General features: G+C 42.3%; 3 protein-coding genes, 2 long non-coding RNA genes and 1 pseudogene across 22 annotated transcripts in view; 3 read left to right on the top strand and 3 right to left on the bottom strand.

The window, feature by feature from the left end:
• Window positions 1–11,183: 11,183 nt before the first annotated feature.
• SLC5A9 (solute carrier family 5 member 9) lies at window positions 11,184–36,102 on the top strand. Of its 3 annotated transcripts, XM_025420159.3 has the most exons (15): window positions 11,184–11,341; window positions 15,566–15,790; window positions 17,520–17,591; window positions 19,548–19,652; window positions 19,959–20,123; window positions 21,322–21,427; window positions 21,973–22,053; window positions 22,369–22,574; window positions 22,744–22,879; window positions 23,376–23,483; window positions 25,253–25,403; window positions 26,957–27,125; window positions 28,271–28,486; window positions 31,070–31,229; window positions 34,378–36,102. In XM_025420159.3, the coding sequence occupies exons 2-15, from the start codon at window positions 15,635–15,637 to the stop codon at window positions 34,584–34,586; spliced, it is 2,040 nt and encodes a 679-aa protein (XP_025275944.3). In that variant the 5' UTR covers window positions 11,184–11,341; window positions 15,566–15,634; the 3' UTR covers window positions 34,587–36,102. The 3 variants fall into 3 exon arrangements, with proteins under 3 accessions (XP_025275944.3, XP_048950330.1, XP_048950329.1); XM_049094373.1 differs by lacking the exon at window positions 11,184–11,341 and having other exon boundaries at window positions 15,328–15,790; window positions 19,548–19,730; XM_049094372.1 differs by lacking the exon at window positions 11,184–11,341 and having other exon boundaries at window positions 15,331–15,790.
• Window positions 36,103–61,143: 25,041 nt separating this feature from the next.
• Window positions 61,144–205,177, bottom strand: SPATA6 (spermatogenesis associated 6). 3 transcript variants are annotated; one of them, XM_025420157.3, is made up of 13 exons: window positions 204,917–205,177; window positions 184,336–184,473; window positions 182,618–182,666; window positions 147,936–147,977; window positions 146,791–146,915; window positions 139,000–139,080; window positions 134,304–134,597; window positions 128,872–128,959; window positions 121,167–121,207; window positions 105,677–105,861; window positions 101,596–101,695; window positions 73,539–73,630; window positions 61,144–61,391 (listed from the first exon to the last, which is right to left on the bottom strand). In XM_025420157.3, exons 1-13 carry the CDS (start codon window positions 205,166–205,168, stop codon window positions 61,211–61,213), a joined length of 1,668 nt encoding a protein of 555 aa, XP_025275942.2. In that variant the 5' UTR covers window positions 205,169–205,177; the 3' UTR covers window positions 61,144–61,210. The 3 variants fall into 3 exon arrangements, with proteins under 3 accessions (XP_025275942.2, XP_025275943.2, XP_048950087.1); XM_025420158.3 differs by having other exon boundaries at window positions 101,644–101,695; XM_049094130.1 differs by lacking the exons at window positions 101,596–101,695; window positions 105,677–105,861.
• Window positions 97,084–98,515, bottom strand: LOC112642507 (elongation factor 1-gamma-like; annotated as a pseudogene).
• An 8,821-nt stretch (window positions 205,178–213,998) lies between the features above and the next one.
• On the top strand, window positions 213,999–222,744 carry LOC125752570 (uncharacterized). Its single transcript, XR_007402459.1, has 3 exons — window positions 213,999–214,934; window positions 217,694–217,751; window positions 221,942–222,744. It is a non-coding gene; the product is annotated as an uncharacterized LOC125752570 (long non-coding RNA).
• An 11,301-nt stretch (window positions 222,745–234,045) lies between these two features.
• Window positions 234,046–274,067, bottom strand: part of LOC112642495 (BEN domain-containing protein 5) — a 1,368,880-nt gene continuing 1,328,858 nt past the window's right edge. For 12 of the 14 annotated variants that reach the window (XM_049094507.1, XM_035699097.2, XM_025420152.3 and 9 more), the window contains 2 exons: window positions 249,658–249,754; window positions 241,743–243,123 (listed from right to left, as the gene is read on the bottom strand). In XM_049094507.1, coding sequence (XP_048950464.1) covers window positions 242,920–243,123; window positions 249,658–249,754 — 301 coding nt within the window. In that variant the 3' untranslated portion in view covers window positions 241,743–242,919. Of the gene's footprint in view, window positions 234,205–241,742; window positions 243,124–249,657; window positions 249,755–274,067 lie in introns of those variants that run through there. The other 2 variants (XM_049094503.1, XM_049094505.1) reach the window with 2 other exon arrangements.
• Window positions 269,809–274,067, top strand: part of LOC112642502 (uncharacterized) — a 4,846-nt gene continuing 587 nt past the window's right edge. The window contains exons 1-2 of the long non-coding RNA XR_003125282.2: window positions 269,809–269,962; window positions 270,626–270,781. This is a non-coding gene — a long non-coding RNA (uncharacterized LOC112642502). The remainder of the gene's footprint in view (window positions 269,963–270,625; window positions 270,782–274,067) is intronic.

Raw genomic sequence — 274,067 nt, 5'->3', positions numbered from 1 at the left:
CATCTTTGATATTCTCCTGTTATAAAACAGAAATTTCACCACAGATTATATCATCTATATTTTGCATTTAAGCATTCCATTTTTCTAGCAGGTAAAAATCTATTATTTTATTTATCAGCATGCTCAAGGTCCTTTGCAAACCAGAACCCAGCTCAACTGTGGAGTATGTGCAACCAAATATATATATATGTTCCTCAGGCCAGCAGGCTGATATGTACTCCATACCTTAGCAGTATCTGTTTTCTCTGTCTAGGATACCTAGAAAAAAAGGCTGTGCCAAAATTTATTACTAACGGTAGATGGAGGGGGGGCTGCAATTATAGGCAGCGAAAGTGAAAAGGAAATTAGGAAAGGAGAGGCCTTTGTCTGCTTGCTTCTTCCTAATGCCTGTATCTGATTGATCCAGGATCTTCTCACAAACATTTAACACAGCTTTGCATAGGAGTCATTTTACCCAGGCCCTCTGGGGAGCTACTGGGGAATCCAGATGCCACCTCCGTGATGTGGTATTTCATCTGCATACACAAGTAGCGTGTGGAACCCCAAGCTCCATGGATCCAGGCACGTCAGACCGAAACAGCAGGAATGGGGAATGTAGAGGTTTGGCTAGAGGAGCTGGCCTGTCTGCCCCGCCAAGGAGAAGGCACACAAGTGTTCCCATGGGGGAAATGAGGCAACATGGGAGGCAGCAACTGGGCTCTGGGTCTGGCAGGTGGCCTAGGCCAAGGGCAGACGGGGCCAAGTGAGCGTGGGGATGGGCAGAGCTGGGTTCTGCACCTTTTATGCTCTCGTCCACGTCCACTGCGGTTGCCCTTCAGAATAGTAATCTGATGAAGGTAAAAGCCACAGTAAAAGCACAGGAAGGAAAGAGGAAGAGATCATCTCATCTCAGTGGGTCTGACACCTGTGGTTTGACTAAGTCATTTGGTTACACATCAAAGGGAGTTCTCTCAAAAGGCAGGATTTCTAAATTGTCTCTGTTTTGCTCCCCTCCCCCCATTGTTACAATGATTCTTGCTGCCGGATGCCACAATTACTACTTCTTTTTCTAGGTGGACAGAGCCTTCATTTTCCTCTGTCTCTGGATATTTTGTGGCTATTCTCTTCCAGATAATAGTACTTACTTTAGGTAGGGATACCTATTCCTTTTTCATGGCATGTCACATCTATGAAGAAAAATAATGGGGCACCTGGGTGGCTCAGTCGGTTAAGCATCCAACTCTTGATTTTGGCTCAGGTCTAGATCTCATGGGTCATGGGATTGAGCCCCACGTGAGGCTCCTTGCTCAGTGGGGAGTCTGCTTGAAGATTCTCTCCCTCTGCCCTCCCCCTACTCGTGTACATGTGTACATGCTCTCTCTCTAAAATAAATAAACCTTTATAAAAAAAAAAAAGAAAATGAATGGAGGTAAATGACACTGAAGGAAATGAGAAAGCATTCTCACTGCTGATCTTCAGATTCTAAGGTCTTCTGTTTGGTTTTGAGGATAGAAATGAGTGTTAGAATAACTTACTATTAAGAAATGTTCTTTCAATTACTGTGTCCTTCTCAGCCCCAGCTCCATGCCACAGGGCTGCCATGATGGGCCCTGGAAAAGAGAGAGATGAATGTCTAACATCTCCCCTTGGGAATCTCATATTCTCACTGGCAAATCATAATGAATATATCCCTTATACTTAAGAGCAAACCACAATCATTTATGTGACGATATGAATTATAAGTTTAGTAGGACCTCAGATAAAGGAGTTGTTGTGAGCTTGAGCCATCCACAAATTTTCCTTAGCACAGCAAGCCTGAAGTCTAATAATTCAGGTTCTTTATGGTGAGAAGGATCAACATTCTTGGCAGTGTCAGGAATGAATGTGGCATGGGTGAAAGGAGCAAAACTTAAGAGGCTGGGAGGAGTGGGTTATGGTTATTTACAGCTTCAGAACAAATTGTCCCTGTGTTACTGATTTAAAACAACAACCATTCTATTATATCTCACAACTTGGTGGGTCAGGAATACTTGCCAGTGCTCATCGGGCAATTCTTCTGCTCCACATGACAAAGACTGAGGTCACTTGGTGTATTCAGTTAGTGGGATGGCCCAAAGGGCCCAAGGTGGCTTCATTCACCATCTCATACTTCAGTGGAGTAAATTGAGAGGCTGGGGTAGGCCAGGACTATCAACTAGATTGTCAATAATGGTCTTTCTGCCGTGGTGGTCTCCAGGCAGACTTCAAATATGGCAGTTCAGGGCTTCCAGAAAGAATGTCACCCCCCTCCCCCACCCAAAAGGACAAAAAGCTGAGAAAAGAAAGCTGCTCATTCATTAAACAGGCCCAGAAAAGTTTGCAGCTAGTTTTTTTGTTTTTTGTTTTTGCCATATTCTACTGAGCAAAGCAATCACAGAACACACAGTTTTAAGAGGAGAGGACATTCCTTCAATTTTTGGAAGGAGCATCAAAGAAATCTGTGGCCATATTTAATCCACCAAACACAGACACTGAGAAAAGCAACTGGTACATCTGATAAGTCAAGGCTGTTGTTCAGCACAGTGGTCCACATCCCACCTCTGGACAATGGGAGTGTCCTCCACTCCTTTGTTAAATATTTACACAGTGTGTGCTATGTTCTGGCAATGTTTTATGCCCTGGGGCTAATAAAGAGAATTTTTAAAAGGGAATAAAACAGAGACTCTGCTGTTGCATGGCTCACATATTAGTGGGCCATGAGAGAAAATAAGAACAGAAATTAAAAATATCAGGTGGTGATATGTGTTGTGAAGATAGTTCAGGTATGATTAGGGGAAATGCTGAATGGGATGGTCATAAGAAGTTGAAGTCCAAGAAGCTGACACTTAAGCTGGGGCCTGAGAGATAAGGAGAAGGCAGTGATGATGGGAGGGTCCAAAGGGAATAATGCTGCTGTCAGAGAGCAAAGTTCCAAAGTTGGGAAGGACTTGACATCAAAGGCCGAGAGGACCAGTGCAGAGGGAGCTAGGTGAAGCATTCTTCTGTGGCCTTCAGACCATATCCGTGCTCTCTGACTTCCTCCACAGGGCAGTTCCCTGTGGGAGCTTCCAGGTGGTCACAGTAGGCCAACAGGCTGAGCTCAGCTGCCAGCTTCCCCACCACAGCGAATGTGCAAGTGGGCTGATCTCAGGATCACACTCCCAACTGATTTACTTGTAGGAGGATAGGAGAGCATTCTCTGGAAAAAGCACTCACTAGCATATGAATTGCATTGTTTTCCAAAGGGCACCCTGGGAGAAGGCAAACTGACCTTGGAAATTCACAACATCCTTGTTTTTGATCAGTACCACTGTTTGTTTAAAGACCTTAACACCTGTGAAGAGGCCGCCATGGAGCTAAGGGTAAGAACAGAGGGGAGTCCTTGGTAACGCTCCTCTGGACCCGAGACCCTGAGCTCATGAATGCTGGATCATGAGGAAATGATCTCAAGTCATTTAAAAATTATGTAGCTACTTACATTCAAATGAATTTAATTAAAATTTGTGTTGCTCAGTCTCAACGTTTCAAGTGCTCAGTGGCTACATGTGGTCAATAGCTACCATTCTAGAGCACACAGGTTTGAAATATTTCCATCACAGCAGAACGTTCTATTGGACCACATGAGCCTTGAGGCTAAACACGGAGACCTACTGTCCCACAACAGCTCAGATTTCCAGCTGCCCAAGCCGTGCCCACCCAACTCTGAACACTGCAGGCAGACGGGATCCCCCGCACGTTAGGGGCATGTTAGTGTCTGAAGTGCCCCAAAATGCTTCTCTCTTGATCACTAAAGGTGAAGAGGCGGAAATCTGATCTATGGCCTCACCTGGTGTCCAAGTCTTGGTACTGCATGTTCAAAGCAAGAAATCCAGAGCAACAGATAACTGCCCGCATTAAGAAGACAGAAAGATCTCAAATAAACAATCTAAAGTCGCACCTCAAGTAACTAGGAAAAGAACAGACTAAGCACATAGTTGTTGGGAGAAAGGAAATAACAAAAACCAGAACAGAGACTGGGAAGCCAATAGACAAAGTCAATAAAACTATGAGTCAGTTTTTTAAAAAGATAAACACAATTGGCAAACCTTTAGCTAGTCTGAGAGAACAGGGGGAAGACTCAAATGGATTAAATCAGTAACGAAAGAGGCAACTTGGGACCCTGATAGAAATACATGTGATTATAAAAGGCTACTGTGGACAATTATACCCCAACAATTAGATAAACAAAGAAGAAATGAGTAAATTCCTAGAGACATACAACTTATGGAGACTGAATCAGGGAAGTAGAACATATGAACAAATCAATAATAGGTAAGGACATTGCATCAATAATCAAAAATCTTCCAATGAAGCAAAGCCCAGGACCAGATGGCTTCACTGGTGAGTTCTACCAAATATATGTAAAAACTTTTTTTTTTTAATAAGAAACTCAATCCCTATATGTAAAAACTTAATACTGATTCTTTGCAAACTCTTCCCAAGAAATTGAATATTTCCAAATGCATTTTGTGAAGCCTTTATTACCCTGATACTAAAGTCAGACGAGGCACCACAAGAACAAATTGTAGACCAATATTTCTGATGAGTACAAATGCAAAAATCTATAACAAAATACTAGCAAACCAAATTGCACAGCACATTACAAGGACCGTACACCATGATTAAGTAGATTTACCCCCGGGATGCAAGGATGGTCCAACATATACAAATCAATAAATTGATGCACTTTTTATAAAATAAAGAATTAAAATCATACGATTATCTCAATAAATGCAGAAAAGGTACTTGACAAATTCAACATCTTTTCATAATAAAAGTTCAACAAATTAAGTATATCCAAAGATTTTTATTTATTTATTTATTTGAGAGAGAAAGTGAGCACAGAGGGAGAGGAAGAGGAAGAAGCAGACTCTCCGCTGAGCAGAGAGCCCAATTCGGGGCTTGATTCCAGGACCCTGAGATCATGACCTGAGCCAAAGGCAGATGCTTAACCGACTGAGCCACCCAAGTGCCCTTCAACAAATTAAGTACATATGGAATATACCTCAACATTCTTTCATGATAAAAATTCTTTAGAAATTAGATATAAATGGAATGTACCTTAAACTAAATGTAGATGAAATACATCTCAACAGAGTAAAGACCTTGAGCTTAGCCCACAGACTCAATAGTGAAAAGCTGAAAGCTTTTTCTACCCAAAGATCAGGAGCAAAACACAGGTGTCCCCTCCAACCAGGCCTATTCATACAGCCCTGGAAGTCCTAGCCAGAGCAACTAGGAAACAAAAAGAAAGGAAAAAAAAGAAAAGAAAAGAAAAGAAAAAGTAAAAGAAAAGAAAAAGTAAAAGAAAAGAAAAAGTAAAAGAAAAGAAAAAGTAAAAGAAAGAAAGAAAAGATATCCAAATGAAAGAGATTTGGAAGTAAAATGTCTCTGCAAATGATACGACCTCATATAAAGAACACCCTAAAGATTCTACCAAAAAAACTGTTAAAACTAATAAGCAAATTCAATAAAGTTTCAGGATACAAAAATCAACATATAAAAATTAGCCACATCTCTATATATTCGTTTTTAAACAATCTGAAAAATAGACTATGAAAAAGATTCCATTTATAACAGTATTAAAAAGAATAAAATACTTAGGAGTAAATTTTACCAACAAGGTGAAAGATCTGTACACAGAAAAGTGTAAGACATTGATGAAACAGGACTTGCCTTGCCCAACATCCATTTGCGAGATGATAATGAGCTGTGGTAGACAGGTGGGCTGAGGGTCACTGAGGCTCAGAGAGAATGTGTGGTTCCATAGAGCAGAGAAACCCAGGAAAAGACATCCGCACAGAGATTTAGGATTTCAGAGATTTACAGAAAGCTCCGCATTTCAAGGAGCTTCAGCATAGCATTCCAGAGAAAGTTTCCAAATGTTCAGAGAAATACAGAAAGCTGTAGATATTTGCGTATTTTCAGAGATATATTGGGAGAGCTGCACAGATCAGTGGGAAAAGTTCAGAGCAAGATTGGGAGTAGAGAAAATGGAATCGAGATTTTTCTGACACCCTGGCTCCCACACGCCTGGAATGTGGCTGGGAACCTTTGACGTTTTACCGCAAAATGAAAAGCCCAGTGAGCCCCCATCTAGCCAGATACTGTATGCGGAGCTTTGGTTCCAAATGCGAGGTGAAGGGGGGGGGGGTGTGTGTGCGAGGTAAGGGCAGTCACGGGGTTTCTCAGAGGACCTCGCAGGGAAGATGCTAAAATTTGTCCTATTCCTCCCCCCAGTGGCCATGTCCTGAGAAGTGCAAGCTTCCCAAGGCCTAAGAGCTGCCGGGCCCAGTCACCTCCCTCCAACCAGGGCCTTTCAGAGAATCCACACCTCCCGCCTTTCTCTGAATTCAGACGTGACTGCAGACAGTTGGGTGCGCTCATCCTGCCTTTGCCAGCGATCACCGACCGCGCCAACCACGGGCAGACGGTTTTATAGTCTCTCCTTCGGCGTCCACACCAGCCAAAGCCAGGTCTCCGCGGATTGAGCCCAACCGGGGGTGAGGGTCACAAGTTAATAAGCCGGGGTCGTGCGAACCTCTGTTGGTCTCCTTTCAGACCCCAGATCCGCTTCTCTCTTCCTACCTCCAAGCTCTCCAGCTCAACCCCCTTAAAGGGAGGGCCATTCTCCACTTTATTTTCTCCCGCTGCAGGCCCAGCACAGGACTGGATACACAGTAGATTGTGACCAAACTAACTGATGACTGATTGATCACGTGACACTCCTGGACCAGCTGTCACTGTCAAACAGATGTGACCACATGGTCCCCCGGGATGACCCCTGGATGCCTCCACATTGCAAGTGTCTCCTTTGCCCTAGCCTTTCGATGGTTTGGGATAGGACTTGTTTTCTCTGGTCCTATCTCTAAATTCTGCTCCCCCACTTACCCTTCCTACCTACCTGATGAGCATCCTACCTGGGAACCCAAGCCTGGGGTCCAAATGCCTAGGGACCAGATGATTGGTCTGCGCCCAACGGGAGCCAGTGCCTGGCTAGAAAGCCATTCCAGGACATGCCAGCTGATTTTCCCGAAACCCTGGTAGGGTAGCTGAGGTCAGTGAGCTAGAGGATGCCCTACCTACTGCAGGCCATGAAGCAGGGGAGCCAGGAACCCTACAGAAATGAGGAAATGTCCTCAGGTGATGGATGCAGGGAACAGACAGGACAGTGGACAGTGGAGTCTAGCCGAGCAGGCATTCCAAGCCTGACAGGGGGCCAGTCCTTCCCTCGCTGAGATTCCCCCTTCAAGTTGACCAGATGTGATTCTGACGGGTCCTCACAAGCTACCCGGCTTCTAGCTGCAGAGTAAAATCCAGATGGCGAGCCTGATCTGGCCTGGTGGGCAAGGAGCACGGGCCAGGGGGGGCCTGCGGGAGAGAGGTCCCCCAGAGCCCTTGGGGACCTGCACCCAATTCTTGCTCTGCCACTCACCTGCCTTCCCACCTTGGACAAGAGACTGGGACTCTGAGCCTCACTTTTCACACAAGACAACCCAAGGTCGTAACTTGCCCCCCCATCCCCCCTCCCCCCTCCCCCCCGCAAAGGGAACTCACATTTCCTGATCTCCACACCAGCTGTAAGCGTCAGTGTCCATTGCCTGAGGAATGGAGCTGAGCTCAAGCTCTCCCCCTACCCCAGCCCCCCAGCCCGTCTCCTGTCCCAGGGGAATATGAGGGTTTACAGTACACCTAAAATGGTGTGTCGAGTACCTATAAGGTTGGTGCCTACTGGCATCCTCCCCAGGGTCTCCCGAAAGCACAGCTTCTTGAGGGATTTGGGAGGAAGGTGCCCAACCACCACCCTTTTCAAGAAGCTCTGGGGCAGGGTGACGAAGAGGAAAGACCACTGACCTTGTAGCTGGTGGCCTTGGGAGTCCAACTCTGTCTTTTTTTTTTTTTAAGATTTTATTTATTTATTCATAAGAGACACAGAGAGAGAAGCAGAGACACAGGCAGAGGGAGAAGCAGGCTCCATGCAGGGAGCCCAATGTGGGACTCAATCCCAGACCCTGGGATCATACCCTGAGCAAAAGGCAGGTGCTCAACCTCTGAGCCACGAGAGGCCCCATTTCTGTCTTGCTGTAAACTCTGCCCAAGACCCTGCAGTCCCGGGAAACTTGTTGGCTTCTCAGGGCCTTCGTTCCTTCAACTGTGAAGTGAGGACAGGCCCCTTTTCCTTATTTTATTTGGTGAAGTCTAAAAATGATACTTCAGAATAAGGAAATTTAATTGGCCAGAGCCATTTAGGTTTTATTCCTGAGCATCAACTTTCAACAGGGATTGTTTCTTAGCCGGCATATCAAAGTCCTGGCTCTTATGGGGTCACATGTAATAATGTTGTCTTCATTGCTTTGTATATCATGTGTAAATTAGGAAATGAATTTATAGCTGACATTGTGTGAAATTAAAAAAAATAATAATAATCCAGTCCTTCCAAATGTAGAGCTTTTCAGCTTGGGGTATTTTAAATCAGGGCTAGCGGGCAGAGAATAAAAAGAGAACAGTGGGCAGTTTGGACTATAAAGTGTGGGACCCCTAGTATCTCCCAGCATCCACTCTTCTCTGTTAATGAGTAAAAAAAAAAAAAAAAAAAAGGCAGGTTCTTGCCAGGGCACAGGCCACCCAAAATCCTGATGGCATTTCCCATCCTTCCCCGCAGCCTAGATGTGAACTCATGACTGAGTTCCAGGCCACAGGATATTAATGGAAGTGTTGTGTGCCATTTCTAGAAAATGTGCACTGGAACGTCGAGGCGGTGGCTGGATTCGGAGCAGCCACTTTAAACAATGAGATGGAAGGTGGGAGGGCAGCAAGATAAAGGGGTTCGGTCCTCATAGGAAATCGTGAGCTACCTTACCAGTCTTGTTCTGTTTATCTCCAGATCTTTATGTGAAAAATAACCCCTTTGTTGTTTAAGCTGCTTTTAATGTGGGTATATATTATATTATAGATGGACTTAGCTCCAGCTGATACATGTAGTTCTGCTAATGATGATTTGCACGGTTTTGACTTTTATATTTTATACAGAGCATTCAGGGGAAAGGAGGAAACTAATACGGTACGTATTTATTCATTTATTTAATAAAACTGTTTTATCAAATGAATGAATGAATGAATGATCACTGTTTTAGCAGTGATCCGCTGTGTACCAGGCCCCGTGCTGCGCACTAGGGAAGAAATGAGTCCAACACACCTCTGCCCTCCAGGAACCCACCCCAACAGGGCGGACAGACGAGCGGTTATAAGACGACTAATAGGAGTTCTGGGGGGGGCCACACAGGCAGCCGCGGGGTGTCACATGACCCAGAATTCAGGAGAGGGCATAAGGTGGGGGGTGAGAGGGCATGGTGCAAGGAGCGGGAGCCCAGTCCCCAGCCTCTGTCCACCTGCCAATCCCAGGGTCCTCAGACCTCCCTGACCAATTTCTTGTGAGAGACGGTGGAGACCATTTATTTTCTTCCCAGCAAGGGCCAGATGCGCACGGAGAGTTCTCCAGAGTCTTGTTCGGGTGGTCGTGGGCTCTGCGGCCTGAAGGGGACCTGGTGAGGTGTGTGTGTGGGATTACTGACTCAGCATGAAGCCATGCTCCCCAACCTCACCTGTGACCCTTTGGGGGGCTCACACCTATTTCCTCTGCTGCCTTCTGCCACTTGGGCACAGCTGTTCACTCTTGGATTGTGCTTGGTTCCTCCTAAAGACTAACGTCTTGCAGAGAAGACAATGGATGCTGGGCACTCCCCATCCTCCTGTGACCTCTCAGTGGGCCCAGGGACTCAGAGCTGGTGCTGCCATAGAGGCGCTCATCGTCTAGGGGGGACCTGGCCTGGGGCGGCACTGCTGGGGGGTCAGGGAGCACAGGGCCTGTGAGAGGAGCTCCCCAGCCTGGGGTCCCAGGCAAGTGGTGGTCAGAGAAGGGGAGGAGAGGAGGGCTGCTCAGAAGGGTCTAGTAAATCACCAGGCCCTGGACACGCTTCCTCTGAAAGTCCTGTTTCCTGGCTGAGGCTCAACGGGCCTTCCTCCCGGCTGAGGGTGACATGGGGAGGGGTGGCCACATCCCTCCAGCCTCCCTTCCCAAAGCAACGGCCACTTCCCTGGCTGGCCAGAGAACAGCCGCGCTGTCACAGGCTGCAGGGACGGTGCACACACAGTTCCTCCAAGAAGCTGTCACAGAGACCGGGTCAGACAGGCAAGAGGTCAGCTGGGGGAAACAACGAGAAGCCAAATGGAGGGAAGCCGGAGAAACCGGGAGGGAAGAGGGGAAGGCCAGACAGATTCTAGGCAGTTCTAAGAAGGTTTCTGCTGGCCTGGGAGGAGCCCTCCAGCCAGAGATGGAGACCACACTGCCTGCCTGCAGGAGAGGGCACGCACGGTGTCAGCCGTGCTCGTCGCTGGCCGAGAGCATCTGGGTGAGCACGGCGTTCAATGCCCAGGGGCTGTGGGTGCGGCACAGGCCTGCTGAGCTCCACCACTGCCAAGGCCACCACGGCAAGGCTCCTAGGTGCTCCATCTCACATTTGGGGGGGCAGGCACCTGTTAGATCATTCTCACCCTGTGGACCTCAGCCACTCCAAGACAGAAATAATCTGGCATCTCATGGTTCAGCTTCCCCAACTCTCTGTTTCCAGTGTATTATTACTTCATTGCACAGATGCAAAATGTTGTGCTCAGTGGGTTAAATACTTCTTCCATCACGGTGTGGCTAGTGAGCAGCAGAACCGGGACTCACACTCCCACCCCACCCGTGGCTCTCCTGCTTCACTGACGCTGCCCTCCCAGGTCTGGCCACAGGGACTCGGGGCTTAGCTAACAGCGTGCCTCCCACAGGCACTGTCCTGGGCAATTCCTGAAACATTCGCAAATCCACTACGGCCACTCACTCCTCCAGCCGCTCGTGCGATAGTTACTATCTCCGTTTTGTAGAGGAGAAGAGGGGACTGAGAAAGCTGAAGGGCTTTGCCCTCATCCCACCCCCCTTGCTGCACATGGAGCCTAAGTGAACCTGCGCTCCTGTGGCTTGAGAGTCTGCACTTATGACGACTCCACAGCGTTTCCTGGACAAGCTGCTAGTTAGGAGTACGTACACATGCACGCGTGTGCGCATGTGCCAGCCGTGCCCGTGCCCGAGCTGTGGCCCAGCCCAAGATGCTCTCCTCAGCTCCGAACAATGCGTGGGGAAACCTGTCTGCCCAGGGAAACCCGTCCGCCCAGCTGTGAGGGCTGTCACGGCAGCCGCAGCACCCATCTCCCACCGTGGTCTTCCCCATCTGCCCCCCACCCAGGTCCTGGAGAAGCCCGGGCACAGGTAAGTTCTCTGTTCCCCAAGACCACACCCAGTGGCAGGGACAAGTGCAGGTGCGGGCCTTCAGAGCCAGGCCCAGTGGGCAGAAGGGAGATTTCGGGTTCCCCCACCTCGTCCCCAGGGGAGGAGCCAGGGCTCACCCAGCAGGACTTGAGCCCCAGGCTGAGAGGCCGCCCCAGGAGGTCCTGCCCAGGCCAGGTGACTGGTAGGGGTCCCGGGGTCTGACAGAGGTACCTGTGTGACTAGACCCTCTTCTTTCTCTTTGCTCTCTCCCCCCACCCTCCCCTGCGGCCCTGTCACTGTCTTTCTCAGTCTGCTCCTCTTCTGTAATAATCTTTTCCTCTAGGAATTTAGGGTCTAGCCTGCCCAGCAGGGCCTCCTCCCTCCCCCACCCTGTGACCGCACCTGGGGGCGGTGGGGTTGTGTGATCCGCACAGGGGGAGGAAGGGTGGCTGACGGTGGGGGTGGGGGGCTGGACGCAGATGCAGCCCCAGTCCGGCCACCTCTGTGCCCACTGCAGGCAGGAAGCCCTCACAGCCCAGGGCCCCCTCCATTAGACGGACACACCTTCCGTTCTCTCCCAGAGACGTAGGATTAGGAGCAGCAGGACGCGGTCTAGCACAGCTTTTAGGGTGAATCAAGGCTGAATTCAGAATCCGAATTAGCCGTAACTAGGGGACGTCACCGACGAGCTCCTTTCCTCGCCTAACAAAATCGGAATAACCAAGCTCCTACAGTTAACGTCACAATGTCGGCCAGGTTTGGCTGTGACCTGCGGGACACTGTGGCACGCACGGCAGAGGTAGTCCCCATTGTTCTGGAAGAGGAAGTTCGCAGCAGGAAGGTCGGCTTCCAGTGGTTTTTCAGGAAGAACCTGCCAGGAGGCAGAGCGAGGGGGAGGCAAGGTGAGGCCAGCCAGAGGTACCACGGAGTCTGCCCAGGATTCTTCCTGGGGCCGGGCCGGGTGCCCTGGAGATGGGAACACCCAGGCAGCAGCGTGATAGGCCGTGTCCTTCCACTGTGGATTCGGGGGGCCCAGCACACTTTGTACCACCAGCATTTCAGGCTTCACACTCAAGATCTTGCCGTGAGTGCTCCATTCCCCCAGCCAAGGGCTTCCCACCCCACCTGGCCTGGCTACGGGGTCAGTCCTTTTGGGAACGAGCAACCCAAGGCTGCTCACTCATGGCTCTGTGGAGGGGATGAGCCCTCTAGGCCCTGGGAGTTGAGAGAAAGGACCACCCAGGGGTGGGGCACCCGCCATGGAGGATCCTGGCCCTGGCACCACGGTGTGGGGGGGCAGGGCCCCCAGGGGAGAGGGAGCTGCCCAGGTCCACGCGCTTCTGGCTCCGTAAGAACACCCGGGACCCTCTCCTCTCTATGCCTTCCACTGGGTGCCAATCTCACCTGATCTGTCTTGCCAGCTTCCTCATCCTCACCAACCCCCAGAGTGACCCCCTGAGGGATTTTCTAGAATGCCTCCTGCCCCCACATTCCCCCTCTCGGCCCTAGGCTGCAGCACCCCCTCACTGCCCCCCCCCCAAAGCCATTCCCTGACCACGCACACCTGCTGAGACCCCTCTGCGGATTCCTGCCTCGCTCCACCTGGAGTGCCGTCTGCTCCTGCCCACTGCCCCCTGCCCCTCTCACCCGACACAGCCTGTTAGAAACATTCTCGTGTTGACTTGGCTCCCGTTGTTGGCGACGTGAGGGGGAATGAGGCACCCAGGCTCCTTGGGGGGTTCACATCTAGTAAGGCCACATCGGTGAGATAAATGGGGGGCAGGGTGGGGTTGGGGGCCTTCCAGCTAGGGGAGAGAAGCCTTGTAAGGAAGGGTGGTGGAGGGGGACACGGCACGTGGAAGACCTGGAGGGGCTGGGGAGGGTGGCCTGGCCGGGAACTGCACCAGGTGTGCACAGCGGTGCGAGGGCACAAGGGAAGGAAGAGCCTTGCCCTGAGCGGGCTGCTGTGGGCCCCCGGACGCTGTGACAGCTGTGGCCAGTCTGCCAGTGCGGAGCCCGAGGGCAGAGAGGCCGGGCGGCTGGATGGGGCAGCAGGAGTTTCGGGAGGGGCAGGGCACACTTAGCCTGGGAGGGTGGAGAGGGTCAGGTCACCAAGGCAGTCACCTCCCAAGACAATGCCAGAAGGCCGGAGGAAGTCTCTGGCCCCGGGAGTCCAAGAGGAACTCTGGTTTCCGGAATCTTCCATGACGGCACAGCCTACAGCCGAAGGGAGACACAGGCAGCGCACACCCCAAGTGAAGCGCCTGCTTCTCCCGACTGTGAAGTACACACGGAATAAGGAGGATGCAGGGAGGGCACCCTGACAGCAGCTTCTCAAGCGTGGTCCCTCTGTCACCCCGAGCCTGGAACTCCCGCCGTTCCAGGAGCGTCCCCGTGACCAGCAAGCCACAGCCGTCCCTGCTGCTGCTGGACTCCGAAAACAGTCTCGATTCAGATACGACTCAGAAAGAGAATGTCCGCACCACCTGTTACTCACCTGTGTCTTCCTCTGGACCCTCTCCTGGCAGCTCCCCCTTCCAGGGCGGGTCTCCATCTCCCCGCCTGCCCCCCTCTGCTGTGCTCTGTGTGAGCCCCCCCCCCGCAGGCCCGCCAGCCCCCGCCCCCCCCAGCCCCTGGGCTCTCCTGCGAGTGTCCCCGGCCCCCTCCCCGAGCCAGGTGCAGCGCAGGTGCGCGCCTCCTGTAAGGACAGCGTGGCCACATCCTCCGTCTCGGGAGCTCTGGAGAGGGTTTCCTGGGTGTGCGCGGCCTCATCCTCGAGTGCCGACACCTGCCTGCAGGGTTAAACCACTCTGGATGAGACTCTTCCCGCCTGGATTTCATAATCCCCGCTGTCTAAATGGAAAATCCGTAGTGGTCACCCTGCATCTTTCCTCCGTGGCTCTGAGCCACGGGTACGCGTGTGAGTCCTCAGCTGCCGCTCAGGAGCGCCCTTGGCTCAGAGTTGACGGGGCTGGTGTAGGTTCGTTCACTCCAGCGTGGCCTGTCTTTTCTCGTCATCCTTTCTACTTCACCTGGTCACCAGGACGCCCGTGGGCCGTCCGCAGCCGTGCTCCCTCCCGGGGCCCGCATGACCCTGCCCGCCTCCCGCAGCCCCTCTGCCCCTGCTAAGTTGTTCTGCTTCGTTGGTTGTGAGCCGGAGACAAATGACGCAGCTCTGGGAAGGCACAATTAGACAGGCCCTGAGGCGAGTCCGGGGCTCACAGATATGTCAAGGCTGGACTTGGTTGTAAGCAGCACAACATCTACTTTGCAGGTGTCAGGACCTCCCTGGCTCCCTTCCCGGCGCTGTCTGGGCTCCGGGCTGCGGCAGGGCCTGGCGGCCTAACAGGGGGTCTCAGCTGCACCGGGCGGCAGCGGGGGGCCCAGGGTTAGATGTGCGGGGAGGATGGCCGGGGTTGAGGGGGGCTGGGGCAGTCTGTCCCTGGTCACTCTGCAGCTCTGTGGGATGTGCTGCTGGGACGGGAAAGCAGGCGGCCTGGGTCTGGGCACGGCTGGTCTTCCTTGGACCCAGGGCACTTGCTGTCCTTTCCACATCCGTGCATTTGTCTGTCCCAGCGCAGGGCAGGCGTGTGGACCCACAAGTGTGAATTCTAGCCCCACACTGTGGCTTGGAATAAACATGTCTCTTCCCGGGCCTCAGTTTCCTACACTGTTTAAAAAAAAAAAAAAAGGAAAAATTATGCCTGGGGGCAGGGATTGGAGGTAGGAGCAGGTGACGCCGCCGTGGAGACTGGCAAGATCACAGCACTCTTCCCTCCTCTCCTCCCTGTCTTCCTCCTGGGAATAAGGAAAGTTGCACAAACTCACTACTGAGAAAGCTGGACTCCAGGCCCAGCTCCATCTTACTTCCCTGTGACCTTTCCCTCCCTGGGCCTCGGTTTCCTCTCCACCTAAGCCGGCGCTTGGACAGCTCAACTTCTGAGGTCCCTCCCAGCTCCAGAATTCCACGACGCTACTCCTGTCCTCATTGTCTTCCTCCTGCTGCTCCTTCCAGGAGTGGGAGTGTGCACGTCGTATGCCTGTGCACGTGTGTGTGTGTGTGTGCGCACGCACACGCGAGTGTACTGGGGGCAGGGAAAGGGAGAGAGTCCTGCAGAGGATGGGGTGGCAGTTAGGAGAAAAGGGGACCGGGACCTTCCGTGCCAGTGGGGCTCAGAGCTTTCTCAGCAGCTAATGGCACTCGGGGCTGTTTAATCATTAAAGGGCAGGAACGCAGCCAGGAGCGCCTCAAAGTCCAGCCCAGCCGGTGGTGAGTGACTCTAACAGAGCAGCATGGAGCCCGCGACAATGGGGCCCGGAGCTCCCGGAAATGGGGTCAGGCCAGCGACAGCTCCACGCGCGGTCCTGGGCTCGGGAGTCAGCCTGCACGCCTCGGACATCGGGGTCCTGGTTGTCTACTTCGTCTTTGTCATCGGCGTGGGGGTCTGGGTGAGTAGGCCCAGAGGCTGGAGTGGGGCCTCTCATCTCTGGCTGCCCGTGCTGGGGGCTGGGTGGGCCGTCGGGGAGCATAGGGCCCAGGTGCTGAGGCCCTTGGAAATCCTCTCCGACCCTTCTTTTATAGACTGAGGCCCAGAGAGGGATGTGAGTTGCCTGAGGGCACACAGTGAGCCCAGACAGGCCAGGCCCGAAGCCCCCTCCCAACTCCCTGCCTCTGCGCAGGGCCTTCGGCCCCACTCATCCCTGGCGGCCCAGTCCCCACTCCGCCGTCCTCCCCTGGCCAAGGCCGCCAACTCTGCGAACCCTCCGCTGGGGGGTGTCTTGGCAAGGAGGAGCGCCTTCTAACGGAGCTGGGGTTCTCGTGCTGTGTGCTCGTGGGGAGGGAGAGGTGAACCCAGAGTTCCTTCTGTTCTTCACTGTCACCAGGGCCCCAGTGCCGGGGAAAGGGGCCAGCGAACCCTGAGTTCAGATCCCACCTCCGACAGTTAGAGCCACGGGGCCCTGGGAACATGCACGTGCTCCTTGAGCCTCCGTTTTCTCCTGAGGTCGCTGGGAATGATGAACACTGCCCCCCAGGGGGGTCATGGCCATGGAGCAACACAACACATTTAAGTGCCTGGCAAAGTGCCTGGCACACCGTGGGCAGCAACAGGCAGCAGGTGTCATCACGGCCCCCTGGGGGGACAGGCCGGAGCCCTCAGATGCTGCTGGGTGCCAGACAGTGATTTGAGTCCCAGCTGGTCGCTCACCAGGACAGGCTCTCAAATCCTCTCTGGGCCTCAGATCCCCCAGCGTAAAGCTGGGGGACAGTCCCGGCCTCCCAAGGCTGGTGTGAGGAAGACACCTGCAAACGGTGGAGGGCGGAAAGGCACCAGCTCCTCGGTGACTTTGGACGAGCTGCTCTCTGACTCAGGCTCAGTTTCCTCGCATGTGAATGAATTCCTTCTGCCCACCTGGGCTGCCCGAAAGGCCAGCGGTGCCGGAGGAAGGTCACGCCGAGGCCCCCCCAGCAGCAGCCTCCCTGGCCCGCCTCTCCGGGGTGACCGCCTATGTTCCCTGGGAGCGGAGAGGCTCCTGCCCCATTTCTCTTCTCCTTCCTCTCCCTCGGGTATCCGTCCCACCCCTAGGCCCTGTCACAGGCCTGTTGGCTTCAGCATCTTAAACAGTCTTCGTGGTTCTGCTTCCCGGGCCCTGAGGCCTCAGAAGAAGGTCATTCATGTCCACCTCTCTTGTGCTCCAGGGCACCCCCCACCCCCCCACCCCAGCAGGCCGGGAGGCACCACCAGCCAGTTCCGGGCAGGGCCTGCGGGGCCTGTGCAGCGGGACAGAGCCGGCCAGTCCGGGATGGGGGGCGGGGGGGAGGGGGGCCTGCACAAAGGAGGGGGCGGCGGCCTCCACGCCCGCCCTCCGATCAGATCAGACGCCAGCTCTTCCTGAAGCCAGGTTGGGCCGAGGGAGGGCGCCGCGATGGTAACCGTGGTCAGGCCCGCTTGCCGGGCTCCGCGCCGTTCCAGACGGCTTTAACCTCTGTGGGCCCCAGGGAGAGGCCGTGGCGCCCCCTGAAGGCCCGTGCAGTAAAACCAGTGGGACTGAGGCCTGCTGCTCCGGCTCTGCGTCCCCCAGCGCCTGAGCCCAGGACCGGGAGCTGAGGCGGCCAGAGGTGGGGGAGTTTGGGGAGCCCATCCCATCCCATCCTCATCTCTCTCCCCTTCCTTTCCAGTCATCCGTCCGAGCCAGCAGGGGCACCATCGGCGGCTATTTCCTGGCGGGGAGGTCCATGAGCTGGTGGCCGGTGAGTCGGGCTGCCTCTCTGCCCCTTCCCACCGCTGGGTCCTCATCTCGTCTTCCCCTCCTACCCCAAGGCAGCAGCCCCCGGCTCTCCGGGCTCCCTCCCTGTGGCCCACAGGCACCCGACCTGGGACATCTTGCTAACGCACGTCTCGGAGAAGTGCCTCCTGAGTGCATGCCCTAGGCACCTGCAGAAATAACCTAGAATGTCCCTGTCCTGGAGAAGCTCAGGCTAGCTGGGCAGAGAGACACGATGACAGGAGAAACGCTGAGCTGGAGGGAAGCAGAGGGGCCGGGAGTGCTTCTGGAAGCCTCTGAGCTCAGCCAGGAGGCCGGGAAGGAGAAGCATCTGCTCAGTACTGCAAAGCAGCGAAGCAAGGGGGGTGCCAGGGGCCAAACCCCCAGCAACCTCAGGGAATCAATCCCAACTCCTTTGCAAGCCCCAATCCCTCCTCTTGGGCCACCCCACTTGTGTCTCTTGGTCCTCAGAACCACTTCCTCTTCCTGAAAGAGCATGGCGGGAGGGAAGCCCTGCCTGGAGACCCAACAGTGGGGCTGTCAGCCCGCAGGTAGCTGGCTGCATTCCCACCCGGGCACACACGGCTCCCACGCCACCAACCACCCTGTCCCTGTCTTGGTTCTCATCGTTTCCCCATCTGCGCTGCTACAGACCCCCTGAAGAGTAGAGGAGGCCCAGGGTGCTGACGGGGCTCTCTGGAAGGTTCGGGTGTCTGGGGCGGAGGAGGTAGGGGCGAGGGGTTCTCATGCCTCCAGCAGCCCAGGAGTACCTTTCTTTTCTTCCCTCTCTCTGTCGTCCAGCAGCTCTAGGACAGGCAGTGGGAGGACATGAGTCCCCGCATTTTACAGGTGAAGGTCTGTGCATTTGCAAGAGGAAGTGATTTTATTAAGGTGACAACAGGGTGCCAGCCTGGAGCAAAGCTCTTCACCTCTGGCCCCAGTCTGTCCCCAAGGCCTCGCCTCCACCCAGGCCCCCAAGCCCCTCCCTCTGCCCCTTTCCCTGCCCCATGAGGGATCCCATCAAATAATAAAAGATAACAGTAATGAGTGTTCACTAGGTGCTCAGTAACAATTGTGCAGTAATTACCGGAGTCAGACAAACAAGGTTCAAAGTTTCTGTCACTCACTAGTTCTGGAGCCTGAGCAGGTCATTTACCTGTGCCTCAGTACCCTGCTCAGGTCAAGCAGGGTAATAATAGGACATCCGGCCGGAGCTGCAGTGAAGGCTGAGTGAGGAAGCTTCGAGCAGCGCCTGGCCACTAACTGTAGCAATGATGAGGTACTAACCGTAGCAACCGCCACGATGTCGTCCTTCTATCGTTGTCTCCGTGGCCTCTGAGGAGTTTCTGCCTCCTGCAGAAACATGACCTCAACTCTGAGGCTGGCCCTGCCAGTGCTCAGCCCCTCGGCTCCCCCCTCTGCCCAGCCTTGCCTGGAGCCTGCAGGCACAGGGGTGGCCGAGGGCCTCCCCCAGTCCCTCTCATGGGGGACCCCCTCCCCTCAGCACCCTCGTCTCTGGGGGCCCCTAGATGGATGGCCCCAGTGCAGAGCCTGGTCCTCCCTACACGCACCCTGCTCCCCACGGCTTTCCTTCTTTCCCACTTGGCCACTCACTCACCAGGTGGCCTGAGGCCAGCGGCTTCATTTTTCCCAACGTTATTTCCTTCCTCTGTAAATTGAAAAGATTAATACCCATCCCTTGAAATATTTATGAAGATTAAGTGTATTCGTGCATATTAAATGCCTCGCGCAGTGCCCGTATACAGTAGGTACCCAATAAATGTCAGTTCTATCCCTCCTCCTCTTTGCTCCCTCACGTCCTCTCCTTCCTCTGATCTCAGATTTCCTGAGCCCAGGTCCTGCTCTGTCCATGGGCCATGCAGCCTGTGGTCCTGGCTCCAGATTGGTCTTGATTAAAGCTGACCCCACTTGTGCCTTGCAGATTGGAGCGTCTCTGATGTCCAGCAACGTGGGCAGCGGCTTGTTCATCGGTCTGGCCGGGACAGGAGCGGCTGGAGGTCTTGCTGTGGGGGGCTTTGAATGGAACGTAAGGAAGCAGGCCTGGAGGCTTCTCAGGGACGATGGAGGTCTGAACCCCCCCGCCTACCCCCTCCCAGGCTTTAGTGTGGAGAGGAAGCTCAGAGCTGACTGGGGAGGCTGCATGGTAAACAGAGAAACCATTTTACAGATGAGGCTCAGAGGAGGCAGAGGGACTCAGAGGTCACACAGCACTCAGACCAGGTCCTGGGTCCTTGCTTCCCAGCGGAGTGCTCCCCGACATCACCATGTGGGTAGGGGCTGCCCCTCCATCTGCATCTAGGACATGGGTACCTTCTTCTCCCCACTCTCTAAGGCAACCTGGCTGCTTCTGGCCCTGGGCTGGATCTTCGTCCCCGTGTACATCGCTGCCGGCGTGGTCACAATGCCACAGTACCTGAAGAAGCGATTCGGGGGCCAGAGGATCCAGGTGTACATGTCTGTCCTGTCTCTGATTCTCTACATCTTCACCAAGATTTCCGTGAGTACCCACTGCAGTGTGGCCATCCCGTCTCCCTGAAGATGCTGAGTTTAGGTCATGGCTTATCGCTGGCTGTAGGGATGGATGGATGGTTGGATAGATGGAAGGAAGGAAGGAAGGAAGGAAGGAAGGAAGGAAGGAAGGAAGGAAGGAAGGAAGGAAGGAAGGAAGGGAGAGAGGGAGGGAGGAATAGATGATGATAGATAGATACATAGATAGATAATAGGTGGAAGGAAGAGAGGGAGGGAGGGAGGGAGGAAGGAGGGATGAGTCCACATATCTTCAGTGCAAGCCCCCTCCCAGCAGTAATCACAGATGAGTGAGAAATGTCTGTTGGGTAAATGACAACCCATAATCCGGAGCCCGTTCATCCCGCTCCCTCTCCATCAGTTGGTTGTCCATTCAGCACCATGCACCGATCGCCTAGGATGTTGCAGTTAGAAGGGTCTTTATTCTTCCCCCACTGGCCTACACTCTGGTCAGTGGTTTGCCCATGTCCACACCGAATGCAGCCGTGGGCCTGGAACTAAAGTTTGGGTCCTGTGATCCAGTCCGGGTGTCCTTGCACGCTGCCCCGTTGTAGCCCTGGGATGGGTTTATGAAGCAGCCGTGCAGTGGGATCAGCAAACACACACTGAAAGGGACTGAGTCTGAGCTGCCAGGGCAAGAGATGGACAAAATCGTACAGCCGCTTGTCCACGATGCTTGAAAATGAGCCCAGGTCAGCTTAGGCAAAGGACGCTCTCCGAGTCCCCAGTAAACCCACACACGCGGAGCCTTCGGGGCTGGGGTCCTCCGCCCTGGGCTCCAGCCCGCCAGGTCAGCGTGGGCCCACCTGGCCACTGGGTGGGCCTCGGCTCTGCTGGGGGCAGTCAGTGAGCCCTCTCTTCTCTGACCCCTGCTCCCCACTTCACCTCCTCTGTCTTCACTTCATTCCTTCACCCCTGCCTTCACGGCACCAGATTACACTGCTCCCAATTTCAAAGATTTATGTGATGCTTCTTGGCCTGAACATCCCTCTGGCTCCTTGGCGTCTGCGAGGTCAAGCCCGTCCCCCTCAGCACGGTGCTTTAGGCTCACCCGCATCGTGTGATGAGGGCCGATAGCACCTGGTATCACTGAGCAGGAGGCGACCGTGTCCTGGTGGCATAGCGAGGGCCTCAGGTGACCTGGACTCCTGGGTCTCGGCTCTCTGCAGACTGACATCTTCTCTGGAGCTCTCTTCGTCCAGATGGCCTTGGGCTGGAATCTTTATCTCTCCACGGTGGTGCTGCTGGTGGTGACGGCTGTCTATACCATCGCCGGTAGGGCTGAGGGCATCAGGGTGCAGGCACCGGGAGCAGAGACTGAGAGCCAGGGGGAGGTGGGGAGGGCTGCCTGGCGATGCAGCAGTGAGCAGGGGTGTGGTGAGGGGACTGTCATCAGCACTGGCATCACTAGGGGCTGCTCCAGACAAAGCCACCAGCCTGCCTTGTCGTCCACCAGAGCCCCTCTCTCAGGCCTGGGCACCTGGGAACCCAGCTCAGGGCTAAGTCAGCCTGCAAGGATGGGGGATTTGAATGGTGTTGGGTGGGGAAGGAGGGAGTATCCTGGTGGCGCTACCAGCAGGGCAGAGGAACAGCCTTGGGATATTGAAAACAAGAACTGAGGCACAGCAGCCACGCTCAGGGGCCGTTGGGGAGAGAAAGGCCCGAGTGCCCGTGGCTGGGACCAGCTGAGGGCTGGGGGGTTGGAGGCAGGCGGCGGATCCACCTGCTGGGAGGGCTCCCCGGTGTGGCCAAGCATAGGACAGACGCCCAGAGAGCTCCCCCTTGGTGTCACCTGACCGGCCTTGTCCTCCGGTCTACAGGGGGCCTCACTGCCGTGATCTACACAGATGCCCTGCAGACGGTGATCATGGTGGGCGGCGCCCTGGTCCTCATGTTTCTGGGTAAGGTAGAGGCCCGAGCGCATCCCACCACCAAGTAGAAATTGCTCTCTGATCTGTCTTGGGCTTTCACCTCTGTGGTTTGGCTGGAACTTTCCAGAGCACAGAGCCAGATTCCCCATCCTTCTGCCCCCCACCTCCAGGATGGGGTTCCCGAAGAGCAGAGATGGGGCTACACCAACTGAGGGTCTGCGCCACACATCCCTTCCCCCTCCCAGTCCCATACCAGTTCCAAGCCCCCAGGCGCCACGTGGGACTGGAAGCTGGGGTGGGGGCGTGTGACAGGCTCACAGATCCCTCACTGTGGTCTCTCCACAGGCTTTCAGGAGGTAGGCTGGTACCCAGGCCTGGAGCAGCGGTACAGACAGGCCATCCCTAATGCCACGGTCCCCAATACCACCTGCCATCTGCCCCGGGCGGACGCCTTCCACATGCTCCGGGACCCTGTGAACGGGGACATTCCTTGGCCAGGCCTCATCTTCGGGCTCACGGTGCTGGCCACCTGGTGCTGGTGCACGGACCAGGTGATGCCCCAGCCAGGCCTGGCCCAGCCATCACAAGCTCCCTGCCTGAAAACCGTGCATCTAGATGCACAGGGCTTGGGACTTATTCCGGGACCAGCTCAGGGCTCACCTGTGGTGGAGCTGAGCCCTGTCCAACCCAAGTGGTGAGTCTCCACTGCTCCCTTTCCAGGTCATCGTGCAGAGGTCTCTCTCTGCCAAGAATCTGTCCCATGCCAAGGGAGGCTCTGTGCTGGGGGGCTACCTGAAGATCCTGCCCATGTTCTTCATCGTCATGCCCGGCATGATCAGCCGGGCCTTGTACCCAGGTAAGAGCTGGGCAGTGCTGCACTAGATGTGGGTTGGGGTCATGGGGGGGCCACATGCTATTTCTAGTAAGGATACCTAGTGTGTTCAGTGTTGTGGGACAAACATACAGTAGATATTTCAGAAAAAGAGATTTTTATCCAGATGTCATTTTAAAATCCTACTTTCCCTTTATGAGGAATGACCAACGAAGGCATTCTTGAGGCCTCCCAAGCATATCCTCTCTCCTTTTATCAAGATATAAGGCCTAAAACACAGGGAGGTCTATCAAGCTCTGCAGGGTAGTATATGGTCAGGAGGCTTACTGGAAGCAGCTAACTCATAGTACCCAGACACCTACCCCGCCCTTGCCCCTCCGGCCCCTACAAGAGATGCAGCTCCTGCCAGGGTCACCAGTAAACACTTACCCATGGTTTTTCCCTGTTGGAAAGCAAATACTGCACCAACCCAAGAAGGCACAAGAAGACTGGGCTCTAACGGCCATCACTTCCTCTATAGACGAGGTGGGCTGTGTAGACCCTGACGTCTGCCAGAGAATCTGCGGGGCCCGAGTGGGCTGTTCCAACATCGCCTACCCCAAGCTGGTCATCGCCCTTATGCCCGTTGGTGAGTCCTGTCTGCCCCACGCCCCCTCCACGCCCCCCTCCCAACCTCCCCAGGCCCCGCTGCCCAGGAGGGATTGCATCAAGGGTGGACACGGACGGGGAGAGGGAATAGAAGCCTTCAGCCCCACACTCCTTCCCCAACACATACACACACACACACACACACACACACACGCACATGCACACACACTTTCCACCAGCACCTGCTCTGGCTCTTATCCTGGAGAAGCAAGGATAAAAGGGCTTTATGCCATCTCCAGGATACCCGGGCTCACAGAGGGTACAGTACTGCGTACCCGGTGTGGGGACCCCGTGGGGCCGGGGGAGCCCGGGGAGGCACCTGACCCGCCTGGGGGAATGTCGGAGAAGGTTTCCCAGAGGGGAGGACATGGAGCTGGTCCTGAGGAATCTCTTGAGCAGACAAGGCTGGGTGTTTGTGGGAAACGCCATCGGGGAGGAAGGACTGTGTGTGCCAAGGCCCCGCCTCACAGAGAGCGCCAGGTGTGACCTGACGCCGCCCCGTGGGCTCACAGGCGGGAGGGATGGACGGTGGGGAATGGAGAGGAGGCCGAGGCCTGAGCGTCGGGAGGCTCAGTCTGCATGGAGGGAGGCAGAGGGACCGTGAACAAGGGGTCTGCGGTGCCCCAGGTGCGGGGTGATGGCGGCGTGGCCCGGGGCAGTGGTTTCAGAGGTGGACAGAAAAGGGTTAAAAGACATTTATGAGACAGAGGTGGCAGGATCTGGTGACAGATTACATTTGAGGGATGAGAAAGACAGAGGGATCCAGAGAGGGCCCCCAGGTCCTGGGTTTACGAGGATACCGAGAGTGGGGACACGGGAAGAAAGTCAGGTTGATGAGGGAATCCTTGAGTTGGGCTGTCCCCTCCCTCCGGTAGAACAAGAAATGAACCAAAGACACAGCAGAGGTGGTGGGAGGCCCGGGGGTGACAGGCCGTCCACGGAGGAGCTGACTGAGGGAGGCGGGAGGGGAGGGGAGCAGAGGAGGGGGTCTAGGAGGACTGTCTGGTGTGGAGACGGGAGGTTGTTAACCGAAGGAAGACACAGAAGGCCCCCGAGGAAGGTGCTGGCCTCGGTTTGCTTGGAACACCTGGGGCTTTAGGGAGGCCTCAGGAGGTGGTTAAATGTTCGGACTGGGAGGAAAGAGGGCTGACGTAGGGCTGATGGGGAGTCATCTCCTCAGGGGAACGTGAGTGGTGGTTTCTAGAAGCTTGGATAGAGGATAGAGGATAGAGACCATCATAGGCTCCACCTCCTCGAGCCCCCAGGGAGAGAACAGGTCCAGACAGGAAGGAGCTACTTCAGCGACCACACAGCTAGCTACGGGCAGAAACAAATGCGGGGCCTCTGCCTCCCAGGCCAGGGCCTTAACCCGGCACCCCAGTGTCGATAAAGAAACACAGAAACTGAAAACGCCCAAGTACTAACAGTCACCCTTCCCCAACCCCTCCGGGCCAGGGGCCCAGTACCCAAGCGTCTGCAGCTCTGAAATGCAGACTGGGATGTCCAAGCTGCAGGACCACCAGGCCCCAGCTCCTAGGGGTGCAGACGAGGAGGGGGAGCCTGGGCAGGCCTGGTGCGGGTGGCTCGGCCTATCCAGAAGCCGGCCTCGAGGCCGCCTGCAGTCCTCACGCACGCGGATGGGAACCTGAGGCGACGCCACCCCCACCCCCAAACCCTGGGCTCTGCTGGACCCTGCAGCCTCCGTGGCCCCCGGAGGGGGCTGCCCACGGAGACCTCGCCTCTCCCCAGGTCTGCGGGGCCTGATGATCGCCGTGATCCTGGCCGCCCTCATGAGCTCACTCACCTCCATCTTCAACAGCAGCAGCACCTTGTTTGCCATCGACGTGTGGCAGCGCCTCCGAAGGAAGGCTACAGAGCAGGAGCTGATGGTGGTGGGCAGGTGCGCCAGCCCCTCCTTCTGGGGGGAACCCCTCTAAGCTCCCCTCCCTGCCCTGGGCTGCCCTGGGAGATGCGGTGGGGCCTGGGCCCTGGACTGGAAGGCCGAGCGCCTGGTTCCAGCGCCCACTGCCTACGTGACCTTGGGTAAGTCCCTCCCCAGCTCTAGACATTCCTCCCCTTCTAGAATAAGGAGGAAAAACAAAATCTCTTCCCGTCTGTTGAACTTTCTCTTAGAAGGTGGTCAACAGAGTAAGTGAGGGAAGCCGAGGAAGCGCGCACCCCAGGGAAGTGAACCGAGCTGGGGAAAGTTAGCAGGCAGCTCACCCGGAGCTTTAGGATCAGCTCGGGCCTGGGCCCAGTGGCAGAGGCCTGTGGGCGACCCCGCCTGACTCACCCGGGCGTCCCCTTGCATCGCACCCCTGCCGGGGTCGCGGGGTGACTGTCCTGGGCTGCTGGGGCCGCCTCAGCGGGGGAGCTCGCGGGACGGCCGCCCCCAGGGCCGCAGGGCCTTGAGCAGCCAACTGGGGAATTTGAGCTTTGTCTGGTGGCTTCGATTTGTGCTTCGCAAACTATGGCTGGTGGCTTGTCCTTTTCTCCCTAGGCTTGTAGTTGAGGTGGGGCCAAGGGGGCGCTTTCCAAGCTCTGCTTCATCACGTCAGGCTCCGTGACTCGGTGACTCGGTGACTCGGTGACTCTGTGACTCGGGTTTCTGGACTAACGGGTTTCTTCTCCCTCCGGTAGATGGGCTGGAGTCGCGGTCACCTGCCCTCTTGCGTGTCCCTGCTTCGCGCTCCCCGGCCCGTGCATGGGGGGCTCCTGGGGGACTCCGGCCGCGAGGCCTGAGCATCCACGGACTGGGAGGGGAGGGATGAGCACCCACCGCCTGGGTGGCGGCTGTGGGGCTGTGGGGAGGGGGACAGGAGAGGACCGGGCGGGTCCCTTCCCTCTGTTCATCAGTGGGGCTCGCGCGCCATCTCCTGGCCGCGCGTATCACCGCGCCCCACGTGTCCGAGGTTTTCAGCACGTTCGGGAAATCGAGGAGAGGGCGGTAGGGGTCTTGGGCCTGCGCCAGCATCCGCTGAGGGGGAGTCAGGAGGTGACGGCGGCGGAGTCCCTTCTCTGAGCCAAATGCCAGGGTGAGGAGCAGGAGGTTAGAGCCGGGGCCGCCCGAAGCAGGGAAGAGGGCCCACGCCGAAGCCGTCCTGGGGGCGCTGTCCTGCACAGGGCGTGGATGCCGGGAGAGGGGTCCCAGGCCGAGACCAGAGGCATCTACTGAGGTGGGGGGGTTGTGAAAGGTTGTGTTCCTCCCGGAAGAGCGGGTGGGCTACATGACCTCCAAGACCCCATTTCAAAATTCCTGGGTTTCTGGGATTCTGATCCCAGAAAAAGTCTAAGTTTCTGGAATCTTTGCATTTCCAGGCTCCTAGCATTCTCTGATTCCGTGGCCACGTATCCCCCACCCTTCTCCCTTCCGGTTCCTATGCTTCACCTTCCCCCATCCCATGCCCAGGCCAGCCTGAGCGCTCCTCACAGTGCCCTGTGCCCTCCCCGCAGAGTGTTTGTGGTGTTCCTGGTTGTCGTCAGCATCCTCTGGATCCCCATCATCCAAAGCTCCAACAGCGGGCAGCTCTTTGACTACATCCAGTCCGTCACCAGCTACCTGGCCCCGCCGATCACCGCCCTCTTCCTGATGGCCATTTTCTGCAAGAGGGTCACAGAGCCGGTGAGTGCAGCAGGGCACCTCTCTCCCTGGGCACAGAGGGCCAGGAGGTCCAGTGTGTCCGTAGCCTGGGGTCGCCCTCAGGCGTATTGGACAGGCCCCCTGCCTCCCAAAGGAGCTTCCGTCTCCCCATCCACAGCATAGGGTCTTTTTCTTTTTCTTTTTTTTTTTTTAAGATTTTATTTATTTATTCTTGAGAAACACAGAGAGAGGCAGAGACACAGGCAGAGGGAGAAGCAGGCTCCATGCAGGGAGCCCAATGTGGGACTCGATCCCGGGTCTCCAGGATCACGCCCCAGGCCGAGGGCAGAGGCTCAACCATTGACCCACCTACGCGTCCCCGCAGCATCAGGTCTTGATTTATTCATTCACTCAACCAGCATTTCATCGACCCTATTATGGAGGCTTCTAGATGCGATGGCTGACAAGGTGCATGTAGGTCTCCCATCACCGAGCCAGGTGGGAGGGAAGATGATTCAACAAGAAATACTAATAATGGCTGCGGTGTGCGCGCACGTCGGGAGCACCTACCCTACGGGGTGCTCGGGAGAGACATCCGAGCCTCCACGGCCTCATCTCCCTGCTGCTACCCGTGGTGCACAGAAGGGCTGGGTGCAATTCTGGGTGCTTCTGCTCATTCTAGAATTCTTGAAATCAGGATCAGCATCTCATTTTTAAAAATACAATCCACCTGACTCTCACATACAGGGGCCAGGTAAAGGTTAGGGTCAACTGGCGTTAGAAATGGGACAGGGGAGGAGCCAGAGCTTTTCTTTTTAAAAAAATAAGAGAGGAAGAGCTTCATTCTGATTTTTTTATTTATTATAACAGAAAATCAGGTTGGGGGATCCCGGTTTCCCCTACTTATTACAAAAGCATATTTCATTCCAGTTGAATGCTACGCATTTATACTTAGTATTAATTAATAATTTCTCTTATCATTGCACACGAGACAACTCTATGCTGGAGAGGCTGAGTCATTGTTTCCACTACTCCGGGCCTTTGAGTTCAGACGAAGCCTCAGCATTAGTGGGGAGCTCCCTGGCGGGGGGCCCCCCCCGCAAACACCATAACAAACCGGCGGCCTTTAGCTGGCCAAGGCCTCCCGCCTGACCCCGCCCTGGCCCCTGTCTGCTCTCTCTCCACAGGGAGCCTTCTGGGGCCTCATGTCCGGCCTGGTAGTGGGGCTGCTGCGCATGATCCTGGAGTTCTCGTACCCGGTGCCAGCCTGCGGGGAGGTGGACCGGAGGCCGGCCGTGCTGAAGGACCTCCACTACCTCTACTTCGCGCTCCTGCTCTGCGGGCTCACGGCCGTGGTCATCGTGGCCGTCAGCCTGTGTACCGCCCCCATCCCTGAGGAAAAGGCAGGTGGAGAGCCTGTACTGGGGCCCCTCCCGGCGCTCCCCTACCTCCAGGGCCCGGGGTGCTACCGTCCAGTTTCATGCCATTGGGTCGTCTCCCTTGTGGCCACACACATGTCCTGGGGGGTGGGGGGGAGCTCACTGGATTATTAATTCCCACGGGAAAAGTGATTCATTCAATTGGCAAATTCCTCAGTGAGCACCTGCTGTGTGCCAGGCACTGTGCCAGGGTTGCAGAGACCAACGGTCCCTGCCAGCGTGTCGGGTGCCGACACCAGCCCAACAGTCACTCTAGCACGATGGGGTGCAGGAGGCCCACCCTCCGACGTGGGGCCGAGCACGGGAGGGGCGGTCACCCCGGCGGCTGTGGGGGGTTCCCTGGCGAGGGCACAGTGAGCTGGCCCCAAAGGACTGGTGGAGATTCGCTGGCCAGTCAAGAGCTGGGGAAAGGAGCCCACCAGAGGAAGTGCTCCCGCGCAGAGCAAGTGCTCCCCCTATGCTGGCAGATTTACCAGTCCCACCTTTCACCTTCCCAGCAGGAGTACTGGGCGGCTTGGGCGCTGCGGGCCTGGGCCACAACCCGGCGCTTCCCAGCTGGAGCATGGTCCTCAGAGCTCCAGAGGCGGGAAGGCTGGGATGAGGTGTGGGCAGAGCTGTTTCCTCGGAGGCCCCCTCGTTGGCTTGCCGACCGCTGCCTCCCCCTCTGTCATCACCCTGTCCTCCCCTGTGTGCGTCTGTGTCCCAGTCTCCTCTTCTTAGGAGGACACCAGTCATACTGCATTAGGGCCTTTCTAAGGTCCTCATTCAACCCTAATCACCACTTTAAAGGCCTTATCTCCACACACAGTCACCTTTGGACACACTGAATTGGGGGGGGAGGGAGATGTCATTTAGCCCATAAGAGAGCCTGTGCCACAAGTCAGGCCCTGAAACATTGGGTGGAAGTTGTAATCCCATCCATTACCCAAATGGCGCTTTCGAGTCTGCGAAATGACTTCATGCCCTCGGCGGAAGCCGACAGAGGCTCACTCCAGAAGGGCTCTCTCCCCACTGCTTGAATGTTCACCTCCTTCTCCATTATCTGCTGTCTCACTCCTGCACTGACGTGTCTCCCACCTGACAATCTCTTCCCCGGACCCTGTCCTTCCCCAGTGACGGAGCCTCCCCTCGGCTCCTCCGCAGCAGACTTTGCAGGATGGCCTCCCCTGCCAGCCTCCACTTCCCTCCTCTTGTCTACTTCTCATCCAGCCTGGCTGGTGTCCCGCCTTCCCACCGAAATTGCTCTAAGACCCCAATAACCTTCTTGTTGCAAACAATTAATGACCGCATCCCCATCTTCATCCTCCCTGAGCTCTGAGAAGAACCGGCCACCACTGACCACTTCCCGCAGCCTGGAGACCTCTCTTCCGTTCACGCCCGTGACATAAGCCTCTCCAGTTTTGTTTTTCTATCCTCCGATCACTCCTCTGCCTTCTTCATGGTCTTCAACATCAGTGTTCCTTAGGGCCCACCTGTGGCCTAGGGCCCTTCTCACCCCACACCGTCCCTGAGCTGTCTTATCCGTACCTGTGAGTTCAACAATCCTCTACATGATGAGGAAACTCCATTCTCTTTCTCTAGCCCAAGATTCAGATCAAACTCCGCCTGCCTCCTGTAACAGAGGCACCACCCGTATACTCTAACGACACGTGGTGGGAGTGTGAAGTCACATTCACTGGAGGTATTTGTAAGCAGAGAAGCAGCTGGGCTCTCACAAAACCACACGGGGACATGGCTGGACGTCAGTGGGGAGGGTCCTGGGAGATGACCCCTCACTCTGCACACTGCTCTGCACTACACATACACTACACGTATGTGTAGGGATTTTGGGACAGGGCTGGGGATACCTGGGCCAATGTGTGACCCAGGTCTTTCCCACTGGGCTGGGAAAAGAGCTCAGAGCTCACATAGTTGTGGTTGGTTGCAGCTGGTATGAGCCAGAGAACTTTCTGTGCTTTCTGCTCGGAGAGAAGCAGAGGGGGGAAAGCACCAGGGCCACACAGGGGGTGCAGCTTTGCTTCGTCACCAGGCTCTTCAGGCTCGCTCACCACCCACCTGGGGGCCAAGGCAGGGCCTTGAGAGCCATGCTCGCTGCTTCTGGCCCCGAAGACCACCCCTTTCTCCTACCCTGGGTGCTCTGTATCTCTTCTCTGCTCTTCCACCAGCCTCCAGCCTGCATCCCTTTGATTCATTCTGAGGGATCTATCTAAATCCTACAACTTAGAGTCTCTTCCCTTTGACGTCTGCAGTGACTCTCCACGGTCTGCAAGATTCCCTTTAAGACCCTGGACTCCACAGCCGGGCCTCGGAAGCCGCCTGCCTCCCTGGCCGGCCCCTTCCCCCCAGCCTGTGGGTGCGGCCCGGAGCAGGTGCTCAGGGCAGGCACAGATCTCCAGAAGAAAGGGCGCTGGGGCCGCGAGCCAGGCCTCCAGGCTGGGCCCTGGGCTGGGCCCCTGTTCCCCACTGCTCACTAGTAGCTCGGCTTTTCCCACAGCAAGACTTGCCCACAAAGGAAACTGAGTCAAACAGCATTTCCTTTCCCTCCAGCTGGCTCGCCTGACATGGTGGACCCGACACCATCCCCACCCTGAGCTGGAGAAGGAGGTCCCTGAGGGAGCACCAGGGACCCCTGAGATGCCATCCGGGGTGCGCCCTGCAGAGGGGGAAGCGGCAGAGTGCTGCAGCCAGGCCCAGGAGCAGCAGGCAGGTAGGCTGGGGGCAAGCTGCGGCACGGCCTGGGGGTCACGGGGGGCCTCTGAGGTGTGCCGGAGAAAACATCACCGTTCCTCCTTCCCGCATGGCTGTTAAACTAGTTGTCAAAACAGACAAACAGGGAAGGCGGTCAGGAGCCCAAAGATAGGTAGGAAGACTTCCTTTAGGTCCTGGGGGCTGCGTTTCCTTACACTGAAGCCCAACACCACACAGACGTGCCCCTGGGTCGCCTCCCCGTGCGCCCTGCACTAACAAGGAGCAGGAGGGAGGACAGAGCCCAGCGTGCCGCGCCCCCCCCCCCCCCCCCGGGCTTCCCAAACCTACCAACAGGCCAGTCCCTTCCTCTCCTCTGGCTGAATGAGTCTGAGGCCAGAAAGTCAAAGGGTGTTCCCTCCAGATGGAAGGACACATGGGGCACGTCCAAGAAGCGGGCCCCCCCTCTATTATTCATTTACTCCCACGGGGCTTAGCCACTCTGCCTGGAGCCACACAGAAGCAGGGCTGGCCGCTGGGCGTCCACACAGTCCTGCCCATCTGTGCCAGGTTCCTAAGGCCAACGACCATTCCTGTGGGTGCCAGCCTGGAGCTGCTGATGGGCCACATACATTTTGCCTCCTAGAGGTTCCTAAGCGGGTTAGAACAGTAGCTTAGTCAGGTTCACTCCAAGGCCGCGGGGTCCCTAAAGTTGAAAACTGGCTAAGGACATAATGTCGCTGTTTCAGACACAACTGACCTTCCTGTAGTGTGATCACATAATAACGTCACAATCGTCTGGTATGAGGACACTATAGAGATTTCCTAAATTATAGGATTCCCAAGGAAAAATTACAGTCAAACAAAGTTAACATCATTTTGCCGGTTAAAGCCCCAAATCAATGTCTCTTGCCTTCGAGAAAGAATAATTTAATGAAATTTAAGTCCTAAATTAACTTCCTGCCTCAGTCAGAGGGAAGCCAGCCCCTGGGTGGAGAGGGTGCGCCTTCGTCAGCCGCCCTCTCCCACTGCATTTGGCTCCATCAGGGCCTCAACAAGCCCCTGGTGCCCACACTTCTCATAACTCACGTAAGGTGAGAGCTTAGGTAAGATGATCAAAGTGCCAGTTGTCGGGCCTGAACGGCTGGAGGCACTGCTGCTCAGGTCCCTCGTCTTTGCCAGGTTTGGGGGGCCCTGTGCTTCCCCCGAGGCCTGAGAAATTGCCCACCTCTCTTGACTGCCTCCCCTTTGCTAAGGCCCGGCCTAGAGAAACAGCCAGGTGCCTAGAGTCAGTGACGTCCTAAGCTCAGCCTCCCGCCCAGATCTAACTCTCAGGTCTTCTCGCCTGAGATGCAGCAAGTAAAAGCCAGTGGTGCACCGTGCAAAGCCTGCGTAATGGAGAACGTAAGCCTTTACACACTTCCGAAGGTCAACACCCACGTAGGCTTACTTCAGGAAGCACCACCAAGGCTCACAGTCACCCCCTCCGTCTAATCAGTTACCCCACTAGTTGCAGCGTGTTGCACAATGTAACCCCTTGTCTCTCAAGCTTCATGGTCTGTGCACCTTATGGGGTCTCCCAAAGGGTTCCCCCCCCCCCCCATCGTGGCTGGAACCAGGTCTAGGTCCCTAAGAAATGTATGGCGCGGAGGTAGATGCCAAGAGAAGAAAGGGGAAGGTAAGAAGCTAGGGAGGAGGGAGGGCACAACTTGCCTCTCCCGGCTGAACCCCAGCACTAGGTGGACTCACCCTGTCGTTGCAGCTTTCCCTGGCTCCCCCCATCCCCCTGCCACAGGGCAGAGTCTGTCCCCGGGGAAGCAGAGAAATGCCTGCCTCCCGGGGTGGGGTGGGGGAGCACTTTCTTCCCAAAAAGACAAAGGAGGCACTTCTCACTCCTTCTGGAAGGCAGCCTCTGGAATCCCCCTCCCAAAAGGCCCAGGGGCAGATGAAGGCGCATCGGTGTGTCATCTGAGGTTAAACAGCAAAACAGCAGTGTGGGTTTGTGCCCTAAAAAGAGAAAGAAGAGAAACATTGTACTGCCAGCGAGTAGGTCTGAAGGAAGTGTACACATGGGGTTGTAGACAGACTTAGAGGGACCGAGTCTCTGCTCACCAGTCACCACCTAGTGACTTCTTGGGGCCTCGGAACCGGCGTGCGATGCACGGGCCTGAGGACCATCGGTGCATCACCGGCCTCCGAGGGCGGCCCTGAGCATCAGGAGAGCTCTTGGGTGGGCTTGGAATAATGCTAAACCGCTAAAGCCCAATGCAATAGAAAAACCTCACGCCTGGAAATGCTTTTGCTGCTCTGTGCCCTCGAAGGCGTCCCTCCACTTCCCTGAGCCTCTTCCCTCCTGGTACAGGGAGGGGGCAAGGCCACATGGTATGTTGACGGGACCAGAGGCCGCACTCTGTAGTCGCACTGAACTTACCAGGTACCGAGTTCCAGAGTCATTAAGATAATAGGGCATTTCCAATTTCAATGAATGTTATTTTGATGGGCTATCTGCTAGTGCAAAACAATTTTTTAAAATATTGACTTTATTACTTCTTTTAAACTTAATTTTTGGTGAACTGAGCTACCCTTTAACCTCCGAGCAACCCCGTCCTGGTGCAGGAAGCCGGGTCTGCACTGGCCTCGTGCACGGTCAGAACATGATAGTCACCAGGCCTCTCCCTGCTGCCCAGCCTGGGTCACTTTTTAAAATGCTAGCGAATGTCCATTCTCGTTCGATGCTCAAGACAAGCTGGAGAAAGCCGAGCACCCGGCCAACCTATTTGAGAGAGAATGATGCTGCGGCTCGGAGAGGCCGAGGGGGTGACTGTGCACTGGGCCTTGGGGAGGCCAGGGGTGGGGGAGCGGCCCTGGAGGGGCCCCTGGGTCCCAGCCCGGGGGCCGCCCCAGTCGGTCCTCGTGCTCGGAGTTGACAGGAGCCCCATCACCCTCACCCCGTGTCCCTGGCCTGCGTCGCCGGGAGGCTCTGCTGGAGGAGTGCTGTGGCCAGGGCTCCGGCCGGGCCCAGCCTGTGGGCTCCCAGCAAGGCCAGTGCCGCCCCCCTTTCTGTGCAGCCCCCTCGAGTCTCACCAGCTCCCCGCCTTTCACCCCCCCCCGCCTCCTCCCCACCTACCCCCCCTACCCCGCTCCCCCTGCCCTCCCGCTATGGTCCTCAGGCCCGTGCAGGCGGTGTGGCAGGCTGCTGGGGGCCTGGCTCTGCGGGCTCCCCGGACACCCCGAGCCAGCACTGAGCCCCGAGGACGCGGCTGCGCGCAGCCAGGCACTGACCAGCATCGCCGAGGAGCCGCTCTGGAGAAGCGTCTGCGACGTCCAGGCCATCCTGCTGCTGGCCATCAACGTCTTCCTGTGGGGCTACTTTGCGTGACTCTGCAGACCTGGCGGCAGTGGCAACAGCGGACGGGCCGAGCCCGCGGGAGCCCCGGCCTGGTGTGCACACGGCCCGGGGAGAAAGGGAGCCCGGAGAGGGCCGTGGGCTGCTCGGGCCCACGCGGCAGGACTCACACGGGGGCTTCCGACTCCAGCTCTTTCTCCCGTGACGCTGCCCTACACCCCTACCTCAGAAACACTCTACCCTCTTGGTGCTTCTGTTCCAAAACTTTTAGGATACCTGTGGTTTGAGGGTTAAAAAAGTGGAGGCTATAAGAAGAGGGGTTGCAAGGACACTGCAATGTCCAAGTGCACTTTGCTCCCCTGTACCCGCCCCCCGCCCTGTTCCCAACCCCTAGCCATCACTTTGTAGTGGGCGCCAACCCAGGAGGGGCCTTTCCTTCCTCTGACACACCCCAGGGAGCGAGGGCCCAGAGGGGAATGTGGTGCGGTGACAGGTGGTGTTTGGGGCAGGGACCTCTGCGGCAGGGGCTCTCGTGGCACCACTCATTCTGCCTTTTGCCACCGTCACTTCCAAACATGTGCAGAGTCTCTGTGGCCTCGAGGAGTTTCAAGTCCAGGAGAGCCCTGACTTGCTGGAGACCGTAGGCACTGGGGGGGCTGGCTCGGCTAGCCTGGGAGCCCCCCGTCTTCTCCCCCTGCCTGCCGGGCATCGCCCTCCCCGGAAGGCATGTGACCCCAGCTGCCTGATGCCACAACTGGGTCAGGATCCCACTCCTACTCCCGCCCCTCTGGCCCTGCCTCCGTGGCAGCACTGCTCCCTGGGGCCTCCACGGGGCAAGGACCAAGCACAAGGGCCACATCCCAAGTGACTGTACCCAGAGAGTACCAATGCTCAGTAAATGGTGCCTTAGTAATTCTCTAAGGTCCTGGCACCTTTGCACGGCGGCAGGCTGGGCTGTGACGTGGGAGCCAGCTCCTTCGGCCGGGGCGCTCACACCATGCCTCACATGTCCAGAGAGACCACGGTCCCATCCCATTGCCATAACTGACTACAAATAAAATTCTAGGCCTTTGAGGCTTAACACAGCTGATTCTGTGAACACCTGCTGCTGCTGCCTCCACATTTCTGTGTCCTCTGACCTGTGACCTCATCTCGCCAGGTGTCATCTCACCTGGCCACGCTTTCCTCACTGTTCCCCACTCACCTTCCCTGGGAATTCAACTTTTCCCCCTCGTTTTCCCCCCAGACCATTCCCTTGAAGCATTTGTGTGCAACCAAAGGTACTGAAAGTTTGGGGAGGGAAATATTCTTAAACCACAGAAGCACAATTTAAAGTTAAATGTTGAGGGGAGCCCGGGTGACTCAGCGGTTTAGCGCTGCCTTCGGCCCAGGGCAGGATCCTGGAGACCCGGGATCGAGTCCCACATCGGGCTCCCTGCATGGAGCCTGCTTCTCCCTCCGCCTGTGTCTCTGTCCACCCCCCTCCCCTCTCTGTGTGTCTCTCATGAATAAATAAAATCTTTAAAAAATAAAGTTAAATAAAGTTAAAGGTTGAACATCCTCACTTTCAGAAGCCTGGAACAGCCTCCATGAGAGCTCCCCCCAGGCCGCTCAGGCTCCAACCTCCTGCTGCCTGCGCTGTGCGGCTCGCGCCCTCCCCAGAGACGCAGGAGCATGCTGGCGGAGGTGGCCGCTCTCCTCCTCCAGCCTCCTTGCCTGGCTACTTCCAACTTACTCCTCGCCTCAGCAAAGAAATGATGCACATCCTAAGGGGAGCCGTATTTCCCTCCCATGACCTTACCACGGCCACCTGCCTTCCAGAGCAGCCGAGTCCCCAGCACCCAGTGTAGAGTCTCCTGGTCCCCCGACTCGACCTTCGGAGAGCCGTCAGAGCGACATGTCTGTACAAAGATTTCCTTAATGTTCACCTTGTCTCCTAGGTTGCAAGCTTCCCCCACCGAGGCACCATCACGTGCAAAGGTACCTGGCACCGGGTGGGTGCTCAAAACAAGGTGTGTGAGCAAGTGAAAGAATGCATTAGTGAATGAGACAAAGAGCATCCTTAGCAGAGGAAACCGATTCTCAGAACACAGGGGTGGGGGAAAGCCGTGGCACGAACCATCGGGAAACTAATCGTAGTTTCAAAGGTCTGCAGCGGCAAGGCCACCATCAGGCCGTCTGTTCCTTGTCCGAGCGTGGAGAGCGCCTCCCTGCCTGGTGCCTGTGGCCCTGACCAGGCCTCGCAGGTGGTGGCCAGCGCCCAGGCTGCACTTGGGGCCCGCCCCACGGTCCCGATGCCCTGTGCGGGGAGCGGCAGGCCGGAGAGCCGGGGTGGCCCTGCTAAACCTGGACCGTCATTATCTCTTGCCCGGATCGCTGCACCGAGCCTCCTCCTGGCCATCACCCATCTCCGGGTTCAAGGCCTCCTCCTCCTCCTCCAGTTCACGTCTTTGCACGAGGTCAGTCTTGGGTTGCCCGTTGGTGTGAGACTCTCTACGATGTTGCTTATTAGCCTAGCAGGAGGTGCTATAGAAACTGCTAGAAATACGTCCCAGAGTCAGTCCTTGGGACGCCCCCTCTACAGCAGCCAGGGAGAGGCTGTTCGTATAGTGGTTAGGAGCGGGGAGTCCGAAGCCTGACCTTCTGGAGCCTCCTGGCTCTGCCCCTTGCTAACCACACGATCCTCTCTGACTCCTTTGTGCAAGTTGGCGCTGTTAATTGCAGCAACTGCCAGGAGTTGGTGAGGGATTCAGGGAGGCGGTTACACAGAGTACCCTAACCAGTGCCTGCACACAAAGTCGTCATTAAATTCAACGAGCACTCGCCAGTACTGCTGCTAAGGGTAGGGCTGAGATGGGCGCACGGCGGACCCGACACTTCAGAGCCACGGCACAACACGCCGCCAGAGCAAAGGGGAGAGTGATGAATTTCCCTTAAGGAAACGGGAAAGGGCAGAACAAAAAAGTTCATGTTGGAGCTGGACCTTGGATGATGAGGAGGTTTTCTGGGACAAGTCATACAAGGTAGAGGGGCAGCATGAGCAGGGCGGGGAGGTGCAAAGGTGCATGCGGGGCCCCCGGCAAATCGGGATACTCTTTGCTCATTTGCAGATACTGACTCAACACATTTTTAAAAAAGATTTAATTTATTTATTCATGAGAGACAGAGAGAGAAAGAGAGAGAGAGAGAGAGAGAGAGAGAGAGGCAGAGACACACACAAGAGAAGCAGGCCCCACGCAGGGAGCCCAACTCGGGACTCGATCCCGGGTCCCCTGGATCAGGCCCTAGGCTGAAGCCAGGTGCTCAACCGCTGAGCCCCCCGGGCGGCCCTGACCCACCACATTTAATCTCCTTTATAAATCACGTTTCGTTTCAGCCTCTCGCCTCTCAGGCAGGGAGCTCTGAGGCTTACTGGCCGGGGCAGGAGAGAGGTGTGCGTCTGGCCCTGACGCAGGGGCTGCGGCTGCCCCTGCCGCTCACCAGTGCTGCGCCCGGGACTCCCTGCGGAAGGTCCTAGAGCTCCGTGCTGAGAGCTTCCTCTGGCTGCAGCAAAATGCTTCGCCCCCCGCATGGGGGTTGGGGGTGCTGAGGGCCTGGGAACAGTGCCCGACCAACGACAGACTAGAGTTGGAGAAACAAGGAGGCCTCCTGGGAAGCACCTCAGAGGTCCTCGGGGGCTGAGCCCCGGCTGCCCACAGCATCGGCCTGCCCGCGATCACGACCTCACCTATTTTCAAATTCTCATTTCCTCACGTTCCTGCGGGGATCCCGGGATCACCTGACAAGCGACTTGCACCTGCTTCTAAGTGCTGTTTCCGGGAAACCAAACTAAGCCATTTGAGACTCGAAGGTCCTTGCGACCGAGCTTGATGTTGCTGCTACTTGCTTTGTGAGCAACCCCTGCCCACACCATACCTCAGTTTCTTCATTCTTAATAAGAGGATGGCGGGGGTGGGGGTTGCAAAGACATGAGCTAGTTGAGATGAAATCTAGGAGTCTCCCAATGCCAACACTGTGTGCCTCTGACTCAGTCCCAGCTTTGTGTGGGTTTGGGGCAGGGAGCGGGCTGTGCAGGTGCACTAGGGTGGAGACAGAACACAGAGAAAATCACCGAGAAGTAGTTTTTAGAGAAATGAAATGGGTTTGCCATGAGCAATAACGGCATTAAGAAGCTGCTTTGGGCTATAAAAGGGTGATGTTTAAAAACAAACGGTACTCTTAAAAATACCATGAAGAAACATCTTTAAAAGTGATCTGTAAATTGAGCTTGGACCACAAAAGCACTCAATTTAATACGTGAGACTCGTAACTGTGTCCCTGGGTGTGAGAGTTCACATCAGTTAAAAGGTGGTGGAAACTGCTGGAAGCTCAGGCAAAACAGGGTCACTTTTCCATTAACCTAGAACTCGTGTCTCTCTAGACTTCCAGCCCTAAGTAAGATTACTGTAATTTCTCCTTTTTCTCCAGGGTGGAAAGTTGGGAGAACTTTAAAGGTTATATATAAATATAAATCCTAGAGACTTAAATTGAGCTAGTAACAGTTTGCTTTCATATTTCAGAATCAAATCTCAGCTTTAGCTCAGGCTCACAAAGTAGAAATGTCATATTTGTTCCTGTGGTCTTACATAAAATCTACAACTTTCACTTCAAGAGGAAAGGAAACCCCTGCCATTTTTGCCTTATCCCCTGAATAGAAGACAAAAAGCCTGATCCATCTCTTGGAACAGATTTTTGTTTTTTAATATTTTATTTATTCATGAGAGACACAGGCAGAGGGAGAAGCAGGCTCCATGCAGGGAGCCCGACGGGGGACTCGATCCCAGGTCTCCAGGATCACACCCTGGGCCGAAGGCAGATGCTCCACCACTGAGCCCCCCAGGGGCCCCAATTTGCCTTATCCCCTAAGTAAAATACAAAAGCCTGATCCATCTCTTGGAATGGTTTGTACATAAATTTTAGAATCAAGCCCCTCCAGAAAGGGGAGGAGCCTCAGGGGTCAGTAGCTCAGCCCTCCATTGCCTCCCAGGCCAGGTCATACTTCCTCTGATTCTCTGATCGGCCTCCTCGCGGGGCAGGTAAGTCCCACGAGCGTCTGCCTGAATGCCTGCAGTGACGGGGGACTGCCTCCCTACCTCGGAGCCCGCAGCCACCCCAGCACTACACAATTAGAAAGTCCTTTCTTTCACCGCCTAAACTCTGCATGCTGCATTCCCACCCACTCACACAAACAAACCCAGCAATGTGAAAATAACTCCAATGGATCATCTACTCCAAAACTATACCCCTGCTATTGGTGGTCTATTCTTCAAAGACTAATTCCCCAAACTGGAAACTCCCCGAAGAAGGAGAAATTAATCTGGAAGGAGAAGTACATGAAGACTAATGAGACTGGCCATTTTAGAGCTCTCCACAATTGTTTTATAAGGACGATTCCACATCCATCACTTCCTGTAGTTCTCAGGTCCACTCTAGGATGTTGGATTATTTCCAAACGAAGAAACAAGCGCAGAGGGGGCGCGACGTGCCCAGGCCCCCGTCGCTCAGTAGCGGGGGTGGTCCTCAAGCCCGGACAGCGTCACCCAGCCACATCACTCTATACGCAGCACCCTTTGTGGTACTAAGCTTCCAGGCCCAGGGAATAGATGTTCAAAGAATTGACGGTCCAAGCAGAGGTCAATATACTAATAATAATAATAAAAAAAGGCAGGCCAGTGAGTTATTGCAGTATGTTCAATAGGAGTGAAGGGAGAGGAAGGAACAAAATGCTTCGGGCAAACAGAGAAGGAGCAACAGATTACCTGGTGCAGGTGGGAGGCATGTTCCCACACATGACATTTAATTTGGCTTTTGAGTAGCAAGTAGAGATTTCTTTGCAGAAAAAAAATGCCATGTATCATGTTCCAGGCAGAAGAAACAGCACAAAGCAAGACAAGTGGGCAGCACGGCCTGGCGCACCTGGGCCAGGGTGAGGTGCTCGGTGTGGCCGAAGCGCCAGGTGTGAAGGAGCAAAGAGCAGAGCAGCCTGGAGAGATTGGGAGAGGCAATGCCAAGGTCACGAACGGCGCTCTAGATTGAGCAACACGCTGGAGCCGAGTGGGACAGGGTCAGGGAGGCTGAGGAAGGGCGACAAATAGATCCAAGGAGCATCCTACTGCTTAGGAAGGTTGTTACGGCAACAGAGAGGAAGTGAAAGGGGGCACTTGATGGGATGAGCACTGGGTGTTATGCTATATGTTGGCAAATTGAACTCCAATAAAAAGAAATTTAAAAAAAAGTGTCAGAGGCGGCTAGGGGATGGTAGTTTATGGGACGGTTGTGCTATCACTGGAAAGACATAAGGAAGAGCTCCCAGCAGGTGCGTGGATAAACACATGTATATACACACACGGGGATACCACCTAACGTAAAAAGGTATGACATTTTTTTTTAATTTTTTTTATTTATTTATGATAGTTACAGAGAGAGAGAGAGGCAGAGACACAGGCAGAGGGAGAAGCAGGCTCCATGCACCGGGAGCCCGATGTGGGATTCGATCCCAGGTCTCCAGGATCGCGCCCTGGGCCAAAGGCAGGCGCCAAACCGCTGCGCCACCCAGGGATCCCCAGGTATGACATTTTGATACACGCTGCCTTGAAAACATTATGCTCAGTGAAATAAGCCAGACACACAAGGACGAATGTTGTAGGACTTTGCTTACATGGGATGCCCTACAACAGGCAAGTTCATGGAGACACAAAATAGAACAGAGGTTCCCAGTGGGTGGGGAGGAGGGGGAAGAAAATACTATTTAATGGATACGGAGTTTGGGTCGAGGACGATGAAAATGTTTTGGGTATAGATGGTGGGGACGGGTACACAGCGCCGCAAATGTATTTAATGCCATTGAATTGTGCAGTGAGGAGTGGTTAAAATCAATATGTATTTAGACAAAGTAAGGGTTGGCGGGTGGGTGGTTATATGGTAAAGCAAATGCAGTAAAATTGTGAGTTCAGATTGGGGCACGCTGCTGTGAGGTGCGAGACATCCCGCTGGAACTGCCTGAGTGTTGTTTGCACCTGCGGGTCTGCAGCCTGGTGAGGTCAGGGCTGTAAAACATCATCCCTGCTTGGCAAAGTAGACCGACCCCTCAGCGCTATACTGGACCTAGATTTGTGCTGGGCGTTAGGGGAGGGTGCCGCCCAGTGCTTGAGTGATTTTTGGATCGTGAGTCACTGGAGACTTCATTTTGTTGGGGTCACCTGGGAAAGGGGAAGGGTGGAGCTTCTCTCTGTACAGCGAGGCTCCAGAAGCCTTCTAACAGGACCTGGGGGTGGGGAGAGGCGAGGACAAGGACAGGTCCCGCTGCTGTGGTTCTGCGGGGCGGGGGGGGGGGGGGGGGAAGGGGGCGGCCTTCAACTGTCAGCCTCACAAGGGACTCTCCTACCTGCAGAGCCCCCTTGTCCCAGGTCCCACCCTTCCAGGGACAGCCCACATCCAGCGACTAGTAAGGATACAGGCACAGTCATTTCACCGGGTGTGAGACAACTCTGATGGGTCACTTCAGCTCGACAGCCCCTTGGGGGCTGCAGCCAGGCCCGCATCACAGCCCAGCCTCTCCCTGTGCCCGATCCTGGGTCCCTCCTCCTGCTGCCGTGGGTCCAGGGCATTCCCTCATAAGCATCTTCCCTCTGAACACCAGCCTCAGAGTCTGATTCCAAACTGTGATGAACAACCTCCTTTTAAAAAAAGATTTGGGAGGCCAGCCCAGGTGGCTCAGTGGTTTAGCGCCACCTTCAGCCCAGGGCCTGATCCTGGAGATCTGGGATCGAGTCCCACGTCGGGCTCCCTGCATGGAGCCTGCTTCTCCCTCTGCCTGTGTCTCTGTGTCTCTAATAAATAAAATCTTTAAAAAACATTAATATTAAAAAATAAAAAAGATTTTGGAGAGAGAGCATGAGCAGCAGGTGGGGGCAAGGGTGGAGGGAGAGAATCTTCACGCCGACCTCCCGCTGAGCACAGAGCTGGATGCAGGGTTTGAGCTCACGACCCTGAGCTGAAACCAAGAGTTGGACGCTTAGCCGACTGAGCCCCCCAGGGACCCCCCGACCAAGCTCCTTGACTTTACCTAGTCGTGGTCCTTGCTCTAATCACGAACTCTGCTGACTTCATCTCTGAAGACGGACCCTGACCTCCGCCTTCTCCATGTGGGCGGGTGAGTAGCTAATAACTGCTTTCTGTTGTAGAAGACCGAGTGTTAGCAGGCGCCAATCAATCCAGCTGGACAAGTAACAAAAAGACTCTCGGGTGCTCAGCAAGTAATTCCATCCCAGCTGCCCCCCACCCCCCGACAGCAGAAGCCATTAGACCCTGTGGGTTTTCTTTTCTCCCTCCTGCAACCCTGAAGTGTTTGCTGACATTTGAAGTCTGGTAATAATCGCTGTCCCCTAGCCATGTTTCTGAGTCTTCAGGCAAATTCATGGCTGTCCCATTTTCCGAGTCAGATGTTCTAATCAACTAATCCATTCTAAACAGCCTTGCTTCTGGATATAAAAGGAAAAGATAAAACAAACATCTTTAAACCTCAGGGTTACAAAATTGCACTAGAAAAAGTTCCCAAAAGGAACACTGGACGGTCACGGAGTACAGGTTTTATTAATAAAAATAAATATAGTTGAGACTTCTATACGTTGGCACGAATCAAATGAACCAACACTGAGGACGAAAGATTGATCATTCAAGGCGTCTTCGAGGGATTTAAGTTCTTGTTTTGTTTTGCTTTCGGTTGAAGCCCAGAATATTAGGCAAAGCGCATTGTACTCCAATCTCAGAACACACCGATTGCTTAACAAGGATAGGGATGCATAAACCTTTACAAATAAAAAGGACTTTTTTTTTTTTTAAAGGACTTCAGAGAGATTCATTCCCTAAAATCGTAGCAGCCCGCTTAACAGCAGCAGATGTTTGCTGAGCACTGTGTGCCAACCCCGGGGCTAAGCGTTTATACGCATCACCTGTTGACTCCTCTGGGCCCACGTGATACACACGTGATCTCCGTGCCCCGCGGTGTGAAGGACGCCTCCCTCCCACAGTTGTGCAACATGCAACCCTGGGGACACGTGGCACCATCTCTTCTTCCGATGAGAAAATGGAGGCAAAGGATGATTGGGCCCCTTGCCACCAGCTGGCACCACTGAGGCGTGATCCCCACGGGACGGGAGCCTGCGGCCTTGACGAAGGTGGGGCTCTCACCCCGCTACCCTGTCCCTGTCCCTGTGCTGGAAGACACCAGCCGGCCGGCGGGTGTCCTAGGGTGGCCCCTATTAGCTGACGCCGTCCTTGGCCTGGCGGTTCTCTCTGCCCGCCCTCCGCTGCTGCACGTCTCTCAAAACCCAAGCATCCTCCAAGGCCCAGCCCCAATGTCTAAACTTCCCCTGGACCCTGCCTTCTCTCAGCAGAATTAACCAGATTCTCCCTCTGTCTTCGCAGGGCTCTGTACCTAGATACTTTGTTTTTCCCAAAGTAGAAGAGTAACAGCAAAATGTTTAATAAATGCACATCTAGTATTTTTTTTTTTTAAGACTTTATTTGACAGAGAGGGCGCACGAGCAGGGGCAGAGGGAGAAGCAGGCTCCCTGCTGAGCAAGGAGCCCCACGCGGGGCTCGATCCCAGGACCCCGGGACTGTGACCTGAGCCGAAGGCAGACCGACTGAGCCACCCAGGCCCCCACCTCTAGTATTCCTAACAGTGGCTGGGGGACAGGGATTTTTCTTGCTCCTGGAGACAGGGAAGAAGCATGTTCTCCAGCCCCTTTACTTTCTACCAGCCCCCACCTCTTTTTCCCCCTCATCCTTCAGCCTCTAGAGTTCACAACTGGATTTGTTTATATTTATTATCATATTTTCCATGTTGGAGTGTAACCCACCTCGTTGTCTCGTTCTTCTCAGGACTCAAAGTTCCTCAAAAGCAGGGCTGGTGCCCCATTCATCTCTGCGTCCCCTTTCCTCGGCACCTAGGACTGGGCCCTGCACAGACGTGCTCAGTAGAGTTCAAGGGATGCTCCCGTGTCCTACCAACGTTGTGTGCCGGATGCGTATTTCTATTTGCCTTCTTTCAGGGAGAGCAAGGCGCTTACCGAATATATATCTATGGGACATAATCCAGAATGTTAAGTTCAAATGTTACTTATAGGATGAAAAATGTATTAGCCCATTTCAAAATGGCTGCACAGAACATACAAAACCCTGTATTTTAGCTTTCATTTGTGCTGTGATTGAAGGAAGGTTTCTATTTCAGAGAAGCACCACCATGATCTTAAATAAAATGTGCCCTGATGTCTGTACTGGGATAATAAGTCTTACATTATAGGTTGTGCAACATGATGAAGATATGCATTCTAGGGGCGCCTTGGTGGCTCAGTCGTTAAGCGTCTGCTGTTGCCTTGGGTCGTGATCTCAAGGTCCTGGGGTTGAGCCCCACGGTGGGCTCTCTGCTCAGCGGGAGCCTGCTTCTCCCTCTCCCTGTGCCTGCCACTCTGCCTACTTGTGCGCGCCATCAAATAACATCTTTTAAAAAAAGATATGCATTCTAATCAATATGGGGGTGGAGGTGTAGGATATACCAAATTATCATATAAAGGACTCAGGTAGTCTAAATGCACTTGGGCTTCTCTCATGTCAAAATTTATATGAAATTAGAACATTAGGCCAAAGTTATTTTATCCTTCAATGTTTAACCAAATCTGGAGAGACTAACATTTACACTGACAGCTCAACTCTTCGGACCAGCAAGTTCGTCCGCCTAGATGGAGCTAGAAGCAAACGAAAACTTGTACTAGTCAAAGCTGATGATGCAACGCCAACACTTAACGAGGTCGCTGATGGGACATTTTCGTTGTTTTAGATGATCATTTCACATTGGTGACCTGGTCCCCAAGCTTACTCTATGTCATAAACAGAAAATTTGAAGAGGAAAGAGAGATTCTGGAATAATGAGATGTGCCAATTGTCAGCAAGGTCAGGACAGACACCAAAGTAGCATCAATGCTAAAAATAAAACAAAGAGCCATAATCACGTGGAGGCAGTCACTGCAGGTACGAAGTCTCCCCTCCCCACCTCAACAGCTGACACCTGAAGTCTGGCACATCTGCATCTGTACGGGCTGATGGAATACCTGGTGCCCGTACTGGTGAGCCAGAATCAGCAAGAGGGCACTAAAATATATTCAGTATCTTCTAGTTCAAGCAGGTTAGGAAGTATGTGATAAATTTAGATGTTCCAGTCAATAGTTAAAAGAACAAATATTTTAATGGAAAAATAACAACTATTTGAGAAATTCAAATATTCAGAACTCACTAGGGTTCAAGTAGTGGGGGTTTTACTATTTGGAGACTTTATATAATGGAGAATGTAAAGCCCATCCTGACAGACGTTTCTTTAAAGGCAAACTTCCTAATACGATCAGATATCACTGCCTTTTCTAATTCAGATTCAACGTATATATCACTACTTTTTAAGTTTGTTCATCTCAATAGACTTAAGTACAACATACCTTATCTCAGAAATCGTTTACGGGAGGGGTCCTAGGTGGCTTCGTCCGTTAAGTCTCTGGCTCATGATTTTGACTCAGGTCATGATCTCAGGGTCATGAGACTGAGCCCCGTGTCGGGCTCTTTGCTGGGAGTGGAGTCTGCTTAAGATTATCTCTCTCCCTCTGCTCCCTTCCCCTAAAAACTATCATTTACCATGGTGTGAACAATCCTACGAAGAGACTTTCAGATGAGAGCATGATGGTATGTGGCTGAAAATAAAAGGGATAATCTGATCTTTATGCTTCCTTTCCCCTCCAGTCTTCACACTTGGTTTAATAATCAATATAAAGAATTGCAATTTATATGGCGTGTGTCTTTGGCAAGTAGCACCACTTGTATCTCAGTTGTCATTATTCACACCTGGCAAGACTTCAGGTCTCACTGGACACGTTTTCTCGTCATATCTTGTAAACATTAGGAACTTTAGAAAGGCTACATCCTTTATAATCATGTATAACCCAACAAGCCAGAGCATCATTCAGTGTTTCCAGTTTGCTATTTTACCTTCTGACAAGTTTTATAAAAGCGAAGGGAATAAAACTAACTTGCATTGCATACAAGATGTTGCCCACACAAATGCCAGAAAGGAAGCAAAATGAACAGCCTGAGCATATGGCAGTGCGCTGACAGCGTAAAGAAACCGGTTCTGCGTGAGCAACAAGGAACATCTTGAAACGTACAAGACATATGTGTTTTAGGAAGAAGACTGAAGTGTTTCATAATAAAAACAGGACAAAGTGAACCATGAGTGCTGAACAAAGTTTTAATTAAAAATGGATTTTTAGCCTTCAATGTGAATATACAATATGCTTCGCAGATGGATTTTCTATTTAAGCCTTACCCAAACCAAAAAGTAAGTGAGACAAATAAAGCTTCTGAAAATGGCACAGAGGCTAAAATGTACGTAAATAATAGAGTGTTCTGGTACAAACAAACAAGGAAGGAAGAACACCCTTCTGTCGTCTATTTTCTGCTTGCACATTGCGTAAGTAGATCCTATAACCTGCCTTCAGTGCAAACACGCTTCTCCTCAGTTTAAATGTATAACAGACACATGGAACTGGGAAACAACCTACATGTCCAACCATAAAGGAACGGTTAGGTCACTTCATAGTTATCAAAGCAACATTAGATAACTATTGAAAATACAATTATGCATCATTTTAGAAAAACTAAAGTGCAGGCATTAACACTGAAGTAGTAAGATGACAAAATTTAAAAAACTAACGACTTCGTAGAAATGCATGGGATATGAAAATAAAACATACAAAAATACAAGTTATCTCGAATTTTTACTTTTATGTGAGCAAGTCCTTCTATAAATCTAATTTTTATATAGTATTGCTTTTTAAAATCAGAAAATAATATTTGAGAAGTCCAGTTAAAGCTGAAATATGTACTTAGTGGATATGAAATAACAATGATTCTAGGTTACCAGAAAATGTTTTTAGATTAATCTCTGATGCCTAAGCAATGGCAGCCCTTATCTGGATAGTTTCATTCTTGACTGAGGCAAGAAGGAATCATCCCAAAAGTTCACTGGCTATAGACAATGAATGACACACAGGCATCGCACAGACTGAGGACGTGACAATTATGCTTTCTGTGCACACAGGGTCAATGGACTGTTCCATTTTTTCCCTTGAGAAAAAAAAAAGCCTAAATCAAACATCAAAGGCTATCTAAATCTCTTTCTAATGCATTTAAACAGCATGAGTTTAGGCTGAAAAAATCTCTGGCAATGACTTTAGTGTTTGAAAGTTATCTTGATGCCAGAAAAGTGCTCTTCTATTACAAAATATTTATTTTTTTAAAGTTCAACTAAAGAATTTTATACGGGATCTTTAAGATGGATCAAAAGTAAATTTAGCAACAGCCTTTCTTACTAGATTTTCTGAAGGCTTCGTTTCACTTAGAAGACACATTTATTGCCAGTACTGGCTGCTGTTCTCAAGGAGAACTTGCCCAAAACTCTAGCTCCAGGCAAGGGACCAACTTGCTGTCCCCTAACAATAGTTAACCCTCATTTCCACACCTTTCGGGTGCTCAGTATTTTTCCACTTAAAACTTTTCTCCTTTCCTACCTCTTCCAATCCAACCCATCCTTCAGCCTGAACTCATGTCCCTCCTTTGTATTCATGAAGCCTTTTCAGATCAATGGCACCCGTTCCTCCATCTTTTGAACTGCTACTATTCATGGATTCTTCAGCAGTTATAGATTCCTCTGTGGTATCTCTTATTGTGATCTTTTCAAGCATTTATGCCATCTGCTAAAGTAGACTGAAAATTAAGTGGGAACGTTTGAGAATTATTTTTTTGTTATCTATAGTGTTTACCCTGCAAGTGTGATAAATACGCTGAAAAGTGCAAAACAGACTACAAAACCCTTACTCTTGTCTGACTCATGACCTTTGGGATGTCAACTGTATCTGCGTAATGATACTAGGGGAAGGAAATGGCATTATTTGAGCACCTAAAGATCTTTTTTGGTATGAGGACACAATTCACTATCTATAGTAAAGCATACTAAGAAGGGCCTCAATGTTATTTCCATATACATTTCATCCTCATCTTGGGCCCCAATTTTACCGTGTACCCTTATATGCTAACTATACTAAACTTCCCACAGGTCCCGGGATAGGCTGTGCTTTTTTTCATGTCCCCGCAAGTTCTGATGCCCTGCCTCTCCTCTTCAGATAAAATCACTTATTAAGACTGAGATAAAAGGGTATTCCTTTGTGATGACTTTCTTTACTCATGAAGGAATTGCTTCCTCTTTCATGCCCCTATAGCACCCAAACATCTCCCTCATCCATTTATAGTGTAGATTTCCACTACACTTAACATTTTAGAACATACTATATTTATAACATGTTTGTGAGAGGTCAGGATGTGTCTTATTTATATTTGTCCAATGCCACTCACCATAACTAGTTCACAGTAGGTACCCAATGCTTGCTAACGAGTACATAGATAAAAGAATGATCTTGGTAACTCTTCAGATGAAGGGAGAAAAACACCCTGGTATTTAAGTTCGCCATGGATAACCCAAAAGGTATATAATTCATATGAGAATTAAGGGCCAGCCTTTATCCTTCTTGGAACTCAAAACATTTCGTGCCTAAAATATAAAACTATTCAGAGTATAAAGAGGTTAGCAAGATGACAAGATTTTAAAAGGAGGGGGCACCTGGCTAGCTCAGTCAGAAAAGCATGTGACTCTTGATCCCGGGTTTGTAAGTTTGGGGCCACACTGGGTACAGACATTATTTAAAAATAAAATCTTCAGAAAAAAAAATAAAGGAGAAGTTTAAATCAGCAAAATAAGCCCTACATGCTCTTTACTGCAGAGGAAGCTGTGAAGAGGTGCATTCCAACCTCCAACGTGTGTTCGAACCTCCAACCTGGGCAAGCATCACAGTCACCTCAAGAGACTCTTAAAAATACAGTCACATTTACTGCATCAGGATCTCCAATGGTTGAGATAAGGAAAGTATTTTTAACATGCTTCCTATGTGATTCTAATCAGTCAGCGTTTGGAACCACTGAACTGGAACATAATCGAAAGTTCTTCCAGCTTTCAACCTGGATGCTGTATTGTCATGCATATTCCACTACCGCGATATTAGCGTTGTCTCGGATATTCTACTTCTGAATCCTATATATAAGGAAAAGTTATTTCCAAACTATGACAATTTCTAATTATTCATGGTAACTAGATTGTTTAAACTAGATTGTTTAATTCCCACAGAACTTTTTTTTTAATAGAGCTGCTAAGAGGTTACAAGTTGGCTAATTTAATTTCCCTTTCTGTGTTAATAAGCAGGTGAACTGGCCAAGAGGTAGGAGCAGATTAGGGAGCAGGAAAAGCAAATTTTGCAGATATTCACTAATATGTAAACAGACAACAAGCCTCCTCCAAATATATAAATGAATCAAACATTATTTCTGAAAAGTCTAATATTAAATCTAACGCCTAAGGGAAATCAAACAATATATAGTGGGGAAAATTCTACAGGATATTTATGAGAAAATACTAATATTTGGGCTTAAATCCTAGTTTAGCCCCTTATATTCCCACTGTAGGACTCTTAAGAGATGCTTAAACCAAACCTGAATCTTCTTATTTGTCAAAAATGGGCATCATCATCCCAGCCTCACCTAATTTATAAACCTGTTATGGGGAGATACAATAAAATAACTTACATAAAAATGTGTGAAAATAACAGGCTACATAAAATACAAGCTATTATTTACCATAAAAGTTTAGTGAAAATAATTTTCCAAGGCTTTGAATGTTTGGTAGATAAAAATTCACTGAAGTCAAATATTCTTTTTTTTCCATTTTCCCAACACAAACACTTGAAAATACTTCCTAATTCAAAAGCTGGCATCTTTTTTTCTCATTTGGCGAAAACAATTCTCCCCTTGGGTTTCCAGTGGAACTGAAATGAGTTTGACTGTTTTTGTTTAAGATTATCGACAAGAACCTCTCCAAATTTTGCAGCTTCTATGCCAAAACACATTCTTTATGCAGCACAGTTGTAGGACTATATCATATGTGAACAACTGCTGGGCCACAAAGAAGAAACAGGATAGTATATTTTTTCTATCCTTTAGGAAAATGTGAAATATTTTTAACATGGCTTTGTCCAGTGGCAGATTTCTTTCCAATAGAACCTTTTATTTAACAGCAACATATTATTAAAAACAGGGAGAGGGAGCTCTACTAAGTGTTTCAGAAAACTTGTTTCACTTGAGTTTGATAGTTAGCTACATCATCATCATCATCACAGTAATTACCATTTACAGAGCCCTTACCACGTATGCTAGGTATGTTTTAAGCCGTTTATATTTGTTAACTAATTTAATCTTCCTAATAACCCCATGGGATGCATAATAGTATCTTCATTTTACAGATGAGAAAACTAAAATGTGCAGAAAACAGTTATTTTTCCTAAGGTAACACAGTATTAGGTGGAATTTCAATCTAGCAGTATGATTTCAGAGACTGTATCTAATCGCTAGACTATTTTCATGGGCAGTTGATATGCAGTAAGAGCTAAAATATTCATTAGCGAGCATTTTCCAAAAATATTGAAGTATATTTAAAATTTAACGTTGTTTATATCTTAGGTTGAGATCTCTAAAGGAAACTTTTATAATTAAAAAATTTTTAATTTCAGACTTCTAAAGAATTACCTGGTAAACCTAACATTGGTCTTTCTAAGTAAAATATATACATGTGCATATGTATGCATGTGTACGTGTGTGTGTGTGCATACACTGTTTGGTAACAAACAGTGTGTCTTCTCAAAAAGGTAACTGTTCAGTCACATTCATCACAAATTCTTAAGAGCTACAGAGATGTTTATCTGGCTGAGACGATCTAGGGCTACTTCTGTTGAATTAGGGTAATCTACTCTAAGTTCTGCCTGTAACATCCCCCAAGTTAAAAAATATGTAAAAATTTATAAAACACATCTGTGTTAATTCTAAAGCAAATGAAGGACAAAATAAACTTCCTAGGATCAAAACTGGTTTTATAGGACATATATCCAAACTAAATATAGTTTTACTTCAAAAATAATACCTTCACAGGTACGGGAAGCCACATAGAGAGATGAAATGGTAATGTTGTCAGACGCTGAAGGCATGTGTTTAGTTTCACTTGTAAAAGCTACATAAAATGCACACTGTATACAAGGTTAATAGGATTTTTAAAAATAGAAATAATGATGTTAAGGCAGCTGTCTATGCCTGGGTGGATTTCTGCACAAAACAATAAAACTAATGACAGGGAAAGAGTACTAACTAATTTTTAAGCATCTACTGCTTGTCAAGTACAATGCTAGTCACTTTGCATCGTTTACCTAATATATTTGCATCATTTCCCTAATGTATTCTTCATAATAACCATCCCAGATAGGTATCATTCTAGGTATCATTCCCCTTTTATTAATAATAAAAATAAGGCTTGATACCTCCAGATAGCACCACAGTACAGAACTCAAACTCAGGTATATATAGCTCTTTCCATATACTATACAACCTGCACAAATTAAATAACTTAGTAAATTAAAAGTTATACCAAAAATCCAAGTAATTTGGTTTCATATCTTAAGATAATTTTGAATATTTTTTACATTTATTCATATAGCTCATATTCCACTTTTTGCTCTCTAATCAGATCAAGATTTTTCAAAATACTACCTTTATATTGGCTTGGAATTTTAGTTGTTATATTCTTTATTGAACACCATGCACTGTATGAGGTGCTCTACATGCAAGGACTCTTTAAATTACCATAACCAGGGGCACCTGGCTGACTCTGTCAGCACAGCATGTAACTCTTGATCTTGGGGTTGTGAATTTAGCCCCATTTTGGGCAAGGAGAGTACTTAAAAATGTTTTTTTTTTTAATAAATGATCATTTTGAAAATATATTCTATTTTACAAGTGAGAATACAAGTTCAGAGAGTTTAAGTAACACAGAGGTGACAAATTTAGAGAAAGAAATCTGAGGTCTGTTTAACTTTAAAACCAATATTATTGCTATTGTGCTAGATGGAATATTTTTGAAATTGCAAATTCCTTTTACCAGATCATTTCCAAAAAGCAACTATGATAGCGCTTCATATATATCAAAGAATGCACACATTTATTTTTCCTATTTAATTCTAACAAGTCTCTCAAGAATGGAGGGCAATGCTTACTATTTCACAGGTGTGACAAAACAAGGTTCAGAAAAATTGTGGAGGAAGTGCCTTTTCTACTATGCAATGATGCTGTCAATCTCCTGGAAGTAGAACGTTCTGAAGACTTATATATATATAAATCCTTCCTCAACACTTTGTTTGCCTATATCACTAGTTTTACTAAAAAACAAAGACACCCCAATGAATAGTGAGTTGCACTGATAAAAGTCTCTAACAGAACACTTATTCTCAATTCTATTACATAGTTCAAGGACATTAAGTGTTTTCTCTCACCTTACTTCTCAACTATACCATACACTAAACATCTTTAAACTTCCATTGCAACAGAAATATAGTGATGCTCAAAGTCTATTTTTTTTTCTGGTATTAATAGAGCCACCTATGCTCTATTTTGTTTAGTATTTGTTTGGGATACCATTTTTTCCATTCCTTTACTTTCAGCCTGGGTGTGTCCTTAAATATAAAGTGAGTCTATTGTAGATAGCATATGTTGGGTCTTTTATTATCCATTCAGCCACTTTACATCTTTTGATTGAAGAATTTAATTCACTTACATTTAAGGTAATTATTGATAGGAATAGAAAAAACATTTTGTTGTTTTCTGTTTTATAGTTCTTTTGTCCCTTTATTTTTCTCTTGCTGTCTTCCTTTGTGTTTTGTTAATTTTTGGTAGGGATATGCTTTGATTTCTTTCTCTTTTTATTCTGTGTATCTTCTTTCTAGATGTCTGTGTGTGTTTTTGGTTACCATGTGGCTTGTTAAAATGTCCATACCACCCAAAGTGATCTACAAATACATCACTCTGCCTATGAAAATCCTTATGGCAATTTTTTTGCATTACTAGAAAAATAATCATAAAATTCATATGAAACCTTTAGACCCAGAACAGCTGAAGTGATCTTAAGAAAGAACAAGGAAGCTGGAGGCATCATATTTCCTGATTTCAAACTAAATTACAAAGCCACAGTAGTTAACATAGTATTACACTGACATAAAGACAGACCTGTAGCAATGGAACAGAGAGCCCAGACACAAAGCAACACATAGTCCAACTGATTTTTGACAAGAGTGCCAAGAATACACAATGGAGAAAGGACAGTTTCTCCAATAAATAGTGCTAGGAAAACTGGATATTCACATGCAGAAATGAAGGAAGGAGGGAAGGCACTAGAACCCCTACCTTATACCATACACACAAAAAAAGGTGGATCAAAGATTTAAACATAAGACCTGAAACTGTAAAACTCCTAATAGAAAACAGGGAAAAACCTTCTTGACATTGGTCTCGGCAAAGATTTCTTAGATATGACATCAAAAGTAAAGGAAACAAAAGTAAAAATAGACAAGTGGAACCATATCAAAAAGCATCTGCATGGTAAAGAAAACAATCAACAGAATGAAAAAGGCAACCAATGGAATGGGAGAAAACATCTTCAAACCATATCTGTGATAATACCTTTGTTAATAATAAAGTTACAGTTATAGAAGAAGAGTAAGTCCTAGAGAACTACTGTATGACATGATGCCTATAGTTAACACATAAAGGGACACGAGGAAACTGGAATGTGTTGGATATGTCTACTATCTTGTTTGTGTTGATAGTATCACGGATGTTTGCATATGTCCAAACTTATCAAATTGTACATATTAAAATAGGTACAGTTCTGCTTATCAATTATAGCTAAGAAAACGTTTAAAAAAGAGAAGTGTTAGTGATGCCTGAACATGTGGTTACTCAAAGAGGGTAATTAGTGCTTCACAGAAAGCACATGGTCTTTTTACCTGGAACTATCCCATTCCTTTCATACACTTCCACCAACTTCTACCTTAGCTCATGAAATGCCCTCTTTATTCACTTTTACTGTTTGGATGTTGGGAATAGCCCTAGGCTTTACTGCATTAATGTTAATTAAATTGGGGTTGTAATCTACAGCAGTTCTCTGAGGGACACTAGCCCCACCGTTTAAAAATGTTATTAACTGCAACAAGCTGAGTTTTTAAACTACTTATTGTTGAGAGGCAGAACTGCGTTAGGTTCAAATTTAAGCTGAACCATTTACTGGCTGTGTTTATCACTCGCCAGTCATAGCAGTTTGACCCTTGGTTACTCAGTCTGTAGAACCAAGATTACTTATACCTACCCAAGCTCATAGGGTTGTTGTGAAGATCAAATAATATAATGTATTGATAAATCACCAAGTACAGGTGGTGGCCCTAAATAGGTATTACTTTAATTCCCTTACTCTAAGAACTTTAAAGATGACATTTAGATGGGGAGGAGAAGTAAAAAAAATTAAAAAATTACCCTCACCTCCCCCCATACCCTGTAAACATTCATATAGTATATAAATTAGAAGGCACATTCTCTCCATCAGGCTCATTTACTTGAATTGGCATAACTTGAATGCAACATACTAAGTGTAAGATATTAGTCTAAAAAACCTGTAATTCATTGAGACAGTTTTGCTTAAATATTCATATAATACCTTACTTAATACACTAACTCTTAATTAATCAAGAGAGCCATAGTTTCTAGAATGAGTAGCTCAGTTACATCTGAAGGCTAGAAGATGGAGAATTACTCAATCCTTCTGTCAAAAATGTACTGCTTTGTAAATGACAAAACATTTAAGGCACTTCTTGGGAACCATGAAATTTGCATTTCATGAAAGGGATTTAATTAAACTCCATTGGTCCTGCCTAACCCTGTACTTATCACCCCTTGCAGCAGCAGAGCAGCTGGCCCTAGTGACCTGATCGCTGTAACATCTCGGTTCATTTGCTGAGAAACAAACAAAAAGGCCATCATATGATTTTTTTCTTAAGAGTACTTTTTTGAAAAATAGATTGCACTACATAAACACTAACTCTCCCAACTCTCCCAAATGATGAACTATTTCTTTCTTCTTGAGGACCATGGTACAACTAGGATTTTTCTCTTATCTTTTCCTTTGTATCTCTTTTTGGCTACAGGTATAGATAAACTAGATGAAAGCAAGTCTTATCAGATCTTCTTGTTTCTTATATCCAGATAATTAGGTTTGGTATTGTTTTCAGTGGCCCTTAATGTATTTTTTCTTTCATGCAATCATTCAACAAACATTGTACAACTACTCTGTGCCACAGATACAGAAGTAAACAGGGCCCTAGACCAGTAGAAAAAGACACACAAGAAAGGTATTGATAATTGCTATAATAAAGATATGCCCAGATTGTGGGGCTGGAAACACAAAGATGAGGAAATACTCCTGGGCTAGAAAAGCCTACATCAAACATAATGAGAGTAAAAATAAGGAAATCCATAGGTACACTCATTGTTTGTCTGACCCTCTATCAACAGTCAAAATAAGCTTCTTGAGTTTAAGAATCCTGATTTATCTCACTAACGCATGTTCAGTTCTTTTGTGGTCTATAAAAATACAGCAAAATGTACTTTCTTGAATATCTTATACACAGACCTTTCCCCCCTCAAAAGTAGTTATTTTTGGTAAAGAGAATAAGAGCTTAACTAATTTTGTTAACCTGTAGAGAACAAGGTAGGAGTGACAGTATATAAGCTCATATCTGTTCTGTGTTGGGTTATTTCTCTTACTTAAAAAATCCTAGTGATTTTCTAAGGCTTATGCTGTCCGGGCCATCTAGATAGAATACTAGCTAATTTCAGTTACTATCTCTGTCTGAAGTATATGACATCTTTAAGAATTAATTAGAACCTCCTTTTCATCTTTATACCATTTCTATCATCTATTATAGTATTTCTCTTACTGTAATAAGTAAATGTCAGTTTCCTCCCACAAACTCGGGTCAGGAACTGTGTTTTTGTTTATTTCTGGTTGATCAGTCAGTGCTGTGCAGATTGCCTGGAACAGAGTAAATCTTCAATGATACTTATTAAATGGATGAATATTCACCAGTTCTGGTTGTCTAAGATATTTTACATTATTAAACTAAGTGTATCACTCATAATAACTCCTAAGAGAAAGCTGGGTTTCCTCTCTTATCTCATTATGCACATGAACTTTTAGCTATTTTTCCTAATTATAAAAGAAATATAATTCTATTATTTTTCCTAATTTCTAAAAGGGTAGCCTTCTAACATGTTAACCACCAGCGCCTCAACAATAGGAAAAAATGCCACTGCTGTAGGTTCACTCATGTCAGGCACCTATTATGGTCATGTACAAATTAGGACAAGAATTCTCTCACTTCATTATTTTTATCTGATTTCAAAAATCCACTTTCTACTTTTGAGTTCTCCCAAGTTCTAGATCTTTATTTTTAACTGATTAGTAGATATTTCCCTCTATCCCACCTTCACCCTCATAAAATCTGATCGATATTTAGTTTATTCCATGTTGCTTTCCTATTCTCAAAAGTCATTCCCATCTTTCAGTGTCCAGCTCAAAGGTCACCTCTTTCACCAGTGCTGCTCCAGGCCTGTCATTCTCTTTGCAGTTCTCTTACTGCACTCAACATATCCTCCCAAAGCTTTTGCATCCCTGCAGACCATCTCCAGTGAAAAGCACTTGGGAGTTTCCTGAACAATCATGCTCTCCCCCCTGCCCCATTTTCATCCTTTTGCAAGTTCTGCACCAAGCTAGAATGCCCTATCCCCATTTTTGTAGTCTTCTACTGTAGAAGTTTACTAAACCACTGTAAATGTTGAAATACATTGTAATTTGTCTTTTTTCAATAGACTCTTCACACTTGTGGGAAGGTACATTTAACAAATTTATACACATCAAACACAGTGCTCAATAAATATGTGACAAATGGGTAGATGAATGCTTTGAATGTGTAACTAGCCTAAGATTAAGGTAAAATTTAAAAAAACACACAAAAATTGTAAAATGGTGGAGTCACTTTGGAAAACAATTTGGCTGTTCCTCAAAATGTCAAACATAGTTTCTGCATGACTCAGCAATTCCACTTCTAGGTTTACAAATGAGAGAAATGAAAAGATATGTCCTCACAAAAACTCATACACAAATGTTCATGCCAGTGCGTTCCATAATGTCCCGAAAGTGAGAATAGTAAAAATGCTCATCAACTGAGTGTTGTGCAGCTGCATTATGACTATTATTTAATGATCAAAGGAATGAAATACTGACACGCATTACAACATAGATGAACCATGAAAACATTATGCTAAGTCAAGGGAGCCAGACACAAAAGGTCACATATGGTATGATTCCATTTATATGAAAAGGCAGAAGAGGACAGAGACAGAAAGCAGATTACTGATTGCCAGGAGGTGAGGACAGAAGGGAATGGGGAGTGATTGCTAATGGGTTCAGGATTTCTTTCTGGAGTCATGATATATTTTACAATTAGCTAGTGGTAATAGCTGCACAACTCTGCGAATTTACTAAAAACCATGCAATTGTATACTTTTTAAAGGGTAAACTTTATAGTATCTGAATTATATGTCAATAAAGCTATTATTGGAAAAAGAACACAATAATGAGAATGCTCTTTCTGCTCTAGATTTTTAATCAGGGGCTTAATCTTTCAAGTTACAATATAACTCTGCTGCTTAGAACTGGTTTATCTTCCATGTTAATCAATTACACAATTATAGAAGTGTTGGAACATTAAAAGTCCCTTCTAAATTAACCCCTTCATCACCTAACAGATAAAAAAACTGAGCTCCAAGAAGGATGATACATGACTTGAACAAGGTTGTATAACAAGTAGTGGGACCATGCAGACCTCACTCTGTCCAAACACACACCTCTTTTATCTCAGTTGAATTGACATCTTCTTTCCTGAAATTCCCAGGTGACTTTTTTTATTTAAAGGAAAATACCTTAAAAGGAAGATCAATTTATCTTTCATACTACGTCCAATGAATATTACTAGATTATAAGAAATATTTTTAAAAGGCTAAAGAAATAAACAACTACAACTTTCTGCTTCTTACAATGAGAAAAGACAACTATTCAAATTTAAAGGGTCATAGTAGTAGTTAGGGACAGCAACAAAGACCACTCCCCCCCCCCCCCCCCCCCCCGGGAATGGAAATAGACACTAAGCCAAGACACAACATATATGGAAATTCACACCTGATCCTTCAGAGAGAAGTCAAACGTAATCCATAGCAAAAATGTCTTTTAGAATATCATATTCTGAAGTTCCCCTTTGAGACCTTTTTTTTTTTTTGTGGCCTTTGTATAGCCAATGGCAGATATAAGTTATAGGTGTAATAGATAATTTTTGATGTACTTATTCACTCAGGAGATTTCCTAGGACAGTGAAATTTTCTTTGAAGTTCATTATTTGTTATTTTACCAAGCAGGATCTTTTAAATGGAACAATTTTTCATTTGTTTCCACATGTAAAACAAAAACAAAACCAAAACATGCTAAGTTTCACTGACGATATTTTTTGTTAAAAAACCCAAAAGCATTAGTCAATGTTGACTTTTAAATACCCATTGTACAAAACATCATCCTACAGCTTATAGCTAGGGAGTAACTCAGTGATCGCGTGTATACCATTTCCCTGCTTGGTGTCAGGGACCTGAGGACAGACTGCACATCTGAAAGAAGTGCGGGTAGCTGAGGGGGTGAGTGGGAGGGGGGAGGATCGCCATAATGACAAGTACTGCTACACACTTACTTTAGGAAGTCTCAGGCTAATTCAAAAACTATTTAATGAGAACTAACTATGTGTCAGACTCCAGACCAGATGCTATAGCCAAACAGGTTTATGCTAGGATTTCTAGTGCCTCCAAAAGGGTAGTGTTTACTATGACTAGAACAGTAGTGTGCTTGGACAGCTCCAGTTTGGAACCGCTGTTCCAGTATCAGTAGCACTACCTTTGGTTCCCGCCATCCTACCTATGACTCTCTAAGTCAGGGAGTGCGAGTCTAGTGCATAGATTTTCCTCAACTTATATGACTAATGAAATACCTGTATCTACATTCCTACAGCCATCTCTCAGAACAGAGGTCCACAGAACATGGTTTGGGAAATGCTGATCCACTTTATTCTCTTCATTTGATAGCTGAGGAAAGTAAGGCCCAGAGAATTAAAGAGAGTCAGCTGGAAAACGGCCAGATGGAACTAAAGCCAAAGCCTCTTGGCCCCTTTCTTTGATGCACTTTCCAACACATCACAGATGGCCATACTAGAACACTCTTAACATGAAGTTTAAAAATCCTATTATTAGATAACAGGTATTATATATTTTCTCCTAATACAAAAACAAGTCACTCAATTTTACATGTGAATTTCAACTTAAATGGAGTCCCACTTTCTTCCCCTTTTAAATCATAACTACAGTTAACCAAAGGTGGAGTCAATGAGAGAACAGTACCTTGTAGTCAACTCTTCAACCTTGTAAGCCAAGTTTACTGATTTTCTATTCTCTGCTTTCCCTCCACTTATTCTGGTAAATATGAGGTAACCGATTTCTTCATATCTTCAAAGACTCACTGGCCTCGCAGGTGTGTGTATGGAGGGTGGAGAAAAGCTAATTTTATCAATTACCAGACTTCCCAGGACAATATGTTCTGTTTAATATTTTACTCTCCTTTATGGTTCCCAGTGTCTTTTAAGTAAAGATACTACTTTCCTGAGCCATTCTGTACTTATGAAAACTCTAAAGAGTTTAAAATTGGAGTCTCTACATGCTTACTAATAAAAGCTATTTTCTGATTCTGGTTGCACCAAAAGGTATGGCCTTAAAAGAAAATCACATAAAGAATTCTATTTTTAAAAATCAGTTTTTTACATTTTGGGTCATACATGGCCACTGCTATTTCTAGCTAACTGAATTGTAGGTAACTTAGTTCTTTTAGAGAAGAGGAAGTGAATGACTATATATAAACTTTAAAAAGAAAACTAGATCTTACTAGCTAAGAAGTGCAAATAGTCTTTTTTAGGGGGGAGAAATGAGAAAATACCAGCTAAAACAGGGTTTAAACTTAGGAAATTCATTTCTGTACAGTATATCTTTTTGCTCATTACCAAGAAAAGGGAGTTAATATAAATCTTAGACAAAATAACCAGATTAAAAGAAAATCGCAAAGTGGTTAAAGCAGAAGACCATTTCTAGAGAGAATCTATTGTTGGATTTGTAGGAGACCTGAGACGTGTGGCTGAACATCATTCTCATAATCAGATTGGAAGTTGTAATTGTGATGTAGAGCTCTGACTTTGAGAACAGAGCACTCTCTCCTGTGATTAAAAAAAGAAGACTGCCTAGAATAATTTACCATTTGAAGCAATGAACTTATTCACTTCTAACTACGGTACTCAGAACCACCTGTTAAAAAAAAAAAAAAAGAATACAGATATTGATCACATCAAACGTTTTCATTGAGAAGTTGACACAGACACCCATACAGTTTATCATGGATGGTATCAGAAGCTTTCCTGTGTATGAGAAACGGAACTACAGGCCTTTTTGTATAAGTTCCTGTATATCTTGTCCATGCTGTTCTCAAAGACGGGTCGGTGGGATTTTCCTTTATAAGAGGCTGCCCTGTTGGACCAGTATTCACCATCATCCAAATGGAGAGTGCCACGTGGCCGCTGAAATGAGCTATAAAAAAGGATATAAAATATTAAACTGGTGAAACTCAGTGAGAGGTAATCAAATATTTACTGAGTACTCTATGGGTGTGTGATACTCTAGGCTGTGAGAAATAAAAGACAAAAAGGTCTGTGTCTTCAAGAGTGACCCTATTTGTATGAAACTATTACAAAACAATAAAATGAAAAATGTGCAAGAGAGACAGAGTTACAAAGAATTCAGAGGGGAGAAATAATGTAGTAAAAGCCGAGTGCAGACGCTGTGGGATGGCCAGTCACGAGAGCACTGGGCCTCCGAAGTCAGGCAGACCTGGAACTGGATAATGGCTCAATCCTTTATAAGTTATGGGATGGGGGCAATTTATTTAATCATCCCAAGTCTCAGCTTCCTCTGCTGTATTTTTTGCAGTATTATTTTAAAAATCAAAGACATATGTGTAAAGTGCATAGCACAGTGCTTACTCTGCACACTGAAGTTATTTACCATGGGACACTAAACTACTAGGTACTTTATATTTATCTAAAAATCTGAGGACACTCTGAAGTTGATAGCTGTGGAAACTGAGGCTCAGTGAAGTCAAGGGACTTGTCTCTGACCACTCAGCTAGCAGCTGGCAGAAGAGAATGAGATCCCACGTCCATGGCCCTGAGGCCCCTTCCACTATAGCATACTGCTACTGTCCTCAAAGGCGATTAGGAAATTCACCTGAAGTGCTTCATAGCACTTCTGGAAAATGGAAAACAAGGCAGAAAAGTCTGTATTTGAAGTGACAGGGATCCAATTTTGAGGGTCTTCAAAAAAAAAAACCATGGAGAAAGGAAGCTGTGAAATAGACCAGCACTAGGTTAATTATAATGAGAATAGAGAAGAAAAGGCAACTCTTTTTGGTTTTTTGTTTGTTTGTTTTTTTTAAAGATTTTATTTATTTATTTATTTATTCGAGAGAGAGAGAGAGAGAGAGAGAGGCAGAGACATAGGCAGAGGGAGAGGCAGGCTTCATGCAGGGAGCCCGACGCGGGACTTGATCCCAGGGCTCCAGGATAAGGCCCTGGGTTGAAGGCGGCTCTAAACCGCTGAACCACCTGGGCTGCCCAGGCAACTCTTTTTGAAGGTTTGATAGTACTTTTAAAAACATACCAAAGTTACAATTTTACTATCATAAACGTTAAGTTCTGGGCTTAATATATCATTTGCTAGAAATAAAATGTTATCTTTTTCAAGGACTGACTTTTATTTTTTAAATAAATATTTGACCTACTTCAATAAATTAACTACTTGTTATAATGAAGACTCAGGCATGTTAGAACTTACAAAATTTGTGCCATATAAAACTTTATGTTCTGGTTATTAAATGTCACAAATATTTTAAACGTACATTTGGAATCTCACTTCAAACAGATAATTTCTTCCTTGACTTAGTCTAATGATGTTACCTCTACTGTCAACTGTAAAACAGGTACTCTTAGGGCTGTATATCTAAGGAAAATTTGGTATTTGACCTGAACTCAATCTATCAGCTGAACACAATAAAAGAGACCATGAAAAAAGGCATGGAGTAGCTGGGTTATCATTCTTAGAGCTTGACATGGTGTCCATGAGGATGTAAAGTCATGAGAACATTTATACACTCATTTTGGCATGACCCAACAAGGTTGAACATGCAATTTCAAGCCAGTAATCCAACTCTTAGGTATGCCAGCAAAATTCTTGCACATGTCTACCAAGTGACATGTACAGACATGTTCATAACAACACTCCCTGTAATAAAGCTAAGAACTAGAAGCAACTTAAATATTCATCTACATTAGATCAGATATGTATACAATGTTATGGGCATACAATGGTATATATGCAGCAAGGAAAATTAATGATCTATAGCCACATGCATCAATGTGGGTGAAACTAAAAAACCAACTGAGGGGGGGAGAAGCAAATTTCAAACAATACACAGTTATAATTACATTTATATAAAGTTTAAAACAAGGAAAATAAAACAACTTATTGCTAAAGGATAGATTCATGTGTGGTATAACTATAAAGAAAAAAAGATTAATAGAAAACTATGTTAACAGCTATCTTTATAGAAAGAGATGCAATTGGTTAGGAGCATAAGGTGACTTTGGAGGTATGGATAATGGTCTATTAAAATGGATAGTGAGTAAATGCATATTCATTTATTATTATCATTATTATTACAATTTCGGATGCACAAAACTTAAATATATTCCTCTGTTACAATTAATATATGTTGTATGTTTTCAAAAACTCACTTCTGTGAACCATGACAAATGAACCATGACAACTGGTCTTTCTACTTCCTGATGGCGTTGCCAAAATGAAATTTTACCTCATATTTTCTAGTAATATTTACTAGATCGTGTCAAACTTTCTTTACACTTGGCACTGCCTCTTTTATTCTGGAAAATTTTGAAAATGGTATAGTCTCTAGGATAACAAAGGTGTTTTAAAATATGGTTATCATTACTTCTGTCTTGTCCATAATTAAGACAATTTCTAATAATGTCAGTATAATATTTAAAATTTTTCAAAAGGCCTTAGCTAAGTCTCAGTGCTATTGTTTTGATATAATTACCACATTTCTTTCATTAGCTTTGCTGAAAATATAGTCTGGCCACTGACTACAATTTATGATTTCATACATTTTTTTCACAAGCCTAACTCCTGTTGTCACTTACAACATTTTTTTTGGACATTTTGAGTCAAATGATTCACACACTGACAAATAGAAACATTTATACAAATATATTAATAGAAACATTTCTACATCTTTCATGACTCCACAACCATATCTACCAGCCGAGGTCCCCACACTTGCCTGTGTTCCCTCATACTACTTTAGGGATCCCACTATGTTGTGTTTTGCTTGGTTGGTTGTACTTTATTTGTTTTTTGCAAGAAGTCATGAACCAATTAAAATTCCATAAAACACAAGTTTGTCCCTATCTCCTTGTCCACAATCATCAACTTTACTATATGCTGATGGCCAGGTAATAATGTTCTTTTCTGAATTTTACATTTTGTTTAGTTGCTAGGCTGGTTCTACTATGATAAACCTACTCAACAGTAGTTTGAATTTCTAACACACAAACCACCACCCAGCTCTCAAAGAGGTAAGCAACAGCAGGGCTGCTAACTTTAAAAATCATTGTATAGATTTCTTCTAAGATTGTAAGCAAAATTGTCACTTCTATCATCAATTAGTATATTTGATGTTATCTGGCATAGATTTGCTACTGCTTTAATTCCATTATACATTTTTTTCATGTCTCAAAGATGCCTTAAATAGTATCACCTCAGTGGCTTGGAATGAATAAATAAAATTCAGAAAGCTTTTTAGAGGCAAATGTGAACCTGGTAAGAGGTAAAGAAGGTAAAGAAGAGCTAAAGTGGCCAAAACACACATTCTAATGCTTTTAGGTCTTGTAAAATTTGGCAGTGAGTTAATTTCCATTTAAAATTGCAAAATTTTTCAACTTAGTAAACAATACTGTAATTCTCTGGAGAGAATTTGGAAATTAGTTCAGCCTGGAAGCCTGAATTGCAAAACAGAGATGTGAACACAGAACAGGTCCTAATATGGCCCACAGATAGGTACAAAGAGTATCAGAATCCTAAAAAAATGTTATTTACTTCCAGACATGAAAGCATTAGCTCTCTAATGAACTGTGAACATATTAAGTCAATTCTGATTTCTCATTACTGTAAGTGATACTAAAATGTTTTATTATAGTAATAGGCTTTTAAAAATTAAACTTTTCTATTTTACCATGAATATCTCCAGCATTCATTTATTCAAAGCACTTTGTGAATTCCTACTAAGCTCTACAAAATACTGCATAAATGCCATATACCATTAAAATGTTTACTTTTAAGGGATTGTATTTTATTAATGCAGTGAATTTTGCTTTAATTAACTTATACTTGCTACTTAAGTAGGGATATACTGCATTTATGATAATGCTATTAAGAAAAAAAGACAAAAAAGAACAGACTAGGATAATATCCAAGAACTGGACAGTTTCAAATTCTAAGTATTGATAAGGCCTAGCATATATGCAAAGAAGAGAAAGATCTTAGGCAATTTAGCATGAACTAGGAGAAAAAGGACATTATTAATTTTTTGCTTAGAAAAGAATAAACTCACTTGAAACCCCTATATTTCCTATATTAGTGTCAAATGAAGACCAAGCATATACTACTCTATACATAGTCTTCAGACAAAATAGTGTCTATAAGGTGATACTCATTTGTAAAAGAGGTCAGAAGGTAAGATGGATACGCTACCCACAGATATTAATTCTAAGAAATAACTGGAAGGCCATGAGAATTATAAAATTGGCCACTTGCCATTTGTACTCAAAGAACCAGAGTTGAAAGTGACTTTAAAGATGATGATACATATTCTATATTTTAAAACTGTGATCTAAGAGACAATATAATTAAAGATGCTTATATAATACAAGAGATAAATTCCTTTCCATAATACTCAATAAAGGTTTCTATTAACCAAAATTTTGAATGACCAAACACATAGAATAGTTTTGAGGATGTGATGTGTGCTTTTAGAGCACTGGATGGATGGATGAAAAGTAGGAATGGAAGCATTCAAAAGTCTTGGAGTTCAGAACAGATAATAGGAAGAGTATATATTATGGTTTAATAAAATCTGAAAAGTATCTTGTATCTTTAAAGATACCATATAATGGGACGCCTGGGCAGCTCAGTGGTTGAGCGTCTCCTTTCGGCCCAGGGCATGATCCCAGGATCTGGGATCAAGTCCCACATTGGGCTCCCTGCAAGGAGCCTGCTTCTCCCTCTGCCTGTGTCTCTGCCTCTCTCTCTCTCATGAATAAATTAATAAAATAAAGATACCATATAAAGATAACGTCATTAAAGACATAAAAATTTACTGATAAATAATAGCAATAGTTCTCAAATTATAATATGCATCTGGAAGGCTTATTACAACTCAGGTTATTGAGTCTCACCCTCCAGAGTTACTGAGGGAGAGTCAAAGAATTTGGATTTCTAACAAGTACCAGGGTGATGCTGAGGTCATTGGTCATTGGTCTATACTTTAGAAAGCACAGAATCAGAGACTTGTCTTCTACAGGGGAAAAAAAAAAAAAAAAGCTTAGGGAAGAAAACTGCATCTGGTCATTTATCTTCTTTTCCTATCAGCAGACTATATAGTAAACATTAAAAGAAGTATATTCAAAGAAATTTACTGAACACTGGTTACTTATAGGCCATTTATTTCTCTTCTATGACTAAGAATATGTAGAAGTGAGCCACTAACAACAAATAAAGTCTAACAGCTTTCGTGATTATTAATTCCTCTCTTGATCACTTATCTAAACATGTTTTCTTATCTAAACATGTTATTAAATATCACAAAATATGAGTTTACTTAAATAAAATAATTTTAGCAATATAACTGATCAGTATTAATAAAGAACCCAATTTTAATATGTGAACTATTTTTCTAAATTGAGCTCCTATTATACATGTCAAAGACCTTAATGAGCAATCAAAAACAAAGTTAAGTAACATATCTGTGCCTTCAAGGAGCTCACATTTAATAGAAGATGGCAAGATAGACACATAACGAAATTGTTACAAGAGAAAAATGTAATTGAAATGAAATATATGAGAGAAAGTGGCAGGATAAAGGAGAAAACACCTAACGGTCTGTTGAGGTCATGAGGGAAAAACTTGAGCTTAGTCCTAGAGAATAAGTAGGCAGTTACTAGATAAACAAGAAGACAGAAGTTATCTGTCTCCACATAGCATCATATTCTAACAGAATCTACATGCTATGCTACACATAGCATCATATTCTAACAGAATCAAGGCATGAAACAGTTTGGAGTATCATGAAATACCAGGTATATCTGGAGAGGTAAGACTAAAGTAAGATTTAACTGTTAGAACTCAAACAGAATTTTATCTTGGAGGGAATAATGAGCCGACAATGGGAGGACATGGAAGGGATTCCTACTCTGGGTGGGAAATTGAATCAAGATTACTTTAAAAGTCTCCTTAGTCTCATATATGTATATTTTTAATAAGGGAAGGGAGAAGAAATGTGTGGGAAATATCAGAAAGGGAGACAGAACATAAAGACTCCTAACTCTGGGAAATGAACTAGGGGTGTTGGAAGGGGAGGAGGGCGGGGAGTGGGGGTGAGTGGGTGACGGGCACTGAGGGGGACACTTGACGGGATGAGCACTGGGTGTTATTCTGTATGTTGGTAAATTGAACACCAATAAAAATTATTTTATTTAAAAAAAAAAGAAGAGCATTCCATGAAAAAAAATATATGTGTATAGGGGACAAGCAGTCTTTATTTAAACACAAAAAATAGTATTTTAAACTGGTATTTTAAGTCATCCCTCCAGTTTTACGAATGCAAGTTAAACAATATTGTTATCATATACACAAAGAACATCTCATTTGTTTTATTATTCTTTTCTGACTTCCCTCTCATACTTCGAATAAAGATAACTAGATATAAACCTGAAATAATGTAGAGTACAGCTGTAATAATACTTCAGGAGTATTTTCATGTTTTGCCCTGGTTAAAAAATAATAAACATATTTTTTACTCCTAAAAGCAGTTATCACTAAAGCAGCTCACACAACTACAGTTCAAGCATAATATCATGAACTAGTACTTATTGTGGCTCTTGAACCTAACTTGGGATTGCTGTAAATAATCTCATATGTGTCATCATCCAAACAGCAGTCCATTTAACACTATCTAGTTCAGACCATAATTGCCTACTTGTTTGCTGACAATGTTATAAAATCACAATTCTTACTAAAAGTTATATTTAATGTATCACTTTCTTATAATCTATTTTAAAAATTAAATTAGTCTACCAAGACTTGCTAGTCATAAAACCATTCTGTCTGCTTAGTAGTATTCTTTAAGGGGGCAACAAGTTGAACATTGGACAATGCCGTGGAGCCAATTTTTTTTTTTTAAGATTTTATTGATTCACGAGAGACACAAAGAGAGACGCAGAGACAAAGGCAGAGGGAGAAGCAGACTCCCTGCAGGGAGCCCAATGTGGAACTTGATCCCAGGACCCCAGGATCATGACCTGAGCTGAAGGCAGTTGCTCAACCACTGAGCCACCCAGGCACCCTGCCCTAGAGTCAATATTAAGTCTAATTACCAAGGTCATATTTTTGTCTTAAAAAATGAATACAAAAAAAAATGAATACAACACTGCCCTGTCCTAATCATCAGAGACTTTTCTAGACTCCTAAACTGCAAGTTTTACAACACTTTGAAAAATCACATAAATGTGCAGCACCCTCAGTATTTCTGAATATCAATATACCTTCTAGACAAACATTTTTTAAAAAGAAAAATTAAATCTTAAGTATTTAATGAAAAAGGATTTTATGATACTTGAGTTAATAACTCAAGATCCCATGAATTCTAATTAGAATGAACCAACATTTTTCTCACTTAAAAATGAAGGCTTATTTTTAGTTATTTGAGAGATTTTAAGTCTGTATATTATTTACATTATTTAGATTACATGTAATACATTACATGTATTACATTACATTATTTAGATTTTTTTTCTTCAATTTGTTAATATTAAAGACAGCCTTTTGGCTATTTACTACATCTTAGTAGATTCATCAGATTAATCAGATAGTGCCCCAGAGGGAAGAGATGAAAACTATAGTCAAGCCTGTTGTTATTCAAAAATATATAGTCAACTGCTAGGTACCAGAGGGGCAGAGGTGAGGGATGGGTGAAAAAGGTGATGGGGATTAAGGAGAGCACTTGTTGTGATGAGCACCAGGTGATGCATGGAATTACTGAATCGCTATACTGTACACCTGAAACTTAAGATAACATTGTATGTTAACTATTCTGGAATATGTAAAAACTTAAAAACATATATAGTCAAAATTTAAATTACTCAGTTCTGTTACAAATAATTTCACAATTAAAACATTATATTGAGCATATTTCTACTGTTAGTAATCTGAAAAATATGCATAAGTAAATAGAAAATAGTTTATCTGAATAGTTCCATAAAAGATTTGGTTAAAAATTTTAGGCAATAGTCTTAAAAGGTCAATTCACATTCTAATAATGAACTTAAAATTATTTTTATCCTTACTTCTTTTTGTTACCAGTTCCCATCTGTATGAAGCATCACTCATATATGGTTTTTAATTAGGACTAACATTCCAATAAAGTAGTTATGTCAAAAGTACACAACAGTATGGAGAAATTTAAACATCCTGAAAACTGAAGAAATTTGAAATACACATAGCAGGTACTAAAAAGTATCTCAGCACTCTGAGAACTGATAAGGCTACCACTGCAAATGTCTAGAATTTTCCTTTCTTTCTTTTTTTTTTTTTTTTTTTTAAGAATTTGAGAGAGATAGTGAGAAAGAGCATGAGGTAGTGCAGAGAAGGAAAAGCAGGCTCCCTGCTGAGCAGCCTGCCATCCAGCCCCAGCCATCCTCTGCTGGATGTGGGGCTTGATCCTAGGAGTCAATATTAAGTCCCGAGATCATGACCTGAGCCTAAGGCAGATGCTCAACCAACTGAGCTGCCCAGGCACCCTAAAATTTTCTAAAAGATAGGCAATATGAGAAGGAAGTCAGCCTAGGTAGTAGTTTCTTTCCAAAATCTAGCTCCTAATCCCAAAGTACTTGAAGTAAAAGGTTACTTAACAACTCTCTGATAACAAATTTCTTCCAAATGAATTTTATACTCAAAGATGATGGAAGACATAGGACTTCCATGTATAGGCTAGAATGTATAGGCTAATGCATACAGTAAACGGGCACTTCAATTTCCCATTCTGCTCTTTCTACAGAAAACACTGAATCTCTGCTATATTCCATGGATGATAAGCACAATGCATATCTCGATCATAAGATAAAATACTGGGGATCCCTGGGTGGCTCAGCGGTTTAGCGCCTGCCTTTGGCCCAGGGCCTGATCCTGGAGACCCGGGATCGAGTCCCACGTTGGACTCCCGGCATGGAGCCTGCTTCTCCCTCTGCCTGTGTCTCTGCCTCTCTCTCTCTATGTCTATCATAAATAAATAAATCTTTAAAAAAATAAGATAAAATACTGAGTCCTGGGCATAATCTTTAAGGAAAATATTGATATTCTTTGATGAGTCACTGCCATTTTATATCCTTTTAATTCTTTGAACAGGATTTCTTTTAGTTCTTTGAACATAGCTGCTAAATCCATTATCTGAGCCTCTTCAGAGACAGTTTATAGTAATTCATTCTTCAATTGTATTGGTTAGATTTTCCTATTTCTTGTATATCTCATAATTTTTTGTCAAAAAACAATATTTTAGACAAAAGCTGCACATTTTGACCTTACCAGGGCTTTGTTTTTGATTATTTGTTTAGTGTCCTGCCTAGACTAATACTTTAAGTCTGTTTTCCTTGTCCTGTATAGTTTCTGGTGTCTCTTACTCCTTTTCTTTTTTAGAAAAATATTGTTTCTACTTTTAAGCTTGGACTCATAGGGGCTGCTCCTGAGTCAGCATAGGTTGGTGACGAGCAAATGACTGGTCAGAAAGGCTTTTTCCATCTTTTGCTAATGGATCTATGTGTGCCTTGGAATATACATTCAAAGTTTATCCAGTTTACAAGTCTGTCCTGGATATTACTTTCTGCTTTCACAAGGCCTCACATTCAGCCATGGACTAGTGGCTTCCAAAGGCCCTCTCTAGTTTCTCCTGAACATATTTACAACCTTACACATACACATAATGTTCCAGACTACCAGGGATAAGTACAACTTTATCAAGACCAACTTTGGGTAGCTGGTCCCTGGATCTTTGCTGTCTGTCCCAACAAGTAGTGAGACCTCAGTCTTCTCTTACTTTGCCAGTGGGATCATTATTGTCTCTATTCATCTCCATGCACATGGGATTTCCCATGCTCTGATCCATATAGTCAGCCTCCTCTGTCAGCAGAGCTGCCCAGTCTTTTAGCATGACTGCCCTAAGGAGCTGGGTATGGGGAGTTCCAGGCAAAACGCCCTAGGTTCCTTATTGCCCTTATTAAGGCTCAGCAGACTTTCTTGAGAAATGCTTCTCAATTTGTTATATGCCTTTGGTTAATTTTCAAAGTCCTAAAAATTTTTGTTTTTGACAATTCTATCTAGTTGTTGCTTGGGGGAAGAGAAGATTTGCTAAGCTCATCACTCAGCCATTCCAGGAGTCCATGCAGATTTCTTCAGGACCTCTGTGTCAATGTGTGTCTGCAGAGGGGTGATATTAAGCAAAGATCCCAAATCTCTTGATTTCTGCTGATGGAAGCCTTAAGCAAATGGGTGATCACTTTGAGGGCAGGTTCTCTCATCTTTGAGATGGAAAGTAGGAGAGGGACTCCTTGGCCTAATATATAATATGACTTAGGGATAAAATAATATTCTGATCATTTCAGTAGTTTCTGGAGCTAATATCAAATATACTCTTATAAAAGGTCTTGAAGGCCTGACCACTTGGTTCTATCAGTCTGAATATGTACATAAGAGAAGTGACAAGGAATATAAAAAAATCTTTAAAAATGTGTAAGCAGAACTTTTCTGATACTCTGCTTAACTCTTACTTGAGAGGTGCCAAAATAATCTCAGGTAATCAAAAGCTTAGCCATTAACATTGCTTGGTAACAGTGCTTTTCAAAATGTGGTTCTTACACTAGCTACATTAGGAGCATTCATGATATTTCTTAAAATGCAGGTTTCTAGGTCTCTACCTATAGGTAAAGATTTAGAACCCAAGGGCATAGGAAAACTAAATCTGTATTTTTAAGATGCAACTCAGGTCATTATTATGCATACAGAAGTACAAAAAACAGACACTTTCCTTTATCAATCCTATTCATTCTTACCCAATTAGAATTAACTATATGGATTAAGAACCAAAATTGAAATGTCAATCCATATAGTAGCAATCTGGAGAATAGAGTTTTAAGTAAATAATAATAAAAGGTAATTCTTCAAGGGGTGGACTTTCTTGGATCTCCTTTTTCCTGGCTGGATTGCTTCTACAAATTCTTCTCTTTTTTTTTTTTTTTGCTTCTACAAATTCACCTGTAATATGCTACTTCCCTTACTTCCCTTAATGAGAGGCCAAGGTTGCCTGTTGGTTGCAAAGCAGTATCTTTGGGAGATGAGTTGACATTTATACTCTGTGTAAGCGGCAAAAGAAGTTCTCACATGTTCACAGGATATCTAGCCTAACTTACCAGGGTAAAGATCAGAAACTTCAGGCCAAAACTCAAATTAGCAATAAAACATATTCCATTATCTGGAGCTTTTTTTCTTATACTTGTTTTTCCAGAAACTCAGGAAGAAGGTAGAAGCCATGTGGTCATCAGTGGTATAGCACCAAAGGATTCAGAGAACCTTAAGTTACATAAACTCACAATTTACATTCAGCTTTTAATACCACCTTCTACGGCAACTGACACAGAGCTTTTAAAAATCTTCATCGGGCAGCCCAGGTGGCTCAGTGGTTTAGTGCCGCCTTCAATCCAGTGCGTGACCTGGAGACCTGGGATCAAGTCCCACATCAGGCTCCCTGTGAGGAGCCTGCTTCTCCCTCTGCCTGTGTCTCTGCCTTTCTTTCTCTCTGTGTACATACTCTCATGAATAAATAAATAAAATCTTAAAAAAAATCTTCATGACACTTGCTAGCATAATCTTGCAAAAATTTTGTTATTACTAACATTATTACTAAAATGTTAGGCTATAAGAACAGTTTTTCTTATGTTAGTAAAAACAAAAAAGGTTGCTCATGGTCTAAAATTATGTAAACTGTTGTTTGAATGAGAATAAATATGCCCTGGAGATGTTGGGTTTGCAGGATAAATACACCATAAATCTTAAGTAAAATGAAAAGTATCACTCTTAATTGACTATATTTGTTTTCACGGAAAAGTTGCAGTAATGTAATCATTAAAGTATTTTAATAGGATTTTATACTGTTAAACATAAATAAATAATAATGATTAAATTGAGTCTAAATTTCCCACAAATCCAACACATTAAAAGGCAGGTTATATTTATGCCAACTGTGAGAAAGGTCTCTACACACTGCATTAATCTGGCTCATACCTATACTCTGGGTCACTGTCGTAGGCAGAGTCTCTGTATAAAAGACCTCTTTTCAGTTCCAGTTCGTCTTCCTTCTCTGGGTCTCTCTCATCCTGAAAAATTTAAAGACTTCCATTAATTCATTTTATAATTAACACAATGCCTATGTTTCTTTGGGAAATGCTCTCCCTCTCCCCCATTATATGAAATGAATCAAATGCTCGGATTTCTTAGGAAAGAAAAAAAAAAGTAGGTGAGAATTCATTACTCTGTTCAATAAAACAAATACAATTTTAGTATACTTTTGCTAATAAGGCTTATCAAAGACTAGAACCTGGTAGATGTTTCTTGCATCAATGAACAGGAATGGATACTGTGTCAAGATATGTAGTAAGATATATGGTAATGTCTTCCACATTGTTATGTGAACTCCTAAAAGATTGCTCCTTCACTCTGAAGAATAAGTACCTGGGAAACTTATGCAGATGTAAACATTCTAACAAGTACCTATTATTCATAAGCCAAAATGCAATAATAAGGCACAAGAAGCAAAAATGAAAGGCAAGGTAGTTGGAATCAAAATACATGGCTACTTCTATGGACAACCTGTTTTTAACTTCTCATAGACACATTCAAGATCTAAGAAATAGAATTCTAAAGAGATGGATTGTAAACTATATCATCCACTGCAATTATGTTCTTATGTATGGTAGTTTTATATAATTTAGTATCAAATATCTTTCAAGACTATTAGCCAATACCCTTGTTCCTTAGTCGGACAGGAACAGACATAAAGACTACTGAATAATACAAGAATCTATAAGCACAAATTGCTACAGGGATTAGTATAAATAAGGGAGTCATTTATTTTATGTAAGAAATCAGCTGAATACAAATTATGAAGAAAAATGTTTTTTAAAAATTTGCTGATAGCATGAAATTGGGAAGAGAGCATTCAATTAAAAATTGGAGTAATAAAATACACAAGTTTAAAAATCACAGGAAATGTGAACATACATTTAGAATTGTTATAGCTTCTAGGTTAACTGAACCTTTATCATTATGAAGTAACTCCATTTATATCTATTTATGCTTTTTTTCCCTTAACTTTTGATTTACTGTTACTATAACTACAATAGCTTTCTTTTAGTTAGTGTTTGGATGGCATATATTTGTCCTTCTATTTTCCATTTTTCCTTATTATTATTAGGTTTTGGATGATCTTCTTAAATATCAGATAGCTGGATGTTGGTTGTTTTTGTCCAGTCTGATGAGTCAGTGAAGTGGAGCATTAACATTACAGACAATGAGTGCAAAAGACACTGCAAAATAAAGTATAAGATATTTTTTAAAATATATTGTTTTCAACCTTCAGAAATAGATTATGCTCCAAAGAACTGAATGAAAGTGATGTAAATAGTATTTAATTTTTAACTCTCTCCTTGGAATAAGCTATTCATTTCTAGATTATATAATAAGTGATATCATGCAGAAATATAAATCAATGTTCCTTATTTAATTTTGTCAATACAGTTGAAAAAATTAATTTTTGACCAGGAGTAATAAAACATGTTGACTAAATTTTAAAGTTTATATATGAAAAAAATATAAAAGTACTTTAAAAAAATCTGAACCTCAGCTATTCATTAAATAAAATCCTAGGGATCCCTGGGTGGCGCAGCGGTTTGGCGCCTGCCTTTGGCCCAGGGCGCGATCCTGGAGACCCGGGATCGAATCCCACGTCAGGCTCCCGGTGCATGGAGCCTGCTTCTCCCTCTGCCTGTGTCTCTGCCTCTCTCTCTCTCTCTGTGACTATCCTAAATAAATAAATAAAATATTAAAAAAAATAAATAAATAAAATCCTATTTTGAGTTGGGTACGTACTATCCTATGGGATAAAAAATGACTAAGATATGGTTCCCACAGACAGCAGAACAAAGTTGTTTACTGTCTTAAGAGGAAGTGAGACCACAATCTGTAAAACTATTCAGGCAGAGCACTGATACATGTCTAGATCGAGAAGTTCCTGGACGGGAATACTGCCCCAAGAAACAAAAAGGACCAGATGATCTTCATAATTATTTCCTTCAAATTTTAAGACTATCTTTTGTGACATTTTATATATATTCAATACATATACAAATCTCTTATAAGAGTCTTTTTTTTAAAGGTCAAATTATATAAAAGCAAAGAGGCAAATCACTTTATTATAAGTTATTAACTATTGGTAAAGTAAGTATTTAGAGAGATGTATCATTCTCATTAGTGCCAGGGAATACATTCCTGGGGAAAGAAGAAATGATTCCTCTCTTACTCTTTATCAACATTCCTGTTTGCCAACATGTAAACACAGAAAAAATGGACACCACCAATATTTACTGAGTTTCTGTAAGATATTTAGGATTGAGTTAGGTCCTCTCTACATGGGTATCATTTAAGCCTTAAATGACCTTATGAAAAAGGTATTGAAATTCAAAAAGTTAAATTATTTGGCCAAAGTCACACATTATTAAGTGGCAGAGCTGGAATTTAAACCCAGAGCTAACTTAATTTACACTATACTGCCTCCTAGAATGCAAATGAAATCAAAACCCCCATCCCAAGCCATTAGATTATTCTCCTATATGAAAATTAGGCTCAAAATTTCAGCTACATCTATTTTTCAGCTATAATTTCAGCTACTTGGTTTTTTATGAAGGTGTTCTGAAACAATAGAGTCCAAAGAAATTTTCTCAGAATTCCATGAAGAAACATTTTTCTTTCAGCAAAAGTCATTAATAAAATAAAACTTATTAAAAGAAGCTGTGGGCTCTCCTTCCCTGAATTTGGCACTAAGTTAAATGTTCTCTTAAGATTCCTTTCATAAATGATCACTACACCTTATGCATGTGATTGACATCTTACTTAGACTACCCCTGGGAGAAAGAAATAAAAAGTATCTACTTATGCTTGCAAACCAAAAAATTTAGGGATAAAAGTGGTTGGTCTAAAACATAACCAGAACTAAAAGGCAGCAATCTCACTAATTACATAGTGTTTAAATAAAATATATACTTGTCGTTCTCAAACACATGAAATTTTTATATATAGTTAGAATACCTGTAAAGTATATTTTATTTCTAACATATTCAATACATTAGAGTTAATTGTGTATATGGACAAGAATTCAAACAGAATTTGATCATTAGTTCTAATATTCATTATTAAAGATAATAATAATAATATTCATTATTAATCTGGACAAATCCGTTAGCCCTAATGACTTCCTAGTTCATAACATAAAGAAAATTTAGGTAGAAGGAATAAACCTAACCAAAGAGGTAAAGGATCTATACCCTAAAAACTACAGAACACTTCTGAAAGAAATTGAGGAAGACACAAAGAGATGGAAAAATATTCCATGATCATGGATTGGCAGAATTAATATTGTGAAAATGTCAATGTTACCCAGGGCAATTTACATGTTTAATGCAATCCCTATCAAAATACCATGGACTTTCTTCAGAGAGTTAGAACAAATTATTTTAAGATTTGTGTGGAATCAGAAAAGACCCCGAATAGCCAGGGGAATTTTAAAAAAGAAAACCATATCTGGGGGCATCACAATGCCAGATTTCAGGTTGTACTACAAAGCTGTGATCATCAAGACGGCTGGCACAAAAACAGACACATAGATCAATGGAACAGAATAGAGAACCCAGAAGTGGACCCTCAACTTTATGGTCAACTAATATTCGATAAAGGAGGAAAGACTATCCATTGGAAGAAAGACAGTCTCTTCAATAAATGGTGCTGGGAAAATTGGACATCCACATGCACAAGAATGAAACTAGACCACTCTCTTTCACTATACACAAAGATAAACTCAAAATGGATGAAAGATCTAAATGTGAGACAAGATTCCATCAAAATCCTAGAGGAGAACACAGGCAACACCCTTTTTGAACTCAGCCACAGTAACTTCTTGCAAGATACATCCAGGAAGGCAAAAGAAACAAAAGCAAAAATGAACTATTGGGACTTCATCAAGATAAGAAGCTTTTGCACAGCAAAGGATACAGTCAGCAAAACTAAAAGACAACCTACAGAATGGGAGAAGATATTTGCAAATGATGTATCAGATAAAGGGCTAGTTTCCAAGATCTATAAAGAACTTACTAAACTCAACAGCAAAGAAACAAACAATCCAATCATGAAATGGGCAAGAGACATGAACAGAAATCTCACAGAGGAAGACATAGACATGGCCAACATGCACATGAGAAAATGCTCTGCATCACTTGCCATCAGGGAAATACATATCAAAACCACAATGAGATCCCACCTCACACCAGTGAGAATGGGGAAAATTAACAAGGCAGGAAACAACAAATGTTGGAGAGGTTGCGGAGAAAAGGGAACCCTCTTACACTGTTGGTGGGAATGTGAACTGGTGCAGCTACTCTGGAAAACTGTGTGGAGGTTCCTCAAAGAGTTAAAAATAGACCTGCCCTACGACCCAGCAATTGCACTGTTGGGGATTTACCCCAAAGATTCAGATGCAATGAAACGCCAGGACACCTGCACCTTGATGTTTCTAGCAGCAATGTCCATAATAGCCAAACTGTGGAAGGAGCCTCGGTGTCCATCGAAAATGAATGGATAAAGAAGATGTGGTTTATGTATACAATGGAATATTCCTCAGCCATTAGAAATGACAAATAAAAAAAAAAAAAAAAGAAATGACAAATACCCACCATTTGTTTCAACGTGGATGGAACTGGAGGGTATTATGCTGAGTGAAATGAGTCAATCGGAGAAGGACAAACATTATATGTTCTCATTCATTTGGGGAATATAAATAATAGTGAAAGGGAATAGAAGGGAAGGGAGAAGAAGTATGTGGGAAATATCAGAAAGGGAGACAGAACATGGAAGACTCCTAACTCTGGGAAACAAACTAGGGGTGGTGGAAGGGGAGGAGGGCGGGGGTGGGGGTGAATGGGTGACGGGCACTGAGGGGGGCACTTGACGGGACGAGCACTGGGTGTTATTCTGTATGTTGGCAAATCAAACACCAATAAAAAATAAATTTATTATTAAAAAAAAAGAAAATTTAGGTAGAATTGCTCAAAGACAAAAGGACAAAAAGCTGAAGTGCTGACCTTGAATTGAGGTTTTTCTAATTCTTTTTTTTAAGATTTTATTTTTTTAATTATTTGAAACAGAGAGTGAGCAGAGGGAGAGGAAAAGAGAATCTGAAGCAGACTATGCACTGGACACAGAGCCCCACATGGAGCCTGAGCTCATGACAGTGAGATCATGACCTGAGCTAAAACCAAGAGTTGGACACTTAACCAACTTAGCCAGCAAGGCCCTCCAAGGTTTCTCAAATTCTATAACCTGGTTTATATTATAAATGTAGTAGAGAATAATAAAGTCTGAAGGGAAGACCATTTCAAGGCCCCTTAAATGCTAACTTTGACAAACTGCTAGAGGTGAAGTGTGAAAAAATCTGTGTGATGGTTAATTAAATATGTCAACTTGGTTCAGCCATGGTGTCTAGATATTTGGTTGGACATTTCCATGAGGCTTTTATGGATGAGATTAACATTTACATGTATGGACTCTGAGTAAAAAAGATTGACTGCTTCCATAATGTGGGTGGGCCTCATTCAGTCAGTTGAGGCCTTATGGACCAAATCCTAACCTCCCCTCAAGCAAGAAGAAATTCTGCCAATAGACTGCTTTGGATTTGAACTACAACTCTTCCCTGAGTATCCAGCCTATCTCATCAGATTTTGGGCTCACCAAGTTTTCACAACTGCATAAGCCAACTCTTTAACTCTTTCTCTCTGTCCATATATGTGTATATAAACACACACACACACACACACACACACACACACACACACACACACTGTTCTGTTGCTTTTATTTCCTTGGAGAATCCTGACTCACACAATATGAGAATGAGAAACTCCTACAACATATTAGTTGGACTCTTCAGTACTTCATTTCTAACAATGGATAGAATAATTAAGACAGAAGATCAACAAGGAAATGGAAGATTTGAACATTATAAATCACTAGACCTAACACCTATAGAACATACTCCAGACAATAGCAAAATATACATTCTTCTCGAGTATACATGACAAATTCTTTAGCAGAAACCATACCTTAAACCATAAAATGAGTTTCAATAAATTTAAAAGGACTGAGGTCATACAAAGTATGTTATCTGGCCACAGTGAAATAAAATTAGCGAATTAAATTTTATTGAAAACTCTCCTACAGGGATCTCTGGGTGGCGCAGCGGCTTAGCGCCTGCCTTTGGCCTAAGGCGCGATTCTGGAGACCGGGGATCAAATCCCACGTCGGGCTCCCGGTGCATGGAGCCTGCTTCTCCCTCTGCCTGTGTCTCTGCCTCTCTGTCTCTCTCTGTGTGACTATCATTAAAAAATAAAAAAAAGAACCAGTCCTAACTTTAAAATAAAAGGCAAACTTCTTTAAAAAAAAAAAAAAAAAAAAAAACTCTCCTACAAAGATAAACTTATATAAAACAGTTAAGATATAATTTTAAACACGCTCTTCTAGAGAATGATTGGGAATGTTTTCCAAATCATTTTTTTAAGATTTATTTATTTACTTGAGAAAGAGAGAGTGAAAATGTGTGTGCACAAGTGGGGAGAGAGGCAGGAAGGGAGAATCTTCAAGCAGACTTCCCAAGGAATACGGAGCCCAAAATAGGGCTCAATTTCATGACCCATGAGAGTATGACCTGAGCCCAAACCAAGAGTGGGACGGTTAACTGACTGAACCACCCAGGCACCCCTCCCAAATCATTTTTAAGAGACCAACCAAGGGCAGCCCCGGTGGCTCAGTGGTTTAGTGCCACCTTTAGCCCAGGGCGAGATCCTGGAGACCTGGGATCAAGTCCCACGTCAGGCTCCCTACATGGTGCCTGCTTCTCCCTCTGCCTGTGTCTCTGCCTCCCTCTCTCTCTCTGTCTCTCATGAATAAATAAATAAAATCTTAAAAAAAAAAAAAAGAGACCAACCAAAACTTAAGGAAGACATTATAGGAAAGGGAACTTACAATCCAATCACTATCATTAACTTAGATGTAAATATCCTATCTCACTGGTTTTGATTGCTAATATTTTCTTTGATGTATATATAATGACCAAGAGTTTTGTCCCAAGCATACAAACATGGGTTAACATTTGAATAATCAAGTAATTTACCATATTAAAATAGAAAAAGCATATAATAATCCCAATGTCATAAAATTCATACATTTACAATGAAATTTAAAAAACCTCATTGAAAAAATAGAAGAAACTTCTGTAATCTGCCAAAGAATACCCACAAAATATGTATAACATGTATCATACTGAATGTTGAATTATAAAAAGCTTCCCTCTTTGGATGGCAAATAAGACAGGATGCTATCTATCACCACATCTATTTGATATTGCTTTGGAAATCCTACACAGGGCAATAAGGCAAGAAAAAGAAAAAAAAGGCATAAAAATTAAAGAAGGAGAAATAAAACTGTCGTTATTTACAGATTATATTATACATATAAATGCAAAGAAAACTACCATATATTAACATTAATATGTGAATGCAAGGTCATTGACAATGAGGTCATTATACAAAAATCTATTACAGCCATTATACCAAAACCAAATAAAAGATACAATTTTAGGGCAGCTCAGGTGGCTCAGGGGTTTAGTGCCTGCCTTCTGCCTGGGGTGTGATCCTGGAGACCCAGGATCGAGTCCCACATCAGGCTCCCTGAATGGAGCCTGCTTCTCCCTCTGCCTGTGTCTCTGCCTCTATCTCTCTCTGTCTCTCATGAATGTATGAATAAAATCTTTAAAAAAAAAAAAGATACAATTTTAAAATACGCAATTTATAATAGCACTAAAATATCAAACATGTAGGAATAAATCTACTGAAGTACAACTATGATAACTATGATATAATTGGGAGAAATTAAATATCTAAATTAATTTTATAAGACACCATTTTCATGGATTGGAAAACTCAATATTGGTAAGAAGTAAGATGTCCGTTTTCCCCTAGTTAAAGCACAGATTCAAGGTAATCCCAGATAAAATCATAGCATGTTTTTTAAAACAGACAAGCTGATCTTGGAATCCAGATGGAAATTCAAGCAAGAACAAAGCTGAAGAACCTCTGCCATTAGATAACAAGAGTATAAACCTGTAGCAGTTGAGAAAGTATGATGTTAGAATTAAAGAAACGAATGAAACAAAAGAAAATCCAGAAAGATTTTCTTTTCACATTATGTACAGTCATAATAAAACAGAATAGAATCCAGAACGATTTCCATGTAAACAGAGTAGTAAGGGAAAAATGGCCATTTGAAAAAGGATGATGGATCATAAACATAGGGGAAAAAATAAACTTTCATCCAAATCTCACATTATACATACAGATCAAGTTCATATGCATTGTAGATCTAATGTGAAAGGTAACATGATAAAAGATTTTTAAAATAGGGGAATTTCTTCAGAATCATGGTTAAAGTGAACCAAAACGCTAATCAAAAGGAGAGGAAAATTGGGCTATATTAAGAACTTCTCTTCACGAAAGGACTTTTATTCAGAAAACAAACATGCATGTCACAAATTGGGATATATTCATAATATAAAACACACCCATCAGAAAATGTCCAGGAATTAAAATAAAAGACCTTAAGGCGCATATGGGTATACACAGAACGAGTCTAACATGTGCTTTCTGAGAAGTACTACAAAGGCCAAACTGGATAAAAACAAGAGAAAATCACAGCTAAGTATATAATATTAAACTGCTGAGAAGAAATGACAATGAAAAATACCTTAAAAATTGCCAGAGAAGGAAACTGTAGGAAAATGTTAGCGACAGTGTGTGATTGACAGACGAAAGGTACCCAAAGATTTCCATGCCTTAATTCTCAGAACCAAAGAATACATAACCTTTTATAGCAGCAGGGGATTTTGTAGATTTGACTAAGGATAAGGATCTTGAGAAGGGAAGATTACCTTGGATTATCTGTGGGCCCAATCTAATCATTTGACTTTTTTATTTTTTTAAGATTTTATTTATTTATTCATGAGAGACACATAGAGAGAGGCAGAGACATAGGCAGGGGGAGAAGCAGGTTCCTCGCAGGGAGCCCGATGTGGGACTCGATCCTAGAACTCCAGGATCACGCCCTGGACTGAAGATAGAAGCTCAACTGCTGAGCCACGCAGAGATCCCAAAGAAATGACTTCTTAAAAGCAGAAAAATCTTTCATGGCCATGATCAGACAGAGGGGAGATGTGATTAAGAATTAGGGTCAAGGGGCACCTGGGTGGCTCAGTTGGTTAAGCGTCCAACTCTTGGCTTTGGCTCAAGTCATGATCTCATGGGCTCCTCACTCAGTGGGAATCTGCTTGAAGATTCTTTCTCTCTGTGCCTCCCCCACATGCTCTTTCTTTCTCTCTCTCTCAAAAATAAATAAATCTTAAAAAAAAGAATAAGAGTCAAGGGGGATGCAATGTTGCTGGCTCTGAAAATGGAGAGAAATGGCCACATGCCAAGGAATGTGGGTGATCACCAAGAGCTGGAAAATGCAAAAGTTGAACCTTCCCTGGAAACACTATAAAGAAAACAGTTCTGCTAACACCTTGAGTGTAGCCCAGTGAGATCCATGTTCAGGTCTATAGCAATGTAAGGTAATCAATTTGATCTACTAAGCTTGTGATAATTTGTTATGGTACCAATACAAAACATAATATTTAGAGGCACAAATCTCCTCATAAAAACATATATTGTTTAGTGGTTAGATAGAATAATTCAGAGCAGACCAATACTCTTGTTGAAAACTAGAATGCAAAAGATGCATGCCATATAACTAGATGGTAATTAAAAGACAAACATCTGGGGACCTGGGTGGCTCAGCGGTTGAGCTTCTGCCTTCAGCTCAGGGAGTGATCCCGGATCCGGGATGGAGTCTACTTCTCCCTCTGCCTGTGTCTCTGCTTCTCTCTCTCTCTCTCTCTCTCTCTCCTCTCTCTCTCTGTGTGTCTCTCATGAATAAATGAATAAAATCTTAAAAAAAAAAAAAAGACAAACATCTGTCAGGAAAAAAAGACTTTTGTAACAGAGCAAGTGAGAGCTGAAAGCGTTGAGAAGTAGTGAATTGTTACTTACCAGTTACAATCACATTTACCCTAAGGGCACCTGACTTCTGGGAGCATCTAGAACTGGTCATAGAGCTGGTGCTGGCAGACAGAAACCAGGAGCTATCTTGGTGACTATGTAAAGCTGATGTCATAAAAACAGAGATGAGAAAGGACTCAAATACATGAATATTTTCTGAATGTTCCTGGTATGGAAATGTAAGGAACTAAACCTAAACTTTCTGAGAAGTAGGACAGAAATTGCCTCAGTTTCTTCAGAAGACAAAGATCTGAAAAACTCTGACTTGAAATGGAGGCTAATTATCAAAAAAAGAGAGGTGAGGTGAGATTTAAGGAAAGTTTGATTAAGGATTTACCTTACTGAGATTGGTAAACTGAGATTTACCAATACATCAATATAGCTTCAAACTAATTTTGTCTCTTTTGAATCAAGGTTAGCCCCTGATGCTACCTGACTAGTAAAGAGGGAAATGTCTCATCATCTGGAAAAATCTTAAAGTTCTTTAAAAAATGTCTAGAATTTAACTATGAAATCAGTGGTACAGTCAGGACAGTACAACCAGTAAGCAAGAGTAAAAAAAGATAAAGGAAATAGATCACAAGTGTAAGCCTGGTATCAAAATGAGGAAATAAGCACTTTAAATTATGATCAATATGTTCGAAAAAACAGATTAAAAGTTGAACAAAATATACATAAAGGTTAAGGATTTCCAGAAACATTGGCATTTATAAAAATTAAAGAGATAGTTTATATCTGAACATTAAATAGGATAAATAAAGAACTAAATAGATGGGTTTAACAGTATATCGGAAACAGGAGAAGCCAAGATCAGTGAAGCAGAATATAGGTTCATAGGAAATGCTAATAAAAGAGAAAACAGAATGATAAATACAGAAAGAAGTGTAAGAAACTGGGAGACAACCGAAAGGTCTAGTAGATGTAACTGGACACCCAAGAAGTAAGGAATAAAGATAAATAAAGAAGAAAGGAGTTTAAATGGAGTGTAAGTATTCTAAAATTTTAGCATCATCAAAAAACTGGCAAAGAAAAAAATTGTATTAGATTGTAATAGAGGATACATGTATTTTACAGGGCAATATTAAAAGAATAATAAGCAAATATATACCCTATGAGTTAAAAGAGGGAGAAAAAGGAATAAAAATATCTCAGTCAAAGGAGACACGCAGGAGATTGAAAAAACAAACACTAACAGATCTGTCAGATAGAAAAATAGAAGGATGGTATAAACCCAACAACATCAGTAATTAAATGATTATACTAAATAAAGAGAAAGACTGAGTAATACAAAACTCAACTATATAATGCATACATCTTAAATACAGGGGCACACAAGGGGCAAAAATAAAAAAAATGAAAAATACCAATCAACATTAACCAAAAGAAAGTTGATATGGCTATAATAATATCAGACAAACTATACTTGAAGGCAAGAAGCTTTCCTAGAGGTAAAGACATTTCCCAATGACAAACAGGCCAATTACCCAGAAAAAAAATCCCCACAATCCAAACTGTATGCATCTGGTAAGATGGTTTCAGAATATGCAAAGCAAATCCATAATACATGATCAATTCATACTCTCTGGAATACCTATAATGGGAAAATAAAACCCAGAAAATACACTGTGTTAGCAAGGATGCAGAAAACTAGAACATTCAACCACTGATACTGAATCACTTTGAAAAAACTCTGGCAGTATCATCTATAGAAGAATACACATTCCTTATAACTCAGTAATTCCATTTTTAGGCATATATTCAACAGGAATACATATTTATGTTCATCAAAGAACATATATAATAATATTGATAGCAGTACTATTTGTATTAGCCCCAAATAAAAAGAACTGATAAATTTTGATATTTATTGAAATACTATAAAGCAAGGATTGGCAAACTATTCTTTGAAGGGCCAAATCAGGGCAGTCTGGGTGGCTCAGTGGTTTAGCGCCGCCTTCAGCCCAGGGCCTGATCCTGGACACCTGGGATCGAGTCCCACATCAGGCTCCCTGCATGGAATCTGCTTCTCCCTCTACCCCCCCCCCCTTTCTTCTCTCTCTCTCTCTCTCATGAATAAATAAGTGAAATCTTAAAAAAAAAAAAAAAAGACAGAGAAGGACCAAATCATATATATATTCAGCTTTGCAAGTTATGTGCTCTTTATCACAATTGCTCATTTCTGCTGTTGTAGCTTGAGGATAGCCAAACAAATAGGTCTATCCATATTCCAATATAACTTTATTTAAAATGTAAAAGTCTGGAATATGTTTGTGGGCTATAGTTTGCTGATTCCCACTACATAATAATAAAAAGGAAGCACATGTATGTCATAAACATAATGATCAGCCGAAAAAATCAAATACAAAAGGGTAAATACCATATGATTCCATTTATGAAATGTTCAAAAACACATAAAACTAGTCTATATGTTGTTATATATTAGAATAGTAAGTTGTGTAGTGACTGAAGAAGGCACCAGAGGCATTTTGGGTTGTCATGTCTCTGACCTGGATGCTGTTCATTCATGGGTTCACTTTTTAAAAACTCACTTTGCTGTACAACTTAAGATTAAAGTACATTATACTGAAATACAATTTTAAAAATTACCTAAAATAGCAATACTAAAAAATCCATGGGAAACATCTGCAACCAAATTATTTTTTATTTGCAACCAAATTAAATGACAAGATATTCCCATGAACTCTAAAATATCAGGAGATACTCATAAACTCCCAGTAGGTACATGAGATGGTAATACCATCTGTGGAGGAGAAATCAGAGGAAAACATTGAGGCATCTGATAAACCAAATAACTTCAAAGTAACAAAAAAGAGTATTCACTCAAAAGCTTGGTGAGCCAATTCAGAAACTGGAACTGGAAAAGATTTCTCCCACTCTCATAGTGATGAGTACAAAGGATTTACAACAAATTCTGAAGGAGCTGGAGCAGTCTGGAACTCATTAACTCTCAAAACTAATATGCCAAAGTCACCTTCCAAGATAAAACTTTACACTGTGTATAAACATCTGGAAAAAAAAAGACAAATTGAGCAGTGAAGTAAAAGCAAAGGAAAGAAAAATTCTATATAAAAATTGGGAAGAAGAAGGAGCCAGGAAATGTCAGAAGCTAAGCTGCCATACTTTAGAACAAATGAAGACAGAAAAAAAGAGCTCTCAAACTTCACATTAGAAAAATTCTAAATCCTATGTCCCTTTCTAAAAGTTCATGAAAAAATAATTTTATAAAATAATCATCATAAATGGGTTAAATTTCATAAAAAGTTTTAAGAGAGGGGGAAAAAGACCAAATAAGGAGACCTTAATTTAAAAAAAAGAAAAATCATGCCAGAAAAGTCATGCTCACAAAACAGATGGAAAATGTACTGTGTCTTCATGACCTGACAATTTGTCTTCCCAAGAGTAAATGATCTTATGAGAACAAGAAAGAAGCTTTAATTCTTTTTGATCTAGCCTCAGAATTCGTAACTCTTATTTCTGTAATAATCTATTGTTTACACAGATCATCCCTATTCACGTGTGGTGGGACAAAACTACACAGGGGTGAGAATACTGGTAGGCAAAAAATCACTGATAACCGTTTTTACCCCAAAAGTAAAAGAACAAATTTAAGATAATTTAAAACAATTATAGGGATACTAACTGGGCTTGAAAAAAGCAGAAATGACACTAGAGAATCTCTTACTGCAGAAATAAAAGAACTAAAATCTAGTCAGGCCAAAATTAAAAATGTTTTAACTGAAAAAAAGCCCAAATGAATGCCATAAAAATGACGGATAGATAAGGCAGAGGAATGAATCAGTGACACAGAAGATTAGAAGTAATGGATCATGAAGGTAGACTTAGGGAACTCAACAACTTATTGAAATAGAATACCATTCATATTATAGGAGTCCCAGAAGATGAAGATAGAGGAAAAGGGGCAAAAGGTTTATTTGAGCAAGTTACAGGTGAAAACTTCCCTATCTGTGGAAGGATATAGGCATCAAAATCCAAGAAGCACAGAAAACTCTCAATAAATTCAACAAAAGCCAACCATTGCCAAGGCCTATCATAGTCAAATTTACAAAATAAACAGACACAGAAAGAATCCCGAATGCAGCAAGGGGAAAAAAAGTCTTTAACTTGCAAGGTAAGATAGATCAGGTTTGCAACTAGGCAGGTTGGAAGGGGTGGCAGGATATATTCAATGTGCTTAATGAGAAAAAATATGCAGCCAAGATTACTTTATTCAGCAAGGCTGTAATTCAGAATAGAAGGAGAGTGAAAGAGTTTCCCAGACAAAAACTGAAGGAGTTCATAATTACTAAACCAGTCATGTAAGAAATGTTAAGGGGGACTCTTTGAGTGTAGAAAAATCACCAAAAGCTCCAGTCAAAAGACACAGGGTATCAGAATGGATTTAAAAAGATCTATCTATATGCTGCCTACAAGATAATAATTTTAGACCTCAAGACACCTACAGATTGAAAATGAGGATAAGGAGAACAATCTATCATGCTAATGGACATCAAAAGAAGGCTGGAGTAGCCATACTTATTATCAGACAAACTAGATTTTTTTTTTAAGATTTTATTTATTTATTCATGAGAGACAGAAAGAGAGAGAGAGAGAGAGAGAGAGGCAGAGACACAGCCAGAGGGAGAAGCAGGCTCCATGTAAGGAGCCTGATGTGGGACTCGATCCCCAGACTCCAGGATCACACCCTGGGCCAAAGGCGGCGCTAAACCGCTGAGCCACCCAGGGATCCCTCAGACAAACTAGATTTTAAAACAAAGACTGTACTAAGAGATGAAGAAGGGCATTATATTATAATTAAAGGGTCTATCCATCAAGAATACCTAACAATTGTAAATATTTATGTCCCCAACTTGGGAGCACCCAAATATATAAATCAATTAATAATAAACAAAAAGAAACTCATTGATAATAATACAGTAATAGTAGGGGACTTTAACACCCCACTTATAGCGATGGACAGAGCATCTAAGCAGAAAATCAACAAGGAAACAATGGCTTTGAATGACACACTGGGCCACATAGACTTCACAGATATATTCAGAGCATTTCAGAGTACACATTCTTTTTGAACACACATGGAATATCCTCCAGAATAGATCACATACTGGTTCACAAATCAGCCCTCAACAAGTATAAAAAGATTGAATCATACCATGCATATTTTCGGACCACAATGCTATGACACTTGAAGTCAACCACAAGAAAAAATTTGTAGGGACTTCAAATACATTAAGGTTAAAGAACATACTGCTAAAGAATGAATGGGTTAACTAGAAAATTAAAGAAGTAAAAAAAAGAATACATGGAAGCAAATGAAAATATGACAGTCCAAGATCTTTGGGATGCAGCAAAGGCAGTCCTAAGAGGGAAGTATACTGCAACACAGGCCTATCTCAAGAAGCAAGAAAAGTCTTGCTAAAATACACAGCCTAATCTTACAGCTAATGGAGCTAGAAAAGGAACAGCAAACTAAAGCTGGCATAAGAAGGAAATAATAAAGAGCATAAATAAGTGATGTAGAAACCAAAAAAAAACCTCCAGTAGAACAGATCAGTGAAACTAAGAGCTGGTTCTTTAAAAGAATTAATAAAATTGATAAACCCCTATCCAGACTCACCAAAAGAAAAGGGCCCAAATAGATAAAATCACAAATGAAAGAAGAGAGATAACAACCAATACCACAGAAATACAAACAATTGTTAGAGAATACTATGAAAAATTATATGCCAACAAACTGGGCAATCTGGAAGAAACAGACAAACTACCAAAACTGAAACAGGAAGAAATAGAATATTTGAACATACCCATAACCAGCAAAGAAATTGAATCAATAATCAAAAGTCTCCCAACTAACAAAAGTCCTTGGCCAGATAGTTTCCCAAGGGAATTCTACAACATTTAAAGAAGAGTTAATACCTATTCTTCTTAAACTGTTCCAAAAAAATAGAAATGGAAGGAAAACTTCCAAACTCATTCAATGAAGCCAGCATTAGTGGGATTCCAAAACCAGACAAAGACTCCAATAAAAAGGAGAATTACAGACCAGGCCAATATCCCTGATGAATATGGATGCAAAAATTCTCAATAAAACACTAGCCAATCAAATTCAACATCAAATTAAAATAATTATGCTCGGGATCCCTGGGTGGCGCAGCGGTTTGGCGCCTGCCTTTGGCCCAGGGCGCGATCCTGGAGTCCCGGGATCGAATCCCACGTCAGGCTCCCGGTGCATGGAGCCTGCTTCTCCCTCTGCCTGTGTCTCTGCCCCTCTCTCTCTCTCTGTGACTATCATAAATAAATAAAATCTTAAAAAAATAAATAAATAAAAATAAATAAAATAATTATGCTCCACAATCAAGTAGGATTTATACCTGGGCTGCAGGGTTGGTTCAATATTCACAAATTAATAAATATGATGCACTGCATTAATAAAAGAACCATATTATCTTGTCAGTAGATGCAGAAAAATCATTTGACAAAATATAGCATCCATTCTTGATAAAAACCCTCCACAAAGCAGGGGATAGATGGAAAATACCTCAATATTATAAAAGCCATATGTAAAAGCCCTACAGCTAATATCATCCTCAATGGGGAAAAAACTGAGAGCCTTTCCCCTAAGGTCAGGAAGAAGACAAGGATGTCCATTCTCATCATTACTATTTAACATAGTACTAGAAATCTTAGCCTCAGCAATCAGAAGAAAAAAAGAGAGAGAGATAAGAGGCATCCAAATCAGCAAAAAGGTCAAACTTTCACTGTTGGCAGATGATATGATATTCTATATAGAAACCTGAAAGACTCTACCAAAAAACTGCTAGAATTAATACATGAATTCAGCAAAGTTGCAGGATATAAAATCAATGTGCAGAAAATCTGCTGCATTTCTATACACCGATAATGAAGCAGCAGAAAAAGAAATTAAAAAATCGATTCCATTTGGAATTGCACCCAAAACGGTAAGATTCCTAGGAATAAGCCTAACTAATGAGGTAGAAGATCTGTATTCTGAAAACTACAGAATACTTATGAAAGAAATTGAAGAGGACACAGAGAAATGGAAAAGCATTCCATGCTCATGGATTGAAAGAACAAACGTCGATAAAATGTCTGTCCTACCCAAAACAATCTACAAATTAAATGCAATCAAAATACCTGTGTTTTCCACAGAGCTAGAACAAACAATCCTAAAATTTGTATGAGACAACAAATCCTACAAATCCTAAAGGAGAACACAGGCAGAAACCGCTTTGACCTCAGCTATAGCAACTTCTTATTAGACACGCTTTCAGAGGCAAGGGAAACAAAAGCAAAAATGAACATTAAAATAAAAAGCTTCTGCACAGCAAAGGAAGCTATCAATAAAAACTAAAAGCCTATGGAATGGAAGAAGATATTTGCAAACAACATATCTGATTAAAGAGTTAGCATCCAAACTCTATAAAGAACTTATCACACTCAACATCCAAAAAACAAATAATCCAGTTAAGAAATGGGCAGAAGACACGAATAGACACTTTTTCAGATGGCCAACAGACACATGAAAAGATGCTAAACATCATTCATCACCAGGGAACTACAAATCAAAACCATGATGAGATATCACCTCACACTTGTCAAAATGGCTAAAATTAACAACATAAGAAACAACAGATTTTGGTGAAGATGCAGAGAAAGGGGAACCCCCTTGCATTGCTAATGGGAATGCAAACTGGTGCAGCTACTCTGGAGAACAGTGTGGAGGTTCCTCAAAAAGTTAAAAATAGAACTACCCTGTGATCTAGCAATTGCACTACTAGGTATTTATCCAAAGGATTAAAAAAAAAATACAGATTCAGAGGGGTACATGTCAATCAGAGAAGGACAAGTACCATATAATCTCAGTCATATGGGGAATTGAAGAAAGCAGATGAACATATGGGAAGGAGGGGAAAATAGAGAGAGAAACAAACCACAAGAGACTCTTAATGATAACGAACAAATAGAGGTTGATGGAAGGTGGGTGGGTGGGTGGGGGTTGGGCTAGATGTATGATGGGTATTAAAGAGGGCACTTGTGATGAGCACTGGGTGTTGAATATATGTGATGAATCACTGAACTCTACTCCAGTAACCAATATTGTGCTGTATGTTAACTAAGTAAAATTTAAAATAAAAAATTTTAATTAAAAATAAAAGTTATATTCACAAACATATTGAAAACATAATGAAAGACACATGACATACATTGGGGAAAAAAATCAATCCCGAATAATCAACACCATGATGTAAAATGAAGGGGGGGAAAGTGCACAATATTTTAGCTTGACTTTCCAAACTAAAGGAGCAAATCCCTCACAAGGGAAAGAAAATTGGATTTTAAGCAGATTTTGACAGAAACATTCTCTGTCACAATCAAATAACATATTTAAAGTAAAAAAAAAAAAATGTAAGCCAAGGATTTTTATATCCAGCCAAAGTAACTTTCAAGAATAAACACTACAGACAAAATATCATTACCATGCAACTCAGGGAATTATAAAGTTCCTTATGGGCAGGAAATTTGATTTTACGAAAAGATCTCCAGTGCTGTGCATAGTGGCAGATGCAGAGCATGCAGATATTTGGTTGAGAATGCTCAGTATATGTGAATTAACCTAGGCAGAAAAATATGACTAAGTTTAAGAGCTTGTATTCAAGCTGCTCTTAGTGTAAACCAATTTAAGATACTGAGATTAGTGTACAGTTTAAGCCAGCTGCATGCATGCAAATATGTGTGCGTGTGTATGCACATATATATTTACATAGTTTGTTTTTGTTCAAAGGCACTAGGGAGCTGCTTACATAGTAGTACTAGTGGTACTAACATTCCTGAGAGAAGAGGTAAAGTAAAGGTCTGCAACTGGTGTTTTCCTGGGGGCATATGTGTATAGAGCATAGAACAAAATGCTAGGAATCTATGCTTTGTGCAACCACAGGTCCAATACATATACAAAATATGTGTTAATCAACTATTTTATGTTACTGGTTAGGCTTCTGGTCAACTACTATTAGTAGTTAAGTTTTGGGGCATCAAAAGTTATATGCAGATTTCTGACTGTGCAAAGGAAGAAGGTCTGGAGCCTGTAACCCCCACATTGTTCAAGGGTCAATGGTAGTTTAACTTTTTATTTTTGAATATTTAGATTTACAAAACAGTGGCAAAGATAAAAGAGTTGTACCCGGGAACTTCACCCTTCACCCCGGTTCTCAAAGTTTATATCTTAATATAGCTATAGCTGATTTTGCAAACCTAAGAAAGTAACATTAGTACAGTAATTATCTCCACTGCAGACTTTATTTGGATTGCACCAGTTTTTCCAGTAAGGCACTTCTATTCCAGGATCCAATAAGGATACCATGATGCTTTTAGTCATCATTTCTTAGTCTCCTCCAATCTGTGCCAAGTTTGTCCTTCTTTGTTTCTCATGACCTTGATGGTTTAGAAAAGTACTACTCAGGGATTTTGTGGAAAGTTTCTCAATTTGATTTTGTCTTATATTTTTTTCATGTTTAGACTAGGGTTATGGGTTTTGGGGAACAATGTCAGAGAGCAGTGCCCTTCGTATTACTTGATATCAGGGAATACAGGATGCCAGCATGATGTTAATTCTGATCACTTTGTGAACGTGGTGTCTACCGATTTCTCCATACTTTATTCATCAGAAACAAATCACTAAGTCTAGCCTATGCTCAAGGGAAGAGGAATTAAGCTCCACACCTCATGAAAGAGGCAATATCCACAATTATTATTTACAATTCTTCTGTAAAGAAGATGTGTCCATTCTCATTCTTAGTCATTCATTGTTTTGCTTATATCAACTCATGGATTTTATTTTATTCTTTTATTCTTTCAGCTATAATCCAAATATTGCTATTTATTTTGTTGCTCAAATTATTCTAACAATGGTCACTGGGACTTCAGATGGGCTCCTGTGTTCTTTTGATATGCTCCTGTTCTCCTTACTACCCCCCTTCTTTTATTTTAAAAGCAATTCCTCACATTCCATACTGCAAAATATTCCATCCTAATCTTGTGTTTTCCCTGTCCCAGCCTCAGAATCAGCTATTGCTCCAAGAGTCCCAATAACTTTTACTGAATATGGGTATTCAGAAACCAAGACCTGGGAGAGCTGGGTGTGTTCATTGCTATTGGGTTGCCACTCCTTTTGAGACTTTTAGAGAACAAAACTAGGAAATATGGATGTGTACTAATCTCAATATAAGCTCATATCTATATCTGGGTCATTCTCTCTGTATATATATCAAAATAAACATGGATGTAACATAGGGTATACTATGATTAAAAATCTGGTTGTCTTTATGATTTATTTACTTACTTGTTCAACTCTCATATAAATGTAAAACTCTCATATAAATGTAAAGTATTTTCAGAATTGCTAATCCATACCCTTGTAAGAATCACACTCATCTAATAGAATACGGTGTGGCAAACTTCAACTCCCAGGGCATTTCTGGCCCTTGCCTGTTTTTGTAAGGCCTGATAGGTAAAAACAAAAAAAATTTTTAAATAGCTGGGGGAGAAAGTTTCATAAATATCATATAAAATTCACATATTAGTACATATGGATAAAGTTTTACTGGACTACAGAAACACTCATCTGTTTACCTATTGTCTATGTCTGCTTTAGTGCTGTAACAGCAGAGTTGAGTAGTGTGACAGGGACCCTATGACACAAAAAATATTTACTCTGGCTCTTTCGAGAGCTCTCTATTACAAATCGCTGCAATAGAATGTAGTGATTAAATAGTTCTTTTTGTCTTTAGCCTCATAGTATCCAGCCAAAACATAATACTCCAAAGTCATTTAGGTAAGCTAATTTAAAGCTATATCTTGTAATTTTAGAACCTTTAGATTCATTTGTTATAATCTGCATTAAATCTTCAGAAGCCCAAATATCAACACTTGTTATTTTTTCTTTTTTCATTCAGTAAATTTCTTTCTGATGTATATTTCTAGTAGTTTTGACAAATGCATAAGGTAACAAATACATAAAGTAACAAATGCATAATGCAACTTCAGTAACAATCAGTTCCAATACTCTAAAAATCTCCCTGTGAAACTAATTTCTTTGTAGTCAACCTCTTCTGACTCACCCATACTTTAATATTTCAACAATGTCTCACATAAATAAAATCATACCATTTTATAAAGCTTTGAGTCCTAGCTTCTTTCACTCAGCAAACTGAATTTAAGACTAACCATGTTGTTATATGAATTTAAATCTCACTTTTTTGGGACGTCAGGGTGGCTCAGTGGTTGAGCGTCTGCCTTCAGCTCAGTGTGTGATCCCGGGATCTGGGATCAAGTCCCACATCAGGCTCCCTGTGAGGAGCCTTCTTTTCCCTCTGCCTGTGTCTCAGCCTCTCTCTCTCTCTCTCTCTCTCTGTCTCTCATGAATAAATAAATCTTAAAAAAAAAATCTCACTTCTTAAAAAAGATTATAGTTTTAGAGATGGGGAGAGGAGCAGGCAAAGAGGGAGAGAGAGAATCTCAAGCAGATTCCCTGCTGAGCATGGAGCCTGACACAGGGCTTGATCCCACAACCCTGAGATCATGACCTGAACCAAAATCAAGAGTCGTCAGGTGACTCTCTAGTTCATCCTTTTTTATTGCTGAGTTATATTCCATATAATGGCTATACCATAGTTTGTTTGCCATTTGCCTTTGAAGAACATATTGACTGCCTCTAATTTTGGGCAATTATGAATAAACTTTCTAAAATATTCATGTACAGGTTTTTTTTTTTTCCATGTACAGGTTTTTATGTGAACCTAAGTTTTCAATTCATTTGGGGAAATACCTAAGTGTAGGATTGCTGGGTTGTATGATAAGTGTGTTTAACCTTATACGTAATTGCCAAACTATCTTGTGGCTGTACTACTGGGCATTCCCACCAGGACTGAATGAGAATTTCTATTGCTCCACATCCTTGACAGCATTTACTAGTATAAGTTTTTTTGGTTGTTTCTGTTAAACAATTCTATAAGGTGGCAGTGGTATCTCATTGCAGTTTTACTTTCATTTCTATGATGATTATTGAGCATCTTTTCATGTTTATTTGGTGAAATGTCTGTTCAGATTTACTGCCTGAGGTTTTTTTTATAATAAATTTATTTTTTATTAGTGTTCAATTTGCCAACATACAGAAAAACACCCAGTGCTCATCCCGTCAAGTGCCCCCTCAGTGCCCATCATCCATTCACCCCCACCCCCCGCCCTCCTCTCCTTCCACCACCCCTAGTTCATTTCCCAGAGTTAGGAGTATTTATGTTCTGTCTCCCTTTCTGATATTTCCCACACACTTCTTCTCCCTTCCCTTCTATTCCCTTTCACTATTATTTATATTCCCCAAATGAATGAGAACATATAATGTTTGTCCTTCTCCGATTGACTTACTTCCCTCAGCATAATACCCTCCAGTTCCATCCACGTTGAAGCAAATGGTGGGTACTGCCTGAGTTTTAAGAGGATTTTTTAAAAATTCTGGATGCAAATCCTTAGTCATGTATGTGATTTGCAAATATTTTCATCCAGACTATGACTTGTCATTCTATTCTCTTAACAGTGTCTTTCACAGAACAAAATTTTTAAATTTTAATGGAGTTCAAGTTATCAAATTTTTAAATGGATCATGTGTTTGGTGTCATACCTTAAAAGTAATTTACAAATATAAATAGATTATCTACTATGTTTTAGGTTTATTTTTAAATGTTCACTTTTAAAAATCCAGAACCATGCATTGAAAAGACAGCAAATGCAAAGTCTCCGTTTAATTGACTTTGCACTTTTGTCAAAGATCAGTTGACAATACTGATGTGGGTCTATCCTGGGGGATCTATTCTTTATATGTCTATTATTTAGTCAAACCACACTGTCTTCATTGTTGTGCTTTATAGTAAGTCTTAAAATTAGGTAATGGATCCTCCAACTTTGTTCTTTTTCAGAATTATGTTTTTGGTTTTTCAATTTCCTTTGCCTTTCCATATACATTTTAGAATCAGCTTGTCAATTTCTACTAAAAAGTTTTGATAGGGTTTTAATTATGATTCCACTGAATCTAGAGACCAAATTGGAAAACTGACATCTTCATATTGACTTCTCCATTCTGTGAACATGGTGCACTTCTTCATTTAGTTCTATCTTCTTTGATGTTCAACAGCATTTTGTAATTCTCAGAACGCAAATACTGCACATATTTTGTTAGGATTATATCTAAGCACTTCAATTTCTGGTGCTATTATAAATGGTATGGACTTCTTTTCTTTTTTTTTTTTTAAGGGTTCAATGTTCAGTTTCCTTTAATGACCCCCATCTCCCTGAAGGGCAGGTACAGGCAGCTAGGCGATGATGACAAGAGATGTTTACTTGAAGATCTTGCCCTGATTGAAGGTTGTGCCCACATGCTGGAAGGCCCCCTCCCAGGAAAAGTACTCTCGAACCAGCGTCTGGGTCTCCTCGCTGCCAGGATCCAGTTTCCGCCACGTATAGGACTCGTAGTCCACCTGCCAATCTGGACTCAGCGGAAAGGCAAGCTCCTGGCCTCGGAAGACCCAGACTCCAGAAATGGAGCTGCTGTTGTTGGTTCCAAAGAGGATGACACTGGAAAAGGCATTCTTCCTCAGCTTGTCCAACCGTTGGAACATTCCAGTGATGAGGTTAAAACTCATAAAGGTCTGAGTGAGCTCCTCAGGGAAGCCGGTATTCAGCGTACCACAGGGACCAGCTATCCTTATCGAAATGCTCCCAGAAATACGGCAGTGCCACAGTGAGAGTGTCCTCATTGGAATACTTGCGCTTAAATTCGTCCAACACTAAGGTACTCTTGGGCAGGTGAGCAAAGGGGTCTTTGGCCTTTGGCTCAGCAGCCAGTGTCTGCTCTCATTCATCCATTTCCTCCTCAGGAGCAGGGGCAGCAGCCTTCTTCTCCTCTTTCCGCTCAGCCTGGGGCTTCGGCTTCTCTTCCCGAGAACCCTTCTCTTTCCGTGAGGTGTCTTTTTTAGGTTGGCTCTCCGCAAACTTTTTAGCATCAAACTGGGCCATCTTCTCACAGAGTTTCACCTCCCCCAAGACAGCCCGGAACTGGGGCTGGTTAATGCAAGGTAAGGAACCAGCGGTTGGTATTGGGGAAGGCCTGGCGGAAAGAAGGCTCCAGGACCTGTTTATAGAGCCTCAACAGGGTGCAGACAACTGTGATGTCAGCCAGTGTCACACGTTCACCCACCAGAAAAGTCCTCGTCTTCAAATGAATATCCAGGAGCCCCAGAATTCACCTCACTTCCTCCTTTGCATTCTCTGTGGCCTGCTTGTTGTGGTGCATGATGCCCAAGGTAGGAAACACCCAGGTACTGGCTGGGGGCACTATGTCGCTATCAGCAAAGCTCACCCACTGCACCACCTGGGCTGCTGCCTCTGGAGTACTTCCCCACAGTTCCTCATTGCTCACATAGTAGGCAATAGCATTGCTCTCAAACACACAGAATCCATCGTCACCCTCAAATGCTGGAACCTTGCCGGCAGGAAATTTACGGAGAAATTCAGGGGTGCGGTTGGTTTGGCCAAAGTGGAAGTGGGGTGGTGCGGAGAGCACGCGGACCTGAGCCCCGCTGTATTGAGCAGCAATGAGAACCTTGAAGGCCCTCCAGTTTTCAGGATATGTGTACAGGGTCCCAGCCGCCATGGTGATTCCGCAGAGAAAGGCTGGTATGGATTTCTTAATTTAAAATTCCAATTATTCATTGCAGATATATAGGGGAAAAATTGGCTTTCTTTATATTTTGTGACCCTGTTAAACTCACTTATTAGTTCTGAGAGCTCTTCTGGAGATCCTGTGGATTTTTCTGTAAAATCATATCCTCTGCAAATATGTTTTTTTTTTCTTACTTTTCAATCTGTATCCCTTTTATTTCGCTTTCTTATCTTCCTGCATTGTCTAAGACTCTCCATATGATGTTAAAAGAATATCAAGAGAGAGCATCATGGTTTCTGAAAGACTGAATATTCGGTCTTTTACCATTAAGTATAACATTAAGTATCATATTAGCTATAGGTTTTCAAAGATGCTCTTCATTAGGTTGAACATTCCCTTCTACGTCAGCTTTACTTTATTAACAGTTTTAATATCAATGTAAACACAGAAGACAGGACTAGTAAACTAGAGGACATGTCTCATGAAAGCATGCAAACTAGAGAGAGAAGAAAGTAAAGAATTAAAAATATCAAAATAAGCATAAGATGCATATGCATCTAAAATTTTTTAAAAATTTTACATAAGTCTAAAAATCTAATACAAGTATAATTGGGAGTTCTACACAAACAAATAATGGGGCATAAGCACTGTTTAAAGAAAGACTGGCTACAGGTTTTCCAAAATTGATGGAAAATACCAACCTTCAAATTTAGGAAGCTCTGAAAACTCAACATAGAAATCAATCTAAGAATATGACATGTTAGGTATATAATAGTAAAATTACTAAATGCAAAGTTGAAGAGTAAATCTTAAATGCAACAGAGCAGATGAAAAATCTTCATATTACTTCAAAGATATAATAGCTTACTTTTCAAGACACAAAAGAAGCCAGAAGACAATGGAATAGTTTCTTTAAAATACCAAAGAAAATAACTACCAACCTAGAGTTTTATATCCAATAAAATTATCCCATAAAAAATAAAACCAAGATGTTTTCAAACAAAATCAGAATTCATAGCCAGGGGAATGTCAAGAAAGAAGTATTAAAGGCAGAAGGAAAATGACCCTAAAATCCATAGGGGAACATGGAAGTTAAGGAAAGAATGAAGAATAGAAAAAATATATAAATGACTAACATGAATAAACATTACTATATAAACAAAATTAATTTCTTGTGTTTTATGTATATAGAATTAAAATGCATGCCAAAAACATGCAAAAAAGGGGGCAGGTTAAAAGAGGGTTAAATGTTTTAGGGCCTCATTATTTTTAGGGAGGTCAACAAAAAAATCATTTATCATACATGCATGTTGAAATCTCTAGAGCCACCAATAACAGAAGAGTTAAAAATGAATAACAAGTTAATAAAAAAGAAAGTTATAAAAAATACTAATCCAAACAAAAGCCACATCAATCTACATAAAAATTCTAGATCTTAAGTCTACAAAAACAACCCCTTGTGCTACTCATAAGATATGCACTTTAAATATAATGATTAAAAGATTAAAATGTATACCTCTCAGGTTATGTTTTAACAGGTAGTTAGAATTACCTGAAAAAGTCTTTGATGGCACCTTCTTTATTTTTTTGTTTTTTGACGGCACCTTCTGAAGCTGAATGTATATATACCCTATGTCTGGGAAATTCCAAATAGGAAGAGTACATACATACCCAAAGAAGAAGAATACAACAATACTCAAAGTATGCATAAAATGCTTATAGCACCTCTGCAATAGCCCAAACCAGAAACAACCTAAATGTCCATCAAAAAAGGAAGAATAAATCAACAGTAGTGTTTTCATATAACAAACACCATACAGCAGGCAAAAGTAAAGAATTATTGTTGATTATAAGATATGTGCAGTACCAAGAAGTCTGAATTGCAAAGTCAAAGTGAAACAAGTCAGACAAAGAAGCAGATATTGTAGGATGTCATTTATATAAAGATTAAAACACACAATACTAATCTTACTATTTAAAGTTAGATAATGTTTACCCTTGGAGTGGCAGTAGCTGAGAGGAAAGAAAAGCTTCTGCAGAGCTGGTAATATTTTATTTCTTGATTTGGGTAGACAGCTTACACAGGAGTGTGCTGATTATTATAATTCATAGAGTTGTTACTTATGATTTGTGCATTTTCTATATGTATATTGTGTTTTGAAAACAAGCTTAATTTTTAAAAAGGTTTTATTTATTTGAGAGAGAGAGAGAGAGAGAGAGAGAGAGAGAGCACACAAGCCAGGGAAGAGGCAGAGGAAAGAGGGAGAAGCTGGCTCCCCGCTGAGCAGGGAGCCCAATGGAGGGCTTGATCCCAGGACCTTGGGATCATGACCTCAGCCAAAGTCAGACACTTAACTGATTGAGCCACCTAGGTGCCAGAAAACAAGCTTAATTTAAAAACAGTTATACATATAGAAACTTAAAACTGTACAAACTCATGGAATGCCAAATAATCCAGTTATATGGTGAGGACCAAGCCTAGTTCCTAATATGACACTCATGATAAATGATTCAGTAGACTACTGAATGAAACAAACAAACAGAAAAATCAAACACAAAAAGAATACACTGCAATTATTCCCCAGCTGTCCTTCATATATATGTTTGTTTGTCTTACCTCAGAAAATATTCTCACACTGATGTTCTCTAATATTACACCTGGTAAACCTGATCTTTTCTTTTAAATATTTAATTAACATAAAAATAAGCTGAGAAGTTTATTTCAAAATAATTATTTCTCACCCCACTTTACCATTTAGAACAAAATCTATTTGTAAGAAATGGAAGTGTTTTATACCGGGCCACAAGAGTCTCCATACTTTGAAGGCTATGAAATAATTACCATAAAGTTACTACTTACTGACTATGAGATAATTATTAGTAACACTGTTTAGAGTTCAGATGATATCAAACATTTTGCATAACGACTCAGGCCAAGCCAGAAGTTAGAGATGTTGCCTTTAGCAAAACCACTGACTTCCATCATTTGGAGGTTGTATCTTTTTTCTTCTCTTCCCAGTGGTTAACTATTACAAGTTTTAAGCATCTTGAGTGGTTTTCTTGCCCAATTAGAAAAGGCCTTCAAGAAAATATTTTAGAAACTAACATATAAATGTCTTTGATGAGCCTGATGTGATTTCAAGACATTTTTTACCCGGTCATGGATCTCATCGCAGTTTGAAGGTGAACACCAATCAGAATGGAATCTGTAGACATAAAAAACAAAGGTGACTTGTAGCCAGAGGGAGAGAAAAATAAATCTTTCCAAATGCCAGACACAGAAAGTCATTTTTTTTTTTTTTACCTATCCCCATGTGATAACATAGAAAGATGAAAATAGTATATTTTCTTCACTGACCAAGGATGAGAGGCAGATGTAAAATCAGGCACTGATTCTCTGCAGACATATTAAGTCTTTGTAGTATGTAGTATGTGCAATAAGTGGTCTTAATAAAGTTTGATGTGAATTAGGGAGAGCATACCTATATATATCTGACCACTTTAATGATCTCCTTACATAATTTGTTAGAGCTTTAGCTCCAAATAAAGATACAGATGCTCGTGGGCAGCCCCAGTGGTGCAGTGGTTTGGCGCCTCCTGCAGCCTGGGGTGTGATCCTGGAGACCCGGGATCGAGTCCCACATTGGGCTCCCTGCATGGAGCCTGCTTCTCCCTCTGTCTGTGTCTCTGCCTCTCTCTCTCTGTGTCTATGAATAAATAAATAAAATCTTTAAAAAAATATACAGATGCTCAGATTAGAACAATTCCATGTATAGTGCCTTTAAAATTAGTTTTTATTTTCCAATAATTTCATCATACTCTCTTAAATTATGTAGAAGAAATTCCTTTCTGTATACAGAAAAATAAAACTAATTTTATGAAATGAAACAAAATGTTTAAATAGATGAAAATATTATTTAGAATCCAATTATGTTCTTACTCCCTCAGAATACATAAGAACATAAAAATTGAATGATCCCCCCTCAGCATAGATAACACTTCTCTAGTCTCTCCTGTAAGTGTGTTTTTTAAGTGAATATTGAAAAACAGGAAAATGTGACTTTTATTAAAACCTGAGTTTGGGAATAGAGAGAAATAAAGCAACCGTTCTTCTTTCTTATGCCCTTCCCAAACTCAAAATTGGCATTAGTATAACTAAGCTACTTTATCAATCTTATAAGTAATAATGAAAATCTCCAGGTCCATCTGATTATAATTCATCATATCAAGTATTATTGATATAATTCCTTCATAAAGGAATGGATACTAAAATGTTAACTGCTTACACTTTGCCTGTTTTCTCCCAGCTTGTGATGGCAAAGTTATAATTTTATATGTTTACTCAAAATATAAACTCTTAATCAGGAAAAATGATTTACATGACCTGTTTTTTAAAGAACACAGTCAATAATGGATGATCAGCTATATCTAAATTTTAATCTCCTACATTTGTAAAAGGAAATATTACTGGATCTACACAAATACATTGTCCAATTTTGTTATTTGCCTACGTAGGTAACATATCTTGAAAACCTGAGATCCAAATATGCAGTTCCAAGAGGATCTCTTCAGTGTACTATGAGAGGATCCACTAGTCTGTGCTGTGGTATAAGAAATGATTGCCCAACAATCTTTAACTTCATTTACAAAATTCGAAACCGTAAGCATGATTAAAAGGAATATCAGCTACTTTTAAATTAGATTTGCTAGTATTTCTTAGTCTGATTTTAGTAATAATTCTACAGCCTAATACATATAAGTCATAATACTAATATTTATTTTTGGAGGACAAAACTGTTTCTGAAATGTAACATTTATAATAAAAATTGCAACCGTTTTATGTGTGTTAACTCCATTGAAGATATTTTTTTAAATGGGCTTAAAGCAAAAAGCACCTTCACTATAAATAAAGAAATTCATTTGCTTACAGTCACTAATAGACTTTTTGAAAGCCTATTTATTCACATTCGTGATTAAGGAGTCAACATTTTATAATAATCCTAGAGGAAAACTTATTTTATCTTAATGACTATTTACCCAGTTAAACTCCTATAGCTGTATATCTTGTCATAGTCCCAATTTTGCCGGGGACACACAATCTACATTTCCATCATTTCAAATTGCTTACTGATTCCACTCGATTTTATAAACACCCTCTAAGTATACTGCTCACTAACCTAAAAAGCCGTATCAGAGAACGTATTATATTTTAAGGTGTAGTACTGAGTGTTTTCAAAAGGATGAAATGTTTCTGTTCCTGGTGATATGTCCTATAGACACTTTATTTTCCTTTATAACTAAATCAAAATCTTTTTTAGAACATACATTCAAAGTAGAGGTGTTCTACCCTAGTGAAAGTAAAAAAATTTATCTACCCTAAAAAGTACCTCAATAAAAGTTTATTAATTCCTTTAGATGAATTTAAATTCTTTTATTTTAAAAGTACCTCAACCTTCCTCAAGTGATAGGTGATAATGTTTAATATTAGAGCTACTTGTTTCCTTCTAGAAAAGAACTTACTACATCTACTATCAAGCATCAGAATAAATGTGCAAATGCCACTGACTACTAGAAGCCATCACCTGCACTGGACTATGAAAAAGAGACAGCTGACTTTAGCTAACCTCAGTGAAGAATTTTTGAGTATAGCCTCAGTGAAGAATTTATCAACTTGGGAAGACAGACTTCAAAAGGTGGGACAAAATTACAGACAAGGATAAAATAACGTGGGACTAAAATTCATACTGTATTACAGGTAGACAACTGGAGAGCTCTGTGAAATATGTGAAAAGGCAGAAAAATAAAACAATATTTATAAAAACATATCCAAGGAGATACAGGTGAAAAATTTGTTGAAAACCTAGTGAGATGGCAAAGAACCTAATGACAAAACCACAAGTGCTTAATTCTAAACATAAGTAAAAAAAGAGGAGCACTGACTACATGCCTGAACATCTGAGCAGACACAGTAACTAAAGAAAGTCCCCTGACAACTGAGACACAAGTTACTGGGCCTCAGCAGAAAAAAATCTCTTCAAAAGTTTCTCTTGAACTTTAAAGCCTATAGAAACATAGACATGTATCTCTCTCTACAAATACAAGGTCTATCTTTTAATCTACCTGTCTGTCTATGAACTCCATGACCCCGAAGGCAGGATTCTAATGAATCTAGAAGCCACATGAATCAAAATTCCCTGTCAGGATTAGGGTCTCCAGCAGATCTTCATACGTCCATGTGGAGACTTACAGGGCTAATTTGGAAACACAAATCTATCATATGTTCAGAATAGGGATGTTTTAATACAGCTTCCAAATGGATAACTCTTGCTCAAATCATCGGTTTTGAGATGAACTTTTTGATAGACAGTTTGTTTAAATTTTGTCAGTGATGTCTGATAGTTATAATAAGCTATACAAATTTAATATGTTCCTTTAGCTTTTTGATACCATCTGTAAATATAGATTTTATTTCCATGCTCTTGATGGCATGCCTCTTAGGTGTTCAAATTTCCATATAATTTTTAAACTACCTAGGGTGAGGTTTGTTTGTTTGTTTGTTTTTAATCTATGGCAACTCTGTTTTCTATATTATTATTAGTGAGTGAGGCAAGGAATTTCCAATTTGAAGTTAACAACAAAAACAGATAAAGAGGTATTATTTTCTTCACACTCAAATTATTACAAGTGTCTAGCTTTGGTTGCCAAAGCTTTTTTTAGAGGGAGGGCTGGAATCTTTACATGGTTAAGATTCTCCTGGGGAATTAGGGAGAGGTTATGTGAGGTACCATATACCAACAATATACAGCATCATCATTACCACTAAAAGGAGAGTATAATCTGTGCTATTTTTATATATAAGCCATATCCATAATGTTAAATGCCTCTAAATCTATTGAAAACAACCATCATGTACTATTTTTCACTTTTAGGAACTACAGTATTTAATTAGGGTTAAAGTGACTCTAATTATTAATAAACTTGCTAATAGTAAGCTTACTTCAAGAGGACTGGGCTGGGGAGGAGTATCTAGTACTATGTGATATGTAATATATTCTAAACAAAAAGTAAGCCTTTTAAAATCAAATTATACTTGCAGGAATAAACATTTTACATACATAATTGCTGCCTTGTCTTTTCTAATGATGATTATTCAAAATATCAGTACAGAAAGAGAGACTAAGCATTACCTTTCCCTGAGAGAAGCTCTATTTAACACAGGGCTTGGAGAATGCTTCGGCATTGTTGAAGGTGCTGAATGGACTAGTAAGGTCCTTGCTGAATGCTGGGGCTTGCTACATGACCTTGAGCTTAAGTACTCATCACATCTTTCCAAAGAGTCATCAAAGTCTCTCCCATGGGGTGTCCTGATAACCTGTTCAAAAAATTTGAATGTGTATACAAATTTTATTTGTATACACATAATAAATGTGATACTATCATACATAGATGCAACCTTAGAACCTTTGTAAGAATTAAAAAAAAAAAAAACAACTATAATGCCACAACCATATTTGAAGGTAAGTTTCAGAATGTAGAGGTCATCCTTATCACTGTAAAAGTAAATGTTAGATACATCTGGTTATTCATTCCACTTATCTAAAATTTATAAAACTTTATCAATTCCAAGAGCTTTTGAGCAGTGGTGGGGTAAAGGTAGGGGTGTATATATAAAACAAAGGACAGGGACGCCTGGGTGGCTCAGTGGTTGAGCCTCAACCACGGAGTGGTTGAGGATCCCTGCAGACCCAGGATCAAGTCCCACATCGGGCTCCCTGCATGGAGCCTGCTTCTCCCCATGTCTCTACCTCTCTCTGTGTGTCTCTCATGAATAAATAAATAAAATCTTTTTTAAAATAAAATAAATAAAACAAAGGACAATACACAGAAACTAATGATAGTCTAATTTAGGTATGAGGGCAATCAGAACAGAATTCTATCCTTATACTCATTCATTGACTCATTTGTTCTGGAGACAAAATGAATAAATCAGGATAGAAAAATTAATTAATTCCTACCCTTATTATGGGGACCTTAGATCCTAGTATAATTTACATTCTACTAAGGAAAAAGAGTTTTAAAAACACACACATACCAAGTAAATAGGTAAAATATATAGTTTGTCTAAGGATGGTAAATACCATGATAAGAAAATAGAGCAGAGAGGAGATAAGAAGTACTGATGGGTGATATAGGAGGGGTATGGAGGGAAGGAGCTGCTACTTTAAGTAGGTTAATCAATGGAGACCTGACAGAGAAAAAGAATGTCTTAGACCTAAGGAGTAAAGGCCTAAAGACCTTAGTAAAGACCACAAGACCTAAGTCATGGGGACATCTGTAGGAAGATCATTCCAGAAAGAAAGAAAAATAAAAGTAAAGATCTTTGGGGTGGGGTGGAGAGTAGAGCATGGCCTGGTATATTAGAAAAAGCAAGGAAGCCAACAGAGGTGAACTAAATAGTAGGTGAAGTTAAAAAGGTAGATTTTAGGGATAAGGCTTCTATGCTGTGACTATTTTTTTAAAAGGAGAATTCCCTGACTACTGCATTAAGAACGGTCTATAGAGGGGCCAAGGGCAGAAACAGGGAAATCAGCTAGGAAATGGTTATAATAAAATATGGAAAAGGATGCTGGATTGGATCAGAGTGATATCAATGGAGATGAAAAGTGATCAGATCCAAAAGGCAAATGAAATATAGAGCCAACAGGATTTGCTGATGGACTAGAGTCAAACATAACACCAATATTTTGGTCTAATCAACCTAAAGAGTTGAGTTTATAAGTAGCCTTCCAACTGGGGGGGACAGAAGAGTAAATATTAGGAGTCTGTTTTTAGACATGTTGAGCTTCACATATCTATCAATTTATTAACCACCCAGCATATTAGAATAGAATTCAGGAGAAGAGTCCAGCATAAAGATACAAATCGTATTTAAAGACAGGGCACTGGGTGATATCACCAAGGGAGTGGTGATAAATAGGGAGTGAACATAAATAGAAATAAGAAAGCATCTGTAGACAAAGGCCTGGGGAATATCTATCCAGAAGATGAGACGGAAACATCAGATTAAGGAGTGGTCAGGGAAGAAGGGGAAGAAACAGGAAGATGTATCATCAAATGAAGAATGTTATTTCAAGTAAGAGGAGTAACTAAGTTAAATACTGCTGATAAATCAAATTAGAAACAACTGGGAATGGACCTTTATATTTTAGCATTTGGAAGGTCATCAGTAATATCAACAAGAGTAGCACTGATGAGGTGATGGAGTGATAATCTGGAGTTGAGTTCAAGAGAGAATGAGAGAGAGGAACTGCATTCATTTAATAAATACTTAATCTACAGTCACTGTTGTAAGTGTTGGGACTATGACAATGAACATAACACAGTCCCTGCCTTTATAAGCCAGTGTTCTAGCAGTATTATTTCGTAAATATTTGACCTTTAAGGAGGTCAATTTAATCTTCAGGAAAGCCACCTAATCTTTCTCAGACTCATTTCCTTCATAAGTAAAATACAGTTACTCTATCTTATAGATCTTCCCTAATTTAAAGTATTTAGTAGAACATCTAGGTTGTATGAATTACACAATAAATGTAAGTCATTTATTATTAAATAATAAATAAAAAGCACAACTTTTTGTTTCGACCCTACCACAATTTTCATTACTTTCCAGAATTACAGCAACATATGAGTCAGCTGAGAGAATCAAGCTTTCATCCCAGAACCAAATAGCACATGATTCAAATGGCTCAGTTACAGTCCCCCAAAATATGATCAAGAAATATGTGATCTATACTGAATAAAAAATTGAAAATTTTTCCACTATTAGCTGTTCACAGAGAAAGTAAAAGCATAGTCAATGTCAAGAACAAGATCAAAGAGGTCCATGGTCAACAAATACAAGGGTATATATATAGAAGAGACTTACAGGAACAAAAAGAACCTGCCATAATGCTGTTTCTAGAGTTATATCAAATATGAACCCCCTTGGCTTATGCTAGAGAGACTATTTTCTCTTCATTAATATCCTTTTCTCTTTTTTTAAGATTTTATTTATTTATTGGAGAGAGAGTGAGAGCACACATGTACACAAGCAGGGGGAGGGGCAGAAGGAATGAGAGAAGCAGGCTCTCCACTAAGCAGGGGGCCTGATGTAGGACTTGATCCCAGGACTTGATCCCAAGCCCTGAACCAAAGGTGGATGCCCAACTGACTGAGCCACCCAGGCACCCTTCTTTGTTAATTTCAACATCATCTGAGTCATGATGACTAGGAGGGTCACTTCATTTTTTACTAAATTTTCTCCCCGAACTAGTCAGCAATATTTTAAATACAGCCTATTTCTCTATTTATCGGAATATTCACTGAGAATCTCTTGAACCACATATTAGCTAATACTCAGGTCTAGAGAGGTACAGGGATTTGAATGCACAATCCAGATGAAATGCGGCATAAACACAAAGAAAACTGACGGTGAGATATGCTGTGTCAAATACATCCTAATGACAATAACGCAGAGGGCTATTCAACAATTTTCGTCTGAATGGTGGAAGTCTCATGGAGGAGGTGGGATTGGAATCAAAGCCATATGCACAGCAAAGAAAGAGGGCATTCAGAATAAGGGAAAAGGTGCAAGAAAAGATGAACACTGCACATGGTAACATGGTTATCTCTACAGGAAAGCAATAGGAGAGAATATCTTAGAGGTGGAAAGGGGCACATTATAGAGAACTTTCAATGCTGTAACTCGATACTACTCAACATTTATTTATTTTTTTTTTAATTTTTTATTTATTTATGATAATCACAGAGAGAGAGAGAGAGAGAGAGAGAGAGAGAGGCAGAGACATAGGCAGAGGGAGAAGCAGGCTCCATGCACTGGGAGCCCGACATGGGATTCGATCCCGGGTCTCCAGGATCGTGCCCTGGGCCAAAGGCAGGCGCCAAACCACTGCGCCACCTAGGGATCCCACTACTCAACATTTATTAAGCATATTTTATGTATGAAATACTGAATAAGGTAGGAGACAATAGCAATCACAGATAAATGTAATAGAAGACCTCAAAGAAGTTACAATCCATGATGGCAGACATTAAAAACAAGTAGTGATAAAACAAAAAGGAAGGAAATTAGAACTAAATAGAACTGTGCAACAGGAAAATAGCTAGGATGTGTTCTTTCTGGAATCAGAGTATTTGTATTGTAATGTTTTATATCTACATGGAGGACTGAAAGGTATAATGAGGGGGTGAGTCTTTACTAAGAATCCATTTCAAACTTGCAGTCTTAAGCCTTAGCTTATGAAACATTTCCATAGCTCTGATGAGTTTTCCATAGGTTATTCAGAAACCAAATGGCTCATTACAGAAGAGTTCCATTTCTTGGTTGATTCCTCAAGGACAGCGGCTTACCATCCAGAAACCTGGGTTCAAATCCCTGCCTGACCAGGTCATTTCCTCTCTAAGCTTTCGTTTCCTTATTTATAAACTGAGCAAATAATCTAAGAGAGAGAGAGAGAAAGCAGATATTGGTAACTAAGAGCAGTTTCTCAGTTTTGCCAAGAACATTCCTTAGTGAATCCTATTTCAGGTAAGTAATCAATTCCTATCTTATCTAGTTTAAAAATCCATATGCTCAGGGGCGCCTGGGTGGCTCAGTGGTTGAGCGTCTGCCTTTGGCTCAGGGCATGATCCCAGGGTCCTTGGATCTGAGCCTGCTTCTCCCTCTGCCTATATCTCTGACTCTGTTTGTGTGTCTCTCATGAATAAATAAATAAAATCTTTTTTAAAAAAATCCATACGCTCACCTACCTGGTTTGGTTTTAGAGAGATGTACTTTTCTTTACACTGGAGAAGAATTTAGAAGAAATGCCAAAATAATGCAATAAAAATGCTAAGTAATTCCTAAATAGATCAATCCTTATGTGTATGTGAGGGAGAAAGTGTTTAAACTTTGACCACTGTAGTATGCATTTATAGAAATAACTTGTTTAATCCCCACAACAGTCTGATGGAGTAGATATTTTTATTCTCTGTACTTCATAGCATAGGAACCTGAAGCAAAGTTGAACAGCTACTAAGTAAGGGGTCTCAGGCCAGTGACATATGAGAGATCTAGGGCAGATCTTCCAAGTAGAAAACTCCTAGAGCCAAAGTCCCTCAATATGCCTCAAAGGAAAGTCTCACAGAAGACAGTCTCAATCTGATTTACTAACAACTCAAAATACAGAGCTCAGGAACAAACTGACAAACTGTTCTCAAAGAAGAAGGAAGACATTTCCAATTAATTTTATGATCATAATAATGCTACCAAACTACTCATGGATAGTAGAAGGCTAATTACAGACCATCCTCACTAGAAACCATATATGGAAACAATGTTAGATAAAAATATGAAAAAATTAAATTTAGTAACATTAAAAAAAAAATATGACCAAGTTGGGTTTATTTAAAGAATACAAAGATAGGTTTGCATTAGAAAACCTATTAACCAACTCAACAGATGCTGAAAAAAAAAAGGCATTCGATAATATTCACATCCATTCATAACTTTAAAAATATTCTTTACAAATAGGGAATTGCAAAAGGAACTTTGTTAATTTGCTAAAGGATATTTAACAGTAACCTACTGCAAATCATAGGTGTGAAACCTTAGACATGAGCCTATCAAAGACAGGATCAAGACAAGAGGGCACATTGTATTAGGCTATGCTGCAGTAGCAAATTAAGTTTGAAAATCCGTGGCTTAACATAATAAAGATTCATTTTTCCTATGTTTTATAGTAACAGAGGTTAGCAAGTGAAATTACACTTCACAAAACCGTCCAAGGGACACGTGGGTGGCTTGGGGTTTGGCACCTGCCCTTGGCCCAGGGCATGGTCCTGGGGTCCTGGAATCGGGTCCCACGTTGGGGTCCCTGTGTGGAGCCTGCTTCTCCCTCTGTCTGTGTCTTTGCCTCTCTCTGTGTGTCTCTCAAGAATAAATAAATAAAATCTTAAAAAAAAAAAAAAAGTCCAAGGACTGTTCTAATGAGGCACACTGAACAACTTATAGCTGTATGATCTAGAACATGAAGCCTCATTGCCACTAAAACAAGAAAGAGTTCATATCAATTTGTCTATGTTTCACCCTGGAAAGGATCCACATAATCTTCCTTCATAGCCCATCAGCTAAAGTAGGTCCTATATAGCTGTGGAAGAGGGCTTGAGAAGGTGGAAGAGGACATGAATAGTCAATAAGCAATAAATGTCTCTGCCACATCCACTATCACCACTTTTATTCAGCATTGTATTAAAGATCCTAGTAAGTTAAGACAAAGAAATAATTTGAATGGCAGAAATAAAATTAATTATATGCAGATGATACAGTTTCTTCTATTAAGAAATTCAAGAATATCTATAACAAGTATGTTATACAAAAATAAATTTCAAACCTATATATCAGTGAAACACACGAAAAAATGTAATTTTACATAAAAGACTGTTTACAATAAAAACCCAAGCTGTAAGGTTTCTAGAATAAATCTAACAATTCATAATGCATTAATGGAAAAGCATATATAACTTTACTGAGATATGCGAGAAGTGAGATCATGGGCAATCACATGGCTCAACTATCAGATCAAAGAAGAGGCCCACCTACTAGAACAAGACTTTACTATGAATTCAAGCAAATTCCTGCACAAGAAAATAACACTATAAACCAGTAAATAACCATCGTTTGCCCCAGGACATTCCCATAAATCATTTATTTACCTGAACAGCAGCCTGCTCAATCATCAATCAGCTCCCTTCTTAAAACAAGAGATTCTGAATCTGGGCAAACAATTCCCTTCTTGGGATAACAGATCACTTAATTGGACAAATCCTTCCTTACCAAATAAACTGCTTACTTATCAAGACTTGATTTAAGATCCCAATCTTTGTGTCCATTAATCCCAAACTTTTATATAACAAACCTTGTCAATCAGATTCCCTCATTAAAAGCCCTACCTTAAAATACTGGAGCGCAGACTCCAAAACCCCCCAAGTATCTGCCCTTAACCTTCACCTTTCAGAGACACTGCTCCAACTGCTGTTGAGGTGGTAGCTCTCCCTTACTGCCTTACGTCATCATAAACTCAGCTTGGCTTGATGTCAACAGACTATTATTCAGTTATTGTCGTGTTCTTTGAGTGAGTTGGCCGTAGACAATCCTAGAAGTCCAATAAGATATAAACAGACAACCCCTTGCAGCCATAGCTAAGACCTTCAATTTAGAAAATGTATTCTTCTGAGACTTCCTGAGCTTCCCTCCTGGAATATGACTGCACAATGAGGTAAGCGAATCTTGGTGTTGAGTCTGGGCCCTGACTTCCTTTTGCCAAACTTCCCAAATGCTTACTTTGTCTTCTAGGAAAGCAGAACCCTTCAGTAATCTTTTCACCATCTGATCAGGTCTGAAAACTCATATCCCTAGCAGAAGTCTGTCTTTTCATTAACAATACTAATACTAATATGTCTCTATCTTTGTTATTTTTTGTGGAGAGTCTATAAGAGGAAGAGCATAGGAAAAATTAACAAACGTTAAGCTACTAAATCCATCCTTGAGTCAGGCCCATGGATGAATAGGCTCTGATATTCTTATCACACCACAATCCTTAGAGTAAAAACTGCCATGTCATTTGTCAAAATATCACGATAATGTCTTGTTTTTTTTTTTTTCCTTGTTTTTTCCATGGGAAAAAACACCTCTAGGAGAAATTGCTTCCAAATCTTCCATCTTCTTAGAATTGATTTGTCAGGTCTCCAATTTGGATAACTACTGGGTTGGAGCCTGAGACACAAGCAGTCCACTGGCCAACATTGCCAGACTCGTGCACTTGCTTCACTTTAAGTCTGTGCCCTCTCCAACTTAGATTCAAGCTGCCTACATGTATTCACACTATAATTTTAAATCACACAGTTACTGTTTTAAGCAGCATGATTTTAGTAATGTCTATGCAAAGAGACTCCTCTGCTATGAGGGCAGCAGGGTGTTCACAAAGCTTGCCTGGCAGGACTCAGCCCTGCCACAGACTGACAACCACTCTTCCTTTCTCAAGGAATCCATTTGCCCAGCTATCCTGCTCCTTTTTCTAGCAAAGTATATTACAAAGGGGTTCAAGTAGGGTGGGAACTTGAGAGAGGAGATAGAGAACGTCAATTCATAGGTCACCGGGTCATAAATAGCCCCATGTAGATCTTATGGACTGGCCTATGCATCACCCAAAGATCCTGGCCTTCAAACTAGACTCAAGTGACTGAGTGGAACTGAGTGGCCTTTCTTGAGTAGGATGTGAATATGTTCTATGTGGGGAAAGGAAGGTATGCAGAGATATTTGGTGGCCAAAGGGGCAGACTGCGTCAGATATGGTTAGCTGTCCCCTAAAATGTGTATCCCTCTTATGTAGTATAAGGTTAATGGGAATCAGTTGCCTACCTCCTCCTTGTGCTTCTAGATGCGGCCATGTGCCCAGTTCTTGTCAATGGAATAGAAGAAGTGACTTAGGTTACTGCCAGGCTTTTAAGAAACAGATGCACTGGACTGTTAATGAGGAATAAACTTACATTGTGTTAAGACACTGAAATAGTCAAGTTTCAGAACACATAGCACTACTCTAATATATTCAGTGAGCTAAAATCAAGAAGTAGAAATATAGACATGACCTGGAGAAGGCTAGTGATAACATAATAGGAACAGAGTGTGTAAGTTCAGGAGCAGTAGGAACAACTAAATTGCCAGGAATACTAAGCAGAAAACTCTGACCTTGATGTGATATTCATCCACAAATTCAAACATTATGTGTCCACCAGATACCATATGCCTTGCTAGCAAGTGAGGATAAAATGAACACATTACACTTACTTTCAGCAATTTAGGAAGACACATTAAATCCGTATTCTGCTAAGTCCAAGAGGCACCCAGTGTAATAAGGCAATGATTAGGTATGTGAGGATGCTAAAACTGATGTAAGGCTACCAGAAATCAACCATATATTCCACATGTACTTCACAATTTTGCCTAAAGCCAGGTCTGCTTCTCCACTTCCACTAAGGTGGTCCCCTATCTCTTTTAAATAAATATAGGAACTCTCCAGTTTTGAGAGATATCATAAAATTCATTTTCCCAAATTGTTTAGAAGTGGATAAAGAAGTAGAAGCAATGTTCATTTGAATGTCTAGCAGCGAAAGGAAGGAGAAAGAGAGGATGATAAAGATATAGGGATTCAGACTGTGAGATATGTTCTTTTTCAGGAGCTTTGTGCAATTTGTTTTCTGTCATTTAAGATAGCAATAAAGATTCCTGTTGAATTAATTAATTGATTAATTAATTAATTGATTAATTAATTAATTAATTAATTTTAAAGATTTATTTATTCATTCATTCAGAGAGAGCGAAGAGAGAGGCAGAGACACAGGTGGAGGGAGAAGCAGGCTCCATGCACGGAGCCCGATGTGGGACTCGATCCCGGGTCTCCAGGATCACACCCCAGGCTGCAGGCGGCGCTAAGCCGCTGCGCCACCGGGGCTGCCCTCCTGTTGAATTTATAAGGCTGCATAAAATCCAGTGATATAATCAATAAGAAAAGTTTTAAAAATGGAACCCATTATACAAATTTAAGTTGATTTTATTATTATGTTTATAGTCAAAAGAGAGGGAGCCAATACATAAATGCAAAGAAGGTGTTAACATTATTAAGAAGGCAGAGCAGAGAGAAAGTGGAGATTAACAGAAACGTTGAAGCAGAAATGAAAACAACTGAGAACAATGCCATCCACAACTAACACTTTCTTTGACAGAGTAAAATACGATGTCATATATAGAAAATGAGAAGGAGAGGAAAAGTTTGGACTGTGTTATAGAATCAACAAGAGAACAAAATGATCAAGTAGCTCTGAAGGCCAAATTGAAGCTAGAAAGGATATCCTTATAAAGGCCCAGGTAAAATGGGTTCTATAAATCTTTCCAGAAATACCCTGTTGTGGGATCCCTGGGTGGCGCAGCGGTTTGGCGCCTGCCTTTGGCCCAGGGCGCGATCCTGGAGACCCGGGATCGAGTCCCACGTCGGGCTCCTGGTGCACGGAGCCTGCTTCTCCCTCTGCCTGTGTCTCTGAGCCTCTCTCTCTCTCTCTCTGTGACTATCATGAATAAATAAATAAAATCTTTAAAAAAAAAAAAAAAAAGAAATACCCTGTTGTTATTAGATATATATCCATTTATTTATTCATACACTGATTACATATGGCATCATTGATTTTTTTCAACCAAAGCCCCTGTAATAGATTGAATTGTATCTCTCCAAATTTGTATGTTGAAGCCCTAACTCCTATTTGACTGCATTTGGAGTATGGAATTAAGATTAAATGAGGTCGGGCAGCCCTGGTGGCTCAGCAGTTTAGCACTGCCTTCAGCCCAGGGCCTGATCCTGGAGACCCAGGATCGAGTCCCACGTCGGGCTCCCTGCATAGAGCCTGCTTCTCCCTCTGCCTGTGTCTCTGTCTCTCTGTGTGTGTGTGTCTCTCATGAATAAATAAATAAAATCTTAAAAAAAAGATTAAATGAGGTCATACTCGTGAGGTCCTAATCTGAAAAGTTTAGTGTTCTTATAAGAAGAGACACCTCTTTGAGGAACCTCCACACAGTTTTCCAGAGTGGCTGCACCAGTTCACATTCCCACCAACAGTCCAAGAGGGTTCCCCTTTCTCCACATCCTCTCCAACATTAGTTGTTTCCTGTCTTATTAATTTTCACCATTCTCACTGGTGTGAGGTGGTATCTCATTGTGGTTTTGATTTGTATTTCCCTGATGGCCAGTGATGCAGAACATTTTCTCATGTGCTTGTTGGCCATGTCGATGTCTTCCTTTGTGAAATTTCTGTTCATGTCTTTTGCCCATTTCATCATTGGATTGTTTGTTTCTTTGCTGTGGAGTTTAAGTTCTTTATACTAGCCCTTTATCTGATACGTCATTTGCAAATATCTTCTCCCATTCTGTAGGTTGTCTTTTAGTTTTGTTGACTATTTCTTTAGCTGTGCAGAAGAGAACTGCCCTACGACTCAGCAATTGCACTGCTGGGGATTTACCCCAAAGATACAGATGCAGTGAAACGGCAGGACACCTGCACCCCAATGTTTATAGCAGCAATGTCCACAATAGCCAAACTGTGGAAGGAGCCTTGGTGTCCATCGAAAGATGAATGGATAAAGAAGATGTGGTGTATGTATACAATGGAATATTACTCAGCCATTAGGAATGACAAATACCCACCATTGTTTCGACGTGGATGGAACTGGAGGGTATTATGCTGAGTGAAATGAGTCAATCGAAGGACAAACATTATATGGTCTCATTCATTTGGGGAATATAAGAAATAGTGAAAGGGAATAAAGGGAAAAGGAGATAAAATGAGTGGGAAATATCAGAGAGGGAGACAGAACATGAGAGACTCCTAACTCTGGGAAGTGAACAAGGGGTAGTAGAAGGGGAGGTGGGCGGGGAGACGGGGTGACGGGCACTGAGGTGGCACTTGACAGGATGAGCACTGGGTGTTATGCTATATGTTGGCAAATCAAACTCCAATAAAAAAATATACCAAAAAAAAAAAAGAGGAAGAAGAGACACCAAAGCTTGTGCTCACATGCTCTCTCTCTCTGCCATGTGAAGACACAGTGAAAAGGCAGCTATCTTCAAGCTAGGAAGCAAGCTCTCACCAGGTACCAATTTGGCTGGCACCCCAATCTTACACTTCCCAGCCTCCAGAACTGTGAGAAAATTTCTGTTGTTTATGTCACCCAGTTTATAATATTTATTATGGTAGCCAAAATTAAGGTAGCCCTCATTTTAAAAACAATTCTTTTTGTATTGACCTCTTTTATATCTTAAAATGGAATGTATTAAAAATGTAACTTACATATACACTTTCAAAAAAAATCAATGAATTGTCTTAATTGTAGTATAAACAAGAATTAATGGAACATGACCTAACATATGCATTTCAATTCATAAGTGCTCAAATATGACGACTCTTGAAAACATAAAGTATGCTCACACTCCCTTATGTAAATAAGTTTGGAGTTTTAAAATGTAAGAGATCATCAGCCACTATATACAAGAAAACCAAGAAAATAAATGAGCTGCTGTATACTTCATCACAGTGTAATACTACACCATACATTTTTAATAAAACAAAGTATAATCATTTATAATACACTTGTATTTCTATAATATATGATGTATCTCAAAACAATGTAAAGGTACCTTGTGTTTATGTAGAATTAGAATGGTTCTAATGATTATGAACATGTTTTTCACTTCCATTATGGTTAGCAAGACAGCTGAAAGCCATGTGGGACTTAAGAATTCCTCATTGTTTGGAACTGTCCCACTACTGTAGAATATCTAGCAGACCTGATCGTTAAATATCAAGAGTACCTCTTCTAAATGACTATTATAATGGTACCTGTTACTGCCTAAAATGCCACTGTGAGAGTCCAGGCCAGTCTCCACCGAGAACCCATATACTAAATGAATGCCTATTATACCGCCATATGGAACCATGTACATGGGAGAGAAGAAGCCAATGACTCGGGGGCAGTAATGGTACAACAGGAAAGAAATGAAGTGAAAAGAATACAAGAATTTATGAGAACAGCTGGTTATAATGCACCTAGGGCAAAGAGAGTTGAGTTTGGCCAAAAGAATAGATAATGAGTAACGCCTGGGTGGCTCAGTGGTTTACTGCCTGCCTTCTGCCTAGGGCATGATCCTGGAGACCCGGGATTGAGTCCCACGTTGGGCTCTATGCATGGAGCCTGCTTCTCCCTCTGCCTTTGTCTCTGCCTCTCTGTCTCTCATGAATAAATAAACAAAATCTTTTAAAAATAAAGGATAATGACTGACCAACTACAAATTTTAAAAAGGGAGGAAGTAGATACTATTGTAAATAGTCTTTTAAAGAATTCCTTTGGAGGGCAGCCCCGTTGGCGCAGCGGTTTAGCACCGCCTGCAGCCCAGGGTGTGATCCTGGAGACCCAGGATCAAGTCCCACGTCAGGCTCCCTGCATGGTGCCTGCTTCTCCCTCTGCCTGTGTCTCTGCCTCTCTCTCTCTCTAGCTGTGTCTCTATGAATAAATAAATAAATAAAATCTTAAAAAAAAAAAAAAAGAATTCCTTTGGAAAGGAGGATTATAAATATATACACCTATCTTTAAATGGACCAGCCAACACAGAGCTGGATTGTATTCACGTTAGGTTAAAGATTAGTGTCCTATAAACTTTATACCTGTCTCTCCATTCTATATTCTTATATAATTGGTTTACTTGTTTTCTCTTAATAATCCACTCACATGGGACACCTTAGTGAAGCAGTTGGTTAAGTGTCTAACTCTTGGTTTGGGCTCATAACCTGGGCATCATGCTCAGTGCGGAGTCTGCTTGAGATTCCTTCTCCCTCTTCCTCTGCCCCTTCCTCTTGTTCTCTCTTTTTCTAAATAAATCTTTAAAAAAATCCACTCACACAATACACATATATTAGGAACCCACACCATATATCAGATAATATGGTAGGTACTAGCAATTATCAATTAAGCAAGATCAACAAGGTCCCTATCATTCTGGAACTTAGATTAGTAAAATAAGCAGGTTTTATTTTATTTTTCTTAAGATTTTAATTTTTTAAAAGGATTTTATTTATTTGAGATAGAGAACATAAGCACAAGTGGAGGGAGGGACAGAGGGAGAAACAGGCTCTCCACTGAGTAAGAAGCCAGATGACAGGCTTGGATTCCAGGACCCTGGAATCATGACCTGAACTGAAGACAGACACTTAACCGACTGAGCCACCCAGGTATCCCTTAAATTTATTTTAAATAGAGTGTGAGCAAGTAGGTGGAGGAGCAGAGGCGAAAGGAGAGAGAATCTGAGGCAGACTCCCCACTCAAGACCATCAGACCATGACCTGAGCAGAAACCAAGAGTGAGATGCTTAACTGACTGAGCCACCCAAGTGTCACCTCCTTTTTTTTTAAGATTTTATAAACAAGAAGATTTTTTTAAAAGATGAAAATAAATATATGATTATAAATTGTAAAGCATAACTTGACAGAAACATACAAAGACAGGCTTATCCCTTAGGTAGACCAACTAGTGTGGCTTCCCTGACAGACAAGGACTATCATGCTTTTTAATCTATGTGTGTGCATACCCACATATATATTACACACATCAGTGTGCTTGTATGTATGTGTATGTATTTGAAAACATTCCACATAATAGGATAGGTCTGCCCCAGGTGAATTATGCCAAGCAGCAGTCCTAAACGAGGGCACAACCAAATACAAACACTGTATGAGGGACAGTTCCACCAATTCAAATGCTGTATTTCAAATGCTATATTCATAGTCCATACTAGTGGTTCTCAAATGCCAATCCTTGGGTAGATGGCAAGAGAGCTGCATCAGAATCACCTGGAAACTTATTAAAAATTTCAAAATATAAATAAATAAATAAATAAATAAATAAATAAATAAATAAATAAATAAATAAATAAGAATTTCCAGTCCCCATTCTCAACAATTTTTTTTTTTTAACAATTTCAATTTAGTACCTGGAATGCATTTCTTTTATCATGCTCAAAGCATGGCAAAGTACTCAAACTATGCTGTTTAGTGCCAGTAAATGCAAAATAAATTGTTTTCAATTAAATAAGCAAAGGTATTAAAAGTAAAACTATGTTTTTTTGTGGTTTTTTTTTCTCAAATATAGTGACACTCCTTATCAAAATTTCACTTAGGAACAGAAAAGACGACCTCTGAGGTGATGCTTCTTAAAATGGAGGACACAAACTACTAGTGTATGGCAGATAATTTAATATGGTACCCAAACTAATTTTATTTTATTTTATTTTATTTTTCCAAACTAATTTTAGATGATACACAAGATTATTTTACATGGCACATGGACATATGCTAAATAACACTGAGTTACAAAGGAAAAGATGTATTATCTTTTCAATTTTCTTTCAGTCAGAAATCCTCAGTAAGCTATTGGTATGTCTCCTACACTTCTCTATCACTCCTTATCTCATTTTAAGAAATAGAGAACATGCCTCAGAGCCTTTGGAAAACAACCATTATCTAGCCAGAACTTAGTAACACTGTTCTCTTTTCCCTGTATCCTTTAGGGCTATCATCCATCTAAGGCATGGGATACTGATATTTCATTTATAGTAGTGAGAAAAAAGGTGAATTTAAAGAAAATAGCATAAACTGCATACAGATTTTGTAAAAATTGTGAGGATGCTCTAAGAATGAAAGTTAGAAACAGTACTGTGCAAAGTATTACTAAAATTAACAATCAATGCCTTTGTCTATGTCTCTCTCTCTCACATACACACATATACATACACAAACACATTCAGTAAGTAATTGATGTAAATAATCAAAAGCCACAAATAATTATAGGAAGACATTCAATGAAAAGTCTATTCTACCACTTGACAATGTAGCCAAAATAATGATATTCCATGATGTGACAATTATTGTTTGTACATTTTCTTGACTCAATGATTATGATAATCTCTTACCATACATGTAAGAAACATACATATGCTTTTATGTGAGAGCCAAGACAATTAACATTCCGCAATTTATACTACATACCTTATAATCCTTGGGTCGGTAGCAGCCAAGATGAGAATGCTCTGAAAAAGGATGTACAAAAGAATTAAATTATACATACTTCGTATCAGAAAGAAGATTTGGTTTTATCTTTGGTTTTTGCTACTATCATTCTGTTTCTATGATTATAATTTCACACAGCAGTTTTCAGAAAGATCTAAAAATTCCCTCAACAATGCCACATAAGTAAAGATGATATGCAACAAGTTAAAACTATATCTGTTCTTCAGCAATTAGGTGATTTCACAAATACTATTTTCATTAGAGTTGGAGATATCAGACTATAGACTGGAGATATCAGAATATATACAATCAACAATTGGTTGTTGCCAAACCAATTCACCTACATGAAATGGATAATCTTAAATTGATAAACCAGTTTATGAAGAAATATAATTTGAATATATAGATTTGATAGATATTGCCAAACTGCATATATTCCTATTCTTGGAGTCCACGCTAGGGTCAAGTGAGTATAACGGAAACAAAACCAGCTTTAGAGTGTGGTGACAGAGGGGTACAGACCTTTTTGACAAATAGATTTGTATTACAGTCCAATCCCTAGCACCTCCTATATAACCTTGGGCTCATTATTTAACCTTTCTCAGATTCCTCATCTGTCTCATGTACCTCTTTCATAAGTTCTTTTAAATATTATATGAAATATTACATGTGAGGCAATAAAATAAATGTTAGCTACTATTACTAACATCATCATCAACATTGCTGCTCCCAAGTTCTAAGTCAAACAAGGCTAGGTGCAATTTCCAATTCCACCACTTATTAAATGTATTACACTTTGGACAAGTTATACAACTAATCTGTGTTTCATTCCTTAAATTAAAAGTATGAAGACAATGCCTACTTTGCCTCAGAGAGTCATAGTAATTAAATTATACAATTTATGAAAAGTTCCTAGCATAGTATCTGTAACAAAGTTGATTATAAAACTATTCTAACTTTCTCCTGGGATAAGGACCACTATATTGCAGATGCAGATTTGGGGTTTTACTAGTTAGTTAAAGGAGTCAATATTTAAGTATTATAATCTCTGTATATTAACATTCAAGCAAATCAGAACCATGGTTTGCAATTCTACTTCCTTATACATTCTAGTCAAAGCATTCTAACATCCTATAATTTATTTTCCCAAACCACCTTAATCAAAAAGAAAAATGACTGTATAGAGACATAGGATATTCTATATTCAATTAATTAATTTTCTTTTATAGCACAAGATTTTGTTTGTTGTTCAAAAGTCCTGAACCATTACAGAGAAAGCTGAAACATTAATGTTTTTCACACAAGGCCAACTTTACCATTTAATTCAGTAGCCTAAAAAAAAATAATAATTCAGTAGCCTCAACTTACTTCAAGTGCTTTTCAAAATTAAAAATAAAAATAAATCCCAGCTCAACTCCTCTTCTATAAAGTCTAATAATATATAGTATGGCCACAGTAGCAGAAATAAAAGAATGATAAGGAAATAATGAACCTAATTCTCCACACATGCTAACTTTGAAAATTAAGGTAATAATTTCTATACTTGGTATATATTCTTTCTGGCAGCTAATGTAATATTAAAATATCAGTATATTAAAACACCAGTATGTCTTCTGCTTTCCACAATCCACTTATAGACTTACTCTAACAGGGACAGATTTATAATTTTCTTTTATTTTTAGAAATCTAGCTGTTACTGAGGTTCCCCCAATGTTTGCACTTAATCACCCTTACCAATAATTACTCACTAACAATATTCTAAAAGCAGGAGATAAAGGAGATAAAAGTCGTGGCCCATGCTCATTAAATGCTCATAATTTACTTTGATTAAGTTATGCAAAGTTGAATAACAGCAGCATAAAACAAGAGGCTAAGTCAGAATGGTACAGGCAATTAATGCTATTTTTAAAAGTCATATCAGAAATTAATCTCTCAAGGTTGAATCTCTCAAGAAAAAAACTTCCTAGAGGAGGAGAAAGCTGACCTAGGCCTTAATGAATGGGTAACACTTAAAAGTATGAAGAAAAATTAGAGCTAATTCAGATAGTGCTTGACTTTACTTCTTTAAACCTGAGGTTCCTTCACCTATAAAATGGAGATACTACCTCAGGTTCCTTCACCTATAAAATGGAGATAAATAATAGTATCTAAAATTCTTGATTATTTTAAGTGACAATGAAATATTAGTATTTAGACTAGAAGCCAGCAGAAACACATTCATAAATGTTAGCTATTACTTGGTTCTCTTAATAACCTCATGAAATAGGTGTCATGGACCAAATATTTGTATCCTTTCAAAATTTGTATGTTGAAGCCCTGGCCCTCAACAGGCTCAATTATGACTCAGTCCTAAAGGACCAATCCTGACTTTAACCAAGAAGGACTTAAGGGGCTTTCATCTAAAGCTTAGCATCCCTGTAACAGCTCATTCTTTCTATTAAAGTAATTCTTGAGCCCCATTCTGATGATTATAGCCAATATGTGTTCCCTATCAGTCAATCCCTACTTTGGCAAACTTTATAGTACCCTACCTCAAAGGGTACTACCATTTTCTTTTTTTCATAATTTCAAGAAATTGAACCCCATTCTGGTAGTGAGTGCAAAGCATCCCTGCTGATAAATGTGTGTACCTATGAACCTTCAAAGAGCATACCCCTGGACTCCTTTATCAGTATTTGCCCTATTGTTATCCTAATATACACATAACATTGTAAGGCTGGCCTCTGTTCTCCTGTGAATTTATGGGCCATTCAGCCACGTGTTTGCTATATGCCAGTCCCTATAACTGGAAGCAAAGCTAAGATATCCAGCTTTATAAAATAAAACCACAGTTGAGTATCTCTCAGGAGATCCTACCTTCTAAAAAGGAAAGACATATAACATGTGTTTTCTAGATGTTTCCTATCTCTTGCTCATTTATGATATCTTCACCAGAAACTATTTACTCTTGACTTCTGATGTTTTCTTCTTTTTTATTTCTATCACTGTCTGAAGTCTCAGCAGCAAAAGTCTCCGACTTTCCCCCTCACTATTTTATTATTGTCTGAAGTCTAGCAAATAGCACACCTATCAGTGACTGGAAGAGTGATGATCAAGAAAAAGTATAAATTAATGTCTAATAAGTACATGAAAAAACATTCAATGCCATTACTCAGATGTAAATTAAAATAAAATTACAGTGAGACAGGACTGCTTACTCACTAGAATGGTTAAAATAAAGGCAACAACAAGGCACGCCTGGGTGCCTCAGCGGTTAAGCATCTGCCTTCAGCCCAGGGCGTGATCCCTGGCTGCATGGAGCCTGCTTCTCCCTCTGCCTGTGTCTCTGCCGTTCTCTCTCCCTCTGTGCCCCCCGTCCCTGTATCTCTCATAAATAAATAAATAAAATCTTAAAAAATAATAATAATAAAGTGGCTTTACCATTAAAAAAAAATAAAGGCAACAACAAGTGCTGTCAAAGATGTGGAAAAACTAGACCATTATATACTGCTGGTGGAAATTGTAAAATGGTACAGCCATGTTGGAAAACAGTGGCAATTTCTTAAAAAGTCAAACATAAATTTACCATATGAACTAACAATTCACTCCTACCTATCTATTCATAAGAAATAAAAACATGTATCTATGCGAAGACTTCAATGCAAATGCTCAAAGTAACATCATTTATAATGGCCAAAAAGTGGAAATAATATAGGGGCTCAGGGTGGGAATACAGATTTACTGCAAATGAGTATGAGGAAACTCTTTCGGATGATAAAAATACTCTAAGAATGGATTGTGGTGATTTTACAACTGTGCAAATTTATTTAAAATCCTTCAGTTGTGTACACAAAGCAGGTGAAATTTATGATATATAAATTATAAGTTACTAAAATTCTTAAGAATGTTTAATAAATAATAAAGAAATGAAGAAACTAAAAGATGAATTCCTAAAAATGACATAGCTCTGCTGCTCACTGCCTCATGAGATGAGGAAGCATACATTTAAATAAAAGCTGAAACAAAATATTTTACTAACAAATATATTTATGATGACTATGCTATTTTACTCAGAAGAGTTTAATGTTGCTATTTATTGCTCTCTACTCAAGTTATGACATATGAGGATTTGGAACGTAATTTCCAACTTATTTTACTTTACAAACAACCACCAAAGAGATTAGTGGAAGCTCATAAAAGAATCTTCAAATGAAGGGAATAAGGAAGTTTCCTGAAGAGGGAAACAGAATCTAACATCTTTTCATATTCTAAGGAAATAAAAAGGGGCCCAGATGATAACCTCAATTTTCTCCTCAAAAACACCAATAGTTGGCTAAAGCTTACAAACATTCTTGTAGCAGAAGACATGCTGGATCTCTTTAAAAGGACTACACATATTACAATTGGAATGATACACTATGGAAATTCCAGATAAAGAAATTGTACTTGAAAAATTTATCTTAAAAAAAAAAAAGAAAAAAAAAAAAGAAAAATTTATCTTAAAAAAATATACCTAAGTGGAAGTAGAGAAAGTAGGAGGAGGTTGGTGAAGGTAAGGAGGTTGGCCCAGGAAGCGTAGGACCCCAGACTGACCAGGGATGTTCTGTAACTCTCCAACAAGACACTCAGCCTGTCCAGGCCTCTATCATTTTTCTTGATCAAATATAGTTAAATTCATCCTCATGCAATTATAATGATGACTAAAATAGTCAATAGTGATGAAATGATATCCTATAAAAACTGAAGAATTTTTAGGCAAGATAATTTGGCAAGAAAAGTTTTAAGAATTTCTAATTAAGTAAAATAATCACTAGTGAAAATTCACTATCATAAGAGATTCTTTTTTTTTTTAGATTATTTATTTATTTATTCATGAGAAAGAGAGGTAGAGACACAGGCAGAGGGAGAAGCAGGCTCCATACAAGGAGCCTGATGTGAGACTCGATCCTGGGTCTCCAGGATCACACCCCAGGCTGAAGGCGGCGCTAAACCGCTGAGCCACCCGGGCCGTCCTCATAAGAGATTCTATTAGAAATTCCCATATGTATTTCAATAGTTGATGAGACCCCAAAACACAACCATCCAATTGCTAGACAGGAAAAATAAAAGGTAGTTAAAAGAACAAGGACATTCAAAGTACAGAAATGAGATGGAAAAGAAAGTAATAAATGTACAAAGAATAATGGAATTTAAAAAAATCACTACTTAGAAAACAGTAATAAATTGTTTCAAGCAAGAATCATCAATGTGTGTATGCTAAAGGGGTCAAAGTGAAGGAGTAACGGGATATAATAGTCTCAAAGTATCTCCTTATTAATTACAAAGGGAAGAAATAGCATTTTTACGATGGAGAAGCCTAGCAGACCCCATCTTAATTAAGTGAGCAAATGAATATCACCAGTAACAAAGCAGTATCACATACTCCTGACATGTTGCACTGAGAGTAAACATCACATTTGTTGTATTCTGGAGGGGAGAGGGGGTGGAAATGAATCATCTAAATCTAATCATGAGGGGAAAAAAAATTAAATAAACCCAAATTGAGGGACATTCTACCAAATAACTGGCCTGTACTCTTCAAAATTATTAATGTTAAACACAAAGAAAGTTTAAGGAACTGAGCATTCTAAGGAAAACTGAAGAGACACGGTAACCGAAGGCCATGCATTATGTGGAATTTCTTTTACTATAAAGATATTATGAGGACAAGCAGCAAAGTTAAGAGTTAGGTCTATAGATTAGTTATTATTATTACATCATTGTCAATTTCCTGCTTTTCATAATTATATCACATAATATCTACATTAGTCTCTGGCTGCATAAAAAAATATCATATAGACTGGGGGGCATATACACCAGACATTTATTTCTCACAGTTCTGGAGGCTGGAAGTCTGAAATCCAGTGCAGGCAGGTTGTGGGGAGGGGTCTAGTTCTGGTTTGAAGATGGCTACCTTCTGCTTGTGTCCTCACAAGGCAGAGACAGAAAGCAAGATCTCTGGTTTCTCTTCTCTTAAGGGCACTGATCCTATCATGAGGGCCCCACCCTCTAATCTTATCTAAACCTAATTACCTTCCAAAGGCCCCATTTCCAAATACTACCACATTTTATGTTAGAGCTTCAACATAAGGATTTTGGAGGGACACAATTCTGTCCAATAGCAATGTCCTTGTCAAAAAAAAAAAAAAAAGTTTATACACAAACATACATACAGAGTTGGAGGTGGGGGAGGAGATAGAGAAAGAGGGAACAGCAAATAAACAGTTCTGCTCGTAAATGTATAATAATCATCAAGAGAAATCAGACACTTCCGTTCATCCCAAAAACATCTTCCAAAGAAACATCTATATTGAAGTTATTTTCAATTTTCTTGTTCTTAAAGCTTATTTCCCGCGTCCATAAATTTCTTCCAAGCAGGGAAACAGCGTATAACATCTGTTCCTAATTTCATATAATTTGCTATTGTGTTATAAAAGACTTATTGATTACCACATCTATCTCCCTGCTAATGCTAAAAAAGCAAAATAAATGAGCACAAATTCTGCATGTTCTCAGAGAAGAATGTTTCATTTCCCCATTAAAAGAGAGAGAGAGATTACAGATTACAGTTTAGAAACAAAAAGAGATGGAGCCCACTACATGTTATGATTGTATTTTTTTTCACTCTCTCATTTTTCTTCTTCTATGCCTTTCCCAGTGTGTAGTGAATTAACTTAAAGGCTGCTGGGGAATACTTGCCAAACTAACCAATGACTATAGATATTAACACTCAAATATCCCTAACGTCAAACAATACTATTTAATCTTCATAAAAGTCATCTCCAGATTGAACTGAAAAAATAATCATTAGAGCCAGGGACTATGATAAAAAGAAAGATTTCTGTAAACTAAACTTAAAGGACACTATTTTTTCAGAAATATAAGTATTAAAAAAAAAAAGAAATATAAGTATTAACTGCTGATATTAAGACCTATGTGCTAGGGTATTTTACATGGCCATATTTACCATATCATCTTCATTCTGCAATATACTATCAAAATAGTTAAAATGATTTAAGAATGCTCAACTTAGGGCAGCCCGGGTGGCTGAGCGGTTTAGTGCTGCCTTCAGCCCAGGGTGTGACCCTGGAGACCCAGGATCGAGTCCCACGTCGGGCTCCTGCAAGGAGCCTGCTTCTCCCTCTGCCTGTGCCTCTGCCTCACTCTGTCTCTCTCTGTGTCTCTCATGAATAAATAAATGAAATCTTAAAAAAAAAGAATGCTCAATTTATGAATAAGTGACAAAGAAAGTACTCAAATACATGTGTAAATGTATGTCCAAAACCTGTAACCTTAAACTCTTTTTATTATGGTGTTTCCCAAAGCCTATTCCACAAACTAAGGAGTATGGTTCCATCGTCAAAGAAATTTAGAAATCATTGAGCAAAACAAAATCAAGTTGTTTTCTTCACGAGAAGGTATCAGTCTTTAATATGCTACTATGTATTTTGAATCTCAAAGAGGGAGATTAGTTTATGGCTACATAGAAATTTTATTATTTTTAGAGAGTACTTATATGGGCATCCCATGAGTCTTAAAAAGTAGCTCTATGCCTTATTTACCAGTAATATAGCAAAGAATCTATTTTGGTTCATTAATGCCAAGTGAAAGCCTTGATTGTAGCCAAGGCAACTAAAGCAATGAAGAGAGACAACTTTTAACTTACCATTGTGCATCCTGGACCATCCATCTCTTTCACAGTCTCTGCCAGAAGATCCAAATAAAGCATCAGCCCTGGGACTTGGGGGGTCGACCTAGAAGATGAAGGATTTAAAGAACTTAAATTTTCTTTTTAGTCTCATGGTACCAGAAAATCAACTCAAGTACATAGACTGTAGTCATCAGGTTGGCATGACAAGGCCTGTGTGGCTCAGGCACGTTCAGAAGCCAGAGCTTAGTTGAGTATTTTACTGTTCATGTTTAAACAAAATTGAAATTAAACTCCAGAAATTTTTTATTATAAATTTGAAATTTATAATTTCAAATTATAAATGTAGTTGAAATGTCTGTTACCCTATTGCCCAGTTGGTTTTCCATTAAAAAAGCTACAAAAAGGGGAATCTATTTTGCTACATTTTAAAAAGCAAGTTTAGGATTTGCTACTTGAACAGATACTGAATTCTAACAGTGTCTTTACTTGGCTATGTTCAGAGCCCAGCATGCCGAATGCTTTATAGCTCACAGATTATTATAGTCAAGCATGTTTTCTTTTTTTTTTAAGCATGTTTTCTAATGAAAAAGAAAAAAAGTCAGTGTTATAAACTGTAAAAAAAGATACCTCCATTGATCAAAATTAAACATTTTGTACAAAAAAGGACACTATTAAGAAAGTGAAAAGCAAACCATTTAATAAAAATATATATTTGCAAATAATTATCTGACAAGGCACTGATATCCCAAATATATAAAGAAACTCCTACAACTCAGGAAAAAAAAAACTCTCTCAAAAAGTGGGTAAAGAACTTAAGTACACATTTCTCCAACAGATATGCAAATGACAAATAAGCACAAAAATATTCAATATCACTAATCATTAGGGAAATATAATTCAAAATCACGGTGAGAGATACTACACTTCATGATGTGAATGTGCTTATTAATGCCACTAAACTATAAATGGTTAAAATGGTAAATTTTATATTGTGTATATTTTACCACAATTTTTAAAAAATTAAGCTTTAAAATAAGGAGAGTGAAAAAAGAAGCCATACAATGAGAAAATATTTACAAATCATACCTGATAAAGATTTAGAATCCTAAATATAGAAAGAAAACTTACAAGTAAATATCAGACAAAGAAAATCCAATTAAAAATAGACAAAGAACTTGAATGAACATTACTCCAAAGAAAATATACAAATGGCTAAAGGGCACATAAAACGATGCTCAACATCATTACTTTTTTTTTTTTTTTTTTTTTTTTTTTTTTTTTTTTAAATTTTTATTTATTTATGATAGTCACAGAGAGAGAAAGAGAGAGAGGCAGAGACACAGGCAGAGGGAGAAGCAGGCTCCATGCACCGGAAGCCCGATGTGGGATTCGATCCCGGGTCTCCAGGATCGCGCCCTGGGCCAAAGGCAGGCGCCAAACCGCTGCGCCACCCAGGGATCCCAACATCATTACTTTTAAGGAAAATGTGAATTAAAACCATAATAGGAAAAAAAAAAGCCATAATGAGAGACCACTCCACACCCCTTGGAGGTCTATAATAAAAAGAAAACAAAGCAAAATAGTATTAGCAAGAATGTAGATAAAGTAAAGCCCTCATACATTGCTGAAGAGAATGCAAAATGGTACAGCCTCTGTGGAAAACAGTTTGATAATTCCTCAAAAGTTAAACACAGACATACCCAGCAATTCCACTCTTAGGTATTAGGCAGTTAGGCATTAAAACAGGTACTCAAATGGAAACTTGTGTTTGAATGTTCATAGCAGCACTAGTCACACACCAGAAGGTGAACACAGCTCAATGTCCATCAACAGATGAACACATGAACAAACTGTGGTACATATCCATACCAGGGGCTGAAGAAAGGGAGAAATGCTGAATGAATGCTTAATGAATACAGGGTTTCAGGATGATGAAAAAGTTCTGGAACTAGACAGTTGTGACAGTTGCACAATATATACTTACTGCCATTGAATTATATACTTTGAAATGGTTGAAGTGTTGCATTTTATGAGTATTTTACTGCAATAGAAAAAAAAGATCCTATTCTGTATGAACGAAAAAGAAAATAATTCTGTTTAACTTTTCTGGGATGATAGTGCCAGTTTGCTTGGGAGCATGCTGGTTGGTTTCTTGAAACTGCTCTTTACTACCTTAAGACTTTTTCACATGATGCATGTAAAACTAGAATGTCTTTCCTAAAAGTACTAACTTTTGGGACACCTGGGTGGCTCAATGGTTGAACATCTGCCCTTGGCTGAGGTCATGATCCCGGGTTGGGGACTGAGTCCCAAGAAAGGCTCTCTGTGAGGAGGCCGCTTCTCTGTCTGCCTTTGTCTCTGCCTTTCTCTGTGTCTCTCAAAAATAAACAAAATATTTTTTAAAAAATAAAAGTATTATTAACTTTTTACATATGCATATATAAAATTATTTTTCTTGAGAGAGCATGTGTGCCGCCAAGGGGAAGGGGAGGTGGGGGAGAGAGAATCTTAAAGAGACTCCATGTCCAGCATGAAGCCTGATGTAGGGCTCCATCTCACAACCTTGAGATCATGACCTGAGTTGAAATCAAGAGTTGGACACTTAACAGGTGCCTGTGAAATTAAAATTTTGTTTATCAAGTACTTTTGAAATTGTGAATGGCTACAGGGGAAGAAATGATATCTCTATGCAAATACAATTGGAAAAATTCAGTTTCCTATACCATAATATAAGCATATATAATATAACTGGAGGCTTAGACATATGCATTTTTTCTGTTCATTGGAAAGCTGTAAAGGAAATCTCTTCAGTGAAAACATTAAGGTCTACACCCAGCAGTATTAGAATTAATTCCACTTTGAACACCTGTGTGAAAAACAGTAATTTAATGAGCATTTGAAGAGAAGTTATTTCCTTCCACAATTTTTTTGTGTGTGTGGCTAACTCCCACAGACTATTACTGGTTATTCTGCACATAGGCATTTTAATTAAAATGCTACTATTCCTTCAGATTAAAATTTAATATATCCTTTCTTTTCAACTTAGTTTACAACTATGACCAGTTATAAATTGAAAGGTTTCTGAAACTGCCATCAAACATCAAACAGTAAATCTTATCTGGCTATTATTCCAACAACAAAAAAATGTGGCCAGTACCCATAAATAAATTCTATAGAAATAAAACAAATATAATCACAATAATCTCAATAAAACATTATCATTGAAAAGTACCTATTATAAGTTTTCTTTTTACAATAAAAAATTTTGTTACTTAAGGCTAAAGAATAAAGGATTCATAGCCAAAATATAAAACTGGAATAAAATGTTGCTTAAATGTAATTACATTTAAAATTAAAAAATATCACACAAAAAATCTGAATTTTCAGATGGTATATTTTCAAAAACCCATCAGTCTATCCAAGAAGTGGGATGCCTGGGTGGCTCAGTGGTTGAGCCACTGCCTTCGGCTCAGGTCATGATCCTGGGGTCCTGGGATCAAGTCCCGCATCAGGCTTCCCACAGGAAGTCTGCTTCTCCCTCTGCCTATGCCTCTGCTTCTCTCATGAATAAATAAATAAAATCTTAAAAAAAAAAAAACTGAACTATCTAAGGAGCATCTTTACACGTTTACATTTATATTTACATATTAGAATTTAGAAAAATGAATTAGACATTAAAGTCAGAAATACAAGATCTATAAAGAACTTATTAAACTCAACACCAAAGAAACAAACAATCCAATCATGAAATGGGCAAAAGACATGAACAGAAATCTCACAGCATGCATATGAGAAAATGCTCTGCATTGCCATCAGGGAAATACAAATCAAAACCACAATGAGATCCCACCTCACACCAGTGAGAATGGGGAACATTAGCAAGGCAGGAAACAACAAATGTTGGAGAGGATGCGGAGAAAAGGGAACCCTCTTACACTGTTGGTGGGAATGTGAACTGGTGCAGCCACTCTGGAAAACTGTGTGGAGGTTCCTCAAAGAGTTAAAAATAGACCTGCCCTATGACCCAGCAATTGCACTGTTGGGGATTTACCCCAAAGATACAAATGCAATGAAACGCCAGGACACCTGCACCCCGATGTTTCTAGCAGCAATGGCCACGATAGCCAAACTGTGGAAGGAGCCTCGGTGTCCAACGAAAGATGAATGGATAAAGATGTGGTTTATGTATACAACGGAATATTACTCAGCTATTAGAAATGACAAATACCCACCATTTGCTTCAACGTGAATGGAACTGGAGGGTATTATGCTGAGTGAAGTCAGTCGGAGAAGGACAAACATTATATATTCTCATTCATTTGGGGAATATAAATAATAGTGAAAGGGAAATATAAGGGAAGGGAGAAGAAATGTGTGGGAAATATCAGAAAGGGAGACAGAACGTAAAGACTGCTAACTCTGAGAAACGAACTAGGGGTGGTAGAAGGGAAGGAGGGCGGGGGGTGGGAGTGAATGGGTGACGGGCACTGGGGGTTATTCTGTATGTTAGTAAACTGAACACCAATAAAAAATAAATCTAAAAAAAATAAAAAATAAATAAATTCAAGCAAAGAAAAAAAAAGTCAGAAATAACTTTATAAAAAAAAAAAGAAATAACTTTATAGATAAACTCAAAAGTTGTTTTACTTCTGTAAGCACTTAAATATTAACACTTATTATTATAGGTATTTATAAGTAATTTTTTATTAATTTGCCAGCTTTTGTTAAAGAAATGCTTCTAAGATAAAAATTCTTTACAAAAATTTAAGAAACTATGAGCATTTCTAAGTCCTTTATTAAAAATCCTGAAATATTATAGACCCTTAAAATTAGCCAAAGTCTACCTATCACATGAACACAAGCTCTAAGCTTAAACCATTTCAAAAGCAGTCTTCTGTTTGGGAATATTAGAACTATGCTACCCTAAGTTAACTCTCTTCACTTTTAAAGGCCTTCCCATCCCCATCAAATAATGATTTGCTTCAAAGATCCATTATATAAGGTTTACCCAAGGGATATAATATCAAAGGAAACTTAACTTTCCATTTTAATTTTTTAAAAGGCTAGAAAAAGGGAGTCTTCCTTTTTATAAAGAAAGTTGGTCTTCTTTTAAAACCCTACTCTGCCATTTTAGTACTAATGTTAATTATATCTAAGTTCAATTTGTAGAGTTATTACACTGTCCAGTGTATACGAAGAAAGGAAATGGGTACTTAAAGGATTTAACATGGCAGTCATAAAGGAACTTGATCTCTGTCAGGTTTAAAGACTGACAAAAGAATGTTCTTTTACTCTAAGTTAATTTTCCAGTTTAGATTGCTGGGCTAACAGTTCAAGAAAGAATATTATTAATAAAAGCCAGAAGTTGAAAGAAGTTTCAGAATAATATTTTAGTGAAAGAACAGATTAGATCGGTTTGAAATGGATATGTTTAAAAGAACACATACATGTCTAATCACAAATGGAGGTTTATCTGTTTCTTTTTTGAATTCATAGGGTCCCAGATTTAAATGGGCCAGCCGCCGCCTGGTGTCTTCAGATAGCTCACACATGCGTCTTTTTGTGTAGGGAGATGGAGAGTGTGATTTTGAAGAAATTGTAGGCTGTTCGTAGTTTTTTGCATTTATGCAATATTTATTTCTCTCAGGTGACTTGGATTTTTTCTTTTGTGATCTCGATGTTCTGCTTTGCAGTCTGCCGTGTGATTTTTCAACTGGAGCCGTATGGTAAATAAATTTATCCTAAACATAAAAAATAAAAATTAACTTGGGCAGAAGATATATGTAGAGATATATATAGATCTATCTATAAATTACAAGTAGAAAAAACTTTAAAAATTAATCTAAGGCACATATAATCTATGAAAGCCAACTAGATTAGTCTTTTCTATCTATGCTAGACAAAGATTACTCTTTTCTATCTATGCTAGATAAAGATTACTCTTTGTCTAGTAGTTAATCAAGTATATGGTATTCTTAAGTCTAACAAGTACTTCTGAAAATAAAAGCCGAATATTAAATCATATGAAAAATCTAAGAACCAAGGTCAGAAAAAATTAGTTTTCAGCGTACTAAATAATTAATGTAAACATTGGTTTATCATTTGTAATTAAGTATCCAAGTAATTGGCTATATAATTTAAGAAGGCTCTCTCTTTTGTTTTTAGAGAGAGTGAAGAGATTGGGGAGGGCAGAGGAAGACAGACAGGAACTTAAGCAGACTTTACACAGAGCTCAACATGGGGTTCAATCCCAGGACCCAGAGATCACGACCTGAGCTGAAATCAGGAGTTGGAGCTTAACCAACTGAGCCACCCATGTGACCCAAGCTCTCTTTAGTAATGTTACAAATACACATGGCTAAATAGTTGCTTATGAAATCTTTATGGAGAAAATGATTAAAATAAGTTTCATTTATGCTGCTGTGATTACATGCACATGTACACTGTGAACATCTGAAAAACAGCTTTATACACATTTTCATGAAATGTATTATTTGGATTATACAAAGTGATTAGAATTTAAGATCTCCTCCAAACTAAAACTTTATTATTCTGTGACCAATAGTCATATCATCTTAATTCTGATTCCATATTTTTATAAAAGTAAAAAGACATAAAAGACACATATAGATTTTAATGACTAGTACTCTACTAGTATAATTGATTAGCAGTCTAAAATTTAAAAAAACAAATGTTACATTTATAAACATTTTTATATTATTAGGGTAACATTTAGTCTCTGCCTTATAAGTACCTTAAAATTTAGATTACAATTACTCTTGACTCATTATCTAAAATTATAAGGTTTCAGTATTAAAGAAAATGGGCAGTTGAGAATCTTTGTATTCCTAACTTTAATCAATTAAAAACTACCAATCCTACTTCCCTGTTCGCCCAACCTCTCCTTCCCTCACTAAGGATATCTATTCTAAGTAAATAAAACATAAACGTGATATAGAAGGTAAAAGTCAAATATTTTTTGGAAGTAGATAAACAGGAAAAAATAATATTTTCCAATTGGAAAAATAAGTCCATGAAATCATACAAACCTGCAGCATCAGATTATTTCCTCATTTTTCCTCTACAGCTGCGGATGTGTTCCCAGCCCTTCTCCCACCTTGTTCAATGACTTCAACCAGTAATTCAGAATTTTTCTACCTTATCACACTTCATCCAACTCTATGACACCACACTGATGCACAGAAGCAGGAATGTTAGCTCACCTTTGAGGTTGAATACATGTTCAAAGCAGTGAAACTTTCCAGAATCTTAGACTCAGCTTTAATTACCTTTTTCTACCTCATCTTAGATTTCATCATTATGCAGATCTATTGTTTTTTTTTTTTATGCAGATCTATTGTATCTCAACTCTGAAAATCCCTTGCTGACCAAAACTATTTTTCCTCATTCTACTTCTTTTATTCTCACTCCATCTGCTACTTACCTTCCTCACCTTCTCAGTCTCTGGAGCTCTTTTGCTCAGACATTCATACATTTTTAGTATCTCTTACCTCCAGACCCAGATGAACTCCATTATTGTCCATTTCAGCAATGCTGTAAAGTTCCTCCTCACTGATCTCTGATTATACCAAACCTAAAATAACTAACTTCATCTTCTTCATTGGAGTTTTTGAATGTTGAATACTACTAGAGTAAGTTATAAACTGTGGTATGTCAACTACAGATACATGCTAACTCTACTCAATCCTTAATGCAGCCTGATACTGCCCAGTAAAACTTAAAAATAGTGGCTGTTACATGCTGTTAACATAGCATGTGACACAGACTTGAAAAGTCTTTTACTCCTTTTTGAAAATCTTCCTGACTCCATGTGAATGAGTCAAAATTAGCCTACTAGATGATGACAGTCTTGTGGCCACTGCTGCAGCTAAAATCAAACCAATTACCAGAAATATAAAGTCCCTTCCAAACCAAAAATTCAGCCAACTGCCAGACATGAGTGAAGCCATACTAGATCATTCAGCCCTGGCCTCACCAGTTCAAACCAAAAGAAACCCCCAACCAATCCATAGAACTGTGAGAAATGTTTTATTTTAAGCCACTAAGTTAGTGTTGCTTTTTACACAGCAAAAACTACCCGATAGAGCATACAAAAGAATAAAACTACTACTGATACTTAACTAATCTACCTTTACTAGATTAAAAGTAGAAAACTAGTTTTCTTTCAGAAAATCACATTAATATGCTCAATTTTTTCAATCTATCCAATTGGTAACAAAACATCAATTTGAAAATTGTGTGTCAAAAGGAATAAAGATCATTATAAGTAATTGTGAACTTAAATAATTTTATAGTTTCTCTCATTCATTCCTCTTTTAAATATCAAAATGGTTTGTCTTATTCTTATGTTTGAATCTGAAAATGCTGCTTTACAGCCATTAAAATTTTAATTGTAACTAATACTATTAAAAAAGCAGATGTATCACATTCTCAAATAAGGTCAAATAAGATGAAAATTCTGTCTGTTGACATTTAAAATTTTAATGTGTAAGTGTATACTCTGTTGTGCCAGATAATGTTTTCTATCTTGTTTTAAGTACTGTCTTCTCTCCTAATTATCTTAAAAAAAAGAAAGCTTAGTTAATAGCTGTCAAATTCATTAATTATATGCTATGTGCCAGACACATTACCTATTCTCCAATTTCATCCTTAAAGCAGAATTATGAGGAACTTGAACCCAGATCTGATTCTGAAGTATTTTTTCTTAAACACTGACGCCGAAACCTATCCTATTTTCTTACATCTGTTTAATAAAGAACAAATGACAAACACTGAAATAGCAAGTTGAAAAAAAAAAAAAAGAAATGAGCCTTCTCAAAAGTTTATAGGGGAAAATGTTAGTTTAAGTCCAATGACAATGGGGGGGGTAATTTAACATTTAGAAAGGACTCTTCCACTGAGCTATATACTTAGAGTACTTTTCTGTGCATATGCCATACTTCATACAAAAAAAAAAAAAAAAAGACTTTTCTACCCAATCACCAGAAGAGCATACCCCAATGAGGAGAGAAAAATGTTGTCTGAGTCCACGTAAAATATTTTTAACAATTTATAAATATGTACAGTGCATGTCTCAAAACAAGTCAGTAATACCTTTGCATTTGGCAAGGACAGGCTGTTAGATCTCTCATAGCTGCATTTCAGCTCTCATTTCAAAGATAAATAATTATAGACAAATTGGTATACTATGTATCTTGCTAAACAAAATAAGATATATAAGATATATCTTTTGATAATCTTATATAACCATGCTTTACCTTTCTTAGCTTATGTCACAGTTACCATCCTCAGCAAATTTACTGTGAAACTGAGAATGCAGTAAACTAACTCTTCACTCTTTCCATCATAGGTCCAGTCCTGCCTTGTTTGGGTCCTCTGGGCTTTATATGGATACTGGCTCTTCATCACAGACTAGTCATTGTTACCTGATCATAATGCAACTAGATATAAGTGATGACTAGACATTATTAGATAACTTGTGGACAAGGCAGTAAGATAATCCTGGTGACTCAGTAAAAAGTTAAACCAGAATGAAATATCAGGTCCAGATATCTCAGTTTACTAAAGACAGTTTTTACAAATATTGAAGGTACTTAGGTTGGAGCGTCCAAGGTTCCCTTGGTCTGACAGCATCAGTATGGCCACCAAACTGAGCAAGAGTCATTTAAGGAATTAGAGACACTCAAGAAACCACATTCATTTAACATCAATATTCCCACATGAGAATCTCTGGTCACATTTGCCAGAAGTTATCCTTTGAACTTCCTGCAGTCACCTGTAACTTCTATAAGATTTATAGAAGCCTCCAATCTAGTTCTCCGTGGGTCTTCTTGATCTCAACATCTTTCTGGAGGACAGATTTCTTTGCATTAAAAAAAAAGGCCCATGAAGTCATAAAATAATAATATCATGGCACCATCTATCATGTGTACCAAACTCTTCGCTCTCATTTTTAAGATGCAACCAAACTGCTAAATATCTGATAATTGTTTTGCTTACTAAAGATTGACCTGAAAAAGTGAAAAGAGTTGCAGCCAAAATAAAAGAATAATTCTTGCCCAATGCCCATAAGTATGAACAAATAAGGTAAACTATTAAAAACTTTAAATAAATGATTTCAACCTGAGTGCGGCACTTCCTTGAACTTATCAGACATTCAGTAATCACTGAGGTTGTAGAAAATTCCAGCTTTGGAGCAATTCCCTGAGGGGAAAAAGGGTATTATTAGACATTTTGATTTTTAAAAAAATATAATTACTGTTGATAAAACTATGACCTGAAGTAACAAATATTTGTCAAGATATAGCTGCTTCATTTGTTAGTATGACTTTCTTATTAAAGATAAGACAACACAGTGATGCTAATAAATGTTAGCAAGAAGCAGTTTCATTGCTGATGATACGCTTATAAGTGATTACCTTTATGTAAAAATTAATATATTTTTTAATTTTCAAGTATTTCCCTGTCAAATTATTCTAAGATTTTTAAACTATGATATAAAATTAAGGCGATAAATATATAAAAGCACTTAATGGATTTGAGCTCTTATTAAGACATACTTAACTACATAATCAAGAAATACTTTGGATAGTCTCCTCATTCCTAAGTCCAGTGACAATGGGGCGGGGGGTAATTTTATATTTAGAAAGGACTCTTCCACTGAGCTGTATAAAATTATAAAATTTTAACTTCTAGGTATGCAGTCCTTGAAAACAGAAGAGAGGAAAGTCTCTACCAATTCCTCCAACATTTTTTCCTGTAACATATAGGTTACACTCAGATTTATGAATGAACCTGGCTTCTATTTCTTTCAACATTTCAAACATCAGCTTGAATACTGTTTTGAAGTAAGTGGAGACAAATGGTAAAATTCAAAGGAACAGTCATGAAGTACCTGCCAAAATATTTGGAAGCACACAAACTGTACATTCAATGAAGCATTAAAAGATACTGTGTATGTCCAGTGAGACTTCATTTGAATATAGTAGGAGATGCTTGTCTTTACAAACCCAGCCTTTGACCATTAGAGTTTCAAACATTACATTACAGGAAAGGTAAATATGAGTTGCCTAAGAACTAACTAAATGATTATTTTTATGCAAACATAACTTTTATTAATGATGCCCACTATGCCTACTTGTTTGTTATCTATTGCTTCACAACAGATTACTTAGCAGTTTAAAACAAGAGTAAACACCTATCTCACATAGTTTCTATGGGTCAGGAATCTGGCAGAGGCTGAACTGGATGGTTCTGGCTTGAAATCTCTCATGAGATTGCCATTTGGGCTGCTGTCATCTGCAGTTTGCCTGGGGTTGGAGCATCTACTTCCTCAGAAGGCTCATTCACATAAATGTCAGCTGGAGGTCTCAGTTCTTGCCTGGCTTTTATCAAAAAGACTCAGCTCCTCATGCTATAAATCTCTCCATAAGACTGCTTGAGTGTCCTCATGCCATGGCAGCTAGTTCTCCCAAAACAAAGCAAGGGGGAAGCCACAACCGTTTTTATAACCTAGTCTCCTAAGCCTAGCACTGTCACAGCTATCACATACTATTTAGTTAGAGTCCTGAAGTACAGCCCACACTCAACGAGAAAGGAGTTAAGACTTCCTTTTCAGCTGAGAAATATCAAAAATTTTGTGGACATATCTTAAAACCACCACAGTCCACCCTCTGACCACAAGTTAACTTACACTCCTTTCATGTGTAAACTAAACTCATACCCTACAAAACAAAAATGAAAACAAAAACAAACCCAAACAAAAAACAAAGAAAGAAAAGTCTCATCCTTTTCCAACTTCAGCTTGAAATCCAAGATGTTGGCATCTAAGTCAAATCCTTATTCAGCCTTCTCAGATGTGGTTCTTTATTTTTTTTTTTTTAAGATTTATGTGTTTATTCATGAGAGATACAGGGAGAGGCAGAGTCATAGGCAGAGAGAGAAGCAGGCTCCCTGTGGAAAGCCTGATGTGGGACTCAATCCCAGGACCCAGGACCACGCCCCGAGCCGAAGGCAGATGCTCAACCACTGAGCCAACCAGATGTGGTTCTTTAAGGATAGTTCCTAGAATACAGTTTCTCACAGTTAGAAGACTTATGAATCAAAGAGACAAGTTATCTGTCCCATACATTCCCAAAGTACACACATGTAGTAGGCACAGCATAAGCACTCTAGATATTCTTGTTCAAAAAGGGAGGAAATGGGCAGCCCGGGGGGCTCAGCAGCTTGGCCCCACCTTTGGCCCAAGGCGTGATCCTGCAGACTCGGGACGTTGGGTTCCCTGCATGGAACCTGCTTCTCCCTCTGCCTGTGTCTCTGCCTCTCTGTGTCTCTCATGAATAAATAAATAAAATCTTAAAAAAAAGGGGGGGGGGTGGGGAGGAATTAAGTCAAAAGGGAATCACTGGCCTATAGAAATTCTAAAATCTGTCCAGGAAAATATTAGAAGTTCCTTGATTAGAAGTTTAATCAAGAAATAACTATCCTCTGGGCTCTTGCTTCCAACCTTTGAATTATCATTCCTTTCCAAGGAGAGGCAGGCCGTGTTTAGAGCTGCACAGTGTTCTGAGTGTGAGTCCTGACACCAGAATTTTGGGGGTCCAAAGGCCTTTTCATTTTGTGAGGTCTCTCTGCATTTGAGACCAAGCTGGTGGTATTTCCACCAATGCAATGCTCTTAAAAAACATACTGGTTCTCATGTGAATCTTACTGAAGTTCATTCCATTAGACACAAGCTGCAGCCTTTTCCACACACAGTTTCTGCTGAGACTCCCCTGAAGGATCTTTGAAAAACCAATGTTTATTTTCTGAGGCAATGTCTTAGATCTTTCTGAGATTTTAATGAAGGATTTTATAGTTAACTACCCTTGGTTTTACCATCAGAACACAATTTTCCAAAAGTGCCTGGAATGATTTTTGCTCAGAAGTCATTCCTTAATTGTAGTTTTATTTGCCATTGGGAAAGGCTGGGAATCTTCAGAAACCGTAAGTTCCAACTCCTTTTTGCTAAACAGCCTTTCCTTTTGCTCCTCTCTCCCCTCATATTTTGCTATAAAGCAGCAAGAGAAAACCAAGCAGACCCTCTAACTTTCTATTGGAAAGTCTCAAACATACAATCCATTTCATTGGATATTTCTCTACATCCCACATTACTGCAGGTGACTATATGGCCAAACCTCCTGTTATTACTGAACAAGGAATCCTTTCATCCCTAATTTCCAATAACATTCACCTTATTTTCCTGCAAATACACATCTGACAGTTTCTTCAAGACCTTCCAAGCTTTCACAAACATTCTAGCAAAACCTTTCCAGCTTTTGCCCTCACTATAGAGGTGCTTATTAAGTGTCTTCATGCATGGCAGTTGGCTTAGCCTAAAGTGACTGATACAAGAGTGAAAGCAAGGAGGAAGCCACAATACATTTAATGACTCCAAAGTCTAATACTGTCACTTCACCAGATTTTATCTGAGTTGCTAAGTATAGTGTGGAGAATCAGCTCTGCCTTTGGAAGAGAGAAGTATCAAGCCATTTGTGGACGTATTTTATAACTACCACAGCCTGAATTGCAACTCATCACTTTACCCTCCCCCATATGTTGCTGGTCACATTGTAAATACTCAATGTTTTAGCCATTATTTTCACTGAGCTTTCAAAACCAAATAAGTATCAGTTGAGATTCTCCAGGGAAAAGAACTAGTAGGATAAATATATTTATTTATTTATTTATTTATTTATTTATTTATTTATTTATTTATTGAAATATATATATATATATATATATATATATATATATATATATATGGAAAGAGAGAGAGAGAGAGCACGCACACAAGAGCGCAAGATTTATTTTAAGGATTTGGTTCATGCAATTGTTAGAGTGGCAAGTCCAAAATCCATAGGGCAATCCACAGGCTGGCAATGTAGACAGAAGTTGGCATTGCAGTCTGGAGTGTGAAATTTGTAAGCATGATAGCAGGCTGAAAAATGAGGCAGTATTTCTACATTACAGTTTTGAAGCAGAATTCCTTATTGTTCAGGAAACCTCAATTTTTACTCTACAGGCCTTCAACTAATTGGATGAGTTCAACCTACTTTGTCAATGGTAATCTCCTATACTTCAACTGAACTGTTTATAAATATTAATTACATCTACAAAATACTATCGCAGTAACATCTAGACTAGCGTTTGACCAAACAACTAGGCACCATAACCTAACCAAGTTGACACGTAAAATTAATCATCACTCCATCTCAAATGTCAGTTCCTCTATGAAGTCTAGAAGATGTAGTTTGTTCATTTAATTCCATCAAGTGGCATTTAAGTACCTACTCCATGCAAAGTACTGTGCTAAGAGTTAAATTCAAAGATGAGAAAGCCACATATTGTTTCTATAGAGTTCATAGTCTAAAGGGGATATTATCATCAGCACTGTCATGATCTCCCCAGCCATCAGCATATAATGCACATTCACTGAGTGTTCTCTCTGCCAGGTACTGCTATAACCATCTACAAGGCTTCATTAATCCACCCAGTAGCCCTGTGAGATCTTCATATTATAGTGCTTTGTTCAAGTTTAGTCAGGTAGCCTATGAGAGTGCCAGGTGTGACTGAATTTTTGCCAAAGCAATGGGTTCAGAAGAACAGCCCAAGACTCGGCCAGATGTTACAAGAATTGAGGAAAGGTGCATTGTCATCTGCCAGAACAACAAACTACTAATGGGAGTGTTTTTTCCACTCACATTTAAATACAACAATTGATATGATTGGATTTATATCTGCTGTTTTGCTGTTCAGTTTATAGAGGTACCATGTCTTTTGATTCTTCCATTCTTTCTAGGGCTCTCACCTGTGTATATATAGCTTTGTGGTCATCCAGTTAAACTATAAGGGTTCCACTCTGTTGATTACCTGTATATGGCTTGGAAAATATATTCAAAGATACAGTCTGGTCCGCAGTTTCCATGGAGTTTCACTTTTTGCTGGGCTTTCACAGTATCTTGTTGCTCGGCACTGTTTCAGAGTCAGCCAGGAATGGGTAGAGAGCTCATCTCTGCCCTTTTATTGCTCCCTTACTTAAGTGAACTTTTTGGCAAATGGGCTGCTCACTCTAATTGGAACTGCCATCGGCCTAAAAAAGCTGTGGGGTTTCTTTATCCACTTACATCTGAATCCATCACATTTAGTTGGTGAAGACCTAATAATACCTGTCCTTATGATTCTGACACCAATTCCAGTGTGTGGGTTTTCCAAACCAACCAAAGCAATTCTCGTGATATTTAACTCAGTTCTGACACTATCTACCTAGTAATAGCATCAGATCCCACAGCTGCTAAAGATCAGTCCCACAAGACTGTGCCCAGCCCTCTTCAGATGCAATCACAAGTCTGGGTTGTCATCTGTGTTTCTGACCAATCAGGTATAATTTGGAGGTCCCTATGATCTCCTCCCCTGGTTCAATTAGGCTCACAGAACTCAGGAAAATAGTTGACTGTTTACTGATTTATTATAAAAGAATATGATAAAGGATACAGATGTTCATCCAGAGGAAGAGATTCACGGAGCAGAGTATGTGGGAAGAGACATAGAGCAATGCCATCCCCAGGGACATCACTCTCCCAGGAGCTGCCCCCAAGAGTCCACCAACCTAAGGGCCTCTAAATACAGGCCCTTTGGGTTTTAATGGAGGTTTAATTACATAGGCACAACTGATTAAATCACTGGCCGTTGATATTTTAAAGCAATCTCCAGACTTCCCCTATCCTCCCCAGATGTCCAGGGACTGAAAGTTCCAACCATCTAATCACAGAGTTGTTCCCTCTGGCAACCAGTCCTCATCCTTAGGTTATGTAGTGGGGGTTTCAAAAAGTCACTTCATTAACATAACAAGAGATGGATTTATTGCTCCCCATCACGTAGAAAATTCCAAGGATTTTGGGAGCTCTGTGCCAGAACAAGGATAAAGACCAAATATATACTTCTTTCTTTAAATCATAGTATTTCAGTCCTACTCTCCAAAATTGATTCTGACCCCTCTGGTAGCAGAGCTTCTGATTTTTCTGTCCAGCCCCAGGACTGGTGCAGCTACAATTCTCACTGGCCTTGAAGGGTAGGGAAGTTGTCCCAGACTACAAGGTGACCTACTGCCACCATTTTTATCCAAAGTTTTAGCCACTATGTAAGCATAAACACTTTTTTTTTTAAATTCCAGCTAGTTAACATATTGTGTTATACTAATTTCAGGTATACAGTATAGTAATTCAACACTTCCTTATAATACCCGAAGCTTAATCTGTCTTAACTGTCAGGCAGTTTCTAGTGTCCTGAAACTTGTGATGATTTTGTCCAGTTTTGTACTTGTTTTGTATGGAGGGAGGAATTGCCAACCTCTTCATATCACCATTACCAGAAGTATTTTTGCCTTAGTAATCCAACATCTGAACGTATGAAAAACTAATCCAAAGTAAATGAAGAAGATCCCTATATTAATGGTTCATATCCATACTTTTATGTTTTTACTGCCAATTTGGTATAATATAGCATTTTAAATTACTTTCAAAACACCATAATTTTAAAATCAGTTTTCTTCATTGCAGGCTTCCATGTATTTGCGGAAACACTCTGAAGGTTTTTATAATATAGAAGATGGCTAATGGACACTGATAATATCCCAAAGGGAGTATATTTTCATAGATTTGCTAGTTAGTTAACTTTTACACTTCGAGCAAGCTGAAGTCACTATTTCCCAGAATACAGAATATCATAAACCTAGACCTATAGGGAAAAGTATTTAATTTATCATATTGGCTCATATATCACCCCACTTTCCTTACTCAGACTACTTTAACATTTTATAAAAGTCTTAAAAAAAAAATGTCCAAATTATTTCAACCTAGACATCTTTTGCTTTTTTTCGCCTTTGAAATGGCAGGGTCTTCTCCACTTTCTCTAAGTGGAAGACATTTTCAGGGTTAAGTACATTTTTAAATCACCCATCAAAAGTTGAAGGGAGTGGGGGAAAGGATGGAAGAGTTGGCTTTCACAATGTAGCATTCATTTTTAGGTAAATGAACGTATTTCTCTGACATGAACATACAACAATGAATCTATCCAAACTCCTACTAATGAACATTTAAATTATTTTGGTTTTTTACTATTATGAACAATGCTATCAGTGAACATCCCTAGGAAGACTCTTAGTATACCAGAGAGAATATATCTCCACGATTTTACATAGTACGGCAGCATGTAAGAGCTTCCATTTTTCACATTTCTCATATGGTCAGATTTTATTAAATTTTACCAATCGTATGGCTATAAAAATGAAATCATAAGGTTGTTTTAATTTTGGATTTCCCGGGCAAGCCCCGGTGGCGCAGCAGTTTAGCGCTGCCTGCAGCCGGGGGTGTGATCCTGGAGGCCCGGGATCAAGTCCCACGTCGGGCTCCCTGCATGGAGCCTGCTTCTCCCTCTGCCTGTGTCTCTGCCTCTCTTTTGCTCTCTCTGAATAAATAAATAAATAAATCTTTAAAAATAATAATAATAATAATAATTTTGGATTTCCCTATATGCTAATGAGACAGAGAGCACTGTTTCAAATGTTAATTGGTCATTCTTTTGAGAGAAAATAAAGAAAAGAGGAAAGGCAGGAAAGGAGGCAGGAAGCAGAAGGAGAGGAGAAAAACCTGAAGGATATAAAGCAAATTAACGTTTGCTAATTCTGGATGAAAGATGCATGGATTTCATTCAAATTTTGGTATGCTTAAAGTCACACCATAATTTCATAAAACGAATTACATTTTGAACCATGTTAAACTTTGAATTAGTTCTTCACATTTCATATTAAAGACTATGTGGTGGTTTTTGACAATGATCCCACAACACAAATTGATTCAGAAAATAGTAAACACTTACTCGAAGGCCAGAAATCCTCCTCATGGTAACCTGGCGGTTTGAATCATGGTGTCCAGAAATTTGGTTTGGACCCGGGAACATGAAATCTCGTGTATTTTCATCATATGTAGACAGTGTTTCACCCACTACAAGAAAGATATCCTATGATTCAAATTATAACAAAATATTCTATTTAGAAACAAAATCATCAAGTACAATATTTATAGTGCCTGATGCCTTACTGAAATTTCTGCTTCAGGGTCATGTTTATTTTTTTTTCTAAGAAAGGAAAATTAAAAGAAAGTTATGTTAAATGGATTCCTTATTCAGAAATGTAGTACATATTACTTATTCTCCCTCTTTTAGAGAAGGGAAATATTTATGTAAATTGTGTGAGTACCTATGCATACTCATGAAAAAAGTCCTTAAAACATTAAGTTGGCATGACATTTACAAACCTAAAATGTAATTATCATCTCCATAAATTTTTTCTATCTTCCATTATTTTCTAATCACCATTATAAGACATTAGGTTACAGGTTGGTAAAAATGTAGACATTTTCTAGATTTTGTGGTTACTCAAATTAGGTATATATGTAATATTCAAAATCTTTTAGGTTATTAATTTTCAGCAACATACAGCTCTCCATTCTATCTCCATCAAATAATTGATTAAGATAGATTTCTCCTATAATTGCAGAGATAAACAACAAAAATCAAGCTATCCTCCATATTTTAATTTTAACTTTCCCTGCCCCAAAGATTTGTAATGTTTACTAAACGGGTAAGGTTTTATTCCACTCCCCCATTCCCAGTAATAGTCAACACACAAAAACAAAGACAATTACTTTATCCATAAAAAAATATAGTTTGAGAAAAATCACAGAGTCAACTTTTATGAATGTCACAAAATATGTAAGGAGGATAGCAGGTAATTTTCTACTTTCCATTCCTATTTATTCTATTTTAACACAAATGTTCAAATACTATTTATGTCCATCTTTATGTATTTATTATTTTCATCTATTGACGTCTTACACATAGTGGACCAATACTAGAAACTCAACATTGCTCTTAATTTGGGAAGGGGAAAATATGTATTTTTTAAAAGCATTCTTTGAAATGGGTTTGCACATCAATTACTTTATCAAGCTATAATACAGTACCTGGTGGAACTAGTTGAATCAACTCAAACAATGCTGTATCATCTGAAAGTTTAAAGAAAAATTTCCTTAAGCAAATTGATAATAAAAATTAGTTACTTCATCATAAAAGTATCTAAAAGTCAAAGTAATTGCTGGGTAAACTACATATACATTTTTTTTTTGCCATTCACATATATGTTTGTATCTTAATATACTGTATATACTTTTTGGTTGCTGTGTCTCTTAGGGCATTATTAATCAATAGCAGAGATTGTACCTTCAATCTCTCTGGAGTTTGTTTTTGTTTTTTAAAAACTTTATCATTTTAGAGAAGTTTTAGGTTTAATAACAAAATTGATAAGAAAATACAAAGATTTCCCATATATCCTTATCCCCACACATGCATAGCCTCCCCACTATCAACAGCAATCACAAGAATGGCAGTTTTTTTTTTTTAACCAAGGATGAACCCCCATAGTCACATCCTAATCAACCGACATCCCTAGTTTACCTTGGGGTTCACTTTTGGTGATGTATGCTCTGTGGATATGGACAAATAAATGTATAATGACATATTCCATCACCATAGTATCATTCATAGTGTTTTCACTTCCCTGATTTTCCTCTATGCTCTTCCTATTCATCTCTCTCCTCCACTTCAATTTGCTTCCATAAGCAACCACTGATCTTTTTACTGTCTCCATAGCTTTGCATTTTCCAGAATGTCATATTAGAATCATACACTATTCAGGTTTTTCACATTGGCTTCTTTCACTTTGTAACATGCATTTAAGTGTCCTTCGGGTTGTTCATGGCCTGATAGCTCATTTCTTGTAACTGCTGAATACTATTCACTGTCTGGATTCATTCACTTTATTTATCCATTCACCTACTATAGGCATATTGGTTGCTTCCAAGTTTTGGTAGTTATAAAGCTGCTATAAACAACCCTGTGCAGGTTTTTATGTGAACATAAGCTTTCCACTTCTTTGGGTAAATATCAAGAAGGGTAATTGCTGGATTATATGTTAAGAATATGTTTAGTTTTGTAATAAACTGCCAGACTGTCTTCTAAATTGCTGTTCCATTATGCATTCCCATTAGCAATATATAAGAAGAGCTCTTGTTGCTCAATATCCTCACCAACATTTGCAGCTGTCAGTGTTTTGGATTTTGGCCCTTCTAGGAGTGTGGTGGCATCTTGTTTTAACTTGAATTTCCCCAAAGACATACTGTGTGGAGAATCTTTTCATATGCTTTTTGCCATCTTTATAAGTTCTTTTGATGAATATCTGTTAAGGTCTTTGGCCCATTTTATTTTTATTTTTTTTAAAGATTTTATTTATTTATTCATGACAGACACAGAGAGAGAGAGAGAGAGAGAGGCAGAGACACAGGCAGAGGGAGAAGCAGGCTCCATGCAGGGAGCCTGATGTGGGACTGGATCCTGGGTCTCCAGGATCACACCCTGGGCTGAAGGTGGCGCCAAACCACTGAGCCATCGGGGCTGCCCTCTTTGGCCCATTTTAAAAATAATGTTGTTTGTTATTTTATTATTGAATTTAAAAGTACTTTGTATATTTTGGATAAATATCCTTTATCAATATTTTCTAGATATTTTCTCCCAATATGTGGTTTATCTTCTAATTCTCTTGATACTGTCTTTCACAGAGTAGAAAATTTTAATTTAAATGAAGTTCAGTTTAGCATTTATTTCTTTCATGGATGATGTCTTTGCTGTCGCATCTAAAAAGGTATCATTGGGCAGCCTGGGTGGCTCAGCGGTTTAGCATCGCCTTTGGCCCGGTGCATGATCCTGGAGACCCAGGATTGGGATCGAGTCCCAGGTCAGGCTCCCTGCATGGAGCCTGCTTCTCCCTCTGCCTGTGTCTCTGCCTCTCTGTCTCTCTGTCTCTCTCTCTCTCTCTCTCTCTATTCTGAGTAAATAAATAAAATCTTAAAAATATACATAAAAATAAAAAGGTATCATTGTACTCAGGGTCATCTATGTTTCTTCTTATTTCCAGTTTTATGGTTTGGAAATAAAAGTTATGGCACAGTTATGCCTATGATCCATTTTGAGTTAATTTTTTGAAGGGTGTATGGTCTGTATCTAGATTCATTTTTTTTTTTTTCCACATTTGGATGTCTAAATTTTCTGGCACCATTTTTTGAAAAAACTCTAACTTTGTTCCACTGTATTGCCTTGCTCCTTTGTCGAAGTCAGTTGATTATATTTATGAGAGTCTATTTCTGGGCTCTCTGTATATCTTTATAAATATAAATTATGTCTTATTTCTTAAGCGGAGCTGTGAGGACAGCTGGGATATCATAAAACTCCTATACTTTTAATATGTTTGAAATATTTTATAATACACTTACAAAAATAAGAATAAAAGATGAAATGCATCTTGTTTCCCCTTCTAGGACTCATGAAAAAGGCACAATCACTTAAACCAATATCTGTATGTCTAATATATGAAGAAATATTTAGTATTTCCTATAGATTATAATTTATAATAAGAAAAAAAATGCTATAGCCCTTTTCCTCAAGAACTTTACACTCCATTGAGAATATAGACATCACAGGAAATAAACACACAAATAAGTTATAACTACAAACTACAGGTGCAATGAAGGCACAGCAGCTAGTGCTATAAAAAACTATATTAACAAGACCTAATCTAGGCAGGGAGTTAGAGAAGCCTAAGGAAGAGCTCTTTAGGATCTGATCTATAGCTGGGGCAGTAGAGTTTTTTTTTTCAAGCAGGAGGAATGGGATGTACAAAGGCCCTAAATAGAACACAGCAAAGTAATCTGAGAGATTAGGTGTTTGAAAACAACCGCTCTGCAAAAATCAACTTGAAAAGGTAAACAATGAAAGCAGGAGAGACATAACAAAGAAGTAAAAAAAATTATAAGTCTGAAACTCAGTATGAGAAGGAAACACAGAGAAAAAGCCTGGCATTTGAGGCTGCTTTTCTTTTTGGAATCTGACAGTCTTGAAAGAGGTAGCCTAGGGACTAAGAAGCTGAACAGAGCTTTTGATAAATTCATGAAATAAAGGACCAAAAATTGGAGTATCATGGCCTTGGAGAGAGAGAGGAGGGGACGTCTGCTGGTTAAGAGACAATGGCCTGATAAACTGGCTAGGCTATAAGACTGGATCTTGAAAAGATAAACTATAAAAGAGTAAAGTAAAAATGGATAGCCAATACTATATAATGAATGTTTGAATTCCTTCCAAAATTCATATGTTGAAATCCTAACTCCCAATGTGATATTTGGAGTTGGGGCCTTTGGGAGGGAAGTAGGGCAAACCCCTCAGAATGAGATTAGTACCATTATAAAAGAGACTCCGGAGAGCTTCCTTGCTCCTGTCATAAGAGGACATTGACAGAGATGACTATCTGAACAGAAAGGGAACCCTCACCAAAACACTAAATCTGCTCACCGTGATCTGAGACTTCTCAGCCTCCAGAACTGTAAGAAATAAACTTTTATAGTTTGTAAGCCACTTAGTCTATGGTATTTTGTTATAGCAACCCAAATGAACTAAAACAGCCAACTAGGAACTAAGGGCTAAATTTGAATCATCCCAAATACTGTCTGAATTAAGGTGATCCTGAATTGCTGGTACCCCCTAGAAATCTGCTAAACAATCACAAACTTTTTCTAAAAGAAAATATCATCATCTGAGTTTTCAAATTATTTTAAAAAGTTTTACATTGAAAGTTTGACAATCAATGAAAATTGACCAAGTACACATGAAAAATGAAAACTGAGATAAAAAATAAGAAAAATAAGACAATAAAAACAGGGAAACAGGAGATCCAGAAAACTTAGTTATCAGACTGGGACTTAAAATATGCCTAACAGGTTCAACAAAATAAAATGCAAAGTTGAGAATGTTAGAACGAGAAACTATTATAAAGAACCAAAGGGAAAATTTTTAACTGAAAAGTAAAATAGCAACAACAACAAAAAAACCGGGATCCCTGGGTGGCGCAGCGGTTTGGCGTCTGCCTTTGGCCCAGGGCGTGATCCTGGAGACCCAGGATCGAATCCCACATCAGGCTCCCGGTGCATGGAGCCTGCTTCTCCCTCTGCCTGTGTCTCTGCCTCTCTCTCTCTCTCTCTGTGACTATCATAAATAAATAAAAATTAAAAAAAAAAAAAAAAACAACAAAAAAACCCATAACAGGTAGATTTATCAGCAGATTATAAATGACTCTGGAGAGATCTATGGAATTAGAAGACAAAAGTAAACATTTTGAGAAAAGCACAGAAAGCCAAAAGGATAGAGAACATAAAAAAGAGGAAAAAAAATGATACAGGAAAAGGTGCACTAACAATGTGTAATTGGATTTGCAAAAGGAAAGAACAGAAAAGGACAAAAGCAATTATTTAAAAGATTAATGCCTGAGAATTTTTTTGAAGAAGATGATCAAGATACAAACATCAAGCAGAATATATTTTAAAATATACACACACATACATATATACAGAGTTGGGCACATCCAAGTAAATCTACAGGGAAAAAAAGCGTAAGAGAAGATGTTAAAAGAAGCCAGTGGAAAATGATAGACTACCTTTAATGAAATAAAAGAATGAAATTGACAGAGGATTTCTCAACAGAAAGTGAGGAAATAAGAAGACAAAAGGATAGCATAATCCCAATAGGATATAGAAAGCAATAACCCCAAGTTCAGCAAAAAAATATCCTTCAAAAATTAAGACAAAATAAGGACATTTTCAAATAAATAAAAAATCAAGATAATTTATCGCCAAAAGACCACTGAGAAAGGAACTGTGAGAGAAATTTCTTCAGAAAAAAGCAATAAACTGAGAAAGAAGCTCAAAAATGAAAGGAAATAAAGAACAACCAAAAAGGTAAAATATGGTTGTAAAGTGAAACGATGATGCTGATAGAAGAACAGTAAAATTCTGTGTAGTTTAACAGCATACTAACTTAAAACACAGGACAAAAAAAAAAAAAACACATAAAATATGGAAGGGATATAAATGAAGTCAAGTATTTGTAAGCTTCTCCACGTCCTAAAAAAGGTAAAAATAAAAATACATCTATTAGAGTTCGGTAAGTGAAGCCTGCCTTCTGTCATGACTCTGGTAACCACTAAAAAAACCAAAATGGCAAAGAACATGCACCTCCAGGTTAATTAAGGAGTAGAAATGAAAGAGCAAAAAATAGAAGAAAAAAGAACACTAATATTCAACAATCAGAACAAATAAAAAGTAAATAGTGGGATGGTAAATTTAAACCTATTGTATCAGTAAATACATTTTTTTACTTAGACTTTTTGAGATGAGGATTCACATGCAGGAAGAAGCAAGACGGGGAGATTGCATATATTTTTTACCCATCTTCTCCCAATGCAAAAACATGCCATAGTCCCCCCTTAGCCATAAGGGACATGTTCCAAGACCCAGTAGGTACCTATAATCATGGATACCACTGATCCCTGTATTTACTATGTTTTTTCCTATACCTATATACCTATGATAAAGTTTAATTTATAAATTAGGTATAGAAAAAGATTAATAATAAAATAGAAAAACTATAACAATATACGTAAAGTTATATGAATGTGGCCTTTCTCCCTCTCTCAAAATATCTTATTGTACTGTATTCATCCCTCTTCTTGAGATGGTGTGAAATGGTGTGAGACGATAAAATGAAATGAGATGAACAACTGTTAGGCTACTACTGAAGTGAAGTGAATGATAGTGTTAGGCAGAAGAAGGATCATCTGCTACTAGACTGTAGGTAACTGAAACCACGGAAACAATACCCCAGATAAGAGGGGACTTCCTATAGTAAAATATATCACAACTTCCGTGACACTGATATAATCTACTGGTTTTATTTAGATTCCTCCAGCTTTACCTGTACTCATTTCTGTGAGTGTATGTGTGTGTGTCCATATTTAGTTCTATACACTTCTTTTTTTTATTTTATTTTATTTTATTTTATTTATTTATTTTCTTTTTTTTTATACACTTCTATCATACGTGCAGGTTTGTATATTCACCACCACAGTCAAGATACAGAAGGAGTGCATCACATGATGTCTTATGTCAAGATTGTAGCCACACCTTCCTCCCTAGCCAAACCTATCTCTAACCCCTAATAACTACTCACCCATTTCTAGTTTCTATGATTATAACATACATTATAAGAAAAAGTCTAAATCAACCAGTTAAAAGACAAATTGAATTTTTAAAGAAAGAAAACTCTTTTCAAATCTGCTTGTAAGACATACATGTAAAATATACGGATATATAAAGATAGAAAGCAAAGATGTAGCATATGAAAACTAAAAAAACTACTGGCTTGGCTGCACTATAAAAGAGAAATAAATCTTCAAAGAAAAGCATCAAGATAATAAAAGGTTCAATGCACCAACTGAGGAATGCATGGTAACACTGGTCAAGAAAAAAGAGAGAACACACAAATTACTAATATGAGGAACAAAAAGAGAGAGAGGTATTTAAAAATTCTAACAAGACATTAAGAATACATTCATGTTACTAAATTGAAGGTACCTGATCTGAATCATAATTCAAACAAAAATGATTAAACAATTATAGTATAATTGGGGAAATGTGAACTGAGTGGATATTTGATGATAATAAAAAATTGGTATTTTTTGGTGTGATGTAATATTCCTTTATTTTAGATATCCATATCTGGTCCAATCTTGACATTTAGTTCAAAATAATCTGATTTACTTAAAAAAAAAAGCAAAATTCCATCAAAAGAAAACTTAAAACTATACAGACATAGAAAAAACTAAATGGTTTCTATATATAAAAACCATATATATATAGATATATATGTATATGTATACACATATGCATGTGTGTAGATACACACACAATCTGTTATTTAAAATCTAACAACAACAGCAGCAATAACAAAATAATAAGCCAGTGACTTCACTTTCAAACTTCTAAGGAAGAAATTAGTATCAATTATGCATATTCCTTCAAGGACCATAAAAGAGAGAACACTTCTCAATTTGCTTTATAAGCCCAGCAAAACCTTGATACCAAAACTTGATAAAAAAAAAAAACAAAAATAACAGGCTATCTACCCAAACCCTACATTTCAGATATTGGTATCTATAGATAAAAGCAGATGATGTCTGAGATTTACTTCAAAATAATATAAAATAAAAAGTAATGTTCTAAAAAACATGACTTACTTCAAAATATTCTAAAAGAAGGGGGAGATAGAAATAAAACAACATTAGTCATGAGCTGATTACTACTGAACTGAGTGATAGGTCAGGGGTGTTCATTACTCTCCTTTGTCTAATTGTGTATATTTACTAAATTTTCTCTTAATAAAAAGGTTTTTTTTAAAAGTATATTTGATTAAAGAAAGTTGTGTGCTCTAAAAACATCACTGTGAAAACTCCCATTACACTGTTTTGCTTCTGCTTTTTCCATCAAATCTACAGAAATTATGCAATGAAACATTGTGCACCCATAAAAAAAGAAGAAATCCTACCATTTGGAATGACATGAATAGAGACTGAAGGCATTATGCCAAGTCGAATAAGTCAGACAGAGAAAGATAAATACTATGTAATCTCACTTATATATGGAATTAAGAAAAAACAAAACAAAAAAACACCACCAAACTCACAGAAAAAGAGATCTTATCTGTGGTTACCAGAAACAGGTGGTAGAGGAAAGAGAAATTGGAAGGAAGGTGGTCAAAAAGTAGAAATTTCCAGTTATAAGATAAGTCCTGGGGATGTGATGTACAAATGATGACTACTATTACCACTGCTGTATGACATGCAATGAGAGAATAAATCCTAGGAGTTCTCATCACAAGAGAAATTTTCTGTCCTTTTCTTTATATTGTATCTATATGAAAGATGGATGCTAACAAAACCTACCATGGTAGGGACACCTGGGTGGCGCAATTGGTTAAGTAGCCAACCCTTGGTTTCCCTTAGTTGGTGATCTCAGGGACGTTGGATCAAAGCCCCCTCCCCCACCATCAGGCTCTGAGCTAAGCACAATGTCTGCTTAAGATTCTTCCCCCACCTCCCTCTGCCCCTCTCCACCATGCACTTGTGCACACACACACACTGTCTCTCTAAAATAAATAAATTAAAGAAATAAACCTATCATGGCAATCATTTCACAATATATGTAAGCCAAACCATCATACTGTATACCTTAAACTAACACAATGACATATGCCAATTATTTTCCAACAAAACTGGAAAAAAAACACTATTTTTTAGAAGAGGATTCTTACCAAGAAGATGGCACATCTTATGCCATCTCATTTTATCAACTGTTCATCCTCTTTCTTATTACAGTCTCTAAACCGCAAAGTCCCTCCCACTTTTCACTGAGGATGAAATAGGCTTACATTCCCTTCAAACACAGAACTTTGTCATAATTTTGAGCAATAGCAACTTCCATGTGAATTCCTCATACAACAGTTCTTGGATCTCCTCAAATTCAGTACACTTATGCAAAGATTCTGATTATTTACTTACATGTCTGATTCTTTTACTAAAAAGGGGCTATATTTTATTTATTTCTGAATTCCCTATATTCTCGCATAGTGACAGAGTCTGCACAGGCAAACAAAAAGCTAAAAAAAAAAAAATTCCGTTCTTATCATAAACCAGTGGATAAGCAACTTTTGCTTAAGAAGACTTTTCTATTAGCTTTTGAATCACATTCTGTGAATACCCCAGGCTGTTTCTCATCCCATTACCAATAGATGGAAGAAGAGAAAAGGATTAATGCTAAACACAGTACTGAAATAAGAGTGAAGCTTTTAAGAAACTTGATTACACTTAAAATAATTTAGTACTTGACCACCAATACTGGCACAAAAACAGACATATAGATCAATGGAACAGAATATCCAGAAATGGGCCCTCAACTCTATGGCCAACTAATATTCGACAAAGCAGGAAAGACTATCCACTGGAAAAAGAACAGTCTCTTCAACAAATGATGCTGGGAAAATTGGACAGCCACATGCAGAAGAAGAAACTAGACCATTCTCTTACACCAGACACAAAGATAAACTCAAAATGGATGAAAGATCTAAATGTGAGACAAGAATCCATCAAAATCCTAGAGGAGAACACAGGCAACACTCTTTTGAAACTTGGCCACAGCAACTTCTTGCAAGATACATCTATGAAGGCAAGGTAAACAAAAGCAAAAATGAATTATTGGGACTTCATCAAGATAAAAAGCTTCTGCACAGCCAAAGAAACAGTTCACAAAACTAAAAGCCAAGCTACAGAATGGGAGAAGATATTTGCAAATGACCTATCAGATAAAGGGCTAGTATCCAAGATCTATAAAGAACTTATTAAACTCAACACCAAAGAAACAAACAATCCAATCATGAAATGGGCAAAAGACATGAAGAGAAATCTCACAGAGGAAAACATAGACATGGCCAACAAGCACATGAGAAAATGCTCCACACCACTTGCCATCAGAGAAATACAAATCAAAACCACAATGAGATACCACCTCACACCAGGGAGAATGGTGAAAATTAACAAGGTAAGAAACCACAAATGTTGGAGAGGATGCGGAGAAAAGGGAACCCTCTTGCACTGTTTGTGGGAATGTGAAATGGTGCAGCTACTCTGGAAAACTGTGTGGAGGTTCCTAAAGAATTAAAAATAGACCTGCCCTATGACCCAGCAACTGCACTGCTGGGGATTTACCCCAAAGATACAGATGCAATGAAACACCAGAATACTTGCACCCCAATGTTCATAGCAGCAATGTCCCCAATAGCCAAACTGTGAAAGGGGCCTCGGTGTCCATTGAAAGACGAATGGATAAAGAAGATGTGGTTTATGTATACAATGGAATATTACTCAGCCATTAGAAATGACAAATACCCACCATTTGCTTCAATGTGGATGGAACTGGAGGGTATTATGCTGAGTGAAGTAAGTCAATCAGAGAAGGATAAACATTATATGGTCTCTTTCATTTGGGGAATATAAGAAATAGTGAAAGGAAATAAAGGGGAGAGAAAATGAATGGGAAATATCAGTAAGGGAGACAGAACATGAGAGACTCCTAAGTCTGGGAAACGAACAAGGGGTAGTAGAAAGGGAGGTGGGCTGGGGGTTGGGGTGACTGGGTGATGGGCACTGAGGGGAGTAGATGACGGGATGGGCACTGGGTGTTATGCTATATTCGGCATATTAAACTCCAATAAAAAATATATACCAAAAAAAAATGAAAAAAAAAAACTTGCCCACCAAGAAAAGCCCTGCCTTCTACAAAATAAAATGAAATTTTGTTAGAAATCAAATACATTAAACAAGCCTAGGATAAGCTCAGTGTCTTAATTTCCTATAGATACCAACATTATATTTTCCTGAGGTCATTTATTCTACAACTTCAACTGCTAGAAAAACATGATTACAAACCAGAAAATACATCTTTTAAAAAAAAGATATGGGTAGTCCAGTAACAGTATTATTTACTACCATCTAGAGGATTCTTGTTTGCCAGGACTGAGCTCCAATGAGCTCACAAATCTTCAAAACAATCTGAATAAGCCAGTGTTCCTCTTACAGATAAGACACAGAGCCTAAAGGTTAAGGTTTCCAAAGATCTTAAGTTCCTGAGCTGAGATTTGAGCTCAGCTCTATCTATCTTCAAAGCCTGTGCTGTTTTCATTAACAGCCTACTAGAACTAGAAAGTTGAGATTTACAACTCAACTTTTTTTTCCTTTAGGTGAGGAAGTTGTATTTTGAATGAGGAGTAAAATAAAGAATAGGACAGTAGCTAGATGGGGATGAGGATGAATTCAGGGAATATTTCTAAGATTGGAATATATAGTATGTTTATACAGGGTAAGGGTTCACAACAAGAAAGAAGTTGAAGATACAGGAGGAATAAAAAAAACTAATGACCAAAGGGCACCTGGGTGGCCCAGTGAGTTAAGCGCTGACTCTTGGTTTCAGCTCAGGCTGTGATCTTAGGGTTGTAAGATTGAGCCCTAAGACAGGTTCTACACTCAGCATGGAGTCTGCCTGAGTTTCTCTCACCCTCTCCATTTGCCCCATCCCCCATCTGCTCACATGTGCTTGTCCGTGCACTCTCTAATAAATACATAAATCTTCAAAAAAAAAAAAAAACCCCTAATGACCAAGATATTAGAGATGGCATAAGGAGATAGTTGAAGGGGACAAGTAGAAAAATCTTGAGCAGAATAAAGAAACTCTGTTCTAATACCAGGATAAATTAGATTAAAAGAGGTAATAATATAAGTGACTTTTAGGACAAGATTCCAGTAGATGAAGGTGGATCACTACTATAGCCTCAATTTTGGTTGGCAAAGTAGGAAGTAGAGTCATCTGTTCATCTGAAGAAGCTTAGGGTTTAAACAAGAGACATCTGATAGGAGAAATGAATATCCTTCGAATATCCTATAAGAGAAATTAGACAAGTAAAGACTGAAAGGTAGCACTGAGAATCAACTTATGTTGCCACCAATCTGAAGGTCATGATACTCAATCAGCAACACCAAACTCACCTAGAATAAAAGCCAGGAAGGCAAGTGGTAGGTAGCTATGACCCAGGAATATACATTTGTTAAGAATCTCCTCTATATCAGCCTTGATGTGATATCTGGCATAATGAAATAAAATAAGATAAAGTTTCAAATGTTGGGGCGCCTGGGTGGCTCAGCAGTTGAGTGTCTGTCTTGGGCTCAGGGTGTGATCCTGGAGTCCTGGGATCGAGTCCCACATCGGGCTCCCCTCAGGGAGCCTGCTTCTCTCTCTGCCATGTCTCTGCTTCTCTCTCTGTGTCTCTCATGAAAAAATAAATAAAATCTTTAAAAAAAAAAAAAAGTTTCAAATGTTGTAGCCAACACAAAGAGAACATACCTTTTTAAGCAGCCATGCCATGTTTTTATTTGATCCCTATCTAGATGCCCAGGGAAAACATCAGTAAATTCTAAGAAGCAGTAGTATTAGAGACCATGTGCTCTGATTACAAAGCAAATTAACAATATTTTAAAATATATTTAAATGAATCATGAATAAATATTTTAAACAGACTCAAAAGACATCAGACTCAGTATGAAAGTTCAGCAAAATGACTGGAAATGAAATAAATATCTTTTGATCACTTTTCTATATATCAACCACACACACACACACACACACACACAAAGGAAAGAAAAAAAGAAAAGAAAATTGGTGAAGAGCTTTATTCTCCAAAGCCACAGAATATATAACAGAAATAAACATAAGAACTAAATGGCAAGCACACACAAACACACACGTGTGTGTGTGCCCATACAAACTCCAAATAAGTCAATAAACACTGGGGACACCTATATGGCTCAGTGGTTGAGCATCTGCCGTCGGCTCAGGTCACGGTTCCAGAGTCCTGGGATCAAGTCTCGCATCAGGTTCCCTTCAGGGAGCCTGCTTCTTCCCTCTGCCTATGTCTCTGCCTCTCTCTCTGTGTCTCTCATGAATAAATAAATAAAATCTTTTTAAAAAAGTCAATAAACATTACATATCTAAATGGGAAGAATGAATAAAGCAAAAATGCCAATTCTCCCAAAGTATAATTAAAATTCAAAGACATTTATCTTAAACCTTGAAACATGTTTCTAAGTTCATCTATAAAACTAAACATGTGTGAGTAGGAATGTGTATATCAAATGAAACTACAGATTACATAAAGCTGTAATAGCTAACAATGCAATCTCAACCAAATAATAGATACTCATAATAGACATAATGGAAGGAAAAAGGAATTGGAGAGTACACAGAGACAGCATGAGAGTAGAAATGATATTAATGGGGAACAGATTTCTGCTTCTGATAATGGCAACTTATACAAAGCAGACCAATCATCTGCTAAGAAGATTAAAAAAATCTGGTCAAATTATTTTTAAAAATCTACTTGAAGGCACAGAGAAACAAATAAAGCATTAAAGAATTACAGGACCAAAATCCTAGAGAAAAAGAAAAAGCCAGAAGGATGAGCCAGACATTGGAATTGTTTTCTCTCTAAGGGCATCTGCTAATTCCAGAAAAGACAAATGAAAGATTGATAAATTTAGCTGAGATCTTGATGGTCTCATAGACCTAAAAGCAAAATATGACTGCAGAGCCTACCAACAAGGAGAGATTTTCATAAATTCTCCATACCTTAGCCCCTGAAAGGTCCAGGAATAAAGATGAACTAGAAATAACCTGGCTTTAAAAAAAAAAAAAAAAGAAAGAAAGAAAGAAAGAAAGAAATAACCTGGCTTCTAAAGGCCTTACTCTGTGACATCAGACAGATATGATTAAGGACTGCTCATGCTCCCAGCAGCCTAGAATAGGCAAATAAAAGCAAACAGAACCTATCTGGAGAGAAAGAGCACAATGCCATGGTCTCAGTTGTTTCTATAATTGTTCACATACAATGTCCAGTACCCCAAACACCAAGGAATAGTTACAGTTATTTTTAGGAAACTGTTGAAGTGCTATTAACTAAAGCTAATCATATACCTACTCTATGACCCAGAAGTTCTACTCATAAGAATATACCAAGAAAACTGAGTATATACTAACAAAATATTTATTAAAATATCCATAGTAGTTTTATTCATAATAATCCAAGACTAAAAACAATGCTCATCAACAGGAAAATGAATCAATTATATTCATACAGTGGAATACCAAAGAGCAATAAAAGAAATAGTTTACTGAAACACAGTAACACTGATGATTCTCATGGACATGAGCCACAAGCAAAGGAATACAAATACTTTTTTTTTTTTTTAAGATTTTATGTATTCATTTGACAGAGAAAGAAAGAGAGAGAGAGAGAACACAAGTACAGGGAGCAGAAGAGGGAGAAGCAGACTCCCCACTGAGCAGAGAGCCTGATCCAGGGCTCCATCCCCAGTACCCTGGGATCATGACCCAAGCCAAAGGCAGATGTTTAACCCACCAAGCCACCCAGGTGTTCTCAAAGGAATGCATATTCTATGATTTAATTTATTTGGAGGTCAAGAATAGACAAAAATAATCAATATTGATAAAAGTCAGATAGTGATTATCTTGAGGTACTGACTGATAAAGGCACAAGGAAACCTTTTTGGGCAATAGAAATACCCTATGTCTTGGTAAATGATTATATACAAATGTGACTAATCACTGATGAGTCCACAGGGTTAAAATTAGTACATGTTAGATACTTGATACAAAGTATAGCTAAGACAATTTTCAAAAATTATAAACCTGAAGGGTTCAAATGACCAGATATGAAAACTGAAACCACAGTGATTAAGAAAGTGTAGTATTTATACAAGGACGGACAGACAGACCCATGAAACAGACCAGAGGCTCTAGAAAAAAATTCGCATGTATGTAGGCACTTAACTTATGACAAACTAACATTAGAGTGATGAGAATAAGAAAAGTCTTTTCATCAAATTGTATTACACACACAGATTCACATAAAATAAAAATGAGGGGCAGTCCTGGTGGCTCAGCAGTTTAGCGCCATCTTCGGCTTGGGGTGTGATCCTGGAGACCCAGGATCGAGTCCCACAACAGGCTCCCTGCATGGAGCCTGCTTCTCCCTCTGCCTATGTCTCTGCCTCTCTCTCTCTGTGTCTCTCATGAATAAATGAATAAAATCTTCTTAAAAATTAAATAAATAAACAAACAAATAAATAAATGAAATTTTATTCCTACTTTATACCATATAAAAAAATGAAGTCCAGGTGAATTGTAAACCTAAATGTAACAAGTAAAGGAATAAGGATTTTAGATTATACAGAAGAATCTATTCATAACTTAGGGTAGGGAAAGAATACTAAAAATGATCAAAAAAAGCACTAAGTATAAAAAAGATTAATTAATCAAACTACATTATTAAATTAGACTATATTAAATACAACTGTTCATCAAAAGAACAAAAATCACTAATAGGTAAAAAATGCAAGCCACAGGGTGAGAGAAGACATCTGCAACAAATATCACTGGGTTTATAACTAGAAAATATAGAAAATTCCTACAAATTAATGAGAAAGTAACAGTTTGATAGAGAAGTGAGCAAAAATAATTTCACACACATTAAAAGACATCCAAAAAGACTGATAAACATATGAAGAATTGGTCTACCTGATTTGTCCTCAGGGAAATGCCAAATAAAACCACTATTCACCCATCATAATGACTAAAATGAAAAAGTCTGGCAATGCCAGGAGTCGGTAAGGATGTGGAGAACAACTTTATCAATGGCAGAGTATCTTCTGGTAGAGCAACAGGAAATGTTGACCCTGAGACTTAACAATTCCACTTCTATGTATATACATAATAGGAATGCATGTGCATGAGCACCACATCACGTAATCAGTAATGTTCAGAGCAATTGATTCCTAATAGCAAAAACTAGAAGTAACTTAAATGTCCATCCATCTCCATAAATAATAGAATATATAAATTGGAGTACAGTCACATAATGAAATACTATACAGCAATAAAAATGAATGGATGGTTTGCTAACAATAACACAGATAAATTTCTTAAGCAAAATGCTGAGCAAAAAAGCCAGCATTAGAAGGGGGTATATGGAAGGCTTTCTGAAGTTCTAACAATGCTCTATTTCTTGACTAGGTTCTGGTTACACAGGTTTTCACACTGTAATATTTCAATGAGCTATAAACAAATGCTTGAGTTAAACATAGTGGGTTAAATATATGCATTAGCTATGTTCCCTCCTGAGCCCTCAAGGAAAAAAAAAAAAAAAAAAAGATTAAACACACACACACACACACACACACACACTCAAAGGTAAAACCTGAGAGGAAACAATTTGAACAGAATTGGCAACTGAGTTAACAGGAGAAAGGATCTTAAGCTAATAGACAGGAAAGCTTAGAAGCAACCCATATTATAGTCAGGAATTTCTAACAGATTTAGTAATTGGTGGGGCCAGGTACCTCTGGAAATAATGGAATCAGTGGGGCTAAAAGCCACAGCAGTTGAAAGTTTAAGAAGCAGTTAAAAACCCCAGCTCTTTCTCCCAGTTTACTTTGCTAGAAAACTGTCTTTCCCCATACCCAGGCAGGTGACTGGAAGTTTATTCTCCAGAGAGGGTGGGACAGGGAGAAGAAGGTGAAAGGGAGGGAGAAGGGGGGGCAGGGGAGATGAGATGAGGGAAGAGTAGTCATCCTCATCATTTTTGTCCTTGGAATGGAAACAGCAGATACAGTTAATACCAGGGATACTATATGAAAACAGATAAAGAGTCTGGGCTATACTGATACTTTACCATAGCTTCCTCTTCCACGAGGTTCTAAAAATCAATAGCAGCCAAGTTTATGGCCTATAGAAAGAAGATATGACCGATTTTTCTATTGAATATGACCGGCTGAAGAAAAAAGACATTAAAAAGGTAAGGACATCCTAAGTTTTCCAATAAGATGGCCCAGAGGAATCACCCTCCTAGAAGGTCCATATTGACAATCTCCATTCAGGAGGAACCCCCAACAGATTTAGCAAATAGGAGGGCCAGACATCTTTGGTACATAATTTCTAAAAGCATATTATTTTTCTGCTCTTAAATATGAATGGATGGCCAATAATTCGGTGACACTCTCTAATATGAAAGGCAGAAGCAAAAACACAAAACAGAAAATAAAAATAGAAGCAGCAGTTTGTCTTCCCAAATCCCTTCATGAAACAGATACAGCTACTACATAGCAAAACCATAAACCTATGGGCAACATCTATAATAAAATAAGGTGATAAGACATCTCTACAAACCACTCACAGTCACAAAACCCATAGATACCAGCATCCATCTATGCAGGAAAGCAGAAGGAAGTAAGGGGTTAGCTAAAGGATCTAGGAAGAGAACCCCATAATAGCCAAAAGGTGCTCACTAGGAAGCACAGGTCAATTTGAGAAAAGCAGTTGAAATTGGGTGAATGTTTGCCCATTCCAATAGCGGGTCAGTTCAAAAGATTTAAGGTTAAGTTCCCAAGGCAGTAGTCTGGTAACCTGTAAAAACTAGAGAAACTGATCACCCAGGGTTCCCAGGTAGGAGAAATCTGAAGAAACTAGGAGAAACTGTAGAGAATAGAATACAAATAAACAGGATTTTTTAAAAATAGAAAAAGAAAAACCAGAGAAAAACAGATGAACACAAGTAAAACAGAACAAAGGCAGAAAATTCCCAAAGGTAAGCCATCATATTCGCTGAACACTACAGAAGGGAACTCAGTGAGGCTTTACAAAAGTTATCCTTAATCATGCTTCCTTCTAAACATTCAGGAAAAAACTAAATTCAATTAAGAATGAGCAAAAAGGATAAAGGTCAAATATATACCAGCTTCTTGTGTAAAAAAAAATAATAGTAAGCAAAAGAAAAAAATTCCTACAATGAAAGAAGCCAAAAGACACTTGAAAAGAGATCACAACTATAATCTACTACTTGAAAATTTAAAAAGTAATACAAGATATTGAAGAGCAACATAAATCAAAGTCAGAAAAACAAAAAAGTGAGATTGTATAACTCAGGAAGGAAGTAGAAATAGGGAGGAGGGGCAGGATGGCGGAAGAGTAGGGTCCCCAAGTCACCTGTCCCCACCAAATTACCTAGATAACCTTCAAATCATCCTGAAAATCTACGAATTCGGCCTGAGATTTAAAGAGAGAACAGCTGACACGCTACAGTGAGAAGAGTTCGCGCATCTATCAAGGTAGGAAGACGGGGAAAAAGAAAGAAACAAAGGCCTCCAAGGGGGAGGGGCCCCGCGAGGAGCCGGGCTGAGGCCGAGGCGAGTGTCCCCAGGACAGGAGAGCCCCGTCCCGGAGACGCAGGAGCTGCACCGACCTTCCCGGGGGAAAGGGGCTCGCAGGGAGTTGGAGCAGGACCCAGGAGGGCGGGGATGCCCTGGGGTTCCCTGGGACACTAACAGCACCTGCGCCCCGGGGAGAGTGCGCCGAGCTCCCTAAGGGCTGCAGCGCGCACGGCGGGACCCGGAGCAGCTCGGAGGGCTCGGGGGCGGCTCCGCGGAGGGGGCTGCGCAGCCGGGAGCGCGAATCCAACAGCGCAGGCCCCGGAGCACAGGGCGCCGGGACACAGCCCAGGATCCGGCCTTCCCCGGGACAGGCAGAGGCCGGGAGGGCCCAGGAGAGCGAGGACGCTCCTGCCCGAGCTGAGCAGATCAGCGGCCCCGCACCCGGAGCCTTCAGGCCCTGCAGGCTGAGAGCTCCGGAGTTCCGGCAGGGGCTGAATCCAAGGCTCCGGAGCTGGCCCCGCCACTGGGGTTGTTCCTCCTGCGGCCTCACGGAGTAAACAACCCCCACTGAGCCCTGCACCAGGCAGGGGGCAGAGCAGCTCCCCCAAGGGCTAACACCTGAAAATCAGCACAACAGGCCCCTCCCCCAGAAGACCAGCTAGACGGACAAGTTCCAGGGGAAGCCAAGGGACTTAAAGTACACAGAATCAGAAGATACTCCCCCGTGTTTTTTTTTTTTTTTTTTGCTTTTTGATTTCTGTTTGCTTCCCCCACCCTTTTTCTCCCTCTCTTTTTCTTTCTCTTTTTCTTTTTTTCTTCCTTTTTTCTTTTTCTCTTTTCTTTCCTTCTTTCTCTCCTCTCTTTTTCTCCTTTTCCCAATACAATTTGTTTTTGGCCACTCTGCACTGAGCAAAATGACTAGAAGGAAAACCTCACCTCAAAAGAAAGATCAGAAACAGTCCTCTCTCCCACAGAGTTAACAAAATCTGGATTACAATTCAATGTCAGAAAGCCAATTCAGAAGCACTATTATACAGCTACTGGTGGCTCTAGAAAAAAGCATAAAGGACTCAAGAGACTTCATGACTGCAGAATTTAGATCCAATCAGGCAGAAATTAACAATCAATTGAATGAGATGCAATCCAAACTAGAAGTCCTAAGGACGAGGGTTAATGAGGTGGAAGAATGAGTGAGTGACATAGAAGACAAGTTGATGGCAAAGGGGGAAACTGAGGAAAAAAGAGACAGACAATTAAAAGACCATGAAGACAGATTAAGGGAAATAAACGACAGCCTGAGGAAGAAAAACCTACGTTTAACTGGGGTTCCCAGGGCGCCGAAAGGGACAGAGGGCCAGTATATGTATTTGAACAAATCATAGCTGAAAACTTTCCTAATCTGGGAAGGGAAACAGGCATTCAGATCCAGGAAATACAGAGATTCCCCCTAAAATCAATAAAAACCGTTCAACACCTCGACATTTAATAGTGAAGCTTGCAAATTCCAAAGATAAAGAGAAGATCCTTAAAGCAGCAAGAGACAAGAAATCCCTGACTTTTATGGGGAGGAATATCAGATTAACAGCAGACCTCTCCACAGAGACCTGGCAGGCCAGAAAGGGCTGGCAGGATATATTCAGGGTCCTAAATGAGAAGAACATGCAACCAAGAATACTTTATCCAGCAAGGCTCTCATTCAAAATGGAAGGAGAGATAAAGAGCTTCCAAGACAGGCAGGAACTGAAAGAATATGTGACCTCCAAACCAGCTCTGCAAGAAATTTTAAGGGGGACTCTTAAAATTCCCCTTTAAGAAGAAGTTCAGTGGAACAATCCACAAAAACAAGGACTGAATAGATATCATGGTGACACTAAACTCATATCTCTCAATAGTAACTCTGAATGTGAATGGGCTTAATGACCCCATCAAAAGGCGCAGGGTTTCAGACTGGATAAAAAAGCAGGACCCATGTATTTGCTGTCTACAAGAGACTCATTTTAGACAGAAGGACACCTACAGCCTGAAAATAAAAGGTTGGAGAACCATTTACCATTCAAATGGTCCTCAAAGAAAGCAGGGGTAGCCATCCTTATATCAGATAAACTAAAATTTACCCCGAAGACTGTAGTGAGACATGAAGAAGGACACTATCTCATACTTAAAGGATCTATCCAACAAGACGACTTAACAATCCTCAATATATATGCCCCGAATGTGGGAGCTCCCAAATATTTAAACCAATTAATAACTAAAGTGAAGAAATACTTAGATAATAATACACTTATACTTGGTGACTTCAATCTAGCTCTTTCTACACTCGATAGGTCTTCTAAGCACAACATCTCCAAAGAAACGAGAGCTTTCAATGATACACTGGACCAGATGGATTTCACAGATATCTACAGAACTTTACATCCAAACTCAACTGAATACACATTCTTCTCAAGCGCACATGGAACCTTCTCCAGAATAGACCACATACTGGGTCACAAATCGGGTCTCAACCGATACCAAAAGATTGGGATCGTCCCCTGCATATTCTCAGACCATAATGCCTTGAAATCAGAACTAAATCACAACAAGAAGTTTGGAAGGACCTCAAACACGTGGAAGTTAAGGAACATCCTGCTAAAACATGAAAGGGTCAACCAGGAAATTAAGGAAGAATTAAAAAGATTCATGGAAACTAATGAGAATGAAGATACAACCGTTCAAAATCTTTGGGATGCAGCAAAAGCAGTCCTAAGGGGGAAATACATCGCAATACAAGCATCCATTCAAAAACTGGAAAGAACTCAAATACAAAAGCTAACCTTACACATAAAGGAGCTAGAGAAAAAACAGCAGATGGACCCTATGCCCAGCACAAGAAGAGAGTTAATTAAAATTAGAGCAGAACTCAACGAAATCGAGACCAGAAGAACTGTGGAACAGATCAACAGAACCAGGAGTTGGTTCTTTGAAAGAATTAATAAGATAGATAAACCATTAGCCAACATTGTTAAAAAGAAGAGAGAAAAGACTCAAATTAATAAAATCATGAATGAGAAAGGAGAGATCACTACCAACACCAAGGAAATACAAACGATTTTAAAAACATATTATGAATAGCTATACGCCAATAAATTAGGCAATCTGGAAGAAATGGATGCATTCCTGGAAAGCCACAAACTACCAAAACTGGAACAGGAAGAAATAGAAAACCTGAACAGGCCAATAACCAGGGAGAAAATTGAAGCAGTCATCAAAAACCTCCCAAGACACAAAAGTCCAGGGCCAGATGGCTTCCCAGGGGAATTCTATCAAACGTTTAAAGAAGAAATCATACCTGTTCTACTAAAGCTGTTTGGAAAGATAGAAAGAGATGGAGTACTTCCAAATTCATTCTATGAGGCCAGCATCGCCTTCATTCCAAAACCAGACAAAGACCCCACCAAAAAGGAGAATTACAGACCAATATCCCTGATGAACATGGATGCAAAAATTCTCAACAAGATACTAGCCAATAGGATCCAACAATACATTAAGAAAATTATTCACCATGACCAAGTAGGATTTATCCCCGGGACACAAGGCTGGTTCAACACTCGTTAAACAATCAATGTGATTCATCATATCAGCAAGAGAAAAGCCAAGAACCATATGATCCTCTCATTAGATGCAGAGAAAGCATTTGACAAAATACAGCATCCATTCCTGATCAAAACTCTTCAGAGTGCAGGGATAGAGGGAACATTCCTCAACATCTTAAAAGCCATCTACGAAAAGCCCACAGCAAATATCATTCTCAATGAGGAAGCACTGGGAGCCTTTCCCCTAAGATCAGGAACAAGACAGGGATGTCCACTCTCACCACTGCTATTCAACATAGTACTGGAAGTCCTAGCCTCAGCAATCAGGCAACAAAAAGACATTAAAGGCATTCAAATTGGCAAAGAAGAAGTCAATCTCTCCCTCTTCGCCGATGACATGATACTCTACATAGAAAACCCAAAAGCCTCCACCCCAAGATTGCTAGAACTCATACAGCAATTTGGCAGCGTGGCAGGATACAAAATCAATGCCCAGAGATCAATGGCATTTCTATACACTAAAATGAGACTGAAGAAAGAGAAATTAAGGAGTCAATCCCATTTACAATTGCACCCAAAAGCAGAAGATACCTAGGAATAAACCTAACCAAAGAGGTAAAGGATCTGTACCCTAAAAACTATAGAACACTTCTGAAAGAAATTGAGGAAGACACAAAGAGATGGAAAAATATTCCATGATCATGGATTGGCAGAATTAATAATGTGAAAATGTCAATGTTACCCAGGGCAATTTACATGTTTAATGCAATCCCTATCAAAATACCATGGACTTTCTTCAGAGAGTTAGAACAAATTATTTTAAGATTTGTGTGGAATCAGAAAAGACCCCGAATAGCCAGGGGAATTTTTAAAAAGAAAACCATATCTGGGGGCATCACAATGCCAGATTTCAGGTTGTACTACAAAGCTGTGGTCATCAAGATGGTGTGGTACTGGCACAAAAACAGACACATAGATCAATGGAACAGAATAGAGAATCCAGAAGTGGACCCTCAACTTTATGGTCAACTAATATTCGATAAAGGAGGAAAGACTATCCACTGGAAGAAAGACAGTCTCTTCAATAAATGGTGCTGGGAAAATTGGACATCCACATGCAGAAGAAGGAAACTAGACCACTCTCTTTCACCATACACAAAGATAAACTCAAAATGGATGAAAGATCTAAATGTGAGGCAAGATTCCATCAAAATCCTAGAGGAGAACACAGGCAACACCCTTTTTGAACTCAGCCACAGTACCTTCTTGCAAGATACATCCACGAAGGCAAAAGAAACAAAAGCAAAAATGAACTATTGGGACTTCATCAAGATAAGAAGCTTTTGCACAGCAAAGGATACAGCCAACAAAACTAAAAGACAACCTACAGAATGGGAGAAGATATTTGCAAATGACGTATCAGATATAGGGCTAGTTTCCAAGATCTATAAAGAACTTATTAAACTCAACACCAAAGAAACAAACAATCCAATCATGAAATGGGCAAAAGACATGAAGAGAAATCTCACAGAGGAAGAAAGACATAGACATGGCCAACATGCACATGAGAAAATGCTCTGCATCACTTGCCATCAGGGAAATACAAATCAAAACCACAATGAGATCCCACCTCACACCAGTGAGAATGGGGAACATTAACAAGGCAGGAAACAACAAATGTTGGAGAGGATGCGGAGAAAAGGGAGCCCTCTTACACTGTTGGTGGGAATGTGAACTGGGGCAGCCACTCTGGAAAACTGTGTGGAGGTTCCTCAAAGAGTTAAAAATAGACCTGCCCTATGACCCAGCAATTGCACTGTTGGGGATTTACCCCAAAGATTCAGATGCAATGAAACGCCGGGACACCTGCACCCCGATGTTTATAGCAGCAATGTCCACAATAGCCAAACTGTGGAAGGGGCCTCGGTGTCCATCGAAAGATGAATGGATAAAGAAGATGTGGTTTATGTATACAATGGAATATTACTCAGCCATTAGAAACGACAAATACCCACCATTTGCTTCAACGTGGATGGAACTGGAGGGTATTATGCTGAGTGAAGTAAGTCAATCGGAGAAGGACAGTGTATGTTCTCATTCGTTTGGGGAATATAAATAATACTCAAAGGGAATATAAGGGAAGGGAGAAGAAATGTGTGGGAAATATCAGAAAGGGAGACAGAACATAAAGACTCCTAACTCTGGGAAACGAACTAGGGGTGGTGGAAGGGGAGGAGGGCAGGGGGTGGGGGTGAGTGGGTGACGGGCACTGAGGGGGGCACTTGACGGGATGAGCACTGGGTGTTATTTTGTATGTTGGTAAATTGAACACCAATAAAAAATTAATTTATTAAAAATAATATAAAATAAAATAAAAATAAAATAAAATAATAGAACTTGAAAAAAAGGAAGTAGAAATAGAGGAAATCATTTCAGAAATAAACATTCAACTAAAACAAAAGCAAATTAAAAAACAACAGACAAAAACCTTGAAGGAAATAAAAAGGAGATTTGTTTTAATCAAAGAGATCAAAAAATATTTTTAAATGAGAGAAAATAACAAATACTAAACACAAAAAAACCCCCAACATACTTTAAGAGCAGACCCCGATCAAGAAAACTAAGGCAAAGTAAAAAAAATAAACACTAAATAGTAAAATTCAGGAAGCTTTGCAAGATTGAAAACAGATTACAAACTACAGATGAGAAAGCACACACAATACTGAAGAATCCAAAGCCATACAAAAAATAACTTCAGGACATATTCAAAACCACTAGAGTTTAAAGATAAAAAAAAATATTTTAGGCATGCAGGCAAAAAAAAAATGGCTTATAAGTGAAATAACATTAAACTTTGAGAAAATAATTTAAATATCTGAGGGAGAACTGGGTTAAGTTAAGCAAAAACTCAAAAAAAAAAATAAACTACAAAACCAAGCGAAGGGAAGAAAATATTAATTCAAGTGAAAACAGAATTCTTGCCAAGAAAGGTAACTGTAATATATTCACCACATGGTTCAGCTAAAAATACTTTTTACATGGCCATAACATAAACCAAAAGTGCGATACAACTGTATTAAGAGAAGAGAATGACAGCAAAAGGGCATGTATATATTTTCTAGGCAAGCACAGTATGTATGAAAAGTAAGGGAAAATAGATAATGCCTAAAAGAAAAAATCAAAATGTTTTAAATGCAATACAAACGTGTAGAAATTCATGGGTGAATACAAAGAAAAACAAGTTTTAAAGAAATAAAACCTAGTCCCTGGGGAGTGGGAAATGATGGAGCAGAGGCATTTACAGGACTACTGTTTTGTAATAAGCTTTGTAGACTACATATAACTATGATATAAGGAAAAATAACAATTATATAACCAATAAAATAATTTCAATATAAGTAAAACCAAAGTTAAAAAGGTAAGACATTAATAGCTACTGTATGCTTGTATTTATATAAGTACGTATATATGTATGAATGTAGACATCTGGTCTGAGAGGAAGTCCTACAAAATAAAAAAAAATAAAATTAATTGCTTTGTAATTCTCTGGGTGAAAAGTTCTGAAGCCATGTGCATAATATCACTACCCCTTCTGTTTCAAAGAACTTGCCTTGCTTTGGACAGTGCAAATTCATTACTGGTGAGTTTGAAAGAAAAAGTGACACTTTCTTTTCAAATAAGTAATAAAAATAAAAATAAAAATCACTTCATAAAGAAAAGTAAACGGTTAAAAATAAAGCCAAGGAAGAAAATACTTCCATAAAGGATAGGATCTAAGTAAAACAAAAGTACCCCACCCTAGCTAGAATGATTCTGAAAGGGGCCAAATATGCAAGTGGAAAATGGACAATAAAACTTTCATTAAAATATTACATGAGTATTTAGTATTGCCAGTTATTATTTCTGTGAACCATTTCCAGGGAAGAAAGAAAAATTATGCAGTTTTTAACAAAATAGATTTCCAAATATAATTAGTTTGTAATTCCAATAGGTTTGCTCAAGGTATCAATGGTCTCAGAAGGAGTGTAAAGTTGAAAAACAAAGGATTTAAATAGAAAACAAATTTAAGAATTTGTGTCAATACACTAGCTACCTCAAGAATCTACCATCTGCTCAACGAGAAACTGCCCTACAAAGTGAAGTACCAAAATAAACCCTACAGGTGACACTGTCACCGCAACTGCCCAGCTGTAAAGAAATGGCCCAAAAAGTAACTGCTAAGGTTTCATTTATAGCTTATGATAAGAACCTAGATTAACTTCTACTGAGAAAAAGCATTTACTAGTTTCTATGAACAATCTTCTATTCCTTTATACTTACAAAATATATTTTAGCAAAAATAGTTCAGGAAGAAAGACCTTAAATCATTGAAAGAAAACCTAACCACATAGCAAGTTAATGTAATTACATCTACTGGAACATAAAGCATAATTAACCTCATTTTATAGTTGCCCTTTTTCTTGTAACTAAATAATGACAATTTTCCTCATTCCTCTACAAAAATTCTCATTTTTCACATGTACTGTTAGTGTAAGTTCCAGAGTTAAATGCACTGCAATACTCCATAAATCCTACTTAAATACAGCAAATCAAAAGCTCCAGTAAATACCTTGAGAGTGCCAGAATGCTGTTAGCCCTCAGCACCAGCCAGAACAATTGCTCTAATAATATCCTCAGAATGCCTATTTACCTGCCACAACTACAAAGATGAATTGGTTGGAATGTATTCATCACTATGGATTTAAAATATGAATCCTGAATCCTACAAGCCCTCCTTGAGGATTGAGGCAGGGACACTCCCATTTGTAGACTTTGAAGGATATATTCTCGGCCTTCAAATCTTCACCTGAAAGCATTTTAATACCCCAGACACTAGCTAAGCACTAATTCCCAGAAGCTTGAGAAGCAGGAGCTCGTAAAACTGCAATTTTTCCCTACAGACAAGAAAAAGCAATAGGTACACCTGCTAATCCAGTACAATATAAATAAAAATCATATCTTCTCTGTATCCAAGTGTTGAAGGGAATGAGGCCAGAGAAGCTATTAATTACAAATTTTTAAATACAAAATACATTTCCTAATCAAAGGATTATGACACACAGCACAAACAGCTGCTATGTCTCAATAAGAGTTCCAACAGTCATAAAAATAGTAATGAGAGACAGGTTTACGATGCATTATAATATTTTATTTAAGTCTATTAGATACCTAATATGTGCCAGGTATTGCTATATGTATGAGATATACCAGTAAACAAAACAGGAAAAACCTCCGCTCTTATGAAACTCTCATATTATTGAAAGAAAAAATAATACACCAGTGCTACAAAGAAAGACAGAAGGACCATTCATTCGTATTTTCCCTGAGCAGTATCCTTTTTATACCTGTTGTCTTGGTGAAACTATTAAATGCATGCTGTTTTACTCAAAATATCCTGGGTTTAAGATATAATAACTCTAAATGGGATAGGTAGAGATTGAGATATTGACCAAAAGGTGTTATTTTAGATACTTTAGTGAGAAAAGGCCTCTTATTATGAGGATAAATTTCAGCAACGACTGGAAAGAAGTGAGGGAGCAAGCAATATGGATATCTTTAGGGAGAGCTTTTCAAACAGCATCCTCTGTGTGTATGTGTGTAGAAAAGAATCTAAACCTTCACTGAGAAAGGATAAGAATCCACACTTTCAATAAAGAAGTCTATGAAGTAGAAAACTTTCATTGTTTCTTGCCTAAAAATGGTTCCCAGGGTATAGGTTTAGCCATCACCAAGTTTATTCTGGTAATTCCAGAATTAAAATAGTTTCCCTAAAGAGAATGCCTTCTCTATGAATATAAAATTGCCATGCACAGCCGGGTGGCTCAGCAGTTTAGCACGCCTTTGGCCCAAGGTGTGATCCTGAAGACCTGGGATGGAGTCCCACGTCAGGCTCCCTGCATGGAGCCTGCTTCTCCCTCTGCCTGTGTCTCTGCCTCTCTCTCTCTTTGTGTGTCTCTTATGAATAAATAAAATCTTTTTTTTTAAATTGCCTTATTATGGCTTTTAATATCATTGGCACTTAATATGATTTATAAATCATATATATCCCTAGACCTCATGTGATTCTAAACCTCTGCAGATTCCTCAGAGGTGCAGATAGGGTGTGAAATGGAACTGGTAAATTTCCCAGTAACAACACTAGTGACATTAATAGCCAATAATAATAAACAACGGACATTTTAAGTGTTTATTATGTGCCAAAGACTGTTCTAAGCAACTTAACTGAGGTTCTTAAGGATCTGACCATTTGCCAGACTGTCCAGTTAAGGGGGTCCTTGAATCTCCTTGAGATTGGACCATGCTCAATTTGCTTTTAAATAACATAATCTTAAATAATATTGGATTTTAGATAAAAAGTACATATGAGTTTTATATATGTTACACAATGGAAAATGATACATGTGATTCACAATCTCAATAGAATACCACTGGTAGGTGGAAATTCTGGAGAAGTCCATGATTATATCAATGTTTCCTTACTTGAAATTCTTCTCTTTGCTTTTATTGACATAAAGTCCGCCTTACTTCTTTGGGTTCAATTTTTAATTTTATTTAAAGGAGCTGTTTCTACCATCACTCTGTGTTTAAGGTTAGTTTGGTACTATAGAGGCTCACTGTGGGGACAACTACGAGAAAGCTCCACAGGTGTCCCCTCCCTTCTCCTCTATCAGAGACCTGTGTAGTTTTTAGAAAGGTGACACATGCACCACTTGAACCTAAGTACAACATGTATAAACTAAGGGACAGCATATTGTATTCCCCCAACCGTAATTAGAATAAATCTGAAAACTTTATTAAAATTATGGATCACAGACTTCTTATTCCTAAGAATAGGGAAGACATGAGGCCTGAAGCTGATCCAATTTTGTACCAGAAATTTGACTCCCATAAATGAGGTGAAGATTCAGGAGTATACAACAATTATAAGTGTCTAAACAACTAAAACAGAGCTTTAACAAGACAATACATTAATATGGGTTTAATCAGGAGAGAGAAATCACAAAAGGAAAATTTAATATAAAGAACTATTAACTATAATGGGAGTTAAAGTAATGGAAGACTGTCTAGCTGTAAAGACACAAAGAGAACTTAAAAGAATATAGGAATAGCAGACAAAAGCCACAGCCATTACTCCTGAGGCTCAGAGCACAGAAGAAAGAGTTTTCCTCTAGCTCTCTTCTCCAGTGCTGAGATCCAGAACTTATTCAAGAGGGTACAACTTTTGCTTCTTGAAAGAGAAAAGTTGCTCACTTACTAGAAATCTGCCTAAGGAACTGGCTAGCAATCATCCATGTAAGGTGCCAGGAAGGTTATTCACAGAGAGGTGTTTCACCAGAGGCACTTCAGTACAAAACTACAAACAATACACAACACAAACAGGGACAGCCACTCTGTACTGCAGTACCTGAGCTCCAGGGAAGGCTCAAGCACCACAGGAGTCTGTGTTGGAAAAAGCCAGGCTCAATGCAAGAGCCTACTAAGGAAGCACAACCATTTCCCTCTGTAACTTTACTCCGGGGCCCTCTACTACATGAAGCTTCAGTGCCAGCTGAGGAAAAAAAAAAATATTTGAAGGAACCAGATCAATTTCCACAGAGCAGGCAAAAAGATTGAATTTGGAACTGAGGGGTAAGAAATCAATAACCAGGACATTATATGAAGCAAAAACTGAAATAAATGAAAGGAGAAACAGAAAATTCAATAATTATAGCTGGACATTCAAATGCCCTTCTCTCTGTAATTGATAAAACAATCAGGCCTCCCTCACCCCTCAAAAGATAAAATCAGCAAGAATATAGAAGACTTAAACATTATCAGCCAACTTGACCTAATAGAAATAGATAGATATAGAATATCTCAACCAACATCAGCAAAATGCACATTCAAGGGCAAGTGGAATATTATCAAGGATAGAAATATGTCTCAGTAAATTTAAAAGAACTAAAATCCTATCAAGTATGTTCTCTTACCACAGTAGAATTAAGTTAGAAATCAATATCATAAAGAAATGTAGGAAATGTGAAAATATTTGGAAATAACATATTTCAAAATAAACCGAAGAGCAAAGAAGAAACCACACACACATAAAAATTAGACAATATCTTGAAATTAATGGAAACAAATAACATCAAAATTTAATAAATGCAGCAAAATCAGTATGTAGAAAGAAATTTTAGCTTTAAATGCTTATAAAAGTAGATATATCTAAGACCTATCATCTAAACTTGTATTCAAGAAACTAGGAAAGGAAGAACAAAGCATGCACTAAGCAGGTAGAAGAAAGAATAATAAAGATTAGAATAAAAATCAGTAAAATTGAAAATATGAAAACAGAGAAATATCACTGAAATTAAAAAGTGATTCTTCAAGGGGTCTCGGTGGCTCAATCAGTTAAGTATCTGCCTCCGACTCAGGTCATGATCCCAGGGTCCTGGGATGGAGCCCTGTGTCAGTCTCTGCTCAGCATAGAATCTGCTTCTCCTTCTCCCTTTGCCTACTCCCCTCCACTCATGTTCTCTTACTGTCTCACTCTCACTCAAACAAATAAATAAAATCTTAAAAAAAAGTTAAACACATACATTGCATACAATCCAGCTTATATCCATATATTCATAGCAATTAGCCAAAAACTAGAAATAATCCAAATGTCCATCCAAACGCCCATAAAATAGAAATAATACTAAATGCAGAGAAGATTCTAGGAGAACTGCCTTTATGAACTATCAAATCTCTGACATATGAACATGATGTGTCATTTCATTTTTTTAGCTGATCTTTAATTTCACTCAGTAATGTTTTAGAGTTTTGGAAAGGGAAAAAAGTTTCATATGATAGAGTACCAATTTGTCAATAAAGAGGAATGAACCAGTAAAACGTAGAATAACATGGATAGACCTCAAAAGTGGTGAAAGAAGCCAGACACAAAAGACTACATATTAATCTATCTACATGAAATTTCTAGAAAAGGCAAGGAAAGAGAGAAAATAGACCAGTGGTTACTAGGGACTGGAAGTGGGCATAAGGAATGACTACAGATAAGCAGCAGGAAACTTTTCAGATAATGGCAGTATCATAAATTGAATAGTGATGATGGTTCACAACTGTATATATTTTTTAGAAATCATTTAACTATAGTTATAATGGTGAATTTTATGATATGTAAATTATACCTCACTAAAGCTATTAATATAAGGGAAGAAGAGAAGAATGACTCTGCCTTTCCTACAAGAATTGTGTTTTGGGGTAACCAAATTGCTAATAAAGAAAATTTTTTATAGAGGAATTCTACTAATACATATAGAAAGTGACAATATTAGAAAATCCACACTTTATAATCCCTAATGAAAAAATGGATCTCAAAGGATGCTAAAGCTACTCGGTGGAAAGACTGATGAGGAACTTTGCAATGGAGGAATCAGGCTGGTGCTACCTGGAGCCAAATCATCAATCTTAATATTACCAAACTTAACACAATCAGACTCGTACGCCATTTGATATTTTACAAGTACACAGCATCAACTGTGAAGGATTCTTGCCCAAAAATAAATAAATAAATAAACCTGAATCCGATCAAATCTCTAGATCTAATTAACAGTTTATATAATACAGTAATAAACAAGCTAAACCACCTATTTTTTTTTTTAAACTACCCTTTAAGGAAGCAATCAGTCAAATCCAAGTTGTAGGATATTTTTTTGAAGATTTTATTTATTTGATAGACATTAGAAAGCGGGAGAGGGGTAGGAGAAGCAGATTTCCTGCAGAGCAGGGGACCCAAGACAAGGCTTGATCCCATGACCCTGAGATCATGACCTGGGCTGAAGGCAGATGCTTTACCAACTAAGCCCTCAGGTGCCCCTGTAGAATATTCTAAAGGACTTGGGTTTTCTAGCAAATTCACAGCATTAAAGGGGGTGCCTGTCTGGCTCAGTCAGTGGAGCATGTGACTTCTTTTTTTTTTTTTAATTTTTTTATTTATTTATGATAGTCACACAGAGAGAGAGAGACAGAGAGAGGCAGAGAGAGAAGCAGGCTCCATGCACTGGGAGCCCGGCGTGGGATCCGATCCCGGGTCTCCAAGATCGCGCCCTGGGCCAAAGGCAGGCGCTAAACCACTGCGCCATCCAGGGATCCCAGCATGTGACTTCTTGATCTTGAGGTTGGAGGTTCAAGCCTCATATTGGGGTGGAGATTACTTAAAAACAAAAACTTAAAAAAAGAAAGGGAAACTACTACAGAAAAAAAGAAGTTTAAGAGCTAAACAGCAATACACAAAGTGTGAACCACACCTTGATTGGATTCTGATTTTAGCAAACCAACCATAAAAAGACATTTTGGTGACAACTAGGGAAATCTTCATAATGATTACATATTTGATGTTATTAAGAAATTATTAATTTTGGGAGTGCCTGGATGGTGCTGTCAGTTAAACATCCGACTCTTGTTTTCAATTCAGGTCATGGACTCAGGGTTCTGAGATTGAGCCCTGTTTTAGGCTCCCTGCTCAGCATGAAGTCCACTTGAGATTCTCTCTTTCTCTCTCACTCTGCCCCTTTCACTTGTACTCTCTCTCTCTCTCTCTTTTAAAGATTTTATTTATTTATTCATTAGACACACAGAGAGAGGCAGAGACATAGACAGAGGGAAAAGCAGGCTCCACATAGGGGGCCTGATGTGGGACTCGATCCTGAGACTCCGGGATCACGACCTGAGCTGAAAGCAGACGCTCAACCGCTGAGCCACCCAAGTGTCCCTCTCTCTCTCAAATAAATAAATATTTTTTAAAAAATTAATTTTATTGTATGATATCAGCATAGTGGTTGTGTGTGTGTGTGTGTGTGTGTGTGTGTGTGTATTTCAGTCTTTATCAGTCAGAGATCATGCCAGAGTATTTGTGGTAAAATAATATAAATTATTTGCTTTTAAAGAGTCCCACAATTACTTAAAGATTGATAATATGGGTGATCCCTGGGTGGCTCAACGGTTTAGCGCCTGCCTTTGGCCCAGGGTGTGATCCTGGAGTCCTGGGATCGAGTCCCACATCAGGCTCCCTGCATGGAGCCTGCTTCTCCCTCTATGCCTGTGTCTCTGCCTCTCTGCCTCTGTGTGTGTGTGTGTGTGTGTGTGTCTCATGAATAAATAAGTAAAATCCAGAAAAAAAGAAAAGATTGATAATATGTTGAAAATTGTTGAAGCTAGACAATATATATGTTGGGCTTCATTGCCCCATCCTCTCCACTCTTAGTATGTTTTTAATTTTTCATATTAATAAGGTTAGTGGACAGGGAAAGACTGCAAAACTAAAAGAAAAAGAAAAGTAAAAGAAAAAGGGGGCTGCAGCTCACAAGAGAGATTAGAAATAAAGGCTGATGTGGAAGTCATCAGAAGATAGGAACACATGAGCCAAATATTTGGAGAGTAGAATATAAGAAGAAAGTAGAAAATAAATACATAAAAAGAGACCAGAGAAGTAAAGCCAGTGGAATAGTAATAAATAAAGACAGAGTAGAAAAAGATGAGTTTGAGAAAGGTACCAAAAAGAAGAGACCTAAAAGAAAAATTGAATCAGAATCAATTAAGGCAAGAAAGTTTCCAAATAATAACTACTAAGTACTCTTCTTACAGCCCCCAAATTTCCAATCAAATAGAATAAAGGGACACCTGGGTGGTTTAGTTGGTTAAACATTCAACTCTTGGTTTCAGGTCAGGTCCTAATCTCATGGTTGGTAAGAATGAGCCCCATGTGGGGCTCTACGGTCAGCAGGAGTCTGCTTAGATATTCTCTCCCTCTGTCCCTTCCCCCACTTGCATGCTCTCTTGCTCTCTCTCTCTCTCAAATAAATAAATAAATCTTTTTAAAAAATACACAGAAAAAAAAATTATGTTTCTAACAAAAGAATTTCAGAATGGGGATCCCTGGGTGGCGCAGCGGTTTGGCGCCTGCCTTTGACCCAGGGCGCGATCCTGGAGACCCGGGATCGAATCCCACATCGGGCTCCCGGTGCATGGAGCCTGCTTCTCCCTCTGCCTGTGTCTCTGCCTCTCTCTCTCTCTCACTGTGTGCCTATCATAAATAAATTAAAAAAAAAAAAAAAAAAAAGAATTTCAGAATGATGAAATAATTATCTCATTCAGCTATGAGATAAACAATATCTAGATATTAGATATTTAGATATTAGAATTCATACCTTCTAAAATACACAACACAATCTCCCAGATATTGACGATGTTGAAGGAATATTAAAAAGGCATTTACAAAAAAATAAATAAATAAAAATAAAAAGGCATTTACCCACTGGCACCAAATTGCCACCTAGCTAATCTGCCACAGTGAAAGATAGGATACCAAGTGCTAGAACAACTATAAAAAAATAAATAAATAAAGAAGATATTGACACTGGCCATTAAAGAGTTCTCTGGAGAAAAATCATTAAACTGTAAGATTCATGAAGATTAGATAGTAAGCTGGCCCAATTTCTCCCCATATGCTCATATTCCAGCATGGTGCCAGGTCCCATGTTCCTACAATAATGGAGCCCCAGTGGGGTACTGGGGGCAGGTAGCACTGATGATGCCCAATATTGTTGGTGTTTTGAGCCACAGTTCTAAATGTTAGAGCAAACTGTGATCTCAGATCCCTCTCTAATTACAAGGATAAATAAGAGAGCTTTTCATTTCATACTCGAAGCTTTAATAACTTATTCCCACATATGTATATACCTCTGCATTGTTGCTCTCAAAAGTAGTTGTACCTCTTTATACTTAATTTCTAGTACTTTGAGGAATTTATTATCCACAGCCTTGAAAATGTCACTTCAAATAATTTATTAACATATTAGATGCAATACAAAATGTAAATCATATATATTTTAAGCTATCATCCCTTAAATCTTCTATTATTTACTCTATTAATTTTCAATACACTGAGGTTAAAGACATATGCTTCTTTGCAAGGCAAAGCCCCACCTAACATGAATCTCTATCTTTACATCAAAAACAATTCATATCATCTAAATCAATATAAGGTTCAAATAAGTCTTTTTGATTTCCACAGACCCAACACAGAAAAAGGAAAAACTCCCAGCCTCTCTGCAGCACATGTATATTTCATTATTTCCAGGTATATTCTGAAAAATGTTTTTAAAAATGTTTAAAAGGTCTCCAATTGAGATCTTTAAAATTCTTAGCAAACTTTTTTAAAATTTTACCTAACTCAAGATTAATAAGCATAATTCTAAAATGTCCTAGAATCAGGAATGAAAAGTTAAAAACTTACATTCAAGCTGTGCAACCACATCTCCAGGGTCTACTGCTTCAGGGAACACCTATAGTGGGAGAATGTAGATGGAAGCAGTGTGGGAAAGAAGAAATGAAAGGAACAGACACATAAAAAGTCTTTGTTTTTCCCCTCATTCCCATAATATTCCTTTCCCACCCAAAGAAATTTCTGACATTATTGAGGACTGTCACTTCATCTCTGCTTCCCATGATCACTATGGAGGGTCTGACAATTAAACACCCATTACAGCTGACTATGGCTCCCTCTCCAACGTCACCAGTGCTTCATCTTCATCTCCAGTTCCTCCTGCTGTTTGTTTCCGTGGTCGTACTGGCCTTCTTGGTGCGCCTCTAACTCATCAAGCTTATTCCCACCAAGAAGCCTTTCTATTTGCTATTCCTCGGCTTAGAATGCTTTTCCTGGGCAGCCCAGGTGGCTCAGCAGTTTAGCGCCGCCTTCGGCCCAGGTTGTAATCCTGGAGACCCTGGATCGAGTCCTATGTCAGGCTCCCTGCATGGAGCCTGCTTCTCTCTCTGCCTGTGTCTCTGCCTCTCTCTCTCTCTCTCTGTCTGTGTCTCTCATTCATGAATAAATAAAGTCTTAAAAAAAAATTCTAAAAAAAAAAAAAAAAAAAGAATGCTTTTCCTCCAGACCTTCGAATAACTGGTAACTGTCTCATAATTCAGGCTCAGCTTAAATGTTACTGCCATCTCTGAACACCCTTTAAAATAGTCACTCAGACCCTCTCCATCCCCTGTCCTCCCTTTATTCTTTTCATGACATTTATCACTACCTAAAATTATATTATTCTCATGTTTACTTGATTAGTGTCTGTTTCTCCCATTACAGTGAAAGCTCCAAGAAAGGAGGCTATTTGTCTTGTTTACCCAGTGCCTCAAACAGTGCATGGTACAGGGCAGGACATGGGTAATTACTTGCAGAAAAAATGGGGAAGGAAGGAAGGAAGGAAGGAAGGAAGGAAGGAAGGAAGGAAGGAAGGAAGGAAGGAAGGAAGGAAGGAAGGAAGGAAAAGGAAAGGAAAGGGAGGGAGGGAGGGAGGGAGGGAAAGGAAAGGGAGGGAAGGGAAGGGAAGGGAAGGGAAGGGAAGGGAAGGGAAGGGAAGGGAAGGGAAGGGAAGGGAAGGGAAGGGAAGGGAAGGGAAGGGAAGGGAAGGGAAGGAAGGAAGGAAAGGAAAGGAAAGGAAAGGAAAGGAAAGGAAAGGAAAGGAAAGGAAAGGAAAGGAAAGAGGAATAGGAGGTTAGGGAAGGAAGGAGGGAAGTAGAGAAGGAAAGAATGAAACAAAAAAAGTGAAGAATATGACTGGTAATAAACTAAAAGCAGTAGTTTTAGGGGAAAAATAGAAAAGAAACTCAAGAAAGTACACGAGATAGCCATAAATAAAAATATAAAACCTATTTTTACCTATTAATATCTTTTTTTTTATAAAAATTATTTAATACTCAAGATGCTCTATCTTACATAAAGCCCACTAGCAAAATTTGGAAATAGTCTGATCCATCATGAAAAAGAGGCAACTGATTCACTGCATAATAGAATGCATATTTATTTTCAAGCTTCTGAGTTTAAGTTACAAATCTCCTTCTGAATGAAATCAAAGTATACAGTCAGCAACAATAATTTGTGTTCTGGGCTTTTATTAAAAATTGGAAGTATTCTGATTATTTGTTAATATTTGATCTGATACGTGAACTCACCTTTTCAAACACCATTCTGGCATTGAAGACCAGTGGAAAATTGGCTGGGACACATTGTGTCTTTTTGTATTGGCCAAACACACAGATGCTAAGATAGATGTCCTCCTTGTCTTTCAGCACCACTCCTGGACAAGTTACCTGAATGAAATTAGATAGAGAGATGTAACTGCTTTATGAATTCCCTGAACTGTCTTACTAAAATAATTTACAAGGCATTACATTAAAACACTAGTCTGCTAAGCTAATAAAAATACGCACAAATAAAAAAAGGAGAGAGAGAGACTCAAGTGTTTACAGAGTTAAATGAAATGCCTTTATAACTTCCATCCCTCTGAGAAATCTATGATTCTCCATTTGGTTATTTGTGCCACATTTGAAGCTCTGTGTACTGGCTCTTGGGACAGACACTAACAGTTTTAAAGTCTGCCTTAGGCACCCACTTTACGCTGAATGCTGACATAAACTTATTCAGCATCATTTAATCACAAAGGATTAAGACTCAGCAGAAACAAAGCACTATCCTAAAAGACACAAAAAAATAGTGATAGAAAGTACCACCCTAAACAGCAGCCCATGCACACTCTCATCAAAAGCAATATGACAAACTTCCAAAGCTAGTGAACTATAAGTTTCTAGCCCAGTGAAATATTTTTAAAATATGAAATTGTACTTACTTAGCCACATGATTGACAGAAAGTATAGACATAAAATATGGCATTTCTAAAAACTACATGGCACAGTCTCCTCAGGCCCTGCCCACATTTCATTGTCAGTAATCAACCACACCCTTACATGGATTTTAAAGGCTAAGATTTCATTCTAATATACTCATATTGTAGTAGCACTCAACACCTCCCCAATAATACAATCAAAGTATATTTGTATTGTCCTCTGACCACACACATTACATTCTTCCATTATTAGGATGACTACTCCTTACCATTCCATTTCATCTCCTCCTCATTTATAATTATCACCTCTCAAGGCTTACATCAATCAGCTACATCTCCTACAAAAAAAACCTATCTTGACTCATCAGATATCATTATTCATTCAATCTAACTCAAACATTTATTATGAATTTACTATATTCAAGTAAAAACGTTTTAAATTCTCATAACATTTTGTAGTTCTCTTAAGGCCTAATTATTGTCTCCATGCATTTTAATAAAGTGGGTACATCTCACCTCTTGCAGTTGTAATTCCCTAAGGACAGAAATTTTATTCTCATCAGTGTATCCAAAGCCACAGACTTTCAGTGTTAAAAAGAAGCTTAGAGATTATCAAGTACAGCTTCATATTTTTTATATATGACAACAATAGAGCCCCAAGAAATATAGGTGATCTACTTACTTAAAGCGACACAGTAAATGAATCAATACAATACATTCAAAAGTGCTTAGAAAAGTGCCTAACAGAACATTCCACCAATATTAGCTATAGTTATTGTTAGACTGAAAATCATTATAATTTGTCATATCAACACAAATTATTGCACTGAATAAATGACTAAGACTTCATGTCTCTTTGTACATAGCAGTTAAGATTATTTTCTGTGCCAGATACTTTTACTTCCTCTCCCCCGAATCAATTTTCCACTCTGTCCTAATATATTCCCCACTGATTATTAAAATCTATTAAAATCAAGGTCTTCAGCAAATCTCATGCTGTCCATCACCTTCATTTCCTACTCTGCCTCATTAAAATCAAATCTGTTAGAATCCCTCTAACTCCATATTACCCAATGTGGTAGGTGCTAGCCACTTATGCTTACACTTGTGGCTAGTCCAAATTTGAGATGGACAATGAGTGTAAAATACAAGATTTTGAAGATTTTGAGAACTTGTTCAAAAGATTTTGAAGACTCATTACAAAATCAGCATAAAATATCTCATTAATAACTAACACTTTGAATATATTGACTTAAGTAAAATTATTATTAAAACTAATTTATTTATTTATTTTCACTTTTTTAATGTAGCTGGTAAAAAATTTACAATTATATCCTTGGTTCAAACTTGTTACTCATATTCTATTTCTACTGAGTTGTGCAGCTACTCTAATTGAGAGTACTCAACTGGAAACTACTGACTCTCTTTCCAATGTGCAATATATGCAAAAGGGCAACTGGGTGGCTCAGTGGTTGAGCATCTGCCTTTGGCTCAGGTTGTGATCCTGGGATCCTGGGATCAAGTCCCACATCAGGCTCCCAGCAGGGAGCCTGCTTCTCCCTCTGCCTATGTCTCTGCCTCTCTCTCTCTGTGTCTCTCATGAATAAATAAATAAAATCTTTGAAATACACACACACACACACACACACACACACACATACATATATACGCAAGAAAGCATGAGTTTTTCTCACCCACATTTCTACAAATTCTGCCATGCTTTAAAAGAACACCCAGTAGCTTTCCAAAAAGAAAGTAGGAAAGGGAGGGTGGGTAAAGAAAATCAGATTGAACAAACAGAAAATAAAAAGCAAAGCAGTTGACTTAAACAACCATATGGATAATTACATGAATGCAAATAATCTAAGCATTCTAATTAAATGGAAGAGAGATTGTCAGATTGGATTTAAAAAAAGCAAGAACAATATGCTGTATGCAAAAAAAAATCACTTTAAAGATAAAGATGCACATGGCAAAGTACTTTCAGAATGGTGGATCAAATACCTCCAAAAATCAGCCCCTCTATAAAAGCAAAAGAGAACATTACCAACAACTGGTGAAATCAACTTTTTACAGCTATAGAAAACAACCAGAGATTTCCAACAAACTGAAGAGCATTTATTTGAAAAAAAATAGCTGACTTGCAGTTAAAACAGTGATACTGTGGTATGCTAACATATTCTACTCCCAATCTCCTCTACTCAGGTCTTCTTTAGCCTTGAAATACAAAATCCTTAGAATTATACTAGCCATGAAAACCAGCACACAGACACTGGAGTGTTCAGAACAGGTTTAACGCTCCCCAAAAAGCCTCATCCCCGTGGAACTGTCATTATTTGATCTGTCTGACAGTTCCCTGGAAACCCTCATTCACAGGGATTCTCTTTATTTGATCTGAATTGGAGTTCACTCATACAAACAGCCTTTCTCCCGAAGGCAATTGTCAAAAACAATCAGTAGCAATTGTTTAACACAACAGATGCCCGAGGCAGTGATCACAATTGAGGCAAACCATAACCTGATCAAAATGCAAAGCTGGAAATGCATGTATATGAGTGTATGGGGGGGAGGTGCTGTCTTGAGAAGCTATATAACATAATTTTAGCAGTTTAGAAGATCATGCACATGTTCAAGGTTGTGCATGTGCCCAGAAATGACCTGATGAAACCCTAATCTCTCTGGCTGACCCCGAGGCTTTGAAACAGTTGGAAGTGAAGGCTAAAACAGAGTTGTAAACTACCTGCAGAGCACAGAAAATATGCCTCAACAATCATACAAAGATCCTCAGCAAAGACAGGGAGACTTATTGGTTCAAGACATTTAAGGATATATAAATCTAGTCATTAGCAAGCCATGAAGCTAACCAAGCAGACTTTGGTGGCCAACCGTGACAAAGAATACAGACATTAACTCAGGAAAGTAACTAAACAAACAGAAAGCAATAGCAAACAACAAACCCTGAGAAAGAGGGGGAGTCTGATTTACAGAGTTCCATATTATACTATTTAAAATGTTCAATTTTCAACAAAAAAAAATATTACATGCAAAGAAACAAGAGTATCACCCATACACAGGGGAAAAGGCAGTCAACAGAAACTGTCTCTGAGGAAGCCCAGTCTCCTAAACAGAGACTTTAAATCACCTATTATAAATATGTAAAAAGAACTAAAGGAAACTTTGTCTAAAAATCTAAAGCAAAAAACAAAAATAAAAAATAAATAAAAATCTCAAGTAAAGTATGGCAACATGGCAATAATGTTTCATCAAAGAAGGAATATCAAAAATAAATAGAAATTATTTTTTTAAAGAACAAAGTAGAAATTCTAGAGTTGAAAAGCACATGACAGAAATGAAAAAAAATCACTAAAGAAGCTAGCAGAAGAAAGACTACGTGAACCTGAAAATATTATTCAGCCTAAGGAACAGAAAGAAAAAATAAAGAAAAATGAACAGGGACATCAGGGTGGCTCAGTGGTTGAGTATTTGCCTTCGGCTCAGGTGTGATCCCGGTGTCCCAAGATCAAGTCCCATATATCGTGCTCCCCATAGAGAGCCTGCTTCTCCCTCTGCCTGTATCTCTGCCTCTCTGTTTCTCATGAATAGATAAATAAAATCTTAAAAAAAAAAGAAAAAAGAACAATGAACAGAATCTCAGAGATCTGTGGAATACTATTAAGCACAACATAGAAATGACAGGAACCCCAGAATGAGAGGAGAAATGTCCAGAAAGAATATCTGAAAAAATAATGGACAAAAACTTCCATAATTTAAAGAAAAGTAATCTGGGATCCCTGGGTGGCGCAGCGGTTTGGCGCCTGCCTTTGGCCCAGGGCGTGATCCTGGAGACCCGGGATCGAATCCCACGTCGGGCTCCCGGTGCATGGAGCCTGCTTCTCCCTCTGCCTATGTCTCTGCCTCTCTCTCTCTCTCTCTCTCTCTCTGTATGACTATCATAAATAAATAAAAATTTAAAAAATAAAAAATAAAGAAAAGTAATCTATACATCCAACAAGCTCAGAGAATTCCAAACCACATAAAAGACAAAGATGAAGAGAGAATTTTTAATGCAACAAAGAGAAGTGATTCAACAGGTACCAAAAATCCTCAATAGGATTAACAGCTGATTTTGCATCAGAAACATGAAGCTATAAAGAAGTGAGATGACTTATTCAAAGTGCCGAAGGAATTTCAGAATATTTGCACAATGCACTTCAATTCTATCAAATAAGAATTCAATTTCAACAAAAATTTCCCTTCCAAAAGGATGGAAAACTAAGACATTCTTAGCAAAACAAAAACAGGTAATTCATCATTAGCGCAATTTCCCCATAAGATATACTAAAGAAAATCCTTCAGTAGAAAGGACACTAGATAGCAACTCATATCCACCTGAACAAAAAAAAAAGAACACAAGGAAGGGAACTGCATAGATAAATATGACGACAGTATGCATTTTTTTCTCTTATTGCTCCATCCTTAATTAAAATTAAATTACATAAAGCAGCAATTACTAAACTGTGTTGATAAGGCTTATCTGTATAAAGATATAATTTGTATGACAATAAAATCATTAAGGGACAGAATGGAACTAAATAGAAGCAAAAGTTTTGTGTACTATTCAAATTAAATTGGTATTAATCCATACCAGATTGTTATAAACTAAGATAGTAATTGTGAACCCCCCGAACAACCACTAAGAAAATACCTAAAAAACATAGTAATAGAAACAAAGGAATTAAAATGATATACTAGAAAACAGTTAACACAAAAGGCAGTAATGCAGAAACATAGAAACAACAAAAAAAGACATGACATGCAGAAAACAAATGGCAAAATGAAAGAGACAAATCCTACCTTAACTGTGATTACATTAAAGGCAAACTGACCAAATACTCCAAGCAAAGGTAGAACTTGGCAAAACGGATAAAAACTATAAGCCAGCTATATGTTGTCTATAAGAAACACACTGTAGATTCAAAAACACAAATGAGTTGATAGTAATAGAACGGAAAAAATGAACTATGCAAGCAGCAACCAAAAGAGAGCTGCAATAGTTATACTAATATCAGACAAAATAGACATTAAAACAAAAATGGGCACTAGAAACTAAAACAGACATTTTATAATGACACAGCAATTAAAAACACATATATAAGATATAGATTTCAAGAAAACATATATGCACTTAACAGAGCTCCAAGATACATGGAGCAAAAAAGATAGATATCTCTCCAAAGAAGATAAAACAAATGACCAATAAACTCACGAAAAACGTTCAATATCACTAGTCATTGGGGAAGTATAAATCAAAACCATACTGAAATATCTCTTCACATCCACTAAAATGACTATAATTTAAAAGATGGACAAAAACAAGTGTTGGGGAGCATGCCGAAAAATGGGAACCCTTATACTTTGCTGATGGAAATGTATCAATGGCACAACCACTGTGGAAAAATGTTTGGCAGTTCCTCAAAAAAACTAAACAGAGTTACCATGAAATTCAGCAATTCCTAGGTATATACCCAAGAGTGCTGAAAACATATAACAACCCAAAAATATATACAAGAGTATAGCAGCATTATATAAGAGCCAAAAAGTAGACACAATCCAAATGTCCATCAACTGAAGAATAGATTAGCAAAATGTGGTATATCCAATGGAATATTATCTGACCATAAAAAGGAATAAAGCACTGACAGATGCTACATGAATGAACCTTACAAGCATGCTAAGTGAAAGCAGCCAGACACAAAAGGCTACATACCTTATGATTCCATTTATATAAATGTCCCCAATAGGCAAACCTATAGAGTTAGAAATTCAATTAGCGGTAGCCAGGGTCTTGAGGAAGAGGGAAAATGAGGAATGGCAGCTAATAGGTATGGGATTTCTTTATAGGGTGATGAAAATGCTCTGGAATTGATTGTTTTACAATTTTTCAGTGAATATATTAACATTCACTGAATTGTACACTTTAAATGTTTTTTTAAGACTTTATTTATTTATTCGTGAGAGACACAGAGAGAAAGTAGAGACACAGGCAGAGGGAGAAGGAGGCTCCATGCAGGGAGCCCAATGTGGAACTCAATCCCAGGACTCCGGGACTCCTGGGATCAAACCCTGAGTGAAAGGCAGACACTCAACTGTTGAGCCACCCAGGTGTCCCTAAATGGGTATATTTTTTAACTTGAATTATATCTTCATCTTTTAAAAAATAAAGATTTAAGATAAAAGCAAAATGATAGTAAAAGGTATATCATGCATTCATTAATCATAAGAAAGCTGGATGACTGTCTTAATATGATATAGACTTAAGAGAAAGATTACCAAGGTTAAAGTGAAATATTTCATATTGATTAAAAATTTGATTTATCAGGAAGCTATAACAAAATTAAATGTATAGCTTTAATAATACAGTATCAAAGTAAACGAAGCAAAAAATTACAGTATATAACTGTAACTGATTTTTCAGTAACTGATAAAATAAGCAGTCAAAAGATCATTAAGAGTATAAAAAATGTGAACGACATTCAAGTAATTTGACCTAATTGACATTTATGTAATAACGCCATCCAAGAGCAAAAAGATATACATTTTTTTCAAGTGCACATGAAAACATTCATGAATAGAGATGATATTATGAGCCATATAAGTCTAATAAACAAACAGACTGAAGTCATGCAGAGTATATTTTCTTTTTTTTTTAATAATTTTTTTAAATTTATTTATGATAGGCACACAGTGAGAGAGAGAGAGGCAGAGACACACACAGGCAGAGGGAGAAGCAGGCTCCATGCACCGGGAGCCCGACGTGGGATTCGATCCCGGGTCTCCAGGATCGCGCCCTGGGCCAAAGGCAGGCGCCAAACCGCTGCGCCACCCAGGGATCCCTATTTTCTAATCCCATTAAACCAAACTAGAATAAACAATAGGAAAATCTAAAAAAAAAAAAAAAACAGGAAAAAAAATTAAAAATTAAAAAACAGGAAAATATCTAGAAAAAATCTAAATATTTAGAAATTAGACAATAGATTTCTAAATCACAAGAATAGAAATTACAAGACAAATTAAAAATACTTTGAACTGCATGAAAATGAAAAGACAACATATAAAAATGTGTCAGATATAATTAAATCACTTCTAAAAAGTATACTATAGCATTAAATCTTAGAAATTCCCTGCAATTCTTTTTCTTCAGAAAAGGCATTTGACACCTGTAAGCTCCATTCACGATAAAAGCTCTAGAAAACTGAGGCCTGAAGGAAATTTCCTCAACTGATAAAGAATATCTATGAAAAAGCCTGAATTTGATGTCATACTGATGTTGAAAGACTGGATGCTTCCCCAATATCAGCAAAAAGGTCAGTATGTCCATGCTCAACACTTGTATTCAACAATGTACTATATAGGTCCTGGCCAGTGAAAAAGGACAAGCAAAAGAAATTTTAAAAATAAAAGAAATACAGCGCCTAGGTGGCTCAGTTGATTAAGCATCAGCCTTTGCTTCACGTCACAATCCCAGCGTCCTGGGATTGAGTCCCACACCAGGCTACTTGCTCAGCCAGGAGTCTGCTTCTCCCTTTGCCTGCAGCTTGCCCTGCTTGCACTCTCTGTCTGACAAATAAATAAAATCTTTTTAAAAATAAAAAATAAAAGAAATAAAAGGTATACAAATTGAAAAGAAGTAAAACTGCTTATTTGTAGACAACCTAACTGTAGTCTATAATCTACAAATATGCTACTAGAAATAAAGAATCTGATGTCATAGGATATAAATTCAATATGCAAAAATCAATGTTATTTCTTTATGTCAGAACACTTATATGAATTTTTTTTATTTTAAAAAAAATGAATTTGGGGATCCCTGGGTGGTGCAGCGGTTTGGCGCCTGCCTTTGGCCCAGGGCGCGATCCTGGAGACCCGGGATCGAATCCCACGTCAGGCTCCCGGTGCATGGAGCCTGCTTCTCCCTCTGCCTATGTCTCTGCCTCTCTCTCTCTCTCTATGTGACTATCATAAATAAATAAAATTAAAAAAAATTAAAAAAAAATAAAAATAAAAAAAATGATTTTTTTTAAAAGTACCATTTGCAATAGCATTAAAACCTGAAGTATGCGTACTTACATATAAATTTAACAAAATATGTGTGAGGCATGCCTACTGACAACAATGAACACTTCTGAAAGAAACTGAAGGTCCTGACAATGTAAAAAATATACCAGGATCGTAGACTGAAAGACTCAATACTATTAAGATATCAATTCTCACAAAACTGGCCTATAATTCGGTGTAATCCCAAGAGCTAAGAAAACCAACAGAATTGACAAGCCAGTGATAAATTCACTTCAAATGAAAATTAAAGTAATTTGCACAATCTGAAAACAATTTTATTTTATTTTATTTTATTTTATTTTTAAAGATTTTATTTATCCATTCATAGAGACACAGAGAGAGAGAGGGGCAGAGGCACAGGCAGAGGGAGAAGCAGACTCCACACAGGGAGCCTGACGTGGGACTCGATCCAGGGTCCCCAGGATCAAACCCCGGGCTGCAGACGGTGCCAAACCTCTGCGCCACCGGGGCTGCCCCGAAAACAATTTTAAAGTAAGTGTTTAGGATATTTCATCTGAGAAGGGGGAAAATTCCATAAAAAACCCAAAAACTATAAAATTAACACAGAGAAGGAAGATATTTGCCAGATATTTAAAAAGAGAGACTAGGGAGTGGCTGGCTGTCTCAATCAGTAGAGCATGCAACTTTTGATCTCGAGGTAGTGAGTTTGAGCCCCACATTACTTAAAACAGAGATTAATTAAAAAATTAATAAATGTATAAACATAAAGACAGGTTATATGAGAATTCTTGAATATGTCGTCCATGAAGTTAAAAATCTCAATACAGGAGTTTGGGGACTTTGCTTTTTTAAAATTTTCTTTTAAGGATTTTATTTATTTGAGAGAGGGAGTAGGAGAGAGTGAGCAGCGGGGAGGAATAAAGAGAGAGGGAGAAGCAGGCTCCACACTGACCAGGGAGTCCGACGTGGGGCTCATCCATCATGGGGCTCGACTAACATGAGGCTTGACCCAAAGACCCTGGGATCATGACCTGGGCAGAAGGCAGACACTAAAGCAACTGAGCCACCCAGGCACCTCTGGGGGAAGGGTTCTGAGAGAGAGAGTGTGTAAGTGCACACACACATGCATGAGCAGGAGGAGGAGCAGAGAGAGAATCTCAAGCAGGCTCCATGCTCAGCACAGAGCCCCGCAAGGGGCTGGATCTCTTGACCCTGAGATCATGATCGGAGCCAAAATCAGGAGTTGGACACTTAACCAACTGAGCCACCCAGGCAGGTGCACCTCAATACAGGAGATTTTTAAAATTTAACTTGATAACTTCCTAAGAATATAATTCTGAAGAATTCTCCCAGAACAAGTATAAAAATAAAAATTACACCAAAAAAAAAAAAAGCACATGGAGAATAGATACAAGTTCCAATATATGTCAGAGGAAAGGAGAAAACAGGAGAAAAAAATAAAAGTCAAAGATATGGAAGCTAAGAATTTACCCAGAACTGGAGAAACCCACAAATTCTCAAATAGATGGTACACACCCAATGCAAAACAGAGTAGGTAGAAATGAATCCACGGTTGTACAGATCACAGTGCACTAGACGACATCAAGTATACAGTGAAATACATAAGCATACTGAAGATTTTAATATATCTCCATTACAACCTGGAAGATCAGGCAGACAAAATAAATTAATATGGGATTAAAGATAATTTGGGGGGATCCCTGGGTGGCTCAGCAGTTTAGCGCCTGCCTTCGGCCTGGGGCGTGATCCTGGAGTCCCGGGATCGAGTCTCACTCACATCGGGCACCCTGCATGGAGCCTGCTTCTCCCTCTACCTCTCTTTCTCTCTGTGTGTCTCTCATGAATAAATAAATAAAATCTTCAAATAAGTAAGTAAGTAAGTAAGTAAGTAAGTAAGTAAGTAAATAAATAAATAAATAAATAAATAAATAAATAAATAAATAAATAAATAATTTGGAGAAAATAAACTCCATCTGATAATGGCCAGAGAGCCCTACATCCAACAAATGAAGTTACATATTATTTTCAAGTAAATAAAAAACATTCACAATAACTGTATAAGTATTAGGAGACAAAAGAAATCTCAACAAAAATAATATCATGCAGATGTCATTCAATACCCCAATGCAATTAAATTAAAATATGACAATAAAAGATAGTCTGTATGTATACGTGTAGGTGAGTATGACAGGGGACTTGAGTACATATACATATATAAATCCTGTGCATCTTGAAACTGAAACAAATTCCTAAATAGCTCATAAGCTAAAGCAGAAAATCACAATAAAAATGATAAAATAGGGCAGCCCCGATGGTGCAGCAGTTTGGCACCACCTGCAGCCTAGGGTGTGATCCTGGAGACCCAGGATCGAGTCCCACGTCAGGCTCCCTGCATGGAGCCTGCTTCTCCTTCTGCCTGTGTCTCTGCCTCTCTGTGTGTGTCTCTCATGAATAAATATAATCTTTAAAAAAAAAAGATAAAATATTTAGAACCAAATAATTTTAAAACAATTTTGCCAATCCTTTTGGGATGCCAGTTAAGCAGCACTTGGAAGTAAATCAAATAAATGCCTTAAAGACAGACATTAATATGAGAAAAATACTGAGAAATGCAGAGGAATGATAAAATTCAGAAGAGTGAGTAGCTAAGGGGAAGAAGGGATTCTATTAGAGAGATATATAGGAAGCTTCACCTTATCTGTAATATTTTACTTCTTAAGCTGGTATGGAGGCACATGGGTATGCATTATGTTGCTCTTTATAACTTTTTATATGTCTAAGATATTTTAAAGTAAATGTTTTAAGAATAAAAAACTGAAATCTAAGTGAAATAAGTATTTGACTCATCCAGTAAAATCTCACCTATGAATCCAAAAGAAAGATCCTAAAGAAAAAATTAGCCAATTCAAATATAGGAAAAATAATATATGCTAACAACAAGAATTTACCATAGAAATGGAAAGAGTGCAACATCACAAAATGTATCCCTTTATAGGCTATGGGAACAATATTATACTATAATCACAACAGATCAGGAAAAAGCATTCAATATAATTCAATGCTCAGGATGTTTTCAAAATGAGGAATAGAAGGGAACTTTCTTATTTTAATAAATGAAAATCCTAGGGCTAATATTATATTAGGCTAAACTATAGGAAATCTCCATGGCTTTTTTTTTTTTAAAGTAAAAATATAGTCCATTGTCAGCAATTTCATAAGACTCAACCTAATACTTACTGGCAAAACTTCAGAAGCACAACTTAAAATAAAAATAAAGAGACAAGTATATTTACTATTATTTCCACCATTCAATTTTATACGAGAGTCTAGTCAAGGACATAAAACAAAAGAAAGAAAAAAAAATTGTACAAGAAAAGTCAAACTGTCTTTATCTGTAAACAACATAATTTTCCACATAGATAATCTAAATAATGACCAGGACTAATGGGAGATTTCCGCAATGTGCGGAATTCAACATGTGCAAAAAGAAATACAAGAATATTTATAAGAATACGATTTGTAATATCCTAATACTGGGAATAGTGAAAATGTCCATCAACAGTAGAATGGAGGGACGCCTGGGTGGCTCAGCAGTTGAGTGTCTGCCTTTGGCTCCCGTTGTGATCCTGGGATCCTGGGATCGAGTCCCACATTGGGCTCCCTGTACGGAGCCTGCTTCTCCCTCTGCCTATGTCGCTGCCCCTCTCTCTCTCTCTCTCTGGGTCTCTCATGAATAAATAACTAAAATCTTAAAAACAAAAAAAAAAAAACAAAAAAAAAAAAAACAGTAGAATGGACACAGAGAAAATGAATAGTCAGTTTTCCAAGAAAGACACACAGATGGCTAAGAGGTACATGAAAAGGTGGTCAACATCATTGATCATCAGGGAAACGCAAACCAAAACCACACCTCACACCTGCCATGATGGCTATTATCAAAAAAGACAATAAATACTAAGTGTTGGCAAGGGGGTTGAGGAAAGGGAATCCTACTGCACTACTGATGGGAATGTAAACTGAGTACAGCAACTGTGAAAAGCAGTATAGAAGCTCCTCAAAAAATTAAGAATTGAACTACAGGGACGCTCAGGTGGCTCAGGGGTTGAGTGTCTGCCTTCGGCTCAGGGTGTGATCCCGGAGACCCAGGATCGAGTCCTACGTGGGGCTCCCTGCATGGAGCCTGCTTTTCCCTCTGCCTGTGTCACTACCTCTCTCTCTCTGTGTCTCTCATGAATAAATAAAATCTTTAAAAAATAAAATAAAATAAAAACTGAACTACCATACAATCCAGCAATCCCACTTCTGTGTATATATCCAAAGGAATTGAAAACAGGATCTCATAGAGATGTCTTGTACTCTGATGTTCATTGCAGGATTACTCACAATAACCAAGATATGGAAAACAACCTAAGTGTCCAAATGTCCATGAACATAGATGTGAGATTACATATATAATTTTTTAGCCATAAGAAAGTAGGAAATCCTTTGATTTGAGGCAATCTGGATGGGCTCCAAGGGCCCATCAGAGAAAGTCAAATACTGTATGATATCACTTATACATTGAATTTAAAAAAGACAAACTCAGAGAAACAGAGTAGAGGGGTGGTTACCAGGGATGGGGGAATAGAAGGGGAAATTAGGAGATATTAGTCAAAGGATACAAACTTCTAGTTATAAGATTGATAAGTCTGGGGATCTGATGTACAACATGGTGATTATAGCTAATACAGTCTTAAATACTTGATTTTGCTAAGAGAATAGATCTTAAGTGTCCACACCACAAAAAAGAAATGATAACTATGTGACAGGATGCAGATGGTAGCTAATACTACCCAGATAATCATTCTGTAATTTATAAATATATCAGCATGTTGCACACCTCAAATTTATACAACGTTATGTGTCAATTATAGCTCAATAAAGCTGGGGAGAAAAAAACCAATGGAATGATAAAAGGCTTATTGTCTTACAAAATGACAGGGATGAATTCTCACAAGGAAATTAGGTATTAAAAAGTTCATTCTGTGGAGAGACAGACAGATTTCACAAGTTCAGAATATGGTGTGATAGAAGTTATACCAGTGATTACCTTTGGGAGAGGAGGGGGCAGGAGGGGTGGCTGAAAGGAATGGAGCACAAGAGCCCAATCTGGGGTGCTGATGATATTCTTTCTAATTATTGATCTGGGTGGTGATTACACACTCAGAATTTGTGCACTTGCTGAATATGCAGTTCTATAAAGAGTTAACCTAAAAAAAAAAAAAAATCAACAGCATTCTTTGCTTACCAGTGAGAAAGAAAGAAAAGAAAAAGGTATTTGCTAAAGACTGCAAAAACAAAGTGAAAAAATAAGGTTCAACTGGATTGTTGAAATTTACATTATATATAATGTAATATAGTAATCTTGGATAGGTTACTATCCAAGATATATTGATATATTCAACAAGAAAGAAAAAAAAAAACACCTCTGGAATTCCTAAAGGCAAAGGATATAAACTGCTATTCACAGAATATGAAACCTCTTGGATTAGAGGTTGGCGTTAATACAGCCACAAGGCAGGAAATACCTACCGCCATCAGAAACTGGAAGAACCAAGAAGGATCCCAGTCCCACTCCCCATCTAGAGCCTTCTGAAAGAATGTTGCCCTGCTGAACTTCTACTTTGGACTTCTGTTCTCCAGAAATGTGAGGGAATGAATTTCTGTTGTCTTAAGACATCAAGTTTCTGGAAATTGGTTATTATAGCCCTATGAAGCTAACACAATCGCCGGAGCCTCAGTAGTTCAATTCCTAAATCTTGTGCCTGGAGCACTGGGTCCATATTCTAGAAGACCCAAAACACCCTACTTTACAACAGACGGTTTGAAATTTACCTATACACGTGACAAAAAAATAAACCAATGCCCTAACTTGAAAAAAAAACAGAAATAATTTATAATAAAAGGTCTATTTCTATATGTAAATGCTCAGGCAGGACTAAGCTAGAGGATACAGTATTTGCACCTGTATACAGAATCTAAGTAAAACGGAGAGGTTCTAAAGCAGAATGGCACATGCCCATACTGGCAACTCAAACACAAGCAGTACTGCCACTGGTGTCATGATTTTCCAAAAAAGTAAACTCTTAGCAGAGTATCAAACAAAACGAAGTTTACTCTTTCCTCAATTTACATTGCAATTGTATTCTTAGAAAATTCACTGAGTTTTACCACCTTAAAAGCAAAAAGACTGTGTTTATACATAAAACAGAGTTAGATTCTTAACTTGTATTAATTACACACCGGTTTTAATGTACATAATCAATAGGACATTCAAGTCATACAGAATACTAGACAATTAACACCAACAGGACCCCCGCAAACACTAAGGTAAACAAAGGTAGCCCAAAGAATTTCACTGGCATCTAAAAGTCTATCAATAAAATAAAATTTAATCACTATTACAAAAATAAATAGTATTTTATAGCAATTAAGGAAATGAACTTGATCTGCAAGAATCAACACAAATTTCAAAAACTGAACTGGAAAAAGCAGGTATGCAAAAAGATACATAAATACCAGTTGTGTAAAGTTTTAAAACAAGACAATAGTATAAGTAGCACATAGACATACACAAATAGGGCAGCCCGGGTGGCTCAGCGGTTTAGTGTCGCCTTCAGCCCAGGGTGTGGTGGGGACCGAGGATCAAGTCCCACATGGGGCTCCCTGCATGGAGCCTGCTTCTCCCTCTGCCTGTGTCTCTGCCTCTCTGTGTCTCTCAGGAATAAATAAAATCTTTAAAAAAAAAAAAAAAACACACACACACAAATAAAAGTACAAAACCAGAATGAAAATAATAAACTGTAACTTCAGGATATTGATTACCTTCCGTCTAGGAAGGGAAGGAGAAAAACTGGGGTCAGGAGGGTACACAAAGGAGCCTTAACTATATCCATACCATTTTACTTCTTAAAAACAAAATCTGCAGCAAACATGTAAAATGTAGCATTTGTTAAATCAGGGGTGTAAGGATCACAGTATTCAGTTTTATTTTTTCTGTAAGTTTCAAGTGTTTTTTATTTAAAAGTTCTTAAAAGTCTGTATTACAAGGAAAATCACCACCAACTGTAGCACAATTGTGAGACACCACTCACTCCACAGAAACCTGGATGAGCAATGATCGGAAAAAAGGACCCAGATTTGTTTGCCCCAATGTTATCAATAACTTAAGGAGGCAATGAGGTGAAGGGAGTACAGAGAACTAAAACTGGGAATTATATATACATATATACAAATTAAACCCAAACTGTCACTATTGGCTGCTTTCATTGCCCAGGCACTAGACTTTGTCTCTCTGCAGTTTCTTCCATTCTCCCAAGTAATCTCATGAAAACTGAACTACTAATTAAAAGAAGCAGCAAAACTACTTTTCATATCATAGGTAAGATGTTTCAACTATTAAAAGTGTAAGTGGTAGGAGATGTAATTGCTGCTCTTGATAGGCAAGTTATTGGCCTATATCATTCTCCAATGATTTATCGAGCAAAGTCAGACTTTCTTCCTAGCAATATATTTTCTCTCAAGTCATACAGCTCTATGGAGCAATACAAAATGGTGTGTTGTACACTAAAACCTTTCATGTTTACCATGTTCTTGCCCTCATCTCCCCACAGTATCATACATGAGATTACTACTAATACAAGCCCGCAGCAAAAAAACAATCATGCGGGGCACAGTGGGGGGAGAGAATGGAATGCACACAGAGAGAAAACCTCTAATTTCCAGTTAATAGTAATTAGGAACAAAGTAAATGTCACCACATAGGGGAAAAATTCAGATAATAGTACAACATAGGATATTCTATATCTGAGCATGGTCTCTTTAAAAGGTAATATACAGAGCAGCCCTGGGTGGCTCAGCGGTTAAGCGTCTGCCTTCGGCCTAGGGAGTGATCCTGGGGTCCCGGGAACGAGTCCCACGTTGGGCTCCCCGCATGGAGCCTGCTTCTCCCTCTGCCTGTGTCTCTGCCTCTCTCTCTCTCTGCATCTCTCATGAATAAATAAAATCTTAAAAAAAAAAAAAGGTAATATACACAGAGTTTTACAAGAATGAATGTTTATAGTTGCTTTATCCATGACAACCATCACCTGGTAACAACCCAAATAATCATCAGTAAAGAGAATGGCTAAAAATGTTGTCTACACATAGAATATAAAGGAATAAACTACTGATACACAGTAACATGGAGGAAGCTCAAAACTATGCTGAGCAAATAAAGCCAGACACAAAATTTACATACTCTACGATTCCATTGCACCTGCAATTCGCGTACTGGCACACTAATCTATAGTAATAGAAATCAGAATAGTTCCCTCTGCACGGGGCTGGACAGGAGCACAAGGGCATTTCCTAGGGTGATAGAAGTGTGCTAAATCTTCACCTGAGTAATGATTACATGAGTGTATGAGCTTATCTAAATCCATGGGGATGGGGGGGCAGTGGAGAAGGAAAGATCATGGGAATGAAAAAGTAGAGCTTTTTTTTTTCAAGATTTTATTTATTTATTCATGAGAGACAGAGACAGAGAGAGAGAGAGAGAAAGAAGAGAAGCAGACTCCATGCGGGAGCCCCAACCCTGGGACCCCAGGATCACGCCCTGGGCCAAAGTCAAGCACTCAACCCCGGAGCCACGCAAGCGTCCCGAGCAACTTTATATTAAAATGGATTAAGAACACCTAACAACCAAATGCAACATGTAAACCTTGATTGGATCCAGGTTTTAAAAAATTAATTCTGCAAGTTATTTGTGGGACAACTGGGAAGATGTGAATATGCACTAGATATTAAGAATTGTCACTCATGGGATCCCTGGGTGGCGCAGTGGTTTGGCGCCTGCCTTTGGCCCAGGGCACGATCCTGGAGACCCCGGGATCGAATCCCACGTCGGGCTCCCGGTGCATGGAGCCTGCTTCTCCCTCTGCCTGTGTCTCTGCCTCTCTCTCTCTCTCTCTCTGTGACTATCATAAATAAATTTTTTTTTAAAATTGTTTTTTAAATAAAGAATTGTCACTCATGATCTTAAGCGTGATAACAGTATGGTAGTTATGCAGAACCATGTCATTATTTTTAGAAGACGGATGTTGAGGGCGTATCATGATACCAAGAGTTTACCTCCAAATTTTCAGCAAAAACAAAAAACAAAACAAAAAAAACACATTTTACATATACACATATGTACAGATAAATTAATGTACATAGTCATGGGATATAGTCATTCACTGTACTATTCTTCCAACTACTCTTTATGTTTGAAAAAATGTCAATAAAAAGTTGGAAAATAAAGATGCCAAATTTTATACATAGAGTGGAGAAAAAAGCAAAGTGCAGAATAGTTTATATGCTACCTACTGTATAAAGAAGCAAAGAAAACACATATGAGGGGAATGGTGTGTGTGTGTTATCCATTTGGTTATATTACAAAAGGAAATACTAGAAGAATAATTCAGAAAACAATAAAATCATTACCTACAGCAGATGAGTATGGATGGGAAAGAAGTTTGAGGAGATAGTGCTGGATGTGAGACTGCTCTGAGTATATCATTTGTAGGTTTGACTTTTATACCATGTAAACATAAAAAACTAATTGAAAAGAAAAAACTAAAATTTGAAAGAAGAGGTTAAAAGTATCTATGGTCATTTAATTCATCATTTCAATCAAAGCCAAATTAATCAAGCTAATGGTTGCTAATGGTCTTTTTTTTTTACTTCTTCTGAGCATCAGAGCCATTTAACAGGGCTTTTGCTGGTTAAAACTTAGCATCTTGTTGCAGATCTGCCTCTAAACAGTTGTGCAACCCTCAGCAAATAATTAGCCATGCTAAGCCTCACCTGTAAAAAGGAATTAAATTCAATGATATCTAAGATTCTTAGAATTGTGAAATTCTGCGACTCAAGTGTCTGTTGAAAAAAGTTAAATAGGAACGTTTCCACTTGCATAACTTCTTCAGCTTCGATGAACACAAAGCTGCATCACACATTTACTTTCTGAGGAAGAGCAGTACTGAAATCAAATGTATTTCTGCAACTCCTTCGGGCAGTAATCAATCAGTTACATCCAAGTACTTCCTCTTGGAGATCTTTTGGCAAAGGAAGGGAAGCCAGGGCAGCCCAGGTGGCTCAGCGGTTGAGTGTCTGCCTTAGCGTAATAATCCTGGAGTCCCAGGATCCAGCCCCTTGTCGAGGTCCCTGCATGGAGCCTGCTTCTCCCTTGGCCTGTGTCTCCGCCTCTGCCTCTCTCTCTCAAGAATAAATAAAGCCTTTAAAAAAGGGGGGGGGGGCAGCCCCTCAGGCAGTTGCACTCCCGCTAACCCCCACTGGTTGACAGAGGAAGCAGCAGCAGCCAGTAACAAAGTGCAGTGCGGTGAGGCTGCAGGCAGAGGAGTTTTACCAACTGCTCCAGGCCAAGCCGTTGAAGCAGCTCTGGGTATTCTGTTGCTAGAGGAATCTTACTTTACAAAGTTGCTAAACTTTGGCAGCTGTGGGATGAAAACATCCCCAGAAACATTCTTCCCCTCCACTCTGCCTCACACTCTGCCCTACCCAGCCTTACCTTCTTTAACACCTAACAAAAGATCTAGAACAGTCCTGTGACTTCCCTGGAGGTAACACGGACTGTGTTAACAGCGGCCTCATTCCAACGCGAGTTAGGACAGCCAGGAAAGCACGGGAGGGCTTAGGCAGACCCAGAAGCCGGGCCTGCAGGCCTGCAGGATGTGCAGGAAGGAAGTGGGGAGGGCTTCCCAGGGCAGCCCTCAGAGGCCTGGGGTTGGATTCTCAGGTACCCTCACCACCTGCCTTCACTGGGAGATCAAAGAGTTGAGAGGTGAGAGGGCTTAGAAGTGGAAGGAGAGAAAAGAGACCGAATGGGGGATTTGGGTCTAAAATGGGGGTATGGAAAGCTTCTCTGAGGGTTTCCTCCAGAAGAGACAAGTTGGGGCTTTCATCTGAAGACCAGGATGAGAGGGTTCTGTAAAAAGTGCAGAGGAGGGAGTTAAAAAACCCCTGAAAGGGTCTACTGCGATGGTTAAGACGGATGGAGTTTTCTCCCATCACAGAGAGGTCCAACTTCCTTCACTGAAGGACGGACGCGGTGGGGACCCCTGCGGGGCTCAGCGCGGAGCGTCTGCCTTGGGCCCAGGGCGTGACCCCGGGGTCCTGGGATCGAGTCCCGCATGGGGCTCCCCGCAGGGAGCCTGCTTCTCCCTCTGCCTGTGTCTCTGCCTCCGTGTGTCTCTCATGAATAAATAAATAAAATCTTTTTTTTTTTAAAGGAAGGACGTGGGGGCTCATGCCTCAGCTGGTCCCCGCAGCAGGCTGGGCAGGGGGGGCCGGGAGGTGGCGGGGCGCTCCGCAGAGCTGACGGCCTGGCCGCCGGGTGTGGGGTTCCACTCTCAACACCGCCAGCAGAGGCTCCTTCGCCAACCCCAAGTTTGGGCACTTGAGCAAATCTGCTGCAGGGATTTGGGAGGAAACCCCGGCGCCTGGGCGGCCGGGGAGAAACGGGGCCAACAAGGCGGTCTAGGGCAGCAGGTGCAGAGGGGGGACGGAGGAGAAGCCCCACCCGACCCCACCCCGCTGGAAGGGCCGGGGCGGGGCGGGGCGGGGGCGCTCCCGAAGTGAGGCTCCCGGGGCAGGGCCGCGGGGACGCGACTGGACGCCGGGACCGGGGCGGGAGGACACCGAGGCGACGGAGCCGGGCTCCCGGGGGCGACCCGGCGCACGGCGGCGAGCGAGGAAGAGCCGACCCGCGGGCCCGGGGCGCGACCGGTACTCACAGAGCGGATCTCCAGCGCCAGCGCGCACTGCAGCGCCTTCACCTTCGGCATCCGCGCGGGGGGCGGCGGCGGGGACGGACCCCGGCCGCGGGCCCGAGGGCGGCGAGGAGACGCCGGGCGGGGCGGGGCGGGGGCGGGGAGGAGACGAGGTGGCGGCGGCGGCGGCAGCTGTGGCCCCCAGGCCGGGGCCCGCGGTCCAGCCTGGGTCCCGCCCGAGCAGCAGCTGTGCGCGGGGCGCGGACTCGTTGTCATGGCAACCGGGGGGCGGGGCCGGAAGACGGGCGGGGCGGGGCCGCGCCGGGGCCCGGCGAACGCCAGGGGCGGGGCCTCGCGAGGGGGCGGGGCTTCCGAAGGAGCGGGACGGGGCGGGGCAGCTCGTCTGTGACGTCCGACGGTGCGCGCGCAGCCGGACGAGGCGCCCCGCGGGCTGTGGGGGCGGGGCCGGGGGCGGGGCCGGGGGCGGGGCCGGGGAGCCGGCTCCAGGAGCCCTGTGCTGGGTGCAGGCGGCACCCTGGGCTGGAGAGCCGCGGGGCGCCCTCGGGCCCCCCCGCTGTGAAAGCACCGCCCTCAGTGTGGGGTCTCTGCTTGAACTTCCCAGTTCGGTGATTAGATGGGAATCTCACAGAGGCTTGCGCAGAGGCGGACCCAGCCCCGGGACCCAGCCCCTGGGTGTGGACCCCTCGCCTCCCCGGGAACCGTGGGGTTGCTCTCGCAGGCCCGCCCGCCCCTCTTCCTGCCGCCCCCGCCGCCTGTGCACCTCGGGTCCGCCGCTCACCGGGCACCGCCCATGCAGGACCAGCAAGTGGGCGTGGGAAGGGCCCGGCCGCACACCGAGTTCAAGAGGTTGTCCGATCCAGTCTTTTTAAGAATCATTTTTAGTGTGAGATACGTCACACATAGAGAAAGTGTACAAGGCAAAACATATTCATCTTAAACAACAAAGTGAGTAACTGTGCAACTCACACTCGGGTTAAGAAATAGAGTATCAGGCCTCAGAAAGGCTCCAACCAGTGCACTGCCTGCCTCGGCCTGCGAGAAACCACTCCCCTGACTTTGTTGGCTCCTTTACTTTTCTGCGTTCTTCTGCTATTTATGTGTGCATTTGGGGAGGGGCATACAGAGAACGGGGGCGGGGGGGGGGGTCTTAAGCAGGCTCCATGCCCAGCACAGAGCCGGACTCGGGGCTCCATCTCACAACCCTGAGATCCTGACCTGAGCAGAAATCCAGAGTCAGCCACCCAGGTGCCCCTCCTGTGTGCATTTCTAAACAAAATGTCTTTGTTTCCTGTTATTGGTGTTATAAAAATGAAATTACACTATTTGTCTTTTTCTGGGACTTGCTTCTCTCACTGTTATTATGTTGTGGAATTCACCCAGTAATGATGCTGTGTAGCAGAAGTTTTTCTATTGTTGGATAGTACTCCAATATATTGAATATTTATTTATTTTTACCATTGATGGCCACTTGCACTGTTTCCATTTTTAGTTATCACTAACAATGTTGTTGTGAATATTCTAGTACATGTCTACTAGCACACACATGCTCCAGGGGTAGTGGATTCACTGGGTATTAGGTTTTGTACAGGAGAGATTTTAATTGGTAATACCACACCATTTCCAACGTATGTTCCTGATGGGAGTATGTAAGAGTTCTTATTTTCCCACATCCTTACCAACATTTAGTGTTGTTTATATTTTTAATGTTTGTATATTTGAGTGTGTGCAGCCTACATATCTCATTGTGCATTTGTTTTGCATCTTTTATTATTATTGAGATTTAACACCTTTTCTTTTTTTTTTTTTTTAAATTTTTTATTTATTTATGATAGTCACACATTGAGAGAGAAAGAGAGGCGGAGACATAGGCAGAGGGAGAAGCAGGCTCCATGCACCGGGAGCCCGATGTGGGATTCGATCCCAGGTCTCCAGGATCGCGCCCTGGGCCAAAGGCAGGCGCTAAACCACTGCACCACCCAGGGATCCCTTAACACCTTTTCATAGTTTTATTAGTCTTCCCATTTTCTCTTTGTGAACTGCCTACTAGTTCTCTTGCTATTATTTAATTAGACTGTTTCTTGCTTTCTCTCTTGCTCCCTTGTTTGCTCTCTCTCTCTCTCTCTCACTGATTTATAGGAGTTCTTTATATATCCCAGCTACTAATTCTTCATCGATTTTATGTGTTAACAAATATCTTCCCCAATTTGTGCTTTTCAAAATTTTCCATATGGTATGTGATGAACAGAAGAGAAATTAAGTCATGGAGTATGAATAGTCTTAGTTGTATGAAATAATTCCAAGTTGCTGTCCAGAATGCCATACCAGTCAGTACTCCCACCACGCAGTGAATTTTTCATTTTAGTTAATGTATTATTCAGTTCTAAAAATTTCCATGTGCTCTTTTTCTTTTCTTTAGTTTGCACATGACTACTGAGATTCCCTATTTGGTTACACATTAGGACCCTATTTTTTTTTAATTTTTTATTTATTATTTATGATAGTCATAAATATCTATGAGAGAGAGAGAGGCAGAGACATAGGCAAAGGGAGAAGCAGGCTCCGTGCACCGGGAGTCCGACGTGGGATTTGATCCCGGGTCTCCAGGATCGCGCCCCGGGCCAAAGGCAGGCGCTAAACCGCTGTGCCACCCAGGGATCCCTAGGACCCTATTTTCCTTTACTCTTTGAATATATCTTTCTTTTTTCCTTGAAAAGATTTACAATAGCTGCCTTAAAGTCTATATTTGTTATATCCAACATCTGTCCCATGTCAAGCTCTGCTTCTACTAATTGCACATTTTCGTAAACATGCGTTTTCCTGTTTCTTTGTATGCCTAGTGATTTTTCTTATTGAATACTGGACATTTTGAATAACACATTGTAAGAACCTGGATTCTATTATCTTTTTCTGAAGAGTATTGATTCTTATTTTAGCAGGCAGTTTAATTATGGGGTGATTGCCTTAAGCTGGTACAGACTTTAGTGATATACTTGGCTAGTGCAGATAAGTGGAAAGCCCAAGATGTTCTTAAAGCCTGTCTAACTTGGTATGACTCGACTTTCAAACTCTGTCTCTTCCAAACTTTTTCAGGCTTGGTTGTAGACTGTGCAGGCAAGCCTAGTGCAGGCCTAACTATAGAATATTGTTCTTTCTGCTGGAGTGCAGACTTTCTGGTGTATCAGCTGGATTCTAAGAGGATTATACAAGTCTTAAAAAGATCTCTCCACAGTGGAATGTTCAGTACTCCAACATCCCCAGTACTGCCAAATCCCAAGAGTCTCTGTTCTGCTCTATAGTAGCTGCTAACTGGCAAATCTCTCCCTAGGCATGTAAAGCTCATCTCAGCCTTTGAACTTTTAAGGAAACCTGTGATAGGTTTCTAGGCTCTCTGTGCACAGCACCTGTCTTTGTCAGTTTGGGCTGCTATAACAGAACACCAGAGCCACCACAGTGGTTTATAAACAATAGAAATTTATTTCTCACAGTTCTGGGAGCTGGAAGTCAAGATCAGGGTGCCAGCACAGTTGAGTTCTGGTGAGAGCCCTCTTCTGAGTCGCAGAAGGCCCTTTTCTCATTTTATCCTTACCCAGGGAAGAGCGTGAGAAAGCTCTCTGAGGTCTCTAATTGCAACCAGGAGGGCTCCACCCTCATGACATAATTATCTCTCCAAGGCCTTGCTCACAAATACCACCATATTGGGGATTGGGATTTCAACATATGAATTTGGAGGGGACACATTCAGTCTTTAGCAAATAGTTTAAAGATGTTCTCCTTCTGTCATAGCCTTCAAGTTTTCAGCCTCATACAAACATTCAGCTGCCAATTTTTAAGCCCCAGGCATGAAATTTTGGGTAAAAATTCTAATAGTCTTAAATTGCAGCATTGTAAATGGCATCATTATAATTAACAATATCTCGGGAAGATTTATAATCACAGGTTGCAGATAAAACAGAAATAGTACGCTTCTGCACTTCCCCTCCTTTCATCCTTTGTGAAACTTTATGGGAAATAAGTCCAATAAAAAAATGTAAGCTCTTAATCTTCCCCAGAAATCCTACCTCATTTGATGAATACTTTGAGAGAATAAATTAGAGCTTTTTTTCCCCTTTTATACATCTACTTTGCATTTATGAAGTGAGGAGGTAACTTAGGTTCCCTGGCCAATGGTCAGAAGGCTAGAAGGCATTTTTTAGACTCCAGTCTCTATAATGGATTTGATTTCCAAAAAAAAATCAGTGTCTTCATTATTCATAATGACAATTAACAACATAAAATGGCCATAGTAACTGGTGACAGTTCATTTAATATCAGATATTGTACAAGGTACTTTATATAGATAATTATACACCTTAAACATCTCTACAAGGAAAGTATCTGTATCCCCATTTAATAAATGAGGAAACAAGTGCAAATTAAATTGATGTGCCCGTATCACAGAGGTAGTACCTGTCACAGCAGGAACTTGAACCTAAGCCTGTCCTTCTCCTGCTGTAAAATGCTGCCTCTCATTTATTATCTTAATAATCACTAACAAAATACCAATCAAACAAATATAACAAAAAATATAACAGTGATTGTTACATTAGTAGAATAGATGTTACATATCACAGTATGATCTTGCATTTGAAAAGGTATTTGTGTTCCTGAAAGCATGTTTCTGTCATTTAAATTGATTCTCGGGATGATTTTATATATTGTAAAGTACAACTTTGTCTAAACTTCTAATACGTGACTGGACTTATTTATCATTGAGAATGGTATGGAAAGTTTAAGAGAAACAAGACTTAAAATTATCTGATAGGAATAAAAAACACAAAGTTAATCCTAAAAAAATAATAAAAATAAAAAATTTAAGTTTAAATTTCTGAGTTTGGAATAAAAAGATCAAGCAAGAATCACCCTGTAGTGAGACTTTTCTTATGTTGTGTCAACTATACTTTAATGTAAAAAAAAAAAAAAAAGAATTTTATTATATAGAATTTTGCTTTTTCTTTTTAAAGACTTTATTTATTTATTGGTTTGTTTGTTTACTTATTTATTTATTTGAAAGAGAGAGAGAACATGAGCAGAGTAAGGGGCAGAGGGAGAAGCAGGCTCCCTCTGGGCAGGGAGTCCAATGCAGGGCTCAATCCCAAGACTCCAAGATCATGACGTGAGCCAAAGGCAGGCCACTGAGGCACTCCTCTTATATAAAATTTTCTTATATGAATTGTACTCCTTGGAAAAACGCTTGGGCTTGAAACGTACTATGCAATCAGTATAATACATACCCAGGAGTAACGCTTTGTTTTATTAATCTTGTCTCCCTATGTAAGGTATGCTAGTCCAGTCAATAATGATTAGATTTCCATTCCTCTGATCAAATTTGAGAAAGTAATAAGCAAATGAGGGATCATTTCAGCCTTAAGGAAAATGGCCATGTAATAGGTCAGCTTGGTTTTGAAAAATAAGAGAAGGGAGTAGGAAAACATAGTATAAAAGTTCTGAGCCCTAGGTACAAACTGAGTGTGCTGGAATTGGGTATTGCTTCCAACCCGGTGGACAGCCTCCTAAGATTCGACCCTACAATCTCCATTTCAGGAAAGAAAAGGGTCTGGACCCTGTGCATAATCCCATTGCCTATAAGCCACATCCATCGTAGGGAATAATTTCTGAATTATTGGTCCTTTGGTGGTGGTGTATCCATGTAGTTGTTGTGGGAGGAAGGGGATGTAGGTACCATTTATTTCTATCCATAACTAATAAGCTGTAAGCACCTGGACACTGAGTACTTGTGGTAAACCGAGTAATGGCCTCCTAAAGATGTCTGCATCCCAGTTCCCAGAACTGTGAAGGCTACATTCTATGGCCAAAAGGACTTTGTAGATGTGAACAAGTTTATGATCTTGAAATGGGGAGATTATCCTGGTTTATACAGGTGTAATCGCAAGAGAAACAGGAGGACTCAGTGTCAGAAAGAGGGTGACATGATCAAGAAACCAGAGAGAGATGATGTGATGTGGGACCATGAGTCCAAAAATGAGGGCAGCCTTGAGAAACTAGAAAAGGCAAGGAGTGGATTCTCCCCTGGAGACTCCAAAGGAAAGAGCCCTGCCAACACCTTGATTTTAGCTCAGTGAGACTCATTTCAGGCTTCTGACCTCCAGAACAAGAAGATAACGAAGTTGTGTTGTTTTAAACCACTTAGTTTGTGGTAATGTGTTACAGGGCAGCAGGAGGAAACTCATACAATACTTGATTTAGTCAGAATCTGCAGGTGGATTAGAAGTTCAACAGGTTGACACTAAGTTTCTTAAGCCACTCCAGAATTTTTTTTAAGATTTTATTTATTTATTCATAGAGACAGAGAGGGAGAGGCAGAGACACAGGCAGAGGGAGAAGCAGGCATCATACAGAGAGCCTGACGTGGGACTCAATGCAGGGTCTCCAGGATCACTCCCTGGGCTGCAAGGCGGCGCTAAACCGCTGTGCCACCGGGGCTGCCCAAGCCACTCCAGAATTAATTTTGCAATAGAAGTTACAGATTTAAAAATCATGACACAAAATAGTGACCTCAGAGGACTTTTTAAAGTCATGTTCAGGAAATGAACCAGTCCTCTGCAATGTCTGTTGGAGCGTGGTTTCTCAGCACACTGATTGGTAAGTGGTCCCTTTCAGGCCTTTGTAGGCCACCTACAAATTTTAACAAAATTAAATTCCTGGCCTATTAATTGGGAGTGTGGACAAAACACATAAGGCCTTATTGACACCAAGTGAGTGCCCTCCCATCCTTGGTATCCCTGGGCACCCCATTCGGGGCATTCTTCCTCAAACAGCTGTGCTACTAATGCCTTCACATCTCTCCATTTCCTCTTGTTCCTATAGGGAGCAAGAGTGGAGATGGGTTGGGTGTCTCCCCATTTTCTGGACAAGACAGGCAGCTTGAGCCCTACACTGGAGACCCCCTTCCACAGTACTCCTCTCTCAGCTTCAATCCATCAGAACTAGGTTGGCTTCTCCCTTAAAATTCTGGTGACTTTTTAAATAAAGTAAGAAGTTTTTCCCTAATTGGCTTAACCAACTCTTACTTAGAGAAATAATGATTGACAATATGTAAAATTAAAAGTATATCTAGTCCCACCCCAGATCAATTAAATCAGCACCTTTGGGACTGAGGTTAAGCACCTGCATTTTTAAGATTTTCCCGGATGATCATAGGATGGAGAACCACTGGTTCAAGCCGTGAAGAGCCCATTCTTGGCCAAATTTTAACACTAGTATTATGGGATGAATTGTGTGCCCTAAGATTCATTTGTTGATGTCCTAACCCCCAGTACCTCAAAATGTGACTGTTTTTGGAAACAGGATCTTTCCAGAGGTCACTAAGATGAAATGAGGCTGGGGCACCTGGGTGGCTCAATCCCTTAAGCATCTGCCTTTGGCTCAGGATCATCTCAGGGTCCTGGGATCAAGCCCCACATTGGGCTCTCTGCTCAGCAGGGAGTCTGCTTCTCCCTAATCCCCTCCCCACTGCTCATGCTGTCTCTTGCTATCTTTCAAATAAATAAATAAAACCTTGCTGCACCTGCATGGCTCAGCGGTTGAGTGTCTGCCTTCAGCCCAGGGTGTGATCCCGAGGTCCTGGGATCAAGTCCCACATCGGGTTCCCGGTATGGAGCCTGCTTCTCCCTCTACCTGTGTCTCTGCCTCTCTTTTTCTCTATGTCTCTCATGAATAAATGAATAAAATCTTTAAAAATAAATAAAACCTTAAATAAAGGTTAAATGAACTTATTAGGGTGAGTCCAAATCAATCCAATGATGCCCTTATAAAAAGAAGAGGTTCAGACACACACACAGAAAAGACCATGTGAACACAGGAAAGAAGATGGTCATCTATAAGCTAAGGAGAGAGGGAAGGGTCTCAAAAGAAAACAACCCTGCTGATCCTAGACTTCTAGCCTCCAGAACTGCAAGAAAATAAATTCTGTGGTTTAAGCTTCTCAGTCTGTGGTACTTTGTTATGGCAGCCTGAGGAACCTAATACAATCAGTATAAAAAAAAATTATCACAAATCCATTGCACATTTTCATTCTAGGAACACTCATTTTCTGAACCCTGAACATTAGCATGGGCTGTACTTCTCTTTATTCAAGGGGATAAAAAATCATAATAGCTTTCATCATAAGAAAATATACCCAGATAAATTGCTTTTACTTGCAAATAACAGAAGACTCAATTATCGATGGCTTAAAAAATAAGGATATTTAATTATCTCATATGCCCAGAAGTCTGGAGGTGGTCAGGTGGGACCGGGTGGAGGAGGGGTGGTTGCTGCTGAAGCTCACCTAGTTTGAAAGCCCAATTCCTTCCTATTGCTGCATTTCACTGTATTTAGTGCTTTTCTTTTTCCTTGTGAAGCTGAATGTGGCTGTCCACATTCACACCAGGAAAAAGGTGAAAGGGCAGCATCAACGAACTATAAAGTCACCCTCTTCTTATAGAGAAATAAAAGCTTTCTAGATGCCTCCCAACAGACTTCGGTTTCTAGGTCACATGACCTCCTACAGCCATAGGGGAGGCCAAAAGTGGAATATTTCACAAATGGGAAAAGGATGTTCATGACTGAGAACCAGTGGTTCTCAATCCTAACCAGAATCATCCGGGGAAATTTAAAAAATAAAGATACCTGGACTTCATTCCCAAAGGTTCTGATTACATGTATATGCATGTGTGTATATATAATAATATAATATATATATTATTATACATATTAGTATATATAATATGGATTATATATACTATTATACATATATATCTTCACATACAATAATATATAGTATAAATATATATTTAGTCTATATTTTAAATTTAAATATATATGTTAGCTGTACAGGTGGGGATTCCACTGTGCAGTCAGGTTGAGAACCCCTGGTGTAGACCGCTTATGGTTCATACCATGATACCACCTGAAACAAAGTTGGGACTCAGCAGGCAAGACAGCTTGAAGAATAATAGGGTAGGGACTGACATCTTGGGGCAGACACAGCTAGAAATTATTTGCTCATAAAGCAGGGAAGATGCAGCTGGATTTGGGCACATGTGGACACAAGCTTAAAATGATCAGCCTCCTTGACTCTCTCCCTCCTCCACCTCCATTCCCTCTCTCTACCCCTCCATCTCTCCTCCCCTACTCCATTTATTTCCTCCCTTCATCTCCTCTCCCTCCATCTCTAGCACATCTTTACAGCCCAGGCTAGAGAATTATAAGCAGGATCATTCCCTCCAGAACCAAAAGAAATTCTCCAATCATTAGTTGAATGCTTCCAGTGACAGAAAGCTCACTGCCTTACACAGTTACTGCGTAAGACAGTGCTCGAGTTAAGCTCTGCACTAGGCCACCTGCCCAGAGTAGTGAGTGGGGGCTGGGGTGTGTCAGGCAGTGGCTGGCTCGGAAGAAGCCCATTGTTTTCTTTTTTTTTTTTTTTTTGCCCATTGTTTTCTAATTCACATGACAATGCCCTAGGGGTTAACAGGGCCCTGGTTTTAGGGAGGCTACCCTCCCCACTGTCACATGATTAGGACTATTATGAAGTTCTCTTACAATGGGACAAAATCTCCCTCCTCCAAGATTCCACTTGGTGGTCCATTTAATGGTTTGGAGCTGCTGAGAACACATTTGCTCCCTCCTCTGCAGTCCCCACAGCATCTCTTCTCAGTCTCTCAGCTTTGCCTCCCCCGTCCCCCGGCTGTCCTGCTTCAGCATGACTCAGACTCCCCACAGCATTCCCCCTTCCCTCAAAGATACACTGTGGAGTGGATGGTGGCCACTGTAGCCTGAGCATTGTAAATGGGAGAGTCTGCCTAGAGATGGGGCGGCTTTATCTTCCTTGATGCGGAGAGAGAGGATGTGGAAAACAAAAGCCTCCAATCCCAGAAATCACCTTGCTGTGGCCAGGAAGGAGACAGACATGGATAGGAACAAGATGCCTTTGATGGGGGAGGGAAAAGTGAGAGGTGGAAGCACCATGAGACCAAGCAAGGTACACTAGCTCCTATAAATATCTGATTTTTTTTTTTTTTAAAGGGAAGTAAAAGAAAAAGAAAAAACTGAGTTGGAGATGGGAAGTGAGGTAAAGTCCCTAACGTCCTGGGGGCACTTGGTATGATTGTTGTTTCATGTATATCTGGCTGGCCCGGTGGCCTGTGAGATCCTGGAAGCCACAGGCCCGGTCTTGGCTATTCTAGGCCCACTAGCTCTCCTTGTGTCTCAGTGGTTCTGGGAGACCTGAAGCTTGTATAATTTGGGGAGGGCCCTTTAAGAAAAAGAATATAACATTTATGAATGGAAAATTAAGTACAAAAGTAAATATTTAAAATGGGGAGGAAATCATAAATCAAAATTTAAAAAAAATCTCAAAATCCAGAAATATCACATTATATTTATACTAACTGCCTGAGATAACCACTATAAATCTTGTATTTCCTACATTTTCTCTTTGATTACCTTCTCCTATGACAACAATTTTTGTTGTAATTGTCTAGTATGATTGGTCAAAATTGGGTCTTTGTTTTCTAGTACTCACAACAGTTTACTTTAGCTTCCCAACCACTCATTGGTTTTGTTTGATAAATTTTTCAGATGCTTTTCCTGGGAAACCTTTATCAAGTTTCTTGTATGAGCTGCCATAAGAATTCAAGGCATTTTGCATTGCCTTATGCAGTACTAATCCTGCACACTGTCTGAATTGACAAGACTCACTCACTGATCTGTTGCCAATGTCTTTTGTCTTAGAGGCCCCGTATCTTTGGGTCACTGCATTGGCTTAATTAGCACTATGGGCAGTAGCAGTATTCCTGGAAGCCATTCCTATGCCAGAGGTGGCCAGTAATAACTGAATTTTACGTGGGAAGTAACCACAAATCACATAAACATAATCTGCTAAGCCCAACTTCAACTTGACCTTTAGGTGGCTGCCCAAGATGCCTATGGCTGCTGTGTGCAAAGACTAGTGAGGTGGAGGGAAAACTCGAGTGGAAAGAGATCCGGGTTTTAGAAGACTGCCATTCAAATCTCTCTTGCACGATTTGCAAAAACATGTGACCAGGTGGACTCAGCACCAGGGGAAGGGCTGGTGCAAGTCAGGGGCCCTGGAGCCTCCTGAACCCACAAGAAAGCTGTCCTATATTGGGCACTCAGTGAATGAATACACATGAAAGGGAGGGAAAGGAAGAGGAGTGAGCAGGAACCATAGCACTCTTGCCTGAAAAGAAGGAGCTTCCTGATACTGCTGGTTGTTGGTGAAGTCTCATCAGTACCCCAGCCTGACCTCAGCCGGAAAATTCGCTTTGCTCGTCCACTGGGACTTCTGGCCTCCCGGGTGGGCCGCCTGTGTTCCTCCCTCCTCCTCTTCACCCCTAGCTGTCCTAGCCACACAAAGGGCTACATTCTCATCACTGAGGCAGGAAGTTTGCCAATCCCCAAGCCTCCCTGTGTGCCTCTTTGATTTGCAACATTTAAAGGGCATGAAGGGAGGCATTCAGAGGCAGGCTTTTAAATCTGAAGTTACCCTAGCGTGAGTCCCAGCTGAAACATCCTCGCTGGCAGTAACTGCTCAGCACAGCTGGGCGGATGGCAGCATTTGCCCTATAAAATATTTGATACTTTGCCAATAAACTATAAAGAGGAAAAGAAAGCCCCTGTCTCGTTGGAAGTCACAGGGCAGCTTTGGAATGTGCTGACCCAAGCAAAATGTGCTGCTTGTTCCACAGCCTAGTTAACAGTGGTTCGGCCTCGGACTCCAGCTCCGGCTCAGCGGAGCCACTGGGATTTCAGGGCCTGCCCCAGGCCCTTCCTTCCCCCTGGGGCTGGGTGGTTAAGGGAGTCCTCGGGGTCCACTGAAGCTGTCCAGCCGCCGATGTCTCGCTGCTTGCTCTGGACTCCACCTCTTTGTGGCTTTGTCGCTGCTGCTACTAGCCTGAGAAGGACTGCATGTCTGCCCCCACTACTGTCCCTCTTCAGAGCCATTTCTGCCCTTGTACCCTGTGTCTCTGCTCTCCCTCCAACACGGAAGGACTCTCTCCAGCCAGGGAAAACATCCCCTCAGTCACACTTCAGAGTCCAGCAACCGACTGAGAACAGTTATTTAATTTATAAAGCTTACCAAAGGTACATGCCCTTTCTGATTTTCACATCCATTCTTGATGAGCGTCGTTCATGTTTTTCAGGGCCAAGGAGAAACACAGTTGAATGCTAGCTAGCATCCAGTAGCCAGTGCAACACATGATTCCTCCTTGCCAACCCCCACACCTACAAAAATTTCAAGACAGGAGTCATAGGCCTCCTACTTTAGGATGACTTCCTTGGAAAGCTGTGGATCCTCCTTGAGGCTATCCTGTGAGATCCAGTTTACCTCAGTGTCAAGCTCCTTTCTCTCTCTCTCTCTCTCTCTCTCTCTCTTTCTCTTTCTCCCTGAGAGGCCTAGGAGATCTTCTACAAAAAAGGCATTCCTGGAAGTTCTGCTCCTCCGGGGTTGCTCATTTTGGGTTTCCCTAGAACCTTCAGACAATTATTTGAGTAGTTTATTGAGGTGATGATCTCATAAACACCAGAGAAAGAAGGAGGTCAAATAAAAGGCGTGTTATGAAGCAAATTGCTATTGTGGAAGACTGGAGTTTAATCCCACTCAGAGCCAGTGTGGAATATACACCTTAGAGTTATCCCCGCCCACCTGAGATCTGTATCTGTCCATTCCCATCAGCCATTGGTTGAGTGTTAATTCCAGTCTGTGTTTCCATGTAGGTAGAGTGGGCTCCAGCAGCTGGAGACAGTGGAGAATAACAGGTGCTGGCAGTTGGAAGTGAGCACAGACATGGTGTGTATGAGCTAATAGGGGTGGGACCTCGGCATGGGAGGCCGCAGTTCCTAAAGTGGACAACTGGAACCTTCTCACAAGCCAAAAAGCAATCCACAACCAAGGAAAAGCAGTTTGCATTGTCTTCAGAGTGTGATGATAGTCTATAGGGAGCCCTGAGTAATCTGTGCAGTAAGAAACAGTTGAGAATACAGGAACTGGACCAGTCCTCCATCCCCAGGCTACAACTGGGCACCAATAAGAGGAAGGCAGGGAGCTGGGGTTCAGGACAGAATTCTTAGTTCAAAAGAGAATTGGGGTCAGAAGGAAGGGGAATGGAGGCATAAATCTGCATCACTCTATGAAGATAATATCACCCTGTAGGTGTTTCAGAAATATGTGGGTCTTTTAAATAGCTGTCACAACAATTGAGGGGGGAGTGCTCCTGACACTTGGTGGGAAATATTCAGAAATGCCAGGTAGTCATACACAAGCAAGAAGCGTCCAGCCTCCCCAAATCCCATCCCTTCACATAACTTAATGGGTGAAGAGTGTATTTATAAATACTGGAGTCTATAGCCTGATTTCATTTCACACATAAACTCGAAGTCTTCGCATGATTTAAATACAAGGCAGTTCTTCCAGAATAATGCCATTTTTAAAAAAATAAAAAAGGAGGCTACATTTTATTTTGTACAGAACTATCCTAAAGGTTGTATGTAAAGGAAAAAAACAGACAAATGGAAAAAGAGTTGTACATGAGTTTAGAAAAGCATATCACTCTCAGCTAGTGGGTAGTGTTTGCATCATTAGTTCAACATACCTGACTGAGCCAGCTTGCATTTGTAGTTCTCCCATTCAGGTAATTTTATAAAGAGATGAAAGCACGTGCTGCTTCATTACATCATTTTATGTACCAGCATATTTACATATGGAAATGCAGATCATTCTATGATACATTACTCTTTTATTTCTCCTTCATCTTACAGATAGAATTACGTAGGTATTTTTGAAAGTTGTGCACTTAGGCAAGTTATATTTTCTGTGAATTCCGTATAGGAAAGAAAGTGTTACAAAATATGTGTAATGAAAAAGGAGCATTGGATCTGGTAGGGCTGAGACTCCCGGCTGGCTCTAAACTTACCAGGAAGGGTAAGTGTGGTGAGGGGAGGAACACCTGCTGCCCTCCTGACAGCCTCCTTCACCCTGCCTTGTGTTCACTGCTTCTGGAATTTGCCTTCAGATTTTGTATATGCTTTTAAAAGGCCATGAATAAATCTGATAACTTCCAGACGAGAGTAGCTAAGGTGTCAATGAATCTGAAAAACTAACCCCCACCCCCCAACCCAAAAAAGAGAGCGAGGGATTAGAGGTATTTACCTTGAAAATAAACTTCAGGTGTGAGCAAAGGTGGACCCAGGGACCTAAGTCCTCTCATTGAATTTCTAAAGGGTTGACATGAAGCGAAGATGTTCCAGCGGGAGAGAGGGGAAAGCAGGCACCAGTGGTCATATAACTGGAATGAACACTTCCAGAATGTTAGGGTGCAAATATGGTCACTTTTTTTTCCCATTAAAATGAATTAAAAAATTCTCCTTTCCTTCAGCTCTTAAATGAGTTATTTTCTGGAAGTCCAGTGTTTCTTTTCTGAGACTTCCTTTGTTCCTCTGTCTACGGATCAAATCCAAACCCGGCCTGTTAGGCTTTCGGGGTGAAGCGGGAATCCCTCCTCTGCGGTTGCACCTTGCTCCCACATGGTGGCACTGCTGGAGACAGCCGGCAGCGAGGTGGCTGCAGTGATTGCCGTGGATCTTTGAGGAAGGATAACCCGAGCCTCAGGGATCCCCATACTTTGGCTCTGAAGTCTTCAGTTCTCAGCATTTGCTGTTTCAGCTTAAACACCCGGCCACTTTTCAAGGCACGAGCCAGCCCCATTTGCACTGGTGCTGGTGTCTGACTTTTCAGACCCAAACCCCACTCCTTCCCGCTCCTCCTATTCACCTTGGGTGTAGGGCAGCTTTTCCTCTTGAATTCTCAAAACACAGAGTCTCATTCTCCCCATTTCTCAGACCATTTGCTTCCCTTTCTACGGATCCCACCTCCTCTCTATTCCTGTGTGGTCAGTTCCTCTTACTGCACAACTATGGTTACATAAAAATTATAACCCTGGCAAAACATCTTCCCTGGCAGGCACCTACCAAAGAGGGGGGGCAGATTTAACATAAGAAAGAACTTTTAAAATCCAGAGTCCTGTAAGGCCTGATGACAGTGAGCCTCTCATCTCCAGAAATACTTATAAGAGGCTATTTGTATAGCCCTCAGAGCAATATCCAACAGGTGTGCAGAACAGAAACACCTGCTATCGTGATGTGGCTTAGGACAAAGCTTGCCTCTATTAACTGTCAAATCCCCCAATCCTTCAAATGTGCCTACTATCACAGTTTTCCTTCTTTTGTCGAAACTAATGAGTCACGATTCGAGTAATGTTTTTCTGTGACTCTAAAACCATTTTGCTTAATGAGGTACTAAGTCTTTATAATTAGGCCCAGAAGGAAACGAGGACGTGGCCCTTAAGAGCAATAATTATTTCAGTTATTTATGGTAATAAAAAATTGAAAATAGGAATTCTTCCTCAGAATGCGACTATTTATTCTTTTACATATTGCCTAACAGGCAATTACCCTATTAAGGCAGCGTTTTGTTGCTAAAGACATTAATTGAAATGTAAATTAAATGTAAATCAGCTAATTAAATTGATATGTAATGAACTTGTCAGGCGGGCCTCTCTGATCAGATGCATTCCACTAATAAACAAGCACTGCAGCCGGCCCAACACACAGCTGGGGCAAAGGGCGCCTGAGCTGTTCCCCAGCAGACGTGATGAAGAAGGGAGGGTCTACATTACCCAAATCTCCAGGAAGAAAGGACAACAGTTCAATCAGGCCCTCAGAAACCTTTTCCTCACAAGATTTTCCTTAGGATACTCTCGGGGCCTCTTTTTCAGATGCAAAAGCCAGAAAATTCAACTCAAACTGAGCCAGGTGAATGGAGTGCCCAGGAGCAGGATGAGTTCGAGTGGCTCCTTCAGGGCTGGAGCTCCATTTCCCTCTGATTCTCTCTGCTGTGTCCTCCTCTCTACGTTGGCTTCACCTTTAGGTTGATATTTTCGTGGGTTACATACTTATCACATGTGGAGGGGGTGGGAGGCAGGCTGTTGTCTCTACAGTCACTGATGGGAAATATCGAGGCTTGTGCCAATTACCCCAGGACAGCTTTGCAGCTGGTGTGCGCTGGTACCAGTTACAGTAGTGAAACACTTGCATATGTTGGGGAGGAAAAATTTCTCTCTAGCCTTCAAGAGTCTTCTGGCTGGTCTAAGAATTAAATGAACTAAATGGATATGAAACAGAACTTCAAAAACATGTATACCTCCTGTATACATGGGGGAGACTCATGAAAACTGAGCAACCCTGCAAAATGTCTAAAGACAAAAGAAGATGTTAGGGGGTGGGGAGTCAGTTAGGAGAGGTTACCGGGAGAAGCACAATAAACAAGAGTTTAAGTCCCTGCCTTCTCCATTGGTAATAGGTTTTAGAGATTTAGTCCTCATCCTCCTCCTGGTACAGTGAGGGAGACGCCCTTACAAATAGATTTCCCTTATGTACCTAAATGTCCCTTACAAAAAGGTAAGCTTCTTGGTTTTCAGAACTTCTCCTGTGTTCACAGTTTCCCAAAAATTACTAGCTTAAAAAATAATCAATATGCTAAAGAGATGCAACTTGGCTGGCAAAATTTGCTTCTCTGCATATGCACTTGGTAAATAGGTATTTCCCCAATACTGCTTCCCCTGTAAACAATTCTCTCTCCCTGGTCTCTGCACCACCCCCCACCACCCAACTCTGGGGGAAGGTGTTCCTCCCCTCCCCTCACTTCTCTGTGATCCAGGAAGGAAAGGATTAGTGCCTAGTGTAAGAAGGGGCCTTTAGAACACTGTTCCATGCCATGGCTGCCACCTATTCTGATCAGTTTGGGTCCTTGATATGCTGGTTGTTAAATATTTTGAAAAATGTCCCCATTTTGGATCACTTCCAATCCAATCTCTGTGATTAGGGCAACTCCATTTACTGATTAGCTCTATCCCTGAGTTTAACTGCACCCTTTGTGACAATGAAACGAATTTTTCGTTTTCTTTCTAGACTCTACAGCAGTGGTTCTCAAACTTGAACATGCAGGATCTCCTGGACATCTTGTTAAAATGCAGATTGCTGAGCCCCATTCCCAGAGTTTCTGATTCAGGAATTGGTCCTGAGACATTACAATCTTATCAATTTCTCAGATAAAGCTAATGCAGCAGGAATGAGCACCACACCATGAGAACAAATGCTGTAGATCTTTGGCAACCTTGGGAGAATTGAGAGCATAGCCATTCAAATAATTTACTGTGTGTGTAGTTCAAATGAGGAACCTGCTTGAGAAAAGCTGCTCTAGGTTAGGGGTCAGCAAACTATGGACCACAGACCAAGTCAGCCCTACCACATGATTTTGTAGAAAAGTTGTTTTGGAACACAGCCACGTTTATTTGCGGATGGATTGTCTATGGCTGCTTTCACGCTACACTGATGGAGTTGAGTAATTGGGCCAGAGATCTTATGGCTTGCAAAGCCTAAAATATTTACTAACTGGCTCTCAGAAATTTGTCCATCCTAATGGATTAATCGATAATCGCTTCTAGAATTGAAAGTAGGGGTAAATCATTCATTAGCCTGGCTGCTACACATCCGAAAACAAGTGAAATGAATGGAAAGAGAACAAACCATGTCTAGCATAATCCTCATCTGTTAAATGGGTATGATAATCCTTGCTGTAAAGAAAGTTTATTATTTTTTGATCGAAAGATCATGTTTATGTAAATATTAGCAGAAGCAAACAAACAGGTTTATTTAGCACCAAGGATATGGATATGAAACACAGCATTCTTAGTTCGGTTCCCTTGGTTGTCTGAGAGACCCATTCACCAAGAGACCACACTCTCAGCTCTAACTGCAAATCAATAGAGTCCCTCAAGGTGTAAGCAGAAAGAATTAGGGGTCCCCAGGAAAAGAAAGACAAGATATAGATTTCTTGACAGAAGAGCGGTCGTTTTAGGCACCCCCACCCCCACCCCATATTTTCCATGATCTGTGCCTTACTGGCTCTGCTTGCCTAAGCACACTTCAGGCACAACTTCCTAGGAGGTATCAGAATTAACAAAGAAATGCAAAAACTTCAGTGGTTAAGGGCTTTAAGGAAACAAAGGGAATGCAAAAACTAATGGTCTCTACTAGATCAGGAAATAGCCTAATTGTATGAGACACAACAAATCAATCAGTGGTAAAACTCCCAGTACTGTTTCAAAAATAAGCAAGGCCCTGCATTCCTTACCCCACATGATGGGCCCAAGATCCCATCCAGGTTTACTGGCTCTCAGAGCATGCCCATGGCTCTTTCCCTCATCCTATGTTACCTCTACCTCATTGTAATGCTAAAATCTCCACCTAAGAAGGACCACGAGTCTCATTAACATAACATACGACGTATATAAAGGCATGTTTCCTTAAGGCACATGCGTAACCTTATGGACACCTCTACAGGCAATGACCAAATTCTCTTTTCTGAATATGTATCCTATACCCTAAGTAAAAAGAACCCACTCACCCCTGCTTGAGGAGTCAGGGCTCTCTCTCTCTCTCTTTCTCTCTCTCTCTCTGTCTCTATGAATAGATAAATAAATAATCTTAAAAAAAAAAAAAGAACATAACCAGCATCCCAGGAACAGCTTCAATACCTCCCACCCTGGAATCCTTGCATCCAATGTTCTCCTCTTCTTAGAGGTAACCACTATCCTGGCTTTCGTGAACTACTATCTCACATTTTTTTATACTTTTACCACCTATGTATACCTGACTAAATTATTTAATTTAGTTTTCCCGGTTTTTTTTTTTTTTTTTTTTTTTTTTTTTATGATAGTCACACACACACAGAGAGAGGCAGAGACATAGGCAGAGGGAGAAGCAGGCTCCATGCACCAGGAGCCCGTCGTGGGATTCGATCCCGGGTCTCCAGGATCACGCCCTGGGCCAAAGGCAGGCGCCAAACCGCTGCGCCACCCAGGGATCCCAGTTTTCCCTGTTTTGTAACTTCATGTAACTATAATCACACATTAGGTAATTTTTTGTGACTTACTGTTTTCAGTTGGCAATACATTAAGTTTATCCATATCTTGTGAATAGCAACATTATCATTGTTGAATAGCATTTCACCATGCAGAGATGCCACATTTGAGAAATCCATTATACAGTTGGTGAACATTTGTACTTTGTTCCCCAATTCTCTCTCTGCAGGGTCACTAGGGGCTGATTGCATCCTTTCACCCAAGACCACAGTTCCCGGCAGGAGCTCTCCCCAATAACTTTCCAGTTTTGAGTTCTAGGAACTATTACTTCTCCTTGTCCTTTCAGTCTTAGAGGGGCAATGTTGGGGTGTCCCTACACCTACCCTCAACTCTGTATATTATCCATTTATAAGTCTGTCCACAAATTTACCAATATGAGTTTGCTAGCTATTTCCCAACATAGTTGATTAGCATTCTATAATGAATTTTCAGGAGTTCTTTATTGTGTTTTGGATTTACCCTTTTTTGGTTCTATGTGTACAAATATCTTCTTCTACTCAAATTGCTTTCTTCATAGTGGCTTCAAAAAAAACTATCATAAGATAAAACACAGATCAGAAACTTACATAAAACAAAGAATAGATTGATGGGTTGTTTTAAGGCAAATATCCTTATAAACACTATCAAGGTCAAGTAATAGAATTTTATCAGCTAACTCAAAAGCCCTCCATGTACTCCATCCCAATCAGCTGCTTCCTTCCCATCTCAAAGGAAACATTACTCAATTTTTCTTAAAAAGAAAAAGGGAGAGACTCTCAAGCAGATACCCTACTGGGGGGTGAGCTGGGTCAAGGCTCTATCTCACCATCCAAGATCATGGACTGAGCTGAAACCAAGAGTTGGGGGCTTCACTGATTGAACCACCCAGGCGCCTCATCTTTAATTTTTATAGTTGTTGCTCTCTCACATTTTTTATAGTTTTATCACTTAAGATGAAACTCTAAATAATAGAGATTAGTTTTGCCAGTTTCATAAGTCTCTTTAAGCTAAATTTTCTCCCTCCTCCCCATCTTTTTACTTGCAATTTATTCATGGAAGAACCTAGGCTATTTGACTGTTAAGTGATATATATCTGAATTTTACCTGCTTCCTCGTGGTACAAGTTAATGTTCCGTGTCCTCTGTATTTCATGGAAATTGGTAGTTCAATCTAGAGGCTTGATCAAATTCAGGTTAAATTTTTTTTTTCTAGATTTAAGTGGTGGTGTATTCTTTCAACAGAAGGCACAGAATGTCTTGTTTTCTCTCTTCTTGATGTAAGCACATTTTCTAGTTTACATAGAAAAGGCAAGATAAACTTTCCATTTTTTCAATTTACCAGTTTTCAAGATAATGAGTTTTCTAAGATAATGAGGTTTCCTATCATTCTACAAAAGTGGGCTGGTTTTATTTTGATTTTTTTGATGAACTAATAGTATACTATTAAACATATTTGGCATTTCCCAGCAATTATAGTTGTTATTCTATTGAAGCTCAAATTGTCCCTTGTTTAACCATTGGGAGCCTCATAAGTTGACTCCTGATTCCTTTTAATTAGATGCTAGCAGTATTTGATAGGAATTTTGCTCTCTCGTATGACAAGATGTTCCAGGCTTATCTAGGACATTTCCTGCCTCTACCCCAGGATCAGCCATTTCTCTGAAAAGGACTAATTTCTCTTAGTGAGAAATGGTATTTCAAGACCATAATATAAAAACCAAGGATGTTCATTGCTACTGGGTCTGGAATTGTTTCTAGGCCTATTTGGTGGGGGAAAAATCCACACTAGATGCTCTTTATTAGGTTTGCTAATAGTTTGCTGAGAGATTTTAATTTTTTGGTTTTAACTATATTCATAGTATTGAATTTTTGTCAGTGCTTTCTCTGCATCTCTTAAGAGGATCATAAGATTTTCTTTTTTATTCTACTAACGGAGTGAATTATACTGGTTTCAAATGTTAAAAACTAAACTTGCATTCCAATCATGTACCTGACTTGATCAAAATGCCCCATCCTTTTTATATAGTGCTGTGTTTGATTTGCTAACCTCTTCTTAAGGATATTTATCTGTATTCAAAATACATATTGGTATGTTGTCTTCTTTCCTTAAATATCTGTGTGTCATTTGTTTTGTGAAATCAGGGTAATATTAGCTACATGAATGAACTTCTACTTTCTAGAGGGGTTGGTATAGAACTGGTATTATTTCTTTCTGAGATGTTTGATAGAATTCACCAGTGAAACCATCCTGGCCTGGAGTGATTTGTGGAAAGGCTTTTAACTATAAAGTCAATTTCTTTAATATAATACAGAACTACTTGGATGATCCATTTTTCTCTTGTAAGCTTTGGTAGTTCTACCTCTCATAAAATATTTGGATTTCAGGGGAATCCCTGGGTGGTTCAGCGGTTTGGCTCCTGCCTTTGGCCCAGGGCACGATTGGGTCCTGCGTTGGGCTCCCTGCATGGAGCCTGCTTCTCCCTCTGCCTGTATCTCTGCCTTTCTCTGTGTGTGTCTCTCATGAATAAATAAAATCTTTTTAAAAATTTGGATTTCATCTAGTTTGTCAAATTTATTGACATAAAATAGTTAATAATATTTCCTTATTATTTCTTATTTTTTTCAAAGATCTGTACTCTTATCCTCTTTTCCAGTCTTGATATTGGTGGTTTGTGTCTTCTCACTTTTTCTTTTTCTGATGAGTCTAGCCAGAGGTTTATCAATTTTATTGATTCTTTTCAAAAGACCAGCTTTAGGAAACAAAAAGATTATTCATCTGGTTAATATGCACCACTACAAACTGGGGGATGCTTCTAGCAAACTGTCTCTAATCTTAATGAACATGACAAAATTCTGGAATAATAGACCAGGTTTAACACTTGGCTATTCAAAGTGAAAGTAGATGTCATTGTTTAATGGGCTCAAGCCACAGTGGTGACTGTGGTCCTGACCCACTGGAATCTGTGGCAAAGTAGTGAGACAAACAGGCAGACAGTAAGGGTTTTTCTTGACTTAAGCAGAAAAGATTGAGAGCACTATGCTGAAGGCTGATGTCAGCTGCCAGAAGGAAAAATCATGATTCCTCATCCAGTTTCTAGATTTCAGCCACTTTTCAAATCCAGAACTCACTAATGAAAGCTGAAGCCAGGTTCCCTTTAGGAAGGACCCTCTATCATCACAGAAGGTGTTTATCCCAATCTTCCTCCAAAGGGACCTGTGACCATTTTTCAGAGTACTGGAATACCAACCAGTATACCAGTATCAGAATACCAGAGAGTTCTTTTGAGGGCTGCTACATATAGGATCTGAACTGAAAAGTTTCCCCAAAACTCCAAATACCAGCATGGCTTCTTATTAAAGTGGAGACCTAGGGAAGCCAGGAATAAACTGAGCCCTGATCCATTATATAGTAGATCCGCTGTGGCTATTTCCTGAGTATATGATTGAGATGGATATACTCAGGAGCTTGCAGAAATCTCATGTTCGTTTCATGATCTATGGAGCAAGAGTCATTATGGTGGGAAAGGGAAAGTTCGTGTCCTTATAACTATACCCTATCCCAGCAAGATAATACATCCAAAGCAGTATTGCTTCTATTGGAATGGTAGCTATTAGAAGATGTGGGGTCATGATCCTCTTCATACTCGCATTTAAGTCACCATTCTGAGCCCTTAACAAAAAGACATGATTGTGGTAGAAGATAGTAGGTTTCTGTAAATATAAGCAAATGATAGCCTAATAGTTATGCAGGTTGCAGTGTTTGCTAGAACACATCAAAACCCCCTCTGGCATTCAGTGTGAGCTACTGACCCAGTAACTGTATTCTGTTAGTCCCTACCATGGGGGATCCCTGGGTGGCTCAGCGATTTAGCGCCTGCCTTCAGCCCAGGGCGTGATCCTGGAGTTCTGGGATCGAGTCCCACATCAGGCTCCCTGTATGGGGCCTGCTTCTCCCTCTGCCTGTGTCTCTGCCTCTCCCTCTCTTTCTGTGTGTCTCTCATGAATAAATAAATAAAATCTTAAAAAAAAAATCCCTACCATAGAAAAGAATCAGAAGCAAGTACATTCCCTTAGGATAGCCGTGCATATTCAGTCTTGCCTCAGAGCTAAATTAATGTTCTTATTTTCTTACAATGAAATCAGCAGGGGCCTTGAGTGTTTGGACCATCCATGGAATGTCACATTGGTCCACTATATTTGTGACATCACAGTAAACAGACCTGAAGAGCAGAAAATGTCAAGTAGTCTGAACACCCTGGTATATACATACACTGAAGTAGACCAGTTAGCCACATTTGGGTAGTTGGTGTTGGATGTTCAGAGAAGGCTCTCTGAGGAGGATATGCACAAGAAGCAACCGGGGGTAGGAGGGTGGGGGCAGGGAATAGCTAATATGATAGTTGTAAATCCTCATGACTAGGGCATGCTTGAGAAGCAGGTAGGCCAGTATGGCTGGAGCACCAAGGAAAAGGGGTGTGGAGGGTAGTGAGAACAGGTTTGAGAGGTGGCTAGGAGGCCACATCATGTAAGGTCATGGGTGCCAGGCTAAGATGTACAGGTTTCAACTGATCCTTTTGAAACTTTTTTTTGATCTAAGCCTAATGGAAAGAATGAAGAGCTTTCAGCAAGGAAATGATAATGTCTCAAATCTGTTTGGGCTACTATAACAAAATGCCATAAACTGGGTAACTCGTAAACAACAGATTAATAAATTTAAGAGTTCTAGAGGCTGGGAAGTCCAAGATCAGGATGTTAGCAGATTCGGTGTCTGGTGAGAGCTTACTTCTTTCTTGGTTCATAGATGGGCCTTCTGGTTGTGTGCTTATAAGGTGGATGGAGAGTAGGCAGCTTTGTGGGTCCTTTTTGAGAGGGCACTAATCCTATTCATGAAGGCTCCACCCTCAGGACCTAAGCATCTACCAAAAGCCCCACCTCCTGACACCATCACATTGGGTTTCAACATATGAATGTGGGGGAAACACAAACATTCAATCTATGGCAGATGGCATGCCATTTATGTTTTTTTTTTTTTAAATACTTTTTAAAAAGTAAACTCTATTCCCAGCATGAGGCTTGAACGCACAACCCTGAGATCAACATTCAGATGCTCTATTGAATGAACCAGCCAGGCTCCTTTGACTTATGTTTTTTTTTTTTTTTTTTTTTTTAAGAGCACTTTGGCTGTGTGTGGAGAATGGATTGTAGGGAAGTGGAAGTGAACACAGAATCATTTGGAAGGTTTTGCATTTTACCCAGGCTGGAAATGTTAGTGGCTTGCTCTAATGGCCATATGGAGACAAAAAGAGGTGGATGGACCTATAGGGTGTATTTCATAGGCCTATGAGAATCACCATTAGGTATCAAAAGGGAAGCATCAGGTATAACAACATTTTTGGTGTGAACAACCTGATGGAAGTGTCTTTTATATGGATAAGAAAGATTGAAAGAGGAAGAAATTTTGGGCAAGGATAAAAAAATACATGGAAAAAATTTCTTTGTTTTTTAATAAAAAATTCTAGGTCTAGGATAACTGGTCATTGCCTCCCTATATGAATCTGAATTTCTGGGGTGGTGTTAGGCTAGAGACGAGGGTCTGGGATTCTTGGCCCAATTTGTGGATTTTTAAAGCTGCATTTTGAGGCTGAGGAACATCTAGGCAAGCTGGAGGTGATACGTGGGTGTCAAAGTGCTTGGACTTTGAAGCCAGACTGAAGTGAGCTTGAATCCTCTTTCTACCACTTATTAACCCTGGTCATGTCACTCTTTGCCTCCAACTCCTCCTTCACGATATAGAGACTGTAGTATCTTCCTCTTTTTCTCAGGGTTGCAGGGAGGATTAAGAGCTTATGTGAATTTCCTGGCATTAGTAGCAACAGATGTTGGAGACACTGACCCCAATTCATCAGTGGAAGCTCCTTGAATTACAGCCTTAGTGCCTAGGAGTAAACATGCCAAATCGGTAAACCCAAATCTTTGAAGTATTAACTCATGTTCCATACTATCAAAAACAGTTCAGATAAATGCTTATGCCAGCCTGGACTAGGCTGGGGCAGGGTGTAGAAACCTTGGTATAGGTAGTGCTGCAAAGGAATGATTCTGTGCAATTCATTCACACTTACTTTCCAGTGGTGTAAAGCCGCAAAACATCTGCAACAGATGAACACATAGGTGGTCTTCTAGAATAAACATGGATTTTGAAGTCAGCCTGAGTAGGGTTCAAATCTCCAGTCTGTCTTGACCTTACTCTTAGGTATGAACTTCAGTCAAGTGGGAGGGCTACAAACAATACAGACTTTGCATCTGTAACTTCACTGGCACGAGCAACCCACATTGGCTCCTTCGGGATCCGCATATTTAATAAATATGTCAACCGGCATCTTTGTCATTTTTACTTTAATGCAGCTCGTCAGGAGTTTAGCATTGAGGAGCCCTTGAGTTTGAAGCTTACGGAGCAATTAAAGTCCCTCCTGGGAGAATCCAGACCTGGAGACTGTCGGTGCATAGAGATGAGCAATTGCATATTTGTCTCCCCCTTGCCAGAACAATGGAATAAGCCACGTGTATGTTGCATACTATGTACTTTTTTTAAATAAAGATTTTATTTTTTATTCATGAGAGAGAGAGAAAGAGAGAAGCAGAGACATAGAGGGAGAAGCAGGCTCCATGCAGGGAGCCCGATGTGGGACTCGATCCCAAGACCCAGGATTACACCCCAAGCCGAAGGCAGATGCTCAACCACTGAGCCACCCAGGCGTCCTGCATACTTATGTACTTAATTTAGAAAACTACACATCTAATAAACTCAGGGAACTGGCCCATCTTCTATTAGTTTCTTTTCATTAGCCATCCTCAAGAAACACCCTACGCCTGCCTGACGTGATTCCTACCCACCTTATGGGAATGGGCAGTAATGCTGAACCGACAATGGCCTTGCTGGTAATCAAAGTGCTGACACATCCATGCTGTCACGTTATGACAACGCTTTGAGTTGGAACTGGCCGATAGCATTATCCTCATCAGATCCTGGAGCTCAGAGTGATGAAGTGACATGCCCAAGGTCACAGGGAGCTTCCTTTTCTCTGCGGAGCCGAATCATTAAAGGTAAGGGCTCCAAAATTAGGCACACCTACATTCCAACAGTTACAACTGTGGGACTGGCCTTAGAGGCTCAGTGTCCACCCCGGTCGCTGCAAGGAACACTGCCCAACCTGGGACTGCCAGCACCTGTATTTCTGTGCCCCCCCCCCCCCCCCCCCCCCCCCCCCCGAGCCTGCTTTGCTCCCTCCCCGATGGAAGTTCAGAAGTGACAGGGAGAGGGGATAGGGCTCCTTGGGAGTAGCCTCAACCGAGACTGATTTGAGTTGGTGAAAAATACCCAGCTCCCTCTTCCCTGGGTGGGATAATCCTGAGACCCAAGTACAGGGGCTTCTCGAGTTGCGCCCGCATGTCCTCTATGGTGGCAGCTTGCTTGAGAACAAACATAACATTGGCTGTCCGGCCTTCCTCATCTCATTGTCCCATTTTTTTACTTTTACCTTGAGATCTCTTTTTAAGTAAATCCCTTGCACCTAAATCCTTATCTCAGGGTCTGTTTCTGGGGACCCTGAACCAAGACATGACCTCTGACAAACCACTGAACTCCTCTGGAACCCTCAGTTTCCTAATCTGTAAGAAGAGAATCTGTATCCTATATACTTACTTACCTCACAGCTTTGTAGGGATGTTTGAAGGACATATTGTCTATAAAGAAAGGGTTTTGTTCAGTTCTGTTCAAAATTCAGAACAACAGAAAAATAAATGGGAAATGACCAAAATGTCTAACAAGAAGGGGTAAATAAGTTAGGTTTTATCTGAATAGTAGAATATTACCTAATCAGTAAAAATGAATGTTTTCAAAGAATATTCAAAATATGGAGAGTTGTACATGAAGACCATACATTACACAATCCAGCCCGAAAGCTCAGTGGGGGCGGGGGGACATCTGAAACTGTACCTATAAAATTACCTCCATTTTGTTTTAAAGTACATTAAAAGTTATTTATCTCTTGGTAGCGGTGGGTTGTTTTTATGCTTTTTCCTATTTTTCAGATTTCAAAGTTTTCTAAGTAAACAGTATTATCAGGAAAAGGGGAATGTTAATTATAGAAACTGATTTTAACTTCAAGATTTCAACTATAATAAAGAAATAAAGATGCCTAAAAACAAAATATGTATAGAATCTCAAACACTTTGTTTTTGTTTTGCTTTTTTCCTGGTCAAATGCACTAGTTATTAAAAGGAAATTCAGCTTTGCAATATCAACATGAGCAGTTAATAAGGGCAAGTCTTCCCAAAGGCCTAAGGGCTATGTAAATCTGAGGTCCTTTGAGTCAAAGCTTTAGGCTACTGGGTCTTCCTGGGCTCTCTCCCCTTTGATTCTGCTCTGAGACTATTTTTCTTCACAATTTCAGCTCAGCTGCTCTTCTGGCTTCCATTTGCAGTGTCAATTCCAAGCTGAAGTACCAGGTTGGGGCAACTGTGTGACTAGGCCAACATCAATGACCTGTTTGGCCCCACTTGCTTGAGCCAGCTCTAGATTAATTTCGCCTGGGGATGCCTTGCCTTGCCTGCCCTTACACCATTTTGAGCACCTTTGGACATCAAACTCTCATCTGTATCCAACCTCCCAACCTCCATTTACCTCCCCCCGCCCCCACATTTGTAGGCAGAAATTACTCTTCCAAAGGAGAAAACTGATCCACAATCCATGTGTCCATCCAACCATCCATATATCCTTCCATCTTGCCACTCAGCAAATAATCACCGGTGTACAACTCTGTGTGGGCACTGTGTTAGAATCTTGGGATGCAGAATTAACTCAGACATTGGCCCTACGGAGCTGTCTAGCCATGAGATAGCAAAGATAAGGCTCCGTGCCTCACTTGGCTCTCCTGTGCCCAGGTGTAGCAGATGCTTGTGCTGCTTGTCCCACATCTCCTCAGCCTACCTGATTTCAGTGCAGCCAGTGGGGACAGTTCCACGTACTCGGCCAGCATCTTTGATCAAGTGGACCTTGATTGCCTCAGGTCGGCCTTGCAGAGGAGCAACCAGGAAATGAAGGGAAATTTACACCCAGGAATGCAACCCTCAGTTGTCTCCCTGTCCTTGGGGAAGACAACTCGGGTGTGATTTTCTACCATTTCTGAGGGACACCCTAGAAGGACTGAGTCCCCTTTTTCCCTCAGTGGTAATGAGCTTATTAACACACCTTTTACTGGGTTTTGTCCCCTGTTCTGTCTCACTTTTGCCTATTCCTTACTTCTGCTTCCAGGTATCACCTAGCAACTAAACTATTTGCTCTTAGTTGCTTGTCCCAGTCTCTGCTTTTGGAAGAACCCAAACTAAAGGTCTATAAATGAATCAGTGAATGAATGAATGATGATATTACAATGAGGGAGGAGGAGGACACTGTTGGAGGTGGACAAATGACCAGTTTCTATTGATAAAGACCCTGTTACGTCATCATCCGTTTACAGTAAGGAATCATAGCCTCCAAGTGTGTGTTCCAGGATGGTCACTTGACTATCTTAGAAATAATCTGAGCCACCCAGGCGTCCTGCATACTTATGTACTTAATTTAGAAAACTACACATCTAATAAAGAGAATAATGTGAATATGGCTAATAATAATAGCTACCCGAGAAGGATAAGAATAATGTGAATATGGCTAATAATAATAGCTACCCGAGAAGGGACACTTCCCCTTGCTAAGGACTTTGTTCACATCATGCTATTTATTTTTCATAAACCTCCTGTGATCCAGGCATTAATTAACCCTATAAGTGAGAAACCGAAGCTCACAGAGGTCACATGGTGGCTCTGCTGATCTCAACTGGAACTGCCAGACACCATAGAGTCTTATGCCCCCGCTCCACACAAGTCTATTACAACACCCAGTCAGTGTCCCAATTCTCTAGCTGCTTGGGAAACAATTTATAAAGCACACCCTTGAAATCAGAGTGTGCCTTTTCATGGGGTCTAGGGCAGCCATGGGGGGTCTGTGTAGTGTAGTGTAGTAAATAATGCACAAATCTATTTGTTACTCACTGTTAAACATGGCTTAAGATAAAGCACTGCTTTATTTACTCTGTCTGGCAGCTCAAGCATGCTCCATGGGGTCCATTACACGGTGATGTTAATTAGGTCCGCAGCACTGCACCTTCTATACGCAAGGCTCACTGGGTGACCCACTGGTCTCATCTCTCCAGATGTGTCTGGTTCAGCATCAGGTCTGAGGACAGAGAGAATCTTTGGGAGGCCGGCATCACCACCACACCACTGAACCAAGTACCAAAGTATACTCTGTAGACGTGCTGCCTATAGCATTAGGGTCTAGCAACCTGACGTGCTTTTCTTTTTCTTTTTCTTTTTTTTTTAAGATTTTATTCATTTATTCATGAGAGACACAGAGAGGCAGAGACACAGGCAGAGGGAGAAGCAGGCTCCATGCAGGGAGCCCAATGTGGGACTCGATCCTGGGACTCCAGGATCACGCCCTGGGCCAAAGGCAGATGCTCAACCGCTGAGCCACCCAGGCATCCCCTGACGTGCTTTTCAAGGTCACTATGAGACTTTCAGGGTAGGCAACTGGATCGGAGGGGGAGTTCCTAGAACCCCCAAATGACAAAGCTCCTCAGGGATCACCTACCTCAACAGGATTATTTTATAGATGGGCAAACCAAGGCTTAAAGAGAGGGTGAGTGACTTTTCTAAAGTTATGTAAATGCTAGTGGACTGGGATTAGATGTTTTTGCTTCTAGTCCTGGCTCTATCAAATGGATCATTTCCATGTCCCTGTCCTTTGCCTTCTTTCCCTCCTGTATTGTATAGTTGCAGAATGAAAGGATGCAGAGGATATTCATGTGTCCTCCCCACTGCAGCCATTACCCCTGATGTTCCTGAAAGTATTCCTGTGAATCAGGAAGAGCAATCATTATTCAATTTCATTCTGTACGTAAGATTGAGGCTCAGAGGGGAGAAGATGACAGCAGCTGACTTGGGCTTGAGTCCAGGCTTCTGGGTTGACACTCTTTCTAACAAACCACTTGGCCAGCCTAAGGGTGAATGAATGAATGAATGAATGAACAAATGTTAAACTTACTAAAGGATGAATTTAGGCATGCATGATGAACAAGGCTTAATGTTGAAAAATCCCCATCCCGTGTATTTGCACTTCCACAAAGTCAAAGCGCCCAGCCCCTGGAGCTGCTCTGTGGGCCAGAGCAATGAAGGATTTACTTCACAGCTGTGTACCCTTCATTCCGACCGCTATCTAGTATTCAGCTCGGCTTAGAGCAGGGCCTTAGCAAGTGCTTCTAAAACCGAACGGAAATGAGCATCCTGGAGCCATGGTGTTCAGCTCTTAGGGAGCAATTTGGAGAGGTGCTGGGGGCTTAAGGAAGCAGCCTCTCCCTTCATCACATCACATCACACCAGGGTTGTTTTGTTTTGTTTATCTTTAGTTGAGGCTGGCCTGAAGAAGGAGAAAGAGAAAAACAGGAACACTGAGGCTGAGATACAGAAAAGAGACCTACACCTGAGCTCACCTGCTGACCGTCCGGAAAAGGGCTCTTGCAAGCTTCCCACCTCAGGCCTGGCTGGGATCTGCACCAGCCTTCACTGGGGTTAGGAAGGAGAGGTAGCCTTGATACTCTGTTGAGCACAATCCCAGGGAGGCTGGGCAGAGGGAATGACCCATTAATATGAATGGGATGTTGAGACATTAGATATAATTTCAAACAGAAACTTAACCCAGGGCCTCTGAGGAGGAGTCGATGTACAAATGTGCTTAGAATCCTCAATGATATGTCATTTATACTCAGTAAAGCTCACACACAAACATTCACAACTATGAAGAATCAAGTGTTTTCACACCCTAATATGAAAAAGTTACTCATAAAAGGCACACACGGAGCAAATGTGCTAGTACATGCACACGCACACGCAGTCAAATCCTACATAACCAACTTCTCTCTTTTACCTCTCCCAGTCTCCTCCCATCTCTCTTCTTTCTTTTTCTCTTTCCCATGGATGGGAAACATCCTTTTAGCTTTAAAGTCTGATAGTTTCTTATATGGGCCTGCAAGCTGGGTTTGCTCCACATTGCCCAGAAGTGTTGGGGGTGGTGGCCCTTATTTATGAACTTCTGGAGGGGCAAGCAGGGGAGGGAGGGCATAGCCTTATAGAAATGTTCTGCTATAAGGGATCCTCCATTCTCAGCAGCAGCAATACTGCAAACTGTCCCTGAAGGGTTACTCTCTGCCTGGCCTCATGCGGGGCCCTGGGACTTGAGCAATGAGTCAGCCCCCAAGAGCAATGCCAAGTTGAGCTGGGAAGATAGAGCTGATGCACACACACACAAAAGTGAAATACGAAGCTGCTGTGCCAAATGAGATGTTTAGACAGTAGTTCTCTAGAACTATTGTCTCAGGGGGAGAGTTGTCTACAAGGGCTGGAAGATCAGGTACGACTTCCTGGAGGAAGGGGTCTTAAAGGTAGGAAGCAGGGCAGCAGAGAGGAATGGGAAGTGACTGGCAAGCATAAGATGTTTAATAAATTTTGTTGGATGAATGAATGACAGGACGATCCAGATCCAAGGCAAGGCAGGGACCAAGTAGTAACCTTTATGAGCATTCTCTCCTCAGAAGAAGGGGAGAGACTACTGGGAAATATTTTTTTCAAAATACTATACTTTCCCATTGATCCTCTCCACATCCTTATAATACTCAAGAGTAGGTTGGTTAAGGGACTGTGCTCCCATATCAGAGTGTGAAACTGAAACCAGTAGAAGTTCTGGGATGACTCAAGATGGGGCAAGAGATTCGGGTAATGTCACGCAGCCAGGCAGCACCGGAGCTGGCAGCAGTTTCCAATGGCTACGTCTCTAAATCCTTCTGACTTCACAATTTGAATCCCAGGGGTGGGAAGTGGGTTGTGGTGGGGGGTAGAGGAAGTCTTTGGGATATTTAGCAGGAAAACTCCTGGTAGCTGGTGAGCAGCATCTACTTTTAAATGCAGGAATAGGGTGAGGGGTGTGTTAACAGAGGGGCGAGGCCTCCTCTAGACCAGCCCAGCCTGACCTCTTGGCAAAATGTCTCTCCTGCTGTTACAAGTCAGAGGGTAGCTCCAGCTCTGCCTGTTAAGACAGGCAGTTGTTTTAAATGGAAGAGACTCCAGCCTGGAGGATGTGCAGGGACATCTGGCTGCAGAGAATGCTAGAGCCAGGCTCAGAGGAATGAGGCAAAAAGAGGCCATAACAAGAATGAAAACGAACCAGTGGGCTGCCAGGGGATTTTATAAACCGGCATTTTATATAATTCAATATTTACTCTCATGTCAGCTTTAGGACGCACACAAAAAGGTAGAGGGACGATGGAAAGAATGGAAGCCCTGGTGTCTGGTGCCAGCCAGGCTCCCCGGTTGTGAGCTATGTGGCTTTGGCCAGATTGCTTTCCCTCCTAAGCTTCTGTCTCCTTCTTGGGGAATAACTTCCACTTCGGAGGGTTGTTGTGAGGATTATGTGAGACCACAGAAGACAAAGCAACCAGTGCAGGGCTGGGGCCTAAGTAGACACAGTGACGGCAGAGCAGCAGCAGCACTAGCAGTAGATCAGCAGTGGCAGAAGTAGCAGTGGTGGTGGTGGTGGTGGTGGTGGTGGTGGCCGTGGTGGTGGCGATGGTGGTGAGGGTGGTGATGGTGGCAGTGGTGGCAGCGGTGGTGGTGGCGATGGTGATGCTTCTGGTGGTGATGGTGGTGGTGGTGGTGATGGTGGTGGTGGTGGTGATGGTGGTGGTTTTGATGATGGCAGTGGTGGTGGTGGCGGTGATGGCGGTGGTGGCGGTGGTGGTGGTGGCGATGGTGGTGGCAGCGGCGGTGGTGGTGGTGGTGGCCGTGGTGGTGGCGATGGTGGTGATGGTGGTGATGGCGGCGGCAATGGTGGTGCTGGTGGTGGCGGTGGCAATGGTGATGCCGGTGGTGGTGGTGGTGGTGGTGGTGGTGGTGGTGGTGATGGTGATGGTGATGGTGGTGGAGGTGGGTGGTGGTGGTGGTGGTGGTGGTGGTGGTGGTGGTGGCAGTGGTGGCGGCGGTGGTGGTGATGGTGGTGGTGATTGGTGGTGGTAGTGGTGGTACTGGTGGTGGTGGTGGTGGCAGTAGATGGTGTGGTAGTAGCAGTAGTAGTGGTGGTAGTAGTAGCAGTTGGGTGATGGTGGTAGTAGCAGCAACAATAGTTGTTCTTATTGTTATAAGAAAAATGATCTAACTGCGTTGAGCTCCAAAAAAAGAATTTGGCCTTTAGGAGAGGACTAGAGATTAAGTAAATCCATCTCCTCCATGTCTCCACAGAGAGTGGGGCCTCCAAGGTAGGTTATCATTCCCATTTTACAGATGAGAATCCCAAGGCTTATAGAGGTTAAATTCTTTACCTGAAGCCATGCAGCTAGTTGATGGGAGAGCTAGGATCCACATTTCAGTTTGTCTGACTCCTTAAACACAGGCTGTTCTTATTATGTTCCAACCTCCCCCCTTTTGGGGAGGGAAAGCACCTCTTGGTGCCCTTCGGATGCTCAGGTGGCAAGACTCAGAGGAAGAACTGGGGACACTGTAGGCTCAGCTCACATGCTCCAGAAGGAGGGAGGGATAACAGTACCTGCACTAGATTATCTGCATGGGGTCAGTAACCCAGAGGGTCCCAAGATGGGTCCTGCAATGACTACTTTGCTGAGTTTCCAGGAGCTCTGGGACATACAGAAGCTTCTGCATGTCAAGTGATAAATGAACCACTTGCCCAAACCCTACCCTGCTGGAGTGCCCGGCAGGAACCCAGACAGGTGTGTGGGAGCGAGAGACAGGAGGAAGACAGGGTCTTAGAAATAGGTGCTAAAAAGTCCTTTTTTTTTTTTTTTTTTTTTTTTTTTTTTTGGGTGCTAAAAAGTCCTGAAATCCTTACCTGGACGCCCAACCTGGAAACTTTGTGCTCCCTGCCTCTTTCCCCCTTCCCCACCACCTCTAGGTGATGCCACTGGCTACTTGTTATTCTGCTTACATCTGTTCTCCTGTTTTGACCTGGTTTTCCCCAGAGGCCAATGGAGAGTGCCCAGTATAGAGCAGTGGATAGGGAGCTGGGTTTGAATCCAGATTCTCTCTAGCAGGATGAATGCAAACAAAGGATTTTACTCTTAGGGTCTCAATGTTGTCACCTGGGCAAAGTAGAAAATGGTACTTCAAGGGATGGTTGGGGATATCAAGGCAATGGATGCAGAGGTATCTAGCATGATGTCTGGCACACAGCAATGCCCAGGGAACCCTTGGCAGATGAATGAATGGATCCTCAACAAATGTTAGTCACTCTAGATTTCCATGGGTGGCACTGCTCTGAGCCAGGATCCTCTTAGGTAGGTCTCGGTGTGTCACTGAATCACAAGGATAGCTCTCAGCTAAAGGTCCCCTCTGCTGATTCAGGCATTGTCATCAGAGGCAGGTGACTCAGCCTCTGCGGTGGGGTTTTTTGGGGGTGGGGTGGGGTGGGGGTGGGGGATAGTGAGAGAGAGAATCTTAAGCAGGCAAGCCCAGAACAGAACCCAATGCAGGGCTCGATCTCATGACCCTGAGACCATGACCTGAGCCAAAATCAAGAGTCAGGGCAGCCTGGGGGGCTCAGCGGTTTAGCGCCGCCTTCGGCCCAGGGCCTGATCCTGGAGACTGGGGATCGAGTCCCACGTCGGGCTCCCTGCAGGGAGCCTGCTTCTCCCTCTGCCTGTGTCTCTGCCTCTCTCTCTCTCTCTCTGTCTTTTATGAATAAATAAATAAAATCTTAAAAAAAAATCAAGCGTCAGATGCTCAACCGACTGAACCACCTGGGCTCCCCTCTGCTGTGGGCTTCTGCACAAAGAATCCGGGTGACCTCTGGTTTGCCCACCATAGTGTTTACGGGTGAATAGACCTTTCAGCCTGTCTCTGAGCTTCTGGACCATTGGAGAACAAAAGAGGCAGAGATGGAGCTGTGTGTGAGAGCTGGGTAGAAGCCCAACATGTCTTGCCCCGCCACTCTTCCTCTTGGCAGCATTATTGCACTGTCCTCAGAACACTGGGTTGGCAGCCTGTGCTCCCCACTGGGGCTCTGTGCAGAGGTGAAGGTGGGCAGGCAAACGGAGAGGCTAGAGTCCCCACTCCTGGGGCTGGGCGGGCTAGTAGCTTCTGGCTGGTTCACCTGCCAGATTGCTGCTGCCTCCAGTCTCCTTGCTGAAAGCCTTCCTAACTGGAGACCACAGGTACCGCCTGGTCCAAGAAAGTTAGGGGGCTCTGAGCAGGCCACGGCCACAGGGAGGTCCGCTGGCACCCCTGGGCTCTCGGGTAGCCTTTCTTCTCTGTTCCACCAATAGAAAGAAGCAGGTGGTCCTATTGCAAACACATCCTACAGTCTACCTTATAGCTGTGCAGTTTTCCCTCTTAAGGAATTCTAAATGTTAGCAGGGTCCATATGCTGTTATTCAGAGACGTTTAATGTCTTTTGTTTAGCATTAAATGATACTTTTTATACTATAAACTCCATCCTCTGACACCAGGAATGCAACCCCCTGCCTCATGCCATTTCTACCCGGAGTTAGAGACCAGGAGGTGATGCCACAGAGCACCCAGCATCCCCCTGGAGAAGGTACCCCTTCTGTTTTCTCCATGACAGGTGTTCATTCTGGATGTTTGCATACATCTGGTGATGGGGAGCTTCACTGTCTCCCCAGGAAGCCCACCCCATGGCGGGCAACTCTATTCACTAGCAAGTGTTCCTTGTTGTTGTTGTTGTTTTTTTTTTTTTTTTTTTTTTTGAGCTGAAATCGGTCTTATGGAGACTACTTCCCTGGATTTGGTTCTTACCTTCGGCAACACCGAACAGGTTTGTTTCTTTTGGACGAAAAGAATGTCCAAGATGTTCTTTCCACTTTTTAGAGATTGTAATCTCAAGCTCCTACCCCCGCTCTGTCTTATTTTTCATCTCAGGGATAAACATCTTGTCTCCTCATCCATTTCCAATGGGAAATGATTGGCAGACACCTCCCCATGTTGGTCACATCCCAAATAACACAGTTCACATTTACCGGGTCCCCCTTGCTGACATCTCCCAGACCTAAGTCTGTTACACCTACATAACGACCCTAACGAGGCAGGTATCACTATCACGGTCTTACCAGGAAGATCACACGGATATTAAAAGACAGAGCTGGGGTCTGAATGGAGAGTTAGAAGCCTGAGTGGCCAGGCTTCAACTTCTTGGTTTTAAACTGGTACCAAAATAATAATAATAATAATAATAATAATAATAATAATAATAATAATAATAATAAAACAAATAAACTAGTAGCATAACGGAGCTCGTGAGGCCTGCAATCCAATTCATCAATGCAGTTTTTACTGAGTGGGGCCTAAATATGGTCACAACCTTATGGGACTGGTCTGACCGGGGCAAATAGAGCTGGGCTGTCACTGTGCCTGTTTTACGCAGTCTGCCTCTCTTGATGCTGTCTCAAGAGATGCTATCATTTCTGGAAGACCTGCCACGCTCTTGGCTCACGTTGACCTGGTTGCACTCAGCTAAACACCCCGGGACTCTGCCACAGGAGCTGCTGGAAAGTCAAATCTGGACTGTCCTTTCTTATCCCTGATGACAGAGGCCCTGACAGCAAAGTGCGAGTCACACCAAATTTGGGTTGGCTGGGTGGTTCCCGGGGGAGTGGAAGACCTAAGGGGAAGGGTGCCAAGAATGTTCGGAGGAACAGAAGCGATGCATAAACCACTTTATTTGTGTTCCTCTGGGCAACAAGAACCCAGAGGAGAAGCTGTATATACAACACAACATTTGTAGCCAGCGAACACAGGGTTCTTTGTTATCATTTCGGAAAACCAATAAACAAAGGGAGAATAAGGTTTGCTCTCAATTTTTGCAACAAACTTCAAAAATCTCCACCTCAAAGCCAAAGAATGCTTAACTGGAGCTTTGTGCTAAAGGCCCTCTCTCCCCTGAGCCTCCCTTCCTCTCCCCATCTCCCGTCTCCGAATCCTCATTTCCGGGAGGTCATTTTAATTAGCAGGCTGTCGCAGTGACTCAACCTGCCGCTTCACAGACAGGAAGGGAGCACCCTCCTCGGGACCCATTCATCATACAAAGGCACTTTACTCTTTAGAAAAATGCACAATATTTAGCTTCCGCTCCTCGCCTTGGGAATTGCTACTGCTGCAGTTTTATGTTATCAGCCCCCTGCCTCGGTTGGGGGGGGCACTCTCCTTCCTTCTGCATTTCCTTCACCTGGCAGCCAGCCTTCCCTCACTCCAGAGTATCCATACCTACCTCTTCAGCGGCCAGGTTTGGTCCCTGACACCGGGATCGGGAGATCTGAACCATGAGTGACCAATGCATGTTGTCTTTGGAGCTACAGTTTCAATGAAATGACCCAGGCCATCGGGAAATGCACGCAGCCCGTAGACACAGTGACAGTGACCATAGTGACCCCAGACCACTGTGATTTCAAAAATTCTGACCTATTGTTCCCAACAGTACATTTGTCTTTGGGTCGTATGTGTCACTGATGTGGTGTTGGATCAGCAGGTATAGACAGTGCATTTCTAAAACCGTAAACAACCATCACCTAGTCTAAGAGGTAACCAACTCTACGTGGTAGCAACACAACTCGAAAAGGCTTCAAAAGCACTGACCTGAGATGTGTCAAACCTCTCAAAAGGGATGTGTAGCTTTTCCTTGTCCTGTGAGGATTCTCTGTGTTGTGAAAATAGCCTCTGTACTCGCTTGGTTTGAGCCTCCTATCTTGTTCCTGACCCTTTAAGCTGAAGCCCCACAATCGATTTTCCATTGGTAAAAGGGAACCCAATGATGACATTTCTCAGTTTTTCCTTCCCTTTCACCAGCCTAGTCCGTATCCCACACCCTGTATCTTGGAAACTAGAGAGAAGGGTGAATAATTTCATGCCCCAGCGGAAAATGCATGCTCGTGCCTCCACAAGACCTCCCCGGGCTCCATGTCCTTAAAAAGAGTTTGAAGGGTCTCTGTGGCTCACTGAGCTCTTCTTGTCCCCTTTGCCGTTGGGGTGGTTGCTGGCTGGGCCCCGCAGGAATGGGTACTTGTAGGGAGGGGGCTTTTCTTTCCTGCAAAGGGGAGATAACAGAAAGAGAGAAGAAAGACAGCACATATACACACCGGATTGAAATCATTTCTGGCGTGTCTATCTCCCCCACTGAACTGTGACATCCCAGGAGCAGTGGCCTTGTCTTCCTCTTCTCCGTGGCCCAGGATCCCAGCCCAGAGCCTGGTTCAAAGCAGGCATCATGGCTCAGTGAATGACTGCTAGATGGATGGATGGATACTCTGCATCATGCTGGTGCTGGAGAAGACCTGACTGACTACAGCTCCAACTCTCTCACATTTCCACCTTGATTCTAACCCATCCTATCCCAATCACAATGGGATGGGGGAAGGATGCACAGAAGATCCATATCCTGGGGGAGCCTGGGACCCCAGCCTCTTCATAATCATCATGGGCTCCAGAGGCATCCTTATATTCCTCAGAATAGCCTAACTCTGGCATTTCACAGCGGGTCTGTCTCCGCCACGAGCTTGGGTGATCTTGGAAGGCAGAGATACATCTGGCTCCTCTCTGAGTCAGGGTACCCAGCACCCAATGCCATACCCTTAACACTACTCTTCAGTAATTGCCCTCTGTCTGTTTGGCTCACACACTAGACTATGGGATCTTGGTGAACAGGGGCCAGGTTTTATCCATTTTTGTGTTTTCCTTCATATGGGGCCTTGTTTGTTATGTTGTTGACTGATAGCTAATGTGCCATTCACTCATGTGTTGGACTAGGATTTGTTTTTAGGGGAAAGAGTAGGCTTTAGAGCTAAAAAGAACTCACCTGAATTCCCAGGTTGGCTGGGGGAGGTGTGATCTTGGGAAAGTTACTTAACTTTTCTGGGATTTATTTGTAAAATGGAGATAAAATATTCCAGTCTTGCAGGGATGTTGGGAGGTTAAATAAAATAATATGAGTAAATGCACTTAGTGTCTTCCCTCGCCTGCTGTAACTTATAAAGGTGTGGTACTAGCTGTTAAGAATGGTCCTGTGGTCTCTGGACGTGACGAACATGAGTCAGACATTGATGCTGTCCTCAGGCTGCTTATGGTTTAGTAGAGGAGGCAGTTACACAAACTAACTATGCAAAATGATAAAGAATTACAGAGCAAGATAGAAAGTGACAGCAGAAATATGGAATCTCTCTTGGGCTCTTTGAATTAGGACTGGAGAAGCAATGTCTTGTAGCTCATCGTGCTCTGACCTTGGATATCCATTTTCCTTCGTTGTCGATGAGTCATGAACGAGGTAAAAATGTAACAGGTGGCAGCACACAAAAGGGACACCTTGCCTTAACATATCTCCCTCCCCGGGAGGCCTCACTACCTGAAATTCCACCCTCTTGAGACGCAGAGCAAGGCCGTCTAGCATGGGTGAGATACGTCTAGACCTCAGGACCCAGAGACAGCCGAGAGCACACAGGAGCCCATGCCCTTCCTATCTCACAGGCTCTGGTAAGTGGGGGCTGGAGGTGAAGTTTGCAAATTACGGGGTGCCATTCATATGTCATTGAGTGGGTGTGCCCCCCAAAGGGAGCATAGGAAATAAGAGGAGTCTGTTCGCGGGGGTAAAGGAGGGTGTACTTCCCCTAGAGAGGCAAGCCTAGGTACAAGCCCAGGTGGGGCAGCCCGAGGTAGACGGTGGCATGGGAGAAGGTGTGCAGTGGTTGGGGTGGTGGAGTGTGGATTGACTGGCAGAGAGCCTCTGTAACTAAAGGTGGAGGCGAAGAGAGAGAAGGCACTGGAAGGCAAATATCCTATATGTCTGGGCCCCTATTGCTCTTCCTCCAACGCCTTCCCCCACCTTCCCAGGCTCACCTGGGAAGCAGACTGCCCAGGAAATAAGCTTCTCTCTCCTAAAGACGTCCACAGTATGTTGTACCTTGCCTTCCATAAATAGTTTTCTAGGTAGTTCTTTGTCTATCAGTTTTTCTCATGAGAATGTGACTTTAACACATTTGATTTTTGTCTATAATTCCCAAGCAAAGGGATGCCAGGCCTGGCACGGAGTAGGTGCTAGAGGAGTGACTGAAGAATAGGAAGGAACTTTTGGTCTTGTCCTTAACGTCTCCATTGCTCTAAGCATCCTGGTCGTGTCATGCCTCGGGCTGTGGCTCTTCAGGCCCCTGCTTCCTTCCTTCCACCTACCCCCAACATGGAATACCCCCTCTTTTTTTTCTATTTCATCCATCCACTTTCTACAGGTCTGTTAAAACAAAGTTCAAACCCCACTTCCTCCCTGAAGCCTCCTTGGGATACTCCTGCTGGCTGGCCAGATGGTGTGGGAGGGGAATTTCTGGTTGGGTCTCACTTCTCTAAAACATGAAGGAGTTGAAGTCAAGAATCCTTAGGAGCTTCTTCATTTCTATGATTCTCTAATTCTTATTTGGTGCTTAGTGAGGATTTACCCCCTGCTGGGCTGTGCATCGTGCATGAAAGATCCAGAGTGAACCAAGGTAGCTCCTTAAGGAGCAACCTGTCTAGTGGAGAAGCCAGAGGTGCAGACGTGCCAGGACAATACTCTACGGGACATACAGTGCTACAGGTGTGTGCAAAACGCAGTCAGGACTCCAGCAGAGGGGAAGGAGCTCTGTCCCTGGTGGAGAACACAGACAGTGAAGCAGAGGCGTGATGTTTATTTAGACTGGGCTTTGAAAAGTACGTAGGAATTCATCATCTAGAGACAAAATGGGAGAACATTCCAGGAAGACAAAAAGCGATGAACAAAGACATGGAGGTGTGAAAATAGCTGACCTGTTCAGTCTGAAGCATGAGGTGTCAGGTGGTAGAAAGCAGATGGGGTGGAGAGGGTGCTCACAGGGGAGGGGTCTGCTGGGAGGCTGGAAAGGAGGTGCAGCGCATAGACCAGAGCTTTGAATAGCGAGAAGAGGAACTGGAACATTACCCTGAAGGTAATGGGGAGCCACAGAAGGTTTTGGAGAGAGAGAGAGAGAGAGAGAGAGAATAATCTGATATGCAGCTGAGCACTTTCATACACTGGTTGGTATTGTTGGTCGTCATTGCGTATGTACATGCCTCTTTCTCCTCTGCAATCTGGGCTCCTGGTGGGCAGGGGCTCTCCGTGTCCCCCAGCACCCAGCGCACGGCCCAGCACGCGGTGGGCTCCAGTGTGTTGAGTAGCCGATCATTCCCATCCTCCTACACACACACCAAAACCCTGCCCCAGAGCCGCCCTCCCAGCCCGTCGCTGGGCCTGAGTCCACCTCACACTCAGAGACCTGCCCACCGTCCACGCTCCTGCTCTCCCCACAGGGGCTCACCTGGCCTGTTCACTTTTTCCTTTTTTTTTTTTTTTTAATTTTTATTTACTTATGATAGTCACACAGAGAGAGAGAGAGAGAGAGAGGCAGAGACACAGGCAGAGGGAGAAGCAGGCTCCATGCACCGGGAGCCCGACGTGGGATTCGATCCCGGGTCTCCAGGATCGCGCCCTGGGCCAAAGGCAGGCGCCAAACCGCTGTGCCACCCAGGGAACCCTGTTCACTTTTTCCTAATTTTCCTCTACCTTGGTGGGACCTTTTGAACTTCAGCCCCGCAGCTACGTCACTGTGGTCTAAATAAGTGCGGGGCCCCAGCTGTGGTCATCAGCGCCCCGTCCCTGGGCCTATGCTCTTGGCCCTCCCCAGGGGCCCTCTCTGAAGGGCAGCCCGGCACCCGACAGGCTCCCGCCAGCACCTGCGTGGAGGCTGACATGTTATAATTAGCCACAGAGATGAGAGAAAACAAAATTAATTTTGAGTCACAACATGTAATTTTCCTTTAAAACCAGACCTACATTTCACTTATGTTATTTGATGCTTGGGTGGAAAATAACACAAACAAAGGGGACGTATTCAAGTCCTCAATTGGAGCCTTGTAGCCTCCTGGGAATTCATTTTTCAAGAGTTGCTGACCGACTGAGAGCTAAGTGATATTTGTGGTTTGGTGAGACAGAGGGGTGGGCATGGAGAGGGAGTTTGCTTGTTTTTCTTAATTTAAGGGTGGGGGCGTGTACGGCAGGTCCTCAAGGCCGCGCACTTTGACAGATGAGCTCTCCAGCTCTTTTCTACAGAGGCTCCGGAGCTTAGAGCCATGAGGTCCCAGGAGCAGTTGCCACCAGGGCCCTGAGAGACAGCTCCCCGCATCTTCTCCACCCGGCTTCAGGTTCCCGCCTCCTCCCCATCTGGAGGAACTCTGCTAAGTCACCCAGAGAGAAGCAGGCTGGGGATCGTGGGGCCTGGGCTCTGGCTGTGGCCAGTGCCGGGTGTCCCCTGGGCCTCGACTTCCTCATCTTATCAGGAAGAGGGGGCTGCACAATTGCTAGGCTCCGTGAGTGTGGCACCCCTCCACCGACGGTGCAACAAGCCAGGAAAAAGTCTAAAGGATCAAGATAATTGTATTCAGGCTGACAAAGGACCTGAAAGAGACAATCCCCCAATTAACTTGTAAATGAGATTCTAAGAATTCTTCTGAGTGTTCTAAACCTTTAAATTTTTAAGAGCTTCAGCCAATCAAGAATGACTTCTAAGAATGAACTGAGCACTTTCCTCTAGAGGTGAGCTCCTCAAAGGCAGGGTCAGACCCTAATCATTACTCATTCCAGCCCCTCTCTCCCCCCAGGGGCCTGGCTTAAGTGTTGGTTTTCCTAAGTGGAGGAAGGAGGGAAGGAAGGAAGGAGGGACGGAAGGAAGGACAGAAGGAAGGCAGGCAGGCACATAGTCTAGGCCTGTGGGAGCACAGAGGAGATCCGGACATGATCCTCGTGAAGGGGTTTTTAATCCACCAGGAATGAGGGTGGGTACAAAGACCTCGGGTGATGGGTGAACAATCTGAGACAGAGTATACGAGTCAGAGTACACTGTTTTGTAGACTCTGTGGGAACGTGGGACTCCCAGCAGGAGAACGTGGCTCCGAGAGATCACCCAGCCCAACCAGAGAAGTGCAGGGATTGCCCCAGGCCCTGATGACGAGCTGGCTGGAAATCTGAGATTGTAACCCAGAAACCAGAGGACATGGAAACATTTATTCAGCGCCTACTGACTGCCAGGCACGATGCCAAGCTTGTCTTTAATCTTCAAAACCTTCTGTAGAGATTTCAGTTATTACATCCACTTTATAGGTAGGTAGAGAAGGGTTTCAAGAGGTCCGGAGACCTGCCTGAGATCCCACGGTTAGCATGAGCCTGAGACCGAGTTTGAACCCACGGCCGATAGTGAGCAAGGCTTCTTGCTCAAGGTGGAGCTTAGTCGGACTTCAGTCTAGTTTTGGAATAAAATAATCTTTTTATTCCTGTCCCTGCCAAAATCTCTTTGACCTCAGGCAATTGTCTTCACTTTTCTGAGCTTCCTTTTCCTCATTTGTGATCTGGGGAGTCTACTATCCATGAGGAATAAATAAGATCATGTTCAAAAAGTACTTGGCTCAATTAATAACAGTGATTAATACTGTTTTTGTTGGGATCCCTGGGTGGCTCAGCTGTTGAGCATCTGCCTTCGGCTCAGGGCGTGATCCTGGAGTTCTGGGATCGAGTCCCACATCGGGCTCCCTGCATGGAGCCTGCTTCTCCCTCTGCCTGTGTGTTTCTGCCTCTCTCTCTCTCTCTCTCTGTCTCTCATGAATAAATAATAAAATCTTAAAAAAATATATTGTTTTTGTTAGTAACGGTATGGTGGCAGGTGCATTAGTGCAAAGGCCCTGGGGCAGTCAAGCACACGGGCAAGGTGAGGGGCAAGGTCTGGGGGGAAGACTGGCCTGGCAGGAGGAGGAAGCTGGACATCATTGTGTCTTTTAGGGAGGCTGGATCACTAGAGAGCAGGACATGCGGCCCACAGGTAGGGCAGGGCCAGCACATTTCAGACGCCATTGGGTGTCCCTGTGCAAATGTTCACTGGGCTTCCTTCCAAGAGGCCTGGGAATGCCCGGTGCTCCGGGCTGGGTCTAGCCCTCTGAAAGGCTGGGCATCCCTGACCTACTCTATTCGGCGGCCCAAAACATTGACTCCAGCAGAAGAGGTGACATGATCTCTTAGGGGTGTGTCCCCCCCCAGCCCCAAACCCTTGTCTTGAGGGAATGGGACTATCACCTTCACAAGGGGATGCATGCATGCCTACCCGGGTGCAGGGTGCTTTAGCACCCATCTCACGGTAACTTTGTAGGTGGGTGCCATCGTCCCCGCATCACAGCTGGGAAAACACAGGGATCGGAGGCCTCGTGGGCCCAGATGAAACAGGAATCCTGGCGGATGAGCCACCAGCTGAGGCAGCATATGGAGACACCCAGACTAACTTAGAACAATGACTGTGCTCGGTCCCCAGCACCGCTCGCCCCCTGTGGACTCCCGCGCTAGACCCAGAATGTGACCGCCCCGCGCTGTCTGACGCTGCCACGGTGTTAGTAGTCAGAAAGCACACGGTGGGGCTCTTCGGTCTGGGACAGGATGGGGGTCCCCTTGGATGGGAAACCGAGGCCAGACGAAGCCGAGGGAAGCTGCCCCGGAAGGCAAAGCCAGGGAAGCAGGACCCAAGCCGCACAGCTCTGCTGTGTCACTCACCGCAGCCTCGGCACCGGGATCGCCACTTTCTCCACCAGGGGGTTCAGCCGATAATAATCCAAAAACGTTCTTGCCACGTTCCTTCCCAGCTTCATATCTGCAAGTGTGAGCGTCAAGGAACAACTTGGAAGGTGACTGGGACAGAGTGAAAAGTGCTGGTCATAACAACAGCAGTGACAGACTGCAGGGATGTTCAGCCTTCTACGCTTTCTGTAGGACCTTTTCTGATTTTTCTAAAATTTTAGATACTATTTTTTCCTCATTTTACAGATGAGCAAATTGAGGTGCGAAGAGGTTAAATAATTTGCCCAAGGTCACAGGATCAGGAAGGAGAGGAACCAGGATGTGGGTCTAGGTGCTCTCACCTCAAAGCTATGTTCATTCGAAGCTTCTAGAATATACTGCGTCCCTTTGGGAATCACTGAGCTTCCACGGTCTGGCTTCAGGTGGCTCAGGGTGGAGGCTGATAAGTGAGACCCAAGGGCAAGAGACCCTTTGTTGTGTGTAGACCAGGCTCTGTTTGACCTTTAGGGATCAGTCATGTACTTTGGTAACCTCGGGGGGCAATGGTCAAACCCTCTCACCCTCAACAGTGTCCTTGTTCCACCTTGAAATCTACCAATAATGAATCCTCAGGGCAAAGTTCATGACCTGTTAAAGTACAAAGGGCCAATTCTGTATCAACCATTACCATTCTAGTATGAATTGGTAGACCAGTCATCTCTTCAACAACTCAGAGTACCTGCTCTGTGCATTATAGTTTATATCTCTGGGCCGTCACACGAGCTATTTCCTCTGTCTGAAGTGCCTCCCCACCTCCCTTGGCTATTTTTTTGCTCATCAACTCTCCAATTAGGGTAATATCCCTTCAGCAAAGCCTTCTACGGTACCGCTCTCCCCAGGACTGTGATTGGTGGTCTGGCCCCAAGCTTCCATGAGACTTCTAAATTGACTTCATTTAAAGCACGTATCTCTTCTAAGAGTTTGCCCACTTCCCTGCAGGCCCCTGCTGTCCCGCTAGAGAAGGCCAGCATCTCCTTTCCCCTGGATTACTATCATGCTCTCCTAATGGGCCTCCCCCACACAGGCTTCCCTGCTTCTACTCCATTTCCTACGACGTAATCAGAGGGAGGCTATAAAGTGCAGAGCTAACCACTGCATCCAACCGAGTTCAATTCCCAAGGGGCTCCCAGTTGCCTTAAAGTTCAAACTTTGGAACTTGATTGACCAGGTCCTTCATGTTTGGGCTCCTACTTGTTTTCTTAGTTTTGTGCTTGTGCTCCCCGCCTCTCCACCCCCCCCAACCCCCCCTTGGCCTTCACACTCCAGCAACTGAACTTCTTTCACTTTCTGGTCTCTTCCTACACCCTTCTGTCTTTCCAGGCCACTTTCCCTCCCTCCACGTGTCTTATGGGGCTGACTTCTCAGTCTCCGGGCACCTCAGTTTAACTGTCACGTCGCTGGATATGCGTCAGCCACCTCTCCATCCAGGGGCACGGAGCTGGACTAGTGTTTGTGGAATGGTCGGGTGAGTTTTCACCGCGGTCTTCAAGAAGTCCCCGAGCTGGGGTTGGACATGGCCTAGGACATGAAAACTGGCATCCACGAAGCACCTCCTATGTTCCTGGCCCGACACTGGTACTTTGCTTCCACAGACATTTGAAACAATCCAGTGAGGAGGGCATGTTAGTCTCCCTTTGTGCTCTGGGAGGCCGAGGAGCTTCTCCGAGGCTGTCTAACCGGCAGCGGGCGAGCCAGGGCTCCAATTTGGGAAAGGCTGACTCGGGAGCAGTGAACGGTCCCCCAGCCTGAGCTGTTTCCCAGCTCGAAGGCACCTTTTCTGTCAAGGGCTGAGTCATCCCAGGCCAGCGCCTGGTGGGAGGAGGAAAAACACCAGACAAGTTGTTTATGACAGTGCGACGCGCCGCAGGCTCACCGGGCTGTGGGGCCGCCACCTGCTTTCTTCTCTGGATGTGACCGACCTTCTCTGTCCTCTTCTTTAAAAAGTTCCCGAGCCGGCGTTGGCATGGCCTGTGACCGGCAGGCCCTGGTCTGCTGCTCTAACCTAGCCGGGCCCCAGTCGGCCTGGGGGGCCCAATCGCCCTGAGTGTGGGGCCCAGAGCTGCAGGGCCGCAGAGGAAAGGAGGGCGCGCTGCGGCCTGGCTACAAGGGCCCAGCAGGAGTTTTAGGATCAGATCTCTCGAATGCAGATCCTGGCCCTGTCACATTCTGTGTCTGGCACGCTGCATTTTCCAAAAATGTCGGCACCAGTATCTCCACCTCACGTGGGATTCTATGATCTGACCCCGACCCTCCTTCCACCGGGACGTGTGGTCCGTGCCTGCTCGCTCTGGATCTGGGCGGGCTTGTGACTCTCCGGCAATGCCAAGGACGGCCGCCGTGGTCGTCACGACACCGTGGGGCTTGGGAGGCCAGGTGGGCCAAGGGGTTGTCACTTGGCCCTTGCTTGCTGGCATTCCCGGGCTGGGGGCCGCCTCGCAAGCAGTGGAGCAACCTGCGGCCGCCGTGCTGCGCGGAGGCTCGACGGGGCGGGAGCGTCCCTCCAGCCCACAGGCCGCTGGCAGCGGCATCAGCCAGGTCCAAGCTGGCCCCACTGGGCAGGCCCGCCCCAGCTTCGGCCCCGACAAGGCATGGGCCTGCACCTGCGAAATGTGGGTCATAACCCCGTCCCCGGGCTCGTGCCGAGGTGCCGGCTGCCACGTGGGTGCTGACAAAGCAAATGCAAGAGTGGGGCGCCCGAGCCCATCCTCCCGGGCCCGCAGCCACCCTCCAGAAATCCTGGTCGTCGGGCCGAGTTGCGCCGCTCCAGCAAAACGTCCGGCCGTGAGGTGCTGATGCCTCTGCTTGAAAGAGGGCGTTTTAAAGGTGGGGGTTGTCTGGGACACCCTCTTCCCCTCTCCGACCGTGTCAGGGGTTCCTCAAACCCTGGAGCTTTGCCCTAGGCTACTGGCTACGGGGTGGGGGTGTCTGAGTCAAGACGGGAGAGCTTGATTGAATATTTTCACTTAAACTAGGTGTCTTTGGACAAGGACTTGGGGTGCAGGCAGAGAAGGCAATGACCAGCTGGAACCCCTTCCAATGAGACAGGGCTGTGGTGAGAGCTCCCCACTTTGCACTGCCGCCAACAGTCTCCGAATGGCCTATAGGCTGGAAATGTCATTTCCTCACAGACGTATGTGGCTCACTGCTCTCACAGATGGAGGAACAGTTAGCAGGGGGTGGGGGTCAGGACCCCCGAGTCAGAGAAGCAGGGGAGCTTGGCTGGAATTGTGTGAGACCCAGACAGACTTGACCACCTTTGCTCAGAGCCATTGAGGTAAAGGGTGAGTGTTGGTAGCTCTGGTACTTCCTGGGGCCCTTTAACAGGTAAAGAGGCTTGGGCACGTGCTGTTCACTCTCACTCATCCCTTCGTTCATTGAAACATTCACTGGGGGGGATCCCTGGGTGGCGCAGCGGTTTAGCGCCTGCCTTTGGCCCAGAGCGCGATCCTGGAGACCCGGGATCGAATCCCACGTCGGGCTCCTGGTGCATGGAGCCTGCTTCTCCCTCTGCCTATGTCTCTGCCTCTCTCTCTGTGTGTGACTATCATAAAAAAAAAAAAAAAAAAAAAAGAAACATTCACTGGGCTCTTCCCCCCTGTATAGTGGGAGGCACAGTGACAAGGACTGGGGGAAGAGACAGAGAAATTAGACAAGTACAGCTGACAGTGTAGACGGGAAACCACCGCGTCCTGAGTAACCATGTCGCCAGGCAGCCTGCTGCGTGGTCACCTTCACAAAACTCACTCCAGAACTTCCCCTACGCACTGTGCGGTGTAGCTACTCTCGCCAGTCCCCACCACAGCCCTGCAAGGTCCAAGTACAACTCTACACATACTTTGCAGAAAAGGAAACTGTAAAAAGGAAAACATGCACAAATGACCTGGAATCCTGTGGCCTGAAAGTGATGGAGGTGGCCTGGGAGCTGGAGCGTCTGTGCCTACGGTTTCTCCTCCTTTGAGTGTGATCATACGTGCAAACACTAGATTCTGTGGACACGTAGGAGATTGAAATCCAGCTGCGGGAATTGTGAAAGGCTTCATGGAAGTGGGTATGTAACAAAGACGGGAAGGCCAAGGACCACTCACAAGGGGAAGGGAGAGGCTGGCGTCAGGGAAGCCCGGAGTACAGCCAGGACATGTGACCCTGGTCCATAAATAAGACAGAGAGGGGCCCCGTGAGCCCAGGCAACCTCGGGGTAGGGTGAAAGCTGAGGCTGCAGACAGATCAGCTTTGAATGCCCAATTAAGGAATTTAAACCTGTATTCTGCAAGCAATAAAAAATATTTGATGTATCTATGGTTGTGTCAATCATTTGTCGACTCAATATATATTTATTGATCATCTGCTATGTTCCGGCCCTCTGGAAGGCTCAGGGTTACTGTGGTAAATAAACAACAACAACGACAAAATAAAACAAAAAAATAAAACCAAGACAGTGGTTCTTAAGTCTAGAAGTGGAGATAGATAACAAAGGAATAAAAACCCACATAAATATGTAATTGTGATTTTACTAGTGTAGGATGACAATGCACAGGGTCTGGAAGAGAGGGTGATGGGGTGCTTCACAACAAGGCCTCTGATCGGGGGTGTGGGCCAGCTTCCCCGAGGAGGGGACATGTGAACTGAGAGTGGACAAAAGAGCGCAGCACCTATGAAGAAGGAAGGGCAGTGGGAAGGGTCCTTGGGTGGGAGATAGGGTCTGAAGGAGGGTGGTGTGGAGGGACAGGCAAGGGCGAGATCACATGAAGCCTTATTCTGGGTCACCTGAAGGAGTCTGGGTTTTCTGAGTGAATGGCAAGCTGAAGAATTTTAAGCAGGAAAATGAGACAGTCTGATTTATAATTTTAAAAGGTCACTGCTGTGCTAAAAATAAGGAAGCAAGAGTCGAAGCAGGCAGATGGGCCAGGAGACTCCTGCAGTGGTCCAGGTGAGAGATGGGGCTGGGGCAGGTGGGGGAGGTCTGGACCAGGACGGAGGGGGCAGAGATGGGAAGATATGCCTTGGGGAGGAACTGGCAGGTTGGCAGTGGGGCCTGAGGGGAGGAAGGCGTGAGGGCAGCCTCCCATGCCTGTAGCCTGGGCAGCTGGGCGGATGGAGTGCCCCGATGGGGGCGGTGCAGAAGCTGGGGCTGGTGGCATAGGTTCAGGGGACAGACCAGGAGTTCACTTTGAGCTGGCGATGCTGATGAGACACTAAGCGTCTAGGTCCTGAATCAGAACTGGGGAAAGAATCAGGTCATGGAGATGGTTTCTGGACAACCAGCCATTTGGGAGTAGTCACGCTGCAGGCCCTGCCGACTGTCCGGTGCGTCCCACTCTGCCCAGCTCCCCACCCCTTGCTCCTGCTCCCAGGGAAGACCCAGTTGCGAGTGTCCAAGGCCTCCCGGCGAGGGGCAGTGGCTGCGGGACCCTCCGTTCTCCTGCCTCCTGGGATCCGAGGGCGCTGAATGAGCACCTACGTGGGGATTCCAGAGACCAACCTGGTTTCAATCAGTAGCTTCCGTGTGACCTTGGCCATTTCCCTTCTCTGGGCCTAGTTTCTCTGTGGGTAAAGAAGTATAGTCTCTCACGTCCTTTCCAGCATTAACATGGTGTGTTCAAGGCTATAAGCTCGTGAAAAATCCCGTCCCCATTGTTTCGTTCAAGGAATGTTTCCTGAGAACCTACTATGCACCGAGTAGCTTGAGGGCCCTGGGATTCACGGCAAACGAGACCCCCAAAGATCCCTGTCGTCCTGGAGCTTCTGTTGGAGTTTGGGAGACAAACCGTCCATGTAACAAACACATCTGCAAGTTCCCGACGATGCCAGAACGTGAAAGTGCTAAGTGCTCAGGCGCAGGGATAAAGACGGAGTCAGGGGCACCTTGCGGCCCAAGTAGAGCGGCCTGGGAGGCCTGGCGGGAAGGTGGGGGTTAGCTGTGCCTGCAGGGGTGAAGGAGCCAGCGGGCGCCCACCAGGGGATCCCCCTCCTCTGAGCCGCAAGCCCCGGCCGGCCGTGCCACTGTTGGCTCTGCCGAGCCCAGCCCAATCCCACTACTGGAGCTCACAGTTAACCTGGGGAGGAGCTCCCCCGCGGGAGTCAGAGGCACCCCCTTGTTGGCGTGCAGCAGCTGCCCCGGGAGGGTCCTCCCACCTCCCTGAGCAGGCCCAGGCGGCACCCATCACACGCGTCCTCCTGCGGCCTGAGCCCTGCCCTCTCCATCCTGCTCGTCCCTGCAGCCAGCTCCACGCTGCTCCCTGCCTGCGGCTCTTCCAGAACCACCAGAGGCCCCGGGCTGCCCTGAGGCCGAGTCCGGTGCCAAGTCTCCCTCCCTCTCTCCTCACGCCCTGTGCTTCGGGCAGCTCGGATCCCCGCGCCCCCCCCCCCCCACCGCAGATGTCAACCTGCCAGGGACTGGTCCAGGGAGGCACCTCAAGAACCGGCACAACGAGGAGGGAAGCCCACCCGCTCATTCATTCGTTCACTCGTTCATTTGTCTATTTATTGTCTTTGACCTGCCAGATGCCGTTCTGGGAGCCGGGACGCAGGGAGAAAACGCAGCCCCGGTCCTCATGGGGATCTTTCCCTGCTCTCATCCTGCTTCCAAAAAAGAAAATGTAACTCCTACTTGCTCCCTGTTCCAAAACCGCAGCCTGGAAGTATGTGTGCTCGTACTCCCGCCTCTGCCAGCAGCGGAGGATCATCATTAAAGGGGAAAGACGACGGCGCCGCTGGAACATTAAGGGGCACCTGTCGGGAGCCTCCAGGTGAAGCCAGAAGAACAAGGCAACAGGGAAATAGCTCTTGTCCCTGCCCCCTGCAGCCGTCCCCGCGGTGAGACAGGTGCGCGGCCACACAGGCTCCATCTCTGAAGTGCAGCGTGGGGGCTGCGGAGGTCACGGCAGAGAGAGTGACAGGGAGGGAGGACGCAAGGGAGGACGCGACGGAGGACGACACAGAGAGGCAGCAGGGCCGGAGACCCAGAGGGAAAGAAGCCAGGGGCCAGGAAGACGCAAGAGGAACAGTCAGGATGCAACAGAAAGATCGGGAAGGAAGATCATCTCGGGGGCTGAGAGCGACTGGACCCTGAAAAGTGGAGGGAAAGGGAGCGAGGACGAGAGACAGAGTAGGAGGCAACAGCAGAGGGAGAGAGCAAGCGAGCAGTGCAGCCGCGGGGGGGGGGGGGGGGGGGGGCAGGAGGAGAAACAGCAGGTGGGACAGAAAGACCAACACAAGCAGAGAGGAGACAGCGACAGCGACAGTGGGAGGCCTGGGACGGAGCCGGGACACAGGGGGACAGGCAGGGCTCCCCTGGCACCGAGATGCCACGGGGAAGGTGGGAATCCAGGAGGGGAGGTGGGCGCATACCCAGGCCCCGGGGCCGCTGTGTCCCCAGGCTCCCAGCTCGTCTGCAGCTGCGCAGCCCCCCCAACTCGGGAGCTTAAAACAACATGCATCTACCGTCCCGCAGGTCTGGGCCCAGAAATCTGAAGTCTGTCTCACTGGGGCGCAGACAGGGCGTCAGGGGCCCCCCTCCCCGTGGAGGCCTCTCCCTGCTTCCTTGGGCTGCGGCCTTGGCTTCTGACGCCACCACTCTGGGGTCTGCCTCCCCCCACACTGCATCCGTCCCCCTCCTTCTGTGTGCGGCCAACCTCCCTCTGTCCCCCCCCCCCCCCCCCCCCCCCCCCCCCGCTTCTGTGTAGGCTCCAAGCCCAGGGCGGGGCTGGAACTCACGACCCTGCAATCTAGACCTGAGTTGAGATCAAGAGGGGGAGCCCCCCAGGGCTCCAGCTCCCTCCTAGAAGGCTGCGTGCGGGGCCCAGCCCTGGAGCCCAAGACAAGCTCCTGCCTCAAGAGCCGTGGCAATCCCATCTACAGAGGCCTCATCTCCACATAGGCGACACTGATGGGATCCAGGGGTTAGGATCTAGACATGTTTGGGGTCATTACCCAGCCTCCGGCGTGCGTCCACAACTCCTCCGGGTGCCGAAGGGCGGGGGATGAAGGTGCGCCCACGGGTGGGCAGTGCAGCTCTGGCTGGGTGCTGGGCACCTTGCAGGGTGCTCAACCCCCACCTCCCCCACCTGACCCCCAGGGCCTTCTGCACAGCAGCAGGTGCGTTCACCGGATTTGGATCCAGACATGTCCAACCCCAGTCTTTTTTTTACTGACATAATTTGCTGCCTCTCAGGGGCAGGAGATACCCGTACAGGGCCGCATGCTGCTTATTTTGCCTCCTAAACGTGTTGTGGATGTGGCCTTCCTCCTCTCGCTCTACCATCCATCCCCTTACTTCAGATCCTCTCTCTTATCTGAACTATTGCTTCAGCCTAATTGGCCTTCTTGACTTCAGTTTCCCTCCTTTTGCACTGAGAGCGATGTTCTCATAATTGCTAACCTTGTCGCTTCCTGACTTAAAACCTTACACCGATTCTCTGTCACCTGTAGGGTAAGATCTAAACTTTTAAATGTGGCATTCAGGGCCTTGCATAAGCTAGTCTAAGCCTGTCCCCTGACACTGCACCCCATCCTGCATCTGTTTAGATGTGGGGTTTAGAGTCCCAAAAGCATGGATTTTTTTTTTTTTAAAAGCATGGATTTTAATATTGGCTCCTACACGTTTAGGGCAAGCTGCGTTAACATCTCTGTGCCTCAGTTTTCGCATCTGCTACCTATCTCAAAGGACTCTCGTGTGGATCAGAAATCATGGATCCTGAGCCCCTAGCACAGTGCAGGCAGGTGGTAACTCTCTATTATTATTATTACTGTGTATGAATCTGTCGTTTCCAACAAAGCACGAGCTCCTCAAGGACAATGGTGTGTCACATTCAGATTTCTTTCCAGAGCCATTTAACACACGTTAGGTCTATCACAGAAGCAAGAAAAAGACAATGAACCAAAAAACAGGATAAAGTGGGAGAGAGAAAAAGAGGGACAGAGAGACGCACAGAGAGAGAGAGTGAGAGATGGAGAAATTGTTTTTAGAATTATCTGGATTTTCAGGGGTAAGGTCTTGCAGGTTTCCTACAGTTTTCTCTGTAAAATTGGCTAGAGGGTGAGCTGAAATGGTCTCTAGTTCTGATCTGGTCCTCACTCTCTCTCTGCCCCATCCTAGGAGAAGAGGCTACCGTTTCTGGCCACCCAGGTCAGAGCAGGCCTTCTCAGGCCTGAGGCAGTACCCATCACTCTGACTGGGTATCTGGAAGAGAAATCAAGCTGGAAGCTGGCTGGGCTAGAACGGATGCAGATCCGACCTTAGGAATAATGTGCCTGAGTCTGGACAGGATGGCCTTGGGGGACTTTTGAACTTCAGACCACGCTGGGCAGGTTGTCATTTATTATTTGTTATTCATTCAACAGATGCTTATCAAGCACCTCCTATGTGTTGAGCCAGGTAATAGGTTTATAGGCTACACTGGGGGGCTAAACACAACAGGCATGGTCCTGCCTTAAGCTGCTCCCGGTCCAGGCACTATAGACATTAGGGCTGGATGACTGTGTAAGGAGAAGAATGGCTCCTCCTCTGCTAAGATGGGCCTAGAAGCAACTACAAACAGAATGGTGGGCCATTCAGCGGCTGAGAATCGCAGGCCAGTCTTTAGGCTGGAAAGCAAAAGTAATAATTGAAACTAGCTTAGAATTGAAGAGGCTCACTAAAGGGACAGGATATGGTCTTTAAAAGAAGGCCACTCCGGGAATCCCTGGGTGGCTTAGCGGTTTAGTGCTCGCCTTTGGCCCAGGCCGTGATCCTGGAGACCTGGGATCGAGTCCCACATCAGGCTCCCTGCAAGGAGCCTGCTTCTTCCTCTGCCTGTGTCTCTGCCTCTCTCTCAAACTGTGTCTCTCATGAATAAATAAATAAAATCTTTAAAAAAAAAAAAAAAAAAAAGAAGGCCACTCCCTTGTTCCTTGTGTCTTCATTCTGATTTGGCCCGGAATTTGAAGCACTTACATGGATTAATAAAATGAGCAATATCTTGGGAGTCAAGAGACCCATATTTGAATGTCAGCTTTTACCAAACTGCCGGACGACCTGGGCTAAGTCACTCACCCCGCCCCGGGCTTCCTTGTCCCCATTTGTATCATCAGGAGGAGTTGGGCTTCTTCCACGGTTTCACCAAGGGATGGCTACACTATAGTCAAACTCCACTATAACACCTTATTCTCGGCTACCTCCTTACATTTAATCCTCATTTGGGGACATTTTTGTTCCATCTTAAGCAAAATAGAAATGATCCCATCCCTTAAATTCTACTCTTTAGGGCTCCACTGGCTCTAACATTTTATGATTTTCTTTCCTGCCCTTGTGTTATTTTGAACTTGAAATAACAAGTTGTTGTCTTGAACTTGAAACTCAGGGGGTAGAACTTATGTTTAGGATCATTTACTATCTTTCAGGCACTGTGCTATTTATTATGCACAAAAAGGGCAGATTTTATTATTCCCATGTTCCAGGTTAGTAAACCGAGGTTCAGAGAAGTCCCGTGTCTAACATTGCTCAACTAACAGTTGAAGGTTAAGACTCAAACTCAGGTCTGTCCAACTGCAAGGCCTGAGGTTACTGGGAATTATGATCATGCTATAATTATTATCTTAACTGTCTTAAAATGACTGTGTTCCTTTTTTTAAAAATAAATTTTATGTATTTATTCATGAGAGACACAGAGAGAGAGAGAGGCAGAGACACAGGCAGAGGGAGAAGCAGGCTCCACGCAGGGAGCCTGATGTGGGACTCGATCCTAGGTCTCCAGGATCATGCCCTGGGCTGAAGGCGGCGCTAAACCGCTGAGCCACCGGGGCTGCCCCGACTGTGTTCCTTTATTCAATATTTATTCCCTGCTGTGTCAGGCTCTGGGCCAGATGCTACGGACTTGGAGATGAAAAGTCAACCTCTGTCCTGAGCAGCCCTCACAGAAGACAGGTAGATAAAAACTGCAGTGCAGGGCAATGACTACTATGGCAGAGGGAAGCAGGGGCACAGAAAATAAGTTTTGACATTGGAGGGACCCCAGAGGACTTCTTAGAGGAGGTAACACCTGCGCCAAACAGGGTGGGGTCTTTTATTTGAGATAAATGTGCTTTAAGTAATTGCAGTCAACAAATAATTAAGAATTTCCTATGTACTAGGTATTTTTCTAGATGCTGAGATACACCTTGCTCATGGAGCTCACATCCCAGTAGGGGAGACAATGAACAAACACATGGAGGATGAGGTTGGAATCTGAGGGACTTGACCAAAGTCAAGAGTAGGAGCTGACCAGGCACAGAGGGGATGATGGCGTTCGTGGAAAGGGATCCCTGGCCAGAGGCAGAGGCATGTGCAAGCTGAGGCATGCTGATCCCCTCAAAGGTGGGAAGACATTTGGCGTGGCTGGAATACCTTCTACAAGACGAAGAAGGAAGCAAGAGAAATACACAAAGACAGGTCATGAGCGCCTCGTGTGAGGTAATGAACGTGAACTTTATGCCGCAGGTGATAAGGAGGCATGGCAAGGTTGTAAGGGAGGCAGAGAGAACGTTAGATTTGGCTTCATCGTGATCATTCCTGTGGCCCTGGTAGAGGATGGTTTGGAAGGGACCAGGACTGGAGGCAGGGAGGACAGCTCTAGTCTAGGGAGGATGGGGAAGGCCTGCGCTGGGACACTAAGAGTGGGGCAAGAAGGAGGAGACAGAACTAGAAATACTGGTCGTGTGAAATGGACGCGAGCCGGGGGGCTGGATGCAGGGTTCTGGCCGCCTCAAGGGTAGACGTCAGGTTCCTGCGTTGGGGAGTAGGTGGCGGTGCCCGCAGTGATCCTGGATGTGAAGTCGGACTACGGCTCCCCTAGACTCCAGGGAGTTCTTTGTTCCCTGGAATCCCTCTATGGCACTCTCCTCAGTAGGAGGGTCGCCTAATTTTATTTTGCTGCACGTTTGTGTCACACGACTCCTATGGTTCCTACGACGAAGCTCCGCCGTGATGTCCAGTTACTGGCATTTCCTCGCATCTCGCGTTCTTTGGGAGACATGTCGGTTCCTTGTCAGGCACAGCTGAGGGGGGCCACTGACAGGATGGCTAAGGAGCTGGGCTTGAGCTCCCCATGAGACTGACACATATATCCAGTTTTTTTTTTAGGATAGGATATGTTTTCTTAGGAACTTTCCTATCCTCACTATTCCACACCGCTGTCTGCCTGTCGGCCCGTCTGCTTCCCTCCCTCCCTCTGGCCAACACTCATCAGATCTGTCCGGTGTCAGGATATAAAACATGCCTGTTCCACGTCTCGTTCGATCCTGCCCTATTCTAATAACAACGGGACAGCCGAGTCCTGCTGCGACCCGCGTTGTCGGGGATCCCTTGAGGGCGGGCTTCCTAGGCCCGCTGTGGGCCGCGCACTCTCCCTCTGCGGGGCCGGCCTTGGGCTTCCCGGCCTCCGGGAACGTCCGCCCCTTCTTCAGCCCCCAGCCCAGCTCCCGCTCCTTCAAGAAAGCCTCCGTGAGCCCCTGGACAAGTCAGGGGCTGCCGTCATACCCCTCCCAGCACCCCGGGGCCCCCGCATGGGCCTCTCCTGTCTGTAACCTCATGTGTCTCTGTGGTTTTGGTAAATAACCGCCTCTTCCACAAGGCCACCAAGTTCCGTGGTTGCAAAAACTGTGTCGCTTCATTCACCATGAGGTCCCCCGTGTCTGGCGGTGTACGGCACATTTGGTGCTCAGCTAATATTTTGCTGCTCATGGTAGGAAATCGGAGGGAAACCCGGTGTCTGAGGACTTCACTGGGAGGAGGAACGGAGGTCAGGTCCTGGAGACTGTGGGAAGAGAAATGCTGAGCTATGGGGGTTAGCGCAAGGCAGGGTGAGAGCAAGCGTCACCAACTTCAGCAGGTAAAGTGGACTTGTTCTTCCCCTGTCACTTCTAGGGAAGCAGGAAAAGTCCAGAATGAGGGTCCCTGGAAGAGGACTGTCTGATGAAGAGGAGAAGGAGACTCCAGCACCACGTGATTGATCATTTCCAAGGAGCCTACGTAAAGCCCAAGATGAAGAGATGGAAATGTTTCATGGAGAGAACTATGATCCTGGGGTCTAGGGGTCCTGTTCCTTCCACAGCTAGCTGGGTATAGGCAGAGGGTGAACCCCATTGAGAACTAGTGGCCTCCAGGGACATGTGCTCCTCTTAAGCCAAACCCTCTCAGAACATCGCCCCGGGAAGTCAGAGCAGGGAGCCTCGGGCCTGGGTCTGGAGGGGACCTGAAGGAGCAGGGCCTGGGAGCCAGTGGGCAGAGCTGCGTGTCCGACCTGCGCCGGCTGGGACCGGACCATTACACCCCGAATCTCCGCTCCTCTTTGCCTCTGTCTCTTCCCAGCTAGACTGTGAGCTCCTGGAGGGCAGGGCCTGCATCCTCCCCATCCTCGGTTCCCCACAGCTTAATAGGACTCCCCCGTTTTCCTACCTTGCTTGTGGGAAGAATAAATAAATGAATGGATATAAAACCGTAGGCTTTGGATGGATTCCAAATGGATTCCCGGGTGGCTCAGCGGTTTAGCACCTGCTTTCGGCCCAGGGCGTGATCCCGGGGTCCTGGGATCGAGTCCCACATCGAGCTCCCTGCCGGGAGCCTGCTTCTCCCTCTGCCTCTCTCTCTCTTTCTGTCTCTCTCTCATGAATAAATAAATAAAATCTTTAAATAAACAAAACAAAACAAAAACTGTAGGCAAGCAGCTCACCCTCTGATCCTAAATGTCCTTCTCTGTGAAGCGGGAATGACAATAGCTCCTAACTAGAGCACTGTGAGGATTGAATGACCTAATGAACACGAAACCACCGGGGAGGGACTCTTGCATAAAGTAGATGCTCAAAAATACTTTATCTTCTCTTTTGCCTTTAACCACATCTCCTGGCTTTAAGTACTCCCTGAAGTTTGCTGACCTTCACTTATTCTAGGTTGAACTTTACAGTGTATCAAAGAGCTAGAGGATCCTAAAACATCTCAGCAGGAGGGTACCAACAGCAGACATCTGTCTGGTTTTGTTTTCCTGCTCTTAATCGATTCCCCTTTCCCAACACCCCATTTTTCCATATTGAACCCCCAGTGTCAGTCCCTGTGGCTCAGAGGAACTGGCCCCAACCAGATGGTGCAGGAGGATAGAGTCGGGGCCTGTGAGAGAGGGAATCACCCGTAACCCTGAGAGGATGGGATGTCCACCAGGAGCTGCATTTTCCTCCCACTGGGGGAGAGCCTGCAGAGAACGGGGTCATCACTCAGGGAGCAGCTTGAGACCAAGTCCTGATGACACTGTCTCCAGATCCAGGCATGCTTAAAACCAGTGCTCCGTTAGACTTGACTTCAGACTTTAACTTTTTACTTAAGACTGTTCAAATTGGTTTTTCTATCACTGGCAACCCAAGAAATTCGAGTAAAAAGACCCTGGAGTTCACCTCGTCAAACCTCCTAATTTTACAGATGAAGAGATTTGCAAAATCACATGGTCAGTTTTTATACGCGACCAATTTTCCAAATCCATATATTGCCACACTTCCTTTACCCAGTACCGCCGACCAGAACAGGAACAGGCTGTCCTTCTCCCTGAATAGGGTCAGAGAACATTGACTTTGGTCACAGAACACCGAATCTTTCTCCAACAGAAAGAATTTCCTATTTCAAATCCTCGGGAGCCAGTTTTGTTTTGCGTTACAATGTTTTTATCCCCCGAGCAGCGAGCAGCGCTGCCGATGGCCGTCCTTTCCCTTCTACACAGCGTCATGGGCAGCAATTAATTCTGATCACAAAGAGACAGCAGGGACGGATGGAGCATTAATTGGACGGAGCAGTCAGCATCTCCCTTAGCCCACAGTGGGTACCTGCATGCGGGCATATGGGGGCAGGCTCACGCACTCACGCGTGCACACACACGCTCACTCCCACCCCCACCCCCCTACCCCAACCAACCAGGGCACAGGAGAGGGCCCAGCATAGCACGCTGGCTGGTCAGCATGGCGTAGTATTAAAAAATCAAGGACTGTGGAGTCACAAAGATTCCATCACCAACCAGTGGCTTAAAATTGGCCTCCTCATTTGTAAAACAAGGATGCACAGACCTACTTCAAAGTGGTTCAGAGAATTAAATAAGAATATTGTATGTAAAGTGCTTTTCACTGGTATGTAGCAGGAGCTCAGTGAGTGTTAGTTTTCTTTCCTTCCACATCAAACACCTTTTATAGCAGGTAGAGAATAAAGGCCAACGTGACCTGCAAGTTTAGATCGTTGGTTGCTCTGGACTGGGCCTAGCAAACTTGATAGTCTCCCCCAGACCTCCCCTTAATCCTATATCACTGCCCTCCCCCTCCTCCCCAACACACACACACACACACACACACACACACACACACAATTGCTACATGTGCATGCACATACAATACACTCCCTCCTGCCTCCTCCCCCTCCAGGATGGCAAACTCTGGGAGGGCGGCTCGGTATCCTTACTGCCCCTCACAGCCCCCAGCATACAGGAGGCACTACACGGACATTTGTTAAATAATTACTGACACAGCCTGTGCCTTTGCTCATGCTCTCTCTCCACCTTAGCCTCAGTCCAGTCATTCTTCAAGGCTTAGCATGGACCCCACCACATTCTTCACAAAATTTTTGAAATTGGTTCCTGGGAGCAACTCTCTTCTCCTTTGAACTCCATTCCTCTTTCATGATACCTGCAGTGTTCTCACTGTGATGTAAGGTATATGTGGTGTCCTTGCTTCCCTATCTCCTCAAGGTTCTTCTCTCCATCATTGAATCAACTCGAGCCAGTGGATGCCAGGCACCATGGATGCTGAGAGGCATCCAACTTGGTCTGTGTCTTGAGATGTTCAGGTTCAGACTAGTCCTTAAGCACAGCAACTGTGTCTGACTCATTTTTTTCTATCCCCCAGGCCTTGAGCCATGGTGATCCTTAAATATGTGATAATGGCAATGGGTGACCCAGGAGAGAACATTTGGGCCAGGACATCAGTGGGTCTTATGAGGATACCAAAGGCCAACGAACTTCCTAAGGTTGGGCCCGGATTCTGCTAGGCTTTCTGAGGGAAAGGGTTCAGTACTACCGAGAGAGATCTGGAGGTAATGAGCCATGTCCCTAGACCATGTCACACAGGATGCACTCAAATCCAAATCCCCGAATCAGCTGAGATCTGGTACCCAGGGATGTTGATTTAGCCGAAGCTCTGGCCTGGGGTCAGGCCCACTTTTGCCACCAGGTTTCACAGTGATGCTGAACAGGTCATTACCCCTTTTGGGTATCAGTTAAGCCACCTCAATTTTAGGCAGCCAACGATTGTGAATACCTACTATGTTCCTTGTCCTGGAGACACAGATATAAATCAGAAATGATTAGCTCCTTTCAGAGCTCACTGTCTAGCAGGAACTATGAAAAGGAACATCAAAGAGATGTTGTAACATCTCATATTGTATAGTTCTTTGTTTTTAAAATGTGAAGAAAGCTCCTCATTGCCTGTAGGATAAATTGTCAATCTCCTACACCCGGCACCTCTTGTGATGTGGCCCCCACCCACCTATGTAGTCTCTCCCCAATACTGATCCCATGCCCTGGCCACACTCTAGCACCAGGTACTCCCAATGCTCCATTGTCATTTGTGCCTTTGCCCGTGTGATGTCCTTGCAAAACTCTCTTCCTGTTAAATTTCTGATGATCCTTTAATACAAAGTCGAAGTATGAGGTATGCACAGAAGGAGCATCACATCTGTAAATTGGAAATGATTTTAAATATTATGGTTTTAAGAAAGCTTGCTTACTTCCTTCTTTCCTTCGATTTTCCTCCCTCCCTTCCTTCCTTCTTCCTTCTTCCTTCCTTCCTTCCTTCCTTCCTTCCTTCCTTCCTTCCTTCTTCTTTCCTTGCTTCCCTTAAAGGGGCAGTTTAGATTAGATTAGATAGATTCCAACACTTTTAAGATGCAGTAATCACTCATAATCTTTGTACTATGTCTTTGGAACTCATGATCAATCTGTCCAAGCTGTGCCCCTCATGGTGTTTGAAAACATCCCAAGGAGCAATTAACTAGATTGTAGGCTGTGGGCTTGGCTTCCCAAAGAAATTTCCTTCCATTGGTGAGTGAGATGGCAAGTCTACCACACCCAGCCTTTTCTTCTCTAGATTCCTGTTCCTGCCCTTGATTATAGTTTTCTCCCTTAAACAATGCTGTAAGAGATCATTTAGGTCTCTAATTCAGAGCAGTGAGTTCATCCACAGCTCTGGGCTTTCAGGCCCTTGTGGAATGTCTTCCTCTTTTCCTCTTGGTGAATGTTTAATCACCCTTGTAAACCTAGCTCAAAGTCTGTCCTGTTTAGGAAGTCTTCCCAGATTCCTCAAGACTGAATTTAGTTGCTTACTTGATCTGCTCTCTGTGTCCCCACAGAATCCTGGACCTACCTTTCCTTCAGCTTTAATCACACTGTTTTATAATCCAAACCAGATTAAGAGACAGGTTAGGCATTTGAGGTACCAGGCATGTGTGAGAGGATGCTAAAACATCAATGAAAATATAGCAAGTTGAAGAAAATTATGTTGATCAGAACTGTTCACAAATATGTAGTTGGAGGAAAATCTGAGATCCATGGGTGAGGTAACTTTTGCTCAAATCATCAAGCTGGAAAATGGTCCAACTGGAATTTGAATCTGACTCCAAAATCAGTGCTTGTATTGGTTATTCACTCAATCATATGTGTTAGATGCTGACTGTGTGTCAGGCACTGTGTTCGGCATCGGGATGCAAAATTTCAAACAGGGCAGATAATGGCAGAGCAGAGTCAAATTCCTTATGCTGGTCTCTGAACTCATGATCTGAGACCCTTCTGTCCCGCTGCGTGATTTCACCACTAGGAAGCTCCATAGCCAGCTTCTCAGCCTCTCCCTCTCCCCAGGAGCACACAAGGCACTTCCTCAGAACCAGCCCTTCCCCTGCCCCAAAATCTTTGGCTGTGCCCACTGTGGAAAGAAAGCCAAGGCTGCTGCCAAATTCATTAATAATTTTGGCTTTCTGGAGGAAGGAATTGGATTGCTTTGCTCTTCAAATATCAAAACATCCAATTAACACAGCTAATTAGCATCACTAGCAGCAGTCAAAAGAATGGCAATTTAGATGCAGGATTTCAAAGGTTTCCTAGTTGTAGGCCAAGGCAACCCATCACTTGCTAATGACAAGAGTTCCTTGCTTAGGCAATTCTATAGCAGCCATCAATTAGCCTAGCCACCGGGCAGAGACTGGCCCCATCCCTGGGTCATTTGTCTAATCAGAACTGGGGATAGAGAGAAAGAGAATTGGGGAAGAGGAGAGAGAGGGAGGGAAAAAAAATGAGCTAGGAAAAAAGGGAAGCACAGAGAGGGAGAGATACTGAGAGAAGCAACACACAAAGACATAGAAATTCTCAGAGATAAAGAGAGACAGACACTGTGTGTGTGAGAGAGACAAACAAGAAGTCTTATAAATAGGGATCATATAGGCACAGAGAAACAGAAATAAGCTTCTTAAATATAGAAAAGATATGACAAAAAACTTCTGGCCACCAGTAGCTTTGGGAAAGTGGCTGATCTCTGGGCTCTAAAACCAGGCTGACCTGTGCTGTGAGAGCAAATGAGAAGTTGGCAAAGTTCGGCTGCTATGGTGAGGCCCGAGAGATGAGAGATGGGAAGACCCCACCCAAGCTCTTCTCGTCCCGCCACCCCCACCATGCCCCACCTCACACTGAAGATTGGCTTTTCACGAGATTGGCTTCTGTTTGGAAGGTGGGGTATGAGGTCAGCGTTCCTCCATTTCTGGGCTTTCTCCTGGAAACCTCATGGGCTCGACAGCCAGGCCTGTGATCAATCGGAAGCACTGCTGTCTCCCTCCAGGAAGGAAACCAGTGGATCTCTCACTGAGTTCACCCCAGTCCTGACTTTCAAGTCCTTCTTCCTCTCTACTGCACCACCTCTGCCCTGGTTCAGGCCTTATGGTCACGCTTCTAGATGGTCTCAATGGCCTCTGGTCTCTCCTTGCTGCTGTCCGGGCCATTCTTGTCACTGTTGCCAGAGTGATATTTCTAGGACATGGGTAGGACTGTGTTTCTCTCTGACTGAAACTTCTTTTGAATGGTTTCCATACTTTCTCTAGGTCAAGCCCTAGCCCGTTAAACACAGTATTCAAGGCTCCTTCTGGGCGCTGGCTCCTGCCATCTCCTTGTAGCCTCTCCTGACCCACCTCTCTCACCCCCGCTACACTCACACTCCAACTGCTGGAGATGACGTGGGAGGCTGGAGACTCCACCCTGCCTTTACCTCTCGGCTCTGTCTCATCCTCTCTGGGCACCGCAATGTCTATCTGATCCTTGCTCCTGCTCTTACCTTTCTAACTCTTTGTTCACACACATCTGCTGCCTATAAATGTGTTCTTTTTACCGCCTCACCTCTTACCTGTCAGGTAAGAAATATGTGCAACGACAGCTGTGAAACAATAGGATCAGTGGCAAATTGGACAGCAAATGCCACACTCAAAACCCCTCAAACTCAACATTCAATCAACCAACCAACCAACTTACCAGCCAGCAAACATTCTTCTGGCCAAACCCACCATCTGCAGAAAAAAATCAGCCGTGGGCCACCAGTTGGTGAGGCCCCATCTGTAACCTAGACTGGGAGCTTAGCTCGCCCCCTCAGCCCTCCACGCTCAGACTCCACTTCCATCTCTGGCCACCTCCTTGCCTTGGGTTTCCTTGTGCGCGGGGCTATTTGAACAGCCTGCGCTGCCTCCTTCCTTTGGGGCCCTGCAGAGGTGTTAACTGTGTGTAAATAGTTGCAAAAAAAACACTCACATTTACAGTGATGAGGCCAATCCAAGCATCCGCCTGGCCCAGGCAGGATGTTATTAATCAGCATTTTAATGAAGCCTAATTACAGCAGATGATGCCTCCCACCAGGTAAGACAATGGTTACAGATGGGAGCAAACCAGGAAATCGCTGCCCTCTCCTGGGTTCACCCCACCCTAGCATGGAGGGTTAACTGGGAAGGGCTGGCCTGCTTGTAGGGACGAGAGTCCAGCAGAGGGCCCTGCGAGCAGTGACTCCTCTCCCAGTGCCAACAGAAACAGTCTGGACAGTGGGTGGAGCTGGGCCTCTAGCTCGGGATGGCTTCTGGCAAGTGATCATCGATCGTCTCTCTGAGGTCTCTCTGGCTGGCATTCTGTTTTCCCAGATATGGCTACGTGTCCGTTTCCAGCACCTGTTCCTGAGTCAGGCCTTGGTAAGGCATGGGAGTCTTCCAAAAATGACCTTTGTTTCCTCAACTCTTGGTTTTTTTCTCTTTGCCCCTCCATTTATTCCTCTTTTCTCCTTACGACGCTGGAGCGTCGAGGGCCCCTCCCAAGGCCACAGCCCAGCGCGGTTCAGTGGCTCAGAGCCCTGGCTGTGGAGTCACACGGTGAGAATCCAGACTCTGAGGCCAGATGGACTCAGCTGTGTGACCTGGACAGGTACTTTCAATGACCTCATCGGTCTAATGAGAGCAGTAACCAGTCCTATCTTCTCCACATGGTTCTTTAGGGAAACACCTAGGGCAATGCCTGCTGCCTAACCCAGTCTGTTTCTTAATTCTTTGTCTTCCCTGAGAAGTCAGTAGGTGGGAGAAACACTTGGCCCCTGCCAGTTGTTTCTCTAGTACTTGGGGAATGAAGTAGGGACCCTGCAGTGCTCCCAAAATCATACTGAGAGGAAGGGCCCACTAGTCCAGGGTAAACTAAGCTGACTCCCCTTCTCTACCTCCTCCCATATACACCATCTGTTCTCCTATTAATAGTCAATTCCTCATGCTATTTTCTTGCCCAAGAACCTTCTCTGGCTCCCCATTGCCTATAAGCTAAAACATCAAATTAGTACTATGGCACTCAAGGCTATTATCTGGTTCTAGAAGATTTTGCCGGCTTTACTTCCTGGGCCTCCCTTGTATGAACTCGCCATTCCAGATGGGACAGTTCCTTAACATGCTGGGTTCCTATACCACTGAGGCTTGCTTTACTCATGAGGATCCACTCTCCAGAGGCCTTCTCTGCATCACCACCAGACTGTAAGTTCCTCCATCAGACTGTGATAGTGGATGCTATTTTGTTTTATTTCATTTTAAATCTCAGTATTAGGGGCACCCGGGAGGCTCAGTCAGTTAAGTGTCTGCCTTTGACTCCGTTCAAGATCCCTGGGTCCTGGGATTGAGCCCCACATAGGCTCCCTGCTTGGCAGGAAGCCTGCTTCTCCCTCTTTCCCCCCCCCCGCTCATGCTCTCTCTCTCTTTCTCTCTCAAAATGAATTAAAAAAAATCTAAATCTCAGTATTAACGGAGCTAGGCACAATGAAGACTCTCAATAAAATGTGTTAAATTGGACTACATGCCACCCCTTCAAATTCTTTGTTTTTAGAGTCAATAGCTCCCCGTGTGTACTGTGCTGTAGTCCGGGCCAAGATCTGAACCAACAGACCTGGGGGCAAGGTCGAGCTCTGCCACTGTGACCACCTATCCTACATATCAGCTTGGCTGGGACATGATGACCACTTAAGTGGTCTAAACATGATTCCAGATGTTTCTGTGAAGGATCTGGAATTTTGAAAGAGATTACCACTTAACTTGGTGAACTTTGAGTGAAGCAGATTATTCTCCATAATGTTGGTGGGCTTCATCCAATCAACTGGAGGCCTGAGTAGAACAAGAGACTGCCCTCTCTTGAGCAAGAGTGAATTCTGCAGCAGACAGCCTTCAGGTCTGAACGGTTTTTTTGTTTTGTTTTGTTTTTAAAGATTTTATTTGTTTATTCATGAGAGATACACACAGAGAGAAACAGAGACCCAGGCAAAGGGAGAAGCAGGCTCCACGCAGGGAGCCGGATGCGGGACTTGATCCCAGGACCCCAGCATCACACCCTGAGCCGTAAGGCAGACACCTAACCACTGAGTAACCCAGGTGTCCAGGTCTGAACTGTTAAGTCTGCTCTTCCCTGGGTCTCCAGCCTGCTGGCCTACCCTGCAGATTTTGGACTTGCCAGCCTCCATAAGCACCCCAGCCAATTCCTTAAAATAAATCCTTCTCTCTCTATAAATCCTATTGGTTCTGTTTCTCTGGAGAAGCCTGACTTATACAACCACGTTGTGCATTTCTGTCAGGCAATTTGACCTCACTGAGCCTTTGTTTTCTAAGCTGTAAAATGAGGATAATTGTTCCTCCTTCACAGAACTGCTGTGATGATTTGTTGTGACCCTGTATATGTGAAAGCCCTGGAAACCGTGAGCACCTTACTAAATCTTATTAGGAGACTCACCACTTCCAGGAAGGTGTCCCCACCTGTTCCAGCCCTCCTTACACGCAGACATTCCTGTGCTCTGAGAGCAGTCTGGGCCCATACCACGCTGACTAAGTCCTTTCTTTTACCATCTAAGTGCATGTGAGGCCCGGCACTGGAGGGAGACAGAACGCGTGGGGACAGGGACCCAGTGGAGGCTTGTCTGGGGCAGCTCTCAAAGCTAAAGCAGAGGCTGCTATAAAGGATTCAGACATGATGCTGCAGTCGGTTGGGTTCTGAATTTAAATGCAGCCCATTGCTCTTTGTCTTGACAAGGTAATAAAAAAATCCTCCGATGGTATATTATGGATGCAAAGGTGCAATACTGGCTTTCTGCTCTCTGCTCACCGTCTGAAGGAAGGAAGACATGTCTGGGGCCTAAAGGGGACAGACCTCGTTGGGAGGGAAACAGCAGATAGTGCATCCTCAGCAGCACAGGCAGGGCCTGGACCCCTCATGCTAAGCCAGTGCTTCTCGATCTTTCATGCTGAGGCTCACAGAGAAGATGCTATTTGTTTGCACAGTGAAGGGGGAAGGGAGGGGCTGCTTTCTGCTGGAGGTTACTGGGCCCAGTGCCTTCCACTCCAGCCTTGAGCGGCTGTGCACAGGCTGAGGTATCAGTACCTTCTGGGGGGTAGGAATCTCTGTGATACGCTTCCCCCCTCAGCTGGGAGCACGGAAGATGCTCCGGTCCTCGTGGCACACACCTCATGGAATCCTCGGCTGGGAAGTCGTATTTGGCCCCTCACGCTCCACTGGGGCTTGTGGTTGCTAGCTCTCTTGGTGGGTCGAGAATCCTGACAATCTGATCATGATCACTCAGAATGACCAGCACGTACCTTCCACAGTAGGGCACCCAAAGCCAGGCCCTCACACTCTGTGCAGTCCCATCTCTAAGCACTCCCTCCCCTAATGATTTTATCTATTTTTCATTCTTTGTCTCCCAGGTATGCATGTGACGGGTTTGACTGATCCAGGATAAACTTGGCCAGAAGGGAGGGCTCCAGGCTGCGTTGGCTGCAGGCTGGTTCCCAGTGTGCATCCTAGGGCTGGGCTGAGGTGCCGGTGTCTCTCCTGGCGGCTGGCTGCAATAGCCAGGGTCAAGCCCAACTGCGTGGGCGTGTGGAAGACCTCTGTCCAAGTCAGTTTTGTTAGCGTCACCTTCACCAAGGCGAGTCACCCAGATACACCCAACATCAGTGAGGGGAGAAAGAATATTCCATCTGCTGTCATTCCCAGCATTGAAGCTCTAGACTTTTCTAGCTCCTCACCCAGCATTTGTGTCATGTCATGTCTCTGGGCTTTGGTCTAGAATGTCTGTTAATTGTAACATCTGCACGTCAACTTTTCCATCAGATTGTACCTTGGAATGCAGGGGCCTCACTTGGTCCGTTTCTATGTCCCCAGCCTCCCAGTATGGGACCTGACACAGAAGGAGTGCTCAGAAACTCCTTGTTAAACAATGAGTAAATAATTGAATAAATGAATGGCCAATGTCTGGGCCCTTTGGGTTTGTATATGCTCACTTGCCTCCCTGCCTGGACCCATTGGGATATAGTTCAAAGCCTTGTGTCTAGGTTCCAGTAGATCTAAGACACACTGAAAAGGGTCAAATACCCTTAACTCATCATCTGTACTTATAGTTGCAATTTGAGTTCATACCATACCTAGGACATCAGAGATTCCTTAGTTCAACTGCCCCCTTGGGTGCAGAAGCAATGTCTATTCATCTTTGATCTCCAGGGCCCAACACGGGACCTGTTACAGAGCGGGTGCTTGGTAAGTATTTGTTTTTCCATCAATCCCTCTAACACTTCTATAAATATGAAAATGAAAGCCCAGAGAGGGAACATGAAGTTCCTGGGTCACACAGGAAGTTTCTGGATGTCTGGATTCCAGCCTGGCTCCCCTGATTCCCAGGAGGTCAGAACCCAATGGATAGAATCTGGCCAAACCCACCATCTGCAGAAGAGAATCATCCATGGGCCACCAGTTGGTGAGGCTCCTCCGGTTTCTTAACACAGA

Source organism: Canis lupus, chromosome 15 (genome assembly GCF_003254725.2).
Source record: "Canis lupus dingo isolate Sandy chromosome 15, ASM325472v2, whole genome shotgun sequence".
Lineage (NCBI taxonomy): Eukaryota > Metazoa > Chordata > Mammalia > Carnivora > Canidae > Canis > Canis lupus.
Note: the sequence above shows the minus strand (reverse complement) of the source record. Positions and strands in the feature narration are given on the sequence as shown.

Bases quoted from the DNA above. Each gene is read 5' to 3' on its own strand.
- SLC5A9 (XM_049094373.1), top strand. From the start codon at position 15,635: ATGGAGCCCGCGACAATGGGGCCCGGAGCTCCCGGAAATGGGGTCAGG. The intron at 22,880-23,375 runs GTAAGAGCTGGG...CTTCCTCTATAG, and splicing joins CAGCCGGGCCTTGTACCCAG to ACGAGGTGGGCTGTGTAGAC. The intron at 31,230-34,377 runs GTAGGCTGGGGG...TATGGTCCTCAG, and splicing joins GGCCCAGGAGCAGCAGGCAG to GCCCGTGCAGGCGGTGTGGC.
- SPATA6 (XM_025420157.3), bottom strand. From the start codon at position 205,168: ATGACAACGAGTCCGCGCCCCGCGCACAGCTGCTGCTCGGGCGGGACC. The intron at 147,978-182,617 runs GTAAGTTTTTAA...TTAAACTTTCAG, and splicing joins TGTGGTTGCACAGCTTGAAT to ATGATACAGCATTGTTTGAG. The intron at 139,081-146,790 runs GTAAGTGTTTAC...TTTTCCCCTCAG, and splicing joins GGAGGATTTCTGGCCTTCGA to GGAATTGCTCCAAAGCTGGA.